At 45.3% G+C, this 262,500-nt stretch overlaps 15 protein-coding genes and 1 long non-coding RNA gene across 22 annotated transcripts in view; 7 read left to right on the top strand and 9 right to left on the bottom strand.

Annotated features, from left to right (window-relative positions):
- The first annotated feature begins 6,709 nt into the window (after nt 1-6,709).
- On the top strand, nt 6,710-33,492 carry nrip2 (nuclear receptor interacting protein 2). Its single transcript, XM_086201806.1, has 6 exons — nt 6,710-7,314; nt 22,361-22,675; nt 27,820-27,902; nt 28,491-28,597; nt 29,503-29,555; nt 30,751-33,492. Exons 1-6 carry the CDS (start codon nt 7,159-7,161, stop codon nt 30,865-30,867), a joined length of 831 nt encoding a protein of 276 aa, XP_086057932.1. The 5' UTR covers nt 6,710-7,158; the 3' UTR covers nt 30,868-33,492.
- Nucleotides 33,493-41,796: 8,304 nt separating this feature from the next.
- On the bottom strand, nt 41,797-51,686 carry itfg2 (integrin alpha FG-GAP repeat containing 2). 2 transcript variants are annotated; one of them, XM_086201803.1, is made up of 12 exons: nt 51,214-51,684; nt 50,578-50,673; nt 50,442-50,483; nt 49,621-49,798; nt 49,410-49,549; nt 49,156-49,304; nt 48,980-49,074; nt 48,818-48,871; nt 48,367-48,458; nt 47,717-47,834; nt 47,196-47,369; nt 41,797-43,708 (listed from the first exon to the last, which is right to left on the bottom strand). In XM_086201803.1, the coding sequence occupies exons 1-12, from the start codon at nt 51,307-51,309 to the stop codon at nt 43,626-43,628; spliced, it is 1,317 nt and encodes a 438-aa protein (XP_086057929.1). In that variant the 5' UTR covers nt 51,310-51,684; the 3' UTR covers nt 41,797-43,625. The 2 variants fall into 2 exon arrangements, with proteins under 2 accessions (XP_086057929.1, XP_086057930.1); XM_086201804.1 differs by lacking the exon at nt 41,797-43,708 and adding an exon at nt 43,736-44,628 and having other exon boundaries at nt 51,214-51,686.
- A 3,026-nt stretch (nt 51,687-54,712) lies between these two features.
- On the top strand, nt 54,713-56,559 carry ascl1a (achaete-scute family bHLH transcription factor 1a). Its single transcript, XM_086201805.1, has 2 exons — nt 54,713-55,484; nt 55,586-56,559. Exon 1 carries the CDS (start codon nt 54,836-54,838, stop codon nt 55,469-55,471), a length of 636 nt encoding a protein of 211 aa, XP_086057931.1. The 5' UTR covers nt 54,713-54,835; the 3' UTR covers nt 55,472-55,484; nt 55,586-56,559.
- A 1,560-nt stretch (nt 56,560-58,119) lies between these two features.
- On the bottom strand, nt 58,120-117,928 carry LOC147262690 (uncharacterized). The gene is made up of 16 exons (XM_086201802.1): nt 117,280-117,928; nt 117,051-117,165; nt 103,377-103,442; nt 97,422-97,608; nt 94,546-94,986; nt 93,662-94,102; nt 89,090-89,242; nt 86,192-86,374; nt 82,277-82,353; nt 80,659-80,749; nt 74,727-74,978; nt 64,452-64,522; nt 63,823-63,933; nt 63,627-63,724; nt 60,040-60,109; nt 58,120-59,184 (listed from the first exon to the last, which is right to left on the bottom strand). Exons 4-16 carry the CDS (start codon nt 97,552-97,554, stop codon nt 58,933-58,935), a joined length of 2,373 nt encoding a protein of 790 aa, XP_086057928.1. The 5' UTR covers nt 97,555-97,608; nt 103,377-103,442; nt 117,051-117,165; nt 117,280-117,928; the 3' UTR covers nt 58,120-58,932.
- Nucleotides 117,929-120,300: 2,372 nt separating this feature from the next.
- pah (phenylalanine hydroxylase) lies at nt 120,301-139,305 on the top strand. The gene is made up of 13 exons (XM_086201800.1): nt 120,301-120,456; nt 126,986-127,108; nt 130,724-130,907; nt 134,142-134,230; nt 134,801-134,868; nt 135,817-136,013; nt 136,565-136,700; nt 136,786-136,855; nt 136,979-137,035; nt 137,327-137,422; nt 137,872-138,005; nt 138,110-138,225; nt 138,828-139,305. Exons 1-13 carry the CDS (start codon nt 120,385-120,387, stop codon nt 138,869-138,871), a joined length of 1,386 nt encoding a protein of 461 aa, XP_086057926.1. The 5' UTR covers nt 120,301-120,384; the 3' UTR covers nt 138,872-139,305.
- Nucleotides 139,306-139,841: 536 nt separating this feature from the next.
- Nucleotides 139,842-146,698, top strand: th2 (tyrosine hydroxylase 2). Its single transcript, XM_086201799.1, has 12 exons — nt 139,842-140,141; nt 141,894-142,068; nt 142,165-142,253; nt 142,333-142,400; nt 142,474-142,524; nt 142,613-142,758; nt 143,549-143,684; nt 143,764-143,833; nt 144,134-144,190; nt 144,590-144,685; nt 144,771-144,904; nt 146,406-146,698. Exons 1-12 carry the CDS (start codon nt 139,908-139,910, stop codon nt 146,566-146,568), a joined length of 1,419 nt encoding a protein of 472 aa, XP_086057925.1. The 5' UTR covers nt 139,842-139,907; the 3' UTR covers nt 146,569-146,698.
- On the bottom strand, nt 142,000-150,191 carry LOC147262687 (uncharacterized). Of its 2 annotated transcripts, XR_015112460.1 has the most exons (4): nt 149,973-150,191; nt 146,460-146,588; nt 145,011-145,071; nt 142,000-142,093 (listed from the first exon to the last, which is right to left on the bottom strand). It is a non-coding gene; the product is annotated as an uncharacterized LOC147262687 (long non-coding RNA). The 2 variants fall into 2 exon arrangements; XR_015112459.1 differs by lacking the exon at nt 149,973-150,191 and having other exon boundaries at nt 146,460-146,672.
- A 1,706-nt stretch (nt 150,192-151,897) lies between these two features.
- Nucleotides 151,898-164,987, bottom strand: nup37 (nucleoporin 37). 2 transcript variants are annotated; one of them, XM_086201797.1, is made up of 11 exons: nt 164,973-164,987; nt 164,737-164,816; nt 163,866-164,038; nt 163,670-163,791; nt 160,667-160,739; nt 160,357-160,451; nt 155,423-155,513; nt 153,440-153,621; nt 153,299-153,349; nt 152,169-152,262; nt 151,898-152,082 (listed from the first exon to the last, which is right to left on the bottom strand). In XM_086201797.1, the coding sequence occupies exons 3-11, from the start codon at nt 164,019-164,021 to the stop codon at nt 151,969-151,971; spliced, it is 978 nt and encodes a 325-aa protein (XP_086057923.1). In that variant the 5' UTR covers nt 164,022-164,038; nt 164,737-164,816; nt 164,973-164,987; the 3' UTR covers nt 151,898-151,968. The 2 variants fall into 2 exon arrangements, with proteins under 2 accessions (XP_086057923.1, XP_086057924.1); XM_086201798.1 differs by lacking the exon at nt 164,973-164,987 and having other exon boundaries at nt 163,866-164,050; nt 164,737-164,808.
- A 56-nt stretch (nt 164,988-165,043) lies between these two features.
- Nucleotides 165,044-179,478, top strand: parpbp (PARP1 binding protein). Of its 2 annotated transcripts, none has more exons than XM_086201795.1 (11): nt 165,044-165,119; nt 165,488-165,642; nt 167,854-168,084; nt 168,203-168,307; nt 168,780-168,950; nt 169,060-169,214; nt 173,036-173,219; nt 173,857-174,038; nt 175,073-175,154; nt 177,266-177,440; nt 178,063-179,478. In XM_086201795.1, the coding sequence occupies exons 2-11, from the start codon at nt 165,493-165,495 to the stop codon at nt 178,380-178,382; spliced, it is 1,755 nt and encodes a 584-aa protein (XP_086057921.1). In that variant the 5' UTR covers nt 165,044-165,119; nt 165,488-165,492; the 3' UTR covers nt 178,383-179,478. The 2 variants fall into 2 exon arrangements, with proteins under 2 accessions (XP_086057921.1, XP_086057922.1); XM_086201796.1 differs by lacking the exon at nt 165,044-165,119 and adding an exon at nt 165,252-165,310.
- Nucleotides 179,479-179,552: 74 nt separating this feature from the next.
- Nucleotides 179,553-181,606, bottom strand: pmch (pro-melanin-concentrating hormone). The gene is made up of 3 exons (XM_086202424.1): nt 181,351-181,606; nt 179,760-179,901; nt 179,553-179,648 (listed from the first exon to the last, which is right to left on the bottom strand). The coding sequence occupies exons 1-3, from the start codon at nt 181,576-181,578 to the stop codon at nt 179,599-179,601; spliced, it is 420 nt and encodes a 139-aa protein (XP_086058550.1). The 5' UTR covers nt 181,579-181,606; the 3' UTR covers nt 179,553-179,598.
- An 11,488-nt stretch (nt 181,607-193,094) lies between these two features.
- On the bottom strand, nt 193,095-209,386 carry igf1 (insulin-like growth factor 1). Its single transcript, XM_086201794.1, has 5 exons — nt 209,092-209,386; nt 207,631-207,790; nt 197,200-197,453; nt 196,116-196,151; nt 193,095-194,784 (listed from the first exon to the last, which is right to left on the bottom strand). The coding sequence occupies exons 1-5, from the start codon at nt 209,137-209,139 to the stop codon at nt 194,725-194,727; spliced, it is 558 nt and encodes a 185-aa protein (XP_086057920.1). The 5' UTR covers nt 209,140-209,386; the 3' UTR covers nt 193,095-194,724.
- Nucleotides 209,387-217,879: 8,493 nt separating this feature from the next.
- LOC147262682 (uncharacterized) lies at nt 217,880-224,518 on the bottom strand. 2 transcript variants are annotated; one of them, XM_086201788.1, is made up of 7 exons: nt 224,004-224,518; nt 222,673-222,875; nt 222,308-222,409; nt 222,092-222,187; nt 221,793-221,903; nt 221,228-221,351; nt 217,880-220,696 (listed from the first exon to the last, which is right to left on the bottom strand). In XM_086201788.1, exons 1-7 carry the CDS (start codon nt 224,050-224,052, stop codon nt 218,076-218,078), a joined length of 3,306 nt encoding a protein of 1,101 aa, XP_086057914.1. In that variant the 5' UTR covers nt 224,053-224,518; the 3' UTR covers nt 217,880-218,075. The 2 variants fall into 2 exon arrangements, with proteins under 2 accessions (XP_086057914.1, XP_086057915.1); XM_086201789.1 differs by lacking the exon at nt 224,004-224,518 and adding an exon at nt 223,616-223,752.
- Nucleotides 223,621-228,959, top strand: LOC147262681 (tetraspanin-9). 2 transcript variants are annotated; one of them, XM_086201792.1, is made up of 10 exons: nt 223,621-223,750; nt 224,883-225,034; nt 225,856-225,900; nt 226,435-226,514; nt 226,660-226,851; nt 227,488-227,562; nt 227,639-227,740; nt 227,843-227,974; nt 228,395-228,478; nt 228,566-228,959. In XM_086201792.1, the coding sequence occupies exons 4-10, from the start codon at nt 226,452-226,454 to the stop codon at nt 228,635-228,637; spliced, it is 720 nt and encodes a 239-aa protein (XP_086057918.1). In that variant the 5' UTR covers nt 223,621-223,750; nt 224,883-225,034; nt 225,856-225,900; nt 226,435-226,451; the 3' UTR covers nt 228,638-228,959. The 2 variants fall into 2 exon arrangements, with proteins under 2 accessions (XP_086057918.1, XP_086057919.1); XM_086201793.1 differs by lacking the exon at nt 223,621-223,750 and adding an exon at nt 224,244-224,372.
- Nucleotides 228,960-229,717: 758 nt separating this feature from the next.
- amdhd1 (amidohydrolase domain containing 1) lies at nt 229,718-232,693 on the bottom strand. Its single transcript, XM_086201791.1, has 9 exons — nt 232,506-232,693; nt 232,099-232,205; nt 231,941-232,005; nt 231,592-231,869; nt 231,293-231,518; nt 230,720-230,844; nt 230,551-230,644; nt 230,321-230,481; nt 229,718-229,963 (listed from the first exon to the last, which is right to left on the bottom strand). The coding sequence occupies exons 1-9, from the start codon at nt 232,640-232,642 to the stop codon at nt 229,858-229,860; spliced, it is 1,299 nt and encodes a 432-aa protein (XP_086057917.1). The 5' UTR covers nt 232,643-232,693; the 3' UTR covers nt 229,718-229,857.
- A 638-nt stretch (nt 232,694-233,331) lies between these two features.
- snrpf (small nuclear ribonucleoprotein polypeptide F) lies at nt 233,332-235,690 on the bottom strand. Its single transcript, XM_086202423.1, has 4 exons — nt 235,538-235,690; nt 234,349-234,474; nt 234,175-234,239; nt 233,332-233,586 (listed from the first exon to the last, which is right to left on the bottom strand). The coding sequence occupies exons 1-4, from the start codon at nt 235,538-235,540 to the stop codon at nt 233,520-233,522; spliced, it is 261 nt and encodes an 86-aa protein (XP_086058549.1). The 5' UTR covers nt 235,541-235,690; the 3' UTR covers nt 233,332-233,519.
- A 5,446-nt stretch (nt 235,691-241,136) lies between these two features.
- ntn4 (netrin 4) overlaps nt 241,137-262,500 on the top strand; it is a 27,629-nt gene continuing 6,265 nt past the window's right edge. Inside the window, exons 1-5 of the mRNA XM_086201787.1 lie at nt 241,137-241,636; nt 243,697-244,250; nt 251,124-251,402; nt 257,474-257,600; nt 258,504-258,689. Of these exons, the coding sequence (XP_086057913.1) occupies nt 241,567-241,636; nt 243,697-244,250; nt 251,124-251,402; nt 257,474-257,600; nt 258,504-258,689 (1,216 nt within the window). The 5' untranslated portion in view covers nt 241,137-241,566. The remainder of the gene's footprint in view (nt 241,637-243,696; nt 244,251-251,123; nt 251,403-257,473; nt 257,601-258,503; nt 258,690-262,500) is intronic.

Here is a 262,500-nt window from a genome sequence, read left to right as displayed (position 1 = left end):
ATACATTTATAAATACACACATAAATAATACATATATGTGTATACATGTGTAATTATATACATATACAGGTACATACATATATATACCCATACCTATATACATAAAGTACATATATACATACATATATTTACATAAAGGCATATATACATGCATACATACAAAAATACATACATACATATACACTTCTTAATATATATACATATACACGTGTATATATACGCACATATGTACATACACACCTACATACATAAATAAGTACATACACATGCATAGATTCATACATGCATTCATGCATGATGAACACATACATGTATACATACATACACACATTTATAAATACATACATATATACACGCATATATTTGTATAAATGCATACATACATATATAAAGTAAATATATACATACATATATAATTATATAAACGCATACATACATATATACATGCATACATACATGTACATATATACATATAAATACAGTATACTTCTTTATATATACATATATACACATATTTATATATATACACATACAAACATTCAAAAACACATACACACAAGTCAAGTCAATTCAAGTCAATTTTATTTGTATAGTGCTAAATAAAAACAAAGATGATCTCATGATACTTTACAAATGGAGCAGGTTCAGCACTCCTAACACTCCTATAAATTTACACCCAACAATTCACCATGAGTGAGCACATCCTGCAACAGTGACAATTAATGTCTTCCTTTTCACAGGCAGGAACTTTGGCCAGAACCAGGCTCAAGGTGAAATGACATCTTCTTTGACATGTTGTCTGTGTAGGATAGAAATGATACATACACACTAATACATTAATAAAGATATATACACAAATAAACAAATACATGAATAGACACATACATATATATAAAAAATGAGTAATTACACACACATATATGTATATACATAAATACATACAAACAAATCTACACATATGCACATATACTTACATGCATACATACGAGAACCTACATACAAACAGTACACGCAAATATACATACATAAACATATTCATACACATACATATAGACACAAACATATATACACACATACATAGGTAAATACACATACATAGATTCATACATGCATTAATACAGGATTCATACATGCATTCATACAGGATGGAAAAAAACCATGTATACATACATTCATACATACACACATTTATAAATACACACAAATACATACATAAATACACACATACATATACATTTATATACTTACATAAATACATATATACCCATATATATGTACATAAATATATACATACAGATATATAAATGCATACATACATATATGCACATATATACATACATATATACATAATTATAATTAATACATACATAAATGTGTGTATATATACACATACAGACATATATACATTTATATACATTACATATATACATACATATATACACATTCATACATATATGTCTATGTATACATACTTCAATATATACATCAATACATACAAGCAAACCTACACATGCACATATCCATACATGCATACATATGAGAACCTATAAACATAGGTTCAGTACACACAAAGATACCAAAACACATGTACACACATATACACTCATACATACATGCATATACATACATACATATAAATGTATATGCACACATATATGATGGATAAACACATACATGTATACATACATACACACATAATTTTATAAATACACACAAATACATAAACACACATATATATACATGCATACATAACACATATAAAACATATATACATGTATACATACATAAATATGTATATATATAAATGATTCATACGTACGTACATGTATGTATGTATACATACAAATATTCATACGTATATACATACATATATTCATATATACACACATACTTACACGTACATAAATATATACATAAATATTAACATAAATTAATACACACATATCCAAATATATACGTCCATATATACATACATATACACGTATATGTGTGCATATGTCTTCATACATTTTTACATGCACACATTCATTTATACATAAATATACATACATATGTACATACATACTTACATATATATCCATATACATACATCCATGTATAAACATTCATACATACATGAATAAATACATTTATATGCACACATATAAACATGTTTACATAGATGAACATACATGCATACACACACACACACATATATATACATTTTGTACGTACATACATATATGTGTGTATATATACACAAAATACATATATGAATACATATAAATGAAAATATACATACATATATTTACATATATACATACATGCATACAGACACATATATTGACAAACAAAATACAAACAAAGACATACATTTATGTACATATATATGCATACATACATATGTGTATATATACACATACATACATATATACATATATATACATACATATATTTACATACATACACATAAATATGTAAATATATACATAAATACGTATATACATAATAAAAGTACATATATTTTCTATACATTCATACAAACATAAATACATATATGTACATGTGCATACATATACATACATATATACATGCATTTATATGCATATATTCATATACATGCCTACATACATATATACATACATAAATAGATATATAGACATTAATACATAATATCTAATGCATACATAGATGTACATATATACATGTATGAATGCATTTATATACATACATTCATATATAAATATAAACATACATATAGACATACATATATATTTATATACATACATATGTACATATATACATACATAGATATGCATACATACAAACACATATACATACATATATTTATATACATGCATACATTTACATATATACATACATATATACATACATATACTTATATACATAAAAATATATACACATGCATACATATATTAATATTCATACTTATATTTCAATATAGTGATATACACAAACATATGTATACATATATGTATATGTAAATATATAAACATACATACATATATACGTTTACATGCATATATGTACATATATACATGCATGCATTTACATACATATATATGCATACATTCATATAAACATATATATGTACATATGTAAACATACATATACATACATATATGGAAACATACACATACATAAAATACATATATACATTTGTACATAGATACATATATACTTGCATACATACATATATTTATGTACATACATAAACATACACACATTTATATATACTTACATTTATATGTAAAGATATACACAAACATACATATATACCGACATGTATTTATATGTAAATATATACACATACATATATTCATATACAGGCATGCATTTACATACATATTTAAATATACATACATATATTTATATACATATACATTTAAATACATGCATATACAAACATGCATTTATATGTAAATATTATGAGCATGCATACATATATACATACACATATGCATATATACATACATGTATTTATATACGTACATACATATATAAATGTATAATATATAAATATACATATAAACAGATATACACATACATATGCATACATATATAAGAACATACATACATACATACATGACACATTTATATACTCACACATATATACACACCTATCTATACATAGATACATTCATACATATATAAATGCAAACACTCATATATGCATTTATATTTATACACATACATACAGCATATACACATACATATAAATATACATACATGTATATACATATATACATACACATTCATATATACACATTTATGTGTCCATATACATACCTACACATACATATATAAATACATTTATCTACTTACATACATATATACATACATGCATCTATATATATATATTCATATTCATACATACATATAAGGATATATACATACATATGGAAATATACCTGTACATATGTACAGGTATATTTACATATGTATATATTAACATGTATATACATACATATAGACATATATATGTAAAAATACATATCAGCAAAAATATAGATATACATACATACACATATACATTGATATATAATTACATACATGTATATACAAATACATATATAAACATATAAATGAATATTTAAACACAAACTTACATCGATATATATACACATAGATATATACTTATATATACATATATGTACACATACATATATATTTATATACATGCATACATATATATTTATATACATGCATACATACCTATAAATATACATACAAATACATGTATATACATATACATGCATATATACATACGTATATATGTACACACATACAAACATACATAAATTTATTACACAAATAAATATAAATATATACACATATATACATACATACACACACAAAAATACACACATACATACGCAATATTGAGATACTCACATATATACACACAAATATATACACATAAAAACATACGTATATACACAAATATACTGTTTATTATAAATAAACATATATACATACACATATAAAAACACATACATACATACATGCAAACAAACATACACACATACAAATGTACATATGCATATACATACACATACAAACATACATACAGGCACACATACTTAGTGGATAAACATTTGCATTTTTGCATACATACACAAATACATGCGTCATTACACCATGCATATATTCATACATATATACTAAAAAACATAGACACAACAAACATTCATATATATATATATATATATATATATATATATATATATATATATATATATATATATATACACACATATATATATGTACATACATAAGTCCACTAATACATATGTCGCATACATACATATGTACATACATACACATAAAACATCCATAAATACATACTAACATTATATATACACATACATATATTTACAAATACACAGACACACATATATACAAAAATACACACATGCATTAATACATAAATATATGAACATATTTACACCTACAAACATACATAAGAACATATTCATACATATATACAAACACATACATATATGAATACTTACACACATGTACATACATCTATGTGTATGACTTACATTCATACTCTCATAAAACACATAAATACATACATACGAACAGACATAGGTACATACACAGATACAAACACACATACCTACATAAATATATACATACATACATACAAACACAAATAAATACACACATAAAAATATACATACATACAAACATAAAATAATACATACATACATACATAAATACATACAAACACATAAACACACATTACATATATACAAACACATACAAACACACATAAATTCGTACACACATACATTTATACGGACACATGTACATATGCATATATACATACATTCACACACAGTCAGGTCATATATGTACATATATGTATCCTGTTCAGGGGGGGGGGGTGGAGCCTATCCCAGCACCCTTCAGATGAGAGGCGGGGTTCACCCTGGATGGGTCACCAGTCCATGGCAGGGCCAACACATAGAGACAGACAACCATTGGCTCTCCCAGTCACGCCTACGGTCAATTTAGAGTCTGGATTAACCTGGTCCCCTTTTGATGTCTTTGGACTGTGGGAGGAAGCCGGAGTACCAGAGAGAACCCACACAGGAACAGGGAGAACATGCCACATACGGATCAATTATCTTTATTTAACAAAATGTATCTTTACATTAACAAATCGTTCATCTTGCACAAATACTTTTTTTTGACTAGTTGCCTCTATGTTGTCAAATTACAAGAAGCCACCTTTCTATTTTGTTTCCTGTAATTTCCTATTAATATTTGTTAACTTACAATTGTCAGCCTACTTTTTAAAGGGCAATAAATATTATGATAAAATATATAGTGTTAATATTTCATTCGATTTTGAGCCGCAGCAGAGATTCAACCCGCAGTCATGTAAAACAGTTTAAAAAAAAAAGTCACAAAGTTCTAGTATTTTTACTTGACAAATTATTTAAAAATTGCATGTACAATCACATGAACTGACTCTCCAGGAGAAATGAAGACCTGTAACCAGCAGGCGGCAGCACATACTTGGAATCAAACATCTCAGGAGGTGAATCCTCCACTTCACCTTCACAAGGACTAACATACATATTAAACACACATACAAAAACATCTTTATTCACTGCTGCATTTCCTGAACCATACAGTCCAGAAAGCCCTGTGAGAGTTCTCCCTGTGGTTCTTCCGTTCATGGGGGCAGAATCCTGGTTATAGAACTATCACCTAGAGGTCATTGTGCAGACACGTGCTTTTCTCATGTGGATGGAAGGTAGAATTGATGGCGGCTAACAAAGAGGAAATCAATGGTCGCCATCCAGCCAGATTGATCCCATGTGTGGGGTCACATCGTAGTGGTCCCCCTCCACCCCACCCACCCACAGAGGGGGGCCAACGAGGGCAACTCCGCCTGGGGGACTCATCCAGCACACACAATGACATCACAGCACAACCAGAGGAGAATCTGTCCGTCTTCCTCTGGAAAGATGAAACTATCAGACTGTGTCTACGTGTGTGTATCAATAGTAGAGGGTACAAATGAGCTTTGTCTTTGTGCTCGTAGAAAATGTGCTCTCATGTGAGGTGGGCATGTGCACGCATGTGTGTGTGTGTGAGACAGAGAGAGAAAGAGGAGGGCTCAGAGGGGTGTGAGAGAGAGAGAGAGAGAGAGAGAGAGAGAGAGAGAGAGAGAAAACACTCCTGAGAGCAGAGATGTGAGTGTAACAGAGAGAGAGCGACAGAGAGAGAGAGAGAGAGAGAGAACGAGAGCTCCAAGGACAGATGGCACTAAGGGGAGGGGAATAACACGCTCACGGTCGCACCTTCCCCATAGCCTCACTCGGCTTCAGACACAGCTCCTGAGGAAGATGCACGCCAGCCGAGCATCAGCATCCAGGGCAGGACAATAGCTCCAAAACCTGCCGAGACAAATACATGCCAAGAGGTGAGAAAGACTAAGAGAGAGAGAGAGAGAGAGAGAGAGAGAGAGAGAGAGAGAGAGAGAGAAGGCAAGCAGCAAACCAGGGAGGAGGAAGCAACATTTGCAGGTTGCCCACCTACAGCGGCGTGGTTGCCTTTTGGAGGTTTCTCCTCTCGTCTCCACTGGCAGCTCCTCCTCCTCAGGTTCGAGTCTTCTCTGCACATCGGCAGGACACCATGAGTGAGGCGAAGAAAGGTGAGCTAGCAATCCGGGATAAAGCCATCCTGCACCAGCAGAGGCGTCTGAAGCAGGCCACCCAGTTCACACACAAGGACTCGGCTGACCTCCTGCCCCTGGATGGGCTGAAGAGAATGGGCACCTCCAAAGACCTGGTGAGTAGACTCCTACCAGGAACTGAAGCGTTACGGTGAATTTGATCAGAGAGGCTGAGCTGGAGCTGATGAGTTGGAGTAGATCTGGTAGCACATCTGGCTGTACACCCATGATAAACTCCCCTTGTGAGAAGAACTCGTCCATATCGCGCCTCTGTAGCTAGACTGTACACCCGCTATTTGCCTGTTTACAGAAGACGAGCACTTCCATTTGTTTGTCCTTGTTCTTAGATTATGAATCCTGCAAGTATTGTTGGTTTATTGCACTTTTTTGATTGGTGAATCCAATTCTCATACCACTTCATTTTAGCCAGTTTGTACGTCTCTTTTGGATCAGTGGTTCATTTGCACGGTGGTCAAAGATTCTACGTATCTGCGCGCCGGCTGAAACTGCAGGTTAAAATGACATGGGTGCGAATGGGACGTGAGGAATGCCGGAAACGATTGTTGTTCTTTTTCTTTTTTTTTCTGGTGACTGATTGTTCAGGGATTCACTCAGCTATGCAGAGGAATGGCTGCATCTTCACTCGTGCTAAGTCTAACATCATGCATACAGAGCTCTTTGACTCTTACTACAAACCACTGCTTGCTGTGAGTGCTAATGCACCTCCCTACTGTAAGAAGGGGAATTCGTCATGGGAAGCATTCATGAATGATTCAGTGTCTTGCCTGGGAGTGAAGGTCTTGTTCTGGTACACTGAGTGGCAGTTCTCGTGTACAGGGTTACATCTGTGCCCTTTCAGGAACATGCAATCTCCAGTTGATTAACAGGATGAAAGACTGTGCTGCGTGTAAAGCTGGACAACCTCTTCACTTCCTCTTCCTCTGGAGGCCTCCTCAACTCAGGAGGGAAATCCCAGTAGTAATCAATGAAAATTTATCACCCCACCTCTCCTCTGACACACTTTCGCTTGGTTTGATGGCAGCTGCCCAGATTCTCCCCAGGCTCAGCAAGAACCTCTGCACTTACAGCTCCACAGTGGAGGGCAGCGCTCTGGGCATTTACAGAATGTCTGACAGTTCTTCGAGCAACATCATGACCTGTTCTTACCTCGGCCAGAGAGGTCACGTGGTTACCACCAGCATGTGTTTGTGTGTTTGTTAGGTCCGGTCCAGTCCAGTATGGGCCCCAAGTACGGAGAATTAAGCGCAATATTTGCTGTTGGGTTTGGCTAGACAGTGAACACTCCACTCGCTAAAACAAGCTATCTCTCCTAAGTGTTCCATGCAGGTATTCCACCCATGCAGGTGCTGAAAAATGGACAAAATTTGCCTTTCACCAAAAGTGAATCACCTTCCAGGGGCATAGTTAGTGTGCTGGTATGAAATCAGACATCATAAAAGCCTGTTAGCCTTTACATTTCCCTCCGGTTTAGAAGAGAACAGAATTGTGCTCCAGCATCCAGTACTGACCACCAGAGGCAGCACAGGTTGATGTTCAGGAAGCAAAAGTCACATTTCATCTGGAACATTTACTGCAGGAAAAACACTGTTCAAGGGATCTCATGATAGAAATGTTTCTGTCCTCGGCAAATCTACTTTCTGCGTTAAGAAATCGTATCAGGGCACTGTGTTAATTTGTCCACTATTTTGGGGATGTCTGGTTTATAAAGAGACTTTGTCGTAGTGTCCTTGAACAAGATACTGAACCTTCATAACTCCTGGTAGCTTCACCGTCACAGTGTGAACGTGTTAACAACTTGGCACCTTCCACAACACCCTCTGAAAACACATCTCGGTCGACGAGGCGAAGTGCTTATGCAGTGGATTTCCTTAGTTGCTGCTAATCAGCAAGTGCGACACCACGTGCTATCATGCCAAACTAAAATGGTTAAAAAAAGGCTAACATGAAACCCGTTAACCACGACAAATCCTCCAACCCACACAGCTGCATGAGTAATTTGTTTCGGGACATAACAGATTTTTAGCGAGGCCTGGCTAGGTTTACCAAAAGATCATTGTTTGGATTCAAACGAGCACCATCTACGACGGAATGGTTTCCAGATATCCTGTAGAAACAGCTGAGAAAAAGCAGTGAATTCCATCAGAAACAGCAAAACAAAAACAAAAAAACCCACAGTGAGGACAGTTCGTACGACCCCTACTGAGTAGCCTCACCAAGCTATCAATCCTTCCACTGCTCCCTCCACCTCCTTATACGGCCTCTTCTTGCCTTTAATGCCCACTATGTGACTCAAGTCTTCTGAGCGGTCTATTACTTTTGCTCACTAGATGGCATCATTATAGGTCATTTTCTCTACCTATTTACGACTTATCTGCTAATTCATCTGTGGAAAAATACATTTGAACATGCTAACAAGATCTCTGGAAGCGTTTTAATATGCTAACGTAGGCAAGAGGCAAGTCCAAAATTGTTAAACATACAAACACAATACGGATCGGAAAAATAATCCGGGTCAAGACCAGAGTCCTCAAAAGGATATCAGATTCCAGGAGCTTAATGCACGGCTCATCTATTGCCAGCCTGTGATTCACCATCTCCTGCAGGGCCTGAAACCATCTTTTCTTAATACCAATTATCCTCTCATGGAAGCTCATCCCACAAGTTATCAAAACTCGATCGGTGGTGCCGACGAGGCCGCAGGGAGCAATCTGCATTGAATCTGTAACAAGTGATTTTTGATGTCAGATTGTATTTGGGAGCCGGCGGGGGTGGTGGGAATTGCTGTCAGACGTCTGCAGTTATTCCTCTGCAGACAGTCGGCCATTTCACTTCGACCCTCAAGAAGCACGTGGATGCACTTAATGAAAAGAAAGTGACGCATTGCAAAGAGATTTCTCTGTCTCTCCCTCTTTTTTTAAAGAATTCACCGCTGGATGAAGATGATGTGCAAATACTTCAGAATAGCAAGTCGATCAGGTGAAACGTAGTCAGCTGAGCAAAAAGTCCCAAAACAATTCCTTTAAATATTCAAATTAATGATCTACTTCACATTTCCCCCTCATTTGCGCCATGGATTCGCGTGGGTTTAAGTGTGGTCTTGTCTCTCCACCCCTGATTTCTACCCACTGTCCTGTCTAGTGTGTAATTCAGCAGCCAGTTATGTAAGAGCGAATTTGTTTAGCTGCTCTTTAGCCCGAGGTCCTGAGCAGCATCAGCAGCAGTAGCAGCATCACCGCTCCAGCCATGTTGTGTTGCAGAGTGAGGCGAGCAGTGAGCATGAAAAGGGCAAAAATCCACTGCTCTAATGCAGGAAAAATGGAGGGGAGTGTAAGCTTGAGACAGGGTCAAGGAGGACGCACCCTTTACTCGGGCTGCTTTATATAACCCAGTGTACATGTACGCCGGGGGGGAAGAGTAAACAGAGCGAATGAGGAGGAGGATTCGTGTGCGTTTGTGTGGAATTGGTTGGGTGCATCTGAGCCTAGTGTGACATTAACACCTGAGCTCAGTCAGCACGGACCCAGTTATCGTGTAACTTCTCTTTCCTGCTCAACATTTTGTAAACAGAAATGGCCTGTAAGATGAACCAGCAACTACAGCTACCCTGGTTCAGTTCAGTCAGACGAGGCTAACAGTCGAAACCATCCAACATTTACAGCACCTACGCTGGCGCAGTTCTCTCCAGGCATTCACTGGCACAAGCCAGATACAGGAAGTGAACCAAAAAAAAGAAAGAAAAGTCAACATTTGTGTCACTGTCTCACACGTGCAGGTGACGAGACTGTTGGGACAAGTGTTATCACATGTGTTCATGGGTGACATGTTCTTTTAACCTCACACTTAAACCCCCATAAAACAAATGTGGGTAAATGCTATGCTAAACAGCTTCACATCACACGATTGTTAGTGTATCTCCATCTTGTCTGATCAGCATCCAAAACCTGTAGGTCCTCCTCTGCATATTCGGTTTAGATGGATCAAGTCCAGGATCTTGGGCATCACTGCAACTTTAGAAACGGAACTACTTTCTTGAGTGGGCGCAGTGATTTGCCCATTTAAACTCTGGCTAAGGACGACCAGGGGAGCGACTGCTGTCTCTATTCATGGTCGACTTTGAAAGAGAGGATGAGTAGGTTCACTCCTGGACGAGCCGAGATCCTGAAGCAGCTCGCAGAGAGGATGAGCAGCAGGTTTTGTGAGCTAAAGGGGCAAAATGGAGGTATGCTAATTTGCCTGTTCGCGATCAGTGATTTCGCTAAGCTAACTAGCAGCTTAGGGAGGGTCTCAGCTGCCTGATGGAAGGACGTCTGGCTCTGTGGAGGATAACGAAGCGTATTTCCCAGAAAGTTCCTTGACGAGGCTGTCGACAGAACGTAGTAGAGCACGTTGCTAAAGCTTAGAATGAGAACCAGCATTTGACAGAACAATCTCGGCTCAAGGTCTAATGTATGTTTTTACTTGCTGGGGGCCTTGAAACAAATCACATCATCAGCAGACTGAGTTTTCTCAGATTACAAACGTTTTATTGTCACACCTCTCAGCCACACTGATAGAAACAGCGAGCCAGACCTTGAAAACAGCAGTTGATGACACAACCCTCCTGTTATATTTGCACTTTCATTGTCTCTGCATTATCCAGTGACGACAGCAGCCGTGATTCTCAGAGGGCACATATTTAAAAACTGCTCGATGCTGCGGACCCTGCCAATGATGAAGTCTGAATAAATAAAACCCCCCACTCTCTTCAAACTACAGTAACGACTCCACTGAGAAAATGTGTTTACCAACTTTACAGGGTTTTCTATTCCTAAATCTACTCAACAGAGCCAGAATCCTATCATCTCCTTTTCCATTTTGATAAGGCAAACGATTCAAATTGTCTGTTTTAAAGCAGTAAAGGCCGATCTCATTGTGACGGCACACATCTCATTTCCTGCTGCACGGCCTCCCTCTTCGCTGTCTGTTTGCTCACGTCCTCCTCGTACAGATGAGCGAGGCTGAGACCAGAAAGTGTGTGTGCGAGTGCAGGCCCGCCAAACCGAGAGACTGGAGCACTCCGTCTACTTCTGAGGATGATCTAACGCTACAGAACTGGGCTTGGATGTAGCTCCGTGAAACCGAGTGAGTCAATAAGTGAGCAGTACCTTTGTTGTGGGAGTTATATTTGATGTAACCCCTAATTTACATCCTTATATCAAATGCTAGCTGGGAAAACTTCGTTGAAGATCATTGGTGAAAGTAGAAGGTCACCTGACTGCAGAGAGAGAGGGAACGATAGATAGAAGGAGAGGTTCAACCGTGATTTCCCAAATGGTGGAATAACAAAATGGTATTGTTTTTTTCAGCTCTCATGTCGATATGCGCTGTCGCATCTCGACTCAGTTACATTCCTCCACCAGGGACAATGCATCTGAAGTCCCTCAGACAGTAGTGCCCAACCGGCCGAGTCCTTGACAAGGCGACCCGTGAATCTGTCTGCTCCGAGGTCATCAGAATTCTTGTGATGGACGAAGCTGATGAAACGTTCAGCGGAACAGTAAAGCAGCAGGTCTATGAGCTATTTCAGATGATGCTCAGCGCCTCTTAAAGGCTGAGTTGATGGAGGCTGCAAGGATCTTCACTTGTGATCCAGTGAGGATCTTGAGGAAGGGAGAACTGATCTTTTTTAACTCCATGTTGATGTCAAAAAAGATACAAGGAAAATTAAGACTGTGTGACCTTTAAAAAAAACAGGCTGTAATTTTAGTGATCGTGAAAGGGAAAGTGGAATGGCTGGCAAAAGAGAGGCAGTTCACTATCTCTTCCCTCCATGCAGAAATGGATCAGAGGAAGAGACATTTGATCATGCAGGAATATTGTTCAGGATCCAGCAAAGTCCTTATGACAACCGATGTCCTGGCCAAAGGAATTGATATCCAGCAGGTGCCACTGGTCATAAATTATGATCTGCCCACCAACAAAGAGGGCTGCCTTCACAGCACAGGTGGTCGGGGTGGTTTTCAGGGCGAAAGAGAGCAGTCATCAACATGATGATGAAGGAGCACAAGAGGACCATCAAGGGGATGCCCATGGATTGCGCTGACCTCAGCAGTCAAACAGTTCGTAGTCAAACTGTGTTTAAATGACTGTCAATGTCCCTGAATAAACGAAAGAAACCATTTTCCTTTATCTCAACAAGGGAACACCATCAAACTACAGATCACCACAAGAATCACGCTCAAATTAAATGAAATAAATGCTGGATGGACCACATCAGGCAGCTGAGAGGGCTTAAAGACAAGACTGTCAAACGTGAGTTAGCGATAACGTTAGCGGACATGTTTAACGTTAGCTCAGCCGCATTAGCTAACAAGTAGAAGTGGCGTTAAAATTTTCTCTTGACAATAAATGAGTATGGCTCTGTGGGTGCTGCTATTTTTTTTTGTTTGAAAGTGTACTTTTTCCCAGTAAGAACTTGGAAAGGTTCCTCTTCCGAGTAGTGTAGAATGCAGTACATGTAGGAAAAGAATTGTGAGTATCTCTGGAAAGCAGCTACCCTTTGGTTCAAACATGTTGATCTCGTCTACTGCCCTTTCGTGCTAGTCAATTATTTGTACCAGCAGACGGAACATCTAATTCTGCAGTATACTTTCATATTCATAATTCATCTTTGTTCACCATTCTAACTGTTTTCCCTTCCAGGCAAAGTAGCACTTCCAAGTGACAAGCAAACACTGCCAGTCACACTCATCCTTGGGCTCATGGGGGTTTGTTACCAGCCCCTCTTCCCTCTCCAAAAAAAACAAAGGGGGAAACATGTTAAATCGGTTGAGATACAGGCTGTATTACGAGCTGCAGGACAATTAGGTGGGCTGGAGGGAGGTTTGTGTGTGAACCTGCCTCTCGCTGTGTCATCTGGAGCAGTGGAGGGGCGGTAACCCTCTCCCTCAGCTGCTCCCTCGGTGCTGTGTGGGAAGACAGGAGGCTAAAAATACCCGACAAAAACAAATACGACAAAACAACCCGAACAACAGAGGAGGGGAGAACGCAGAGAAGGAGAGCGAGGTCAGAGATGGCGAGACACTTGCTGCTTCAGCCTTCGTGGCTCCAGGTTAAATGGAATAATTGACATATTTTACTGAATTTCCCAACTGTAAAGCACTTCTGTTACATGAATGGCCATTAATATCAAAGGAACTGGTGTCCACATCCTCAAACCTTCATTAACTTGCTCTTTTCTACTACACACAGAGCCACCTCAGTGTAGCTGATCATCATTGCGACACCGCACCTGCCTTTAAGAGTGATCAATACCCTAAGAGATGATATATAAGCTTCAAATGGCACACTTCCTGTCTCCTAAAAGTTAATTATTCTTCAATTTCAAATTTTTAATTAAAGTTTTCACATATCATTCCCTTAAAATGTTTTGAGTATTGGTTGGAACGTGACATCTGCAGTGAACCCGGGCTAACGGTTTAGCATGAAGAGACAGGAGAAATGTGTCGGATCGTTGGTTGTCCGTATATTACGATACTGATGAGCGCTTCACACGGAGTTATTTAGATAAACTGGAGAGGCTCACATCATAGACTGAGTTCTTGAACAGCAGTTGTTTGTTTTTTCCTTTGGGGGGACGGGGAGCACCAGAACAGCTTTGCAAGTTTTCGTAAATGATCACGGTTTGAGTTTCGGAACAGAACTGCAAAGTCAGCATTCACCAGTTGTGATGTGAAACCAACAGCCTGATTCTGTTGCTGTCCTCTCACACAGCCACGTATCCATCATCGTATCCTGAACAAACCTGCCACAGTCACCTCTCTACCCATGCACATCTCTGGATAACCTCCGACTGACTACGTGTACATTTTTGATCTATATGATCTGGATCTATGTGCCTGTGGCTAATAAATATGGCTTCTTAGACGGCATCTGTTGCTTATACATGAACATAGTTCGTTCTAATTTGAATTTGGCTGCTTATTCTGGACACAACGCTATCCAAACTGGAAAAAAAAACAACAACATTTATCAAGACTGATTACAACACTGTGTAACGGAGGACATACGGTGCCTTCTAGTAAAACACCATGTTTTTAAGGAGTATATGGTTGCTTTTTGTTGACCAGCTCCACATAGCCTTATTCAACATTACCTTAACATCTGTAATCACACATATTCTTGCTTATTCCCTCATGGATCAATAAAAGATTTTGTCCTCTGGAAAATTCTGGATGAAACTGGTCGACTGTCTCAGTCAAATTGCCAAGACGGTACGTGGGCTGCTGCTGATTCTGCTTATGTGGATCCTGTGGCGACCCCTGAACACTAACCAGTCCAAACCGGTTTGCTGCCAGTGGGGTAGAAAGACGGTTAAAGTATGACTCCACATCCTCATCATCTCTATCTCTCTCACTCAGATTAGAGGCTAATTGCCATGTGGATTCATTATGTGACTGCAAACAGTCACGTGAGCGTTCTAATACCCTTCTTCTCATGCTGATGGATGTTCCCAGTGTCTGACTTCCTGATGCGCTGACCAGGAGACCGAGGCAACCGCCTTCCTGCCCCTCCTCTTCGTTCCTTTTCTCCTCCCCTTCACTTTCCTCATCATTAAATGATGGAACTGACAGGAAATCATTCGGCCAGTGTGACAAAAACCGCAGCTTTCCAGGTTAATTTATTTTTTTGCTGCGAAGCCACAATGATCAACTGCAATTTAACCGACAAAAATCTTTGTTTAATCAACTGATGAAATATAGCATTTTTAAATTATTACCGGGTTACATTAGCTGTGACAGTGAGATTATTATTGTTATTTTAGATCATTTACAGTTAACAACCAAGTGAGGTTTATTTGTTGTGACAGGGATGAATAATGAAAAGGCCAGTAGGTCAGTTTTCATAAATGAACACAGTGAAAATGTTATGAATTGGGAAAAAAAGACAATTTAACTAACGAGTTTATGCCCAAAACTCATGGCAAGAGGTGAAAGAACTTTGACCGTTTGATTCAATAACTAAAAAATTAAGCAAGAGCATTTGAATATCAGTTAAATTTTGAGCCCAGTGCTTGATTTGGTGCTGAATCTGGTTACGATCGGCAATCATACTCAATGTTTGACATTACGCACAGCCTCTGTGCAAAGTTTACTGTAATTTAATGTAATTCAGATGAGCAAAGATGTCAGCTTTGGAACTAATCACACACTGGACATGACTCATTGACCACTGATAATAACTTTAGGATGATTCTTGTGTTTGGGAAAAAAAAAAAAAAGTGCCAAGTATTCCCCTTATTAGCATATTAGCATGTACATCAACCAATATCAAGTTTTTGATTTTCTACAGTTGAGTAAAAATGAATACTGTAAATAAATGGCCGCTTTTGTTCACAAGATACATTTTTATCCTCAAAAGGACGACCGCATATATTATGCAACAATAATATATATATTATTGAATATATCTTCATTCTGGACTGTATGTATACTATTCATGTGTTATTGGTAGGGAGTGTTTTATGCTGCAGGACGCTGAACGTGAGATTCTCTTGGAACAGTGAGTGTTTAAACCAGTGCAACAGTGTGGTTGACTGATGTACTTGTACAAAGGAACAGATTTGAGTGTTTTAATAGGATTTATTCACCAAGGCTGTCAGCAGATTTGTCATTTAAGACCATTTCATAGGAAACCTACAGCCGAATGACTACTGCTGAGCTTCTGTGTCAAAAAAAAAGTACTGCAGAGTTTATCAGCGGGGAAAAGTTTGTTTGACGGCCTTAGTATTCATTTAATACCTTTATTTATCTGTAGAATGAATCAGAGCCAAAATTCACGATCTATGACACATCAAGCGGGAGCAGCAATGAGCGCGCTAAAAAACACCATCCGACACTGAAAAAATGAGCAAACAGATTAAAGCTCGGCGATGCCAGTTCCACCTCAGCTGCAACAACAATGACAAGCTATCACTTGCAAATGAAGCGGAACGCCAGGCTGCATCGTGTCTGTTGGATGAGCTGTTTATGGAGGCAGCCCCACGTAGAGTGGAAATCCACGAGGAGGTCACATGACTGACGCCATTTCACACACTCTCGGCATGTTGACGAGTTGTCAGCGGTGAAATCTGCCCCCCCCCAAAAAAAAGTGTCACTGAGGGGAAGACACGTCTGACGGGACGGGAGTGTTTGACAGTTGAGTCTGCAGGAAGTGTGCGCCGTGGCAGACGTGTGCGCCACGTAACGTGCCAGATTGGCAATCCACCCCTGCAGGACCACAATTGGGGCGCAATTAGCAACATCAAACCGTCTCTCTGCTGTTGACCTGACCCCAGAGCAGTCAGTGCTCAGCAGAAACAGACATCAACCATCAGAGAGGACGCAGCGACCATACAACAACAGGAAAGCACATAAATTGAATTGCGCTTATCAGATTTTGCTGCTTCCCTGCAGACTGACTAGAACGTGGATGAGGAAGACACTTTTGTCTGCAAAAATGCTGCCTTTTGACATTTAAACAACAAAAATAAACCCTCAGCGTGTGTTTGCGAGACTTTTAAGGTGCTGTTTTAAAGGATATTCGCAGCCTATGAATGTGATTTTGTGAGTGGGACGGATCACAATAGTTAATCAATCCAGGTTCAAACTGGGGCTCCTGATTGAAGCCGATTAACGTCGAGGAGCGCATGTTTCTGGAGAGCCGCTCCACAGAGGATTGGATTCGGGATGGATTATGTTAGTCGAGGTTTTGGTCGGTTTACGGAATGAATGTAATTAGTAGAAGGAAGATTTGCTGAATATGAGAAATGATGAGGGAGAGAAGGGAGAGACATTTTTCAAGAAAAGGGAGGAAAGTCTAAAGAGCCCCAAAACGAGGGAAATGTTAATATTTAATGGCCAAGTGATGTAATGCTTTGATGACTCTTTGGCCCCGTGATAAGAGACGCCACCAGGCTTTTCACTGGCTTTGAAGGAACTCGCTTTTTATCACTTTTCCATAATCAGAAACAACATTAGCATAAGCACGCAGCACTGGAGCTACCATTTATGAGCTTTCCTATTGAAAAGAACATGGTAAGGAAAACTCTACTTAGCCTTACACTTTACGATAAGGGTCCATTTAATGCTTAGTTACACTTAGGAATGCTGAGTAAGCATCACTTTAACATAACCAGCCGTTTATTAAAGCTCTTTATGACCCTTATTGTAAAGGCTAACTTGTAAATTTAGCATGAACGCTGTAAGTAAACTATTACTGGACGGAGTAAGTATAGTTTAACTAATGGTTGATTAAATATCAACTAACAGGGATTAATGTTAGCGTTCGATACGTCCTGGATTAACAACATAAATCAGAGTCTCCCACTCAGGCAACACGGAACAGGGCGACTTTTTCAATCGGACTTTGATGGAGGCTGAAAAGCAGGCAAGTAAGATCCAACGAAGCGCTCACTCCAACTAGGAACAAGAGACGGATGACTCCAGAGTTTAGGTGCTGGGCTTCTCTCACCGGCAGTCTTTTTTTCTACTGAAAGCCATTCTAGTTGTGGATGAGGATATTTAAAAAAAAAAAAAAAAAATCAAAAACGGTGCAGGTCTTTCAAATCTAAATGTATGGAACTGGAAGTGTGGGCAGCATGGAGGTGCAGTGGTTGGTCACTCACCCAGCCAGCACCAGCTGGGAGGAGCTCCAGGCCCCAGCAACCCTCAGTGTGATGAGTGCTGTAGACATCAGAAGAGGCAAATGAAAATGTGAGGAGGGAAAAGTAAAGGGAGGAGCGGAGAGTAAATGGAACAGAAAGGAAGGTAATGGGAGGTTAGAAACGAACCAACAGATTAACTCAAACTCAACGACACCGGTGGCGACTACTACTCTTTGTTCGCCAGATTTGCCGGGAAGCCTAAAGTGGATTGACCGAGAGCAGCTGGTCTTTTCACTCTCATCTAAATTCTCGTTGACCCGTCAGGCAGCCGAAGTGACTCCTTGACCGCCTGGGTTGCACCGAAAGCCCACAGATGGAAGTGTGACACAAAGTGCCACTGAAACATAATGACAGGGCAAGAACACGGACACTCAGACGCAGCCACGCATGAGATGTCATCATTACAGCCATGTTGAGGGTCCCTCTCTAGAGCTCTGATATCTTTTTTTCCTATTTATTTTGCTCCCACGTGTCGTCGTTTGGATTCAGCTCCCTTTAAAAGCAGATTTTAGCATTTCTGCATGCATGTTAATCAGACCAGAGCATCAAATAATTACCTGTAATTAGGAAGAAAGGAATTGTCACTGCCGGCCCATTTTGTGCGATTAAGCTGAGTCAGTGGCTTCCTATCGCCGGACGGCGTTCCCTCTTTGTTATCCACTTCTGACTTTGTTCAGTGCCATCACTCATCTCCTAATGACCCCCCCAGCCAAGATGTCTGCACATTACAAAAGTAATTGCAATGATCAAACCAATCTGTGTCATCAGAAGTGTTGTTCCTTAGAGAACAGTTTCATCAAGCTTGACTTTCTTTCCAAGAGGGATTTCATTTGATCAGTAATACAGACACTTTGGACCCCTAAATTATTTGCTACACTTGTAAGACCTGTCCGCAAGAAAAAAATGTGCCAAACAATTTTTTGTTGTTGTTGTCGCCGCAGAGTACTTATAGACTGTGTACACTCTGTTATTGAACATGAGCTAACAAGCTGCTAGTATTTGCTTTGAGTACATTAGGTAGATTAGATAGATAGATTTTGGATCGACCATAGACATGAGCTAGCTAAAACAAGCTAACAGGCTACAAGTGAGCTAAGTATTTGCCCTGAGTATGTTGGGGGGAAAAAAACACCTAATTTTTGCATTGGATTTCATAGAAACAGCAGAGAGTGTGCCAGCTAAAAAAAAAAGCTAACGGGCTACAAATGAGCTATGTGTTTGCCCTGTGTATGTTGGGGGAAAAAAAATCTCACGTTTGGAGTGGATTTCATATAAACAACGGACTGTAAGTGAGCTTTGCATTTTATATGTGTGAGGTAAATATTTGTCTTTTGCTGAATGCCATTTTTGTGACAAACCATCCTGGATAGACCACAGTAAACTTGATCAAACACCTGAGAAGTTAACGTTGAAGCGAGCAAACATGTTATAGCTATATCTATGCATACAGCTATACGTTAGCTTGCTGCTAGCTTCCTGGGATGTCATTATATTGGTATTTGCTGAGTATTTTTTTTAAGTGGAGCGATTTACAGTGCTGGCTTTGCAATTACAATAAATCTCTAACCTGCTGGGAAGAGATAATTGGCATCAATTTTGATCAATCTGGAGAACATCAATTTGACAAGATGGGGGGGGGGGGCGCTAAGGCTTGATTTGACTTGCAAGAAAAGCCTCAGGAGCTGCACAAAACTGAAGTGGTAAAGAAGATTTCATCCATGATTAAAAGCAGCTATGGTGCCATGTCAAGATGCCACGTGTGAAGTGAACCTGACCGAGTCTAAAAACCTCTCCCTGCACAGGGGACGCGACATCCTGTGCAGGAAAATAAACAGTTCTGGTGTTCAGAACTTTTAAAGGAAAGCAGAATCTTTGTGTTTAAGTGATGCAGTGGCCCGGCTGGTGTTGTTGGCTGTCCTGCTCTTTTTAAATCGTGCTCTCTGGAGGTCTACACACAGACTCTGTACTGATAGAACTGCAATGTGATTATGGAAGAACAGGCAGCTTATATATAATTACATTTCTATCCTGAAGGCACAGCCGGTCACCAGTCTCATGTTGTTTTGAAAATGTCCTCCAACCCTAACAACCCTTACCCTTTTATAAAACAGAACAGAAATACTTACGTGTGTATTTCCTAAATTGGCAAGTAGGGGAATTTCTCATAGAATAGCTCAAATTCTGTCTTATTCTCAGTAATCTATCTGTTGTATATCAGGGTCAGACTCTGTGCTGCTCATCTTCAAACCATCAAGGCCATCGTTCACGGAGAGCATCAGGGAGATGACATTTTGACAGACTTCAGCTAAGCTACTGGTGTAAGGACGCAGACGGAATGTGAGCAGATGCTTGTAGTCGTAGTCAGTTGAGTCATATCTATTAAAACAAACACAACTGCCTTTTGGGGAAATTCGCTCAATTTTGGCCCCTGTCAGAGGACAGATAGGAAGACCCATCTGTCCTCTGTTGCATCACTAGCACAGACTGCTAGTTAGCTTGACACTATGAATTATAGTAGATGACTAAGTGTTAAAATACTGCAGTCAAAAGGCAACAAATATACTTTCCTTCTCGCCTGCATGAATATAACTACGGTTGTACATCAGTTCATAGCTGACTTTGTAGGAAAAGATTAGAAAGATTATGAGTGGAAAAATGCAAATCGTTGTCGGTTTTACAACTACTGACACAGGTATGCTAACATGCCCACCCGCTACCACCAATTGTGCTAAGCTAACTAGCTAGTGTATCTGTGGCTCTCAGCTCCCTGTTGCAGTCGTAAGAGGAGTGCATCCATCTTCTTCTCTGAATCAAATAATTGTACTTCCCAAATTTGGTATGTTGCTTTAACACACATGCACTTTACAGTTTACTCTTAGGGACTGTGTTTCTGTAGTCATAAATAAGTCTACGTCAAGACAACATGTTTGATCACAAAATAGCAGCCTTCATTTGAGCATGAAGTCTAGCCGGTGGACGGTTGCCACCTGACCAAAGCTGATATCCTCCAGTGAACTGGCTTTCATGACACGATAACGAGCCCTTCATTTCAGCTATTTCTGTCAGTGAAACTAAATTAAGCCTTTTCAAACGGCGTGTGGGTTATTTTGTGTAGCCGGCAGGGGGAGGAAGGATGAGGGATGGATGCTTTGAAATGTCACAACCAACAGCTCAGCTTGTACCTTCAGTAAAAATGGCCTCAACTTGCCACATCTTGATGCCTTTCTGGCTGAAAACACGTTTCTTTTTGACTGACTGGAGAGATGAATATTGAGTTAGGAGGTACTCCCCGGTTAGAAAGATGCCTGCACAACAAACTCAAGCTGAGAGGTGTGTTTGAATGATCAATAGATGAATATGAAATCTTAATTTGTCATAATACTCAAAAAAATAATCACATCGCACAACATTTTGGGGAGATATTCATCTGTCTGATTTCGTATGTTCCCAACATCCAGCAACCTCACAGCATCGTCCAACGTCGCCTCCTGGAGGGTAACATTACACGGCTGCGAGGTGAGGCTCGAGACCCCAGCGCCAGGGTTCGCTCCCCACTGGCCGACACTAAGGAAGGACCGGCCGACACTGAAGAGAGGAGCGAGAGCACGGCCGACGACTCCACAGAGGAGAGAGAATCTCTGGAGGAAAGCGAGAGGAGCTTACGGTCGGACGAGGAGGACGACAGCAGTGAGGCCGGAGCCAGACAGACAGCTGAGAAGCCGGAGGGCACAGAGACCACGAGCCCCCTCACAGCTCTGGTTGTTCAGTGCAAGGTACAGTACACTGAGTGAACCCGACTCAGTGAGTTGGCACTTCATACTACTACATAAAAACAGAAAACAAGAGAGGCATTCTACTTCTATGACTCATCATCTAAAGCCTATTTATTGTACAAAAGCTTTTTGAGACCCAGTGGCTGATGGACTGGATCAGAAAAACTGACTCACGGTGACTAAAACCAGCTTGGTTCACACAACCCCAAACGCATCCTATGTTACAGGAGAAACGAATGCACATCAACTACAATTGGACCCGTTCATTGGCACCAAGAGGGTCTACATCTGGATTTTCTTATAATACCGAGAGTGCACCCCCCCGGTACACCCTAAACCCCCAGAATGTGACAGAAATGTCTGCTACTTAGCACCTGGTGAGGGTGTCGCTACAGACTTGGACAGCTACAGCCACAACTCCACAAGACCAAACCACATGAATTTATCACAACCTAAGAAGCAAAGAAACAAAAGCGCAGCATCTCTATGTACAAGGGAGATGATATAAATTTGAATAATCACAAAGCAAATGTATTTTTTCATTATTAAAACTTAAGATTAATTCCCCAGTTATTTGAGAGGTCTTATATTTGTTTCTTTGCAGTCAACAGATGTTGTGGTTGCCTATTGAACAGGTGGACAGGGGTACCAGCTGGTTGGGTAAAAGCTAAATAAGGCAAAATAAGAACATTATTTAGCCCAATTCACAGTTTATAACCAGCCGTTAGCTGATGCTAATGGTACACATTACTTTACGTGCAACTCTACCGTCATTTGCCAACATTCCTTATTTCAACCTTTAGTTTTACATTTACAACCAGCAAAAACAAGCAATGATGAGAAATTATGCTTAATAAAATGTTTGGGTTCTTCCAGGTCTACATTGAAAATCAAACCTGTGCTGGTAGCAACCTTGTAGCCGCTAACCAATGCTAACGGCTCAAGATTGTTTTGCCCCGTAATTCACTGTTTACATCTCGCTTTCAGCACTAGCTAGTGGTGAGCTGTTAGCCAACACAAAATATATGCAAACAATGAAAACTACTGGAGTTAGATTCTAGTAATTCAGTCTATTTATCACATAAAGTCCCTGTTGACAGAGGTTTGTCAGCGTGAATACATTCAGATATTAGAGAGCTGACAGAGAGAGGGATGGTGGTGCAGTCAATATCACAAGCTACTCCAAAGCCCCTGACATTATAGTCATAAAAGAGCAATAATTCTGATGCATATTACAATTGTGATATGAATATGACTACACATTTGACTGTTTTACGGTAATTTTGCTCAAGGCAGGCAAACAGAGAGTGTAATTCTCAGGCTGAGGCATCTCTTTATGACCGTGGCGTCATGTGAATGGCTCTTTCCCACAGCACAGGCTGAGGTGTTGCTAGGTGTAACGGTGCATCAGCAGGTGTGGACAGTGCAGCAGAGGTGAAGCTTGTTCAAGCACAGTGTTGGTATATAACAGGAATTTGACCTTTTTTTGTTGTATATCATTTTCTCAGCACGCTGGATTTTATACTGCACACACAGCCGCCTGCAGCTCTAATGATGTAAACTGGTCCGGCCATGCTAGGCTAAAAGCCACCCATCCAAAGCTAAACACAATGACAACGCTATGCTAATGGCTACACTTCAGGTGGTGTTTTTGATCTTTACATTATTGCAAGATAAGGCAGTATGAAAGTAAACATTAATTACAACCTTCTCGTTTTTCTTGAGAATAATTTTTCTGGCGTTAAGTCCTACCAAAGGCAAAAATAAATAAATAAATAAAAACTAGGACCTGAAGTTAAAAAAATAAAAAAATTACATTTTAGCTTTTAGAACGGAAATGCTGCCTTGAACAAGACTCAGGACAGTTGTTTGTCATTCCTTACGGGTAATCAATATTTTGATAAAAGAATTCCTATTCCTGTACTGGTTAAAGCTTCTTGTAAATCAAGGTTCTTTTTGTGTGTTTTTTTAAACAAGCACTCCATTTAACGCAAGCGTTGTCTACTAGATTCGGCTTTTCCCATATAAACGTTAGTACTTTGATTGGTTTTATCATCAAATTATTAAATGGAAAGTGTTGCATAGTTGCTATTTTTAAACTTCAGGCAGAGGGGGGGTGGTTCTGTCACTGTGAGGACTGACACAAAAGAGAAGGTTTGTGGTGCTGCTGATAAGCTGGTGAGCCTCTCAGGACAAAGGGGGCTCAGCTCAGCCTGCACAGAGTGTGAGGGATCAAAACAAGGCTCATGGAAACTCTGTGTGCCTTTATTACCGAGGGGGAAAATATCCTCGGGTGAGGAAGATAAGGGATTGATTTATGAAGTAGATACGAGGAAGGGAATGACATGCAGACATGTTTTCAGGAACAACGTTGAATACAGGACATTAAAACTAGCAGATGTGGGACTATATCTTAATACGAGGAAGCTGCTTCTGAAACGAGTTAAAACAACACAAAAGTGATACTCCCTGAAACGGTCGACCGTTAAGACGCAAACCCGTCTTAGTCAAGTAAAATTTTTGCAGCGGCCATCGCACTGCTAACCTATTAGAGTTGCAACTAACATTTGATGTCACCATCAGTTAATCTGCCCTGTCTTTTAATCGTTCAGTCTTTTTAAAAAAAAAAAGAAGAAGAAAAAAAAAATCCCAGAGCCAAAAGTGATGTTTGATTTTGCTTCTTTTGTCCATACAACAGTCCAAAACAAAACTCATGTCCTGTCATAAGTTACCAAAAAATAAAAACTTGCTTGGCATTTTTGCTTAGAAAAAGAACAAAATGACGAATTCACTCACAACATTACTGCCGACTGGTTTTGTCATTTGCGAATGACTAATCAGAAGAGCAGCAGCTTCTCGTACCATCTAGAATCATTGCAGTTTTAGCTTGAGTGTTTAGAACAATTGAATTTTAAAAATCAACTTAGACTGTAAGAGCTTGTTTAGACTGTAGGAACACACACAGGATATAACAAGTAAAAAAAAAAAGAAAATTCAGATTATAGAACATGAATTTTTCCTGAAAAAAAAATAAAATTTTTAAAAAGTGACCAATAATTAATATCTAAATGTATTTGACAGTATTAGCATATGTCATTTATGCATGGTTACATTGTTACACAGGTGACCGTGTGGGGGCTGTTGCATACTGCTCAGCTCTAGTGCATGCAGAGCCACCATATGTTCTGAAGACATTCCTCATGCCTCCATTGTTTCATTTAATTTCCACAATCAGATGTGGACCGTTAGCATGACATTAGGATGATGAATAGGCAAAAACAACATTACAGGAGGCTCCAGTCCAGAAATCTACAGCACGACTCTCTTTTACCTACTTCCGTCTGTGGTAGAAGAGCAACTGTGAGATGCAGAGGCAGACAAGCGTCAGTGGAAATGAAGACAGGCTGCATGTTGGTGTGGAAAATCTGTCCTCAACACAGGAAATAAAAAAGAGAGGCTTTTTTCTCATTCTTGTGAGTTGGATGAAGAGCCTGATTCGCTATTAATGCCAGGAGAACGCTAGCTTAGCTGTAGCATGCTGACAGACTCACCTGATTACCGGAACACACACGGGATCATCTGTCAGTATTACTTCTATGGAGTACACTATGTGTATCATTGGGTTGAGAATCATCAAGTCAAGTCATCAAATACACCTTGCATTTTTTAATATAAAATCTAAAAGTAGCATCCATGGTGCTTTTGTTTTGATGATGAGATGTTGCCCCCGAGTATCCAGTAACGGTGTTTAGCAGGCAGTGTGCAGTAGCCTACATAACGTGAGAGCGTGGTGGTACAAAAAATAGCAGCTAGACATTGCTACAGTGTCGATTCTTACACTTATATTAATGTACTTCTTTCCAGTACACTGTGTACTTAAACAGTACACCATGGCCATTGTGCAATTGCCTTAAATGACGATCACAACATGTAACAAAAGTTAGTGTTAAAAGTCCGTCATTTCTATTGAGTACGTAAGCATACATTTCATAAAGTGAATCACGTACCATTGCTGACATCACACATACCTCAGCGTGGAGGTGTTGAGATGACTAAAACGCGCACGTGTGACCGAGTCCAGTTAATATTTCATGCTCTAGTAAGGCCTCACTGAGTCAGAAAAATCAAAGTGCACTCAACAAACCCAAGAGTCAGCGCTCTGCAGAGAGACGCAGTCAGCAACATCAGCAAAAAAGTACAAAACCATAAATGAACCCAAGAGTCGTGATCAGTTTGCTATTACAGATAATGAGTTTTTGGTACATCTTTAACTTCATTCTTCGCTGCAGAACTACTGAACCAGTCACACAAAGTATTTTACCAAAGACACAAGGTTTTAACCCCGAGTCAGTACAGTTAAAATACACAAACAAACAAAAAAAGATATTGCTTAAAAAAAACAAAGGCTTAAAGATGTTTCAGTTGTCTTTATAAGCGCAAAGTTTTATTTAAAAAAGTTAAGAAAAGTTTGTTGTTTTAAGGGAAAAAAAATTAATGTTTTCACTTGTACTTGTCAGAAATATACTCACCAAAATTACACTTAAATATTGGCATACACCAAAAAAGTATTAAGAGTATATTTGGCTTTTAATTGTACTAAACATTTTAAATTGAGGTGTACGTTGGAAACTACAGTTAAAAAAAAAAAAAGTAAATATAGAAAGTAAGGCTTATATCTTACATGCATTTACTTTAAAGTGCTTTCAGTAACTTGAGAGTAAGAGAAGTACATAGTAAAGTAGCAGTGTACTTTAAGTTCAGTTGTCATTTACTTGTAGTAGAGATCCACAACTTACAAAGTGTATATTCGACATATTTTCATTGAGTTAAAGCCAATTATGTACCAAACCTGCATCAACTTTAATATTTTAAGGATACTTTCCAAAATATTCTTGAACTTTTATCAGACAAGGTGATCTAGAAGAGTATTTCATTTTGAAAGGGAAGTACATTAATATACACTTTTAATTTGTATCATCAGTTTCTGAGGCAGTTGAATAGATTTGTTCAAAAGTGATGAGTGGTTTCCAGAGTTGTGCGAACGCTGTGCTGTGACTGGTTGTTTCCTGGTGTGTGCCGTAGCCAGCCTGAGGCGGAAAAATCACACCGTGACACCAAAGTCCCCCCTTTTTTCTTCTCAACAGTGCTGTGAGACTGAAGTCAAAGCGTCTTTGAACACCAGTAGCCAGCATAACCACATCTCCACTTCCTGCTGCCAGAGGCTGGGGTAAGAAACACACAAGCGCAAATATAAAAACTCATATAATACGCGTATCATGTACATGTTAACAGCTTTGACAGTATGTCAACGAAAAGGCAAACAAGACTAATACTAAGTAGAAGTAAAAATCAAGATTTCAGCGAATGATCTCAGTTACGCTGTCTTGTTGTGTTGTCTGTCTTTTTTCGGGGGGGGGGGGCAAAAGGTGTGGAAACTCTAGGTCTAGACAGATGATAAGAGCCCAGAAATCTCCTTAAATGCCTCCGTCAAAAAAAAAAAAAACGCCTTAAGATCAGAGGCTGTGCTCTGACTTCTTATTAACTGCGGGAAAAGGATGTGACATTTTGCTCTCTTCTTAATTTCAAATCAGCTCTGAAGGTAAAACTGAAAGCTACTAAGTTTGCTCTCCAGTTTACCTTCATAATCCGAGATGATTTCATGGAAAGCGAAAGTTCTGATCAGCATAACTTTTGATGGAATAAAAATCTCCAGTAAATCTTTACTGAGTGCACTGTGATGGGGCGTTTTAAGGATACGGTGATTTTTTTCTTTGAACTAATGAAACTGTATGTGTTCTTTTGAGTGCGTTCACAGACTGGTGCCCAGTCAGGACAGCTCGCCGTGTGGCGTGGGCAGCTCGGTGACGGGTCTGCAGCTGCAGCTGGGCCCACAGACGGTCCAGTGTTCAGCTTTGGTCAAAGGTGGGAAAACTGCATCACACTTTAATGTGTTCTGTAGGGAAATTAAGTTAAACTAAATGGATTCAGATTTCCTCATTAGCGCGATGAACTATCTGGATCTGTGAGACTCTCCTGTGCTGGAAAGGATGTCTTGCCAATGTCTAGCAGGCACGTACGTCATTAGCGTTAATCATAAAACAAAGCCAAGGCTGATGTGAATGTCATTAGATTTGCAGGCCTTCAGAATCTGAATACAATTGTAACCTTTCAGCATTTAAGCATCAAATATGTTTCCAAGTATGTCAAAACCAAGCGAATTAACAGTTTTACGTAGTCACTTGTCATGGCATCTTAGGTTAGATTAGATATTCCTGTATTAGTCCCACGATGGGGAAATTCACAAGCTTATCCCCTTGACTCCCTTAAGTTAAGACAACAATGTTCAACACGCTCATGAAATTGTTTTCACTGTGTGTAATTGTTTAAACCACGGATAACAGCGTCGGGATTCCCAAGACTGAGTGGGCCACGTAGCATTAGCTCCAGTAGCTGTAACAGTAGTGGACTCATCCTGATGTTGGTGAAGGATGAATGGATCGCCAGACCTTTTCAAATTTTATCCTTCGGCGAACGTGTGTTGAATTTCACGGCAATCCTTGCAAATGTGTACCTCCTAGTGTCACTGGAAAGTCATGCTGTAAGTGCTGAGGCTTTTTACTGGATGATTCCACCTGCTTCTGATGCTGGAAGAAGCATCAAGGGATCACCAAAGTCACAAGGATTCATCAGTCATTAATTTCAGCAAGAAGTTGTGTTGACGATTTAACTTGGATTCAGACTAATACACTGAGTTGGAGGTGTTCATGAAAGGAATGCAGTACTTATATCCCCTTCCCCTTATCTGCCTTCGCTTTGCTCACTTTCAGAGGATGAAACTTTTGAGCTGTGCCTGGGTCTCCAGACTCTGTTGGAACTTCAAGTAAGGGCCTCATTTTCTTTGCTAAACATTCAATGTGCCTTATCATGTGTCTTTTGATGCGGGCTTCTCAAGGAACGAGACCTGGGGAGGAGGGTAAATCAACATTAATGGAAAACCTACACACAAAGGCTCAAATGCTAACTTACTTTTGGCAGCCAAACCCTCATCCTATTTCTCTTTCCGTCCATCAATCCATCCGTCCATCCGTCCATTTTCTACCAGTCTGGCATCAGAGGACATCTTAATCAAATGCCCGAACCACCTCAGTTTATCCCTCTCAATGTTAAGGGTATCCGTGATGTCTTCCTTCACCTCAACAGATCGGGCCAGTGCTTGCATTACTGCTGACTATGCAAAAAAATTCATTTGCCAAATTAAAACTTCATCTTACCCTCACTTGTGACTGCCCTGAGATACTCAAACTCTTCATATGGGGCAGCAACTCAGTCCCAACCTGGAGCAGTCCACCATTTTGTGGTAGAGAACCGTGCCCTCTGACTGCCTGACTGTTGTCCCGACTGCTTCACACTCAGCCAACAGCCCCAAACTCATTGGGCATCACAATGCGACGAGAGAGGAAATACTGAGGGTCCACGGGAATATCTACAAAGCTGTTACTGCACTTAGCTTGATGGCCTGTTCCAATGACCCTGATATGCTGTACGACCGCAGCATCCCACAGAGGACACCCAGATGTCACAGGCCCTCTGCAGGTCCACAACACAGATAGACTGGATGGGCGTATTCGCTTAACCCCTTTAGAGACCCTGCAAATGTCCGAATCGTTCCTCCTGAACCAGAGGTTTGAAAATTGAATGGATCTTTTCCATCAGTCTGGTACAAGTTTTCCTGGTAAGGCTGACAAATGCGATCTGCCCGTAACTGGAACACATATTCTTGTCCTAACTTTTGTCAAAGAAAAATGGGAACTACAACCCTGGTCCACCAGACCATTGGCACTGTCCCCATCAAATCAGACTTTTCCCAAACCCTGAGTGTTTTTGTGCTCAAGTCTTACCAGGGCTTGACCAAATCACTTTTGTTGACTTGTAAAGGGGGTGCATCGGGAATGTTCTTGTGGGTCGTACCAGACAAGTCATATAAAGATTAGAAAAGCCAAAAGATTCAGTCGTGTCTCATCCCATTCATCATCTCCTACCACCACTGACGTGTTTCACCTTCTTTCCCTGCTCAGTGCTGCTTGGATCTGAGCAGTCGGGTGCTAAAGTTGCAGGGTTGCGGTGGAGAACTACCCTTCCTGAACCCTTGGACTGAGAGCCAGTCCCAGCACGACACCAACGAGAACCTGTGAGATCACTTCGCCGAGAGCGGTTGCTTCCTCGCATCTCGAGCGATCGCAGCGGGGTGGTGCGATGCTGTTTGTGTCTGGACCTTCTGATCACAGTGTCTCATACTGCCAGAACACGGATGAGCAGTAGCCACCATTGTTCTTGAGTTTACATGATTGTGTTTGTAGGATTAATACATTGACCCCGATTATCTCCTATATGAAACTAGTCTAGTTTGCGGAGCAGGTGAAAGTCTGTCGTGACCCAGTTCGATCTCTGTGGATATGATCCCCCTTTTATTATTTTATTGTATATTCAGACAAATTTCTCAGTTGAGTTGATTGAGTGCACTGGTGCTTTTGAAAAAAGGGAGAAAAAAAATTCATAATCAGCTAAAGTGTACTTTGTGATTTGGTCGTGAAATATAAAATGGCACCAAAAGCAACACTTATGTTCAGATGTAGTTCCACATCTTGAGATCTACTTTTCCTCCTGACTAAACTTTGATTAAAATCAATACCAACTGCCAAGTGAACAACTGTCTGACGGTACAAGAAGGCTGTAGTTTGGCAAGAGTGACCATACAGTCACCGCCTGCGGAGTACCGCATGTTCATGCACGCAATTGGACATTTTCACCAGGATACACACTCAAATAAGGAGGTATGAGAGATGAAGAGTTCTGAATTTTTGAGTTGTACTTTTGAAGAATGTTCTGAAGGTAAATTTTTACCTCAAAAAGTCCAGTAGTGGTCGTGAAGAGGCCTGAAGTGCACATTTTCACTAGAAAATGGGGTACAAAGGGAGCTGAAGGGCACGCAGCTGTCTTTGAGGAGGCTACCCTCCCAGCGACAAGCATTTCTACCCTCTTACAGAAGGTACACCCTGGTACCTCCAGTTTGGAGTGTGCTTTTCATTTCAGTGCTTCACAAAACTGCCGAGAGTATTTTTTTGACACCGTGGATAGAATGAACTCAGCCTTTCAGGTGCTGGAAACGACTCTCTTCAGCACGACAGCTAACCCTTAGCATCAGGACAGATTCTGTTAGCGTCATAGGTGATGGCTGTGAATCGCGCGGTGGCAGGCAGCCAACAACATATTGATTGATTGATTGATTGACACACATTCTTTAAATGTTCAGATGTGTTCATTGGATCTGGCATTGGGTTTGGTCATGAGTGGGACAGACCCTGATAAATGTCAATGTAAACTGAACATAAGTGTAATAAGATTATGATTTTAATTGTGGTGAAAATTTGGTAGCGAGGTTGATTTTTTTTGTTTGTTTTTTTTGCCGTGACTCCAGACGAACTGAAACCGTGACAATCCTGGACAAACCAGGACAACCGTGGAGAACCGCGGCAGTTCAAGACAAACTGGGACGGACAAACCAGAGAGTCCTGTCAATCTTATCTACTCCAACATCTGAAGCTAACTATTAAGATGTTCTACCACTTTTCATTACTCTGTACAAAACACAAGTCTCACTGCCAGTTTAGTAATGATCATAAATCAGAAACCACATTTAACTAGTTCGAATAATTACCGCTCTGTGTGAGCATTAGATATATTTAGAACCTCTGGACGGGCCCCTCTCTGTCTTGTCCTCTCAGCTCCAGGCCATTGCCTTACATTTACCAGACAGCTAAATGTCAGGTGTGAGTCCGTCTGCTAACGAAACGACTGAAGCACATTTTGCAAAATGTTAAACTATTCCTTTCAGGATCATCACGACTCATCTTAACAATGCTGGTACTCAGGATCCCCTCACGAGCGCGCTCAAATGTCACTTTGAGCAGCCTTGAAATTTTTGAAAAGCTCCAGTTTTAAATTGTGAATCACTCTACCTCCCTCATGGACAAGGACAGATTCTCATCTAGAATTATATCTGAATAAAATACCCTCTCTCTTTTTTTTTTTTCTCCCTTCCGGACCCCTGATGCTTTTTTTCCTTTCCTCATCAAAAGACAGTTTGTAGGAGCGCACATCCAGCCTGTCGCCACGGCCTAGACTGAAGTTATTAAAATAGTCTGCAAGCCAGCCAAACGTATTTGAGTCAGAAATATCAAAACATTCCATCTGCATGACTTTGTGAAGCCTTTGTATAAATCTGCATGTTTGTGTACTGGTCTGACTGCGTCATGCTGAAAGCGTGCACCTCTGAAGGGGTTTTGCGTGTGCGAGTGTGAGCGTGCGTGTGTGTAATAGGTCCTATCTCCCACACCGGTCAGGACGAGCTGCCGAACCCCAGCTGCCTTCCCTCTCTGCCTCTTTCAGGAGATTGAAACAATCAGCTCATCCTGGTATATTCAAAGTGTTTGGTCTTCTTTGTGTATACCTGATGGTATTTACATGGACACCTCAACAAAACTGTACCCGCCCCGCGACAGAGTGGAGAACTGCCCTACGTGTGCTGTCCAAGGGGGCATCATGCTCTGCTTTCATAACACCTGAAGCACACCAGCTGTGCTCCAGTATCCATCTAACCTCCTCATCCACGCACACTTCAGCCATGTTCGTTTCTATTTGACGTAGTATTGCCCTCCATTCACCGCGTGAGAGGAATCGATGTATGACAGAAATTTATTTTTGGTGTTTCTCTCTTCTTCGGAACAGTATTTTCTCTGCCTAATAAAAAAAATATGTATTCTGTCTAGCTCCTGTTTATGTTGGTGATTACCCCCCCCCCCCCCCCCCCCCAAATCAGGGAAGTCAAGCGATGGCCCCGCGTGGAAAAGCAAGAACAACATCATGCTAAAGGGCAGCCGTTTATCTCAGTGTGTCTGTGTGAACCAGCAGACTGGTGTGGGAGGTCTCCGCCAGACTACAGCGAGAGCAGCCAGTTCCTGGTTTGATTGGTCTTCACACTGATTCCCATGGTCTGCACTCGCAAAAACACCCCTACGAACCCTTCGCTGGTACATCCTACTATATAAGGAAACATGCTAGGACAGAATAAGCAGAAGTTCTCAAGGGGGACTCTGAGAGTTGACCCCCCCCCCCCCCCCCCGGCCAGGTTCCCAACTGCCCCACGTTCAGAACACAAATATAGTACAGGAGGAAACTAAAGTCTCAATTCCTTAAGGGCAAAGCTAACTCTGCTCACAAGCACACATTAGGAAACTACAAGCAACATTTTCATGTCTTGCTGTACGTCATCCTTAGAGTCCACTTTGCCTTTCAAGCATTCGTACGTCTTGAGCCAGTTTTTTCGTCCTGCTGTACTTTTTGCCTGCAGAAGTCGGAGCAAAAAGACGGCGGAGTTTGTTTAGCTCGGTGCTAATGGAGACTGACAGCTAACGTCGGCTAAATTGTCCAAACACTTCCATTAACAAACCCTCAAGCGCGGCATTCAGCATAATCCACGTCTTCCTCATTCAGCCGTTTGCGCATTAATCCACAAACATGACGAGTGTGAGCGAGTTTGTTCAATTCAATTCAGCTAGCTTGTTCCTGTATGCTAGCACCGAACTGGAGGAAGAGTAATAGTCTGTTTTTAGCTCAAATCAACACGTTTGATTCCTGAGCACAAGCCTGGATAGAGAAGATTATAGAGAGTGATGAATTTGAGAGGTTGTAACCTGACTTTTTTTGGGATAGTTTTGTTCTTGTTAGCTGTCAAACTGTGTTTAGCTTTTAGCTGCATTTAGGTGTCTAGTTCTTTCTAACTGGATTCACAAAAAAAAACATAAGAAAAATGTCTTTGTGAGCTCAAAACACTTATTGTGAGTGCTTTAAAAGCAAAATACACATTGTGGGTGAAGTATTGCCTCTAAATTACAAGATTTAAGCAGTTTCTCGAGTTTCTGAGCAAGCTAGTAGCAAAATAGTCAAAGCTAGTGGCTATGCTTGTTGCCATTGTTCTAAGGGTTTAAAATATTAAAATAAATATTTGTGAGTACATTCTCTAGAACGTGTACATCCCGTATTAATTTGGCAACGTTAGCCGACTAAAGGTCTGAACATTTAGGTTCCCCAACTATTTTAGTCTAATTTTGAAAAAGGGCAGATTTTCTTGGTGGTGACCTGTTTTGTGTTTGCTGCAGTGTTTCTGGCGGCTGATTTTAAATGGGTTTTATTGTTTTGACTGAAATACAACCCATTAGTTTTAGTAATATTTCAGCCATTTGATTTCAGGATAGTTAAAGCAACATTTTTACTTCGGTTTTTAGCAACAAAACACAAGTAAATTTCCCACATTTAGTAGGAGAATTGCCCTCATTTCTAGCTCTTATTTGGCTCTGAATCACGTTACAACTTTATGATAGCTACTAAAAATGATAGTTAACCAAGTAACAGCTGTTGTATTACTCAGGTGACACATATTATGTGGGCGATAAACCCGGCGGTGCACGTGAGGAGATTTCTAATAGAGTGAGTCATAAAAACAAAGACGACTGTCACTGCTGTTCTTGTTCGGGCACATCTGCATCAGGATAGCGTTTTCACCTTTAAATAATGCTTTCATTTTGTCAGAGCTGTGAGGGAATTCTATTTTTTGGTTACTGTGTGACAGCCAGAGAAGATGGGACGACAGTATTACAGGAAGAAAAACATGATGATAAGAAACCTTGCAAGAGAAGATCCCCCTCAAACCGCCCCCTCCCTTGTTTTGAGTCACTGTGCGCACCACATCCTGTTAGCACTGTAGCAGGTATCACCTACGCAGGAAAGTAAAATTAGTCAGGTAATCTGTCCTGGAAGACAACGCAGGGCAGGATGCTTCGTCTCGTAACCGCAGGCAGATTAAACGAGACGGAAAAACCTTTTGACATTTCCGCTGCTCTTAAGGCCGCAGCCTCTCCTGGCTGTTCAGACGACATGTCGCATGAAGCAACAAATACATCAAGGGCAGAATTTTATCTTGACTAGAAAACAACTGGGGGTGCAGGCACTGACCTGCAGCGGAGAAAACTTGTATAAATCAGATGACCACAGCAGATACAGTAAGAGTCACATCGAGCAACCGGCCCTCCGAGATCAAATCTACCAGCACCTCAGACTCTGTTACCGCCTTGTCAGCTGCTCCTGTCATTGCATTTAGGGATAATTATTGAAAAGCAAGGCCCAACATGGAAGCAGATCACGGGAATGTTCTCGAAGGATCGCGGTGCATCGTGAAGATCAGTCAACGGCAGGTTCGACCGTGCACTTGTATCTTCTAATACTGAATAGATACTTCACTCAAAAAGTACCTTTTCAAGAATTCATAAGTAGGTGTCAGGAGCTTCCAGACATTTTCCTTCCTTCCTGCATCACTTCTTTACCACCTCAGCATGCAGAAGGAGTCAGCGAAGTAAATTTAGCTTGAAGCTAACGTGACTGAGAGCTAACGGCGGCGTCGGCTATCGTCTACAGGCGCTTTGACTTGAGCAAGAAGATAAGCTATATGTATAAACGATATGTTTTTAATGGTGCTTCTGTTGTGCTCCAAATCACGATCGTGACAAAAGGTTCCCTGCGTAGTTAATTTAGGTGATTAACGTGTTGGTACGAGCTTTTCATTCAAAGTTCAGAACCTCTGAGACGCTCGTGTGGCTTTACGGCCTTTAAATGTCTAAAGGTCAATGAAAGCATAAATTAAGGTAAGCTGAGGGCTCTCAGAGGTACAGAGCAGAACATGAGGTAGTAGGCTCCACGGCGAGAAATGACCTCCCCCCACTGTCGCTGTTTGATCCATGACGGCTGCAAAAGCATTTTGGAAAGCAGAGAGTTAAAGCCTGAAACACACTTGGGTGCAGGGAGAGAAGAGTGATGGCGATCAATAATAACTGTAATCAAATGGCGGCAATTGGACTACTGGCTGTGAATCAAATCACCCCGTGGGGACATTAAGGTTTTACCTCACCTTACAGTGACCACACATTTTCATATTTGCAGCAGTTGCCATGTTTGTTTGTCTGCGTGACGGACGTCCGACTCGATATAGAAACGGCTCCTTCTCATTAAGTTTAAAAACCCCGCTACACATCACGTGTGTTACGTGTTTCAGGTGTAATCCAGAAAGTGAAGCCGGCGCCGCCGTTGCTCTTTCTGCTTCAAAACGATTTATTTATTATTTATTTTTATTTATTTATTATTTATTTATTTATACATTCTTTTGAGTTCCATGCAACCGCAGCAAAATTTAGGTCTATAAAAGCTGCACGGTTAAATTGCTCACAAGCTAGCAGAGGCCTAACTAGCTTCGCCACATACATGAACACTGTAGTGTGAGATTTACGTGGCTGCAACGAGCTTAATGAGCAGCGTGTGAACTCGGTCGACGAGGATATCAACATCATAGATGCTCATTAACATGAAAATATGATGTCCGTTAGCTCTAACCGATGCTACGCGTGATTTCAGAGCTATTTCCTGCTTGCACATAAGGGGAAAACAATTGCACTGAACTCTACTGAGAGGATTAGCAGATGTGGAAGTGTAGGGGGGCTTCGACTGAGATCTAGGCAGAGCGGACCTGGTTGCTGCCGCTCACCCCTGCACCAGCAGCCTCGCAGCGAGTCAAGCGCTGAGAAAAATGATTGAAGCTACTTTGCCTGTCACAAGATAAAGCTTTCCATCTGTTTTTATCTCCATCAATAGCATCTCGTCCCTCCGTCTGGTGAAGGATCCACACACACACACACACACACACACACACACCATAGCGCTGCAGGTTCTCAGTGGGAATGACCCACAAGCCTTAACCCCAGCGAGCGAGGTAGGGATGCTGTGAGGGAAATATTGATCAGGCCTGGTCCTCCGTGGCGAGGCAGCCGTTATGTAACATGTAGCAGCAGCGAGTGGGAGACACTCCAGAGAGGGTTTACGGCCGTGAAAACATTTAAGATCCGGTCTCGAGGGAATCATATGGAAATCACCGTGCAAATACAAAAACACGTTAGTTAAGGAGCAGGGGCATAACGTGACTCACGCTGCCCTGGCGTTCTGCCATTACCACGTATTTCTTCCTGTAAATTTTTTCTCTAAATACGAGTTTGCGATATGATGCAGGAAAACCTTTGCAGCAGTTACATTTTGGTTGGAAATATATGTTAATTACATGGTTGTGTCGAATCTGACTCTTCAGCCTGAAAAAGCTATCGCGTTCCATTTCAACTTCATATGATTTAAGTTTTTATTTCAGTTCACAAGGCTCCACAAAGATGTTCTTTGACAGTGCTTTGTAGGACAAGAGTGGAGGGGAGCTAGCTGGAAGACAAGCTACACGACCAGCTAGACCACTTACAGAATCAACACAGCCAATCAAAGTACAATTACTGCGATTTTTGAGTCGCCATTTTGCAAGCGTTTTGACGGCATCTCACCTATTTGACCCTCACAGAGCACAGAGGCTCAATTATCGACTTGTGCTAGCATGCTAACATGTTACCAATTAGCAAGCAGTTAAAACCCGCTAATCACCAAAGGAATTTGAGTGAAGATGAGTTCAGTTTTGTTTTGTGGCCCTTAATCACAAGAAGAAAAAAAGTCCTCTCACGCTTTGACATTCCTCAGGTAAAATCTGCAGAAGATGCTACAGGGTTAGCTTGTTGGCTAATCCTCAAGACTGAAACACCTTCGCTTTCCTTGGTATGTAAAAATCCTTTGAAATGAGGGAGTACGTTCAAAACGCATCACAAATTTAAAAAAAAAAATCCCACTTGCAATAAAATAATTAAAAGACTTTCATTTTTAATTAGCCTAGCATGCTAATTAGTCCTTCGTGCTGAGAAACCAGTTTTTTTCAATCTGGATTCTTTTTGTGTGTGTGTGTGTGTGTGTGTGTGTTTTTTTTAGTCAAAGTTATTGATGGGAATAACCTTTTAAAGAAAGGTTTACAGTATGCAGCAAGAGCAGGACTGCCTGCAGCACCGGAACGCTCCCGTTTTATCAATGAGGCAACTGGTTCCTGTGAAATTGCACCTTCTAAAAGTGCAATTTTCACAATGACACAAATTGTTATCATAAATGTCTCAACAACTCCATGAAAAGAAGACAAATGTCCGCCAGTGTCTTCAGCTGGATCCTGCCACGTTTGTCATGGTCGGCGTCGACCTCTCACTCGGGGAGAATTCTCGCTCTGAAACCTCCACAGCGTTGAGTCGTGGCGAGTTATGAATCCTAATCCCCTTCTCCTGAAGCAAACTGCTGTTCCAAGAGGGGAGAGACCTGTTGCAGACTGTTGTTCTCCTTCCCATTATCTCGTCGAAAACTCATAAAAGCAGTGTGAGCGTGTCGGTGTGATGAAATTGCTCTTTTAGTGGGTGCCGTTTGATGGCAGCCAATTGCACAGCTCTGTCCTCGCTCCGTACGGCAGCGATTTCAAATGTGGTTACGTCCCTCCCTCACTCAAGCTGTAAAAGCTCAGAATGAAGGTTCCAGGTTGGAAACAAACAAATTAAAGTTTCCCTTCAAAGGCTCAAATAGCAGCGTACGCCAGTCACGTTTGAGTCACGCCGTTCCTGATCAAAACGACAGTGGGGCTTTGAACTGCATCCACAACAAATACTCCACTCACACAATGCAGATATGGAGAGCGTTGGTCTCTGGGCCCGCAGGTATGAAACCCTTCGCTATGAAAACGGCCCGTCAAGCTGTTGGCCCTGCAACCACGCAGCTCAGCGTGCATGAAAGGAGGATGAAATGCAGAGTTAAGCCCGATGGATTAATTCTGGTGCCATTAATCAACCGCGTCAGTCCCCTCAGCAGATCTGTTGAGGGAATGTGAACGAGCTCACGTCAAAGCTGGAAGATGGAACCCCAGAAGCTATGGGGGTCCGGCTGCCTGTCAGTCAGGATCACATCCGCAGTGCCACACCCACCGCCCCACTGAGCCGCCGGGCCCAGCCGGCAACAAGCAATTCCTCAGTGCTGTTTGGATGTGGTTTTAAAGATGTGTTACTCACTAACCACACCGTGCTAAAGAAACACGGTCTGATTAGCAGCCATATTGAACCCGACTGAAAACAAACTGAACGCAATCCTGAACAAGCACGGGATTTGTGGCAGCGCTGCTCTGGATTGTCAGGTGTTCTTGTTCCTCCCCCAAGTTCATACGAGGTCTGATGGGGAGTTGTAGCATGAACAGACCCTGACCCACGCTCGTAATTAGCCTCGTGTATTCAAGCACAGCATCGCCATCTGGGACTCATCAGGACTCAGTTCAAGGCGTACGACCAGTGTACAGGCGCATCAACACGGCGGTTGGTCAGCACGCCGTCTGATCAATGAGGCTCATGACAGTTATTATGCAAGTGGCGAGCAGGACAACAGCTGTTGTTGAAATGCTAACTAAGGGACATTCAGTGCTGACTGTACTCTCCGCTTCAGCGTACACACACGCACACACACACAAGGATCAGAAACACGGCTGTTGCTCTATTTCATGCGACGCAGAATTCCTTTTGTCCCTCGATGCTTCCGTCATGTGACTGCAAATAAGTATGACATCAGTACTGCATCGCAACAGTCGAACGCACCTCTTCAGATTGTAGTTTATTGACCACTCGCTTCTGTGTGAATATTTTAGCGCTAAGTCATTGTCCTGTGTCACGTGATCCAGTGACAAATCAGCGCTGACGGGGTGGACACGCCTCTTTTTCTGGCCTCCTATATTCTGAATGAATATTTTGATGCAAAGGTCACAGTTTCATCACAAACTGCAAAGTTACTGTCTTTTTATTTCAGAACAGCTTCAAGCCTCCGTGACTTAGGCTCTCCACCAGTACCAGATGTTCCCACCGGACCGCAACTACAGAACACAGCTGTTTTTAATTTGCTGTTTCCTCTAAACAGGCTGGTTTTTATTGATGTACCTTGACAGTTTCGACGCCATCTTCATCGGAAGAATCACCAGGTGTTGGCTGGGGACGTCATCTGTCAGGTGAATTGAGGGTGTCACCCCATAACTGGGACAAGTTCCCCTGTTGGTGGTCCGCCAGGTTGTGGGGGGGGGGGGGGGGGGGGGCTTTTGTAGGCCTGCATCCCAGGTGTGGGAGCGCTGGTATGCCCCTTCATCCCGGTTTACAGTCTTTGGGCCTTGATTCCGGATCTCTACGGCCTCCCTGATCCACCGATGGAATCTGTTGTCCTCTCTATGACCCTGGCCACGTCCCCGTCCATCAGGCGGTTCTCTCTCTTACAGTGGTCTGACATCGCCGATTTCAAATTTTCCTGTGTTGCCTTCTGTCTCAGTGCACGGGTGAGCATTCCAGATGATTCCTTCTCACATTCTTTTTGGAAGAAATAGTAAATTAATTATAAGTAGTGAGGCCAAATGAGCCTGCTCACGCTAAGGCTATTTTTGTTGCAGTCGTGTTGCTCCGCCCATTACAGAAACCTGCACAACACTGGATCGTAAATCGTCCTGTAACTCAAATGCAACAACGTAGGGAAGCACGAAGCAGATGCTGTTCTAGTAATGCAGGACCACTCAGGGGAGATCAGAGAGCGTGAAGCCGGGGGGGAGTGTGGTTGCTGCTGTCAGGTCCCACAGACGAGGTCCTCATGATGGGTTCATTACTCAGTTCCGTGGCCGCGGCAGCCATGATTTAAGCGACTCATCATTACGAGGACGGTAATTAAAGGAACACGCCAACTTTTGGGGGAAATTTTTGATTTGCTATCATCTGAAGGGCCACAAAGGAAGATTAGAGATCATTCTCCCCTCCCATCGCGAAGCTGAGACCCATGCTAGTTAGCTTAGCACAATGAATGGTATCAGATGGGAAGTATTAGCATACCTCTGCCATCAAAAACACTTTTCTCTAAAGGACAAAGCACTAAAAACAGAGATATTTTTGATGGAAATGGAACAGAATAAATCACGTAAACAATAACAACAAAAGCAACAACAGTCAATTCAAACTTTTAAAATAATAGTTTGCTGCACTTAAATATTCCACAATCAATCATCACGTATTCCACTTGCACGCTACAGAGGGTGAAACCTTCCGAAAAATGATCCAAGACGAAGACGCTGCATAAGATTTATTTCTTTACTGCTGGTGAATAGAAAGATCTGGAGGCGACGTCCCTCGTGGCTTCAACTTCCAGATGTCACAAAGGTCAGTTCATGGAGTCAAGAAAAGATATGATGTGACTAAAATAGTTACAGACAAACCACTTCCCACACACACACACACACACACACACAAGGTCACTGAGATCAGGACAGGACCATTACTCCTCTGTGGCCATGTCTCAAGGCTCAGAGACCTGTTTTACTTGCCAGTCTGCCAGTTTGGGGAAACTATTAGTCGGTCGCGCAGGATTTACGGCTGCGAACCTGCCAGGACCGTGCAAACTGAGGCGGTTGACTTTGGAGCCCAGAACGGAAAGAAGAGACATCTGGCAGGTTTACGCACTCGCTGGGTTCTCGTTTGCCTGTTTCAAGAAGCCGATAGGATCCAAAAGAACAACAAAACCACGTATCGGCCTGGTCCTGTTGACTATGAATGGTCATTAAACGAGAATAAATGTGAGCTGAGGGTCCAGGAATGTTCAGACTGAGCAGCGGTGTTACAAGAGAAAATGCTCCCCTGATTATATCAAGCACTGGCGTTAACTGTGCGCCTTCTACCGACCTACAGCATCAACCGTGTGGGCGCTCTGCACGCGGGTCAGGTGACTGAAGCTAGCTTAGCTTAGCTTAGCTTAGCTCAAGACAGGGAAGAGGGAACATAAAGAGTAAATGAAATATCCGGCTGTAACCGGAGATGAGAAGTACGAGTACTTGGTTACTGCGAATTTTTTTTCAAGCATCTGCACTTCACCTCACAATTTATTAAACTGAAAACATTTTTCTTCCTGCATTTGAACATCTCTTCTTTCTAATGCTTACATTTGAAAAACAGGGTTTTACTTGTTTACTTTAGTTTTGATGCACAAAAAAAAGACTTGTTCATTCCCCTACGTAGGTGGGGGCAGAATGCAGTAATGGGAGTGGCCTAAAGGACATTAAAAGCCTGTACTTCTATTTTCTTTTTTACTTGAGTGAACAGGGCTTTTGACTACGTCATTGACCTCAATGATCTTCACATCTCAGCAAGCATAAAATGAGCTTTTCCCACAACTGTAGGAGGAGAGCAGACAGAGGAGTAGCTGAACCCCCCCCCCCCCGCAGCTCCAAGGGGCAGCCACACAGGAGAGAAGAGAGGCAGTGGCCTACCAGGGCACCTGAGCTGGCGTTTGTTTACCCCTCAGTACGCCAACACCTTAATTTACACACACCTCATTTATACTGCATGAGAGGTGGCGAGGCAGACGACATAGGTGGTTATAGGATCCTCCCACTGGGAGCAGTAGGCGATTCCCTCAGTGCCTCCGATAGCCACGCCCTGCAGGCACCTCGCCACAGCTGACAAACAACGCCGGCAGCCACGCAAATCTCACAACACAACACGAAGGATGTGCGAGAACTTGAAGATGACGCAGAGGACGGGAGGATAGCGGAGAGACGGCGCGGGATGGAGGGCCACACCAGGTTGCTGTTGGACTCACGAGCTCTTTCACGTCAGCTTGTCAGCCTGGACTGACAGCGGCACAATACCTCTGCTGATCACTCACTCACTCGTGGCCGACAACAGCAGCTCCAGCAGTATCGCGTTTCTCCCCTGGATTGTGTCTCGTCCTTTCATCCCCTCACAGGGGTGTTAAGCTGAATATCAATGGCGGGGTGCGCGCCGGAGATTATGGCGAGCACATCCCCTACCTGACGCATCCGTCTTGAGGGAACACAAATAAAGAGACGGGCGGCACAGGGACCACAGTGGCCGTTTATTAACAGGTGGCAGCGTCAGTGTGTGGATGTGTGCGGCGGTGCGTCCTTGTAGAGCAGATCTGCCACCAGTGCCCTCACGGCTGCGGGGTCCTTGACATCTGTGTGTGGGGGGAGGGGGGGACACATGGGGGGACACGGGAATGACACGGGACATTCGGAGTGTGACAAAGTTAAACCTCATCAAAGCTTCCAAACATTTCAAACGGTGTCGGTGGGAAATAAAGTAGCGCTTGAATGAGGAAGATATCAGTAACTGAGCGTGAGTCTGAATTGTTAAACCTCATCTTGTTATCTGAAGTCTGTCAAACCTATAAGGTACAGACTACGCCCCCTTCTGGCTCATGCAGGGAAACGCACTTCATCTCAGATGCATGAAAATCCAGTCTGCTATCTAGCAGGCTAACGGTTACCAATCCAAAAAAGGCTCTTTTTTTTAAGCGTCTTTCACCTTCTGGTTGTCAAGAATCTGTGTCTGCTCTCATGTTAAAATCCGTCAGTGCCAGATTTCAGAGTCAGAGCAACGTGAGAGGACAGCAGACGCGAGGAGGAGAGACAGAGAGCGAGACCATGTGACATCACGAGTCAGTTGGAATCCCGTCAATAGCAGTGAAGGCAAAACACCTCTCAAGACATCTGAATCCTAAGGAGTTCATTGTCTTTTATTTGGAGCCTGATTTTGGAAAGTTGACACTTATTTTTTGCAGCTAAAATGAGAGTTTTGCTATTTCAGAGTAAGCTAAGTACCAAGGTGTGCGGCTCCAGGTGTGCGGCTCCAGGTCCGGAGTCACAGAATGAGGATCTCAATCGGCTTGTAGGAAAAAAAATGATTTATGCTTCAAACACGCGGGCAACCAGAGAGCAGAGCTTCTTTGAGAGATGCGCTTCTTCCAGCGGTTGAAAAGCTCCAACATGACTCGGAAAACTGTTGCAATACCGCATCATCATCACAAGACTCGTGGGGACTCGAGCGCGCAGCACCGGGACGTGGGTGACAGGAGGGATCCGCCAGTTTTAGCTCCTGGGGAACACACAAACACCGCTGATTGAGATCTACGGCTGCCGTTCTCCAGCCGGGAGACGCGTCACATCCTTTAATCGTTGAAGTTGCTGCGGCGGTTTCACGCTCACGCAGCTCCTCCTTCTTCTCGCGTGTAACAAGATTTAGCTAAATTCTTCTTTCGTTCGATACACTGAGACTGAATCCATACCAGCCTGGCAGGAATTGATTTGAGCCTCCTGTAGCACTGGAAGTGTCCACAGTCTAACAGCTCCAGATTAATTGAATTAGCGACCGTAATTAACTGCTGATAGAGGCTGCTGCGTGCTGGAGAGGAGCGCGCCTCTCACCTCTCCCCGTCCGTCGCTCGCCCCTCAACACTCAACCTGCTGTGATTTCATCCTGCAGCGCCGCCATGAATTCTGCTTTTATGAGGCTAATAACATTCCCTCCCCCGAGATAATAACTCCATTATATGTTTGCTGTGCAGCTGCTGGCAGGTGCTAGCAGGCGCTAGCGTCGGACTGAGCGCAGTCATTTCATATTTCTAATATTCTGCCAAAACAGTAAACATGTGGTCCAAATAGCGAAGTGCAAGAGTCAAGTGAAGCTGAAGATTTTTGATAAAACTGACAGCAGCAGAGTTAAATAATTAAATGCACAAATAAATGGAAATCAGGTTCCCTGATTTAGTCGTTCACTGACACCAAATCCGCGTCGCATCACTGCATCATAGCCAAGAGTCTCAAATCTGGAGATGATCGTGACTAAACTCATCGGTTTAGAAGCCGTCACATGACTCGGGATTCCCGCCTCATCAAAGGACGCGAATGAAGGTGAAGGAACAGCCGGGAACAGCTGCTGCTGACGTATGAATCATAAATATGTCATTTTTTGTACCTCAAATTACACATTTAGTCCAATCAATCTGGTGTTGTTGGTCTGGTTGGTGAAGTCACGTTGGTTCAGCTAAATCCTAGTCTGACACTTGACATGTGGGCAACCGTCCTCTTCCCCCTCACTAGTCGTTTGCTGTCCCCCCTCGCTCTCCTACATCAGACATTTTCCACGGCAGCTTGGATAACAAGCCTGAACTAAATCCCAGTCTAAAGAAACACAACAGGCCTGCAGGTTGACTTATTAACGCAGGCAGTGGGAAGCGGCGCCGACGCCTGCGCTGCGCTTCAAAAACACAACAACAACAAAAACCATATCAGCTGGAAACTGCATTATCGTCAGCGATCATAATGCTCCAGCAAGTCCGGCTAATGTGTTTGTGCCGTCGCTTTTCCTCTCGCTAAGAAGCTCTCCACTCCGCCGCTGGACGCGCGGCACTGGACTCGCTGGTCATCCGTGCAGACCAAAGAACACGAGCTAATCTGGGAGTTAATCAGCTCGATCCGCTCTTATTTTAGTACTGACTTGTTAAGACATGCATGAAAACTTCATTTGCGCAAGTCGAGAGACAAAATATTCAGGCATTAACACGGACAGCCGTATTCACGCTGGACCACACCGCTGAGGATGTCGGAGCAATTTTCCGCCGTTTCCTTCGGTGAGATTACTGATCAAACCTGTGAATCGATTTACATTCAATCTCAGGACAGAGAACACTGCATCAATTAATGTCCTCCGTGTGTGTGTGTGTGTGTGTGTGTGGGGGGGGTTAATCTATCAAGGGGAATAAACGTCCCAGCAAGCAGCGTCTTGTTAACAGACAAATCTGTCATGTGGGGATCGTTTTTCTCTTCCCTGCTCGTTAGCATTCAGGTCAGGCTGTGTGTTACAACTACAAACAGTCCCAGTTGCTCAGTCCGGTCCGGTCCAATTACAACAACCAAGAGGGGCAACGTCTGCTCTTGTGGAACACAGGACACTGGGAACCCAGCAGCCCCCTGGTGTAGTCCATCTGGTTTAGGCTCCAGTTTGGCGGCTGAACTGGACTTGCGTTCGATTGGATGCGCTCCATCTTGCAGCTGGACTGAGGCGGCGGCTCCAGATTAGAGCCAGTCTCAACTGGATTGGGATGGATTCTGCATTGACCTTTGACCATCATAATCCATCCTCGAGGACTTAGTGACAGAGACTTGGCCCCAAGATCTGTTTAGGTCATCACTATGTGGGTGGAGCTCATGTGATGTGACAACAACCTTCACCTTTGACCACCAGAATCCTCTCATTTCATCCTCAAATCCCGGTGGACTTTTGCGCTAAATCTGAAGAAATTCCCTCAGGAACAGACAGCAACTCGGCCCACGCCGTCACGACCTCGTCTCGTTTTATTTTGAAATACATTCCTTCGATTCATGTCTTATTTGTGTGTCAGGTTGGTGGAGTGATGCCGGCACCGTCTACAGAACCGTAACGGCGTGGAACAATTCAGATTTACAGGATCCTGGTACGAGAGCTGACAGGTTTGAGGTGACGACTGTTTCTGTGAACGGCGCAGTAACGACAGTAACGACAGTAACGACACGCCCACCTGCCTTCAACGACGCGCCCACCTGCCTTCACCAGGTTGTACTGAATCTGCTCGAGGCGTTGCAGTTGGTGTGTGCGTGCGCGCGTGTGTCTGGTGGTGAACTCACTGACTCCCAGCAGCCTCAGCTGGTCACTGAAGTGAGGTTTCTCGTCCAGGACTCGCAGCAGGTTGGTGGACTCCATGCGCTCCAGCTCCACCTTCCAGTAGATGTAGATCTTGTGGCTGAAGCTGACGTAGACCAGGCAGGGGCTGTTCCTCCCCTCCTTGCATGTGTACTGACCTGCAAGCACACAGCGAACACGGCTCAGCTGCATGTGTTTCACAGGACATACGAATGTGTCTGCGGTGATGATGGTACGTGTGTGTGTGTGTATGTGTGTGTGTGTGTAATTGTTCAACCTCCGTCTCTAATCCACTTACTACCGTACATGTCACACATCAGCTCGCTCACATCAACAGCAGCAGGTCCACTCACTGCAGAAGGAGCTGACTGAGAAGGCAGGAGGAAAGAATCCGCAGCTCAACGCTGCCCTCTGCTGGACCGGGAGGATGCGTGCACGTGTGGACATCGGGTGAGTAGAGCGGGCAGATCATCTGATAAAGAATGGCGAGTGCCAGTTCCCTCACCAGCGCAGAAGGCGTTGACATTCTCATCGAACTGGAAACGTACGACCGTCCGGTTGTGGTCAATGATGTAGGTCTGGCCATCCCAGGCACATGCCACCACCTCCTCTCTCCCGTCTCTCTGGAAACACACACACACACACACACACACACACACACACACACACGACAGAACAGGAGTCACTGGCAAAAACTGAATTCTAAATGAATTCACCTTCAGTTTTCTGGCGATGCCATAAAACCCATCTGGTTCATCTTGGCTGGTTTGTTGCTTCAATTTCAACTAAACACACGTTAACGATCCAAAGATGATTCAGAACGCTCCGCTGAGCTCCTGCTCAAAATGTTCCCATCAGGTTCCCTTTTGGAACTGTGTGCTCCCCGGACAGCACTGAGCAATTTTCTGATTAAGAAATCAATAAAGGAATAAAGAGGCAGGACACCGGTCCAGAGCGCCAGCGTCCGACGTCTCTGTCCAAGCCTGAACTGATAAACCACGTTCACTTACACGAGAAACAGAGAAGAACTACATGCTGTTTTTGAAGAGAGTCGATCACTGGTGCCTGAGTGCAACAACTGTCTTCAAGTAAGTAGCATCCCATTCTCTCCTCCTATAGAAACTCGGCGCCTTGATGAATACGAGAGAAACTCACGGTGACGTCGAGCTTCTGCAGGGCAAAGAGCTGATGATCCACCTGCACCGACCACAGCAGCTGCTCCGAGCTGTCCATCAGCTTCAGGGTTCCTGCGGCAGAGACAGGAGGACGCAGAGAAGCTGAGAGAGCCGTGGTTCCTGTCGCGGATCCTTTCGAGGTTCCAGATCCACGCCAGAGATTCAGATCCATGTGGTTCATTAAAAAAGTGCATAAAAGTGGGAAAGAAATCCAGTGCTGCTGACTGAAGGGTGCAGCAACATGCTGGCGAACTGAACCTCAGCGCTTCCAGGGTAGACATTTTTAGTTTAGTAAAGTCAAATATCAATGCTAATATAAACATAATGATTTCAAACGGGTCCCTTGGTGTCAGTTTAACAAAGGACTGTCCTTCTGTTGTCAACATGATGCTCCAGGGAAACACTTCAGGATCTTAGAAACGCTGACTCACCATCTAGAGTGCAGAGAGCAAACAGCCCACATCTGGACGACTCCTCTTTAGAGCCTGGAAGCAGAGATCAGCAGCTTCATTCACTCTTCTTGTAGCGCAGCTGATGCTCATCCTCAATAACGCCGACTCAGTCAATACCAGTCACGTGACACAGTTTCTGACCTTTGCTGATGCTGCCGATGAGGTGAGTCGAGACGTTCTTGTTGTGTATCCGCCCAGTGGTCAGATGGAGAACTACATCTCTGGAGGGTCCCTCACTGCCACATCAACACACGCACTTACTGTTATCACTGTATCGGCGCGGCTCGTGGAGAGCGTGTGCGTGGATGCTCGCGTACCTCCCAGGGGTGGCGGGGGCTTCGTCTCCAGAGCTGGTGGAGTCTTGTTGTGTCCAGGAACACAGAAGGATGGCGTAGCCGCAGCCAGGCTGGGACACCATCAGCTCCGGTAGTCCCTCAGGACCCGGGTTCACTGACAGACTGTCCACCTGCAGCAGGGAAAACACACCCTCACACCTGCGGTTTGTTCCCAGGCAACATGAATCCTGTCCCATTCCACTGATGCGAGCCATCAGAGCTGAGGTGAGCGGTACCTGTCCCTCCAGCAGCCATTTCTTCAGCAGAACCAGCTGCCCAGAACCCAGATCTGAACTATCAGAGGGTTCCTCCCAACGGAACGCTCGCACCACCCGGTCAGTGTAGCCCACCACCAGCTCGCAGCGGCCATCGCCATCTACGATGCACGCACACACTCATGAAAACATCAGTCCCGCTAGGGAACCAGCTCTCAGCAGTGGTACTTACCAATATCACTGATGAGAATGACTTTGGTGTTGGCCGGGATGTGCTGGGTGAACAGGGGTCTCTGGTCTTCAGAGGTCAAGGACTCATGCTGGCTTGAGGAATCGGCTTTACTCGTGTTGGCACCTGTCAGGTCAAAGAGGTGAAACCAGCCCTCGGCGCCCACAGCCACAACGAAGTTCTAACCAACAAGAGGAACCAATGACACACTTGATTACCCTCAAAAATACTCACAGCGGGTTCCTCCAGTCAAACCCAGCAAGATCAAAAATGTTAGACCTGCATTCTTCCCAATGGCCAGCAGAGGGCAACTCAAGTCCAAGAGATCTAATCCTGATCGTCTAGTCCTGATGATCTAAATCTCTAGTCTCAAGTCTCCTTCCACACGTCAGGATGTTCACGGGAACACACACAGAGGATCGGGGAGCTCACGCGGCAGGTTTTTAAGGTCTTGTTCAAAAAGAAAAAAACAGCTGTGACAATACGCCACAGACGTTTCAGATGAAGCTGAACTTTACTGTCTGGTGTGGAAGAATACAAGGAAATATTTACATTGTTGAGAGTTGTTGGGACAATAAAGATAAGAAATGAAAAACTTTAATATTTTGGTGTTTTTGTCTCAGGCCTGTTTTATTTTTAGCCCTAATTCGCATCTAAGATAATATAACAGATGCACCTGCCTGACCAAGCTCCGCCCTACCATCCAAATATGGTCACTTCCTTATTTACTCCACATTACACAGTAGTGGAATACTTTGCTTCATCTGTTCATTATTGATCTGACATGACAGCAGCAAGCAGTGACTCGGCTCTGCCATACGCACCTTCCCTTTGTTGCAGACGTCTCCAACCGCAACACACGTCAGCTGCAACACCAACACAAGATGGAGGAGAATTTTAGGAGAAACATTGCATCGGCTTGTCCAGGTTTCACCTCGGGTGGCCGGGTAGAGCACTGACCATGCCCACGCAGGTTCTGGTGATCCAGGGTTTGGGGTCATCGTTCTTGTACACATGAAGCTTTCCACCAGTGTCGCCCACAACCAGCTCATTCAACTGTAGTCGGCAGAGAAACAGAACATGAAGGGTTGTTATAAAAATTATAATTACCAATTATTTGACAAATCACTATAATTTCACTACTGAGTAAAATCAAACAAGGCTGAGAATTCACATTTCCTGAAATATGTTCATGACAGATTATGGACACATGAAGAAATGCGTGCAGAACCCAGACAGAACGTCTCTGCAGAATTACAAGGTTCCATGAGATGAGAACAAAATGCACAGGCAGCCAGTAGTACAGGCACTGAGAGTAACAACTGCATAATAAAGAACTACATTTATGTTTCAGTTATCCAGTCAAGATTCATTCGCACTCCAACCCATGCACTTCCATGACTTTTCATATCATTTGTGCAGCAAATTTCCATTTTATCATGAACAAAAACATCTCCAGGCCTGGTTGTCTGTATTCTCACGTCCCGGGACTTTTCCAAGTGTTTCACGACTGTACGAATCCTGTTGGGGAACTCGATGAAGGCAGGATTTCCAAGTGAGGTGTGCAGAGATCAGCAAGCTAGCGCAGGAACGCACCGTGTCGTTGTCGGCATCTCCCAGACAGATAGCGTGAGGGAACAGGGTCCCGGTAAAATCCAGGCTGACACGCTGGACGTAATTCAGGGACCTCATGGCCAGCTAAACATTAGGAAAACCGCTGTTTAAATTAGCCAGTACAGCTAAGCTAACCCCTTAGCATTAGCATGCGTGGCTAACCACAACAATAACAACAGGCTGAGAAGCTACAGTTAAGCTAACGTGTGTGTGTGTGTTCAGTCAATACAACATTCTTGTATTAACTACTTAGATAACTTGTTCATTAAATCCCTTTCAGTCCCAAACACGTATATTCTCTTAGCAGGTGCTCGCGCACGCTTCTCTCCTTGTAAACAATATCACATGACCTAAATGAGTACGGGAGCTCAAGACGGACAAACACAGTTTTCGCCAATTTCACAACCAACACCCGAGAAGAAATGAACGTATCCACCCGAAGACGTGGATGATAGACAGCTAAAACGATCGTAAAAGCGCCTTGGTGTCATTAATTACAGTTTAACTGGCACTTTGGTCTCCGTTTTCAGCGGAGGTGTTTCGCTGGAAGAGGCAGACGCATGTGTCCTAACGCGGGTGCCGCTGTTGGCCACCAGAGGGCGGTGTTCACCCACAACTTTCACATCAGAAAACAGCAAAGGAGGCGTTTACCCATCCATCACAGAAGAGCCTGCTGCTGAGTCGGTAGTTTTAAAAAGTTTAATACTGTTGGAGGATGTGTGATGTGACATACTAAAAGTGTTGTATCGTAATACATGCATTTGGCTCTTCATATTTTACCCTCATACTCCAGTAACCCACACAGACAATTAACATTTTTTAAACAATCACTTTGAAAAAAAAAACATATTCATGGCAATTTGCAGTGTTTCTATTTTTGCAAAAAACAAAAACTAATTCACCTTTAGCTTCATACTCTTGTTTTCTGTGTCAGAAATGAAGGGCTCTTCACTGCAACCGTGTAAAAGTAAACAAACCCCCTAAAAATGCTTTTAATAGCTAAGACTGAAGAATAATCCACTCAGAGATGATCACCCCACTTGGTTGTTTGCTTATCACTGGTACAGCAAACTCCATAAACAAAAGGGGGGTGGTTAAGAGAGAGAGAGAGAGAGACAGAGAGACAGAGAGAGAGAGAGAGCTGGGGCGCCCAGATGTCATATTAATTATTACACTCAGCTATGACTGGAAAACCCTCCAAAGTGAGCGCCCTCCCAGCCTCTGGACGGCCGCAGTGGAAGTCCTTTCACAGCGCTAATTGGACTCTGGAAGCGCACTAACAGGGCATGGATACGTTTCAGAAAAGGCCTGGCGATGGCGAAGGGGTGCAGGCGCAGGCTGAATAGAACCCACGCTCCTTTTTCTAAACTCTCTTGCTGGGCCAGAGAGAGAGAGAGGGAGAGAGAGAGAGGGAGAAGGGGGAGGTAGAGAAAGGAAAGTGTTGGTGGGGGCTGGGGTGGACCCTCAATACAAGCTTAATTTTAAACGCTACTGCCAGAAAATTGCAAAAAAAAACTTTTACAATCCCCTCTTGAAGGCACTGATAGTAAAGAAACAGAGCAGGAGGGAGGTTAGCAGGCACCCACCAGAGAGGGAGGGAGGAGGGAGAGGGAGGGAGGAGGGAGAGAGAGGGAGGGAGAGGGAGAGAGAGAGGGGGAGGGAGAGAGAGAGGGAGAGAGAGAGAGGGAGGGAAAGAGAGGGAGGGAGAGAGAGAGGAGTGAGAGGGAGGGAGAGAGAGAAGTGAGAGAGGGAGAGAGAGAGAGGGAGAGGGGGAGGGAGAGAGAGAAGTGAGAGAGGGAGAGAGAAAGGAGGGAGAGGGAGACAGGGGGAGAGAGTGAGGGAGCGAGAGGGAGAGAGACGAGGGAGAGAGAGAGGAGGGAGACAGCGGAGGGAGAGGGAGAGAGAGGGAGAGGGAGAGAGAGGAGGGAGACAGAGGGAGGAGGGAGACAGAGGGAGCGAGGAGGGAGAGAGAGGGAGGAGGGAGAGAGATAGAGGGAGGAGGGAGAGAGAGGGAGAGAGAGGATGGAGATAGAGGGAGGAGGGAGAGAAAGGGAGAGAGGGAGGGAGAGAGAGAGGGAGAGAGAGAGGGAGGAGGGAGAGAGACACAGATGAGGGCGAGACAGACAGACAGACAGACAGAGAGGGAGCTGCTCCAGCGGTTCTGTCCTGCTCTGGATGATGGAGGGGTCTTATTGTGCTCCTCTCCCCGAGCGTCAGTGGTCGTCAGCGCCGTCCCCGCTCCTGTAACCACATCTGCTGGATCGAATCAGAAACAAAGCCTCCTCCCTGCTCCTCCTGAGGCGCCTCCGCAGATCTGCGCCTCTCCGTTCCGCCTCCGCGAGGCCGATGATCTGCTCTAATCAAAGTGGAAAATTCGGCTCCTGGTGCACAATGGTTCCTTCCAGCGAGGCGCAGCCAGACGCGTCTGCGGCCTCAACAATAAAACCGCACTGAAACGCCGCGGAACAACTGATGACCACGCGGAGCTCAGAGACCCGCATCAGCCCGCATCAGCCCGCATCAGCCCGCATCAGCCCATCAGCATGCAGGCCGCGGCGGCTGCGCTCCTCTCTGACGAAGCGATGCTCTCCATCTCCCTCTCTTCCTGTCTCACTGTCTCGCTATCCCTGTCTCTCCCTCTGTCTCTCCTCATGTCTCACTCTCTCCCCTGTCTCTCCTCCTGTCTCACTCTCTCCTTGTCTGTCCTCATGTCTCACTCTCTCCCTGTCTCTCCTCATGTCTCACTCTCTCCCTCTGTCTCTCCTCCTGTCTCACTCTCTCCCTGTCTCTCCCCGTCTCACTCTCTCCCTGTCTCTCTCCTCCCCTCTTGTGTTGATTCTGTTGTCATGACTGGTTTTCCCCCCTCAGATAAACAAACACTTTACATAAATTATTAATGATGAAGATCTGATGCGGTGTTTGACGTGAGAGAGATGTTTTTTTTAAGTCCTAACACACACACACACACACACACACACACACACACACACACGCACGCACGCACGCACGCACGCACGCACGCACGCACACGCATCTATTTCATGGGGATTTTGTTCACGAGGGACGGACTCGTGTAAACAGCCTTGATCAAATGACGGCAAACTTCTGGATAAACTTGAGATTGTTTGTTAGTTTGTTGTCAGCACGCGCTCAAACCGTTGACATCTCGTCCTGCGCGAGGACTCAGTGGTGTTGAAACCTCCCTCCTCTCGGCTCCACGCCCCACTGACACCCGTGATGGAAGGAAGAAGAAGAAGAAAACACACACACACACACACACGCACACACACACAAACTCAACTGACTGTTTGTTTAGTGTTCCAAGTGGCACGCGTCCGGCGCGCGCAACGCACCGGCGCTGGCGCAGGAGCCCAAGGTGTATCCACGCGACCAAGGAGGGGGGGCGTGGCCACCCCCCCCCCCAGTCCAAATGTATTGAAAAGCGGAGGCATCTTTCCTCAAGGACCCAGTGCGGCTTCCAGGAGCGGCGAGGCAGCACCTCAGCGGACCGCCAAAGCGTGCGTCAAGAGGCAACACCACGTGAACGGCACGAGCGGGACGCACCGCCTCCAAACTCTGCCACTATTTATAAATCCGTGTGTGTATGTGTGTGTGTGTATGTGTGTGTGGTTTTTTTTTCGGGATGGACCTCACGGCCAAGATGGAGATTAACGTGAGCCAGCAGCAGCTGATGCCGCCCGCGTGTTTCTTCTCCGCCGCCGCGGCGCAGAGCGTCCAGCTGAGCCCGGGCGGCGGCGGCGGCGGCAGGTCGCTGTCCAAGCAGCCCAAGCGGCAGCGCTCCTCCTCGCCGGAGCTGCTGCGGTGCAAGCGGAGGCTGAACTTCGCGGGTTTCGGCTACACCCTGCCGCAGCAGCAGCCGCACGCGGTGGCCCGCAGGAACGAGAGGGAGCGCAACCGGGTGAAGCTGGTCAACAACGGCTTCGCCACCCTCCGGGAGCACGTGCCCAACGGCGCCGCCAACAAGAAGATGAGCAAAGTGGAGACGCTCCGCTCTGCGGTGGAGTACATCCGGGCACTGCAGCAGCTCCTGGACGAGCACGACGCGGTGAGCGCGGCGTTCCAGTCCGGCGTCCTGTCGCCCACCATGTCGCAGGGATACTCCGCTGACATGAACTCCATGGCGGGGTCGCCGGTGTCCTCCTACTCGTCAGACGAGGGCTCCTACGACCCCCTGAGTCCAGAAGAGCAGGAACTCCTGGACTTTACCAACTGGTTCTGAGCATCTGTGTCAGGTAAGAGAGGAAGCCTGGACCCTCAGGACCCGCACTCAACTTCAGGACCAGCGGCTTAACCCCCCACCCTTCTTCTTCTTCTTCTTCTTCTTCTTCCACAGGAATATGGATCCATTCAATAACTGTCGTCGCGCGCTTGGGATGGTCCCCCCGGGAGAGGAGGAGGAGGAGGAGGAGGGCCCGCCGGTGTCCCTCAAGAACAAGACGCGCTGCACACGCGTTTTGTTTTGTTTTGTTTTATTTTTATTTTTTTAAACCTTCCAGACAGACGCGACCTCAAACGTCCCTGTACTCTTCTGGGATGATCAGACCCGGGATCGGCGCCGAAAGGGATTTTTTTTTTTTTTTTTTTAAAGCGGGAGGACGAGTCAGCTGACAGCGTGGGAACCCGAGCTCCTCCGCATTCGCCCGTGAAAAAACAACAACAACAAAAAAAGAAACAAACCCAAAGTGAACTTTAGCTCCTCAGCAGCAGGTTGAACCGTTATTTAACACGTCGCTCTCGCACGAGGCTGAATCCAATCACTGTTGTTGTTGTTCTTTTTGTAAACTCACCATTTTTAATCCATAAAAATGCTTCCAAGTCGCGGATTTATTCTATAAAATTCTATATCGCTGTTTGTGGGCTGTGGGGGGAGGGAGGGGGGATATATTAAGATATTTTTGTATGTAAGAGATTTATAGAGGTTTTGTACACATCCTTTTGTATATATTTTGTCTATATATATTGCGAAGTTGCTTCTATACCTCCTGCCTACGTAGACGTGTCGTCTATCATTCTCCGGCTCTTCTGTTCACGAGGTTCCCTGGAGGTTTTTTTTTCTTTCTTTCTTTCTTTTTTTTTTAACTCTCTAGCACCGATGTGTCTTATTTAATAGCATGTTATTGCAATGATGTAATGAAGTTAATGATCAAAAGTTATGCAGCTATTGTCCAAACGGAGCTCCGACGTTGTTCTCTTTACACTGCCAGCTCTTTATCACGTGACCAGATGTTGGGAAAAACAAAACAAAACAAAAAAAAAAGTCTTATAACCATATTTTCTACTCTAGTCCAAGAATAAAAATGATTTGCTACTGAATTATTTCTCATGTATTATTAAAGGGGGGAGGGAGGTGAAAGGGGGGAGGGCTGAAGAGGTGAAGTCATAAGAAGCCAACTTTTACGCGCAATTACGCACGTTTTACCCAAGAGGTAATCCCCCCCCCCCCCCCCCCCCCAGCCTGGTGGACCTGCGCGGACATCAGCAGAAGCTGCCGGGCGCGTGTCTGGTGTAATGAGCGAGTGTGTGTGTGTGTGTGTGTGTGTGGTGGTCGAGTGGAGGCGTGTGGCTCTCACACCGGCCACCGCGCCCTTTCCCGTTTTGATCAAACTCACATGAAACGGCAGAATGGGAAGCGACATGACATGCCTGGTGAGTGTGTGTGTGTGTGTGTGTGTGTGTGTGTGTGTGTGTGTGTGCGCGCGTATTTTCAGGGTTCCTTGTCCAAGACATCAGTTGTTTCCAAACTAAGGTTCATGGACCACCACGGGTCTCAGAGCTCAGGGGTCAAGAGCAAGTGCACCACTTCTCAGTAGAAACAAGTACAACTCCTGTGCTACGTGTACAACTACACAGTCACAATCGTTTGCAGTGTTGGTCGCACTTTTGAGGAAGTTAATAAAATGTCTTCAAAGCTCCGATGACCAAATCCAGACAATTAAATTGTTTGGTTTCCTGCTGAAACTGAAGGACTGATTGCATCATGAGGAACTTTCAAGTCTATGGATCTTCAACCGTTGAGATTTGACCAAACACGCTGTTTTCAAAAGAATCACTTTTGCCGCTAACTGCATGTCCGTACGTGCTGAATAAGAGAGATAAGAGGAGTCGTCTGACAAAGTTTGTCAGTGTTAATCAAAATGAATGTAACTGATTCATTGTTGATCTAAAATTAAACCTCACTTAGCAGGAGGAGGGGGGGAAGAAAGGCAAAACGGGGATTTTCAACGTTAGCTAACAGTTGGCTAACAGTTAGCTAACAGTTAGCTTACGATCCATCTTAGGACCTTGATTTGAAGGTTGGAGAGAATTCTCAGCCGCTGAACTTTTAGGCTCCTGTTCTTTCCTCCTTTTCTTTTTTATTTCAAAGGTTTGAACTGAAACTGTTTGGGTTTTTTTTTCTCCAGTTGAGTTCCAGTCGTTTTAAAAGTCAGTTTACGGAAGTTTTTTTTTTTCTCCTTGTTTGGAGGCTCCGTGCGAGGACATACGCTGCCTACAGGACGTCCCTCATCCAACAGTCCCGGCTTGGTGCCTGTCAGACCCCATTATGTTGCCCAACCCCCCCCACCCCACCCCCCTCGATGGCGGTCTGCGAAGCGTACACAAACCGCAGGAGAGCACGACCATATCTAATTGACAAAGCTGAGGCGAAACAAAGGCTCAAACTCCATTAGTCGAACATCTTGTTGACCATCGTTGGTCGGTGTTGATCAGGCCGGACAGAGCAGCGCTCTGGACCGCAGCTCCGTGCCCAACTCCACCTGTAGCTTCTTTTTTTTTCAACCTCAGAACAATAAAAAGTTGTTGCATCATCACATTTACAAGCCCCCTCCTCCTCCTCCTCCTCCTCCTCCTCCTCGGCAGCGTGTCACATCAATTTCGTACAGAAGTTTGAGAATTTCTCCACAGAACACGACGGCCGCCTTCGCGACGTTGCTCAGTGAACAGTTGTTGCAGTCGGAATAAAAGGCAGCTGGCAGAGCCGGGAGTTTGTTTCAGGACCACAGACAGCACTTGACCACAAGCAGCAACCATAAATCCGGCGTCTGACGTCCTCTCCTTAAACGCGGGACGCCTCTGCTCTCTGTTCACATCCGTCAGCCCTGCACAGCGACGCAGCATCAGAGACAGGAAGTTATCCTCCATCAGCGGGTATTTAATTGGATAATGGGATGTTAATCATGGCCGGGGTACCATTTATACGCCGAGGGGAGACACAGAAGGAGACAAACACATCAGGTGTGATCGGCTGATCTGCAGTCAGGAAATAGTTTGTTTTAGTGAGAATTTCAAAATCACTTGTGGGTTTGACAGAAGGGAGCGTCATTAACACTTTGACGAGTCGTTTAGGACACATTTGGCTTCGTTTCATTTAAACTTTGACTTTTGCATTTGTAGTTACGCTGTTGGTTACACCCCCCCCCCTTCCTCCACGCTACAGTGACGGGTGGAGGTGCCCCACAGAGAGGCGGTCAGTTACACGCCGTAGCTCTGAGTTCTACCAGCGTGGAGCCGTAGCAACTCACCAGCCGAGGAGCTCTGGAGAGGAACCAGAGATGAGCTGTGACCCCTGTAGTAACTCACTGCTGCCCCTTGAGGAGCAACGTGGTACTGCCTCCTCAATCTCTTTTCCATACATATACTATATATATATAAAAACTGCTTGGATATCAGGCTGTTCTGAGGTCAGCGGTTGCCAGAGTCATCTAGGGGGTTGGAGATAACCGACTTGTGGATGAGCATGAAGAGGGGCAGGTAGGCCAGGAAGTCCAGCAGGTCCAAGGGCGGAATATTCTGGAGCTCCAGTTTGACAGCCGCCTCCTGGTCCAGGTGGATCCCCCCGGCCTTCAGCTCCAGCAGCAGCTGCTCAGCGCTGATGAAGCCCCGCTGAGCTCCCACGTCCCCTTGCTGCTCCTCCAGGAGGTGCAGGAACAGTTGCTGCAGGAGCATCATCACAATTAATGCACATCAGGATCGAGCAGGAAAACAGGCTGTGTGGGTTGTTACCTGTGTGTGTGTGTGTGTGTGTGTGTGTGTGTGTGTGTGTGCGCGCGCACTCCTCAGTCAGCGTCAGGTTACCTCAGCCTGTTTCAAGTCCTTTTTGAGTGCACCTGTTTGCACAGTTTATGCAGTCCAGATAATCATAATTGCTGGGGGGTGGGTTTGGGTAGGGTGGGGGGTTGGGGTGTGTGTGTGTGTGTTGGAGTGGGGGGAGGGGGGTAATCCTTTTGGCAATTAGCCAGTTTCTCCCTCCAACCTCTCCAGTTAACAACCCTATCCCTAACAGCTCTGTAATTACAAAGCCTCCCCTACCTGGCCGAGGGCTCCGTTTCCACACCCACGGCCACAAGCTTTCATGTCCCCTCTGCCTTTCACTCTCTCTGCTTCCTTGTGTGAATGAGAGCCGAGCCGGCCCGTGAGCGGCCAGCTGCTAGGCTAGTCCCGGTCCGTCTGAGATGAGCCGTGTGTCTCAGGCTGATTACAGGGCTGGGCGGAGGGGACGACATGTTCACTGCTGGGCACTTTAATGAGATTAGCGCTGTGCTAATCTATGAAAAGGGAAAAGCGCCCCTCTATTCCTCTCTGGCTTGATTCCCTCATTTCTATGCATGAGGGCTGAGTGGCTAAAAGAAGCTAGCTTGACAGGAACATGCTAATAATTGCTCTTTAAAGCGGTTTGCAGTGTTTATTTCATTATAATGATTCCTGTGGAGCCTGGAGAGGGTGACGGAGGTTTGTCCTGCCTGGAGTGAGGGTGCGGCGGCGCTGGCTAGCAACACTTGGCGTTTTTACCTTGGCTTTAAAGAGTCGCACTTCAAGAGAACGGAAATCCATGTTGTTGATGAGCGATCGCATGAAGTCGCTGGAAGAAAAGAAAACATGTTCAAACTCTTTTTTTTTCTTTTTTTTTTTTGCAAATTGAAAAAACAACAACCAAAACAAGAACATCCTGAAGGCACAGGTGACAGTCTTGGACAAAGTGTTGGCCATGGCGGGTGATTTTTGGCGGGTCCGTCCTGCGTGATGTTGTGTTTGCAGCGATGTGATGGTAAAGTGTTCTGAGCCCATTGTGGTTGCTCACAGTGGCCTGGCTACCAAACAATGCGTGGGCACATAGAGACATCCCGCCACACTAACGGCTCAAACTGCTGTGAGGGTTTTTTTTTTTTTCTGTTGTTTTTTTTTCTCCCTCTTGGATGGCGGCTGTGTGCGTGTGTGTTGGGGGGGGGGGGGCTGCTGGAGTGAGTGGGGTTCGTGAGGAGGTTTAGGGAGGGGACGGGGCGACCGGGGCACACTCTGGTGCCACTCGCAGCAACAAAATCTAGGTCCATTCGGATAATTAGAGGGAGACACAACCGATTGTGTTGGGACAGACCTCTCCTGTCCAGCGTGTGGCACAGCGACGGTCGTCCCCTCTCTAACGAGCGCCCGGTGTTAATGAGCCCCTCCTCACCGCACGCTCAATAGCCTGTTAGAGCGAAGAATGGCAGACCACTAGGCCATCGAGTGCAGAGCACGCCTGAGTGCTCCCTGCGCCGTGATTGGCTCTTGTCTGCCAACCACGGCGCAGGCAGAGGCTTGATGGGGATGAATCAAGACAGGGCAGCTAATGATCATTAATTGCACTTGGTTTGCAGTAAAAGAGCCCAAATGCTGGTGTGCTAAGGACACTGGCGTGATAATGGCTCGCGTAAACGAGGGGCGAGGGAACCGGTGATGGACTGCAGGGAGGATAATAGCAGCCTAACCCATTTTCTTTTGCCAGCCTTCCTCTGGCACCCCGCTGTGGCCAACACAGCAGACTTCTCGCTTACGTAATGCTAAACATTTTGGCGGTCTCCACTGGGGGGCCGGAGTACAGTGAGGCGGGGCTGCAGGGGTGGGGGGGGGGCAAATATATTCTGACCTAGTTTGATTTAGGATACATGTTTGCAGTGATTCTGCACTGAGTCAGTAGAGAGGGGATGAGGAGGAAGAGGAGGATGAGGAGGAAGAGAAAGAGGAGGAAGAAGAGGATGAGGAGGAAGAGAAGGGAGAGGAGGATGGAGACGGAGAGGAGGAAGAGGATGGATGGACCCTGATTGTTGGGCAGTGTGTGTGTGTGTGTGTGTGTGTGTGTGTGTGTGTGTGTGTGCTGAAAGTGACGCTGCTGTCTCATGTTTTCCCAAACACGCCATCCTTGCTGACTCATGAAGTCCAGGAACAAGGAGACTTACTGTCAGTGCACACATGCATGCTCAAGCACACACACACACACACACACACACACACACACACACACACACACGTTTTAACAAAGGTGATGCCACGGGGCAACGCCGCCAACGATGCAGTGCGGGAATCCTGTATGGTTATGTGCTTCTTGGTAGGTCATGTGACCCCCCCCCCCCCCCCCCCCAGGGAATGTGGCACCATGTGACTTGTTGGGGAGCGCAACGCTGCACACGGACAGATGGACTGAGTCAAGGGCCAAAACCTCACAGAGGGCCAGCAGAGAGAGAGATGAATAACGAGGGGAGTGTATTATGTGTGTGTGTGTGTGTGAGGGGCTCTGAAAGAGAATGAATGAGTGTGTGTGTGTGTGTGTGTGTGTACATAACTGAAGGTTCGTGAAGGGTAAGCAACAATTATCAATGTGCTGATGAACACGGGCCGATGTACTGTGATACACATCAAGAACTGGATCACGGGACGGTGTCCAGGGGTCCTTACTGTCACCTGATCACATGATCTACTCCGCACACCTCCACTGTGGCCTGGGCGTGTCACGCCGCCATTACACCGAGTGAACAGACGCTAGTTAGCACCACGGCGTCCACAACGTAATGTAACGTATTTTTGTTGCTTTTTTTAAAATCATTATTATTTAGGTGGCCAACACAAGTTGATACACAACTTTATATCATGTTTAAGGTTCTGAGGAGAAAAAAAACACCAATAATAATAATAATAATAATAATAAAGCACTGGTGCTTTTATTCTGAAGGCAAGATGACTTCAGTGGTTTTGCATGTAACTTATTACACTTGAGAAATAAAGTTAACGCTATCCGACTTCTACACGAGCGAGCGTCTCAGGAGTCGGTCGGTGTAACGCAGTTTTTGGGGGCCGGTTTGAGAACCGCTCCATGTCCCGAGGGAGATGTTCCTCCCCGGTGATTGCGTAACTACCTGTTGCTGCTGCTCCAGGATTAGAGGCAGCAGGATTAAGAGGAGCAGGTAAGAGGATCAATAGTTGGATGAGAAGACAGAGGGATGCGATTGTTTTCCTCCTCTTCAGGAGGCCATGTGATGAATGCTGATCTGTCCTCTTCTCCTTATTTAAATTTTGTGAAAGGAGCTTTAATATGGACATTCATTATCATTACTATAATTGCCTCTATAGAGAGCAGACACCCTGGTCGCTCCGCGCCTGTGAGCCAGCCAGCCAGCGTACAGGCCTCCTCTAATACACCACACAAAAGCCTGGCCGTAAATCAGAGGACCCGTGACCCTGGTCCTGTCCTCGCTGAGAGGGAGCTCTCACTCCGGGGTGAGGGGCTTTGGGAGCAGGCTTTGACCCGCGGGGACCTCCGGAGTAGGCTTGGCTCCACACGCTCCTGCTGAGGGAAGCTATAAAGCCCAGGGCAGCAGAAGGGGGGGGGGGGGGGAAATCACCGTGTGTGGGAATCTGCAGCATATGGGTTCATAATTTAGCAACACAATTGAGTTAGAGTGATGCATGCGTGTCAGCACCAGGCTCCACACGGTCCCTGGCTTTAGAACCTGCACCCGCGTTCTAACAGAAGCCGCCGTGTCCGAGCTGCAGCCTCCATCTCCTCGTGAACGAAAACTTTAGTCAAGAAAAATCAGTCTCAAAGGGAACATTTTCACTGCTGTTCTTTTATTAACCCCCCCTCAAAAAAGTGATACTTATTATTATTATTTGTGCTTTATTATTATTATTATCTTTAATTTGTAGTTTGAGAAGCACAGAATTGTCAGAATAAGGGAAGACAGTGTGACGTCAAGAGACACTGAGCTTCACGTCCACAAAGATAAACTGTTGATGATAAACGTTTACTTTGGATTTTTTAAGAAAGGCATGTTTTTTTTCATCTTTTTGGTTTCTTATGCGTGAAATGGCACAAAATCCCCTTTGATATTCGAGGTCGTAGAGCTCTGAAGTTCGTTAAGGAAAGTTTTTCTTTGGCAGAATGATTCTCTTTGTGTTCTAACTTTAGAAAGCAGTGCACGTGCGCGGGGAGACGATCAAAGGGAATCACACTCACACGCACACACACGCACGTGCGGCGATCGACTCGGAGGAACAAAGTTGTGTACACGCGCTTCTTCTTATTCATGGCGGGTCGGTGACGCCGGCGAGTGGTGCTCACTCACTCCATGGTGGCGACTTTCTGAGCCAGACTAGCGATCACGGCGAAGAGCCTCAGGTCCACCAGGCCATCCGTCACCCTGAAGTCCACCATCTCCAGGATCTGGAAGAGAGTCAGTGATCAGTCCTGATGATGTCAATGCAGAGTGGAGCACGTGTGTGTGTGTGTGTGTGAGTGTGTGTGTGTGTGTGTGTGTTGACCCTGTAGACGTAAATCTCCTCCTCCTCGGACAGCAGCTCTGTGGGGACGATGTTTTTAAGAGCAAGGAGAACTTGAAGGGAGGAGACGTAGCCGTCACCGTCGCTGTCCTCCTGCAGAGACACCAGCGTCACCATCTAGGCCCCAAACCATAGCTTGACTCTTCCACATGCAGTTCTCTCACAGCAAAGACCACTGCTCTCTGGTTTCTGCTAATGAACGACTTCTTCCTGCTCTTCTGCTCAGCCGCTTGTGGAAGAAAAAAAAATGTTGGATTTTTTTTTTTTCCCAAATCGGAATTCCACTCTTCCTTTTTTGAAACTAAACTGAAATAAATGTGGAAATCAGCCTGAGTTCTGAGAAACAGCAAAGCCCGCTGTAAAGCATTCCTGTATTTTTCTGTTGGCGTAACTGATCGATGACGAAACTCATCATCACTTATGTTTGTGTGTGACAAGAATTCAGATTTACGACGACGCACCCCTTTAAATGTGTGTTGAGGGTTACAAATCCTTGTCCGTGTAAAATCACTCCGATTCTGCTCACTCTCGCCGCGGAAAAATAAAACCCTGTTATTTTTTGATCGGGAGGGGAAATACAGTAGAAAGGCCTTAAACCTCTTTTCACTTACGGCCTCAAAAGCTCTTTTGTACTCGGCCAGCTTCTCCCGACTGAAGATGCAGTACTTTGCCAAGAAGTCGACTGCAAAGAGAAGAAGACAAACCTTCAGATCCTGCAGAAAAAACTACAGAAACTACAAGTGGTCGAGTGTTCCTTCAATGCCTGAATTGTTTTACTGTGAAAAACTGTGATTTCCAGTTTAAAAAACAGTCTTAGTTTTCCATATGTGTGTGCGCGTGCGTGTGTGTGCGCGCGCGTGTGTGTGTGTGTGTGCGCGTGTGTGCGCGTGCGTGTGTGTGTGTGTGTGTAGAGTGGATTAGAGCAATATTTCTCCCTTCTGCTTGCCCTGAGGTCAGACTGAGGGGACAATACGGGGCGAGCAGTTCACAGGGTCCAGTTCTCTACGATCGGGGGGGGGGGGCAAGAGTGGCACTCGGTTGCTTTTATTTTTTTTCAATAAAAACAGGAAGATTAATCGATGGCGGAGTCGAAGGAGCCAAGGTCTTCAACGTGAAATCCTCATCATGAAGCCCGCGTTTGGTCAAATTTGTAGAACACTCGTTAATTTCCACCTTTTCTCCGTCACGGTCCTGCTCACTGGGGCCTTCAACAAAGGCGTTAGAACGTCAACTCTTGAAGCAGAATGAGTCGGTTGGGATTTTCTTAAGTTTCCACATCAAAGGAACATGAAGACGGAACCTCAGCAACATTCCTGCAGCCATGCACTCGCACAGATTCCGTGTGAGAAATGAATGAATGAATACGTTTGTCACTGAATACATTTTGACATCTGGCTCTCAGAGCTGCACAAACTGTTTGCCTCGGTGCCTGCCCCGGCGTACGGTACCGGTTCCAGTTCTATAAGAGCCGACATTGCCGGTGGAACTGCTCCCCTGCTTTGTAGTCCAAAGTTATTCCGGTTTGAGGTCCGTATGAAGTCCTTTTGTGATGAACTCATGCATCTTTCTGTTCCGCGAAGATTAAAAAAGGAACGTTTGTGTGGAGGGAAACTTCACGCATTTATAACACGTTTTATTTTTTATCAATGTAAAAATCTACAAAAAAAAAAAAAAAAAAAACCCAGGATGATTAGAAGAGAGGCCCGAACCCCACCCATGAATATTTCAGCAGCTAAATTTGGGAGGGAGAGAGACCCGGGGAAAGAAAATGGGAGGCTGCTAAGCTGCTGCCACTTCAATTTAGGAGATGAGAATGAATCTACTGAATAATGGATCTATTCATGGGCTTGGAGAAGAAAGAGAAGCAACAGAGTTGATATCAGTCTGGATTTAAACCCCGGGACCTCTGGGGGTTCTCTGCAATGGCAGGGGGCTGTTTGAATCTGCCATTTATCAGCTTAGGCCTAATCAAAACCAGGCCTTCCGTGGCCTTCTGCTTTCACATGCAAAATTCTACATTCGCATCGAGTCAACTTGACTTGTTAAAGCTTGATTGATCAAGAAAAAAAAAACAAAAAACCTGTGCGCATCTGTTTGCAAATATCTGCGACGACGAGGCGGCTGTGGCGCCGGGATCTGTAAGGGCGCACACGCAGCCGCCGCTCGGAGATTTAAGTCGTGGCTCTTCAAAAGGCACATTCACGCGGTGGCCGCATCAGCGCACCGACGGCTGGGCTAAAGCGAAACGGCAGCTCCGCTCAATAGGCGCTCCCTCGCTCCTTTTTAGCTCGCCGGCCATCTGGACCAGCGGTTTGACCCGCAGAGTCCGACTGTCAGGTAGACCTGGTTCACGCTGATGCAGGAGGATACAAGAGCAAAATAGTAAAACTGACTCACACGTCGGGTATCAATCTGTCCAGAAGTGAGAAGCTCTCAAACGGGACACTTCCCGGCTGCTCTGAATGAACTAAAGTCATTTCTTTAAAGCCAAACTACACCCTAAAAGTTGTTGTTTTGGGTTTTTGTTTTTTTTAAGTTGCTAACAAGTGTCTTGATTTCACAAAGACATTTTATTTCCCTCCTTCATCTCTTCTTTGTGTCTCCAGAATGCAGAAGGAGCCACGTTAGCCTGAAGCTAACGGCCGCCGACAACCACACAACTGTTTACAAACTCTCGAGGTCGCGGTCTGGTATAATCCCAGTCTTAATCTATAGGTGATCAATAAAAGAAGCCTTCAGGCGCATGGGCAGCGAAACTCAAACTCGCCTGTCCGTCACTTCAGCGCCTCGCTGGCTCTCTGAACCTTTACGAGAACTTTACCTCCTAGCGAGTCTTCACTCATTTGTTCGCTTGCTTTTCGATCCTAAAAAGAAGGGGGAAAAAAGAGCTTCTTGATGTGACTGTGTAAACAATTTATAACCCCACACCAAGAGGACCCACCTGACACACACTCACTCTCACACTCACTCACACACACACACACACACACACACACACACGGTCAGCCTGCAGCATAAGTCTTCAGGAGGAGGTGGTGGAGGGGTGTCCCTGGGTGAGGGGAGCACTCCGTCAGGGAATCAGCTGCACAAAAGGTGCAGTGGAGTGAGAGATTGAGGGAGGAAGCGAGGGCGGGTGGGGAGTGGGACAAAGCCCAGGCAGTAAAACCTCCTGCCTGATAGCCTTATCTGATTCCACTCCAGCGCTTGATGGCTTTTTTTTTTTTTTTCACACTGCCTTTAAAGCGCACAGGTTGTGCCTTTGGTGTGAAGCCTAGCAGAAAATGTTAATCAAGAGAGGGACTGCGAGGAGAAAGGGGAGAGAAAGGGGAGAGTCACTCTGTTGAGGCTATAATCTGTAATGAGACCGAGGCGATTCAGTAGCAATTGAGAGAGGAAGAATGGGGCCATGATGATGATGAGCAGGGAGGTTCACTCTTTCACTGGCGTTTGTTTTTCTGCGTTGTTCCTTTTCTCTCGCGGAGTCACCGCTCGTGCGCTGGTCCGCGGGCTGCAAACAGCCCCCCGGGTCACAACTCATTTAACACACACTCGGACGTCATTTTCAGCGTCTGAGGCTGACAGATGAAAAACGCTGCTAACTGCTTCCCTGACAGCTACTGGTCCTCAGGATTTATACGTCCAACTGCGGCACGCGGGGACGGCTACCGTGGCTGCTGCTTGAAATGCTCGTCTTTTATGATCAGATAGTTAAAAATATCACACCATGTTTGACGATCCTGATGTAGAACACATTTGGGCCTGATCCGGGCCTCGTTTTACACTTCTGGTTTAGATTAAACCACATTTGGGCCTGATCCGGGCCTCGTTTAACACTTCTGGTTTAGATTTAAACCACATTTGGGCCTGATCCGGGCCTCGTTTGACACTTCTGGTTTAGATTTAAACCACATTTGGGCCTGATCCGGGCCTCGTTTGCCACTTCTGGTTTAGATTTAAACCACATTTGGGCCTGATCCGGGCCTCGTTTGACACTTCTGGTTTAGATTTAAACCACATTTGGGCCTGATCCGGGCCTCGTTTGACACTTCTGGTTTAGATTTAAACCACATTTGGGCCTGATCCGGGCCTCGTTTAACACTTCTGGTTTAGATTTAAACCACATTTGAGCCGATCCGGGCCTCGTTTGACACTTCTGGTTTAGATTAAACCACATTTGGGCCTGATCCGGGCCTCGTTTGACACTTCTGGTTTAGATTTAAACCACATTTGGGCCTGATCCGGGCCTCGTTTGACACTTCTGGTTTAGATTAAACCACATTTGGGCCTGATCCGGGCCTCGTTTGCCACTTGTGGATCTCATGTGGGCCACATGTGGACTTCATCTGGACTACATTTGACACCTCTCATCTATGCAACATTTGGGCTTGAAGTGGACCGTGTTTGGCACTAATGGTTCCAGTTCCTCAAGGCTGAGGACGGAGCCTCAATTTCACCAATGAACAATGAAGATACGGTCCACTGAAACCTTGGCTCGTTTTGTTTCAGGGACCAAATTAATCGCTGAAACTGAGGATTTGCCTCAGTTCAAGTCCATGAACGCCACCTAAAGATACCTGGGTGCGGTTTTCTCAAGTGTTCATTCTGTGACCCACAGAATGGGCGCATCCTTCTGGGAAGGCGCATCCAAATCCTCCACACATTTTCTTCCCACTCATCGGAAGCGTTTGATCCGTGTCTTTCCACGGAATTTTGTCGGAGGAAAAGAAAAAGTAAATAAAAAAAGGAAAGGTTTTCCTTGGTGGATGTGAGGAGTAGAGAATTTATAATGTCATACCAATTCTGAAGACCTCTCAAAAATGTGAATGCTAAAAACTGGAATTTTAAAAAGTTTTATGAAACGGGCTGAAAATGCTTTCGTGGCTGCTCGGCACCCTTCAGGAATCAGATGGAGAGGAACTGGAACAGTGCGGTACGGTGCACGTACGTGAACAGTCCCTCTTGCTTGTAAAACAATGTCACACACACACACTCACACACACACACATAGGCCTCTATTGTGTTTTAGCATTTTCACTTGTTTGTTGCGCTCTTTCCCGCTTAATCCCAGACTTTTGTTTCGGCTCATCATCAACTTCATGTATAAAGTGTCCCATAATTCCTTTAACAAAGGTCACATTCAGCAGTGGAGAGGAGGTGACCCCCTTTTATAATAGCAGGAGAACGTCAACATGCCCTACATTTACAGCGCAGACATACGTGATTAAGAGCGGGAATACGCAGCAAATAGCAACAGATAAACACGGTAATTCTGTGAGAAATGGGTTTGTAGGATGTTTTGGGCTTAAGTTCTTCCAACATGTGACGATCCTTCAAGTCTACCGCATCAACCCACGGAGATGAAGCCTCGACGTGCTGCGGGGTGAGGAGGGGAGAGGCTCCGAACCAGTAAACCAGGTGTAGCGTTTCACAACAGCACAGAATGAGGCTTTGATTGCAGTTTTGAACAAGCGCCGCGTCAGTGGCGGCGACTGAAATCTTATCTGATAAACCGGAAAGCAGCAGGCCGCTGCAGGGCCAGCAGGGGGCGCAGTAGAGAGGCTGTCAGATGACAAAGGCGCGCATTTACCTTGTTCGAGGACCAGGTAGAAGCCATTAAGTGAAACTGCGTAAAAGTACTTCCACAAGCCTGCCGCTGGATGAGGTTAAAGGTCAAAGGATCATGTAAATGCTGTCTCTTTAACAGCAAAACTGCATCTTAACCTCAGTAACTGGTGCGTGGCATGCAAAGAGCGCCTGTGTGTGTGTGCGTGCGCGTGTGTGTGTGTGTGTGCAGAAGACTTGCTATGTAACGCTTTGCAGTGCTGTTTTTCATAAAATATTGATCCAACTGTGTTTGTCTTTTTTTTGTTTTATGAGCAAATACAGCATGAAGGAGTCTGTCTTGAGGGACATAATTGATTTTTGGATAAACAAAACTTTATGACACTGTAAAGAATGGCAACGGACGCGCTAAAATAAAAGCATGTGGAACATAAAGTCGTTTGCAAGGTTCTCAGGGGATTACAGCTTTTCCCACGGGACTTTTGCCGCCATCTTGTGGCAGTGAGATCAACTGCCAAAAAACTGCCAACGCATCCTGACGTCATAGTTTTGACATCTCACAGCTGCCTCAAATGACACGTTTCACCATAAAAAATTCATCCCCCCCCCCCCGATTTGATGACAGTCTACTGCAAACTTAAATTTATTAATTAACGCCCGTTAGCAGAGCGCTAACCGAACGTCTCCGCCAACACACGTCGCCGAGCTTCGTGTCCTCCTGAGAGACTCAAATCCAGAGTGACACGCGGAGAGATTTACCGGGCAATGGCGAGCTTAGTGAACTTTGGCGAGGGCTTAAATGCGAGGAACCTTCGTCCAGTTACGGATGTATCACACTGCATCTTTAGGAGGGAGGAAATAATAACAGTGATTATTCTGACACTCTGGGGCCGTGCCGTGATGTCACAAACATCTTTTCAGAGCGCCAATTTGCCAGCATTTGTTTATTCCTCTTGAGTGGGTACTACAATGTAAAAGAGGGTGACAGTATTTGGCAGCGTTCTCCTGTTGTTACCCCATCAACACACAACTCCTCCCCCCTCACTTTCTCCAGAAAAGACTGAGAAGTGTGTGTGATGGAGAGGTGTGTGTGTCTGTGTGTTGGCGGGGGGGGAGGGGGGGTTAGGAAAACAAACAAAGACACACGTAGCAGCCACACTCCTGTATCTGGCTGCACGCCATGGGCCTCACCACAAACCACAACCTGCCGCACGCACGCACACACACACACACACACACACACACACACGAACCCTAACACAAACACAAACCTACGCCCAATCACTCCTGTTATGCCACAAGAGTCCAACTCATCTGTTGTATTGCAATAACAGATCTCCAGAGATAACCTCACAAAGCAAAATCATGGGCTATTATTGCCACGCCGCTCCTTGACTTTGAGCCATTAATAAGGCCATTGTGGAGGGCGCGCTCTCTATTTAGACACCGTATAATGGACTCTTTGACAGATTGACTTTGCTCTCTCTCTCTATCACCCTCTCGCTCTCTCTCTCCATCCAGCCTTTCCTTTCTCTGCCCCTTCAATGCAGCAGGCATATTCCACGCCGACGCTCATCCATAGAGACGTTTGCCCAGCCATCCTGGCCCGATGGTAAACACAGCAGAGAACAAAGGCTGAGCTAACAGGGGTTACATAAAGGCGCTGTACCTGAACACACACACACACACACACACACACACACACACACACACACACACACACACACACACACACACGTGTCTTTCTGCACCTCTCCTTTAAGCTTCTTGGTTGTAAGCCCTTTTTTTGACACAGTTAGATCTGACCTTGCCCTCAGGTACAAGACAGAGGTGTGGGCGGGGTCACAAAGACGCTGACCCCCCACCTGTAACCCCGCCCCCTGCCCCCCCACTGAGACCGCCAGGTGTTCCATATCAGTGTTAACATTAATCAGACACCCACAGGAGTCCCTCTGCGTACCGCAGCCTGTTGTTGTTTTTGAAGCTGCAGGGCCGCGACAACACAAAGGCGACCTGAGCGACCCGACAGCCGTGACACCGCACGCTCGTGACCTCACACTCTGTTCGCACACGGGCCGTTCGCCACTTTCAGAAAGGAATGAAACCACGAGGGGGAAAAAACAAGCCACGATACGGTCCGAGATACAGGTGGACATATTTGTAGTGATTGTAAGGGCAGGTTCAAGGGAAAGTGTGTGTCCTCTCTCTCTCGCTCTCTCTCTATCTGTGTGTGTGGGGGGGTGGGCGTGTCTGTGTGTGTTCCTTACACAATACAACGTCCCGTGAGATAGTATTTGACGTTTAAGGGCAGTAAATTACACGCCAGTCACGCCGTTATCTACCATTAATCGCCTCTTATTTCGAGTCCGTTCAATAACGCCAGGAAAAGGCCGTGTAAACATTGGTGACAAATTATCCCAAAATTGGCGTGAAGTTTTTAAAGAACAAAGTAAAAGGTCAGGGAATTAGAAAAACAACAACAACCGAGGCTTATGTTCTTTTTAAAAGATGACATGATGACCTCATGAATAATGATCAAAACTACTCTTCTTTTTGAATGTTTCAAGGTCAAATCAGAACGTTGCGATGCACTTGAAGACCCTGCAGGATTCTGCTGGGTCGTCAGAGTTGAACCAGAATGAGAGCACTGGTGCAGCGGTCAGCGGCCAGGAGGGTCAACCAGATGAATGGGTGGATGAGTGGTGGAGGACAGGATGTTACAGGCAGGTATGGCGGGGGGGGGGGGGGGGGGGTCTCTCTTTACAGAACAAATAGTCAGTGTTAGAAGAAAAGGGGATAATTATGAGCAGTTAGAGACTAATGAGGTGCCACAGTTACAAGTGTCTGGACGAGAGGTAGCAGCCACACACACACAAAATCAAACATGTGTGTATTTGTAAGGACACACACACACACACACACACACACACACACACACACACACACACACCAAAACAAAAGGACCCTGGCAAACGTTCAGCGGCAAAATATGACAGATTGGAGCAGAGAACCCTTTGTAAACACACCACACCCACCAACACGAGAACAGTGAGCAGAGGGAGGATCGTTGTCACAAAATCCCCTAACGCACGCACGCACGCACATTGTACTGATGTATTGATGATTAAAGCCAATCAGCGGGGAAAAAAAGCATGAATTTAACCACTTTATTCCCTTTACTGCTGAGCTTTTTTTATCAACCATCATCGCTATTTATGCTAATTTTATCCCTTTTCTGTTGCTGGAGTCACATGTCGGTGGTGCCGTGCAAACACGCCTGTTCAGTGATCGGCCGTTTGCATGTCACAAAATTTGCATATTTGTTGATGTGGTTTGTCTTTTATTCGGTGAAAATGGAACTAGAAGGATTTAACACATTTCTCGCTGGTCCTGATGAAGCGTCAGGAGGGGTCAGGCGCATCGGTGCGACGGCACTTTTGCCTTTTCCATCCGAAATCCAGCAAGTTTAAAAAGCAACCTTTGCTCCTTGCGCTGAGGAAAGTTGCGTGTCTGCGTGCTTTCAGATGCTAAACGGTCAACGCTTTTCCTCCACGCAGTTTTGTTGTTTTGCAGCTGAGGTGTCTCACAATATTTGCCGCAGACGCGTCGCTGCAAGCATGGAAGGGTAAAGCGTCAAAGGAGACAATAGAACGCAGACCTCCACGATGAGTGCCAGGCACCTTGACCCTTGACCTTCTACCACCGAAGAAATCTTTCCATTCACAGTCAATGTTTGTTTCAAATTTGAAGAAATCCTCCCAAGACGTTCCTGAGATACTGCATACATGTGAAGTGACAGCAACCTTCGGCATTTGAAAGTCAAACTCTTCATCCTCCAGTGGACGTTTGTGCCAAAGCTGAGGAACTCTCTCAAGGCATCTGTGAGATATCGCATTGAGATGAGGTCACGGTGAGCAACGTTATGAGCCACGCACCCACGGGTGCTCAGATGGGCGCGAGGATGTCTGCTGGACAACCAACTTGCTCACCGGGTGAGGAAACGAGACCTTCGTCAGCCGCTAGCGAGCAACGACACCTGCGCTCTGACCTCTAACTACAGGCATCAGGTAGATGCCAGTCATTAAAACCCCTCCCTCAGACAGAAGCCAGCGTTCTTCCTCAAGCCGTCTCAGTGCAATCTGTCTCCCCAGGATAAGCCTACGGACACACACTAACGCACACACCCACGGTCCATCCTCCTGTAAGACCACAAAAGCTTTTCCATCAGTAATGACCTTGCAGGAGAATAGTGAGGCCAGCTGCAGGGTTCTTCATCTTGCTTGATTACCGTCTGAACAAACCTGTCCAATCAGTCCCATTCAGGGCTGCCAGCACTCACAGGGGACCTGGCTGACCTCCGCGGAGTCCCGGCCCCTCAGCCTTGACCTTAGGTGTGGGTGCCCATTGTCGGACTCACGCTCTCACAGAAGCTTGGGTGCTAGAAATTAGGCACTTGAGGGAAACTGGAGAACTCCTGGCTAAACTCCTGTTTGCCAGAAAAGGCAATTCTAAAAATCAAGTGCTGTAATTGAGGGGGAATTTTTCGAGTTGAGAGGAGTGTCGGTAAATGCGTGGAGGTGTTTTTCCTGAATGGTCTGTTGTTGAATATAAAGAAGAGTGCTGGCAGGCGGAGACGATGTCTAAACACGGCTGAGTTAAAGCTGTGAGCCTCACACAAGGACGTTCATTATCCACCGCATCAAGTTATCATGATGATGTAACGCAGCAGATCGACCCGTCGACAGCCTCACGTTGCCTCTCTCCCGGTGACTGATCGATCGTTTGTTTCTCGAATCAAACCAGATCGGCGTATCCATGGTTTCTGAAGGCGATGCTGGTTCGTCGCAGCGCCAACATGCCGGTCCTGGTTTTAAAGAGTGACGCAATAAAAAAACGACAGCTTCAGGTGGTATTGAGAAGAGGAAACACAGCTGGGTGACGGCGTTTGTCCCCTGCTGCTGACTGCGTGATCCTTTTAGCGCCCCGGCAGGTTTTCAGGCGACTCCTCCATGCGGCCCATTTACACATCTACCTATGTCCAATTCTTGTTAAAGCCAAATCTCTGGAACGAGTGATTTTCCTGAAATTTGGCACAAACGTCCCCTGCAACCTTGGGTGGACGCAGGAGCTCAGGATCGCCTTGAGGGGCGCTCTTTAAATCTTGGCGCGAAAGACAACTGGGACCTGAGGAACGACTGAAAGTTTTTGCGAGGCGACAGGTCAAGGTCAGTGTGTGACTGTGGATGCATGTTACCTGAAAGCAGTACTTTCTTAATCCTGTGATTTTACCTTATAAGTTTAATGTGATGATGTGAAAGACTCACAGTCCTCGAAATTGGAGCAGCCTTTGTTGCTGCGGGGTTGATGAGGTGAGTCGTCCTGAAGTTTGGAAAGCATGTTCAGCACCTTTGTCCTCCTCTCCTCCATCCTTTTGTCCTTGTCTTCAGTCCTTTGTTCGGGACTCCCAATCCTCCACCCCCCAGTTAAGGACTCGACTTCCTTCCACACTTGATCATCTTGTTCCTCCTCCTCCTCCTCCTCCTCCTTTGCGGGGCCCCCATCGTCAGCGATGGAACCTGGAGCAGGAGAAAGCTACGTGAAATACGCATTAATCTACTCAGGGTTTCATTTATCGATCAACTTTCTCAATTTAAAACACATCTGCATCCACAGGTGGAGGAAGCCACTCGGTAAAAAGCGCCAAAAAAAACCAAAACCCCTTTCCTGTTCCCTTCATAAACCCTGATTGTCGTCATTGTCCTCTCGGATACCGCGCCACGTCTCCCTCTGGTCGCGGCTAAGAATGAAAGTGAAACAGCCATCCATTTTGTCACCAACCAGCCAATTAAGAGTCCCATGATCTTTGAATGCAAAGTGCACAGAATGAACTTCTTGGTGTAGCAGCACACAAAGAGCGCCATCAATGCAGTCTTAAGCTTAAAGAAAGCTCGGATTGTCTTTTGCATCCCTTCCCGTTAGAGCTTTGGGCTCTTTTCTTCACGCTACCTTTGCAAACACGAGTGTTACTTGTGTTAGCCCATGAGCGGTAATTAAAGTTTAGAGATGGCTCTATTCATTAAAAGGAGAGAGCTCCAGCAGTCGAGTAGCTGACAGGCAGCAGATTCATCAGGCTCTCCCAACATGGCGGCGAGTATTCATCCATCCCCTCAGCCAGCGCGCAGAGGTCAGCGGGCCAGATTGATGGAGCCATGTCTCATTTGACGGGCTGTCTTCCACCACGCTGCACACAATCACACGCCTCCATCAGCCGTCAAGTCCAGCTGAAGTCTCAATGTCACCAAAACGGACGACAGGATGACGAATTTATTCATCCTCAGAGCGAAGAATTCATCATTCCTCCTCCGTGTTTTTTCTGTATGCAACGAAAATGAAACGTCCGGCGTGCCCGCAGGGACGCGTGATGAATGTGATGACGACGGGCGAGTCAAAAACTTTCCTTCTTCATGCACCTCACATTGGGTTAAATTTCCACTGAAGGTTCCTGCGTCCTTGTGTTAATTGCTCATTCATCTCTCAATTAATGCCAAACATTTGATGTCAACAAAATCGCTAACAGGGTTTGTTTGTTTTTTATCAACCAAAATCCCTATTTTGTTCTCTCCTTGTAGAAATCTTAAAAGTTTGATGACTCGTCCGTTATTGTCCAATAAACACACTTTCAATGAGCCTCAACTTCCCTCCCTCTGTTTGGTTGATCGTCTTAACCGTCGCGTGACGCCGGTGAAGCGATTCGTCTGGCGACCATGATGTGACACATTCAGAAAAAGAAGAAACAGAAGCGTGACAAGAAGTGATTGTCACGCTGACAAGTTGTTTCATTTAAAAACAGAGACCGTAAACTGCAGTTTTACTTCTCTTGTGTGAGGTTAAAGTTCAAAAAATGAAGCAGAAACAACGGTATTTAAGCAGCACAGCGACCCGGCCCACCGGTTTTGTTGGTTTTTTTGCGTTACAGCCCACAAATGGAACGAGTTCGAGCTCAATACATTCAGATTGAGCAAAAGGATCTGTTTGACCACAGTCGTTCAATCTGCTTGATCCATGAGAGAGTCGGAGGGGGAACACGATGAAGTCATTTATCTACCTGCATTAGCGGAGCATCCACCAGTAGCAGTGGCTGATGTTAGCATCAGTCTTCATCAATGAGTTGATTCATTCAAAACAGAACCCACAGGAAACATCGCATCAGAAATAACAAAACAAAAATAATCAAGTGCTGCGTTTGCTGACTACCTGTTTTCTCAGCTATTGATTTTTGCACCTAGGAACATCTGTATTCCGCACTGTTTTCTGTGCGAGCTTTAAACCACCACTGAAATTATGCAGGATTTGGTTTCCTGCCTTTGAAACCCTGCTATCCTAACCTCCAACGCGGCCTAATCCATGAATGCACAGCGGTGATTACTGGTCAGTTCAAGCTGGAAACAAGAGCCCATCTAAAACACACAGAGCAGGTTACCATACCAACCGCAGCATCTGAACACAGCAGATAGCTGGATTTGGCTGCGAGCGGCCGAGTCAAATCCCCTCGTTGATCTCGAAAAAAAAAAAAAAAGCCCAGGCAAAGACAATAAACACCGCCCACCCTTCTTGGTCCCTGTGCCCACCCCTCGTCCCCACCCCACCTCCTGTATGGTGCAACACCCGGCGCACCAGGCAGAGGCAAGAAGGTTGGACTTGTATCTCTTTCTTTACATGTTTGAGAAAAGGATGAGCATCAGTGAGACAATCGGCGTGCTGAGGCCATTCACCGATGCCACCCAGAGCCTCCACTCCTCTTTCTCCGGAGAGAATAGAGTAGAAAGGAAAATCCTCGCCAAATTATTATTCATGGGGAGGGGGATTTTTCCTTTCAGCCCTCCTTTATCGAAGCCTTTCCCAACACGTCACCCTCTCTATCAGCCCTGACAAGTGCCAATCAAAGGGCTTGAGTCCAGGTTTTTTTATGGGGGGGGACTTGGAGGAGCACTGGAGGATTTCAGAGACAATAGCCAATGAGTCCACAGTGGCGGTGGCTTAGAGACAATAGTGACATGGCTACACTGTCAGTGTGTGGTCCTCTGGGGGCAAAACGATCCGTGCTTACACAACTAATCTCTGCTCGCACCATCTCTGCCTAATCTGTCCCACAGCTTCCTCAAACCGCCGGAACAATCCAGCGGGGTCAGTTCAGATTAATGCTCTTTGTGGCCCCGTGGATCGCGACATTCATCTGGACACTAACATCTTCAGTAACAGCTGAATGCTAAACACCGGGGTGAACGTGGAGCGGCCGGGGCAGCGGGGAAACAGCCAGGGGACAATTATCAGGAGGGGATTATTCTACCTATGAATTCCTGATGAGCAGGAATGGACAAAGGTGCGATCATGAGCCTCGCCGGGGAGCAGGAGCATCCTCTCACCGCTGATCTCGGGCTGCAGATTCACCCACTAGATTCAAACACCTCGTTTATGAGAAGAGGACAAAAACGACACCAGCGACTGAACGTGATAGGCTGTCACTGTGTCTATCCTGCTTTTAGCTCCGTTTTGGTCTCCACCAACTCCTGGAGGAACTACAGTATCTGTAAGTACAAGTATCTAATCTAATTAGCTGCTAATGCTACACTCCGCAGTTATTGGTGAATGTTTTGTTGTTGTTTTTTTGTTTTTTTCAATTTAACCAGGCTGTCCAGCTCTTTTAATCAATGGAAAACACAGAAAAGTCACAACCAAGTAAGTAACAGCACACAGTAGGTATGGCACTATAAAGCCGTATTTATAATTCCTTAATTAATCTGCAAAAACCAAAGCATAAAGTCTTTGGCTGGGATCATTAGAATACACCTATTCTTTGTTTGCCTGACCGTGAAAATGCCCTCAAACATGTAATAAATATCTTTTTTCGAACGGCAGACGCAGGAATTAAAGTCTGTGTGGCATCTTCAACATTCCGCAAAGCTGAAAGTTTCCTGCGCGCTTCAGTAGGAGCGAAACCATTTGATGTTTTGTTGAATATTAAAAAAATATATATATATATTCTTGAGAACTGCTCCACTAAAAAGGAAAAAAAAACAAGTGATCGCATTTCTGTCGTATCTTCAGCGAAATCTAAACTCAGGTTGCTCGGTGCGGCCAACGGTCGACTCTCCTGAATGCAAACGAAGCGGCGAGTCTTTCCCTCGCGTGCGTGAAGCCGTGATGGCGTCGCCCCCTCCATCACCGAGGAGCCCCACTGAAAAGCTGAACTTCTCTCACCTCCAGGGAAACCAAATCTCACCTATACAGACAAAGACATGCCACACACTGGGCATCTTATAGAGACCGTGTGACCTGCAGTCATGACCCCTCCACGCCCTGATGATGACCCCTCCCCCCCACCACCACCTCCGAGGGTGACCATGCCTTTGGCCTTTAAAAGGTCAAACACAAGTGACAAAATCCTCTGATGACATCTTCTCTTCTTGAGTCCCTTCACCTAATCTTTGACCGAGCAGTGAAACAGCGACCGGCTCGTTTTTAATGTTTGGAGGCTCAAAGAAAAAAAAAAAAAAAACCCTCCTCGAGCTGAAGGGACTCCACCCATTGTGCGCCGCCACAATGGATGTGAATTGAAGAACTTTAACAGGAGAACAAATTAGAGCTTTTTTTTCTCTCTACGAAACACCTGCAGCCGAAGAAGAGGAGGAACGGCTTCTTCTCCGGCTGCGTGGATCAAACGGGCGAAATCACGCCATTTCTGGTCGGGAAAGATCGGCGCCGGATGAGGTAACTGAGGTTTTATCTCCAAGAAAAGAGTCCAGCAATAATTTTCCATTAAGTTGCCGCCATGGCCAACCAGTCCTAAACTTGAACCATGTCTAAATTGTTGGTTCTGACCCTCTAATACCACGTTTAAGCACGTTTCCTGCAGTAAATGACCCGTAAGTCCGTTTTAAGTCTGGTTTGACTGTGGTGTTCGGGGGAGGTCGACCACGACCTCAGTGGTGGCACCACACCTGCCACACTCACCTGAGAAGGACTCGAACAGAAGTCTCTCACAGTGAAGTCCACTGTTTGTTGGTACAAACCTCAACCCCTGATACAACCATAACATCAGCACCTTCTCCTCCTCCTCCTCCTCCTCCTACTACTACTACTACCACTACTACTACTACTCCTACTACTACTACTACTACTACACCCACCGTTTGAAGTTTTTAAACCAGGGAAATTATGTGGCCATCACCAAAAAAAAAGGTCCTGATTGATTCCTATAGTTTTTCGCGACGCTGCAGAGTATTTTTACCGCCGTGCTGTCATTTTTGCAAGACCAACCTGAGACAGCCGGAGACTGAAAGTCTCCTGTTCCAACGTCGGTCAAAACAGAGCAAAACTCCAATCAGCTTCAATAATTGGATTTCCTGGGGGGGGGTGTTTTTTTTGGTGGTCATAATTGCTGCGGCCACAAGATGAGGCCTGTCATTTTCACCGCTCACACTGCGTTTTTCGGGTCATTTTCTCATGGAGACAATCGTTTCCATGAAGTTTGGCGACTTCAGAAAGGCGTTTATGTCTCCGGTGTGGGTCAAGCTCTCAACGGACACGTCCATCCAGGTCTGACATCAGGAGGAGCAGGAAACCTCGCCGCTGCCTTTGGCCTCAGACACATCAATCTCTGATATGATGGATGCATCCTGCGTCCCCTTGATGTTGACGGACCATTAACATCATAGCACAATGACTGATACCCAGCAGTCTGACAGACGCGGGCAAATGAAGGATGGCAGGAAACAGAGCGAGCCATTAGCTCAAGGGGGGCTCTTCAGTACTCCTGACCTTTTCCTTGTCTTATGCCAGCAGTTTTCCAGTGTGCGTGTGTGTGTGTGTGTGTGTGTGTGTGTGTGTGTGGTGTGTGTACTGTAAGCGCTGCTTCCGAACCATCACTCGTGAATGTACACAAGCCGGCCACACAGGTGAAGGTGATACTAGCAGCCAGCTGGCCCTCGCTAGGATTAGCTGGCTTAAGTGTACCGGAGGCGAGGGAACGCCAAACACAGCGCTGACACTGAGGAGACAATGGAGACTAATAAACGAGAGCTGACAGGGACTGAGTGGGCTTTTACCGGATCAGACGCTAATGGTAACCACCAGCTCTCCTACTGATGAAGTATTGTGAAGAGCACCTACAGAGAAGTGGTATGCCATTGCAACACACAGGGGGGAAAAAGTGACCCGAGATCATTTTCAGGGATACAGCAGGGCGGTCGGACTCACAGGGAGAAGGTGAGGCCCTGAACATGTTGTATGAGGGACTCGGGTCAACGATCCATGATGAAGGAGATCCAGAACCATCCTCAGACGGATCCTGCGGGGAAACAAAGGATCGAAAACTTAAATTGTAGGCGTGCAGGGATCTGGGACCTAAGAACAATGGACCTGGTGATCATAATTTCAATTTATGCAGGGATTGTAGGTCCCGAGGGACGGGGATGGGGACTATGGACTGACCAGTCACCGGCCGACCCTGAGCTACCTTTTTCAGGGTCTAAAAAGTCACAATTATACGATAAAATGCAAAATTTACACCCAAAAAAATTATATGAGATAAGCAAGTAAAAAAACAAACCCTGAAATGATGTGTTTTTGTCTCATGAATTTACCGTGGAATATTTTTACTACATATTTATAGTAATATATCTACATACTTTATCTTTTTGTTGTTGTTGTTGTTTTGTTTGTTTTTTCAAATGGACGTAAAGTAACGAAACCATACATTTTATTTCAATCCGCTTATCTCCAACAAGTAAGGAGGCTCTCGACCAGCATGCGCTGCGTCGTCAGTGCGCGACGTGCGTTTCTTGGGGTTTGTCTCCGCTTTGGTCGCCAGGTAACTTCATGGCGTTGAGAAGAATTAGATGAGACTCAAAAATGTCAAATCATTCCCTTTAAAGTCCGGAGAATTTTTTTTTAAACATTTCAAACCAGTTCTCTAAAAGAAAACTTTCAATTGAGGCTTACGGTGGTAAAAATACTTGTGAACCAGTAGCCCCCGCCCACCCACACACACACACACACACACACACACACACACACACACACACACACACACACACACACACACACAGAACTCCAACATGCCACTGCTTTATCAGCCTCTCTTCATTAGAAATAATCCAGTGCGTGGATACGTGCTGCGGCGAGGTGCATTATGCAAACGATTTTATGAATCCTGCTCTGAGCACTCCAGCCTGTCATTGTAGTCGGGCATAATTGTGGGGGGCTTATGAGGCTCATTCAAGCTTTTCAGGGGCTCTCTCTCATCCGTCATAAAGGGGAGATTAATCTTAGATCACGTGGAGCACCTGCGTCCATTCCACTGCAGCTCAGCATGCGCGAGCCCCGTTTTACCCCCCCTGACCCCTCGCCCTTCCAACCCTGTCTGATTCTAATGGAGGCGCATCCTCCAAAAGAATCCCACCACGTCGGGTGTTTAGCGGAGCGTGCCCCCCCGCGATAGAGCAATGAGCTGGTGTAAAAGCCTGCCCTGCTCCTGTACAGTCGCGCCCCCCACCCTCCTGCAGCCCGTGACTGATTAACCACACACCTGCTGCACGCCGCGTGCCCTCTGTTTTATTGTGTCTCAATTATCAACAACAATTTGGCTAGTCTTATTGGAATGACAGTTATAAATGCACGCCATTTCAAGTTTATAAATGGGGGTCTTTGTCCAGGAGGGGGACAATGTGTGCCAGGTTTTTGTCTCTGTGATTCTAGGAGGTCTGATGTTTGCTCAGGACAGGCGCAGCCATGCTTTTGGAAAAAAATCTGATAGATGAAGAGGGGAAGGGGGTACAAAGTGAAAAGTGATTTCACAAGAGGCAGCGGCACTCACCGATTTGTTTTCCTGGACTTCCCCTGCAGAGTCACACCTTTCAGAGACGCCGCCAGCTGTGAGGGGCCTCCGAGGACCTAACAAAACCACACAGGACACAACATCACGCTAAAAGCTGGGGAATTAATTGTGTTAGCAGTTGTGGTGTGTATGCGGGCAGGTGTGTGTGTCGGTGCACATGTGTACATAAGAGTTAGCCTCCGGCACACGCTTCCATGCACTGGCCTTTTGTGCTTGAGTGTGTGTGCACAGATATGAGTAACGCAGTGTATTAGGTCCAATTATGGCTCTTAATCTCTCAGCAAATAATAGCAGAAATGGAGCCAGAGAGGAGCACCTGTCCACAGAAGCGTGCCAGGTGCAAACATTGTTCTGGAGCCGCAGAAAGAGGAAAGACAAGCTTCCAGCAAACTCTGGAACTCTGGAGGAGATGAAGTGACAGAACAAAACCGATCTCCCCCCGGGGGCTCACCCAGTCGCCCTGATCAGAAAACAAGCACAGTGGCATTTAGGAGCCGCGTAGATTTGGTTCTATTTGTTCAGGCTTTCAGATTTGAGCCACTGGGATTCCTGCTGCTGTGTCAATATAACAGATGAATGGAATTTCATTGGCAGTGCCATGCGGTGCAGGTTCATGCGTCCCAGGGGTTTTTCCTCCGGAAGGTGGCTTCATCTCCCTTCGGGTGACACATGAATCTGTGAGGGAGTCGTTAGAGGGACGCTGCATGCAAAGGAGCCAGTTGAGGAGATTTGGGGTTATGAAGTTTGGACCACATCTGGGGGTCTCCACATCGGAGGCGGTTGCCTTTGAGCTGTTAGGAGGCCATGACAGACCCAGGATCAGGTGGAGGCATCATATTGCCGTTCCAGCCTGGGAACCCCTCGGGACCCCTCTGTCAGAGCTGGTCAATCCGGTCGGGCAAAGAGAAGTTTGGGGTTCCCTGCTGCTGTGCTGACCTCCGCGGTGAGCACGATAAGCGGTTGTTAGCGTTTGCAGCTACGGCGTTCATAGCGTCATGGAATTCGAAAAATAGCAGTTTTTGAAAACCAACTTGTTTTACAAATGCAAGCAGACCAACGACTGCTGTCCAGAACATTTTCATCAAAATTTAGGAAAATTCTTATTGGTCTAAATTTCTATCTCCTTATAATGTAGGTGCACAACCCTTTATTGCAGCTTTGGTGTTTATCTGTCTCGCCGCGTCATTATCAGCCGATAAACGGCCGGCGCGAGACTGACGGCCTTTCCCCCACACACTCTTATCCATTGTTATGCATGCAGGACTTGGCTGGAAGTGTCCCTGGCTATCTTCGGCGGACTTTCCCGGTTAATGATCCACTCTAGCTGTTTGATCTTTACCAATACAGCACATCCTGATATCCCTATAAACCTCCCCTCCCAGCCGACACACCTTCATGGAAAAGCAGTTAAGAGCCTGCAGCAGCATGTCGGGAGACAGAGAGGTGGTATCTCCCTTCGTTAAAAGAAAAAGCCGCTCTGCCCCATAAAGATATTGCTTACACTCAAGGACGGCCCACCCACACACACACACACACACACACACACACACACACACACACACCTTCTACAATGTCATATTTTTCCGTCTCCATCTGGTCATCTGTGTTTTCTGCACAAACACACACACACACACACATACACACACCTGCTCCCTGTTATTAAAGTAACGGTTTTTTGCTTATCAAACGATCTCGTTCAAACCGTCTGAAAGTTTTGTCAGAACAGGACATGAACCGAGATCGCCTGTCGGTCAGAAAAACATTGTGCTTTTATACACTGACGTTACAAATAAATGACATCATAACAACGTCACTGGGGGCTCATGAGTTCGTTCAACTGGACCACGGTTGTTGTTCCAGCACACAAGAACCAGGCGGAATCCATTTATTTGCACAAACATGCCTACTTCCGGAACAGCAGGTGGTGCTACGACCGCTTACAGCTGGCGGGAGCCGCACGTCCTTCCAGTTCGCCCTTTAGATCACATGATAAAATGAGTTAGCTGAGGTGAACGGCGTCCTCGAGAAGCTCGGGTCCTTGTCTGTCTATAAACGTGCAGATTCCATCCTAGTTTCTCTCGCCATGACCACGCCACCCTTGTCAGTTCGCTGTTCAACTTCTGGGTTAAATCCTTCAGCAGGAACTTGGATTGGGGCTGTGAAGTAAAACCTATCTGGAAACAAATTGTCGTATTTTTTCCGAGATGTAGTATTGATATTCCAGCGCCGAGTATTGACATCGTATCACGATAAAATCAAATTGGGACATGTGTCTTTATGACAGCTATTCAGATGATATCATTGACAGTTTCAGTAAATCATGTGACATGTATCCCATCACACTGTATCACAGTTGCGTTATGAAGCATGTATACTGATCGTATCGTTGCCTGACACTCAACACCACTCTGGTCACGTCCATGTTTGAAAAGTATGACTTCAGTCAGACGAACCAGTCCAATATCAGTCAGACGAACCAGTCCAACATCGGTCAGACGAACCAGTCCAACATCGGTCAGACGAACCAGTCCAACATCGGTCAGACGAACCAGTCCAACATCGGTCAGACGAACCAGTCCAACATCGGTCAGACGAACCAGTCCAATATCAGTCAGACGAACCAGTCCAACATCAGTCAGACGAAGCAGTCCAATATCAGTCAGACGAACCAGTCCAACATCAGTCAGACGAAGCAGTCCAATATCAGTCAGACGAACCAGTCCAGACGAACCAGTCCAACGTCAGTCAGACGAACCAGTCCAATATCAGTCAGACGAACCAGTCCAATATCAGTCAGACGAACCAGTCCAACATCAGTCAGACGAAGCAGTCCAACATCAGTCAGACGAACCAGTCCAGACGAACCAGTCCAATATCAGTCAGACGAGCCAGTCCAACATCAGTCAGACGAAGCAGTCCAATATCAGTCAGACGAACCAGTCCAGACGAACCAGTCCAACATCAGTCAGACGAACCAGTCCAATATCAGTCAGACGAACCAGTCCAATATCAGTCAGACGAACCAGTCCAATATCAGTCAGACGAACCAGTCCAACATCAGTCAGACGAAGCAGTCCAATATCAGTCAGACGAACCAGTCCAATATCAGTCAGACGAACCAGTCCAACATCAGTCAGACGAAGCAGTCCAATATCAGTCAGACGAACCAGTCCAACATCAGTCAGACGAAGCAGTCCAATATCAGTCAGACGAACCAGTCCAGACGAACCAGTCCAACGTCAGTCAGACGAACCAGTCCAATATCAGTCAGACGAACCAGTCCAATATCAGTCAGACGAACCAGTCCAACATCAGTCAGACGAAGCAGTCCAACATCAGTCAGACGAACCAGTCCAGACGAACCAGTCCAATATCAGTCAGACGAGCCAGTCCAACATCAGTCAGACGAAGCAGTCCAATATCAGTCAGACGAACCAGTCCAGACGAACCAGTCCAACATCAGTCAGACGAACCAGTCCAATATCAGTCAGACGAACCAGTCCAATATCAGTCAGACGAACCAGTCCAATATCAGTCAGACGAACCAGTCCAACATCAGTCAGACGAAGCAGTCCAATATCAGTCAGACGAACCAGTCCAATATCAGTCAGACGAACCAGTCCAACATCAGTCAGATGAACCAGTCCAACATCAGTCAGATGAACCAGTCCAACATCAGTCAGACGAACCAGTCCAATATCAGTCAGACGAACGCAATAATTGGACTTTTTCATTTTAGCGTCATGTAAACACACTTGCTGGGAGCACTGATGAGATTCGGTACGTGGGAAAGTTCCCCTCCATTTCAAGTCTCCTGGAGCACATCTAGAAGTGTCTGACAGCTTTATTACTCTTTGTAGCTTCTTTGGTTGGACCTTGTTTTGTGCGCTGTACCTGCGGGGTCATACTGCACGTCCAGCTCACACCAATCCTCCATCAAATCCCTGTCACTGCAGGATAGACTTTGCAGGGCGGTCGGCTCTGGTCGGTCCAGGAGCAGCAGCTGGACGCGGGACAGGGAGCCCAGATTCCCAGAGTCACAGCCCACTGTCAGCGCCGCCAGACCTGGAGTCAGAGCTGCACAAGAAACATTGTTGGAAATAAAAGCAAAAAACCCCGAAGGGACTGTAGTCACGAGTGATGACGCAGCTTCTGTCCAACGGGTTTGTTTTTGCATAAGTCCATAAAAAAACCCGTTGGGTACAGCAAGTCAACAAAAACAAGCACACAAGGTTTTATATGTGCGTGTGTGTGTTTGTGTATGTGAGGTGTGTGTGTGTGTGTGTGTGTGTGTGTGTGTGTGTGTGTGTGTGTGCTGCCTCCACTGTTATTATTATGCTGTGCAGATGCCAGTTAGCCTGCAGCTACGCTAATCCGGAGATCAAATGAATTCATTTAAACTGTACATTTCCCCTTTTAAAGGCGTGGATGATCTTTAATGCCACTGCAGTTCCACTGTGTTGTAGGTGGAATTGTTGAGACAACATAATTAGAGATGTAAACCAGTGGGATGACATCACATGTGGTTTGCGCATATTTTAAATAGGACAAAAAGAATCTTCTCGTAAAAGCTTGTTAAAAAACAAACTGGGACTCTCAGTCACTTTTTCACTGGTAAAAACAACAACGTGATCACACAGGGAACCGTATCAAACCCTCGGGAGCTCAGGCTCATATTTGAATGCTTTAAATCTTGTCTTCACATTCCAAAACAAAATCCAAATTTTGAAAAATGTTTTTTCCTTTTTCCAAATGGTCACAAGCGTCGTCCGTGCGTGAGGATGAACGCTCGTGTGATCGAATGACGGTGGTGTGATGCACTGTAACATGCACACGGTACAAGCTTCTATTGGATATTAAAGAAGGGCAGCTGACATCGTATCTACGAGCCCGGCTCCTTCTTTAGCCTGGCTTCTAGTCAAAATGTCAGCATGTTGTGACGTTTTGGGAGAAGAAGGTAGGCTGGAATTGTTTTTGACCTTTGAACACTCAAATCTGGTTTGAGTGACTTGTTGAGTTTGATCTTGAAATTACTGTAAATTACAAGTTACACTCCACACAAACACAACCCCTCCTTCTCTGTGACTCACTCCCACGGGCACTTCCACACACACACACACACACACACACACACACACACACACACACACACACACACTAAGACCCCCCCCCCTCCACCCCACCCCCTTCGGGCTTCTCATCGTCACACCCAATTAAAAGCGGATCAGTGACAGTGTGGCTTGGTGCCCATGCAAATCCACAGCCCACGCTGGCTGGGTGTGGAGCTGGAATTCCTATCACACACACCATGCTTCGCTGCAGGTACACTCCCCCAACACACACACACACACACACACACACACACACACACACACACACACACACACTCAGCATTAGCATCCAAGAAAAGGTGCAGAAAATCCTCCATATACCCATCTTAGTAAATCAGATTTCAGAGGCAGGAAGTTATCACTTTGAGAACGGAGTGTGTTATGCAATATAGCGCATGCACAACCACCCACACACACACACACACACACACACACCTTTTTCAGTTGAAATACAAACTCACGTGGGTGTTGCTGTTTTTTTTGTAAAGTGAGAAAAAAGGAACTGTTGGTAAATGAAGGAGTGGTTGGGAGGAAATCCCTGGGATAACTGCGGGTGTAGCATGACGTGGTGGGACACACTGTCAGTTAGCCGCTGGCTATTAATCCGTCGTTAGCCAAAAAAGTAGCCACCGAGACTTTGAGCAAACACAGTCGCAGATAACAAATGACTAATGTGATGATTAAGGTGTTGCACATGCGAGTTACCACCCACCGAGGGTCAGAAAGACAACAGAGGGTGGTCTCACTTCCCATTTTAAATTCCTTAAAAACAGAAAGTTAAACTAGCCTGCTGTTGCAAAGCTCTCTGTGTCTTTAAAGAAGCTTTTCAACTCCGGGTTTTGTAATTTTACGTATTTTACTCAACCTTTTTTTTTGGACATTTTTGCTTTGCAGAGGCTCGCCTTCATTCACAGATAAAAATCGGGCTGTGGCATTAACTCACAAAAGGAAAAGTGTTCAGGTTTAGCTCTGACTTGATTTTATCACGCTTTGGTTGCTACGGCAGCGGCCACCCTGATCCCTCCACTTCCTCAGGGCAGAGGTCGCCAGGGTCAGACAGAGGTTCAGGTCAAGCGAGCAGGTTAAACACCTTGTCAGGGATTATCAGGCATCGAGGGACGAGCAGGAGGTCTTCATCTGCTGGAGCATTTCCACTCGCTCGCCAACTCATCTGGCTCTACCTTTGTCTGCCAGGACAGACGTAAACAGAGACCTGACACTCTTTCCACAGACGCACGTCACAGAGGAAGGAAGGCGCGTCTAATGGAGTCATGAGTGACAACACGCAAACACGTGAAGTCGCCTGAACGTCCTCCCACTGGCACAGTGCAGTGAAAGAGCCGCTCACACCGATGATTCAAACCTTCATGTCACGAGGAGTGTGAGGTAGCCAATATCATACCGCAAATCATCTCTATCAACATCAACCAGCAGATATTTTGATGACAGAATCAAAATTAAAGATATTTTCTTGAGGGATAAATGCTCAAATGATCTGGTTTTTGTTCAAATTCTACACTTGCTGCCCTTTCCTCTTTTATTTGACTGTAAATTCAATATTTCTAGGTGTTAATTTCAGTACACTGCAAGGATACGAGGTTCTACGGTTTTCTTCTCCCGTAGAATAACAGCTAAACTAGCAGTGAATGTTTTCTACGTGGGTTTGTGAGTTTGTTTGTACCGTCGTGAGGCAAAGGGTGGCCTGATGAGTCGGACCCCCCGTCCAGAGAGGGACAGGAGTCTGATGGGGGGGCGATGGCCTCCAGCTCGTCATACACGTGAGACGGAGTGGAGCTGAGCTCAGAGGAGCGAGATGCTGCCGAGCCGCTGCGTCCTGAGGAGATGAAGACCAGCATCACCACCGTGACGGCGAGGAAGCAGCTTCAGTAATGCACACACATTTTGGCATTGTCACACGTCATTTTTTTTCCTCATTGAATTTTCTGTTCATCTCTAGTTTTGTTACCACGGTAACATAATAACAGAGGCGCCTTGTCCAGAACAAACTGAAGTTCTACCAAAAAAGACTCAACAGGCAATAAAAGATTGGCGGCTTTGCTCCTGATGAGCATCATCGGGATGTCAGACAGAAAGGAAATTAGCAGGTTTACTGTGTTTGATGCAGCAACGGATGCAGCTGAAGGGAGGAGGCGGGGCAGGGGGCGGGGCATTCAGCAGATGAAGGCAAGACCATTTTAGCTTTGAACAGTCTCCTGTTGGTTAGCATGAAGGCTACGGTGCTACTAGTGGTTGTTTCATCTCTGCTGTCAAATTTTGCCTTTTTTTGGAGGGAAGGGTTGTTTTTCTTCACTTTCACAGACACATACGTATCGTAGATTCATTTTCTGGCAATATACTGATTTGTTGCACAAGAATCGCTGTCCTATCTAATATCCTGGCAGGATTGCACCGTAACCCTAACATCCTATAATGTTATGGAGGAGTTTTTACTATTTTTCTCCCAGACAGGGAGTTTAAGGTGCTAACACCCAGATAAAATCACTTCTGGAGGTTAATTTCCAATTGCAGCCTTATCAGAATGTAAATCTTGACTCTTGTGTTTAGTGAAAGACTTCCAGGTTTTCTCCTCTGACAAGCAGAGCTCTCTCAACCCCACACCTCCACCAGAGGAGCCCCTCAGGTGAGGCAGCAGACCCTCACCCTTAAGCCCTCGTTACCAGAGCTCACTTGGAGGAATGCTGCAAACTGTCAGGCGAATCACTAATTACTTATCTCCTTTCAAACAACCAAAACAAAAACTGTTTTTCTCAGGCAGGTTGAAGAATCTGAAGCTTAGCGAGGGAAACAGTTCCCCTCACCGGGCCGGCGCTGTGTTCTGTTGTCCTGAAAGAAGCTTGTGGAGGCTTTTCTCACATTAGAAATGCAGAACAGCTTGGAGCGGACAAAAGGGTAATATATACGGAGGATTTAAAAGGAAAAGGCAAACTCAGCTCCTCAGTGTCTGCCCACACGGGCCGGCGTAAACGAACACATGCAGCCTCCCTCACAAAGTCAAGAACAACAGCGCACGCACACACGCACGCACGCACGCACGCACACACACACACACCGCCGTTCTATTGTGCACTTGAGCGGCTCTACTCAGAGAGACAATAGAAGGACTTGACTTGACACTTCAAAGCATCTTGCTGCTGTCAACTCAGCTGTCGTTCTACCAGTCGCCGGCGGCTGAGGCGGCCTTGCGGGGAGGTTAAAGGGTGGCAGCCAGGGGTTCGGTGGGTTTGTTACGTTCGACGTAGAGAAGGACCTCTCTGTGTGCCCGCGGCCCTCGTTTTCTGGTCTCTGTGCCAGACAGAAAGAGGGGGCCAGGATGGCGCCCCGCTCCATTGTCAAGGACAGTTACGCTCCACCAAAACAGGTCGGTGCGGGGTCAACCGCCGGGTTGTCTGGGATCTGAGAAAGCTGCAGAGGTCAGTAGAGGCTGGAACTCTCATCAATCAGCCTGAACTGCCACTACTGTAAATATTCAACACCGATATTAAAACTTTCTCGTGATTTGTTGCAATGAAGTAAGCAAAAAATCAATCTGATAGAACTAAATACAACATAAACCAGTGCTGCCCTCTCAATAAGCAGGGCCAGGGGTTCCCGAAGCGAAGGTCACATGACCCCGTGTAGGCGTTGGGAGCTGGTTTCTGGAAGTCAAATTCTATTTAGCCTAAATGGCCTATTTTAACCTTGGTTGTTATGTAAGATCGAATCGTTAATTACGTTGGATGTGTTCTGACAGGCCCATTAGCGCACAAGCAGACGACGTCTGTGTGGGGGTCAGCGCATCTCGGTTCTGGAGGTCGGCGGCTGACAAATTTGCAGGTGCAAGAAGAAGAAGAAACGGCCCTGACCGTGGAGGAAGTGGCGTGAGATTCAATGCCCCTTGTAGAAGAAGCTGTGGATTAAGTAAAGACCTTTGCACACCCAGAATGATTTTTGGGGAAAACTATGAACACAAAAATGTCTAACAGCAAGAATGAAATTCTGAAAATGAAAGACTTTGCCGTCAGATTTTGTGCATAAAAGTGAAGGTCTGAGTGATTTTCAGGGTCGGGCATCGCTCTGTGTCTGCTCATCAGCATCAGGACACACAACATCATCAAGCCTGATGTCACCGTAATGACACTCTCCCTCTTGTTTCCTCCGCGCTCATAAAACCAGCCTGAAAAACATGAAACATGAAAAACATGAATACTTCCATCTCTGCTCTTTCTGGTGTTCGTGCTCGAAAGGCAACGCTGGTTGTGCTCCCATGGAGGTGAACATGGAGGTTCCCTGGGTTTTTGAGGGGGAGACGGGTTCCTAACGCGCACAAAAAAATGTGTCTACCAACGCATAAATTCAACTCCAGGGTTGATAAATTCGCCGAGGTGAACGCCGTGTTAAACAGATCCACCCCACTTCCAGGTTTACCTCCAAATATCAGGGTTTAGGACAGTGATCCTGAATAGGCGGCCCCCAGGCCACTTCCGGCCCGCTGGTTGCCTATGAACGTCAAGGCAGGGTGGCCATAGGGAGGTTTGGGAGGTTTCCTGAATGGCCGGTCCGGCCAGAGCATTTTTTTTTCTGTAACCCCAAATGCTGGGTTTATATTCCATGCTGCCCGGGCGGCCGCAGCACATACAGACCCACCGCACCCACCGATAATCCACAAGCCACCGCACTTGCACTTCACTCCCACCCCCAGGATGCAAAAGGCTGGCCGGGACCCGTCTCCATGCCAAGGATACACAGACAGCCTGTTACCGGGTCACTCAGAGTTCACTGCTGCCCACGCCATTTTTTTTAAACTTTCACTTTATTTTTTGGAGCAGTTTTTCAAATTTTAACCAGTTTGCCGAACCGAAAGGGACATTTGGTTTGATTTTAGCCTCTACATTAGCGTGGAATTCCTGAGCGTTTTGATTCACCACAGGACAGAAACACATTTGTCCCTCTTCCTTGTGGTTCTTTGTGTTTATATCTAAACAGAAAAGTCTTCTTGGCCCTCCTGACGTCTGTGTTTTGGATTCTTGACAGGGGTCGTGTTGTGTTTTATTCAACTTTTTATTTTAATTTATGTCAAAATGGAAATTACATTTTATTTTAGTTGGTATTTTTGTTGTTGTTTTGAATGAAAGGGACATTTTGTTTTGAATATTACCGTCGTACTGCATGTGGCCTGCCGGACCTCAATAAATGGACCCTTGACTCACTGAAAAATTCTTTGCGACCCTTTAAGGTTTGTTTTTGAGCGCCCTGGTTTAGGAGAACCGGCTAAATAATTGTCTTCTTAATAATCTCTGATATCTGAATGCTGGTCGTCTTTCCTCTCCGGTTAGGAACAAAACTCAGATGTCCCCGAGAACAGTCCCGTCATAACCGATGCAAATGGCGACCGAAACTACAAAGACAAGCTCTGCGTCGTAATGAACCAGACTTATCCGTTAAGCTTTACACGCCGCCACATTGAGCTTGCATCGCTGGCATCTGCGGTGAAATAAATGAACTGGTGACACACGCTCTGTGTGTGTCGTGAAGAGAACAGCGTGCTACGATAGAACATGGGCCCCCCCGCCGCCTCACAGCGCCACACAGAGAACAGTAGATGTCTCTGACAGAAAGGAGAAAATCCCTGCACAATTTCTACATTGTTTGGTTTCTTTCATAAAGTTCCTGGAGAAGTCAGATGTCAGTGGCCCGGCTCTTTATCTCCATTCACAATGGTAAATTAGCGGCCGCAGGAAAGCTGCAGAGGTATTCTATTGTGGCGGCCGTTCCTTAGTGTCGGGCCGTCAAGCAAACGGTGGTCAGCGTGGATTTATGACCGTCGGCTACACGTCTCCCTCTCAGAGCCCAGAGAATGGCGAGAAGCGTGGGGGAGCTGAGGCTGAGAAGCACGGCACACGAGGTAGGGACCCTGGCTCCTATTGTTGGGGGCCTCATGCCTTTGAGCGGGGAATCAAACGGTACCAGCTTTTCTGGTTTCCATCGCTGATTTAGAGGAAAAAGAAAAGCTTTCTGTGTTATTTCTGATGGAGAAGGAGGAGGTGGGACAAACAGGCGTGTGTAGGTGGGGGCAGAAGCTGCATCGCTATGGCAGCAGGCTTTGGTTCTTCTCTGCCTGCAGGTCTTTGTTTGGGAGTGGATGTCCAGCCATGTTCAGGACAATCAGGCCTTAAGAATGTGAGCAGGAACATAGCGCCAGCCAGGGAGGAGGCTGTGAATGGTCCATATGTGGCCAACGGAGCTCATTTTTCACCTTTGACGGGGGAGATGGGAGGCAGGACAGGCCAGCGGTGAGACTCCAGCTGAGGAGGAGGAGGAGGAGGAGGAGAGGGGGTACACTTTGACCCTGAGCGGTAAGTAGTCCTTTGAGGACTGGGGCAGGAAGACCAGGTAGCAGAGGGAAAAGCCAGCGCAGCAAGGCCGTGGTCAGAGTCCAAGGCTGGGCTGGGACCAGGATTGATGGGTGCAAGGGTGTTTCCTGATGGTTTTGCAGGTTGAAAACCGTCGGCAGGTTCGTCAGGTGGAGGATGAAACCTTGAAGCCGACTGAGGTGAGAGAGGCTGGGTTTGGACCGAGAGCTGCTCATCGATTGGGGGTGTTGCTGTGGATGTGGACCGGTGAGGGTTGGGTCCTGCTGGAGGAGGCTGGCGCGGGGGGGAAGTAACTCTGCCCTCTGGGTCAGAATCCTGGATGTCTGCAGCAAAATACATAGGAAAATGAGAAGCTAGCTTTAGCTAACACACCACTGCTCCACAAGACTCATGAACTTCCTCAGTTTCTGCGGTTCACTTTACAGTTGGAGTACAAAAACAGTGACTTTAAGTAACTTTACCTCAGTTTGAGCAAATGAATTGTGCACTTCTCATCTCTCAGAAAAACTCCAAAACTTTTCATTTTAGAAGTACATATTTGTTTAAACAATTCGATAACCAGGCCGAGAAAACAAAAAAGGGCTCTGACTGAAATACTTCTTTGAAAATGCTGGCAAATATATTATATCCTGTAATGGCATACTTCTGCCGGTGGTGAATTTATAGTCTCAAAAATCAAGGATAAACTTTCCGTGGGTTAATTAATATTCAGAATTAGCGTCCCTGATGTCAACGTGAGGGAGGCTAATGCTAATGCTAGTTGTACCAGACAGGTCGCTGCTCCTGCCACTGGCCAGGTTGGTGCTCCGGCTGAACAGACTGGATGGGGGACGACTCAAGTCTGACAGAGACCCGTGTGAGGACGTGGGGGATGGTGAGTTTGAGCACTTGGACCCAGCAGGGCTGAGTGGTAGCGTCCAGTCTGGTTCTGTACGAGACACCAGCGAAGGTCGTGGCCCCTTGGCCCTCTGTTGAAATGTGTGTTTTCCTCCAGGAGACACACGAGGAGAGAGGAAGGGAGACACTCCCACAGAGTTTGGGACACTTTGCTGTCTTCTAGAATCGGACAGGACCGTAGAAGGTGGATTCACGGAGGATGATGGTGGAGAACCAGGAGGTGGGTGACAGGGAACGACAACAACAGGGCGCCTTCGTACCGTCCCATCCACATTCTGCTTTCTTCCTCTGTCAGTTGGATGAAAGTTTCCTTCAACAAAGACAGAACAAATCAAGATCTATTTAATTAAAATGGACTTTATTTTGAGATTTAAAGCACAATAGACCTGCTCCTGCTGAATGACCAACATGGTGGAGGTCATCTTTAAAGCTGCCAGAGTCTGCTTGTGACATTTTCATTCCCACTTCCCTCCTCAGCTCCACAGCAAACACTTGTTCCCCTGCTGGGTGGGTCGGCCCGCTAACAAAGGCTGCCAGAGATCGCCTGCTGGAGCAGCTGCCTGTTTCCCAACTCAATATCCTCCTCAGTAGAAACCAGACGGGAGGGCAGGGGAGCACCGATGCACACAGACACTCTCACAAGGTGGACACGGCCGACTCAGATCACTTACGCTCAGACTTGTTTAGCCAACAAGTGCCGTCCATGTTGGGGAAATTTGGGATAAACCTTTGGACCGTTTCCACCGACTGACCGACCTACTGCCACTGCCACTGCGGCTCAGGGAAGCAACTTTAGTACTGGTGCTTGGAATGCAGTACAAATAACCAAACACATAAAGTACTTTTTTGGTAATCCATAACCTGCAACAAGGAGTTCTGTCGTTTGTTGGTTAGCAGGATTGCTCAAAAAGTCTGGGGTGGATTTTCTTGAAATTTGGCGGAGGAAGTGATCTGGATCTGATGGAATCTGAACACCTCGGTGGAGGTATCGAGTCTCCAAGTGGCCTTTAATTTCCTCTTTAATACTAAAACCCTGCTATCAGTCAGGATGTGTAATATTGGATGTTTCGCCGCTATCCGATATTTGATTCGGCTAACAGCTAATATTTACCAACACTGAAATAATCCGTAGAACAACAAGGAAATGAGACATGCACTTTTCGTTCATACCGACAAAGACATGGACTTCATGCGAATTTGAAAAAGTAACCCAAAATGTTGTTGTTTGTTTGTTTGTTTGTTTTTTTAAAAAAAGCTCATTATTCATTTATTAACCGCAATTTTCCCCATCAACAGAAGAATTATGGCACATCCTCAGGTCTCTGTTTTCTAGGCGTGATGCTAATGTTAGCTGCAGCTAGCTCCCATGCTAACAAATACGGTTCAGTCTCCAGCTTCATGCTCTACATTGCGATTGACGAGCTGTTCGGGGTCAATTTGAAGCAACTGAAGCCAGGAGACACTTGTCAGACTTATTAGATCACAAAACATGCAGTTTAAAACTTGATTTTACATTTATAAAGAGCTGAAACCAATTACATTTTTCAGTGCTGGTAAATCCTGTTAACGTGTTCCGGCTAAGTGACTAATTATTAGGAGGAAAGCCGTTCTTATGTCCACTGAATTACTTAAAAAAACTACTTGATATCACTCATTTACACTCAAAGACGTGTGAAAACGCCCGTAGAGACTCCGTCTGTAAAGCACTCATGCTCCTGTTTAATCCCTCCTTCTCCCTTCCTGCCGAACTCATTATCTCCGCGGCTCAAACTCGGAACATTTCCTTTCATCCCACTAAGATTCTCATCCACAAACATCAACTCCATTCAGCTCCACCCATTTCCCTTTCGCCTCCTCTATTCTCTCCCTTCTTCTTTGCACACCCCTTCTTCTCTCCCTTCTCGTTTTTTTTTTTTTTTTTCTCGACCGCTGAGTGTGTGTGCATGGGTGTGTGATGAAGGCGGCGGTGGCAGTGGTGGTGGTGGTGGTGGTGGTGGGGCTGTCAGACAATCTGCTCTTGTTTCCTGGGGGTCTGCTGCTGCGAGGAGTCAGCACGGGGGGATAAAGAGAACTCATTGGAGGGCACATTTCTGCATTGCTCCTCTTACAATGCCCTGCCATTCCCATCTGTTACACACACACACACACACACACACGCATGCACATGCAACAGGTCAGTGAATGTGTGTGTGTGTGTGTGTGTGTGCATATAAATGACATGTGTCAGAGCGCATGGCGTTGGGCGCGGCACGTTTCTTCAGGGTTCAGGATGATTGTGAGGAGGGTGACCACCATATGGTGGAATAATTAGTATTAGACCCCAGAGCTGAGACCCGCCCCCTCCCCTGCTGCCTGCTGAATGCAGAGCCCTGCTGGGGAGCTGAGGTGAGTCCTGGGAAAAATGCCTTCACATCAGAAGACCAGGCTCTGAAAGGAGCTGCAGGTCCCCCGGGCCGGGCCTTTCAGTCGCAGCAGAGGACCACGATAGGACCGCCAGGAGGGCGGCGCTGTGGGCACTTCCTCACCAGAGAGGACGGGCGAGAGTTTCACTTAACCAAACACAACCACAGAGGGAGATTAAGAGCTAACAGCGAGCCTGGTGGCCTTTACCTCCACTGCTCCAGGAGGGGAAGACAAATTCTTAATGAGAAGATTAAAAGGCGTCACCGCCCCCAGACACAAACACACACCTCCTGATGTTTGGGAGGTTGTGAAAGCGCCAGGTGTTCAGTTGAGTAACCTCACCCTCCAGCGTTTGGGGTTTCAGGGCAGTGGAGGGCAGGAGAGGGTTGGGGGTCCTCTCCTGAGATGGAGGCTGGGGTCTGGACGTGGAGCTCAGGAAACATGGAGGTCTGAGGCCTCCAGGAACAGATTTCATGTGAGACAGGAAGCGTGGACACACTGAGGGATGGTGACTGGGACTGGAACGTGTCTGGGAAAGGAAAAAAACTTGCAATTAGATATATTTAAATAGAATTAAATTAGTCAGCCGAAATATTACTCAAAAAGATGAAAAATTTAAATGTTACATGTACTTACCTTTAAGATGGGAATAATTTTCAAAAATGAAGTGACATAACGTGCAAAATGCAGCTAGATCATATTTTCTACACGCCAATCCTCTGAGAATTAAACAGATTACATAGAACAAGTAAATACCAAATATTTTGAAAATATTACTCATATCTCTGTACTTATACTAATTACAATGCCAGCGATACTTTTTCTATTTTTTTGTTGTTGCATAGAATCAAAAATAAATAATTTTCAAATCGTAAAAGTTTATTCTACCTTCACTCAGCCAAGAAAAAAAAAAAAACAGGTCTAAATAATTTTCTCGGGAGCAAAAGCACAAAAAAAAAAAAAAACAAGAAGAATAAAATACAAAACCTAACTGTTTAATGAATAAAGAGATAAAAATATTGAGCCAATAAAAAAAGCCTTCAAAAAGAGTTTCAGCACCAGTTAGGAGGAAAAAAGGAGAAGATGAAATATCGGGAATAAAGTCGGAGTGAAGCAGGAGGAAGGGTTTTTTTCCATTGTTTTGCATTTTGAGAACAAAGTTGATATGGAAGCCTGACTGATATATTCTCAAGAGGGGGACTTTCATCTGGAAATGTCCATTTTAATTCTACAAATTCTGCCTGAATTCTCAAATTGCACAACTGAGACAAAGCGTCTCCCTCCTCTGAAGGAGTTTGACTTTATTCTTGACATTTTGACTTCTTTGTCAAACTGCAAAATTAAAAAAGAAAATCATCCAATTGTCTTTTCCCTCCTTGTCCCTGAACCCAGTACTCCATTTAAAATAAAATAAAATAAATCTGTATATAATCATATTGAAATAATATTATATATTGAGTTTTTGATGATTAAACAAAACAATAATTATTGCTGTTATGTATTTCGATCATTTTAGTTCGTAGTGAGCAACCAGTCCTTGTTCGATAAGTCATTCTGTTCAGAAATGAAAAGTCAGTGGCTCTCATCTGTGTTGCAGGCAGGCCCAGGAGGTGTCTCTACTGCCCCCTTGTGTCAACTAAACAGAACACAGACTTCATCCACAGCCTAAAAAAGGAAAAATTCAGCTTTCACCTTCACTTTGTTCTCCTCCTCTTCCACCTGCAAGTCACGAGGCTGAAAATGATCTCATAAAACTCCTCAGAGTACACTGACGGGACACGGGAGATTAAAGCCAGCGGGACAGTCAATAGTGAGAATGTGCATGGACGCCCGTCTGCAGCACGCCAGCCGGTGAAAACCAGCGGCCGAGGCGGTGACTCATTCAGTGTCTCTGTGGCCTTTCAAGAGCAAACAATAGTAATAAATGGCCTCGTGATCAACACACACAGACACTGTGCTTTTATTTGTCTTGGATTTAAACGCCATCGGAGACAAAGTTGAGCTCCTCACCCTTTTGACACACAATAAAAACAAACAGAAAACGCACGGATACACCATCTGTGTGTGAGTGCAACGATGAACCAGAAGACCCTTCAGACAGAAGGGAAAAAAAGAGGGGGAGAGAAAGGAGGAGGAAGGTGGGGTCACTGTCTGTGACTCACACAGGGAGGATCAGCTTTTAAATCCCTACACCATCTCCGCTGATTCCCTTCCCTCAGATGTTGAGGCTTTAAAGATTGGCATTCTTCTGATATAAAGAGAGAGAAGTGAGGTAGAAACAGTAGAACAAGAGCTTTCTCCTCCTCGCTCCTCGTCCTCCCCTACGGCCTCCTCATTACCCGTCACTCACAGCCGTCAAAAGGCTGAGGGGGGCTTTGTGAGGCCAGACTCGGCGAGTGCCATCAAACCTGTGACCTTCTCCGGAGCAGGCCTGGACACGCGCGTGAACATAGGTCGCTGCTATTACACCCAAAGCTCTTCTAATGCGTCCATACACGCAATAGGGGACGATGCTCTGAGTCCAAACACACACACAGGGCCACAACCGTCCATACGAGGAGCTGTTGACACTTTCCGTCGGCGGCAACAAACTCGTCACAGGTTTTTCCCGTTAAAATCCCTCCTCTGCTTCCCTCCTTTCTCACTCTGCCTGAGATTCTGAGAGCGTTGCTGCTCTCGGTGGATGATTCAGGCCCCCTTTTTTTTTTTTTTTTTTAAACGCTGATTCCAATCAGACTTCCTGTGCTGGAGTTTTCCCGCGCAACAAAGGAGTTTTTGTTGTGTGCACTTTCACTTTTTATGCCCAAATAAAGTTGCGTACTGTCTCTTGCTCCTGTTCCCTGCTTCAGGATGTTAGGAAAGTATTTTGGTGACTTGAGAGTTTCAGGAAGCGATAAAAAAAATCGGTCAAAACTGTTATGACAAACGACGCCGTGATCATTTTTGTTTCCTGTCTGACTGACGAGGAACGTTTTTTTCCTGCCAATGACTTTCACTTCAGCTGAGCAACTATATTGAAAATGAAGTTCGGGATAAGGTTGGTTATTATTCTTTAATAATTAACCTAATTTTCCCAGGGATGAATGACAAAGAGTTCTGTGCTACGCCACCGATTACGGAACAAAGAATTAACATTGCGGTAACACATCGGTGAGGAATAAATGTCCAGCTGTAGGTTATACTGTAGTTTCTGGAGACACTCAGAACACTTGTGTGGGCTCCCCCGGGCCCCTGCAGGCCCCCAGGAAACAGGCTGACCTCCTGGCGTCAGGCAACCCACACGCTGTCCTCACACAGCCAGAACTGGCTAATGTCATTATGGGCCTGTTTGTGGTCAACAGCTCCCTGATTGAGATGTGCAAGTAGTGCTGCTAGATGAATGTAGGAAGTCTATTAGTTAGTCCGAGTCCCAGATGGCCTGCAGAGGACAGACGTGCGTGTGCTCCTTCACCCCCCTCGCTGCTAAACACACTCTGATACACACAAACGCAAGCATACATAAGCTGTTACAGACACACTTAATTACACTGCCTCCGAGTGAACCCTCTGACAGGCGGACGACGTCCAGCAAAGACAGAAGTGTGTCTATGTCCCAGTGTCTGCAAGAACAGAGAATTCTTCACAAAGCTGATGCACAAGAAAGCCAGGCTTAGGCCCTAACAAGGTTAAACCCCTGAAAAAGAGTGACTTTTTAAATCATGGAGATTTGTGTTTCTGCGGGGTGTAATTAGCTTTGCTGCAGGGGGAGGAGGGAGGGTGGATGAAGGAGTTGGGATGCTGGTGAGGGGGCCGGCGAGAGGCGATGACAGTGGGGTGCATTGTGGAGTCCGGCGGATTCAGGGGAGTAAATCTGATTATCAGCTCGTGTCAGAAGCCAGGCTCAGATGCAGCTTAGTATTCACAGCAACTTTCTACTTTTGATGGTGAGACAATGACCCTGCTTTTCAGGCCCACGCAGCACCAGAGGGCCCGTCGACTCTTTCCCCTGAAGCCCACCGCATCCTGGAACAAGGCACCACAACACAGTGAAGGCCAGGATGACACCACTCCAATTTACAGGCGGCGGCGGAGGGAGGCACTCCAACCGTTTACTTCAAGGGAACAGTGCCACATTTGAGGTCAGGTACTGCGATCAGGCTGTTGATCCTGTTACCGTCACACCCACCTGATGCCCTCTAGTGGTCACAGTAATCACAGTGGAGGTCACAGTGGATGTTTGGGTCAACACAACAGCCGAATTCATAGCAGGAGATTGGTGTTAATTTCCAGTTTTCAAAAACAAAACCAACCCTTGATCTGCACCTGACCTCAACCACGTGGTACAAACACACAAACTCAAAGACAGAAGTACCTGCGTGTACCTGAAAGGGTACGAGTGCAGATAATTTTTTACTCTTGAGTTTATTTTGTACCCTTTTAACTGGCAAAAGAAGGTGTACTTCAGTATTTTCAAGTACTGTATTGTCGAGGCACCAAATGCACCTTTGAGGAAACATTCTTCAAAACTTTACCTGTAACTTCCTGTCAGTTCGACTCTCCACAACGTAGTTCTGACCAGTGGTTAGAACACAAACCTTTCCATAATTCCTACTTTTTGTACCTGAATCTCATCAGATCCGTATTGTTGGGCTCTCAACATCGTTATTTTCAGGGTGCAAATTGAAAAAAGTGTTGTGAGAGCAGCTTCCTGAACGTTAACAGCTAAACCCTAACACAGAGTTGGGGCAAATCCAGGGTTTGCGTTTTCATTTCGCCCGGTTACTCAGGGATTTTTAACACTTCAGATGCGTGGGAATTCCACACGGAGCTTCAGGGAGCTGTTCTTTCGCTCTGTCGTAGCCTGTTGAGATGGTTTCTGCTTGAGCGCGTTCCACACTCTCTCTGAAATTCCAAGAAGAAACTTCATGATCCTATTGACCTGTCCTCTCCAAAGAGGAGCGTCGGGCTGAAGCTGAGCTGCGCTCTGCAGACAGGATCCAGGACCTCCACGATGTGGACCGGCACTAGTTTGTTTGTTTGTTTGGACCGACTGTGACATGACGTAAACAAATCTGACATTAAATATCTACACTGTTGGGTTTAATGAACATGAGGTTTTAAATTCGGCGAGCGTGATGACGCCCTTGGCCTTTCACGGTCCTGCTTAAGTCAAAAGCCACGTGAGGCTGCTGCTGCAACCGTTAAACCTGGGTTGACCTTGTGCAGAATGTGTTAAGGTTGGGTCTGAAGGTCTGTCGCCTTGTTTGGGCACCTGTGCATTCTGACCTGGACCGTCCCATTGCAACTCGTGTCCCGGGTGACAGGACGGGAGCTTTGACGCCTATATAACGCAGGCCGACGGGTCAACAGCCTCTTGTGTGCTGTCTGTCTGTTTAGACAGGGACACCCTTGTTGTAAAAGATGTGTCACTGTATGAGCGAAGCAGATTTACCATCACAAAGGCCTCATGATTTATTAGATATTACCGTAGCGGAGGAGCGACGGAAAGAAAGCGAAGGCCGATGCCAGGCCCGATGGACCGGCTGAATGCAGAAGTGCTGAAGGCAGTTGAGGATGTAAATGAGGCTGTAAGGACCAGCCAGTGTCTTTGTCTGCTGACTTTACTTGTTTGTTTAACCAGAGGCCAAGACAGGAAGCCAGCCCACACAACTCTGCTGTCTCCATGGCAACCCCACTGTTAATTGTAGCACATCCACTCCCAGACTCTTTTGAGTAAAGGGGAGAGGTGGGGACTTGTGATTGTTGGAAGAGAGAAAAGGGGGAGTTTGTGTGTGTGTGTGTGTGTGTGTGTGTGTGTGTGTGTGTGTGTGTGTGTGTGTCTTTCTGTTTGTTTATTAGAGGAAAAAAAAATCATCTATACTGAGATTCATTTCAATTTCTCTGGAACTCCTCAAGGAAATGCAACTTAAAACTGTTCAATATCCCATCAATAACCATGCAGACAGTAAATTTTAAAGTAGAATCGTGTGGTTTTGCTGAGCAGCGGCGCCCTCTGCTGATGCACCAAGTGAAATACAGGATGCTGGTGCATTCAAATTTGCAGTGAGAATTTGAGAATTGCAGGGTACTGCACGATTGCGACATGATTTTAAGGGACTTTGACAAGACAGGGACAGAGCATTACTCTTTGGAAATGTTTCACAACTCCATCGACAAAATATTTTTTCCTTTTTTTTTTTTGTAAAAAAACAAAAATTGTGAATGACAGACAAGTCATGAATGGAAAGTAACACTGAGCCTCAGTGGCTCTCAAACACGAACCAAATTGCATGTTCCGCTCTGGCTTTTAGCACTCACAGTGGCGCGGCTGAGTCCCTTCTCCCACAAGACGGCCTTGCTGATAAATGACACATAAACGGGTCTCTGCAAGAAAAAAGAAAAAAGGCAGAATAAAATATTTAAAGGCAGCATTCACATTTTAAAAGACAGATCAATCAAAACACGGCAGAGATTTATCAGTAATGAACTGGTTCTAGTCACGCAAAGTGTAAACCCACGCAGCACGAGGGGCCGTCACCAGTTTGACCCCCACCAGCGCATTAACAACCCCTCTGTCTTGATTACTGAGCTGCTGTGAAACACTCCCAGAGGTTCCAGCTACCAGAGCAGAGGACTCAATGATAGACTCTGCTCTCCCACGCAGCCACTCTCCTCCATCTGCTCAGTTTACAAAACGTCTGTCTCTCTCTTTTTAACTCAAAGCTTCCTCTGGATTGTACTGGTGGTCTTACAGCCGGGGTGCATCAGTTTAAGGGAGGGGGGCACTGTGTTAACTCATCCATCACCGGAGACACATTATCAGCAGTCAGCACAGCAGCTCATCCATCTCTCTTTGCAACTCCTGGCAGCTCCAAGAAGCACCGAGTCCGCTCCAGAGTCGGTCCACTCCAGGGTGCAAGAGAGCAAATCCTCCCAGGAATCACCCTTCATTCATAGGCCGTAACCTCAGACCAGGGTGGGTGACAGGGGGCAAGGAGGACTCGCAGGGTGGGAGGACAATGCTGCTTGATGCGTGTTTCCTTTGGAGTGCGCTGGTGTGACGCTCTCTGCCAGCTTGTGCCAGACCATAAAACCCAGAGGCGAGAGGGCTGCATCAGGTCAGGCCATGTCCTTGCTTTTGTAGCCATTTTATTTCACAGAGCACATCACGTATGATTGGGCACATCACGCCAGCAATACCTCACAATTCTTAGTCCCTAATAGATGCCTTAATTGCAGATGAATAATGAACAGAGGGGAGCAACAACCAATTTCCCAGTGAATCATGGGTGCTCGTGGCCAAATGAACTCATTACTAATTACATGCTGAATGCAGAATCAAGTACATGTTCAGTCAGTAGAGGATGAAGTGGCTGGGGGCTGGGGAGGCCTCAGGGAGAAATTCAATCAAATAGATTGTTGGACATTAACAAAATTCAAACAAATGCTCGCTGTAGCCTTTAAAAACCCAAAGAAAATAAAGGAAATATAAAAGGATCTTTGTGCTCGTAGCTGTTTGAACCTTTTGAAACTGCTCATACGTCTCACAAGGAAAATATTCTTTATATTTTTGACAGTTCTTTGAGGGGTTTAGGCAGCGACACTCACAAAGAGCCAACACCGTCACTGAGGGCCAAAAGTGGACCACATTTACCCAACAACTTCGGCTTATGATGAAAGATAAACCCTAGATTGAACAAGACCTGGTCCCAACCTGAGTAGGACAAGTCTGGACCGCGTTGTTCAGCTCCGGAACATTTGGCCATTTTGACAAAGGGTGCCTATCATGTGAATCCCTGGATATTAAATGTTCCTCTGCATTTTTCTACCGTGGCCCTGGACACGATCTGTTCTTAAAATCACTGGAATCATAGCTGCAAACACATAACTCGTAGGCCTCATCTCCACACTGTCAGGCTTCGAGTTTGCAATTTTCATATAATACACAGAAATAATTGTACATAATTTGTGTTCAATGCCCGCCCAATGATGGTTCTTTTGGTTGGTTTTTTGTCACAGGGATTTGTAAGAGAGGCGGCACGGTGGTGCAGTGGTCAGCACTGTGGCCTCACAGCAAGAAGGTTCTGGGTTCGTGTCACGGCTGCAGCACGGGGTCTTTCTGGGTGAGTCTCCATGTTCTCCCTGTTCCTGTGTGGGTTCTCTCTGGTACTCCAGCTTCCTCCCACAGTCCAAAGACATCAAGAGGGGACCAGGTTAATCCAGACTCTAAATTGACCGGGAGAGCCAATGGTTGTCTCTATGTGTTGGCCCTGCCATGGACTGGCGACCTGTCCAGGGTGAACCCCACCCCTCGCCCGTAGCCGCTGGGATAGGCTCCACCCTCCCGCGACCCTTAACAGGAATAAGTGGAAGAAGATGGACGGATTTATTTGTAAGATATTTACATGGAACGTTCCAGAAGAAACTGCAGACGAGGTAATGGGTCTATGATTTAGCTCAGTTGAAACCTGTTGGCGGTACCTCAACGGTCAACGGTCTGAAATCTTTGGCAAACTTTCCAGGTTTTTTTTTTTTTTTTCACGCGATCGCCGCACAAATGGCGCACCTGGATCACTCCGGGACAAACCCGTTCCTTGTGTTTGGCCCATTGCTGGCCTGGCTGATAAAAAACAACCATGTTCCCTTGTAAAGCTGCTTGTTAGACAAGGTCTCGCCTCCATAACCCCACAGACAGTTGGTCCTAAGTGATTGCTGTTCCTCTTCTTGTTCAATTCAGATGATGAGATTAAGGAGATTCCTAGCAGATGGGATTTCCATGATGCATGCGTCGAAGGCATGAATACCCCGTTTTCCACGCAAACTCCTCCTCAAGGTGCTTCCTGTCAGAGTCATCGATTGCAGTGCTGAGTGGGCCGGCAGGAAGGGCTGTGCTGCCGGTGTGGGCCAGCAGGGGGAAATGCGGGTAAATATAGTCAGCTTTATCAATAATGAGTAGGTGGAAGAGGTCAGATCAAATTACCAATTTAGAGCTAATCACCAGAGTGGTGGCTGGTCTTTGCTTTATCCCCACTCTGCTTTTTCCTCTCTCTCATGATTCCAGCCGCCATCTGTTTGTCTTTCTCAGGGGAGCCTTTCCTTCTCTCCTGAGCGCTATAGTGGATGTTTTATTAATTCGGTTTCACCTGATTACACCCTGTCTGTGAGTCAGGGTACATTAATAGGCATTTAATCAACGTTTAATTATGAGAGCAGGCCCCAAACAGGGAGCCAGAGAGCAGAGCTCCATCCTGGGGAGGTCAGCACCAACACGCAGAATTAAAAACTGAAAAACTAGCACCGACAACTTTCACATGCACACTACTATTCCACTTTACAATGATCATGTAAAGAGCATATTCCAGTTGGGTTTTCCAAACTTTGTCTTTTCCCCAATTTAACATTTTCAAATTAAGTCATGGGATATCTTTGTAGACTGCTAACAAGTGAAAGAACTTTTTTCATTCACCTCTCAAAATGAGTCGTGTCCATGAATCTTGCGTCGTAACGAATGAAGGAAACAGTAGGATGAGAGGAATTAAAGAACAGGAATGGAAGTTAAGTAGTTTTTCGACTGTTTGCTTGTTTTGTGGTGACATTTTCAAGGATTAAGAAGACTTTGAATGTTTCTGGAGAAGCGCTCAGCAGGCTACATGCTAGCATTTAGCTAGCACAATTCCGCATACAGCCGTGAACAAGAATCCGTGTCACACGGCTGCAAACTGCTGGAGGGGACAAAAAAAAACAAATTTCTAAATCTGGAGAAATGACGAATTCCATCAAATGACCCTTTTAAAAGTCAGAATTTTTGTCATTTTAGGAATAATAGTAGAATATTATTGTGCATCTAAGAGTCTTGATTTTTGGAATGAGGGCAAAAAACAGAATTATAGCGGAATACTATGTAAATGGCCCCAGAAATGTAAATGTAAACATGGTCAATGAGACAAAAGAGCTACACACTTGCTAAAGCAAGACAAAACTTAAAAAGCACACCACAGGATCTCGACAATGCGGGGCAACACAGCAGATGCGCAGATCCAGTTCAGAAAACAATCACGCCATCGGCAGAGCTATCAATGGCCAACAAAAGGCCAGGGTGACCACCTCAGCATGGCTTTGGCCAGGTTAGCGCCACAGACAGAAGAAGGGAGCACCCAGATTGAGGGAGAGAAAGCCCGGGGTCAGCTATAATGAGCCATGAATGTGAGCATCCGACCAATCCTGTTTAATGGGGTTCGTCCCTGGAAAGGTTTCTGTCCTGCCTCGCGCCGGTGTTTGTGTGTGTTCACGTTGGGGTGCGGGTCAGGGGGCTGCAAGGACTCTGTGACCCTGAAATGAGCTCCGGGAGTCAGCAGGGACCCCTGCTGGTAAAACAGAGCTCCTTTTATGCTTTAATCTGCAAGCAAGCGGATCAATATGGCAACTATTGGCGCTGGGATTGTGCGCAGGAGTAAGCGGTCCAGCCATTTTAGATGTCTCAGAGGGGGTTGGCGCACTCTTGACAAAAGCACAGCCTCACTGCAACCACCAGCCACAATGACCTGTGGGACGGTGGCACACCAGCGGCTAACCTACTTAACATTCATTAGTGTCAGAGAGGTGGACAGATGCTCCGGCTCTTACGGATCTTCCCTCTCATGTTCTCTACATGGGGCTCATTCACCAACGTTTGACATGTCTTTCATTTGGGATATTGGAGTCGTGGGCAGTGGCGGCGGCAGGCCACTCAGCTGTGGATTTAAGAAGAGCTTGGGTGGGCATGGATGAACTCACCCTGTGCGCAGAGCAGGAGGCGTCAGGCGGCCAGGTGCTCGTGCTGACGGGATGTCTGGGCCGAGCCAGAAGCCTCCGAGGACGCTTGAAATCCTGGTTTCTGGACGGTCGGTCTGAAGCTGTTCTTGACATATCCAAGAAGCTTTTGTCTTTCAGTCAAAAGTTGAACCATTCCAACAAATAAAGGGTTCAACAAAGCACCTTACCGCTGAAGAACTGAGGCGGCTCTCTGAGGGAGGTGAAAATATGCGGTCTATTTAAGTAGCTTTTTGCTTGTTAATAATTACCATCTTACTGAGCTGGTGAGACACTCATGCAGGCTAGTTTACTGGCCACAAAAGTGCATCCCCTTCGACAATATCTCAGGCTACTAACGCACATCAGTGTTCCCTACACAAAAACAAGACCCACAATTAAGCAGCGACCAGCACTGTCGCCCCACACAGTGACAGAGGCCAGAGCACGACCAGCCAAACAGAGAGGGGGCTTTCAGGCGAACTCCAGACACAACATGGATCAGGTTCTGGGCTCTTCAACAGAAGCATAAATCTCCTGGTTATAATTACATTTCAGGTCATATAGTGGCGAGCTCTGTGGAAACAATGGGCCCAATCAATTCTGCAAATCAGAGCTCAGCAGTGTGTGTGTGTGTGTGTGTGTGTGTGTGTGTGTGTGTGTGTGTGTTGTGAACAGCCCTCTATCTGTATCTCCAAACAAAGCTTATTATCTAGAGTGAGTCCAGGGCTGGAGGCTCTTCGGCTTCAGATTTGTAAAGCAGGAAAATCCAAGTAAATCCTAGTATAATATTAACAAGAGCTGCGGACAAGTGAAGAGTAGATTTCCATGGCAACCAGGCCACAACACAAACAGCCGCATAACCCACACAGAAACGTGTTTGTCGTGCTGATAGTGAAAATAATTTCCCAGACTTTCACGAAAAGGAGAATGTGTGATTTGGCGGCACTGCTTGTGACGCGTACTTTCTGGGGCCATTTGAGATGAAGACCTCCGCTCTGTATCTCCGACGGTAAAGCTCCCTCCGCCCGAGCTCTCCCCCTGTTCAGCCCTTACAGGGGCACTCCGGTGCACTTTGGGTAATCCAGATGCTACAATACCAGTTGCTAAGACACTGCAAGAAAATGCAGTGGGTAGAGAAGAAGTATGGTTGGAAATCGTTGTATGTTGGTGGCACAAAAGGGAATTTTTTTTTTTTTTTTTTTTTGGATTCTGAATGTTGGAATAGTCAGAGCAAAGTCTGTAATTTTAGCTAATTGTCTTGTGTCGTATATGTAAACTTTAAGTGCTAATGTTAAAGGTTTTCATTCTACTTTTAAACCACAGTTGGCTTCTCCTGATTTAAAAGCAAAATTGTAACATTTGGCTGAAGACAGCAGCCCCGGACCGGCCATCAGGAGCACCAGTAGTTACCCTGGTAGTCTGGCCCGCTAAGTCCCTCACACTGCCAACAGAATCGAGGCAGCTCGACACAGAACGCCATAGTAATTATGTTACAAAGCAGATCCCAGATGTATGATAAAGAATAACCTGACAGAGCTTGAAGATGAATGATTGACAGGGATGGAGACAGGAGACGGACGTTGCTAAGGGAGACTCATGCAGGGAACAACTGCACAATTTACACATGCTAATGCACTGTAGATAACATTAGTCCCTAAAACATGGAGTTAATTTTCATTGTTGAATGTCCAGTTATTTTATTTCAAAATCAATGAATATGTATGATATGAGTTTCAGAGCCTTCATGTGACTTAAAATGGGTTAGGTAGTGACGTTAGCATAACGTTAGCTTTGTCCTTCCAGAATAATTTCAGCTTTTTGTTGTCAGTTATAGAACTGTGGTGAAGATTATCTTGCTAAACAAAATGTGCAAGTCTCATAAACTTTTGTTTTTCTGCCAAATAGATTATTTAGTTGGTTTTATTTCCAGTCTTTTTTGTGTTTTTGACAAAGAAAATCTAAAACACACAAATAAACACATACATCAACCAACAAAAGCTGACAAAGCCTCTCACAAACATATAAAAATACCATTACAAGGGCTTTCATGCTGGGTTAAGGAAGGCAGCCAAGCCCACTGTGTGCTGCCCTTTGTCGGCTTCGAGACCCAGAATCAAAGAGCGCTGACCTGTGTTGGCTCTACCCGGCAGGCCTGCGGGGAGTCCAAACCCTGGTTGCCATGCCATGCTGGGATCCCCCCAATCCACTGCTCCCTCCAGCCCTCACCCCCCCTCGGTTAGTTCAGTTATTTCCTCTCCTCATCAATCTGTCAGCTAAGCCCTTTGACGCGCAGCACAATATGGTCCCAGTATTTCTCACTTCATGCTCTCTCTTTCAATATGGTTGCAGCATTTTGAGATTAGTCTCCTCACCCCTGGTGCCTCAGGACCAACGGGGGAGTGGATGGCAAACATAGATGCTCCAAGCGGGTTTTTTGGACTTTATTTTTTTGCAAATTTCATGTTGTGACACTTTGGCAAACATGGACTAAATGTCCGTGAACACTGTTTGTTCAGACATGACAACCAGGTTTTATTTTAACAGATAAAATTCTGTTTGAGCTTAAAGATGCAGTACAAATCTTAAGTTGGCAACAGCCGAGTTGCTTTCGCAGTAACATGGACGTGCTGTTTTTAGGAACCCAGCAATTATTTTTTCAAAAGGCGGTAAAGTGACACTTAGTGCAGGACATGCATTATTTTTTTTTACTTTCCAATTTATTAGTACACAAAATAACGCATGATAGCAGCCACAATAAATCCTTCCTCTTTGACAGCTTCATTGTAAGGTTTTGTTGTCGTTTTACTTTTGTTTAAACCTGACATGTACTTCTATGTTAACGGGAACTTTAGAGGCTGTAATTTTTGGTCCAGTTGCTGACGAAAAGTTTCCACTGGCACTGAACATTTTAATATAATGTATAATTTCATACAAATTTGTTTGGTCTGTTATTCCAGTCCATCCCTTTTATTTCATGCACTGTCTCTTTAAGTTTTTAAACTTTTACCCCACTGCAGTTTTTTTGTGTGTGCAAACTTATGAACTGGGAGCTGCTTCGTCACCTTTCTGCAGTGATCAGAAATATGAACGATGAGCGTGAGCTGAGAAAAATCGAAGCCCCCAGTTATGCTCATGAATGAGATCAGATAAAACGGGAGTCGTGCCCGCTGACGATTTCTGTTGGTGGAGGTACAGATGAAAACGAGAGATAGAATCTTTTTTTTTTCTTTCTTTTTTTTTTCGGATCCCCGCCACTGGATTGGACTCACTTGAGGACAGACCATTCAATTTATTTTCAAGTAAGGATGAAAGGAAGACCTCAAACTATGCGTGTAGTCCATTCACTGGTGACGCTCTTTAAAGAAAGACAGCAGAAAGAGTTGGACAAGGGTGGAGGGGTGGAGTGCTGCATAAATTTTATATACACAAGGCAGCAGACAAAGTGATTGTTGCTTCCCCAAAACTTTTCTTCTCCTCCAGAAAACACTTTCCCTGTTGAATAGGCACCTATTAGTGACTCCATTATGGGCACAGGGCTCTTGAATGGCTCCTCACTGTGCGTCTTTATCATAGTCAGGCCACGAATACAGGCACCCCCCACCTCCTGCAGCCCAACCAAGCTCCTTACAGCCTGTTTTGATAGGTGCTGCTGATGATGGGTGAGGTGGCGGTCGGGTGGGGGGCTGCCACTCTCGCCCCCCGTTGTGTGTTCCAGGTGTGGTGGGTTAAGCGTAGCACTCTGGAGTCTCCATTGTGCTCCAATTTTTTTTCTTGCCACTTGTTACAATAAAAATTGGATGCAGTGTTTTACATGCATTAGCTGATCTCCATACCCCCCCCCCAACCTTCCCACCGCCCCTGCTGCACCCCGTAAAAACAAGTCAGGCCTCCAGCAAATCGCTGCACACCGCCTCCAAGCCCTGTATTGTTGCTGGATTATTCAGGAGTTAGCTGAAAGAAAGAGACAGGGAGAGTCTGCACTTTATCTCCAGGGGAGACAGGGGCTAAAGAAGGAGCTTCTTTAGAGGAGGAGTGAGTTACTGCAGCGAAAAAGCCCAAAACACCTGCAGAAGACAAGCACGAGGAGGCAAAAGACCCCTATTGTTTCTGTCCGCCATCGAGATGTGGATGTACAGTAGGTCGGCCGGCCTCCCTGAATGGAGGAGCTTCTGTTTATCACCAGCCTGTCAAGTAACCTGCCTGCTGTATTGACAGACCCGTCAGCAAATTCACAAAGTGAAAGCTCGATTGGAAACTTTGAAGTTATGTGTGTACGTGTAGTTGGGGGGGGGGGGGGGACTTTATGATGAATATGGAAGCATTGTTCAGCCATGCTTACCTCCACAGGGAACCATCTGCTCCCTGTCAATGCATCACCTGCTCGTCTGAGCCGTCTCCGGGGCAACAAGGGGTGGGGGGATTAGGAGAGGTTATGGCTTTGATGGGAGGGGCCGTCACTGGGGACAGAGCGGAGGTTTGCTATAGGAGGAGAAGGAGGATGGAGCAAGGGAGCTGACGGCTGAGATGTTGCCGCGTGAATGTCGCCCTCTGCTGGCCGACTTCTTTATGGCAGGAACCCAAAACTCACTTGTCATTTTTGGTGGTGATGGGAGAATTTAGTACAAAAGTCCCATAAACAAACAAACACTATCCTCTGATGCATGCAGCTAGGTCGGCAAAATATCAGGAACACCTAGAGAGGCCACCTGATCGCCAGGGGTTTACGGTGAAGATCCCCTGGCCCACCAGAGACGGTCAAAAAGTCCTGGAGGAAGACCACAAACCCCAATTTGCTCCTAATGAGCTGGATGGCACTTCATTGGCTCAAATATCATAACAAGAGGGAATCGATACCCTTTTTCTCCTCTGTGCTGCAGTAGGGAACTGAGACTCACGCCAGTTAGCTTAGCACCATGAATGGTAGTGGATGGGAACTGTTAGCGTACCTCCATAAAAAGTTTGGAAACTTTGTTTTCCCACAAGAAATAGTCCTCTTCCAAGAAAGGCGACAGGTGCTCCTCCTGTCGTCAACAAATGTTTGCTTTTGGGGTTTTTTTGTTGGCCCGATGTTATGAGGAGGCTTTTGGGGCATCAAATCACTACACCCTGTCAGGACAGTAGTTCAAGTTATGTATTTGATTTTAAAAATTAAAATGTCTCGTCATTTTAAACTAACTCATAAAGAAGTTTTCCCACAACCCTTGTGATATTAATGTAGGCAACGACTGGAGAAAAGGGTGTTTGATGACTTTGAAGGAGGTATGCTAACACTTTCCATCCACTACCATTCATTGAGCTAAGCTAACTGGCATGGGTCTTAAAGGTATCTTCTTGTTTGGCTCTGGGGAAGATAGTGAATAAGCATACCAACCCCCCCCCCCCCCCCCCCCCCCCCCCAGCAGACTCTGAACTATCACCTAATGGCTGGTGGAGTCAGATGATTGAGGGATATTTTAAATATAAAGCCTCTTTGCCTTGTTTACGATTTAATAAGTTCCAACTTTGTGAAAGTAATGAAATGAAAAACGGGTAAGGTGAGATGCGTCGCCCCTGAGGAAATTACTTGTCACATCTGAGCGTGATGAGGAGCTGAGGAGTGACGCCGAGTCTCTGTGTTTGGCGTCCTTGCGGTGGAGAAGCAGCAGTGAATGGCGGTCTGTCATAGGGTTGTCATTAGCTCTGTGTTCCTCCACCAACAGCACACGGAACGTTCCGCCTGTGAAAGCTGGATAAACACAGGCACGAGGGTACAAGGCAAACACGGAGGAGTTGAAATACGGCCGATGAACGTGACAGCCAACAGCGCCTCACTGTTGGCGGCGCTACAAGAACGACGCTGGCACAGTGGCTACGTTAATCATCTAAGACATGTTTGATCTAACTTCACATCGGTTTTCACGGTAACCTAATTTTTACTGACTCAAAAAAAAAACATGTTTGTTCGCAGTGGCACGGTGGAGCAGTGGTCAGCACTGTGGCCTCACAGCAAGAAGGTTGTGGGTGGAGCCTCGGCTCCATCACGGGATCTTTCTGTGTGAGTCTGCATGTTCTCCCTGTTCCTGCGTGGGTTCTCTCTGGTACTCCAGCTTCCTCCCACAGTCCAAAGACATCAAGAGGGGACCAGGTTAATCCAGACTCTAAATTGACTGTAGGTGTGACTGGGAGAGCCAATGGTTGTCTGTCTCTATGTGTTGGCCCTGGGATGGACTGGCGACCTGTCCAGGGTGAACCCGCCTCTCACCTGAAGGCTGCTGGGATCGGCTCCTCCCCCACCACCCTTAACAGGATAAGAGGGAGAAAATGGATGGATGGATGGATGTTTGTTCGCTGGAGGCCAACAGAAAAGTGCCAAACGTAGAAGCATAATAAGATTTGGCGTAAAGAAGGAGGCACTAATTTGCTTCCCTTCCGTTAAAAATCACCTTTTACATCGGAGGCGGCGTGAGGCCAGAGGAGCCTTGGGAGGTTGTGGGCTGGTTGTTTTGTTTTTTTTTGCACACTTGAACGATCACCTGGAGCGAAAGTCTGAGTGACGGGTGAAAGTGACCACGGCTGCAGGGAGGAAACACCTTTTATGTGAGTGCGGTGACCCAGCACCCCCCCCCCCCCGACAACAACGACATCATCGCTTGGGAGGAAAGAGGGAGCATTTGGATCACTCTCGCTTCACATCATCAATACACCCATCTCAACCACCCAACACCTCAGCTGGGACCTCCACCCCCCGTCACTCCTGAGGACACCACTCCCATCTTATCTCCATCTCCACCACATGTTGTTTAGGGAACTAACAAGATTACTCTCACAGCCGATAGAAAACACCGGCTCCACCTGCGACAGACACTTGGCCTCTTCCTGCAAAGCTCCTTATATCTAATCTGATCCATCGCAGGAACAACCGTAAAAGTTCAGACACACCATCTCCACGAGTTGTGAGATTTGTATCTCCACCAAAGACCTGAAGTACGGAGTCCTACAGTAGTACAGAGAGAAAAAATAAATGTCTTGTGGCCATGAAAGAAAATAATACATATATTTTTGGACCTCACTTCACGTTGGATATTTTGAGGCCACAAATAAAAACTTGCTCCCTAAATTGTGCGACTTTGAGGCAAGTAGATACATCTCTTAAATTAATTTGGGGGGAACAAGATATAGTTTATACCCTCGAAAGACTTACTCTTTTTAAGTCTTCAAGATAGAACTTACATGTCATGTCCAGGAGGTATAATATTTCCCTTCAATTTATTTGTTTTGAGTAAAAAATGCAAATTGTTTCCTACATCAAAATTAAATGAATCTGTGGCCACAGTATATATGTAAAAAAAACATCTTCCCTCCATGTGCTTGTTTAATTTGCGGCCATGAGATAAAAAGATGACTTGTTCCCACACTTTGGTTAAACTGTGGGAACAAGTTATATCTTGTGGCCTCAAAATAACTCACTAAAGTTAACACTAGTTTCCTCTTGTCACTACAAAATGATTAAATTGAGGAACCAAGTTATGTCTTGTGGACACAAATTTATTTAACTGTGTCATAAATACGGCCGCTCCGGGCCTCCGTACCATCACTGGTGTTGGTTTGGCTGTTGGTGAAATAACTCAAAAATGTGTGGATGGACTTCAGTGACATTTGGTACCGAGATTAACCGAGGTTGGGGAACCACTGACTACAATTTGGAAATGATCGGGAACTGGATCTGGATCTGATGATGTCATACCGCTGTGTAGCTTCTAGTTTCGTCGCTGGTAAGTATTGATTTCTCTTCTCAGCAGAAGACGTCAATAAGGATGCATCGAGACGTGTGAAACACGCTAAAGTAGCTCAGGAAGGGGTCCCTAAAAATAAGCATCTTCCTGGTACCGTGGCCCCGCTCATATTCTCAAGTCACTCGGTGACGCCGGGCCTGACCGTGAGCCTCCCTGGTTGAGATGTGGATCCTGGGAGAGTTCCTGTCAGGGCCACGTGTAGCGGGGATGTGGTCCAGGGACGGGGGTGACTTTCCTGGGTGTAAAATTCAATTATCCAAGGGGTGAGTGTGTTTGAGCGTGTCTGTTAAGAGCGGCAGGCGGACGGCTGCCCGTTCCCAGCGTGCAACAAGGGGGTTAAGAAGCACAGAAAAGCCTCCATTATGCCCAGTGAGAACGGCCCATGTGGCGGGCTGCACGGCCCCCGCTCTCATTCACTCCCCTTTACAGCAACCCCAAAGTTTCATTCTCTTTTCTCAGCTCCTTTTCTTCCTCCCCCCTCCTTCCTCCCTCAGAAAAGGGCCTCTACAATACTGCTGGAAGGCCGGAGCAGATTCTTCAGCACCCCTGCGGACAGCGAACATGTGGACAAGACTCACAGGACGTCTATCAACAAGTCCATTAATCAAGCACGTCTCATGAAAACACAATTAGGAAGCTCGCGACTCTACGACACATTCTCATCTCTAAGAACCCCCGCCACCCCCTCACAAGTCACCTTCTCAACAGCAGTTTTGCACTTTGTGCAAAGAACTTCTTGCATAATTGTGTCAAAACAAAAATAAAGTCTATTTTTTACAGTGAAGGCAGCTGCGACCTGTACAAAAAAAACAAAAACAAAAAGAATTCCTTGCAGCCTGAAGCCACGCTGGTCTTGCATCTGGCTCAACAGCAGAGTGAGCCGGAGCTCCAGCGTGTGAATGAGTCTGAGGCCCTACGGAGGCAGCCATTGTTGGCGCCCGCTGCACCACTTCTCCCGATAAATGAGCAGTAAATGACGCAGTAGGGAGCTCTCATCCCCCGAACAATACGAGGGAGCACCGAGGAAGGCCGGGAGCGTTTATCAGCCCATCATCAGAAACACGTCCCACACTGGCGCGTCGCACTGGAGACCAGCGCAGCTGTTCTCTTCATGAGCGCCGTGGCAGACAAGTTCTCAAATATCCAAGATTCCTGAATGCTTCTGCTGTTGAATATTTTAATTTAATTACGTTTGTCTTTCATAGCATCTTATCTGTGTGTGCGTGTCCCTAACATTTAGTGAAACAACACAGATTTTCATCAATCACACTTTTACCTACTTTTCATTCATATATTGTGCTGCCGTTGTGACCTTTTGAACTTTGGAAAACCAATTTCACAGTTCACCTGAGTACAGGTGGGTTTCCCCTGCAGACTTGGAGATTTTCAAAAATCGGAGTCCACTTTTTTCAGGTTTTAGCCACGTTACCTCACTGACAGATGGCCGTCATCGGTGCTCCGGCTCAGAGTCGTCGTGCTGTTTTGCCGCCGGCGTGCATTAAAGGCAGAAGTCAGTCAGGTGCTTTCAAAGCTTCTGCGGAAATCTTCAGAGGAAACAGAAAGTCAGAAAGTCAGACGCAGAGTATTGGAGGTACTGAAGTAAAAGACAACCACTCATACAGTTGGGGGCCCATTACAGTATCTGTGTGTGTACGCACCGTCACAGCTGCTGGGGTTTGATCATTTTGCAGTTCCCTGACATTGTTGTGCTTGAACAATCTGAGTTTTGTAGTAAAGTGTGTACTGGGGGATGATCATGAAGTTCTAATAGTCACCGCGTGGAGATGGACAGTTTCCTCTGGTGTCCTGTTGTCCTCCACTGGACGAACCCATCAGTTTATCCGCCTGTCACTTGTTTTCCTGACAGAGACATCAGCTCCCCTCAGCTGCTTCTTCATCATGTGCATCTGGGCGTTTACCAAGCCTACGCTGCCCCCGTGTGGCACCTGTTGCTCCCCTCAGCGTCAGGTTGGACAACGCTCAACCTCAATCTGAGCAAAAAAAATGACACTTGATGATGCTTTCTTTTAATTTCAAAGATTTCTGGAATTTCAAAATAAGATCCTCTCCTTGTCCAGTCTTCTCTGACCACTCCTCCTCTGGTCCTCATTGGTCAGAAATAGTTTAGGATCCAAGAGCAAATTGAGTTTACAATAAATGAGGCTGCGATAAGAACCCAAATTTCAGCAGGTTTCAGAATAAAGGAGATGCTTCATGTGGTGTTTTTGGTTTTTTTTTTTAACTTTGAATCTGGGGCTGCACGATGATGCAGTGGTCAGCACTGTCCCCTCACAACAAGAGGGTTGTGGGTGGAGCCCCGGCTGGAACACAGGGTCTCTCTGTGTGAGTCTGCATGTTCTCCCTGTTCCTGCTGGGTTCTCTCTGGTACTCCAGCTTCCTCCACAGTCCAAAGACATCAAGAGGGGACGAGGTTAATCCAGACTCTAAATTGACTGTAGGTGTGGCTGGGAGAGCCAATGGTTGTCTGTCTCTATGTGTTGGCCTGCCATGGACTGGTGACCCGTCCACGGTGAAGGCTGCTGTGATAGGCTCCACCCCACCCCCATCCCCCTGGTGACCCTTAACAGGATATCCAGTAGAAGATGGATGGATGGATGGATGGATGGATGGATGGATGGACTTTAAATCTGATTTTTTTTCCCCCTTGGAAGTCAAAAGTCTTGTTGGGCAGGAGGTCAGCTGCCAGTCAGTCGTGCAAACCTGCCTGCTGCCTACGGGGAACCAAACCTGAAGGGCAGAAAACAGGATCATTTTCCCAACACAGATTTAAAGGGAGGTGTAGTTCATTGAGGAGTGCTCTCATGCGTCCGGCTGAACCAAGAGAATGAGAGCAGTCAGCGCTGGCGTGAAGGAGCCTTTTATTCTTATGCACATGATGAGAACAGTTCGAACATCCCAGCGGCCATGTCGGCTTCCTCCTTGATAGTCATCCTGTTGTTTTTTGTTTTGTTTTTCTTTTAAAAGACAAAGAGAAATATATTTCTCTAAGAGGAATACAGAGAAATTTCCCTTTCATGCTCGTCCTGTAATGATCCTTGAGTGACCCAAGCGTCGTGCCAACAAAGGGACGTAAATCCTCGACAACTTTGACATTTTAACTTTAGATGGTTTTACAGTGTAAAAAAATACAAATCTGAAATGAAGAGTTTTTGTGTCCTCAGGTGAAAGGTGAACACTTTTATCACCGTGAGTTTTTTTCCATGCTGCAGGAAACGCTGCTGATCCTCAGTAATCAGAGCTAATTAACGCCATAAGAGATGAAAACATGATTCTGACCTTTTGGCTACACCTGCTGGCAGGAACTGGTATATTCCCAGTTTAGAGCGCCTCACATATCAAGATTACTGGTACATTTTTTCTGTTATGCACAAACGCAGTTGAATTTGTGAGAGAATGAGCAGAGTTATGTCCCGTGTTTGCCTACAAAGCTGTCGCTGGTGTGTGTGTGTGTGTGTGTGTGTGTGTGTGTGTGTGTGTGTGTGTGTGTATGAGCGAATGAGTTTTCGTCAAGCGTGTGTTTGTTGAATAAAAATAAGGCCGAAAACATGGACTTTGGTGGCTTTGGGGCTAAATCAGGCGTAGCATCAGTTGTTCCTCTCAATGTCATTGGTTGAGACTGTCACAAGGCAGAATAAGCATCCTTACTTACGGCAATTTATGTAGGATTTAAAAAATAAACGGTGGGAATATGTTGACAAAAATGTTTATTTTTAATGTGTTTATGTGATGCGGCAGCTAAATATAGAGTGACTCTCAATCGGGTAGTGAAGGGAGGTGACATATTTGTGGTTCTACCTGGAATAAAGAATCAGGAACTGAGGGACACGTGTCCCTTTGAAAGGACGTATCGACAACCAGCACCGCCGATCTCAAGGTTCTCAATCATTAACCGGGGGGGCACTCGAGCGCCCGTCACTGAGGGGCGGATCGGCCTCAGCGTGCCGTCCTCCTGGGCCCGTGCTTCACCCCTCCACCTTGTATCTGTTCCCACACAAACAAACAAATAAATAAACACAAGTTTAAACATGTAGAACCTCTGTGGAGGGAAAAGTAAAAAAAAAAAGGAGGCATTTTTCCTCCTTCATGTTATAAATGATTTGGCTGCAAATTATCCAAACATGAGGACATTTTGAGAGAAAATAAAAGGTTTGCATCTAAAAAAAAATGGTGCTTTTGTTCTTTGATTTCTATTTTAAGGAGGTTGTGATTTTATTGGAGTGTAGAAATGTGGGCCCGTGAGCGCTCCTGGATTCTTGGCTCCGGCCCTGCCCTTTGACACGGCAATAATCGGACCAACAGCACACTGAACATTCTGATTGGTTGTACAACATCACAGTAAAAAGTGGAACTAATTAGCTTGAAAATGCTGCCAAATTATCATTGTTTCCACGTTAGACCTGCGGGACCCCAAAAGACCCTCCAGCTGTGGTGCGGAACCCTTTTTTTCTCCCAAGCAGAGTTGGTTTCAGACGTTCAAGTTGAGAGTTGTGAACATGTTCATAATTAACATACGTGTCAATACCTCGTCTAACCTCAGACCAGCGGCGGACAACATGAACCACATGAGGAAAAATGTCTGTTTCACAACCGTCCCGTGACAGACCATGCTCAGGGTGGGGGCGGGGGGCGGGGGTGTGTGGTGTCACGTGACCCGGCTTTAAAAAAGAAGAGGCGCTCAGACAAACAGCACCAAAGCTCAACAGTTCAACATCAGCGCAGACCGTTCACCTGAAGGACAGAGGATGGACGCAGCTTACAAGAGGATCAACGGGACCCACAGCCCAGACGCAGGCACAGAAGAGCAAGGCACCGGGGTAAACCTCCACTTTATGAGCCTCAGAATGATGTTGCATGTGATTAGCACCACTTTATCCTCCAGGGCAAATTCTTCAAATGACTCTGCTTTTATCAAGATTGAAAGATATAAGAAAAAGAAGGAAAAGATGATGTGATGATTAAACCACTAATTCAACGTGTTTTCAAGGCAACATGAGTGAAAGAGATGTGATAACCAGAACATTCCAGGTACAATAGAAGCTGGCAGTGAATAGATGAGGGCAAACAGCTGACGTCACTCCAATGGGCAACAAAAAGCCTGCAAAATCTTCAAATATGTGTAAAATGTTAAAAACCAACAGCAGAATGGATGGAATTCGGGGGAGGGGGAAATATGAGGAGTCATGTGGTTGTAAAGATGGAAGACATTCCTTCACCTTTTTTATTCAGACAAGCACGAAGAAGAGACGCGAGTCTTCGTCTGTAAGATATTCGGCTCTTCTCCAGCGCACCTGCGTTTATCTGCTTCTCTTCCTCTGATTTGCCGCGAGCTTCAACAGAAGAATGCCTCCAGGCTTCCAGCTCTTAGAGGAGGCGTCACAGCTCTCAGCTACATTTCATGCCTTTTCTCCTCCATGTGGCTGTGATTTAGTGCAGACACAACACCGGATTGAAACCCAAACTGAACAACTGACACCAGGGACGGTCCTAATTCGGAATATGTGTGGTATAACCTCATACTTAATCATTAACAGTCATAAATCTGCATCAGCTGATGTTGACTGATGGAAGCTGTGTTTATGTGTAAGAAAGTTAAAGTTCCCCAGGAGTCATAACTCTGGCGTGTTCACGGTCCTGCAGCGAAGTGTTGATGGCTTTACTGGAAAGAATGAGAGGTGCAGCGTTGGACGAGAGGAGACCGTCAAGGGGCGGTCCTACAAGCAGGATTTGTGACATCACAAATGAAGTTCATGCATAATTTAGCAGCAAGCACGATGCCATGGTTTGACGCCTCCAGGGTCTTTCTCTGACTGTAGTGTAGTGGGGTTAGCGCGCAGCAGTTAGCTTGTCAAATTCATTTGCATATTCATTTTAATTTAAACTTTTTGAAGCAGCGAGAGGAACAGTCGTGTTTAGTTAGTCCTGAGCTTTCTGCAGTATATTTGTACGCCTGCAGATGAGAACCATCAGGTAATATGAGACTACACTCTCTGCCCCTTTGCTCTTCGACAGAGCTAGCGGGCTAGCAGCCGCCTACATGCTGGAAACGCAAAGATTAGGTACAGATTTTGATCGTAACCCAGGTCTGATTGGTTCTTTACGTGACTGCAGTTGTAAATACATGCAACAAACATAAATATATAACTAAGTTCCCCAAACAGAACATGGTTTCAAGGGTTATCATCACTGGAGCTGAGGTCAGCCCCGCCCACGATGATTGGGATTGGCTTACAGAGGCACGAACAGGTCATTTAGCAGAGAGAGGTTGTGTGGTTGAATTTGCATCCATTCAGCAACACTGCGAAGAAAGGATGAACAACTTTAAGAAGTAGTTTTGTTCTCATAGTTAGAGGGTGAAAACTTCATGTGTTGCACAAAAAAAGAGAATGAACAACATTCAAATATACAAAGTACACCAATCAGCATCAGCACAACAGCAGCACAACATCAGTACAACATCAGCACATCAGCACAACATCAGCACAACATCAGTACAACATCAGCACAACATCAGTACAACATCAGTACAACATCAGCACATCAGTACAACATCAGTACAACATCAGCACAACATCAGCACATCAGTACAACATCAGTACATCAGTACAACATCAGCACAACATCACTAAAACATCAGTACAACATCAGCACAACATCAGCACATCAGTACAACATCAGCACAACATCAGCTCACATCAGTACCACATCAGCACAACATCAGTACATCAGTACAACATCAGCACAACATCAGCACATCAGTACAACATCAGTACAACATCAGCACATCAGTACATCAGTACATCAGTACGACATCAGCACATCACTACAACCTCAGTACAACATCAGTACGACATCAGTACAACATCCGCACATCAGTACAACATCAGTACAACATCAGCACAACATCAGCTCACATCAGTACCACATCAGCACAACATCAGTACATCAGCACACATCAGCACAACATCAGCACACATCAGTACCACATCAGCACAACATCAGCACAACATCAGCACAACAGTACAACATCAGCACAACATCCGCACATCAGTACAACATCAGCACATCAGTACAACATCAGCACACATCAGCACACATCAGCACAACATCAGCACACATCAGTACCACATCAGCACAACATCAGCACATCAGTACAACATCAGCACATCAGTACAACATCAGCACAACATCAGCACACATCAGTACAACATCAGCACATCAGTCCAACATCAGCACATCAGTACAACATCAGCACATCAGTCCAACATCAGCACATCAGTACAACATCAGCACAACATCAGCACACATCAGTACAACATCAGCACATCAGTCCAACATCAGCACAACATCAGCACATCAGTCCAACATCAGCACATCAGTACAACATCAGCACATCAGTACAACATCAGCACAACATCAGCACACATCAGTACCACAGCACATCAGTACAACATCAGCACAACATCAGCACACATCAGTACCACATCAGCACATCAGTACAACATCAGCACAACATCAGCACACATCAGTACCACATCAGTACCACATCAGCACATCAGTACAACATCAGCACATCAGTACAACATCAGCACAACATCAGCACACATCAGTACCACATCAGCACAACATCAGCACATCAGTACAACATCAGCACAACATCAGCACACATCAGTACAGCATCACCACATCAGTACAACATCAGCACATCAGTACAACATCAGCACACATCAGTACCACATCAGCACAACATCAGTACACATCAGTACCACATCAGCACATCAGTACAACATCAGCACAACATCAGCACACATCAGTACAGCATCACCACATCAGTACAACATCAGCACATCAGTACAACATCAGCACATCAGTACAACATCAGCACACATCAGTACCACATCAGCACAACATCAGTACACATCAGTACAACATCAGCACAACATCAGCACACATCAGTACAGCATCACCACATCAGTACAACATCAGCACATCAGTACAACATCAGCACACATCAGTACCACATCAGCACACATCAGTACCACATCAGCACAACATCAGCACACATCAGCACAACATCAGCACATCAGTACAACATCAGCACAACATCAGCTCACATCAGTACCACATCAGCACAACATCAGTACATCAGTACAACATCAGCACAACATCAGCACATCAGTACAACATCAGTACAACATCAGCACATCAGTACATCAGTACATCAGTACGACATCAGCACATCACTACAACCTCAGTACAACATCAGTACGACATCAGTACAACATCCGCACATCAGTACAACATCAGCACAACATCAGCTCACATCAGTACCACATCAGCACAACATCAGTACATCAGCACACATCAGCACAACATCAGCACACATCAGTACCACATCAGCACAACATCAGCACAACATCAGCACAACAGTACAACATCAGCACAACATCCGCACATCAGTACAACATCAGCACATCAGTACAACATCAGCACACATCAGCACACATCAGCACAACATCAGCACACATCAGTACCACATCAGCACAACATCAGCACATCAGTACAACATCAGCACATCAGTACAACATCAGCACAACATCAGCACACATCAGTACAACATCAGCACATCAGTCCAACATCAGCACATCAGTACAACATCAGCACATCAGTCCAACATCAGCACATCAGTACAACATCAGCACAACATCAGCACACATCAGTACAACATCAGCACATCAGTCCAACATCAGCACAACATCAGCACATCAGTCCAACATCAGCACATCAGTACAACATCAGCACATCAGTACAACATCAGCACAACATCAGCACACATCAGTACCACAGCACATCAGTACAACATCAGCACAACATCAGCACACATCAGTACCACATCAGCACATCAGTACAACATCAGCACAACATCAGCACACATCAGTACCACATCAGTACCACATCAGCACATCAGTACAACATCAGCACATCAGTACAACATCAGCACAACATCAGCACACATCAGTACCACATCAGCACAACATCAGCACATCAGTACAACATCAGCACAACATCAGCACACATCAGTACAGCATCACCACATCAGTACAACATCAGCACATCAGTACAACATCAGCACACATCAGTACCACATCAGCACAACATCAGTACACATCAGTACCACATCAGCACATCAGTACAACATCAGCACAACATCAGCACACATCAGTACAGCATCACCACATCAGTACAACATCAGCACATCAGTACAACATCAGCACATCAGTACAACATCAGCACACATCAGTACCACATCAGCACAACATCAGTACACATCAGTACAACATCAGCACAACATCAGCACACATCAGTACAGCATCACCACATCAGTACAACATCAGCACATCAGTACAACATCAGCACACATCAGTACCACATCAGCACACATCAGTACCACATCAGCACAACATCAGCACACATCAGCACAACATCAGCACATCAGTACAACATCAGCACAACATCAGCTCACATCAGTACCACATCAGCACAACATCAGTACATCAGTACAACATCAGCACAACATCAGCACATCAGTACAACATCAGTACAACATCAGCACATCAGTACATCAGTACATCAGTACGACATCAGCACATCACTACAACCTCAGTACAACATCAGTACGACATCAGTACAACATCCGCACATCAGTACAACATCAGCACAACATCAGCTCACATCAGTACCACATCAGCACAACATCAGTACATCAGCACACATCAGCACAACATCAGCACACATCAGTACCACATCAGCACAACATCAGCACAACATCAGCACAACAGTACAACATCAGCACAACATCCGCACATCAGTACAACATCAGCACATCAGTACAACATCAGCACACATCAGCACACATCAGCACAACATCAGCACACATCAGTACCACATCAGCACAACATCAGCACATCAGTACAACATCAGCACATCAGTACAACATCAGCACAACATCAGCACACATCAGTACAACATCAGCACATCAGTCCAACATCAGCACATCAGTACAACATCAGCACATCAGTCCAACATCAGCACATCAGTACAACATCAGCACAACATCAGCACACATCAGTACAACATCAGCACATCAGTCCAACATCAGCACAACATCAGCACATCAGTCCAACATCAGCACATCAGTACAACATCAGCACATCAGTACAACATCAGCACAACATCAGCACACATCAGTACCACAGCACATCAGTACAACATCAGCACAACATCAGCACACATCAGTACCACATCAGCACATCAGTACAACATCAGCACAACATCAGCACACATCAGTACCACATCAGTACCACATCAGCACATCAGTACAACATCAGCACATCAGTACAACATCAGCACAACATCAGCACACATCAGTACCACATCAGCACAACATCAGCACATCAGTACAACATCAGCACAACATCAGCACACATCAGTACAGCATCACCACATCAGTACAACATCAGCACATCAGTACAACATCAGCACACATCAGTACCACATCAGCACAACATCAGTACACATCAGTACCACATCAGCACATCAGTACAACATCAGCACAACATCAGCACACATCAGTACAGCATCACCACATCAGTACAACATCAGCACATCAGTACAACATCAGCACATCAGTACAACATCAGCACACATCAGTACCACATCAGCACAACATCAGTACACATCAGTACAACATCAGCACAACATCAGCACACATCAGTACAGCATCACCACATCAGTACAACATCAGCACATCAGTACAACATCAGCACACATCAGTACCACATCAGCACACATCAGTACCACATCAGCACAACATCAGCACACATCAGTACCACATCAGCACAACATCAGCACATCAGTACAACATCAGCACAACATCAGCACACATCAGTACAGCATCACCACATCAGTACAACATCAGCACATCAGTACAACATCAGCACATCAGTACAACATCAGCACATCAGTACAACATCACCACATCAGTACAACATCAGCACATCAGTACAACATCAGCACAACATCAGTACAACATCAGCACATCAGTACAACATCAGTACAACATCAGCACAACATCAGTACAACATCAGCACATCAGTACAACATCAGTACCAGTGCAGTTTTTGCGCTGCACACAGAGGAGTTGGGTTTAAAATACTCGCTTTAGGAGCCAGAGGCAATAAAAGCATTTATTTCCTGCCTGAGCTGATATGCAAAACAAATCAAATTGGGAAGCTCCATTAACGTGTGCATGACTCAGCATTTATGTCCTGTCCTTTTTTTTTTCAGCGGAGGAGGCGCGGCTCCATGTACTTGGAGGAGGAGACCAGCAAGAAGTCGGAGGTGATCTCCTGCATCTTCTCCCTGAAGGAGGAGGTGGGGGCTCTCGCCAGGGCTCTGCGGCTCTTTGAGGTACATCGGTTTCAGCAGTTACAGCTCATTCAGGCAGAGTCCTGAATCTCTCGCGTTCTCACACAATTCTTAACATGTTTGGGATCCCTGGAGCACGTTAGAGGCCTCGCTCATCATCACACGTTTGGACCGAGAAACGTCTCACGAAAGAATCTGACGTGTGACCGAAGCCAAATGAAGTTCGGTGACTGCTGCCGTTAAAAGGTGGGCAGAGGCCGGAGGAATGTTAATTTACTGCCAGATGTTTTAGCTCAGTGAGGTGGTGCCTTTAAAAGATATTCAGTGTCAGTTTTCTTCAGTCGCTTTACAGAGTCATGAGTTTACATGAATGACCATGTTTGAGGACATTTGTTTACTAAAACAGATTTAAAACAATAATTTAAGAAATCCAACATCCTCGTATTCATGATGATTACATAATAGTGACTCAGCAAGCAGGGAGTGTTGCTGCAGCACTGGCTAACATTAGCCACAAGTTTGAAGAAGAGGGTTTAAATGTAATATCTAATGGATGTTTAATAATTACAAATAAAGTTCCAATAAAGTTAAAAGTTTACAGAGACACAAAGCTTTAACTGCAATATTTGGAGAATGTTTAGAGGATGTTGTTGAAAATTCTTATCTAAAATCTGCGCAACTCGACCGACATGTTTAGAATGTTTGATAAAACCTTACATTGAGGCTACATTAGCAAAGGTTAGTTAACTAACTGTTAACTAAGCATTACTCAAGCATAATTAAGCATTTATTACGACTCTTTGTGGCCCATAAGTCAGGAACATGTATACCTTAACTACACCGTCACCTAACCTCTAGCCATGAGTTAAGTAATGGTTAACTAAGCATTAACTCACCATTATTGACGTAACCTCATCATGAAGGATTACCATGGCATTAATTGTTTTTAAACACAAGGTTCCTCTTGGTTTAATTAAAAAAGTGTTTGCGCACAAGTTTCTGCATCATTTTTGTTTTTACTAAATTGCACGTTGGATACTGTTTCAATAATTGTTGCCTTTGATGTAAAAAAATGGCTAAATTGAGCTGCACAAGTGAGGGAGGAAGTCGTGAAAGTCATCTTGGTGTAAATATTGTGAGAGCGCAACATCCCGCGAGCAGGCGGACGAGGCGCTGCTTCAGGTCAGTCACGTCCCCGATGTTACTGATTAGCATTAAACAAATATGACCCACATGAGCTGCACATGAAGCTTCAGTTCTTGAGACGCTCAAATGTTGCAGCATTTGGATACAAAGTACAAAATCTGAAAGTGTTTACAACTTTGTAACAGCTTCTTTTTTCTTTTCTTTTTTTTTGTTCTCGGCCTTTCGTGGCCTTTAAGAGAAAGAAACCAAGTACACGGATCTTATCTCAGAGGTTCGTTAATCAGTGGCGCGCAAACAAGACCGGGGTTTCTTTGATCCACTGAGATCCACTGACCCACCTGCACGCTTCCAGCTTGACCTCTAGCCCCCCGCCCCAAAAAAGAGCAGCAGCTCACGGACGTGGATAGCAACCGAGTACGCAGTACTTTAGTCCAATGTTTGCTTCTTCATTTTCTCTCTTTCCCCTTCCCCTGCATTTCAAGTTGTTGTTAAAAGTCACTCTGGGTATTTGAAGTTTTGGTACAAACGTATGATCAGTTTATAAAGCACGGTTAGAGGACCTGCAACAATTGTCACTACCTGGAGACAATAAAGAGGTCAAATCCAGACTGCAAAGTCAAAGAAATGGAACAAAATTGCAGTGGTAAACGTCAACCAATGTCAGACTATCATGTAACAAAAGGTGCTTGGATTTCTAATTGATATACAGCTCATTTTTGGCATGCATTGCTTATTTTAGTAGTGGATGCCTTTTGTTGACTTCTCTGTCATCGATCGAACCTGCCTGTTTGTGCACGTACTGTGTGGTGAGGTAAACACTGATTGCTTCAACTTCAGACACATCAAGGTTGGAGTCTGCTCGTCGTTTTGCAGGTGAAACCCAAAGTAGGTCCCCCAAATATTTGGAGAGGAAAAAAGTCAAAAAATCAAGAAAAAAAAATCCCAAAATGCAAATTTAGGGGGGAAAAATATTAAGGGGAATTCTTCTCTTATTTTTGTATCATATGTTGGTAATCAATACTCATCATGGGCCAAATGTTGCTCTGCACACGCACCAGTAAACATCAGGATCCTCCATGAACCTATGAGCTCCGACTCTCCCGATCCTCCCCCTGCACCACCCCTCCTACTGCTCCTATCATCGCTCCTGCTTTGCTATAAAACGGGTCAAATGACCCCCCGACACCATCAACACGCCCCTCTTTCCCCGTCGGTTCCCCTCGGGGTACACTAAGGGTTTTAAAACACACCTTTGGAGACAATTCTGCACACATCTTCCCCGGTTTGTGACCAAACGCTGACGAGGCCTGGGGAGCCATGTGGTAATGTTTATGTGAGCAGCGTCTATCACGCGAACATCTAATCTTCATGTTTCATTCAGAAACACGGTTTAATCCTGGGGCTGCCGCGCATGTGACACGGCAGCGTGGTTTTCATGTGACGAGTCAGATCCACGGGGGCGACCTTGACCTCACACCTCAGCCGGAGCAGCTCCTGCTTTATGTCACCTGCTGTTCAACACGTAGGGAGAGCTCGGACGGGTACGGAAATCTGGCAAAATGACCCCCGAATTAGGATTTAGGGGTGTTATGTTAAGCTGGAGCCACCAATAACTAGGTCGGTTTACTGAACAGCATTATTCTTTGCAAAAAACTGCATAATTAAAACACAAATCCCTGTTTCTATGACTTCCTTGGCTTTATTTGATCTAAAATCAGCCAAGCACATGATTTATCTCCCGAAGTTTAAAATCTCTGACTCCATCTAGACTAGTTGTACTTTATGACGGATGTGGATTTAAAACCTGTCCCGTCTCTATTATAAACTTCATCAATGGATTTATCCGTCAGATTCCAGAACAGGTCTGGGACATTTTCCAGTGTAAACCATCGATAGTTTTTCTTCTTTGAAATGCACGCAAAGCCCCAGTAAATCTGCAGTGACAGCAGGGAATCTCTGGTTCTTTCAGCTGCTGGTTGTGAGGGATGCAGGACCACATGGCCTTTAAAACGCTGAGAGAAACACAATAGGATCCAGATGGGAGAGAATGTGGAGGCCCGCTGCTCACGCCCTCCTCTGGATTTGGCCTATAGTAACAGGAGAACAACATACTCCCTCTTCCTCCCCAAAAATTGTATGAAAATAAAAAAGAAAACAACAATACATTTTTGTTCGTAATTACCACTTAAGGCGCCATCCCCTAAAAGGCCTCCCAGCATTTTGGATATTTGAAAGAAGAAAAAAACATCCCGAGATTGTTTGTGTTCCAGAGAAATGCCATCGGGGTTTGATGATATTGCATTTCACATCCTGAATGCCCCAGAAGGTCATGGAAGTCACTGCTTTAATGACCACTTGATGCCCTCTAGTGGTCAAACAAAGGCCGTGCCATGGTTTTGTTATCTTATATGCATGATTTTGTGCCTCTCAAAGTTCTTCTTCAGATGAACAAGCAAAGATAATCTCACCGGTCTCGTTTTCTTCTTCTTCATTTCTTTCTTCGCTCTGCAGGAGAAGGGAATCAACCTGACCCACATCGAGTCTCGTCCATCTCGGAACAACAAAGACCAGTATGAGTTCTTCATCAACGTGGACTCCTCTTGCTCCCAGGCCTTGGATGAGGTCATTGACGGGCTGCGTACACAGATCAGCGGCCACGTGCATGAGCTGTCACGTAACAAACAGAAGGACACAGGTGAGGACAACTACAAAATCAGGAATCCTCCTCATGAGAACAATACACGCTTGTAATGCTGCCTGAACACAATATGAGACCGATATGAGGCTACTATGAGGCTAATATGATGCTAATATGAGGCCTCTATGAGGCTAATATGATGCTAATAGGAGGCTTCTATGAGGCTAAAATGATGCTAATAGGAGGCTAATATGAGGCTAATATGATGCTAATATGAGGCTACTATGAGGCTAATATGATGCTAATAGGAGGCTACTATGAGGCTAATATGAGGCCTCTATGAGGCTAATATGATGCTAATATGAGGCTAATATGAGGCTTCTATGAGGCTAATATGATGCTAATAGGCTTCTATGAGGCTAATATGATGCTAATATGAGGCTAATATGAGGCTACTATGAGGCTTCTATGAGGCTAATATGATGCTAATAGGAGGCTTCTATGAGGCTAATATGATGCTAATAGGAGGCTTCTATGAGGCTAAAATGATGCTAATAGGAGGCTAATATGAGGCTAATATGATGCTAATATGAGGCTACTATGAGGCTAATATGATGCTAATAGGAGGCTACTATGAGGCTAATATGAGGCTAATAGGAGGCTAACATGATGCTACTATGAGGTTAATATGAGGTTGAGTGTAAATAGATCCAAAATATGATCTTAATGAACAAATCTGGTCAGTGTTTTGTTATTAAATTCAGATACTAGATCCTTTAATTCCCCTAATTTTATTTATATGTTTGAAATCTTAATTTTGACATTAACTTGATTAAGAAAACATTCAAGCCTTTTACAAGTTTCATCAACTTAAAAACTTAACATATTGAAAATGGCAAAAATGAGGCGAAGAAAAACAGGTCCAACAAACATATTAGGGTACTTCAGGCCCTAATAATTGCTGAGCTCCCATGAAACTTCATCTCAGAAAGGTTTTTCTTTGTTTCTGTGGAGGATTTTTTTTTCCTCCCCTCATGTGCGTATTTTGGGACGTACGCACAATTGCTCATTGTCAAAACAAAAGATTTAAACTCCAAAAGACTTTGTTGACAAAAGTGAGAAGAAAATGAGAAACAAACTTAAATTTAAACTTACTCTTAACTTACACTGGACTTACTGTACCTAACTGTTGTCCTATGGATGAGAAGTGCATCACACAGTACAACTAAGTTCTAGGAATCCTCCCGACAACAAAAATAATTTCAAAAAATTATACATACCTGGAAATGCTGCATCATGGTTGTATGCATCAGTGGACCGTAACTTTCAGTGACCTTACATCCATCCATCCATCCATTTTCTACCTCTTACCCTGTTAAGGGTGGTGGGGGGGGAGCCTATCCCAGCAGCCTTCAGGTGACAGGCGGGGTTCACCCTGGACAGGTCACCAGTCCATGGCAGGGCCAACACATAGAGACAGACAACCATTGGCTCTCCCAGCCACGCCTACGGTCAATTTAGAGTCTGGATTAACCTGGTCCCCTCTTGATGTCTTTGGACTGTGGAGGAAGCTGGAGTACCAGAGAGAACCCAGCAGGAACAGGGAACTCGAACCCAGAACCTTCTTGCTGTGAGGGGACTGCTGACCACTGCACCTCTGTGCTGCCCTTTCAGTGACCTCTGACTGCTGAAAGAATTTTCACTTCATACTCGAGTCTAAGTGAACATTTGTGCCAAATCTGAAGAAATTCTTGGTGTTCCAGTGACATTGAAATGGACCGAAGGACAAAATGAAATAAAATAATGCCGCAGGTCTGGATAGGACGAAAACTGCATCACCATGAACTGCCTAACAACCCTGGAGAGTTACGTGAAGGCTCAGCACAAAGAAACCAAGATCAAGTTCCATCAACTGAGACTCGACCAACACGGTTTTCTTTGACTGAAATGACAAAATATGATGAGGCAGCACCAAGACTAAATGAATAAGTAGCTTCCAAAATTACTACTACAGAAGAATCAAATACACGCCACAGCTGAAACGGTGCATTCATCACGAGTGCGGGGTCTTTATGAGCCAGCGTCGCCGGGGAGACTCATGGCTCATGGCCCAAATCTCGACCCCTTTATTAGTTGTTTCCAGGATGACATTAGTTTAGCTACTGAGGACCAACAGGCCTCTCAGGAACAGAGGAGCTCTGTGTCCCTGTCCCAGACTAACACCTCCCAGCAGAGCAAGCCAAGGTCACAGCAGGCTGAGACAGACAGGGCCACCATGGCTCCTCCTTTGACCTCGGCAAAGACACTGTGGTCTAGTGGTCAGGGCCAAGTGGACCAGCGGATATTTACGTCCTGTTGTGGAGACAGCCTGTTTATAGAGGAGCCTGGCTGGGGTCCATTGTCTTCCTGGGGGCCTCGGGGTGGACCACACTGCACAAATGTAGATTAATGATCAGGCCTCGGTGTTTTTGAGCACCATAAATCCACATGAAGCAGCAGATGCCCTCGGTGCACTGTTCTGCTGAGCGTCAACATGCCACGGCGAGAAAATGTCATTGAGGCAAAACACCGTCTTCATCATCATCATCATCATCATCAATATTAATTTGTTCATTCGCACCAGTCAAGCATGACATGATATTGTGAGTACAACCAATGATTGTTCTCTTTCATGCTCCATCTGTTGGTTTATCTCCAAACCATGAAGGTAATTTTGGAACAAGTACTTAACTTTTTGTGATTCGGATCAAAGACCAAATTGTAGAAGCATTACATGAACATTTTTTAGAAGATAATTGTTTGGCTTTGCCATGACAACTAGAACTCATCCACGTTCCTCCTCCGGCTGGCGAACGTTAAACCGGGAGAGGGAAATCTTTGATGGAATTGGCGTAGCTTCTGAATTTAGACAAAAGCGAGGAAAAAAAGAGCGAGGTGCCGGAGATTTGACTTGAACTTCTGACCGAAGATTTGAGAACTGACTCGGACTTTCAAGAAGAGACGCGTCCCTCCCTGAGCCAAGCAGCCTCCTTGGTACGAGCTCTCCATTTCCCAGTTTTATCGCGTTTCGGTACCCAAAATTATGTCTTCAGACATTTTTCGTTTTTCAAACCAAAAGGTACAAATCACAAAATAAAAATAACAACTATACATTCTTGAAAAGTAGCAAATATTGGGACAAGGTCATTTTTCCATTTGTTCCCTGAAAACTGCGTAAAGATTGATGTCACTTTAAAAACCTGAATGCCATTGATTTAAAAAAAACAAAACAAAACTGTCATCACTCTCCAGTTCCATGGTTCCCCAATGACATCCAGGACCTGGACCGCTTTGCCAACCAGATCCTCAGCTATGGCTCCGAGCTGGATGCTGATCACCCGGTAAGGACTGACTCATCTGGCTCTGTCTTTTTTGCAACATCCTGCCCCTGCATGTGTGTGTGTGTGTGTGTGTGTGTGTGTGTGTGTGTGTGTGTTTGTGTTTGTGCGTGATTTTTTTATGAATGCGCGTCCGCTTACGCCCACGTGTCTTATGAAAGACGGACCTGCGGAGATGACAGGCCGCACTCAGCCGTCTATTCTAATGGAAACTATCTAGGCAACACAAATTGATGTCATTGCTTTAATTGAGCCCCTATAATTATAGATAATTGCTCCCTTTTGCCACCGCCATTAAAGCGAAATGTATTCATCATAAACTGCAAAAAACACTCTACAAAGGCTTCATTTGAATATGTATCTGCATGCTCTTATTAGAGACGGAGTGCATAATGCTGTCAAAGGCCACAGGGTTGAGCCTTAGCAGAGGATTTCCTCGCTTTGATTTAGCTGCAAGTGGCGATGAGATCTAACATGGTTTGCCTTTGTGTGTGTGTGTGTGTGTGTGTGTGTGTGTGTGTGTGTGTGTGTGTGTGTGTGTGTGTGTGTGTGTGTGTGTGTGTGTGTGTCCAGGGCTTCACAGATCCAGTCTACAGGGCCCGCAGGAAGGAGTTCGCTGACATCGCCTACAACTACAGACAGTAATGACTCCTCTACATGTTTATTTTTCAAACGCGAGGGGGCAAACACAACTCTGCTTGCGTGTTTATTCCAGCTAATTTATTTTCTTGCTTTGCCTTGAAAATTATCATAAACATATGAGGAGAAATTACAGGGAGCCAGTGGTGTATTTAAAGGAGCTTTGTGTGTATAATTGAGAAGTGTTATTCACAGACAAAGCTTGACAAAGAGCTCCAAACCCAGTCAAATACCCACTGAGGTTCCGTAAATTTACGTAACCATCCAGTACTGCGATGGTGGCAGAGGGAGAACTTTCGGTCTCCTGCCCAGATTTATTGTACAAAAACTAAAATAAGGCTTTGTTCAGACTGCAGGCAAATCCAACTGGTTACTAAAATCAGGATGATTTCTGTCCACACTGTTAGACATCGCTGATCTATCTACTTGACACAAACTTAAAGTGTCCGTTTCCATGGAGAAGCAGACGACAAGTAACGCAAAATCACTCTGAAGGAGCACTGCAGCACTCAGAGCATCCAGGCTGAGTTCAGGCCATGTTCAAACGGCCAGTCGAAACCAGATGTTTTGTACACCCTTGTTGGCAAAATGAACGGCCAAAAACCACATGAAAACTGTTTTTTGGGATCACGATCCAAACATTTAGAGGTGGTCTGGAATTGGATCCAGGTCAGATTAGTTGAGATGCATCTCAGTCTGAACGCTCAAGCAGGACTTAAAAGCATCTTTTGCATCCTTCCCAACCTGTCTCTCCACAGATAATGGCCGCCCTTCCTTTGTGTCCTATCACATCGAACAAAATGTTGAAGTATATTAAGCCACGGCGAACCAGTGACACCATTTCAGGCATCTAACTTAAATTCCACTGTCTGAGATATGAGAACCAAGAACAACAACATAGTAGATAGTAACAAGTTACCACTGCTAATGGAGTTGTGTGTTTGTGCCAGCGGCCAGACCATCCCCAGGGTGGAGTACACCGAGGAGGAAAAAGTGACATGGGGCACTGTGTTTAAGGAGCTGAAGACTCTGTATCCGACTCACGCCTGCCATGAGCACAACCGGGTTTTTCCCCTGCTGGAGAAATACTGTGGCTACAGGCAGGACAACATCCCACAACTGGAGGATGTCTCCCGCTTCCTGCAGTGTGAGTTCTAACCTGCCATCCTCATCTAGTTTTTAGAATCTCAAGAATATTATTACACAAGGGGAAATACACATACCCCCTTTCTTGGAAGGAATCAGCTGAGGAGCCTGATTCCAGTGGTGAAAACATAAGGTTTCAGCTGGTGGTTAGGTTAGCTTAGCTGAGCGTAAATCCCTAGGGAAGTTCAGAAACAGCTAGCCTGAAGCTCTGAATAGTCTTAGCTTAGCTTAGCGTAGCATAAAAGCCATGTGCAGGTTGAGAACAGTGAGCCTGAAGCTGCAGCTGATGGTTTGGTTAGCTTAGCATAGAATAAAGGCCAGGGTCAGTTGGGAACAGCTATCTTGGCCTGAACCTGTACATTTTCTTGATGTATTTTAACATCACAAATTCTGGAGAAGCTGCTGTAGTCATGTGTAAATGAGGCTACCTTTAAATGTGTAGTAGGGTGGAACGTTTAGCCTAGTTGTGTCACCCCCCTCCCCATCCCTGTAAGTGGTCTTATTCAACACAATCATGGACTCACCCTCCTCCCTCTCTGCCACCTGCTGCAGCGTGCACTGGCTTCCGGCTTCGGCCAGTGGCCGGCCTGCTCTCGTCCCGGGATTTCCTTGCTGGACTCGCCTTCCGTGTCTTCCATTCCACACAGTACATTCGCCACGGCTCCAAGCCCACCTACACACCTGAGCCGTGAGTGTTGAACATCTGAGCTCAGTCGATGGAAGACGGAGAAACGTATCAAGAGCAGAAGCTAAAGTTAGATTTTCTATTATAGGGACATCTGCCATGAGCTCCTGGGTCACGTTCCTCTGTTTGCTGACCATAGTTTTGCCCAGTTCTCACAGGTACCTATAATCTGCCAATAGAGATTAAATATAGCTGTATTTTATGGTGATATGGAGCATTTCTGTGCTTATGTAACTTATTTTGCTGTAAAAGCATCAGTAACATGATTCCACTCTGGTTAGGAAATTGGTCTGGCTTCCCTTGGTGCCCCTGACGAGTACATTGAGAAACTTGCTACTGTAAGTACAAGAGGACAATAATACTGGAAAAACTAATTAACACCGCACCCCTTCGAATCCTGGATGATTTCCTTCATCTGGGTTGTATGTATTCAGGATGATATCCTTTTATGATGGAACTTAACTAAACTGGAAGAGATGTGTGTAAATATTTTTTGTTCAGGACGACATGTTCAGGGGTTTTTGTAGTCTTGGCCAGGTTTCTCCGGATCCCCGGACCAAACAAACTTGTAGTTTTCTGTGTTTACTGGAGTCAGAATCGTAAATGTATGAACTTCTGTCTGTTCGCAGGTTTATTGGTTCACTGTGGAGTTTGGACTTTGTAAGCAGGGCTCTGAGATCAAAGCCTACGGAGCTGGCTTGCTTTCATCGTTCGGAGAGCTGAAGGTAAGCTGTGGGGTGTGGGGGGGCAGCACCTGGGTCATAGACGAACATCAGTCCTAGCAAACATGGACCCCTCCAGCCGTTAGCTTTGGCCTGCCTCCTGCTGCTGGTCTTATAACACACTGACCTTGTTGCAAAACCGCCGGCAGTGGGTCAGTGGTCCATTCAGAATCGGGTTTAATGTGTCACTGGGGGAGTCAGGCTGGCTCGCCGGCCCGGTGGGATGTGGGTAAAGTGGTTCACTGGGTGAGTGAGGGGCAGCGGGAGGATGGATGAGCAGCGGCAGGTCACTATCGATGTCGCAAGATACATCAGCAGAGGATGTGCGCTCGGCCGGGTCTAGCAGAGCCCTGAATACTACACTTCCTGTTTAGTGACAGGAATACTCATTGAGAAGCATATGTGGACAGAAAACAGAGTAAATACACAACATTTATACTGCTGTCTTCTAGTACTGCCTGACAGACAAACCTAAACTCCTGCCCTTCGACCCGGAGAAAACCAGCCTCCAGAAGTACCCGATCACAGAGTACCAGCCTGTTTACTTCATTGCTGAGAGCTTTGAGGATGCTAAAGAGAAAGTGAGGTATGAAACGGGATCTTTCTAACTCAAGAGTCTCATGAGTTCGCCAGTTTTTGGGGGTTTTTTGGTCACAAACTTGTTGAGCGTCAGTGTCTCTCCGTCTGCAGGAAATTTGCTGGAACAATCCCCCGGCCCTTCACCGTGCGCTACAACGCTTACACCCAGAGCATCGAGGTGCTGGATAACACCCAGCAGCTCAGCAACCTGGCGGACAGCATCAACAGTACGTTCCGCTATCACGCCGGCGTCTGGCTTTGAGTTTGCGTGCGGAACCTAGGTTTCGCGGTGATACATATTTGCGCGTCATCTGCATACACGTCAAATGAAACCATCAAATTTGGGTTAAATTCACTCACCAGGTAAAGATGAAAGTAAATGCTGGTTAGTTTTCTCGCCATTAAATACCTGAATATGAAATTGTATTTGACAAAAGTCTAAATCTTGCCTCTCATGTATGCAGGCAGCGACTGGTAACACACTGATACGCTCTTAAACGCCACAATGAGGTTAAATCTATCAGTTATTAACAGGAAAAGCACAAACATTCTGGAATGCACCATTGGTTTGGAGGCACAAACCTTTAGTGTTCTATTCATTTTTATTATTTTTGATTTTACCGTCACTTTATCACAGTACTTCCATATCCAGTATCTGGTGGAAGGACTGCTGCAATGAAAAGACGCAGTGCCGTAAGCTGACCTTCAAGGCTTCAGCAGCCAGGAATCGAACTGACTTGTTCCGTCCTGTGAATTTTATGATTATCTGAATTCGCTGTTTTTTGTTGTTGTTTTTTTTTAAACGTTTTCTTTAATCCTCCTCTTCCAGGTGAACTGGGGAAATTGTGCGAAGCCCTGCGGAGGCTGGAGTGACGCCGCTACTGAGCGGGAGCTTCACTCGTGGACCGAGGACATGTTTTATACGCTTGCAAAAGTGCTCCCTTTGTATGAACACAACCATGCAAGTCAAATAGACATTGATGTTATGAGTAGATTCCAATGAGTAGCAAACAATTTATGTGTATTTCTAGTCAAGTGAATAAAAGTGTAGCCTGTTACTAGCTGATGATGGGAAGAATGTTGACACCCAAAACTGTTCCTGCCAATATCATAGCACTATACATGTCCTTGGCATGTTTTCATTTCTCCAGATTTTCAGATGAATTTGTCAATCAAAATCCCCTCACTTTTGCTGCCAGTGTCATGAAAAACAAGTGCATTCTTCTTTCTTTTCTCTTTTTTTTTAGCTCCTTGTGTATGCATGAGATGTTTGAACAAATGAGACAAATAAAACAGACGATACGTGACATTTCTGTTCTTTTCTTCTCATTTTCTGCTGAACTCACACGTTATGATGACACAAAATGAACTCTGAACATTTTTTTTAATCATAGTTGTGGAATATGTTCCAGTTTATTTGTTTTAATTACATTTTTTACATTTTTTTAACATGTCAAAATGTAAGATTAAGGTTAAAGTACTGTTGAAGTCTGATTATTCAATATTACATCTTCAAGCAGGCTCAGTTTGTATACCTATTATTGTAATGATGCATTTATTCTCACTATATAGCACCAGGCGTGTTTCACTGTCACGGTTTCTTCTGTAACGTGTTTTTTGTTGTGTGTGTGTGTGAGTGTGAGTGTGTGTAATTCTGTTAAAATGAGCAATTTTCCTCCTAGAGGCATCGAGCTTATTTTTGTCCCATCAAGAGATCGCAGCTTCATGACGCAAAACAGGCCGAAAAAACCCACACACGCACTGTGCTTGCGCAACTCATCTCCATAAATCCCTCAGATGAAAAAGGTATTTAAACCTGTCCGCGACCCCCAGTATGGCACACACACACACTCACACACACACTCTCGGCCCTGGTGAGTGAAGCATCACCAGTCCAGCAGACACACCGATGAAGACGGACAGCGCGGTGGTGCAGGGCGCGCCGTTCGGCGGGAGGAAGCAGAGCCTGATCGAGGACGCCCGGCGGGAGCGCAGCAGCGGCGCCGCGGGCTCCCCGGGGCCCTCCAGGCACGGAGACGGCTTGGTGTTCGAGGAGAAGGACGGCAGAGTGACCCTGAACGTGCTGTTCGCCCTCAGCAACGAGAAGAACGCGGGATTCTTTAAAACGGGGAAAATATTTGAGGTAAAAGCCAGTTGTTCTGGAGCAACTCGAGTTTATAAATTCCTAAAATTGTAGAAGAAATGTGGAAAAAAGGATATTTAAAATAAAATGAGGATTTATATTATCGGAACACAGATCATTTCCTGTTGCTGAGGGCTTTTTGCTACTTAGTTAATAACGGAGAACATTTTGAGGTGAACATTTTATCAGATCACGCAGGTTTGACGGTGTTTTATTTTCCTTCGGGGAGTTTATCGTCATGCCTCATATTTTATAATGAGATCCTGCATATTCATGTGTCTTTTTATTGTTTTAGTGGAGCACCAAAAGTAAGACAAATCAACAGCGGTCATTTTGAGCAGTTAAATGTAGCTGATACATGCAAATATAAAAAGACTGGAACGCGGTTTTAAGCAGGTGTAGATTTTATTGTGGTCGCTCTCGGGAAGTTGACACCTTCTTTGTAAACAGTTTTTACATGACTTGAACGAGGCTTTGCCAACATCTTTTATCGTGGCTTTTCTTCAGCGTGTAGTTATGGACGCTCTCATAGGTGGATTCAAGATCGTTGTCAAATACAGGAAGTGACGCTTCAAAATGTCCTCAGCGTACAACTGCATCACGACCAGGGTTATAAACTCGTACATCCTGCTCAACAGTGTTGCAGGAAATACTGCGAAATACTACAACACAGCCGAATACACGATATGATCCATCAAGTAAGAAGTTGTTTGGAAAAGGTTAGACGACATCTTGCTGAATGAAAAAACTTGAGATTGTACGGAAGATGAGAGCTGCTATATTTGCATTTTTTTTTAAATGCCACGATCACATGATCACCCCCCCCCCCCCCAAGATTTGCAGTCACATACACAATCATTAAACCTCCGTCAAGAGAAACAACTTCTTTTTTTTTTAACCTCTCGTTATTTTCGATTTTGGGAAAGATGAGGAGCACCACGACAGGAAATCGGTCAAAAGCAGCCCAATGCCGACAGGTGTCGTCGGGCAAAAGATGTCCTTACGTCTCCAGTTTCAACACGTCCCGTTGGACAGAAACACCACTGTCGATGTTTGCGTTTGTCTGGCTGGCATGAGACATTTTAGCTGTGAGGGGAAACAGGATAAACCTGGAGTCCTCGTGGCCTCATCAACCAGGAGCTCTTGGACCCGTTGATGCTTTTCATGCTCCTGCTGTCTCATCATCGTCCTTCACTGTTGACCGAGCAGTGACGTCTCCGTTATTGACACGAGTAGGAGGGCGAGCGTCCTCGGTGCAGAATCATGTCAAATAAATAGTAAATGACCCAATAGGTCACGCATTTAAGAAGCAGAAGTTAAGACAATGTGGATAATTTTGATTTTATAGAAGCGAGCGCTGAGAAGTTGATGGACTCTTGTCTTTCTGCTTCAGCTGGAGGAGGTGTGTCCAAGCAGGACACATCGTTTCTGAGTCCTATGCTATGACCTATGACCTGGTGAAACCGGCTTCTTGTTTTCTCAAGATAACCAATTAGCAGGAGACAGTGCGCTCTGTTATTTCTGAAGTGTCGAGCTGTTTAAATATTAAAAATGACTGCGCTTTGGTTCCGTATTCATCTGGTTTTAGAGACAAACAAACCTCTTCAGCGTCAAAGCAAAAGAAACAGCGCAAGATCATTTTAAGCATGAAAAAACTTGGACCAAAGCGTCGCTCAAGGTGAAAGAACAAGTGTTTTTAGTCTGCCTGCCTGTTTGTGACCCCTGTTCGTATTTTTTGACCCCTGCCTGCAGACGTTTGAAGCTAAACTCCTTCACATCGAAAGCCGACCGGGGAGGAAGTCAAAGAACAGCACGACCGACCTGGAGTTCTTCATGAAGTGTGAAGTTCACAGCTCTGACCTGGACGTCTTCATCAACTCGCTGAAGAGGGTGGTGGATGACGTTCGCTCCATCCCGGAGGAGAAAGGTTCCGTCCGGCTTCGTCTACGAACCTGCAACCAGACCCGCGACAAAAGATCTAATTATTTCTTTCTTTTCTTTTTTCCTCCCCTCAACATCGCAGTTCCCTGGTTTCCCCGACAGATAAAAGACCTCGACAGATGCAACCTGTTGATAACCAAATTTGATCCGGACATGGACAAGGACCATCCGGTGAGTGTCCCCCGACTCTGCTGTCCCACTTCTGCTGCGTTTGTAAATCATATTCATCAGCAACCTGTTTCTCCTGCAGGGCTACAGTGATCCGGAATACCGAAAAAGACGTGCCTTCATTTCTGAGCTGGCCTTCAGATACAAACAGTGAGTCCAGTCCGGCTGTCTTCTTCTTAAACAGGCGGCTCGCTCTGTGACTCATTCATACTATGTGTTGCAGAGGCAACCCGCTGCCCACCGTGGAGTACACGGCAGAGGAAACATCCACATGGTGAGCGCCGACCGAGCCCTGAAGATGCAGAAGCGTGTGGCGGCGGATGATTGATGTGCAATGACGTGTTGATGTGGTGTGTTCAAAGGAGGGAGGTTTACCGGAGGCTGCGCGGTATTTACCCCAGTCTGGCCTGTCGGCAGTTCCTGGACGGCCTGCAGCAGCTGGAGAGGGAGTGCGGCTACGGCGAGGACCGCATCCCTCAGCTCAAAGACATCTCGGCCTTCCTCAAAGGTGATTCACCCTTTTTTCTTGCTTTTGGCAACACAACACCTGGAGCTCATCAACAATACTGAAGGGACCGATGCTACAAATGCTGGGAAACCATCACATAAACTCTCAAAGGTTTAAGTGTGGTGATAATTTATCTGCGGCTCCATCGTCTGTAAATACATCGCCTATCATCGAGTCGGATACTGAAGCAGGTCCAGCGTTATCAAGCCGGAAGGTGTGACCAGCTAGTAAGACATGTTAAACAGACGAGAAATTCCCCTCAAGGCATTTCTGAGACATTGCATTTATGGTAAGCGACAGTGACCTGTGACCACCAAAATGCTCTCGGGCCACCCTGAAGCCCCGTGGACATTTGTGGTGAATTTGGAGAAATTCCATAAAGGTGTTCCAAGAGAAATCGCACGAATGGGAATGGGACAGGTGTTGCGCGTGTTTGAGTTGACAGTGGCCTTGATGTTTGACCTTTGTGTGGCAAAATCGATCAGTTCATCCCTGAGTCCATGGACATTTGAGCCGAATGCGAAGACATTCACTCCAGGCCTTTCGGCAACATCGCGCTGACGAGGCTGGGACGTAGGGCAGCCTGAAAACACAATGCCTCTGGCCAAGAGCTGGCACGAGGCCTCAAAACGGTCTCACATTCTAGCTTTCAGTTATGAGTTTTTAAAAGTAAAAGTTCAACAGGGATTTTTATGCAACAGAAAAGCAAAGTGATTTCTGCTCAAGTACCTGCTTGCCCCATCCATCCGTCCTCATCCTAGATCTTTGCTCTCCTCTCTGCTTATCTCAGAGAAAACCGGCTTCCAACTCCGTCCTGTCGCCGGCCTGCTGTCGGCCAGAGACTTCCTCGCCAGTTTGGCCTTCAGGGTGTTTCAGTGCACGCAGTACATCCGTCACCCCTCGGCACCCATGCACTCCCCCGAGCCGTGAGTCGTCCTTTAGCCAGCAGCTAACGCTTCATCATGTTTTGTTTTTATTTCGCTGACTTTCACCCTCCGCCAACAGAGACTGCTGCCATGAACTACTGGGCCATATCCCCATGTTGGCAGATAGAGAATTCGCTCAGTTTTCACAGGTAACTTGGTTCTGGATTCAATTCATTTTGAGGGTACAGCAGTTCAGCAGGTCCACTTGGTTTGGTCTGTTGTGCAGTTTTTGGTTCAGTTCATTGTCATTTGCGCATTGTGGAGAGGAAAAAACCTCCAATTATGACTTTCAATGAATAAAACAAATTCCACTATTCTGTGCTGTGTGTGTGTGTGTGTGCGTGCGTGCGCGCGCGTGCGTGCGTGTGCATGCATACATGCTGCACACATGAACGCTGGGTTGTGTATTATTGAGACACATACTAATTAAGCCATTTCAACACTTGCAGGAGATCGGACTTGCCTCGCTCGGAGCGTCACAAGAAGACATCGAGAAGTTGTCAACGGTGGGTTTCATTTCAATGTTGGTGTTTAAAGAAATATTTCACCCAAAAACGTGCCACTGATTTCCAAGGACATCCTGTTAGGTGTCCTGAACTTAGCGTGTTTTACCCCGGCGTGACTTCCTTGTGAGAGGAAAGTTGGTCACAACCAGTCAGGTCGAGTCAGAATGGGTTTTTTAAACCGATAAATGGCACTTTTAGGGTGAAGTATCTCTTCAGTTTACTAATAAAGACAGCTGAAGACGGTTTTTGACCTGTTCGGACCTGCATGCATGTGATGTAGCGGGTCTCGAGGTCAAACACCTCAGTTCATATGAGGGCCTTCAGTGCCATCTAGTGACTAAAGCCAGGAACTTCACCCTGCAGTCAACCGCACGCCTTCCTCTCTTCTCTCCTTCATAGTTGTACTGGTTTACTGTAGAGTTTGGCCTCTGCAAGCAGAACGGAACCGTGAAAGCGTACGGCGCCGGACTCCTCTCGTCCTATGGCGAGCTCGTTGTGAGTGTTTTCTCCACGTTCACACGCATAATTTGCCAGGTGTTGTTTTCTGCTTGGTACATTTGAACCCTAACCTGTCTTCCAGTACGCTCTGTCTAACGAGCCAGAATACAAGGCCTTCATCCCAGAGGAGACAGCAGTCCAGCCCTACCAGGACCAAACCTACCAGCCCGTTTACTTTGTGTCCGAAAGCTTTGAGGATGCAAAGATTAAACTGAGGTACATTGATTTGACTAACTGATAATGTTTTTGATCTATCAGTTGAGAAATCTACAACTGTTGGCCCTTGTAGTGGTATGAGGTCGTTCCCATCGGTTCGTCCTACCTTCAGTGGAGGTGGGTAGCAGGAGCCCCGATGCTCAGACCTGTGTTTCTGTGGATTGGGTCTGCACAAAAAGACACGTATTGAGTACGTCAAGTGAACACGACCTCAGACAAAATCTACATCAGTTCTTGACTTCTGCCATCAGACGACATTTTTCTGTTGGATCCACAGTTGTCAACCACAGAACTTCCTTTGTTTTCCTACGCATCCCACGCACCATTTTACCCCCCTCCCACACGCGATTTTACCCCCCTCCCACACACGATTTTACCCCCTTTCCACACACGATTTTACCCCCCTTCCCACACGATTTAACCCCCCTCCCACAAAAGATTTGACCCCCTTCCCACACACGATTTTACCCCCCTCCCGCAGACGATTTTACCCCCCTCCCACACATGATTTTACCCCCCTCCCACACACAATTTGACCCCCCTCCCACACACGATTTGACCCCCCTCCCACACACGATTTTACCCCCCTCCCACACACGATTTGACCCCCCTCCCACACACGATTTGACCCCCCCCCCATGCAAGTGCTGTCTGCAGCACGATGCTTCGAATACAAAGGAAACTGTTGGGTTGAATAAGTGACAAATGTGAAAACGATGGCTGCAGTCTCTCTAGGGTCTGTGGAGTTAATCAGAGACAATACTTATCAAAAGATGTCTTATTGCAAATTAAAAAACAACATAAATTGGTGTTTAGAAATGCATCAATAGGAAATTTTCCCTGTCCCTCTTTTGCTGCTCGGCACGTCAAGCAAAGTTCACGTGATGGGATTTTTTTTTCAGTGTCGTCTGATCACAAACACTTCTCAGCTTGTTGCCGTAGGAGGAGTCCCTTGCAAGTCTTTTGGATCACTAAACGCTTTATGTCAAGAAAAGACACGATACCACGTTCAGGGCAGGACCTCTAGTTTCTACAGTGCCACAGGTGTAACATATTTTTCCGGGCTAACCCAGGAGTTAGGATTGCGATGGGTTCCCTCGAGCAAAAGCCAGTTGTCTACCGCTGACAATAAGCTCTGGTGCAAGCAAAGTTTCGGGACTTTCTTGTTGTGGGTGAACATAAAGCTAAAGCTGACTCTGACCCTGGCTACTTTTGTGCAAATGCCACCTTTGCTGACGACCGCAGTTCGTAAGATACATAAAAGCTTTGAAAGTCCTGGGTGTGGTTTTCACTGATGCATTTCAAGCCGTAAGACAAAGCCCATTCAGTACCCAACCGACTCCAAAATGAGGGAAGCGGACGATCAAAAACTAGAGGTTCAGTTCTTCTTTGGGCATATGACCACTGCCCAAGAGGCCCAGTCAGAAACACAGGAACACAAATTAAGACTGTATCCAGAGACTGCTAAAATCTTACAGCTCCACCTGCGTCATACCCACAGGAGATACTCCTCAACCATCAAGCGTCCCTTCGCGGTGCGATACAACCCCTTTACCTGCAGCATTGATGTTCTGGATCAGCCCAGCAAGATCCAAAATGCTCTGAGCCAGACGAGAGAGGACCTAAAGACCCTGCACAGTGCCTTGGAGAAGCTCTGCTTGTAAGGACCTGGCATGAAGACATCCTGCAAAGATTCAACAAAAAAGAAAGAAAAAGAGTCCGTGCACATGAGAAGCACTCTTAATTAAAACGATGTAGATAGGTTTGTGAGGTGCCATGGAGCCATTTGTTTGTGTGTACAATGTATTGTGAAGAAGATGTAAAAAGCAATAAACATTTATTTTCATGAATATACTTCTTCAAAATGTCAGCGTTTTGCTTCCCAGAGAGACAGAAAAGATGCTGAGGAGAAAGAGATACACTACAACCACCACCACCACGACAATGTGGGGCTTCTAGGATTTAATTCCAAACCAACTATTTCCAGTTAGAAGATTCTTGGAACCCATTTATCTTCATGTGTTATTAAGCAAGGGGAATGAACTAATTATGAATGATTTCGGTATCACATTCCCTCCGCTGGTCAAGGCCAGAACCAGCAATGAGGCCCATCACAAAGGGCCAGGTCACCGGGACCTCACAGTCAACCACAGCACGGTCCGCATGGCTGCAAAGCTGACAGATGCTCTTCTCTCTTTATTTCTTTTTCTCTGTGCGACTGGAGAATTTGGCCCTGGAGGTTTTGACAGACGTCCAACGTTTTGATCTCCAGACAGGCGACAATGCATATCAAAGCCACGCACGGTATAGCTTTGCCTTGACAAGTCAACTCATCCCCAACTGCAGGACTCATAAAACATCACCACCATGAACACGGTGGCTGGCAAACCCTACGATCGGCCACCTTGTGTTGGGAAGCTTTCCCCTCCCATAATTCCACTGTACAGTAAATCAAGGCCCGCTGCAGCTTTACTGGGAAACCCTGTGTTTGCAGGATAGAAAAAAAAAATGTGGGTGAAGAGAGAGAGGAAGGGATGAGGCAAGTGAGGGAAAGAGTGATCTACCGCTCGACAAGTTCGCAGGGACACACACACTCCAACCAAAAGTCAAACACATTATAATTTCTTGTATCTCCTCCTGCCTCCAGCGCTCTCAAATCCACAAATACCCATGAAACCACTGCCAGGATCCGGATCTGCTGAGCGCTAAACAAAAGCAGGTTGCCGCAGCAACAAGGCGGCCATTAAGGGATTCAGCTAGATTCTTGCGCCTCGCGTACTCGCCACAAATCCCAAACGATGTATCATCCAACCATAAGTGTTTCCTTTATTGATGTCATGGCCATCCCATCCCTCCATTGGCTTGGATGCCTCCTCTGGGCTGGAAACAGGGTCAGGAGGTTCATTTTGTCCTCAGGCCTGAGACGATATTGATATATCGGGCAAAATTCTTGTGATTTGTAGCACTTCAAGGCCTGAACAGTAGACGCTGTAAATATTTAACAAGTCAGTTATTCCGGGGCAAAGCTATTCATTTGTATTCATTTTTATTTTATAATTCAATGGAATTTCATTTCATAATTTTCCTGGCTGAGGTGGATAGCTTGTTTGTCTTGCTGGCCAATAGAAAACAAAAATAAAACTAATTTTTCCCCCCACAAAACCCGGCTTCCTCCCTTGGGGTCTGGACCCTGTTCAGGGTGGGTGACGGCCAGCTTCCTCCCCAGAGATTAGGGGTGGCTAAGACGGGGGAAACCTCACCTAACCAAACATAAATAAAAAGCTAACAAACTCTGTCAGAAGAGAAAAATTCTTCAGAAAAAAAAAAAAAAGAAGAATTACATTACACATTCAACCTTTCAAATCTGGACCAAGGAGAGATTTAGGCACCTCTGCAAAGAACCAGAGAAATTTCAAAACCCTGAACTTTTCCATTTTTCTCTTCTGAGATGCATTTATCTTCCACGCTCAGTTCGTCTGTAGAGCTCGTCAGTGTCAGCAGGCAAAGGCAGGAGCTGAAAAAGCTGATTCAGGCATCGTGCATCTTCTATTTTCACTTCAAATGGAGCGAAATAAATTTGAAAAATACAAATTTTGCAAGTTTCGGTTGAGTTGAGTTTTGGTTAGAGTTTTTTTTTTTTTTTTTTTTTTTTTTTTCCTCCCCCCAGAAAAAACATTCTTGACAAACAACAGCGTGGCACAAAAAGATTGCACAAAGCGCCTCTTGGTCTTGCTGTCACAGTGCGGTTGTAATTTTGGCATCATTGCGCCTGAACAGAAACCAAAACCACAATTTGTTTTCACCAAATCTGGCAAATCATGCTGTGTAGAGGCTGCACAGAAGGAGGCCTATTCTCACAAGTAACCCCTTAAAATGATATCTTAACCCCTATACATCTAATATATTCTATTTCACTAGAAATTTAACTTCAAGTAAGCGTGCAAGTTGTGCATCTTTCCCTGTGTATGAAAAGTTAGCATGTTACCTAGCTAGCATTAAACAAACACAGTTATTGAGTTGTGTCTCGATCACTTTTGCCAGGCAGGCAGTTCCCACCCAATTATATGCTAAGCTAGCATACCAACACCTGGCATCAAGAAATATTTTGTATTTTAAGTTGAGTTTTTGGCCAGTTTGAACAGGCTAGCGCTAATCTTTTTTATGCTAAGCTAGCTAGCATATAGAAAGCTTTTAAATTGGGTTTGTTTCACTCTATCTGGGCAAGCAGTTTCCCCCAATTTTTAATTATATTTTTTTTAAGCGTTGCTAAGCTAGCGAACCCGTAAATCAAGCTTTTGAGTTGGAGTTGTAACGAACTCAGGAACGAGCTCATTTTTGTGCACTCCATTTAAAATCAACAACAACAAAAAAAACAACAACAGTACGTTACTTGTGTTAAGCTAGGCTAACCACATCTCAATATAGTTAACTTGTAATGGTTAAATCTTCCCATAGGCCGTAAAAAAATATTGTAAAAATAATGCTGTTTTTTTTCACCATTGCTAAACGGATGTGCCCCGTAATTTGCTGGGTTCTTCCTGTCCTTATGCAGTAACTCTCCGCCATGTTGGATGGACAAATGCAGGGTAAAAGCATTTACCTCCTTGACGGGGGCAATGAGAGCACTTCCCAAAGTGTTGAACGAAACAGAGAAACACTACGGTTGCGAGGTTGACTGCTTTGCTGTCTTCCAGCCTCACTGTGGTTATCAGGAAAACTTCTCCAACAGGCTTAATGAGTTGTTGGCGTTTCTAACATTCTACTCAACCATTGTAACAATCTGAAACCAAAAATGTGAATAAAGGATTCTTTAATGCTCAGCTAGGTACATACTACACAAGTTTTAGTCGGGATAGCAAGAGGTCAGAGGGTTCATCGGAAGGGGCAGCCTCAGTGGAGGGAGGACATAAACCAGAGAAGCCAAAAGTCGTTTATTAATGAGTTGTAAACTCCAATCAAAAGAAGCGACGCAGCCCATTTCTGCTTTCTCGCTTTCACAAGATCAACAGCTTCACTCTGGGAAAGAATCACACAACAAACCAGCCGTGAGATTAAATCAAACACCAACCTCAAAGAGCTCTAATCTCTCCCTTTGTTTCCCCTCATATCATGCTCCTCGTTATCTTTATCTGCCGAGCCTGGGCTTAAAGTTGGCAGGAGCGCAGAAGAATTATCTGAGGAGGAGATTAGGAAGAACTTGGTAAGGATTTTAAGACAGTCTGATCTTTCTTACATCCATTTCACAGGTTATTAGTCGGCACACCATCACAGGAGATTAAGGTTTGTGAGACGCAATGGTTCAATTCAGGCTGCATCAAAGACAAGGCCTGTGACACAAGGAGAATTTATAGGCTCTCCCGCAAATCTTGATGTTGTTCCACTCATTGACCATCAGATGGTGTCCTTGAGTCACTGAAATTTTTGAAGCCGCTGAGACTCATGACTCATATTTCAGAGGAAAGTGTCTCAGTGTGCGGTTCCAGCACCCTCTGAGGGAGGCTTTATACTCTTTGGAAAACATTCAGAGTGTGCACAGATGAAAATGGCAGCTTCTCGCATCTGACATTGACATGACCGCGCTGAATGCAGCTGCTCCAGCACCACTTGCCCCAAAAGCACAGCAAACATAGAGTGGAGACCACATTGGACTTGTTCAAACAAAAGAGTGAACAAGGAGAGCAGTAGCATGTTATGCTTTGTGGATGGCGGTTAGCATGTCCCGTCCAAGAAATATACGAGGTTGACGAACTGGTTTGAAAGAGTGAAGGTCTTTAAGGCCTATGTTCAGTGCGTTCTGTTGTGTGCTGTACAATACAACCTTGAATTTCACCTGAAACACTGGTGAATTAAATTGTATAAACAGCTCTGTAATGGTACGAATGCGCATTTCTCCCGTGCTGCACTCTTGAAGACGAGGCACGTCTGCAGAGACAAGCCATCGGCCGTCACCAACAAAGATCACGGTGATTAAATGAGGGCCCTCTGCAGCTTCGAGGTGAGGAGCAGACTGGCTGAAAATGGCTGGTGGTGTCTGACACCTGGTGCTCCAGTGACAGTACAATGAGGTCTTGTTTCGATGAACGTTTCTGCCACATGATCTCCTCCCTTCCATGTTTGGTCCGTAGACCATTCATAATTATCCAGGGTTCCTCTTTCAGCCTCCTCACAAACTTCTAATTCTGCACGCCATGGATTTAGAGATGACCTAAAATGGCCCCAGATTTCTTTGCTTCCCTAAAGCTATTCCTATGATTACATTTCTTATAACACCCCCCCCCCCCCCAACAGACAGACACACACACACACTTGCAGGGCTTGTCCAACAGCTGGAGGATGACCAGATGTAGTTTTTTCCCCTCATCCCACCTCCCCGTGGATTTGCTGAGCGCCACAGCAGGTGGAACAGACTTATAGAAATATCGTCTCGATATGATTCAGTATCTGCTGTGGATAGTGAGAAAACTGGAAAACACAGAGACGGAACACCTGTAGTACAAAAGTTATATTGACTCGTGGAAAGTTGGCACCGATGCCTTCCTTTGAGCTACAGTTCTCTTGGCAGGACATAACAAGACAACCGAGGAGGATGAGTTATGTCTGAGGACCCAGATAAACAGACAAGGACATCTACACAGGATGATATCAAGAGAAAAACTCCCAAATTCTCTGCCAGGCACCTGGCCGTCTGAGTATTAACCGTATATTCTGATGAATTACAATGTGTAACGTGAAATGGAAAAGTGCACACGAACTCATAAGCACTCAAGAGAGGAAATGACTGTAATTGTGCCTTATTCAAGTTATAAAAACACCCGATGCTGCGAAGATAGTGTTGTGGCAAAGAAGTTGCTACTACGGGGGAACTTGCTCTTCGCAGAAAAGAAAAACGAGCTGTATCTGACCTGAGGGGATAATCAGAAATACAAAAGAACAAAGCTACAGCGGGATGCCAATTTCCATCAATAAAAACACAAACGCAGACATATACTCAGAAAAATATTTTATTGAAACATTTACAAGAACAGCAACCTAGTTATCCTCCGTGGAAAGTGCTGTGCAGGTGGCTACATTTCAGTCATCCAGAAGCAGAGTTTTCTATCACCGCCGATCACACAGAGTGGGAGTGTCCGATGCCAGCTGAGACCTGACCCCACTGTGGCCGATCCGATCGTCACTGGCTGTAATGACATCAGGATGTGAAATCAATCCTGAGCTGCAGAGAACATTAAAAACACTAAAGCCTGTTAACAGCCCTCTTACTGACCTGTGGGTGGCCGAGATGATGGATGAGTAATTGACTACTGATCTTTCCTGGACATCCGGTGGTGGCGAAGAGGTTTTCATTGGCTCGAGACCACCTGAGGTGAGGAACAACATCCCCTTTTTGAACGTCATCATACAATTATACTCATTTTGTTTTAATAACGGCAATGAAACAGAATATCAAATGCTAAGGCTCAAAAATAATATGAATTCTAAAAATTCATGGGATTATTTTAAATCTGAAGTCGAGGGGTACTCAGAGAGCGCAGACCTCTGCCAAGGCCAATAGCCCACTCCTCTATTATATGCAAATCTACGACTGAGGCCGTCATATACGTCTGGGTATAGTTACAAAACTAGCAGAAATACGTAATTGGCGGCAGTTGTCGGTTTCTAATCCTATTTGAACAGCGACTGAACAAAGATCACTCCCTCTATGAAAATGGATTTTGTTCCGCTGAATCTGAACGTCTATCAGGATCCTAACAAATCCTACTCGTTAATATGGACCGATCAGCCAAAACATCAAAACCACCCGCCCAGTATCGCGTAGGATCCCCTCGTCTCGCTGAAACAGCCGGCGTGGGCGCTACCAGCCCTGTGAGGGTCTCCTGTGTTACCTGGAACCCAGACAGTCGCAGCAGGTCCATTTCTGCCCCAGTCATTTATGAGACGGGAGCTCTTCTGTAGGATCAGACCAGGCCAACTATCCTTCGCTCCCACTCGTGCATCCATGTGCCTGGGGTGCCGTGACCCAGTTCACCAGCTGTCCTTCTCTGGACCATGTTTGGTAGCTTCTAACCGCAGCACACCAGGTTTCAGTTTCCAACTGGGTCATCAAGCCACTGAATTTTAAAAGAGGCTCAGATCTTTACATTTTCCCATTTTTACCCCCCCCAAAAAAACAAAACAAAAACAACCACGATGACTTCAAGAACTGCCTCTTCACTCAGCACCTCCTCCACTTGACGGGTGCTATTAAATTAAATGAAAAGCAATTTACTTCCTTTTCCAGGGATTTTAACCTTTTGGTTGATCGGTCACTGTTTATTTATGTAAATTCATATTATGTTTACATATATTTTACCACACTTGTAGGAGTAAAAAAATAAAAGAAAATCAAATTCTTACTTGAATAACCATGCTTTATCTATGTGGGCTGGCCTTTTTTCTTGCGGGTAACTGTGATGAAGGAGAGATAGTTTAGATACATCTTGTCCTTTGGCGTGCCATCACTCCAGTTCAGCCTGTGCAGCAGTTTCCCAAAGTCACCTGGAGCGAGTTATGTCCCAGATAAGCCAGTTGTTGCCCGCCACAGCGCCGACTTTGATGGTGTTGCTGAGGCACCAGTCGGCTGACATGAGAGGCGACTGGCCGCAGTCCAGGGACAGAATGGCTTGCTGAGTCACCAGGTCATAGAAGCGAATCGTGCCCTTCTTCTCTGCTACCATTAACTGAAGAGGACAGACAGGTGAGCTGAGGTGTTCATTTCCTGGTACACTACTGTTCAAACCTTCATTTCTAACAGCAGCTCACAGCCAGTCAGGTAGGAACTGGACCTGGACCTGGTCTCGGCATGTAACAGAACTGGTTACCATCCTGGACAGGTTGCACCCTATTACACAGGGTAAGCACTTGTGCTACATGCGCTGTTATCTGGACTCTCTTAGATGAGAAAAACCCTTAAAGACCTTTGGTTTGCAAGACCAGAACAGAACTTCCAAACAACATGGAAGAAGTTCTTGTCTGTCATTAGGTGAGGTGTCCAAGACCCATAAAGGTTCTCATCCCAAGAGGCTCATTTGAGAATACTAAATCACCAACAGGATTCATGCCTGGGTTTAAGCTGCTCATAAATCGGCATTGTAAATCCAACTCAACAGTCATGCCGGTTGCACACTCAAGGCTTAAGGCTTCTCCTCGCCAAGACCGGGCATAGTTCTTGTACCTTATCAGGACCAGCATGAAGTCTGGCACTGCGGGTCTCATCATCGTAAATGTGAATAACACCACATGTGGAGGTGTGGAGAGAGTTCAATCTTCTTGGCAGTTGGTAGATATAAATGCATTCCACACGGACCGATCAACTAAAGGCGGAGGAATCCCCTCCAAAGGCATCAACAATGATGGCACTGTATACTGACATCTTTGGAGGGTCAACCCTGAGTGGGAATGACTCCTTGCTCCTTGCCGTTGTCGCTTGGGCATAGGGACTAAAAGTAGTCCAGCTGAGGCACAAGTTCGGCTGGTGCGATCCCCATCAATTCCATGCCAAGACTGAGACCGATGGTGGTTTGGAGCGGGCGAAACGACGACCTGTTGATGCAACCAGTCCCTGCTATGTCATCAAATGGTCCTTTCACCTCCCCAGAACTCGTGCAGGCACCTATGTTGCTTCCCGCTGACACTTTTTGACACCTCATTTTTCCAGTTACAGGTTTTTTTTCGAGGGGCTTTAGGTGGCCGGGGAAGGCCCTTCATTCTAAATCTGTAATGTGAGCAGCAACTTCCCTGCTGCCACCTGACCCTTCAAACCCTCAGCTCAGAGTCTTCCCAGTCAAAACTCATTCTTGCTGACTTCAGCTGCTTGATGCCGCTGTCCTACAAGCTGCCTGTCAGCTGTTGACTCTCAGAAACTCATCTTGTGATTTGTGTTCTGGCTTTGTGTCTGCCAGACCGCTTCCTGTCGGAGTTCCTCTGGTTTCAAACGGGAAACCGTCCTGACTGACACCTTGGCTTTCATTTCACTTTCTCTAAACGGGAGAGCAAAAATTTCATCGGTCTTTCTTGCTTAATTGCATTGTCTTGCCGTTATGATGCGATATATGACTTCCTTCTGTGAATTTATGCTTGTGAGGGTGCAGTAACACTGTTCCAGCTGTGTTCCAGCACTGCTTTAACAGAGACAGACAGCTTGTAAGACATCGCTGAGACACCTGTATCAAATTTCAAGGCCTCATTTATTTCAGTTGATGCAGAAAAGCTCTAAACCTTCTTGATCCATGAAAGAGACCTTTTATATTAACATTATTCATCAGTTGTTGGTGATGTCAAAATTTCCACCTTGAAGTGCTTGATTTTCAGAGAGACACAGAGAAAATAGTTTATTCTAAAGCCCTTTGACCACGAGTATCGTCTTCAAAGTTCACCTCACCTCATGTCTCTCAGTTTAATTGGATCAGCAAGTTGCACATAAAAACTATCCGACTTCAGGGCTCAGGATGCACACGTTTGTCTGGAACCAAGCCCTCCTACCTTTAAGACTTCCTCTGGATGCCAGCACACACTGATGCCAGGAGAGCGAAGCCTCAGAGTGGTATTTTCATTTCCATCCAAGTCCCACACCCTGAAGACACAAATAAAAATGACGGATGACTAACTAGAGATGAACCAGTACAACAGCATCAAATGAGAACAAAAATCAAAATGAATAATGAATCAAATATTCACAACATGAAAAAAAGGGATTTTTGTATTTTTGACCTTTGTGCCAAATTTGCAGAAACATACTGAAGAACACCGGAAAACATAATGCCTGACTGCCGCTGTCGTGGAGGAGAAAAACAACGATGGGGTTGTGCAGTCCAGCTCTAAATGGTAAATACCGTTATAAAGCATCTGGAACAACTAGCATCTTGTTCCAGGGACACTTTAACACGGGAGAAGCCGAGGGTTGAAACACGAACCCTCCTATGGATAGCCACGCGAGGCGCGCTGCTTTCCGAAAGGCATCAGGATTTCAACCATCTTTGCCTTTTGCTTCCTTCATCGGTGGTTCGCAATAAAAATACAATGATGTTGGAAGCCAAACTGCAGCAAACGCAAGCTGAAACTCTATTTCAAATGTGGCCTTTCTACTAGCGCTCCAAATGCTTCACAACGGTGCCTCATTCACCCACGCACAGTGAAGGCTGCCTTGCAAGGTGCCAACCTCACCATCAGGGGCAATTTGGGGTTGAGCGTCTCGCTTCTCCCTTCAATGTGTACACGGCCGGTCTACGCCAACACCAATTACAAAGCTTGTGATAAAATTCCTACAGTATTCACCGTTTCTCTGAAATTGTGGCTCATCCCAAGATTAACAGGGTCTATGGCACACGATGACGGCATAAAATGTCCATAAAATGTACAGGGTCTTCATGCTCCTCCAGGGGTTCTTTTTCTCAGATCTCAGCCCTGTGCTGCAAAGACAGAAGTTTGGCTGTGAGGCTGGCGCTTCCCCTGGAAGAGGAAAACGCCAGCCTCACATTACGTTGAACTATGATAGCAGGGGCAGAGAGGGAAATATCACCCTCGCCTGAGTTGGCGTTACGCTTCACTCACATTGCAGCAAATGTTTCGCTGTGGGCGGCCCGCTGCCATTCATTTTCTGTGGAGTACAAAGTTAGCTAGTTGAAGGGGCGCAGTAAAGAGAATGGCATCCTACTTAATGAAAAGGAAAGGTTTCGTAACTAAGCACCAACCTACAATCAAAACTCATTTGCGGACTAAAGCCAATCCAACGTATTTGAATCTATAACTCAGTAAGACCTATGATAGCAAAAGCAGCTGAGAAACACCATGCAAACATGCACACGGATGTAATGAATCACTTGGACGGAGAGCGCTGTGGTTCTTGAGACCTGGATCTATGGTTAACCACATCTGAATGATCCCTGAACTAGAAGAAAAGGTGGAGAGTAGGGCATGGGGGTGGTGGGCTGCAAGTGTTTCTGGAAATATAAAACAAATGCTTGTGAAGCAAAGAAAGGTGCTGACTGATGAGGTCATGCAGAAGACATCTAATAAAGCCCAACAAAGTACCTCCAAAGACCATCTAAATGTGAGACTGATGTCCTCGGTGGTGTGGTGTAGGGAAGGATATGCCCCATCTCAGATAAAGACCTCAGTAAACACTCAGCTTTTTCTGCCTCGTCTCCCGTGTAGCGGGATAGGGCCCTGTTGAAACTCTGGGCATCTTTCCTTTGCCCATGAACAGACTCAGCCAGAGCCTCCATTGTGGAACATGAGTGAGGCTATGAAGAACAAAAAAAATAAGAACCCCCCCCAGACCACACCAGCAAAACAATGACTAAACCATATTTTTTCAGACTGCTAGCCAAGCAGAGCTCAATTGCACGCTACACAACCAACGGCCAAACTGTGGTGAACCGCTCTACCCTACAAACAGAGAGCACCGGCTCCCCAAAAAAACATAACCTTTACCGAACAAGGTGAAAGACACAAAAACACTGCCTCTGATAAAACACTGTAACTGCGTAATACTACATCGAGCAATTCCACTGGGCTTCCAGAGTTTAAAAGGACATCTTTGTTGTGTTATCAATGTGAGAAAACAGTGGCGCCAGAGCGTTGCGGTTTGCCAGCATTTACCAAAAGCGAAGGAAGTGCCGTGAGCACTGTGTGATCCGATTTATTGTAGAGAGCAGAGAAAATAACTGAGGGTGATTCTGAATGGAGAGAAGTGAAGTCTGACAATATAATCCCACCTGTGTGCCAAGAGTGCCCTGTCGAAAGGCCAAATGCGACAAAACATAGTATAAAAGCATTGGCTGAACGGTTCAAATGGATGGCTCAAGGTAATGGATAACGGGCTGAAATAAATAGCTTAAGGTCACTGCTTTACGGTTTAAATAGAAAGCTTAAAGGAATGGATAAATGGTTGAAATAGATATCTAAATGTAAGATATTAAATATTATATAAGCATAAAATGGCTGCCAAAATTCTAGTGTGTTGTTTTTTTTGTCTGTTAAGAGCAAAGGGAGCCAGAAGATTGGTTCAAAACATAGTTGAGGCTTTCCCTTACACAACATATGGGCTGGAGGGACAAAGGGATTAGTGCTGAGAACAGGACAAAATGTTTTAAATCATATACATAATGCAGCGGTGGCGGCGGTGGCGGCGGTGGCGGCGGCGGCGGCGGCAGCAGCAGGTGTGCGTTGTCCTGAGCTCATCTGAGAACTCAGTCGACCCTGCATCCCCTTGGGAGTCTGCAGTTTGTCCTTATGATCTGTAGGCTGCACATTCTGCCACGGCCTCCCTCCACCTAAACTGATACCACCACCAACTGTTTGGACGACACGAACCGAATGTAAAACTGCCCCGAGGAAGTAAGAGTCTGCTTCCCCACCTAGATGCAGCGGCATCAGGTTGCATGTTGGCAACAGCAAAGTTCCCACAACTGCAGGGGACAGTGATGACAAAGCTAAGCAAACTTATAGTAGAGGTGCTGCTGCCAAACGTAACAGAGTGATGGAGAGGTCATGAGCCTTTACATGCAAGTTTACACTTCCCTCCCTCCCTTTTCGCAAGAGCAGTTTCCTCCCCTCATATCGAGGCTCAGTTTGTGTGGGCTGACTGGAAGGTGCTCTCCTGTTAACTTGATCTATCCTTTGTTCCGCCTCAGTCTTCCTCCTGCGTTCCGTATTTTCTCAACATGACGGAGTTTAAATCTTTCAGCAGATGGAGCGCACTCCTATTTTCTCTGGCCGGTCAGAAGAGGGCGGGGACGAGGAGATCGTTCTGCTTTCTGTGCACTTTCAGATGGCCAAATGCGGCAGGACGGGGCACGGAGCAAGCTGGGACGATCACAACGCCAGAGATGATCAAAAATGTTATTGAACAGTGAGAAATAGAGCAGCTGTTGAGTTTAAAACCAACACTGATGCCAGGCAGCTTTGAGGCTCCTCTTTTAGAATAACAATAAGCTAGTTAGCTAGCTAGTGGATAATAAAAGAACTTCATCAACGTCCAACAAATGTCTTCCCCGTCCAAGTTTTCTCTCATCACAGCTAAAGAAAAGCTCCCAACAAACCAACATTGGAACTAAGACCGCTGAAGCCGCTCTGAGTGACAAAACACTGATTTATCAGAGTGGTGATGAGTCAAAAAAAGTGCCTTTCTCAAGACGTGCAAGGACCCTGGTGGCAGGTCTGCATGTCTCCACGCTCCTGAGAGGGACACCTGGCTATTCAGCGATTCAGTTCTTCACGGTGTTCACCTGTGACTCACTTTGTCTGCTGCTGAAAACAAGATAATGAGAGCAGTGCCCTACATACTGCTATTACATACATGACATGTACCATGAGAGGGGCCCCTCTCATGCTGCGTGGAGTCTACTGTTGTAAGGGTGGGACAAAATAGCAATACAGCCATATATTGTTTCATAGATATTGTATATGTATTCATATACTGTACATATTTTATATATATTCCTGCTTTTCGAACGTTTCTCCCTTCGGTTACACTGATATCATGTTGTATCACAGTAGAAATGTCTTGCTATATATCGATTATCGCAGGAACTGATACAATCGTCATTGTGAGAAATGTAGGGTGCGCTCACGAGGGGCCCCCTGCCTGTTGCATGGAGTCACGTGACTGTGATTTATTAGTGGGGGGACAAAACATCGATGCTGCAATACATCATTAATGAACTGGCACAAAAATATTGATAAATGTGGAAAAACAACTCCATTCCCCAATCGGGTTGAGGAGTCCTTTATGTTTATGCGTGTTTAAATGTTTGAAACTGGCATCACTACATTTCATAAATATGTAACCCCTACTTTTGAGGGGTGCTGTTCCTGCTACGGTCAGTTCTCCCCGATCTGCTGTATGGTGACGCCATCGTTCTGAGAGGAAAGTATTGTGATAGTATTGTATTGTGAGAAACTGTGATTCCCACCCATATTGTTCTTAGAAAAATATTATTTAGTGCAGCTTGGAGGAGTGTTTATCCTTACTGTACATGAATAAAAGAACCAGGGAGGGTAATGTAACCTTAGCATGTAGCAGGAGCGCCAGCCGCCAGAGGGGGTGTCCCAGACTCCGGGTGACCTTCACCACTGACACACTTATTCCATCCTAAACCATTAATTCAAAAGGAAAATTTGGGGACCGTGTTAAAGGTCCCCCTCAGAGGAAAATCTTTCTCCAGCTAATTGGATTTCCATATTTAACCAATTAGCTAGAAAAGCTACAAAGCAGCTCTGTGCTTACGCACAGTCACACCGGAGCATGTTGTGCTTAGCATCATGTTTCACTGTGGAAACACAGTCGGGACTTTCTGCACCATTAACAGAGAACAGAGCTCAAAACCAGAAGCTGGGAACACACACACGCACATATACACACACACACACACACACACACACACACACATACATGGAAATAAAATGGTTTGGACCTGCAAGTGTGGTCATCACTGACGGAAGCAATTTGTTTCCCTTCTGTGGGTTCGAACACCAAATGGTTAATGTAGCTGGTGTGGCCCTCCATCACCTAGGCAACAGGGTGGAAACAAATTCATATAAGTCAACAGAACAGCAACTCAAGATCAATAATCTGTTAAAAGAAGATTTCATAGTGAACGAGGACTGCTTGCAGCCTGTGCAGGCTAAATCTCCTGTATCCCTGAATGTAAGAGCGAAGCAGGGTGAGCTTGATGCCAACTGACAAGCACAATTCTGGCCAATGTGCTCCAGATGTTGCTCTACCTTGACTTCATGTCTATCCTGAAGATCAGAAGTCAACAGACGTAGCTTTTTATCAGCTGCAGCGGTGCAAAATCTGCGGAGAGAGAAGGAGAAGAAAAGCAACATTAAAAAAAAAAAAGGAAAAAAAGAAGAAGAAAAAAGTGAGGCATAACTTCAAAAAGGACAGACTGTATAGCCCTGAAGACAGATGGCATCCACATACAAGCCTGCAACCGCCTGGACTGACACCTCTGGATGAGAGTGTCAGTGTGTGTGGTAGAAACTTGGAGAGTGATCAATAGAACGCCGCCAGGGAGATTCTAATTGCAAGCTAAGATAAACACGGAGAAAAACAAGATTCCTCACGCCATTTACGCATGTCTTCGCTCAAAACCTGTGCAGAGCCATGCAGAGGACTTTCCCTCTAATCAGTCCTAGTGTATAGCAGAGCCTGCAATTATTCACACAATTACACTAACTCACTTATGACAAGAAAAACACACACACATCACCAGAATAAACACACAGCGGTTCACACGTTTTCAGACACAAGAACAGATGGATTTGGCAAGATGTCACAACAAACACCCTTAACGTGCTTCGGTGTATTACTGCTACAGTAGATTAAGTAGAGTACAGTAGATTAAACACCACTAAACTGCAACACCACTGAATTTAAGCTCTGTAACTTGAAAGCATAAGGCAGACTGAAGGGGAATGGGGCAGGGCGATATGTCAACGTATATCCATCGGTAACGATTTGGAAACGCCGGCTCAACCGCGGAGCAATGTTCTGGGCAGGATATGTAGCAGATCAGGCCCAGAATCTGGACTTATGTTGCAAATCCTGCTGCCTCACAAGGTAACATAATTTGGGTGGACGTGGAGGAGGAGGGTGAAATAGTAAATAAAAGAGCAGGAGGAGGATCCCCGACCAACCCCAGATGAAGGGTAAAACGGGTTTCTCGGCTGTTCTTCTTTTTGTAGACGTGCCAGAGAAAAGAAGCACATCATAGGTGTGTAGTATTTCATATTTACAGAACGAACGCCGTAGCATTCAACACAGCATACGCTATCACATCAGGATACCAAAAATATACCACGACAGAGGACCTGGGCTACATCTCCCGTCTTTAGAGGGGTAGGGGTCTGTCCGTGTGCTGTGCTGTTCAATCCATATGATATATTACTTCTGTCCCTCCACCTTCCAGCCTATGGGATCAGTATCATATCTCAGTACATGGTGATGATCGATATCATGGCAGGTGTAGTTCAGCGTGTCACTCCTCAGTGATACGGGAACTTTTCTCTGCGTTAGTGGCTGTCAAAGAGGATAAAGTTCAGAGCCTTCTGACATCACAAACCGCCCGGGGTCACTGGCGTACGCAGTTGCTTCTCAAATAATACACATTTTGGTTTTAGCGCTCTGATATTTGATCATTTCCCATATTGGCTGATACACAAGTTCAAGTTCAAATTCAGAGAGGGGAAAAGAAAACAGTCTGGGAACGTCTCTATTATCCACAGAAAACAACAAAAACAAATAACAGGGTCGACATGCACTTCTATCAAGGCCGCGTTTCCAACAATATTAGGAATATGCCTGATTTGTTTCATAAAAGGTCCGTGGAATGTTTGCTGGGAAATGAATGAAAATACCAGGAAAACGTTTCCTCGATGTGCCGCGACACCACTGTTGACGGGGAGAACTGTGTGTATTTTGCGGGCACCATTTGTTACGTGACTGGTCACCTCTATGTTTGAGTAACCCTCAGGTATGTTTCCCTCACAAGCTGCAGCGGTGGGCGGTGGACGGCGGCAGCGCTGCAGCTCGACCCCCTCTCTCATTTCCCTCATTTCTCACACTCTCTGGGCCCCTGCCTGAGGAAAGTTAGTGAGAACGTTGTACTTTTCCTGGAAGGCACAGCTACGTGCAGACCAAAAAGAGGGATGGAACCTGAGTGGATACTCATCAGTGCAATAACATGTGCGCACGTCACAGAGCTGGCTGGAAAGCCCTGAACCACAGAAGGCTAGGAATTATTGCTGCCTTTCTCTTTCAATTACAGAAAGCCTAAACACCTCCGGAGGGACCGCAGAACCTTCCCATCCACCTCAACAATTAGAGGGAAACTCTTGCTTTCTAACAATCGTGTTAGGCTACTTCCCTCTTGTCCAAGGCCACCTGAAATAACTTGGCTTACATCCCGACAGCTGCAGTGTGACAGCGAGAGGCAGCGACGACTACTTTCACACAGCGAGGAGCTGCTGTGATTTCTCTACAGGCTGTATTCACAAGACCAACATTAATATTTTCTTCTTGTGCTAAAAAACATCATGCAATGACCTCTTCTATAACAAGGAGCACAGGTCAGATCATCATAAAATCTATTATTATTATCTATTATTTTAAGCTCATTAATTAAAAGGTCAACTGCAAAATCTAGTGGCATCTAGTGGTTATGTTGGATACTGCAGCCCCTCGCCTCACCCCTCCCTTAGGGAAAGGCTACAGGTGCTGGTGAGGGCTATCAGGTGAGAGACCGAATGTAGGCTCTCGCTTTGTGTTAGCCAGCACCAGCAACACACTTATTCAGAGGTAGGAGAACGTCACTGATCCTGGCATGGAAATGACTTTGCTTGACTGTCAGAATAAGACAGTAACTGTTCAGGTTAAACTGATGGTTTTCTGAATGGGGTTCGGTTCAGGTTCCCCTCCTTTATAAGATCAAGTATTATGTCCAATTACAGTTTCAAGTGAAACAGACCAGGCACAGTTCACTTCTAAACCACCTTTTCAGAAGGACCCAGGCTGGACTGGCAGTCTGACAATGATCCAAACTGTGACCAGTAGAGGATGTGGTTTTTGTATATGTGATAACGGCACCATCCTGATTTTCTACCATCAATGCTAGAAGAGCGACTAAACATGTTCACAAGAATGTGTAAGAGAGAAACAACATTTCAGTTTGGTTGCGTGTAAAATGCAACCCGGTGGGACAAAAACCAAAGGGTTCATGGTACCTGACAGTCGGTATCCTGTCCAGCCGGGACTCTGGGCTCCAGGCAAGAGCATCAACTCGTAGTTCGTGATGGAAAGCACGCAGAACAGAGAATTCAACTCCCTCGATATCCATGTCTTCCTCCTGGGGGGACACAGAAGTTCAGGATTTCAATTTGGGATCGTGTAAACCAGGTTGTGTTGAGGAGCATCTCTAACCTGGAAGAGACAGGTGCCCACTACCAAATACTGGTTTCCACCGTAGGCCAAGAGAGACGCAGAAGTACCGGAGCTGAAAGGACTGAACTCCACCACATGGACGTAGTCCTCACAGGCCACCGTATAGCTGGGACTGCGGCTGGAGTCCTCCTGCATGATGTGTCCAAGTGTGACTGGTTTCACACCAGGAACGGGACAAAACCAGGAACAAAGAGGAAACAGAAGTCACTCTCATGATCTGTATTTAGAATATCTCCTTCATTTGCTTTCATCTTTATGAAAAGATATTATGAGTCACTGTGGGCAATATTGGCGTTTAGGAACAAACGGCTATTGCAGGGTGAAAATGCTTTTTGTCCAAGTACCACATCAACATACAGCCACAACAGGGTTTTTTCTTAATAATTTATTATTTTTAATATGTTGTTATCAGGACTGTTGTTTATTAACATATTTAATGGATTTTTTAAAAAAAATTTTTACATCTGTTGGGCCAAATTTGATCCGCGAGTCCTTCATTGGCCAAAACTTTGCTAGTATATAAAATACTTTAGCCGAAGATTTCCGACACCCCCAGTCATGTAAATATAATTTAAGATATACGCCTCTTTTTCTGGAGTTGAACCACTGTTAGGAATCACACATGGACACTTGAATGGTTCGAATCCTGGTTCTGCCACCCGGCAAAGGCATTGCTGTGACCGTGCAGCTAACGTCAGCTAGCACTTAGCCAGGCAGAAGCTTAGCTCGCTCTCTCGTTCAGCCCGTGCAACCCTCCGTTAGCGCGGGACAATCACATTTTACCCAAAGCAGTTTCGCTCAAAATAAGATTTACAACACGACAGAGTCTGATATTCCGATACCAGCTTACTTTCAACAATCCCGTTAAATCAAATGGTCCGCTCGCAGGATGTTTTCCACCTTCTTCCGCATACGACACAGAACGAACCACTATGTTCGGTATCAAGGGGGGGGATTTATGGAAACATAACGAATACAACAAAATGGTTCACAGTCACGTATAATTGAGGAAAGTAATGAATACAATTGATGATAATTTTGATAAGAAAGTACTAGAATTTTGACAAAAAATACAAAAAACTTTACTTGAGAGAAGAGTGAAAATGTCAATGGACTACTCCTTCGGTCCATTACAGGCTGATTGGTCCGCATGCAGATACGTCACCGGCAATTTAAAAATTCAAAACCTCTCCCCTTTGTCGTGTGTAGTTGGAGTCATCTACAAAACTACAGGTTAGTAACATTTAATCAGAATGATTTCATTGTATTGTTATTAATTCTTGTCAAACTGTTAGATACATTTATTCAATTTCTTCACAGATGACAAAAGGCACAATGATACAACTTTCCACGAGAATAAATGAACTTGTGACGTGTCAAAGAAGCCTGAGAGGCTGTAACATGTCCTATATTTCTATAAAAAAGTATCCATCCACTCAAGTAGATGCCGCTTTATTCACAGCTTCATTTTAATCCCCATGTTGTTGCTGTTTAAATTTTTTTTTTTTTTTTTTGCAGTTTCTGGTGACTTCACATGTCCATGTTTGAATTCCAGCAGGACGATGTCTTGTTATGGGTTTTACGCTTTGTGCTTGTTTCAGGTACAATGGCGCATTTAGGAGAAGGGTTAAAGCAGATGGTGAAAACCTTCAGAAGAGAGTGTCACCGGGTCGTACAGTCTGAGAGGACCACTGTTCACGGAGCTGATGGCATGCTGATGGTGCTCCAGCTGGCCATGGCAGAAGTCAATAAACAGGTAACAATTCATTCAGTTTATTCAGAAAGTTTAAAAGTACGATCCACTTCTTTTTGTTTTTGTTTTGAAGGTCAGGTGAAGTTAATTTTATTTGTATGGCACCAAATCCCAACAGAAGTTCCCTCACGACACTTTCCAAGTAGAGCGGGTCCAGTACCTCACTCCTTCAATGTGGACCTCCTCCCAACAATTCTCCATCAGCAAGCACATCCTGCAACAGCGGCGACCAAAACCTCCCTTTTACCAGGCAGGAACATCGAGCAGATCCAGGATCAGTGGGGATCAGCCTTGAGGGGAAAGAGAGCAGGAGAGCAGGACAGAGACAAAGACAGATAATGGAGAAAGACAGATATGCAGAAGGAAAGAGAGGGACAGAGATTAAGAGAGAGAGAAAGGGAAGAGACTGATGGTCAGATGGGGACGTGAGCAGGTGGAGCTACGGGTGGCAGCTGGAGCCTCCTCAGGTCTGTAGCCTCCTCCAGCAGCACCGGGATCTGGGATGAGGGGAGCACATATGAGTATGATTTATATATATGACACATACAGGAGGACAGAGAGGAAAGAGAGGGGTTATCATTCGTCAGTACAAACTGAGATCCACCCAGTAAATATGACCTGAACCCGTTTAGAGCAGTTCCTTTAATGCCAATGACAGGTTCCAGTCTCTGTAGAAGGATATGGTGGTCAATGGTATCAAAGCTGCACTGAGATCTAGTAAGACCAGCACAGAGACCAGTCCCTCATCTGATGCTGGTAGGAGGTCACTGGTAACTTTGACTAGTTCTGTTTCTGTGCTATGATGAACCTGGAACCTGACTGGAAATCCTCCAATAAGCTGCTGCTGTGGAGAAGTCACAGGGCTGTTTAGCAGCTGCTTTCTCCAGAGCCTGGGAGAGAAAAGCAAGGTTTGACATTGGTCTGTAGGTCAGATCCAGATCCATCAATGCTGCTTCCAGCAAAGCTCTTTTGTCTTGAACACCATCATCATGATTGTTCCTGCTGGCATTTATGTGGGAGGTTACATCACGAGGCTGGAGTCAACCACGCAGCAATAAACAGCACCAAGATGGATTAAATTTATTCATCGCCTTGAGTTATGCATACGGAGCAGATGCAAGTTCCATCCATCCATTTTCTCCCTCTTATCCTATTAAGGGTGGGGGGTGGAGCCTATCCCAGGAGCCTTCAGGTGAGGGGCGGGGTTCACCCTGGACAGGTCACCAGTCCAGTCAAGCCTACAATCAATTTAGAGTCTGGATTAACCTGGTCCCCTCTTGATGTCTTTGGACTGTGGAGGAAGCTGGAGTACCAGAGAGAACCCAGCAGGAACAGGGAGAACATGCAGACTTCACCCAGAGAGACCCTGTGATGGAGCCAGGGCTCCACCCTCAACCTTCTCGCTGTGAGGCGACAGTGGTGACCACTGCACCACCGTGCCGCCCCAGTCTAAGTTATGGAATGGAATAATCAGGCGTACCTGGATTGACATGCAAATCTGATCTTCCTGACCCGATATTCAAACTATCAAGAAACACAAGAAAATATTCCTTGAGGGACAGTTTTCAAGTTTTAATACACAACTGATCCTCACACACAACATCTGAAACTACAGTTTTTCAGAACACAAGGAAAGTAACTTGTATACACAAGAGTTAGTGGTGATAGCAACAGATACGCCACATGATGGATGGACGTTTTAAAAGTGCAAATTTGATTTTCCATCTCATGGACTGTTTACGCCACAAGTCCAATGTCTTCTGGAGAAACAAAGCTTCTTGTTGTACTTTCTCGAAATCCAAAACTGCTAAAATACGCACGGGCTGGTTTATAATTCTATCAGCTTTGTGTTTTGCTAATTATCAACATGTGGCAATCAGTTTCTTTTCATTAAAGAAAAGAAAATAAATAACTTTCATAAAAGGATTGAAACACGGCCTCCGTTCTCTTGTTTTCTTGTTTATCTGACCTCCCAAATCTGAGGCCGTATGAGGCCAGTCGGCGTCATCCTCATCATGACATAGTTGAATTGAACCATCAGGCTGACTGTCATCACATCTACTACTGATGACATTACCGCAGATTTCCGGCTGAGACCGCTCATGGCCCATTTTTGGGTTGCAGGAAAGGTCTCTCTTCTTTTGGAACTGATTGGTTCCAGGCCGTCTGTAATTATGGCTGCTGCTTTCACTGTTTTCTCTCCTCCTGTGACAGCAAAGCGGAGAGTTCAAAGTGGCTCTGAGTGATGTCCTGATGGCCTGGAAACACTTACTGTTAGACAAACTTCACCTGCAACCCCCCAACTCTGCACGCTTGGAGAACTATGATCTCATCCTGGGAGCGTACGAGTCCTTCCTGAAGCGCACCAACACGGTGGATCTGGTCGATATCCTCTCCATGTGTAAACAGCTGAGAGTGGACTCGATCTGTGTGCCTGTGAGCCCGGTGAGTAGGAGCGGGTTGAAATCAGACTGATGTTGATTGTTGTGGATCAGTTTGGCTGCTGAGTTGGAGATAAGGCCAGTTAATTTATCGCTCTAATTGTTTTTATTCTGTTGCCAAGATCCAGCTGTTTGAATTCCTATCAGGCAACATGGAGGACTTGGAAAGCCCAGAATCCTCGGTCCCGTCAACACCGTCTAGCAAAAGCCGGCTCTGCAGCTCACAGGTTTTGCTTTCATGCAATAAAAAAGTTTGACATAGTTCATTAATGACCGTAATAAATCCCCTCTATCTAAAGTTTTTATGGTAATATAAAATGCATTTTTTCCCAGTTACCTTTTCAGTCTTCAACATAATTATTTCTTGTCTAGAATCAGTCCGTTCTGACAGGAACTCCAGATCATATCACTGAGATTAAAGAGAGCAATGTGAATCCAATTACCACGCAGATGTTTCAGACTCAGCACACTGTGGGGCTGGAGTTTTAGTGGAGGCTTGCCGCTGCACCACCAGCTCGAGGTGATGTCATTTCCGGAGTTTAATGGGAACTGTCAGCTGCTGTTTTTAGTAGCCAGGCAATAAAGCTACTGTCCCTTTTTAGTAGTTGATATACACCACCGAGCTGGGCAGCAGGCCAAAAGTGATTTTAAGGTGATTTATACCCCTAAATGGTGTTGGCGTCTGGGTTTTATCAATAGGTGAAAATGGCAGTGAGAAGGGTTTTCTGCTCCTATTTGAGTTTGCTGGTGAACTCCAAGAGCGACATGGCCCTGGCGCTGACCCTCGACGTCCCCAGCCGCGCGCTTGGACGACAGACATTTACCGACATAAAACATGCGGCACAAACCAGCAACACGTCCCTCTTCTTGGTAAGAAGCACACAACATGTGCTGAGACTTAAGTGATGATGTGTTCACACTTTAAAAATCCAGAAGGTTCAAAAAAATCCAATTTTTTTTTTCTTTCTCGCGATTGCAGGCTGTGACATCTTTTGTCAGGGCCATCCAGCTCGGAGGGAAGGGCTACGCACCAGCTCCCTCCGACCCGCTGAGGAAACATGTCAAAGGCCTGTCTAACTTTATCCAGTTCCTAGACAACCTGGAGGAAATACTGGGGGAGACTCCTGACCCAAGGTACACAGCACAGCTTCAGCCAGGCTTTCTGTTGCTTTTGAGGTAATGCCTATGTTCGACAGAATCCCAAACGGTTGCACTCTGAATGTCCACATTCCCGATGGTTTTCAGTTTAAATCGAAATTTGAGCCAAAAGTCAGACAGTTGCAATTCAAACTTTGTCCAAATGGAGAAGACCTGTATGATTCAGAACTCCAAAATCCAAGTCACTCCCCTTTTACTTCACATATCCATGACTCATCAGCACATATGAAAACCTATAGAGTGGGAATGTTTAGAAGTCAACTGCAGCAGATTTGCTTGTGTCTGCGTGGACGGTGCACAAGGAGCCAGCTGGCGAAACGAACAGCTTCCAGATCGCTACTGAAGGTTGAATGGCTTGTGATGAGCAGGATCCTGCCACTGTTTTTCCTCCTCCAAGCTAAATTGAGCTGACCAGACTCGAAACCCCCTGCAGCTCGCCGTGCTGCCAGAAGCTAGCGCAGAATTGTCGTGTCAGACAGTCATAGCGCTGGAAGTTCTCGCCGACATCTTGTACTTGCCGCAGAGTTCCAGTCACTGGGGAGGAGCGTCCAGATTCTGTCAATCACCAAGCACTCTGCAATTTTAAAGACACTTTTACCAACCCGATCGAATAAAATAGCATAACGTTATGCTACTGTAGCTACGTGCTACACTTACTGGGGGCAGGTGGCTTAGCGTAGCTCGGCTAACCAGCTACTCACGGGGTTGCTGGAGTGTTCGCTTTTTCTTATCCTTCTGTTCTCTCTGCGTTGATTTTAACATCCGTGCACCAGAGACGCTCTCCTATTGGTCAGCAACAATGGCGACGGCAGCTTTCTGTTGCAAGCTGTCTCAGATGATGTCACATGACATGGGATAAAGATGCCCATTTATGGGTCCCGCTGTTCACGACTGGGCTCAGTGGTGGAAATTTGTGGGCCACAACAAAACCGGGTCTGGATTCTTGTAGTCTGGTCCTGGCTTGAGGAGACAGGAAGTTACTCGCGCTTGAAATTATTGACACAGCTTGCAGTGCATCACACATATTTGATATAGAGCATCTTTCTTGTATCCCAAAGAACCGACTGATGAGGCCTTTTTAAAAACACCGATTCTGAATGAAATTATTGCTTTTGGAGTCACAGCAGTAGTGGTTGTTTTTTCTCCATGACTTGGACATTTTCTGTTGATGGCCCCGGTCCTAATCTAATATAGCATCCGAACTCCAGACCAAGTTGGACAGTTTGGATCGCCAAAGGGCACAGCAATTTCTAGGAACTCATCAGGAGTGGTTTCGCTCTGGTGAAGTGCTACCTCATACTAAGCAGGAGACCATCAAGCCACTTAGACTTGTTGCAATCTTCCTGTCTGTGGTCCAGTCAGATCAGAATTTCACTAGGCAGGCATCTGAGAGTAACCAAACTCTGAGTTACATTGTTGAGGTTTTTAATGGTCATCAGCGGTTTTGTTTTTGTGTTTTTACTCTGCCATTATGTGATCAAGTGTATACATCGGAGTTGTTTTTTATCAGAACTTGACAAACTGTGTTAGACACAGACACCGCAGGTTTTCTCCGTTAAGATTCAAGAATTTGGAAAAAAAAAACCAAAAAACAAAAACTCATCTCAGTGTCTGGTTGACTGAAGACAAATACAAATAAACTAGTGAGTTATTACCCAGAGGAATTTCCTTTAATTGCCTCGGCCTACTTCTTGCAATTCAGTCGGGCCGAAATCTGCTCCCTCTCCACTGTGGCCAATTCAGAGCTCACGGAATCAGCTGAGTTGAGACCTGAAGCCTGCTACTGACAGGCGTGTTTACAGACCTGGACGTTGTAGGAAAAAACACCACCATGCTGAAAGTAGTTGGTGTTCTTCATTTGACGTTTAACTGAAATATGTTCCCCGTGTCACGTCTATAAATGGCGAGGCCAAAGTTTAATGAAAGGTTTCTGAAAGCTCAGTCACATGTTGGGATATTTCATTTTGGATGTAAGTTATTAATACGTTTTTAGTTGTATGGAGTTGTTATTCCACAATGGCTGACGGCAGTTAGTCGGAGCCACTACTGATGGGTACGTAGAATAAACCGACCCAAACCACCGATGCGACTGAGAGAAGAGGGCGACAAGGTGGGCTGAGGACGGCCAACAGGTTCAGCTCTTGAACCGTTTTTAGCGTGATTCGCACTACACATGGGGAGCGAGTGACTTCGAAAGAAGAATGATTTTCAGGGAGGGTTCTCCGCCCTGCCACCAGGAGATGTTCTGGGATTGGGAACCGTGGATGCGAAACATCTACGAGCGGCGTCCCCCAGCAGATGACCCCGCGGGGTCACGGCGGGTCTCGCTCCTCCCGGGGAGAACAACAACCTAAACGGATCAAAGGCATAAATCCGATCTTCATAACATCTAAAGAGCATCAATAACATTGTCCAGGCCATTTCGGAATGTCTTTGTAGCAAACGCAAGAATTCAGTACTTTTGATCGATGTTTTTGTTTTGTTCCACTGCGAACCACAGGCAAGCAGGTATGCAAGACAAATGAGTCTTTAAGTTCAATATTTCTCATGACAAATGGTGCATGATTTGAGATGTGGAAGGGTACGGGGCCACGTCTGTCCAGACACCTGCGCGCAGACGGCGCACCTGTGATCAGGAAATCCACCTGTCCCACTTCAGCTTATTATTCCTTTTAAACCCCTCTAATGACTTCCATCTTAACTTTAACATGATAACATTTAGATTGCTAAAACATGTTGGCCTTCGCGACATCAAAGCTTGTCTTGGTGAAATAACGTGCTCCCTGCTTGGTGCTTACTTTGATGAATTATCATCAAATCTCGAGCCGCACAGATAATTTTCCATACCATTACAGATCACTTTGGACGTGGAAGCCTTTGGCACCACAACAGAAGTGGTTATCAGAAATGATTTAGCCACTGAATCATGTAAGGGCAGAGCTTGTGAGGCTCGACTACGGCTTCACTCACTCGAGCCATAACAACACATTGTGATGTTTGTGTAGTAGTGGATTGGATTCTGCTCTTCTGAGGGTTCTCGGTTCACGCAGGCTGATGAGACACCGATGCACTCGGCCAACATGTGTCTTTCAACAGTCTGTGCATTTACGCTCTCAGCGGAGTACTGTATTTCCTCATACAAACACCTTCTACGGAGAGTTCAGGGCCCCTTGTTCAGTGAACATCTGTTTTCCCAAATGATTCTGTTACTGAGCTCCGCTCGCTCACATCGGAGCTGCGTCGGGGTTGGACCGCCACCTCTTCCACCTTGCTGCAGTCTCTCCTGACACGCTTTGGAGCTGTCGCCTGGCTGAAATGTACAGAAGTGATACATTATGGTGTGAACATGCCGAAAAATCCCCCAAATCTATAAAGGGAAGAATCCGCAGACTCCTTTTAGTGACGTGACCAGGGTGACGGGGAGTTGGACCGTATTTTCTGCTTCCTAATTGTTGGCGAAAGTGTAGCAGGGAAATAAAGCTGAACTGGATGTTAAAATCAGAAAAGTTACTCTAAGCCTTTTAAATCAGTGTCCAATTACTGAAAGTGACGGTGCAGTACATCTTCTGAAGACCTTCACACTAAGGCCCTGGCTTTTCTGGGTTTGTGAGAGTTGTTCATGTTGCAAATTTTGGCTGAACTCTTGAAAACTATTAATTCTGTCCAGATGAAAACGTGTGTGTGTGTGTGTGTGTGTGTGTTCTGCAAGAGAGGGAGTCGAATCCTCTCTGAAACAAAAGCACAACTCCACTCTCCAAACAGATGCTACAGTTGATTGTCACCATCTTAAATTTCAGCGTATGCGGAGCGAAGCTGGTGCACGCCATCCGGACGGCGCTGGTGAAGGGATGCAACAGCGGAGATGCGGTGGCTGCTGCAGCTGAAGAGACGGCAAAGGAGCTGAAGGAGAGGATCTGCCAACTCCACCAAATCCAGAAACAAACCACAAAGGAAGGTGGAATGGGGATAAGCCCTGCCAGGGTAAGGCACAACCTCCTCACCCCAGCCGTCAGCTCCAGCTCTGGCTTTTGCTTCTGTTCTAACGAGCATACCTGAATGCAGGGGATGCTTCCCTTACACACAGCTATAAATACTGCTGTTATATTGGTGTCTGTTGAGATCCTGATTATTCAACTCATTTACTCGCTGATGTCGGAAACATCGTGCTTGTCGGACCACCGTGAAACCAAAGTCTGTCCAGCACAAAGGGATTTGCTCTTCAGCCTAGGGAATCAGCATGGACCACACAACCGATCAATGAATCCGATCAGTCGATAATGAAAACTAGACCAACATGAGGGGAGTGCATTTCCTATTGCCAACAGTTGCTGCTATGAAAGGTCTGCCCCAAAATGTAACAGGTTCTTCCTCAGCCCCTGCCACACCCCTCCACCAAGCCTGGTGAACATCAGCCTCATACTTTTTGGTGTAATCTGTCTGACAGTCTGGCAAACACCAAAAACACATGACCTCCTTGGCAGAAGTAATAGTCATGTGTTGCAACCTAATTAGAAACTTGCCAAAATTGCAATTGGAGGATAAATTGGATTAATCCCCCAGCGCTATCTATGTGAGCAGACCGTGTACTAACCCAAGCTCTTGTGTTGTCCTTCTCTAGCCAAAGGCTTACGCTGTGAATCACGCCACCGCGTACGGAGGTCGGGACACTGTCAAGGTTCTGATGGCGCTGCTGGATGAAGAAGCCTTGACCCCTCCGTGTCGGAACAAGGCCGAGCTGCTGTCCGAGGACCAGCCTGTCCTCAGCGGACCTGAGGCGACGTGTGTCCTCACGTTGTTCAGGTTAGCAAATCTGGTCACAAACAGGGGATTAACTTCCAATAATCCATATGATTTGGAAGTACATGTTTAAAGGCCGTCCAGATAATTGATGTTACACAGCTCAGCCACGGTCCGATCGCCTCTGGTGCTTCTGTAACGTTTCCCGTGCCAAAAGCAGGTCAGATATTTCAATATCAAGGAGAAGGAATGGTTATTTTCGATGCATCGTTGAATATGAGCGCACTCGTGTGGTTTCTCTGTAATTAATAGCCTTTCTGCAGTGACTCACCCGCCGTCCTGCAGCCCCGCACTGGGGCGAATGTTTTGCCCCCGGGTAGTTCTGTGACGTTACAAAAACTCTCTTCACAAAACAATTTCTGTATTTGCATCATTCAAACATTTCTGCTATTTGAAATGTTTGTATTTGTTTATTTCTGACGTAGAATCGTGAATGATCCATTGGAGTTTGTGTTTTCACTGGAATTTTAGATTTGGGAATCGAAGTCTTATCACGCATCCAACAAAACGAACCAAGGTGGCAGAAAATTCAGAATGATGAGCAGGACTTTGTTTCATTCTCTACTGTGCTACTCTCACATATATTTTAGTCCTAAAAACCATGAAATATTGTGAAGTATCCATGTTCCCCTTCGAGTTGGAACTGTCATCAGTTGCAGTGGTGAAGTGTTCATGTTTCACGTTGAGAGAAACCAGTTTATGAGTCAGAAAGAGGCAATGAGACCAACTTGAGATACGACGGCTCTCCTCTGAACCTTAGAGAGCAAAGTCCTCCCACGCCAAACTGAAATAATCATTTCTGGCCAAACGTCTGAAATAAAAAAATAAAATAACGTAATAAAAGATAGTCAGCGGCGAATCTCCATTACTGGTGGAAGGCTCCGCCGTGTGACGCCGGCGGTGATAAGATCTGTTGACAGTGCGGATGTTTGAGGAATGGCGGGCAGAATTCACGTATAGTGTGACCATGTAAACTTCTCCCTCTTTACAATAAATAAACCTCTTGTCTTTGCCTCTCGTGGCGGTTCGCTCCTCAGATCCCCCGAAGCGTCGACTGGATGTTCTCCAGAACCCTTAAAGAACCGAGTCCAGAGTCGGCTAGATCTTCTCAAACCCAAGGTAACGTGGGCCTCCTTCGTCCAAGAGACCCGAATCCGAACCATGAGTTACATCAAATTGAATCAGATGAACAAACATTGAAAATAATGTCTTTACATCCTGTAATTTCTCCCTGGTATTATGTTATTTATTTGCTTGGCTGAAGCCTCCATCTTAGCTGACCGTTTGCTCAGCTGTGCTTTGGCTCTTAGGGCTGGTGCCGCTCGAATCCACGGCATAAAAACGTCGCCATCGTGGGGGGGTTCAAACCACGACCCCGAGTCCCCCTGTCGTCAGGGCCGGGGTCCATTTGCTCACCGCGCTCCATCTGACACGCTGTAAACCTGACATCAGTGCTTCCTCTCTTTCTGCGTTATTGTTTGTGTGTCTCTCTATGGACGACACACACTAAACAAATGCTGAGTCACCCCCGAAAACACTGACCAGAGCGCCTTTACATTTTCAAGCTGGATCTCCCAACATGAAGTAGCTGGGCTGTGTGAACTTCAAGTGAACATGTATGCTAAACACATTTTGTGAAATGGTTCCTTTATGTGATTGTGCTAGCAGATGTCATTTCAGCTCCCCACACTCTGGCTGCCTTCCTGTTTGAGTGTGCTGTAATGGTCCCTGGGCAGCTCACCGCTTCCTGAACTCTGCGAGCGGAAGCTTTCTGCATCAATTTCACTTTGAGGGTGCCATATCAGTCGCGTAACTCGAATAGCAAGGGAAACTTGAAAGGTTATTGTTTCCTGTTGTCTGCTGAATGACTTTATCCCAGACTTCTCCAGGCGGTTTCATCATGCGCTGACGTCAACTGGCACACACAGAGATGGACAGATATAGTTTCTGCTCTTTTGGGCCGCCTCCAAATCTTTTCCTCAGTGCCACAGATGAGACGAGCGCCGTAGAAAAACGAGCCAAATTCAGCGCTGCTGCTCCTCGATCACGTCATTAATGGCGTGTCAGTGATTCTGTCGTTCTCCAGTAGCGGCGCACCTGTTCTTCTTGCACCTGCACTTGGACGTACGATCAGGATTGTCGGTAAGGGGTCTCCAGCATGGGGTCAGGCGGTGTGCAGGGTTTATTTCAGGGCACCGCTCTGAGGAGCGGGGGCCGTCTGACCCCATGGTGCCACGTCAGGCTCCCACCTGTTGTAATTGGATTAGACGTTCTCCGTCAGTCGTAGTTTGGCCGTGTTCACTCTTCCATCCCCTCCCATTGTTTCTAGGGTGTTTCAGATATGTTTCACTGGCATGCAACTGGGGCAGCGCACGTTTGTAGCTCCATCGCTGAAGTGGGCCTCGGTCTGAGGTTTACTGTTGCTTTAGGTGCTCTTTTAAGAAGTTCTTTTGAAAGGCTTTGATCCCTTTTGTGCTTTACGGACCCACCCAGCTTTGCTTGCAGAATTTTTTTTTTTGGGTTGTTTTTGTTTTTTCCCCTCCTTTTTTCCCCCTCCCTACTATGGCCCACTGGCCTGACTGGTAAAATCCTTGGCTTGTGATAATCCCAGGCAGACACAGATCAAAGCTGCGGATCTGTGTGCCCCAGGGTCAGGATTGAATTCTTCAATATCATCCACTTTGTTAGGGCTAATTTGTCTGCCCGACACAGCTGTTTAATGAGCTGCTGCTCCTGTTTCAGAAGAGACTGAAGACTGTTCCTCCACGCAGGGATATGTGTCTCCCTTTATAAGTGGCCACAGCAATCAACGGGTGAGCAGTAATTGGCATTAATGGTGGAATTCTCACCATTAAGAGTCCAGGTTGGCTTGTCTCTCAGAGGACATCCCACGAGTGAAACTTCTCTTCGCGGATATTTCCAGAAACGTATGAACTGCCAGCCAATATTGGCGCGCTCACATGCTAAACTGCAGGGGTGACCGTGTGCTAGCCAGCCGCACGTTAGCATTGTCACTGTGAGCAAGAGTAGTTCAAAGCACCACGGTTCCATGTTCAAGTATTTTTGTGCTTGTTAAAGGTTGATTTTGAAGAGCCAACTCTGAATATTGGCATGGGGCATAAATTGCTGTTTTCCTTTAATTCATCTATTTTATTCAGTTGGAAGTTGCACTAAATTTGGATGGAAACCTGACTGGTACTCAACAACAACAACACCTTTTTTTTTTGTAGTCCTGTTTTCAGGCCAGAGACCAAATCATCCGGTCCCAGTTTGCCTGCACATACAAGGATGAGGAGCTTCCACTGAACCGTGTCCTGGAGTTCCCCAGCTCGAGCCAGGTCCCTACCTGTATACACCCAGCACCCAAACCCCGCAACCCCCCAGGTGCTGACGAAGAGGACACAGGTAGAGACTAAGTTTCAACACGTATATATTATGAAGGCTTAGTGTGTGTGTGTGTGTGTGTGTGTGTGTGTGTGTGTGTGTGCGCGCGCGTGCGTGCGTGTGTGCGCGCACACGCTCGCCGAAAAACACTCAAAATGTCATCACAAGTCATGCAGTGTTTTCTCTCCACTGGGATAGACTCCTGTTTCCTCCACGCAGCTCACAAAGCTGATCATCAGATCACCTGGGCCTCCATCCAGCCACGCAGCTGGAGTGAGGCCCAGGCACACCTTCTCAGCTTCAGCCTTGAACCCTTCCCAGTCCCTGCTCTGGGACTGGTACTTACCATCAGCCATTAAATGAATCGCCATTCTATAAAACCTGCTCACCCCCACATCTGTAGTAAAATCCAAAAAGCACATGCTCTCACAGACTTTTTGCCCATTTTCCCTTCTGTCTTTTGTTCTGTGGGAATTTAGGCTCTGCTCCATCAGGTTACAAGACAAATGTTAAATTTCAGCTTCATAGAGTAAACACACAGTCTGCTCAAACGAGGAACTAACGTCAGCAATTTCGTCACAGCTTTTTTCCCTTTTTTTGCCAGGTTGTCACACTTGCTTTTGCTTTGCTCCAATTGTTTCAGCCAATCCGTCCTCCCAATGTCCAAAAAATGAAGGAAACGGCGCACAGCAAGGGGCTGCTCTGGGGGCAAGAAGTGGAAATGCCCAGGACAGAGGTGCAGGCTCGGGCAACCAAAAGAACCCCGGCCTTCAGGTGCAGAGCAAGGGCAACAAGAGGAAGCAGGTGGATTCGGATCAACATGGCAGATCAGAAAATGAGCCTCCAGAGAAGAAACAGCCCACCGCTGTTCCAAATAAAATGCCTGCAAAGAGAGTCAGCAAGGCCTCAAGTAAGAGGCTCATAGCTGGACAGGGGAAGCTAACCAGCTTTTTCCGAGTCTGATTATTCAGGCTTGCTGGAGCAATAAGTACTGTTGTTTTTAACTAGAGTTTTGTTTTCAGTTCCATTCATTTTAGTGCTCAGTGACGGCTTCAGAAGACGATGGACGCCATCTCACGTGTGTGCCGATTTCATGTAAAGCTGCAACCACGGGGGGAAGGGCTAGCATAGCACCGATGACAGATGTGCGCTAATCAGTCTTGAAGCGTCTGTAGGCGGCAGTCAGGGTCGCGTTAGCCTTCCTCCTTACTTCAAAAACACAGTGGTGTCAATCTTCTAATATAAATCTTGGCAAGATTTCGCCCAGAATTTTGGATTTGGTCTTCAGTATCTCAGACGATTGCAAACGATGTCCATCGCAAATTCCCAAACTCTCAAAGTAATAATGAAGGGTTTTACTGCCCAAAAAGTGTAATTTGCCTCTGTTTTGAACACGCAAAGACATTTTTCCTCTGGCACTGCTTCTTCATGGCTCCAGAAGTCTGAAAATGCCAGCCTCATATTTTTAGCTTGAAGCTAATTGAGACTGACTATTGAGTACAAAAGTGCCCAAAATGTCAGTTTAAGAACTTGAAAACACATAATTCAGTATGATCCACGTCGTCTTTATCTAGCCGTATGCTCAATAACCCACAAACTCTCTTGTTTGGAGCTAAAAAAAAAAAACAAAAACTTGTGCACTGCTGGGAAGGAGCTAAAGTTGCGTAGCTAGCATTTTCTGAATTCTGGAGTCACCAAGAAGTCATGCAAGAGGGACATCCATGTGGGCGAGTGACTGAAGGGCCAATGACACTGCTTGGCTGTCTTACTTTAATGTGATGTTGGCAAGTGTCCACATCATCAGATATTCAAAAACTACACACACGTACAAAAAAAAAGGGTCCTTCTTCGTTGGCAGAGAGGAACTAGGGAATGTGTATTTTTGCTTGAAGAGGTGAATTTAAATCTTGATCCATTTACGAAGGGATTAATAATCTCTGGAGATGTTCGAATGGCAGTTCCACACAAGTAGCAACCTTTGCACATGGAAATAATTTAATCTCTTGTTAAACTTGTGAATATCCTCAAATCAACTCTGTGTGACACAGAATTCATTTTAAATAAACTTTTATTTTGTTTTTATTCACTGGCATGCTCTTATTTTGTAAATGCATTTCAGAGTTACACATCAGGAAGAAATTTTGAGTTTTTGGACGAGGGCAGTGGCGCTGGGCAGTGTTTATGCCTCCCAGCAGGGCCGGTAAACTCTTCCTATCATGCACCGCATGACTATAAGGAGAGAGAAAGCACACATTATGTGTCATAAACTCAAAATTGGAACCTTTTTATTAGACATTATCTTGACATTTCATAGAGAAAAACAGGTTCACAAATACTCACTGTCAAGGTCAGTGTCTCTGCGGTCTACTTTCAAACTGTACTCGGCAGGAGTGTGGCTGGAGGTTCGGTCTGCGATCAGAGGAAGGCCCCGGGTAAAGGCTGGGTTCAGCCCACGAACACTGTGTCCTTTCAGCCTCATGTCCTGAAACACAGTATTGATCAGTGATTACATGTGACGCAATGAAACCACCTAAAATTATATAGTAGGGGATCTGAACTGGATTATCAAGTTTCAGCAGATTTCAGAGATAATCTTTTCCCTCGCAGCACAGCTGTTGGATCTCCATATTTAACAGCTCATCCAAACCACAGGAACCCCAAATGGAAGGACTGTTTCCCCACTTTTACTATATCACAGTGGCCCGTTTGCATCCAGATCCCGGGTTCACCCAGATGGCTTTGTTCTCTCCACCATGGCTGCCTGTTCCCCATTACCGCAGAGATAACCACCATGTTCATGACACACCAGAGACGCAGCTGCCAGATAAACTCTTTACACATTTCAGCCAAATATTTGAGGGGAACTCAGATATATCATCATTCTTCCCACTGTTTTCAATAAAACTTCATAGGCTTGTGATCATTTGACCTTTTCAGCTAATAGTATTTCCCGGTTTTCCAATGCTGTTGTAAAATATTTTCATGGATGTGTATGAAATATTGACACAGACAGTGGCCAACTTAAAGGGTCATGTGTTCAAACACAGGATGGAGGGAGCATGCTCCTTGTTTTGAACTATGCTAAGCTGAGGTTGTTTATAGAGAGAAATCTCATACAACGAATAGTTATGTTGCATGACTCTTTGGCAGAAAGGTACAAGCTGAACGATCGCTACAGGAGAACAGCAAGACAGTTTATTTGGGTTAAATAAATAGAAAATAGTTGGTGAACCTGAGCTGGATCCATTGGTTCAGATGGTGAAGATCAACTCACTCCTTTTTAAGTGGGAAGCTCATCAGCTAAGATTTTTATAAATACTGGACACCGGGGGAGAGTGTTTCTGCTGAGAAAAGGCCGGGAATCAGAGAAGTCATAATGGAGGCATGAAGACCAAAAAAAAAAAAGCTGAAAATTATGAAACAAAGAATTATGAGACAAAAAATATCAAATTATGACCTAAAAGGTGGTGAGATGACATGTTCACATTGTTGTACATAAATTGCTCGCGACATAAATCAATACCGCATGAAGAAATCTATTTATTACACAAAATTACGAGGTAAAGGAGTCATAATTAAGTTATGAGACCACAGGTTGTTCAAAGTCAGAGTTGTTATGACATCATTATGAGGTCATGGCATCAACTGTGAGATTAAACAGTTGAAATTATGAGATTTAAAAAAAAAACACACAATGGCCTACAAGAGAGAAAATTGAAGGATGACATAAAAAAGCCACAATTTTTACGTAAAAAGTTTAAATAATGAGATAAAGAGTCAAAAATATGAGTAAAAGAAGAAAAGGACTTTTAAATAGTTTTTTTTTTTTAAATCTTTCTAACGTTCCACTAGAACACCCAAAATATCTTTGCCCCCCCCAAATGACAGTATATTTTTTGTTATTCAACCTTAAAACAACCTGAATACTCACAGAGACGACGATGATTTTGGGGACTCCATCTTCATCCCTGACATTGTCCAACACCAGGCTTCGTCTGGCGCGCTCGGTCATGGGCTCGTCACCTTGCATCGACGTTTGGTCCTCTTGTTCCAAAATGTCGTCTTCCAACTTGTTGGCAGGCACGGCCACGGGGACAACATGGTCGCTCATCTCGGAGAACACCACCAGAGTGAAGAGGACGGAGTAGATGGAGAACATGGCGTCAGTCGCTCTACGGACTCAGAGGTGGGCGATGCCTGGTGTTTCCTGTCCTAGCTGACCGACTCCCCGGCCGTCTTATATAGTCGGGGGAAGAACGCTTCTCTCTCGGCTTCATTCTGCTTCTTGTAAAATCACCATCTTGTCCCCTGCAGGGTTTCATCTACCTTTAAGGATTAAGGGTCAGAGGGCAACTTGATTCCGTTATTTAAAGTTGTCTTTAACAGACGAGGCTGAATGGCTCCTTTTTAGTCTGTTTAGGGATGTGATGAATTCAAATGGAACAAGAGGGGAAACGAGGTGGGCCGTTAATTCCCTCCAGTGGGGCCAGAGGCTCGGAATGAATTCTCTCTGTCTTTCTCCAGTGTGATCATGCTGAACTGAACCCAGCAGGTGAAAGGAAATAAAAGGGCTGCTTTGAATGAACGATGCCCACGAGGGTCGTCTCCTCTCTCCTCACAGGTCCTGTAATTAAACCTAAGGTGATCCGACTGACGACACACTTGACATTTTAAGAAATCGACAGGTAACTAAAGGAAACATGAATGTCGGATTAAGGCCAATGCAAGTTAGGTTGTAAACATTTGATCTGGTTATTTTTGGTTGCACATTGAATAAAAAGAGCATTACATGACACGTTCACGTCCTGTCACCGTTTCCTGTGGATGCATTGACTGGTTTGTGGACAGGTTTGTGGACGGGTTTGCGGCTGATAAGTCTTTGTTGCCAACTCAGCAGGTAACGAGCAGGTAGCGGTGAGGAAAAACGAATGCACAGATTCATGTTGTTCCCGCCATCATAACGCACTTGTTATGGCGTTACAGCTACCGGCGTCAGCTTCTTGAAATACTTGAGGCTGGTTCCAGTTTGCCAAATGGATGCTTTGATTGTGTGCAGAAGAGGAGAAGAAGAAGAAGGGTAGAAGAATACCGCTAGCATAACTGTGTTCCCTTCTTCTGTCGGTTGGTTCCCTCTGTAAATAGAACAAAATCTAGACCAAACCTGAAAATGTTGTCACACGAGGAGTGAACCAGACATTGGTTCAGTTTTGGTTCCTATGTCATGGTCTGGATGAGGTTTCGCAGCTGGCTCAGATCAAACTCGCGTGGCCAAACCAAGTCTTGTCTGGGCCATACTGTGGTCTCGGCATGGTTCTGTACCTGTAAAGTTGGTGCGGATTAAACGATGAAGTCCAGACCAAAGAAGGTAAGTGCGAAAGGCCCCTAAGATATAATGCCAGAGGGGAAATTTGACAATCGGACAAATGCCACATTCAGCTGAACTCAGCATGATGATGCAAAGTTAACAAGTACATTGGAAAATTGCAGTGCCCCCTGGTGTCTGCTGAGAAAAAAACATCCATCCTTTCAGCTAAATTCTGATTTATTTGGCGGATGCTGTCCTCATCCCAAGAAAGGAAAAGTGGCACTCTTATGCAAACATTTACAAAAAAATAAATGATTACATTTAAAACCATAACTTGAATCCAGAGTGGGGCGGCACGGTGGTGCAGTGGTCAGCACCGTCGCCTCACAGCAAGGAGGTCCCGGGGTGGAGCCCGAGCAGGAGCACGTGGTCTTCCAATGTGGAGTCTGCATGTTCTCCCTGTTCCTGCGTGGGTTCTCTCTGGTACTCCAGCTTCCTCCCACAGTCCAAAGACATCAAGAGGGGACCAGGTTAATCCAGACTCTAAATTGACCGTAGGCGTGGCTGGGAGAGCCAATGGTTGTCTGTTAGGGATGTGGAGATTAATCGATATGGATCGTGGTCGCGACACAAACGTGTGCGATGCGAGTGCATTGATTCATTCAGTGTGTATCGGTACAATGACGGCTGAAATTCGCGATGCTTTGTTCGCTGCATGTCTGTATCGGTAATCTTCACAGTTGCATCTGTTTTTCCATGTTGTACTGCATTCTATCCTGTTTCCATCACCATTTCGCGATTTGTTTTGAAGACGGACGGAAGCCATGCGCACGCACGAGTTACAACAACAGTAATCATGGCAGCATCGCAGCAACGCTGAGTTGGGAGAGATTTACGCACCACAAAAGTTCAAATCAAACTTTTGGAAGTACTTTGGATTTTACAAGAGAGATGGTAAACTTGACAAGACGCACATTATTTGTAAAGAATGCCGTGCTTCTAAACCTCACAATGGCCACTCACTTGAAAAAACATTGTATGGATGTCACGAAAATCGCGGCTGGCGTAGTGCAGGAGGCGAACAGCAATACCGGTGAGAACGAGAAAATCACAAGTTATTATGGCAAAAACAGCAAAACTATGTTGGCAGCAAGCTCTACCCGCGCTAAGATAAATACAAGAAGATAAATATAAGAAGTAAAAGGGATAGTACAAAAATAATTGTGCAATGTATACAAAATAAGTAATATATACAAGTAATGGACAAAGTAAAAGAGGAAGAAGTATGTACAGCAGTGGAGTATGTATATATCTTATATCTATATTTTTTTGCTTCAAGTTGAATCGCATTGGATAGAACTAAATCTTTATTAAATCGCATCGTGAACAGGGGTGTACCGCATCGTATCGGGAACAGGGTGAATAATACATCGTATTAGGATGAGGGGTGAATCGTATCGTATCGTATCGATAACGGGTGAATCGTAGAGTATCGTATCGATAATGGGTGAATCGTAGAGTATCGTATCGATAACAGGGGTGAATCGTAGAGTATCGTATCGACAACAGGGGTGAATCGTAGAGTATCGTATCGATAACGGGTGAATCGTAGAGTATCGTATCGATAACAGGGGTGAATCGTAGAGTATCGTATCGATAACGGGTGAATCGTAGAGTATCGTATCGATAACGGGTGAATCGTAGAGTATTGTATCGGCAGGGATTTAATGAATCGCAAATTATATCGTATCGTTGGCAGTGTATCGAGATGCGTATCTTATCGCCACAGTAATGGAGATGCACATCCCTATTGTCTGTCTGTATGTGTTGGCCCTGCCATGGACTGGTGACCCGTCCAGGGTGAACCCCGCCTCTCACCTGAAGGCTGCTGGGATAGGCTCCACCCCCCGCCACCCTTGACAGGATAAGCAGTAGAAAATGGATGGATGGATGGAATCCAAGGCCAAACTCAGGACAAAGTCTAAGATGAAAAATAGTAGTAATACCACAAAAAATGAGGAACGCAGTTTTAAAACCCATAAAAGAGCAAAAATCTAAATGCAGGCACCTCGTAGTAATAATTGACGTGGTTGTTTTTGGACAAAAGTTTGGGGAAATTAGATCAAAATGGCTGACACATCTTGTCATTTTGGGATTTTAAGGGTGGCATGATGCCATACCGTTGGTGATGACGGTTTCCAGCACTGCGTGTTACATGATATCGGTTCTCAAACCAAACAGAGTGAGAAAGTGAAACCTCTCCGGCTTTCAGTGCTGACGCTCAAGTTCAATTTATTGTCCATTTTCTTACCCAAAGCAAACCTGCTGAGTTTCACCGTCACTAACGAGCGCAGGTTCAGTGAGCCCCCCCGGGGTCAAATATCATTTATTTCATTTGATCAGCATCATGAGGAGGGAGGTTGTGGTTGTCACACCAGACCTTAAAGGCAGCAATTTCCTCCTGGTACGCTAAGGGGCAGTCGTCATCGCACAGCAGGCTTAGTATAATTGTATCATCTGAGAATTTGATGATGTAATTATTTGGCCATCTGCTTCTGCATTCATTCAAATACAGTGTGAAGAGCATGGGTGAGCTCACACGGCCTTTTTGGAACCTTGTACAAGTGTGTTTGACCTTATTTGCTCTCCAGCCTATGATTGAGATGAGATGAGTGTATATTCAATGTGAGGATTCGGCCAGAAACCAGTTAGCTTAGCATAAGCACTGGGATTGTGGAAACTGCTGGTCTGACTCTGTCCAAAGGTAACAAAATAAAGCCATCAGAGCATCTAAAACTCACACATTAACACATTATATCTTGTTTGTTCATAACTTCCTGCACTCTTGCCATCGCTTTGCGATTGCCAGGCAGCATGTAACTCCCATAAAGCCATCATATGTACACTTTTGAGTTGGCTTAAACAAATAACTGTGTTAATTAAAATTTAGAGGTGCAAGCCAGGTAGGCTGCTTTTGAATTTCATGCTATGCTAAGTTAAGCACCAGCTGTAGCTTCATATTTAGTTTGCATTGGGGTGCAATCAATTGTCTCATCCTCTTGCCAAGAAAGAGAGTATTTCCCAAAAAGTCAAAATACTTTTTTTAGTCCATAAAATGTCAGAGGGTGGTTGTCTAGGAAATTAAAAACGAGAGCATGCAGCTGCTAGGACTTTTGAGCTGATTATGTTGCTGTGTTGATTTAATACCGATGACTCCATGCAAAACCCTGTTTTCGGGTCTCTTACCCTGTGAAATCTGACAAAACTGAAATTTTGCTATTAACAGAAGTTCAGCTGTTATTTGTAGCCTTACATGAGACGTAATGTACTGGTACTAAAAAAGATTTACTGTCTGTTATATAGCGCAAGCTTCTGTTATTTACTTATGATGTACTGTCACAAAAACAGATATATTCCCTTGTCACCCTGCATGCTACAAACTCCATCCCTCCGTCCCTCCATCCCTCTTCCACTCACTCCCAGAACAAACGCATACGGTCTGTGCTCCAGCCAGAGAGGTCACGATCTGTAAAACATGAAGCAGTACTCATGAGAAGTCTTCCTTCTAGTAGCAGTGATGATTTCTGGCCAGAGGGGGTGCCAAAGCCAACAAAAATCGAAAATTCTTTTTAGTTAATTTATATACTGGTAGTGAGTTTTATGGACAATTCATAATGCCTTGCGCAGTCATGCACGCTGGTCCCTTAATGGCATCTTGAATCCAGAATGTCATTTTTTATGACCACATAACTAAGTTACAGTCCCATTATGGTCATCTTGTATAACAGTGTGTTGCGTTTGGAACTGTTAATTAGCCTCATAAGGTTGAGTAGTTTGGATTTAGCAAATGCTAACCACTGCAATTTGGAGGTACCATTAAGAGCCAACATTATGCGCAGCAAGTCTACCACCATGTGCTGCAACTTTATGTGTCGTTTCATATTCCTCTTGTATAACATTACTAATGAGCCTTGGGATTATTTAATCCCATTGCAACAATTTTGCAGATGATTACAACTTAAATTAACCTCCTCACCAAAACAGCTAACTTAACATTCAGCCAGGATGGTTCCATTGTGCTATGGGCAAGAAAAATGCTGTCACGGTTACAAAATGATTTACGAAATTGCTTTTGGATTTATTTTGGAACGCATGAATTCATGAGACAATTTGTGGACATTTAGCTAAAACTGACCGACACTGCTGAAAGACTGCACTTGTTAGGGCGAACAGATCTTTCCTCCAGTTGCACCGGTGGTCAAATCAATCCATACAATTCATTCCTAAAACCCGTCTTTTGCAATGAACAAAAAAGCAAAATAATGCAGGGTAAAAACAATTGTTTTTAATCATTTTTAATGTGTAGTCGATGCAATGCATACAAATTGGACCTGGCTTTGCTCTGAGTTTGCATGCTTGCTAGCAGAGGACCTGCTGGCACAGGTTCCCTACTTACCTGATAGCAAGCGGCCTCTGGCGTAGGCTGAACAAGCAGCTAATAGACTGCATGGCTGTCATGCATTTTGCTTTAACATGAAAATGTACCTGACCAGTCATTCTCTATGTGTACGTGGAAGAGAAAAATCTCTGCCAGGGGACGCTTGCTGTCATGTGTAGCAGGTACAGTAAAACTATGAGCACATGAAGCAGAGAAGCACATTCTGCAAAATGTTGAATCCCCGTTTCAAAGAATAACATGATATGCCACAGCTTTGTGATCAGGCCTTCAGCGTTTGATTGACAAGCACTCACACCAAGATGGCAATCATCATCTGATGATTAAAGGCAAACAGAACCAAACTCTTCCATATTGACTTAGCTCCTCATAGGCGTCTTCTCAACTGCAAAGACGTACCTTATTAACATCACAGGAGCCGTAGGGCAGGGGATGGAGAAACAGGACATGAATAATAACTGTTGAACCCAGCTGAAGTGATTTTACTTGGAGCGGTCAGCCTTTATTTTGTAAGTATTATTGTTGGAGGGTGAAGACTTCTACTGAAGGACTGAACTTGTCCACCGGGGCACGGCTGTTCCAGCAGAAGCACAACTGAACTTGTGAGCTTCTTGCTCTGTTGTTGTAACCTTTCCTGCTCTTACTGATAGTCTCTCCCTCCCTCTTTCCCAAACTTCTCCTTTATCACTGCAGTAGTCAGCATCTATAGAAGTGAATCTGCGAGCTTATTTTTCACTTAACACGCTAATGTGGACTGTCTCTGCTCTGCAAATATGCGACTCGGCCTCACCCAAGGCTTCTGGGCTCAATCAGCTTCTTTGGCACTTACCAAGAGCAACCAACGAACTCTGAGCTGTGGTGAAGGTCTCGATCTGGTAATTCCGATTTTTCCCTGGTTTGAAATTCTAAGAATTATACCACTCTCTAAGAAAGAGAATTAGCAAAAAAGCCAAGTTGAATAATCTTATGAAGACCAGATGCAATTTGGTGGGTACGCGCGAAAATTATTTCCTGAAGAGTTCGGGTCAGATGGTTCCTTGACTGAAGAACTGACGGAGCTGTCGCTGATTTACTGTTCTTTGTAAGCAGTTGTTTTTGTGTATGCTTTTGATTTCAGGGAAGCTGCAGAATTATTTCTTCATCAACCCCGCGTGCTTCTTGCATCACCTGTCAGCTGCTGGTGCTGTATTTCAAAGGCAGGGCCTTTCAGCGTAAAGAGATCTCAGAAGTCAGTGCCCTATGACATCAGTAGCAGCATTGTTTTATAACCCTCCAAGGGCCAACACATTATTTCCTCGTCCTGTATTTACTCGCTGCCTTTCATCACCGACACTCTTCTTCTAATAAAACATAAAAAGGCAGGAAAGTAGACTGTGCTGTAACAGGGGGGACGCTCTAGTTCCAGGGAAATGTAATGCAGCGATGCTCCGTGCGTGCGCATTTCGGTATGTTGTCGCCGGGACCTCAGTGGTGCCAGGGGCCGGCGTGCTGCTTTCAGCAGAGATGCGGGTGCAAAAGGGGGACCGCAGGATTTTTTTGGTTGCCCAGAGAACAGACCATGGTTTCCTGGAACAATGCAGCTGATGAGAGTCTCTCCAAGGAAAATAAGGCTCTGACATCATGGGTTCTTAAAGCACACAGCTGAGCCAACACTCTCTCCTACTATAATCAAGCCTCAGTGAATTTCCACTGTCGACTGAAACTGAGAAAGCGGGAGAATCTCCTCCGGTGGTTTTTTTTTTTTTTTTTTCACATGCTTTAATCTGACTGCTAATATTCAAATTGTAGTATGAGGCTCAGTGCACTTGCTGGACTCTTGTGTCTCTATTTCCTCTTCCACCTGGCCGTGGCTCACAAGAAAATGTGACACCAGGCTACTTGTACATTTGTCAAGTTCCACTAGTCACTGGGCAAGATGGGGTCTTGGACTCGTCATATGAAAATGTTCAGAATTAGAGACCTAAAAAGGACTTTACAACCTTCTCCCTCTCTCTCTCTCTCTCTCTCTCTCTCTCTCTCTCTCTCTCTCTCTCCTGTAAAGCAACCGGTAGAATAAGAAGTAAAATTGGTGAGAGTAATAAAACAGACCACAAGGTCATTCAAAAGACAATTGTGTGCTTAGGATGAAGAGTGGAGAAGTGTGGAGAGATTGGATTTCAGGGCTTTGTCCAGGATGTGTGTCCTTAGCTGCACTGAATCATGAGAGCACAGAGATCAATGGGAGCAGATTGAATTCTACCCAGAACCATCCTGGTTCTTGAGGTTATTCAAACATCTTCCATTCTCTTAGTTGCCATGTAATCCAAAATTAGTGCAGATTAGAGCATTACGGGGCATTTTGATGAGCTTTGTATTTTTTTTTTTATAATTACAACTGGATGATACTGTATATGATAATTGGCTCACTTGTTATGGCTTGGCCAGTGCTGGACACAATCTCCCTGATTTATTTGAACTCTGAAACTTGCAAGTTTGCAGACTGCAATTGGACCATTAGAGTGAGATAATTGATTCTGTATTAGTCATCAGGAGGGATGAAATAACATCCAGGGCCGCCCGGACCTCGCCAACCTTCCCCGCTGCTTCGCATTTTGATCTTGGCCGTCTGCTGAGTGCCACCCAATTCAAAAAGGGTTTTGATTGTTGTCTTATATAGATCTGTTTAAAAAAAAAAAAAAAAAAGTGCTGACAACGAGCGAGCGAGAGGCTCTGCCCTGTCACTGCGAGCATCCTCCAAAGAGCTGAACATGCAGCTCTGGCCTCGGGGAGCACCACGCCCCGCTCTGTTTGCTTTGGCAGAACCTGGCACCTCCAGGGAAGTATCACTCTGTCATTCACCACACAGCCCTCTCAGTTTCATCCTGCATGGTGCACAAAGCCTCAGCTTGAGTTACAGCCTTGTCTATTGCCTTAAAAGATTTGCACATGCTTAAGAAAGGGACAGACCTCTGCTTTGTAATTGTCGGCTGTGTACGCGTCTGAATCCCTCGCACGGAGTTTACTAATGTGATCTTGCGTAATAGTGAGAGAAATGTCTTTACAAGATGATGTTTCTCCGGAGGATTTATGTGCATGAAAGAAATCTCCAGCCAGTTCTCTGATGTTGACAAGTGGTTTATTCAGCAGGAATGGTGAACAATTTGTCAGTATTTATTTTCTACAGAATGCAATCGAGCACCATGAATAACAGCGCCGGAATCAAACAGTTTATTGGGCGGCGAGCTCGCGCAAATTACATTTTCCTATTTAAAAACCTCACAGAGTCATGAATGTCCCCCTCTGTATTTGTTTTTTAAGGTTTTATTTCACACAAGTGACAATGTTTGAATGATTCATGGTCACGTGATCCAAGGACGGTTGTAGCTTTCATCATCGCTGCTCCAAATATGTCAGATTCTCTAAAGGGGGCTTCTTTTTTTCTGGCTCATCCATGACACAAGCTGTATTTCAGGTACTAGACAGTGTGAAGGGTTGCAAAGCAGTTCAGACAGGGATGGCATGAGTTGCTAATAAATGATCTGGTCATGGGTTTAGTAGACAGCTTTAGTACATAACAGTAATGCTGAGTGAGGCTTTGTTCTCATCAAAAATTCTTTGGCTTGTACCGTGTATCTGGAGAACGTTTCCAACTGGCTTCATGTTCGCTTCAGTCGCCAGGTCGACTGATATAGATTTCTTTTTTTTCTTCTTAAAGGAATCAAACCACAAATTCCCATTTGGAAAAAATTGATCATTCAAGATTTAAAAAAAAGAAAAAGAAAAAAAAAGACACTTTTAAATTACTCTCTGAAAACATTCAAGAGACAAATATTTGGGATGAAATCAATCCGAGCATATACTTAAAGTGAACCTGCGTAACCTCTGAAAGAAGACATGATATATACAATCTGTCTGTAGCACTCACTGGTTTACAGTTATTCCATCACAAACATATTTTATTCTCTCTTGTGGAGAATGAGATGAGTTCATCCATACCACTTGCACCTGTTCTGTTGGTTAGCTTAGCCTGCTCTATAGCGCTGATGTCATGGTTCCACATCTGTGGCCTGCAAAACACACCGCAAGTCCAAATAGTTCCTGTTTTCCCGCCATTCGTGAATGAGAAGCTTTACTTTTGGTACGGCCTTTGCCTGGAATGTGTGGTGGTGAATTTAACTTTTGCCACAGACTTCGAGGAGACTGTGGACTGCGTGCTAGCAACAACAAGCTAGCACACTAGGAGTTCGCGAACAGGCAAGTGTTCCCATGCAGATATTCCACTTGTCTAGCTGTCAAAAAACAAACAGACTCTGCTAATCAGCAGGAGTTTGCCTAGCGATGGAGGGACAGCACTCCGTGTAGTACAGGATGTAAGTAGGAATTACCATTGTAACCGAAGATGCGCGTCCATGCGCCAGAGATGAGACTCAGCGCTGCTCCTAACAATTCAGTCACACATTTACTTTGTAGATTTGACATTTGAACAATCAATTCTCAGTGAATTTAACAAAAAAGATAATATTCTACATGCAGTTTTTGGTTACAACCAGCAGGGGGTTAAGGTGCCTCTAAGAACCAAGGTACGCTTGAGCGAAACCAGTCTGGTACCATCCATCCTTGGCACCTGGTGTGTCACCATGCCAACATACTGGTTTTGCTGGGGGAGAGCGAGGTAAAAGGTCAAATCAGTGTCGTATGAAATGAGGAAGGTACGCGGTACACAAGAGCGCTCGCCCTCCGACGAAAAACAAGTTACAATAAGCACCACCACAACTTCTACTACTTGAGAAAGTCTTGCTTTGATATGAATCGATGAGCATTAACAGAATCTAATCTTACGAAGGTTGGGAGGCTATCAAAGGTTACGATCTGTGCCTTTGCCCGTTCATTTTTCTGATATTACTTGGGTTCCATTTTCATTCGAGGACTTTGGCCAAGTGCTTTTACAGTGTTGCATAATAATTCCTCTACCGCAGCTACAGATTCATAGTCAAAAGGCAGGTGTAAGCAACTGACTCGGCACTCATCGGCGTGCCGCGATTGTCCTGCAGTTCCCTCCTGTAGCCTCAGCGGCCGGTGTTCAGCAAAGGTTACACAGTCTCACTTTAAGTGTTTTTTTTGTTGTTGTTGTTGTTTGTTTTTTTTTTAAAGTCAATATCTTGGCTTCCAAAGAAGTGTGCACACACATCTCAGAACAGACAAAAGCACACCGTGACTTCCAACAATCCCTCGTACAATTGGATGAATCACAGTTCACAGTACCTTTGTCAAGTTATTTGGCATAAGGGATCTATATTGAGAAAATAATTTAAAAACAGTAGAAAAAATAGCATTTTGCCTTCTTGGGACCACATCCTGGTATTTTCTTTTTCTTTTTTTATTATTTTCTTCTTTTTTTATTTTCTCCATGCATTCACAGATTTCACACAGATACATTTACTCGCTTACACTACTACCTTATTGAGACAGCTTACAAATAAAAACACTATTAAAATGGTGGCCACAAGGCTGTGCAAAAGGGAAGACCTCCGATGTAAGCCATGCCATCTGTCTGTCTTAGCCATCTCTTGCAAGTAAACTACAAAATAGCACCATTATACAGTGGATAGGATTCTTAATACAGTTTTGTTATATGAAACCATCATGTACATTGAATGATAGTAATGCATAGATTAACATAAATGGGAATATTGTTTGATTATACACAGGCAGTGGAGGCAGAGCCACAGATGAGATGGTTGGGTTTTTTTTGTGTTTTTTTTGTGTTTTTTTTTTTGTTTTTTGTTTTTTGTTGGTGCGATAAAATGACAGTAAATCCGCACAGAGGCTTGAATTAACAGTCCATCCTCATGTTTCTGAGGACTGGCTTTTCATGGAGCTTGTATGTGTGTGTGTGTTTGACCCTTGCTCAGTTACACAACTCTCATTTATACTGTGGGTGCTTTGTGTGTGTGTGTGTGTGTGTGTGTGTGTGTGTGTGTGTGTGTGTGTGTGTGTGTGTGTGTGTTTGTGGTACTGCTGAAATGTGTGCCTAACTCACATCAGTTCTTGTAATTTTGGTCAGCGATGTTTACCAAATCGTTTAATCTACGTATCTCTCCGGTGGACTTTACCACTTGCGCCATGATGGCAGTCCTAAGCGACAATTTAATTGGCAAAATCCTGGCCAACGCACTACCTTAAAAAAAAAAAAATTTTAAAAATCACAAGCCAAAATAAATCAGTCAGAAAATTTCCCCATCTATTTTTAGAGTCCTTCTGTCTTTTGTCTTGACAAAATGTAACCGTATTTAAAATAACAACCGCTAGCTCTGCAAGGGGACGACGCAAACGAAAGCACTCACTGACTCGACTCTCGACTAGACTTTCATGACTTGCACTTAACCTTGAACGCATGCCACCTTTCAGACTCAAGGGTTGATCACTGGTGACTGGATTGTTGACAAAAATCAAATTTGGCCAAGGCGGTGACATGTGACACGGATGTAGAAAACAAACCTTTTGCCTGATTGTTCCTATTTGCCTTATTCCACTGACTCATGCCAAATGCACTTTGAATCCACAAGTGACCCATTTCTGACAGCCAGACAAGCACCACGAACTGGAAAAAATCGTTAATTCAGTTTGGCTTCTGTTTAATATATTCTTCTATTTTTGAAAACAGGCAAAAAAGCCCACTCTTACTTCTGCAGAACTTTATGTCCCCCTCCTGTAAATCTCTGCTTGATCTGTTGTTATAGATGTGTTTGGATTGCAGGCTGGGCCTCAGGTTCTCAATACTTCCTGAGTCTTAGGAGGGATTTAGACAAACCCTCTATGGACTCCAATTAGACATAAGAGCTCTGACTTGGTTTGAAATACTAAGATGGAGGATTTGACTTGGTCTCAAGGTAAAATAACCACGATGTCTGTGTTTAATGTCTGATTACGAAGCACCTGGTCTTATCTTTAAAGCAAACCTTGTTTTAACAAATATCCCAAGTAATACATGGTGCAAAAAAAACCAAACAAAGAACAGCTGTTACTTTTGTTTCAGTTGGGATTGTAACTGTTATATGTGAGCGGTGACAAAGTGTCTTGCCATACCAAAGGAGTAAATGAATCCACTCTCTCAGAGTAAAAGGATTTACCTCCGTAGAGTTCGGGGGACAGGATGGACCACCGATTCTCATACGCTAGCCTGCTGCTCTCAGTGTGGCTGAGGCCCAGATCCGTTCAAGGAGCCACCTTCCCCGGAGCCAAGGGAGGCTGCAGCTCACACATGGAGGTATAATAAGCTCTTGATCGTGTCTCAGCAGCTAAACTAGTCTGTTACAATGCATTAACAAAGAATCCCCCCCCCCCCGATATAGAATGGTGGAGTGTATAAAATAACCACAAGATCCCTCATCAAACCCTTAAACACCACTTAGCTCCCAGGTTTCAATTATTTTAAAGAGCATTTCAGACCATTGTTAGCATCCTCTTTGTTTTGTTTTACAGTGAACCGTTCCACAGGGGTACCAGGTAAGGCCACGCCCTTCTCTCCTCCCATGTCGGTGGGCATTTGTCCATTCGCTCCTTGCCTACATTCTGTAATTTCTCCCCCCCGCGTTGCCTCGACTTGAGTTTTTTTGATGCACTTCCTGCAATAAAAGAGAAACATTTAGAGGCTCTGAAGAACAGGTTTGGTATGGATTTACCGTTTATGCTCCTGGTGCTGAGATGGCGCCATTTTTTTTATTTTTTTTTTAACTTGTGTGCCACCAGTAATGCAGTGATCAGAGGTTTGATTAAAGGTTTCTTCTGCAAGATCTGCAACCAGAAATGAAGTTCTGTGGTTGTGGAGTTGTAAAAGAAACATAAAAGACACTTTTTTTTCCAGGAAAAACTGTAAATTGGCCACAATATCCAAATGTGTCGCACAGGTACAGAGCCAGTTTATGATCAAGTGCTCACGTATGAATAAGGATGGGTCACAGCAGGATGGGTGTTGTGATGGTTGCTGCAAATTTAGCTTCATTGGTGTATTTATACAACCACGTGAGCACAACTTGCTAACAATCAACGGCTAACGAACAATTAATTAACTAGCTTACAGCACAAGCAGAGCTCCAGCACATAAAAAGGCATCAATCATGGATTCTCTCATCAATTTGAATGAAGAGATCCATTTTTAGGTGTCCATACCACCACCTTGTGGATTTGGGGGCCCGGGATGAATTCTGGAGGAGGCGGGCCATTAAATTAGCAAAAGAAAATGACAAAGGTTGCCTCAAAAATATCCCCTCAAAATGTCCATCTTCGATATTTTTTCTTCACCAGCCTAGTGATGTAATCCAGCAACGCTGGGTTGAATTTTTGTGTTGTACAAAGTTGCCCCGCCTCCCTTTTACATAATTATTTCACAATGACATGACATGAACCCAGTAGGGGATCAACTGAAGATGTGCTGCCCCCTTGTGTTTGGCGTATGAATGGATGAGACATTTTGGGCCAATTCTCCCGATTCAAGAGGTTTGACACTGGAATGCCAGCACACACAGACATCCACCGCCCACAACACTGTAGCACAGGCGGTTGATGTGGCAGCCACAAACACACGACCAGAGATACATTAAACGTGATATTTGTGCGTCCTATCAGGACCTTGCATGCGACACTCCAGAATTTCAGCACATAATGTACAGTAGCAGAGTGGAGACTCTGCCTGGGGAGTGGGAGTGCCAGTGGGTCTACCACAAAAACCACTTAGTTCCTTCTCTTGCTAATGGTTTCTTTTTTGAGAGAAGGATGAAAAGCACATGGTTGAATCTTAAAAGGTTCACACTCGGTTCTACATTTAGACCTCACGCTTCCCTTCTTTGGCTAAGAGATGAAGATTACAGAACTGACGACTGGATTGTCTCATTTAAGTTTCTAACCCTAACCCTAAGGTCAGAACATACATTAGAAGAAGAAGAAGACGTGAGCATACCTTGAGGGCTGAATGACTATGTCCAGGTAAAGGTCTCTGTGGAAGAAAAACAAAGCCATTTAAATTGGATTGATGAATTAATTCCTCTGGTTGTACAATCAACTACCGGCCACTGAACCTACTGACCCTTCACTCGAAGAAACAAGTCTACATTTCGGTTCTACACTTCCTTGCTTTCTTACTAAGAGTTACTGAGGAGATCAATACCACTTTCAAGCCTGGATACTGCAAATGAAGCAATTGGAAGTACTCTGTTTTAATACGCTAGCCCCACGCTAGGAGGGAATCGGGATGATTTTGGGGCCAATCTGACCCCTCTGACGAGGGACAGGGATTCACAGTTGGAGACAAACCAGAACCAGCGATCATATAAGTGGTCTTAAAGTGGCATCATCTTAAAATTCTCCCAAAAGTCAAATCACGACATAAGAGTGACATTTACAAATTAAATCCTGTAGCGTGAAAGGAAAAATGATGGAATATTGTGCAGGAGTAGTCAATGAGAGGGAGCCTCACAGACAGCCTCACCTCGCGGATGTTGCGTTAGCATACCCTGCATTTTGGATGACCACAGGTATGGGAGGGAGGCTTGCAAGCAATCAGCTCAAACTCATGGGCGCTAGCGTTTTTTTTTTTTTTTTTTTTTTCTTCTTTTCACCAGCCTGTCTCATAAGGAGTCAGAGAATGAGGTTTACTCAGTGCAAAGCAACGTTGGGGGAAAAAAAATTTTCCTCAAAGACTCTCTACCAGAGAGTGTCTTTCTGCCAGACAAGCCAAGGTCAGGTAACTAAATATAAATATGCACAAATCCACTGGTAGGAAAGCGACTCGGTGAAGTCGGTGGTGAAGGAAACATACAAACAAAAGGAAAAGTTTTCATCGGGGGCTTTCTGCCAGAAAGGCTCTTCTTCTTGGCAAGAAAAATGTGTACTTAACAAAATGTGGAACTATTTCATTAACATTCTCAAGTTATGACTTTCTGTACATGGACAAGTTTGGATGTTTACTACCAAAACATGAGTAACGCCAGTAATGAGTAAGCCATTTTATGTTTCAGAGTGTGGCTGTTTGGTGCGGTGCTCACCTTCTTGTTTTTTGTCTTGTCTGGCTGCTGTGCTGTCCTACGCTCTGTGCCCTTGTCCACTTTGTGTCCTGCAGTACTAACCTTGGGTGCTCTCGGCATGTCTGTATGCCGCTGTGCGCGCACAGAGCGAACCGCCTTGCTAGGCTTGGCAGGCGCACAGTACATCTCCAGGCGCCGAAGCTCACAGCTTTGGAAGCAGCACTCGTTGACAATGCCATGTGACCTCCGTGTGTTTAAGCCATAGCCTGGTTTACCTGTTTGAGGAGAACATCGGAGAAGACATGTTGACTGGCTGTCAACTCCACAGGCGGCAGTTGTAGCACTCCTTTCATCAATGCTACCAAGTTGCTAATTTCAGCTGAATCTCAGATTTGGAACAAACTTAAGACAAAGCAAAATGTCAAACTTTGGATGTCTGTTGATTTGGAATGCATGAGGGCGTCCTAACGCAGGAGATTCGTCTGCAAATGTTGGCGTGTTTGGATTCGGGGAGGTCCTACAGCCGTCACTCTTAAAAACCAAGGGGCACTTCATTCGAGTTCCATTTGCGGGCTTCTAGATCACGTGACAAAATGTCTCATACAACTGGCACAATCACGGTGGTGTTTGTCCACCGAATTACCATCAAGGCTAACATCAAGTTGACGCTCTGGCAGGATTAGCCAACATGGATGTAGACAGCTTTTTTTTTTTTTTTAATCTTTCCTTTTTGTTAAAGTCATTATAACAACTAATTTTTGACTCACAACCTATTTTCTGCAATGATCCAAAATTCAAAGTAAAAATCCTATGGGCTTTTGGTTGAGGGAACCCTTAGCAATGCTAACGTTGGGGTTTGCCCTCTATTCGAATTTGTCATCATTAACATGTAGAAAACTGGTTTGTCAGGCAACTGTAGCTAATTTCGAAGATGTTGAACCTTCTGTGATTGCTATGACGTTTGCTAGTGCTTGCAGCTCCGATGCTGGAAATAATGCAGTGATAATGGCCAGATAATGGGTCTGATACGAACTGCCTTAATTTCCTCCATTTAAAATTTACAGTGTATCACATTGCACACTGTGGACCTTTTATGGCAGCTGTTTCCCCATAAAAGGGGTTGCAGTCACCTGAATGTTGAGAAAATCCCACTCAGCCATTTTGGCCCAGGTATCTTTTACACAGAGGCCCTTCCAGCGAGGCCAAACCACAAGCCCTCTGGGTCTGATCAACCTGCCGAAAAAGCCAGGGAGGCTTTGAGGCTGCACCCCAGTTGGCTGTGCCCCGCTGTTCATTCACATTTTCATTTGGCAGAAGCCTGAGCTCTTGAGAGGCTCATTATGAGAACATGGATGCTGAAGACCTGCACCTGCACCCTCCATGACTAAAAGAGGGGAAGTAAAGGAGGTTTGGCTCGGTTAGTTGTCAAGGTGCGACAGTTTTGTGACTTGCTGACCACATCGAGGTACCATGACATCAGTACCAACTTCCTTTTTCAAGTCCCATCCATCCATTTTCTATCCCGCTTATCAGTTAAGGGATGGGGGGAGCCTATCCCAGCTGACATTGGATGAAAGGCAGGGTTCACCCTGGACGGGTCACCAGTCTGTTGCTGGGCCATCAGGAGCAATTAGGGGTTCAGTATCTTGCTCAAGGATACTTGGACATGGGGAAGTGGGGATCGAACCAGCGACCCTTCAGTTGCTAGATGGCCACGCTACCCCTGAGCCATGCTGCCCCCTTTTTCAAGTCCCTTACCCTCCAAATCCCAACCTCGTTTGGTGGCCTTTAGAAAAACTCTGACTCCCCATTTACAATTCCCTGCTCACCTTGAGTAATATAGCCCTGATGGGCTTTTCCCTGTTACCAAATGAAATAATAATAATTTAATATGGCATTTACAAGGAGGAAATGCCTTTCCCTCTCAGAGTTAATAGCTCTTGGCCCAGAAGCCTGCCAGTGCTGACAAAGTACATTAACTTCTGCTCTCTGTCTGCCTTGTCCTGACAATGTTGTTTTGGACAGAGAGCAGCTTTCATTCAGAAACAGAAGCATCTTTCTCCTCGGACACCCAGACACAGTGCAGGGTGTAAGCGAATGGAGGTGTGAATGAGTGGGATGGGCGGGGGGGGGGGGGGGGATAGGGAGGCTTTCATGTCACACATCAGGTAGAAAGATGCTAAAAATATGCTCATGCACCTGCATTATTTAGGGAACAGAGGAAGCGGATTCACCCAGATCTCAGACTTCCAAACTGGAGGAAATTCATAGACAATCTCAGAGAATGAGAGCTTCAGCTTCCGTAGCCAGGTATTCCTCTGTGTTTCGCTTAATTCTCAGTCCTGAAAAAAGGAAATCTACAAATTCTCCCCTGCGGCGTGTAGCAAGGGGCAAACTTGGCTGCTATTAACACCTGATGTCATAAAATGTGACATTCAGCCCTGGCTTGCGATTATATAATGACTACCGAAAGCCAAATCAGGGGCCATGCTATGCCTGTTTTCCAGCCCCCCCCCCCCCCCCCCCCCCAATAAAGCCTTACAAATTAACATCCGCTATTATTCTGAAAATAGCTTGCAACCCTGCTGCACAAACAGCTGGAAGGGAGAAAAAAAAATCAGCTGGCATCGCTTGTAACATGTAGGATAATCAGCTCGGGCAGGTTGGGGAAAAACACGCATATAATAATCAGGTCTAAAAGCTTTGGAAGGTTTTAAATGCTTCAGTTCCATGGATAACTGCTGTAATCCCTCATAAACAACGAGTTTTTGCTCAGTTGTTAAACAAATAAGGGTAAACAATGTTTCCCTGCCAGTGTTTCCCACCTCACACTACCTGCTGTTTGAATGAACCCTTGGAGGAGGACGCAGGACGTTAAAACATCTGCAGAAACTTCTCAAAGCTCTCCTCTTGCTTTGTTCCAAACGCTCTCCGCAACACGGTTAAATACATTTTTAGTGAGATACAGGACATGCAGATGAAAGTCAGTTGCAGCCCCATCATCCAAGAGCAGCCTTTAAAAATTTCGCAGCCATTTTTTAAGACTGTTTGATACTAAAAATAATGTTTTTTTTCCCCCCTCTTTTAAATGATTTACTTTAGACGTCAATCTGTCAGCATTCCTCCCAAACAAACAATACAGTAGCACCAACTGTCTTCAACTTGTCAGATTTAAGATTTTACTCAGCGTTTCATCTGATGCCACCGCGCCGCTCCATCTAACATCTTTGGTTTGGTCTTTGACCAGTGTTGCTCACATAGTGTTCATTCCTCTAAGGAGCAGCTCTGGAGAGAGATGGCTGGATTCCCCCATTCCAGAGTGGTACAGCAAGTATCTGAGTTTTACAGCCTAGTCATGGTCATTAAAAACCAGTGGATTATTGGAGCCAGTGCACTGCTCTTCCTGCAAAGTGTCAGGCAGTTTACAGCTGGGCAGGGACTATAAGAGCAGCTAAAGTACTGGAAACTAGCTCTTTATCACTGGTTCCACTAAGAGTTCATGGCATGACTGACGTGTGTGCCGTGACACTGGAAGTCTTATCTAAATGCCTTTTTTTTTTTTTTTTTGGCGATGAGACAAGTATTATATAACATTAAAAGATCCCTGCCCGGTTTTGAACAGCAAATGTAGATAATGACATCCCATTAAAGATCCGGTGTGTAGAATTTGGGATGAATCATTCACAGAAATTGAACGCAATGTTCATGTTGGTTTAATTTAACTGTCGCGTTTTCCGTTCAGTCCCTCTTTCGTGAAGCCGACCATTAAACCCCAACGGATGAAATGAAGCCTTTCACATTTTTGGCTCATCCTCTTCTTTTGCAGTAACTTATTTACTGCCCACCCACCCTCACTTACCAAGCAAAGACACCTATTTGCTGCAGGGGTAATCAGCAAGATGGTCCCAGAGGGGTTAAACCCGTGTCAGCTTTTCATACCCCGGCAAGAAGCACTTTGATGGGGTTTACCATGTAGAATGCAGCATTTTCTGTTCATGCGCGAGCGGCAGGAGACGTGGTGGAGAGACACATCACCGTTGCCTGGCGTACAGTCTATACAGCAAAAGTCTGAAGTCCATACTCACTTTTTTTCGGTTTTCCGTTTGTTTGGAGTTCAAGGACAGTAAACGGAGGACAGTGTCCGTGTCAGGGGTTGGGACCGGTCTCGTTTGTTGATTAATGGTGGTTGGCAAACTGCTTTTACGCCCGTTTTACCGCCATCTACGGGATGGATGGGGTTACGGTTCACACTAGTAGGTTCAAAAAAGGGGTGCAACGACCGCAGGGCCTTACACGATGACATCCATTCCCTCATCATCAAATTTCAACTGACAATGCACTACATTTTAGCTCGCCCCCTAAATTAGGTCTAATTAAAAGTCGGACTACATTCTCACCTGTAGCAAAGTCATTTGGAAAAGGGCAGAGTTCTGACTAAGGGTTCGGCGCACGGTCCGAGGGAAAGTGTCACAACTTTCATTTAGAAAGTCCAGACCAATGCAGGAGCGAGGAGGTGGGATTTTGTCAAGGCACCGTAGCACTTGGGACCTCCACTGTTGTACTCATATCGAAGTGTTTCACATAATACGTGAATTAGATATCATATTGAATATACGGCTGAACACACACGATTTGGAGCGCTGGATTATGTATTAGACTGTCTTATCTTAGGTCCAGTAGCTTCCAGCAGCAAGCATGAGGCTTGTGTTTCACGAAGTCAGCCCTTCTTCAAGAAATGGAAAACAAATCACTCTTTTAGGGAGAAATATCACTTTAAGGTAAAGAAGAAAGGATGCTCCATACAGCTAATCTCAGCACCGATGCAACCAGATATAGCCTCGTTTTTCCTCTATAGAGGTCCGACATTGTGTGATGGGATTAAACCGATGAGGAGTTTCAAAGGTAAAGCAGTGTTTCACAGCGCCCTCAAATCCCTCGCCTTCACCTAATGTTCAGATCTAAATCTGGAGGACTCCCACTTGTCTTTTCCATGAGACGCCTCTTTGTTCCGCTGAGCCGTGATTCTCAAAGAGGTCAGAGATTTTTTAGTTAAGGTCTTACTCGGGAAAACGACACCTTTTCAGAGTGACGGCGAGGACACAGGAGGTCTTTCTTCAGATCTCAGTGCCTTTCGCTGTGTGTTCAGGTCCACTGTTAAACTAGGGAGGGAGGGGGGGGGGGTGTCCTGATCATCCTGTAATCCCCATAATCCCCTGCTGCTGAGGGCCAAGGCCTTGCTATGCGTGCATGTGTGCGTGCATGCATGTGACGTGCTGTTTACACATTCTCCCTCTCTCTACAGCTCCAATAGCTTTGAATAAAACTGACAGGGACAAACACTGAAGAAGAAGTCTCATCAATGGCTGCTAAAAACAATTTCCTCCCCTCTCCTTTCCACCTCCCTCAATCACATGCCATTAGTACAAGCCAAAACAACACCGAAAAAAAAAAAATCCCACATTTCACATTTGGCTGCTCTGTTTTTATTAGAACTTCATGTACCAACAATTAGCTCTTGGCCGAGAATGATGGATTGTTCCATCTGGTCGTAATTCTTCAGAGGATCATTCATTAGGCATAAATCAAACACAAGATGAAAGATCTCACACTCACTCTAAAACAAATGTGAACATTTCAGTGTGAACTAAAAGTGACTTAGGGCAGGGAGCTACTTAGCGCTAACACTTTCGCCAGAAAAACTCCCATAACAGATCTGATTCAGGGAATGATCATCCCAGTCAAATCACCCCATGGTCCAGCCTGTTAAAGTGCTGCAAAGACAACTGAGGATTTCTAGGTCAGGGTAATACTTGGAAAAACTGACTACAGTTGTGGATTTTTTTTCTTCTTCTGTGTCTTAGACCACAGAAGAAAAAAAAACAAAAAAAAAAAGAATTTCCACCAACTAGTATTTCTGTCAGGGTAGGAAATCTGTAGTCTTGAAATGTAAGTGACATGCGTAAGGTGGATTGGCAAAAAGCGCTCGCACCATACAAAGCACTCTGTCATTGCAACACTGTCTCGGAACACATTATCAATCAGGGGGTTGCCAAGTTCAACACGACCTGCCTGGATGGGAAAAGTTCAGGGAAGGGAGCATGTCTCCTTTGGCTAAAGTGTGCTGTTGGTGTCCTGTTGATGACAGAACCCGAATGGATTCTCCAGATATTTTAAACAGCTACTGGTGCATGTGACGCCTGAACGTGAGGAGACGGAAAAGAAATGACAGCAAGAATATGAGCACGAGAGAAACCGAGGACGACAAGGAGAGGCATATTTTCCAAGGCACAGCACCCTGCTGCTCAAACCTCATCGTCCTTTTAGAAAAAAGGATGGAGCGTTCGTGAAATACACCTATTTTTCAACACAGGAAAATGTGGCAGTGATAGATGGACAATGTGCAGTGCAGTGACTGCTCAGTGTAAGGTAACGCAGGAAAGACAAATACATTTCCCATACCACAAAAAGGTCTGTTCCTGTTTAAGAAGTGTATCCTGCATGATGATTCATGAGTTGCATTGGCCTCCATTCAAGCCTTTCAGATGAATATGGACAGTTGGGCTACGGCCTGTGAGAAACATTTACGAAACTGTAGTAAAACTCTGCAATCAGTAGCCAATATTTCATCACATTCTCACATCATCCAATCTCTGGACGCCCTCATAGCTTGTCAAAATCTTTAACATTTCATCAACTTTAAGCTACATCTGCAGCCACTTCTTGAGACCATTTTACAAACCGTCAAGCTGACACATGAATCATTACAAGGGGATCTAGCAGTGAGTTTGATTTTTGAAGGAAACCAGAATTTCACTGCTATCACCATCTATAAAGATGATGCCAAAGTCTAGCTGTTGTTAAAGATTTGATCCTAACAGTTAACAAGAGAAAATGAAAGCCTGCATTTACTAAAATGTCAGCTTTGATCACGTCGGCCATAATCTTCCACTGTCTCCGAGACTGAATGAAGAGAAAATAGTCATTTATACAAGAGAAGTGCTGCAGCTGAAGGAATCCAAAGAACAAAAAGTCTAACTGGCAGAAAACTGGCACTGTCACGACCACTTCACAGCATGCGGGTGTTGCCAGCAGCATCTGGCCGAACAAGACTCGCTGCTTTGCAGCAGCTTGGTGGTTCTCCAACAACTTTCTGGCAAACGCGATGCAAAGTGACTGGTCTTGGAAGAGGTACATGCAGAGGTGGAGGAATGAGGCAGTGGGATGGTGGGGAGCTGTAGCAAGGTGCATGGTGACCTTGCTGCCAGACAGAGCAATGGTAATAGATGATTCTGCAGAAAACCCGATGGTATTCAACGGCAGTGTTTTGGTTGCTCAATACCAATTTCTACCATGTCCATAATTGCAACACGAGGTTGTGATATCGAGCAAAGACGATCTGCTTCAGGACGATCCAGCAAGACCGTAATCATGAAGCAAACAGGCTGTCGTGAGAGCATGCGGTCACTGGAGCCCAGACAGAGGCAAAGTAGCGCTATCGTCATAAGTCATGTGTCCTGTGCACCGGAGACTCAAACATGAAGGTGCAAGACGAGAACAGTTCAGTGACGACAGGAAAATTGAATTTGTTACCTAAAAACCACAATATTGGTCCTCCATGAGAACAGAGGTACAACTTCTGACGAACCGGAGAGGCACTCAGTGAGCTGAAAGGTACACAATAGGGTGTCAAGCATTTGTACCCTTGTGAGGTACACACTGGTACCTCTATTCTTAATGTGCAGGACATGTTTTTAACCAGGAATCCAACAAGTACATACGGTCCCCCATCTTCAACCAGCGGCCACAGTGTCTTGGTCCCAAATAAGTGGTAGCAAATGGATGTATCCCCTGGTCTTGTGCAAAATAATACCGTCGCTCGTACAGTTATGGGTGTCAAAGGCTGTAGCAGGCATGTAGACTTACTGAGGTGAACGTACTCAAACAGAGATACCTGGGGACAAATGCTTGTTGCCGGGAGGGTAGGCTTTTGACAGACATTTGTGCGCCCCTCGGTTACCCTTTCTGTCAAAAGGTCTGTCTATGGCTTCTTGAAGACCAACATTGGACTTCTGAGGTAACAAATGTGGGGACAATCTTTAAAAGTGCACCGTGAAATACAGAGTTGTTTTTGTCCCGTACCTCCATTTTTGACTGTGCAGGCACTACGCAAACGGATTGTACAGACAAGTCAATCAACTGAAGACAGCCAAGATTCAAGAGAACCATATGCAGACAAGTGCAGTTTCCATGAAAACAGAGCGCTGGGCCAAACCCCCACAGAAATTGCAGACTGGGTTTTAAAATGGCAATTGATCTAGAAGATTACAACTGCATGTCAAGCAGATACTGATCAATCCTGACTGGGTCACTGGGGCAAGAATGTCTGAAACAATAATGATACGAATCAGCGGGTGAAAGTTACGCTCTAACAAGTTTGTAGTTCAAAGGGACATTTGTCACTGATTGCATGATTTTCCGCCTTGTTCATACCACATTATACAATTTGTACCACAAAAATTTCCATGTGAATGCAGTTTTTTTAGTCCTTCACAGGCAGGTAATCGACTCCTCCCCCAAAAACATTGCAAATGTCCCTGAGTTGTTGGGCTGACTGCTAATGACCATTCAGGCTGGTAAAGTTGATCCATCGCCCCCTGTTGGAGTCAAAACTTGCACCCCGAACGCACATGAAATACATGAAATGACCATGACCTCTTGTCACCCCATGTTTAGTAGCATGACATCTGTTTAAATGACGCGTGAACACCAGCGGAGCAATGCTCCTTGGGAGTCAGTAAGGATCCTTTTGTGGTGAACACATGAAATCTGTGGTTCAACATCGTAGTTTCTGGGCGGCAGTTCATGTTGCTTTGTGGTCATTTGCGGTTACAGGCACAAAAAACTCTTGGTTGAGGTTAGTCAAACATTGTCAGTTAGGGTACTGCTGTGTAAATTGACTTGAACACTTGCTGCAAAGTTCAGTTTGTGCTGATGCCGACCATCAGCCCACACCTGCCTCCCGACTTTTTCTCGTGTTTTAACAACAGAATCTGCCGTGCTTCACCTGAGGTCAGTGAACCGCGCAAGCCGTATACCCATCACAAAACAGGCAAACATCCAAACTGACTGGGTGCTAAGAGGTTGTGGTCATTTCATGTATTTTCCCTGAGTGGGTGTGTTACCGGGGCTGCACACAGCAGCTAGCTGCAAGTTAACGTGTATTTGTACAAAATTTCTCAAGCTTCGCGAGGGTCGAGAAGCCACGACGAAGTCTGAAAACAGGCAGCGATGACAGGTTTAAGCAACAGTGGCATCAACAAATAACGATAAGAGAATGTTTTATGGTCCCGTTTAACACGTTTTACGTTGCAAAGAAAACCGACTAATCTAACTTAGTGTTTTTTAATGGTTTTGTATTTGTATACACTGGCCACTAGACTGCTCCTGCTGTGCCGAGACAGGCCCCCTCCTGGCCCCCCTCATCTTCCATCCGTCACCAATTGCTCGAGGTGTATTTACAAACCATTCCAGGTTCAGTTTTAGGCGAAATCAATCAATTACTGGAAAAGAGTACAACTGCAAATGCATTAAAGATGCTGCTGATTTCCCGCAGAAATCTTATAACTTGTTCTTTTCTTTTTTGAAATTGGCAGCTGACAACGCCTGCCACATGTGGAAAATCTTTCATAACTTTGGTACTGGACCAAACCATTAATAATGGATTGTGATGTCAAAACTGCACAGGAATCAGAGGCACGGTCGATTATTGTAAGAATTCTAAAATCTGGGAGAGATACTGTTCTCCTCCATGACATTTCGTACACAGATGCTTAATTGAGGGATGTGAGAAGGAAATGTGAATAACGAGGTTCTAAACTTCTGGAGAGTTTCCTCTGTAGCTGCACAGTCACTCTGCTGGTCTCAGGATACATGTCCTGCTGGTGGAACATTGCACCTAACCTCAGGAGCTCCATATACTGTATTCTGGGCTGTTCTGGGCTGGGTTGTACCCTTAATGGAAAAACGGAGATTTAAATCCTGGATCTTGGTGGAGGGTTTTCTTTGGGTAGCTTTCCCTTCTCTGGTGGAAAAAAGTAAAAAACTTCACTGCAACATTTAGTTTCGACCTCTCCTCTTTCGTTGAGATATGTCAGCCAAATTCCACTTAAAAGTCTTTCCCCTGAAACTGTGACACAAACGATGTATAGCTGCCTACTATGATTCTATATTTCATATATGTTACTGAGCTTTAGTCCATCAATGAGCTTTAAAATACATGGGAGCTTCCTCTTGAGAACATGAATGAATGAGGGAAGAAAGAGGACATTAATGCAGGGAAAGTCAAGACAAGATGTCAAACCGGCTGCTTTTTTATTTATGAGCCTGCTGGAGGTGGAGAGTTCTGGGACAGATACAGCCAACCTTTATGAATAAATAAAAAGGTGCACTTACTGAAATAAAAGCCTCTCTCTCCACACACAAACTGCAGCGTGTCGACCAGCTCCGCCCCGCAAAGGGTCTCTGGCCCCGCCCCTGTTGCCGTCGGAGTCAGGGTGAGGACGCACAGCAGTAGTGAGAGGGTGTGGCTACAGGAGATACAGCACATCGCACTCTGCGCACAAGGAGAGAGGCAGGCAGAGCATCAGCAGACAAGTTTCACTAAAGTCACACGTAAAGTGATCGCTCTTTTGCTTTATTATTTTATTTTTTTTACATCATCTAGCGCAGGTGGAAGCGTAATGCCTTGCTCAAGGGCGCATCGAGGGTGGCAAAAAATGAATATTCTCCCAGATAGGAGTGAAACCAGCGAGCCCGTTTGTCCAACTGTCAAACTCCCATGGTTTTTCCCCTCTGCTAAAAAAAGAAATAAAAGTGCCTGTGGCCACAGATGGTTAATTTACAGGGCTTTGGAGATGTGGAGGAAAATGTATTAAATCCAAACTTCCACTCGGTGCCAGAGTCAAACAGGAGGCGGACGAGCTCGGATGCTTTGGAGCGCCTGTGCGCAACAGAGCGCATCCGAACACGTTTCTCCTGAACATCTCGACCCTCCGCGCGTCCTGATAACTCAACAATACCTTCAAACATGCACTTAGAAGAAAAAACAAACAAACAAAACAAACAACCGTCACTTGGTAGTAAAGAACCGCCGTGCCCCTGTGCCAAAACAAAAACAAAAAAACCCAGCTGTCATTGCGTTATTGCGCACAGAAAATCAAAAGTGCTCCAGAGCTGAAAAGAACAGAATAAACGATGCACGCACAGAAAAAAGCACCGGGGGGATCTTTCCGATCCAGAATGTGACATGGAAAACGGTTCTCCCGCCAAACCCGGCGGAGGAAGCTGAGTGGGCCAAATGTACATGATAAAGAGAATAAACGCGGGGGCATTAACGATCTACCTCACCAACCCCGACAACGCGAAACGCTTCATGTTAAGATCCCGAGCTCTTAAAACCCGCAGCCCTCCGGTGACACATTTAGAAACTGATAAAGCAGACTCAGCAGGAATTACTGTGAAAGTTGCAGAGCAGCGTTTAGAGCTTTCTGGTGAAAAAAAAAGAGCGCAGGGGCGCACAAGAGGATGAAAAGCCATTCATCCGAGCAGAGAAACGCGTGCACGATCCATGTCCCTCTCAAAAAAAAAAGAGGAAAAAAAGAAAATTAAAGGCAATCTCTTCACGTAAACCCCCAAAATAAAAAAAAATCACCAAGTCATGCAAGAGAATGGCGTACAAGTGAAAGAAGAAATTATATAAATTCACACGAAACATGCATTTAAACGTCTCCAAAACATAAAATAAACGACGCGTAATCCTCTTTATTGTGTTAAGATAAGGATGCTCTGCAGGCGAGAGCAAGTGAAGAACAAGGTGATAATCTCAGAAGTGTCAAATCAAATCAGGTAAGTTACCTTGAAGACATCACATAAATGCCACTGAAGGGAAAGAGCGCTAGACATCCCCACGGGTCTCCGCGAGACAAAACCCGGCGAAAATGAACTTGTTTGAAGTCATTAAAAAACAGGGGAGAAAGCGGATGAGATGCAGGCAATGTCACATCTCAATATTCCCACTTTGTTCCATTGCGCAGGCTCGTTTTGGAGAAGTGAGATTTAGCGAACAGGAGACGGATTTAGAGAGAAAATCCCTCACATTTATCTACATTACACAGACATTTTCAACAGGAAACAGCTGGGGCAGCATTTGCCTCCTACTCGTCCTAAGTTATTCATTAAGGATTTTGGGCACATATTCAAATAACGTCATTTCTTTTTTAGGGGGGGGGGTGGTTTTTTTTTTCTCAGAACGGGATTGAATTTTGATCTGACTTGGTTAGTAGTTCAGATCAAGGTAGAAAAAAAGAGAAAGTGGTGCAGCAGCAGCAGCAGCAGCTCCAGCAGCAGCAGCAGCAGCAGCTCACGCTCTGTTTTATGCCCTGAAATCTCATAAAGACATAAAGACAAAGCGGGAGGTAACGACACCGCGGCTGCTTGTCGTGCGTAATTTGGCACCTCGTTACTCCACAGCCCATTTATCAAAGTCTGATCTGATTACTGGCAGAAATAAATAATTAAAACACCCTTCCACTGCAGTAACTAATAAAAAAAGCTGAAGGTTGAATATGTGAGCCGGAGTGGATATGGAAAAATGTGGCACTGTTATTGTAAAGAGGGTTGGTTTTTGTTTGTTTTTTGGTTTGTTTTATTTTTAAAAAGCTCACTAAACTTGAATGTTTGTCTGCAAATGATATTTCCTTTCACGAAATGAGTGACAAACCTAAAAAATTGCGAGGGGAAAATCAGAATTATTTAATAAAAACAATTACTTCATGTTTTTTCCTATTTGAGCCACCTTGGGTTTAACTGCTGAACTGCTCTGGTAGCCTGACAAACACTTGATGGCACTCATATGGTGCAACGCCACCCACAATTATCATGTTAGGGCGCCAGTGTTCCCGCTGGAGGAAAACAGCAATGACAGACCACAGCTTCACTCAAGGCGAGGGGCTTAGACGGGGTTGTTTTCAGCGGATGATCCAATCACTAAACATTAGATCAGTGCTGCGACCCAATCATAAAACAGGACAGCAGCATGTATCCCAGCATGCTCGGCCCAGAGCGTGTAAAGTGCATCACAAGCAAGGTTGGATCCAAAGGGAACCAAGGCTGGAGACACGCAACAGTTAGGGTTGCCGCGGTAAAGTGGGTCAAAAAAGCAGGCACGATCAAATGTCCCCGCGTGACACGGGTGGCTGGAGGCTCCGCGGGCTCGCGTCAGAACTTAAGCAGAGGTTGAGAGCAGAACCCAAACTGCTGATGAGAAGAAGAGCAGCACCTCAGTAGAACCCACGCCACTGCTCACGCCTTCACCTGTACGACCCGGTGCCGTGTCCATGTCACCTCAGCTGCTGATGTCAGTGCGTTTTGTTTTTTTAACACGCAGAAGGCGAGTTGTGTTTTCGTCGAAGGTCAAAGCTCTTTGTTCTGGTTTCTGTCTTTTGCAGACGGAAAGAAATAGCGATGTCGGTGGACGTTGACCGGCCCGGCCCTTCCAGCTCCCGGTCGATCCGTACCTTCCTGCCCCCAGCCAACAACCACGTTTTTTTTGGATATTCAAAGTTAGAAGTGCAAAAGTGAGTTAGCTTGTCGAAGCCCAAAGATCTCCCCTTTTTTAGTTGTCCGTCTTCTGGCCGGCGCAGGTGCCGGTTTCCCAGGGTTACGTCTTCCCACATTTTGGGGTTTATCTTACGATCCAGGATCTGTAAGCCAGCCTGATGCAACAGGGATGGGCTCTACCTTTAAGACCCCATGGGGCAAAACCTCAGGTGTCGTTTACTGATTTGAAACCCATACATTGAAAAAATGTGTGTGCATCATATATGAGAGACAGAGCTTGAGGCTTCTCTCGTGTCTCTTATTCCTTGTTTTTATCTGCTGCAGAGACGGTGAAATTAAAGCTTTGGTGGACGGCTCCCTTGAGTTTTTCCTGCTTTCTCAACGCCTCTTCTTCTTTCTTTTTTTCCCCCTAAGCCGTATTTTGGATTGAGCTAAATAGCAAATCCTTACCACATTTTCAGTTTGATCAAGGCTCTTTTATCATACAAGTTTAACAGATCCATGACCTCAATCTGTGACCTGACTTATCATCCCATCAGGACGGCTGCTCAGGGGGCGAGACGTCGACCGGCGGCATCCCTGCTCGCCCGGCCGGCTGAATTGCGTCAGGAGCTGCTGATACAACGTTGAATATGATGATGATGCTCCTCTGATTGGAGGCACAAAGCTGCTTTCAGGCCCCAGCATGACCTTGTTAGCATCAGATCAGGGCTTGTCACTGATGCCCAGATGTGAATTTTTCTCATCTTGACATTGAGGAGGGAAAAAAAAGAGAAAAAAACACGCTTCACAATCTAGCGTGTAAATGCTTCATCACAGACTTTCCTGTTATCACTGTAGCTGTGGTCTGGCAGCACTGATGATGGGCTTGTGCAGTACATCTGCTGATGCAGTAGTAGGAAGAAGACAAGGAGGGAGGGAGGGAGGGAGGGAGGGAGGAGGGGGCTGACCTTCCCTTGTTCGCCGTCTCTAATGCCCAGTGCTCTAAACTGTCTCGGTGCCAGGTTTCTCTCTCTCTCTCCCTCGCTTCGACTTCTTTTCACTTCAGTTGCGAGACCCCCACCAAACCCCCCGCAGTCTTGTCTAAGGAGAGGTCCGCCCGAGTGAACTCATTGACCAGGGAAAGGCTTGTTTTCGCTCCCTTCTGCTGTGGGAAGGAGTGTGCTCACTGCAAAAAGTGTCTGTCTCTGCATCACGGCTCAAAAATCACCTTTCTCTTTTGAATAAAAATGTGCCATGGAGGCACTTTCGCTTATTTACAACACATTTCCTCTTTTTTTTTCCTCCTTAAAATAGTTCCCTGCTGTATTCTGCCTTGTTTAAAACGAGTCAAGCTTATAAAAGTCGCGCCAAATTGGCAACAAGCAGAGTTGTATCACCCCAAGTTGAGGATTTGTTTATATGACAACCGAGAGAGAGAGAGAGAGAGAGAGAGAGAGAGAGAGAGAGAGAGAGAGAGAGAGAGAAAAAAATCAGGATCAGGAAATTGAAAGCAAGACAAAAAACGTGCACAGATGAACATTCTTTTCAGTGTGAACAGCATCCTGTCTGGTGTCTGCTGCCAAGCGAATGTTAAAGTGACACACAGATACAGGCGCTGGCGCAGAATGCAAATGAATGGATGAAAGTGGGAGGACAACGAGATAAAGGCTGCAGACCTGCGCGAACGCCACGGATGGAGGGCCACACAGGGGGTTCAAGGCTGGTACCCAAGTCAGGAGGAGATGTAGGAGCCTGGGGATACGTCCCGGCATGCACGCCGGTTCAACCGAGGACACGCACTTAATTAGCGGTGCAATCCTCCTCAACTCTCTAGATTAGTTGAGGGGTTTTCCAGCTCAGAATGTGTCTGTGTTATATTTCCTCCGTTATGCACCAAATAAAACAAAAAACAAAAAAAAAATGAATAAATCTTTGGAAAAACAATAAAGGAAGGGTATCTATTGCAAGTGATTGTAGGGGTAATTTGTGATTTTTGTGTGTAACCACGATGGGCGGTTCAGCAGGGTGTGTGTGCGTTCGTTTGTGTGTGGCGGATATTGTTATCAAAGCCTTCCACTGCGCCATACGCTGTTCATATGGAAGAAATAAAGGTGCGTCATGGAGCGAAAGCAAGAAATGGGGCGCTTGTGTTAATACGCTATGTTTCCGTAGTAACACGCAGGGGTCACAGAAGTTTGGCTAAAAAAAAAAAAAAAAAAGGCCAGGAAATTCTGTGGTGCCTGCTGACGATCAAAAGCTACTTTTTCAAACATATCCGCACGGCTGTTTAACTGTTTGTGATTGCTGAACCTGCAGGAGTTTGTGGGAGTGTTGCATCAGTTTGTCAGGAAACTAAACCTCCAGGCTCCACTTATCTTAAAATAGTCCCAAATTCTCAGTGTTTCACATGGTTGTTATTTAAAGGTCAAAGCACAAAGTGTGAGTGAGGAACCGGCTCACATTTGTCCTCTCCTCGAAGAAGCATCAAGAGGCCGCGAAAGCAACAGCACTTAGCAGCTGCGACCGACGTGCTAGAATCAACCTGAAGGTGGCGCTCTTGATTCGATGAATTTGTGGCCACGAGATACGACACGTCCCCAGAAATTCATCAAAGGGTGGGAATAAGTTATCTTGTGGCCAGGGATTCATTCGATTTTGGGAACACATCATAACTCGTAGCAGCGAGCTGATTCACTTCTGGGGTGAAGTCTACTTTGGGGCCAAAGATGAATCAAAAATTGGGAACGAGACGCGTCTTTTGATTGCCATTAAGTCATAAAACTCTTTGTTCCCGATTCTGTTGTGTTTTGATCTGAGTGGAAAAACATGCGTGAGAGACGCTCCACCGCATTTGGACGGCTACTTCCATTTTTAACATGGTGTCAAAATAAAATCATATTGCAGATTATAAATAAAAGTATAGTTTCATGAGTAAGCAGGTTTGCTGCATATCTTACTGGAGGAACACTGTGTTTTAGTGATTTATGGGAATCCTGTGTAGACACAGAGCAATGTGTCCTTCACAAACTTCTCCTCCGACAAAAACTCATATCTGTCTCCCAGCTGATGACAGCCGCCTTCATTATATTATGCAAACAAAGACGGAGGTTGTTATTTTTGGTTGTTCCCTCCGTTTCTTCAGTGCTGAGATGAGCAGGCCGCTTGGCTCGCGCGTGTCCCCTGACATCTGCTTGTTCACATGGAACTAACCCGATATATTTCACTCCCACTAATCGACAATGCGCAACAAGTTCACCTACGTTTAAGACCCTGAATCAATGCCTAACATGTTTGACACTATTTGGACGCACGAGCCGTCCATCTAAGATGGTGGACGTTCCCTTGCGAGACTCAGGGTTCATAGTGGAATGACAGACGGGTCTTACTTACATCCAAAAACATTTTAGCCATTTAGAATTTTGTGTTAAATCCCCGCCCCTCCCCCCCAACACACACACACACCCACACACACCCCCCCCCCCCCCCACACACACACACACACACACAATTTGGCACATGGAATATTTCAGTAAAGGAAAAGGGACTAAGGTTATGCTACTGACTGTCATGATATCTTACACCATTAAAATAAGTCATTTGACACGATGGGGGCGTCATACTCGCCGCAGACAAATTTCATCCAAAAAAATTAATTACATAAAATGCTGACTCGTACATCGTAGACTCAGTACAGCAACAACGGTTGGGAAAAGCCAGTTAGCAGTTTTACTTGACTAGCTAACATTCTGAATTCTATCGGCGCTAACTTTCTGGCACAAATACAATTGAGTGAAACTGTGCGTCCGATTAGCATCCCTGCCTGGGTCCATGCTAAGGAAGAAAGTTATGCTAACGGCTAGAATTAAAACGGCACAGTTCAAGGGGACATTCACAGTGAGATAGCGGTTAAAAGTTAGCGTTGGCCGCTGGTTTGACGCAATAAAATCCTCCAAGTGTTTTGACTGAAAAAACAGAATTCTTAGCCTTTTGCTAGACTATGGCTGATGTCTATGGATGTGCACAGCTGAACATGGTGGTGGAGCCATTGGCAGACTCGAAACATGTTAGCTTTTCAGGCATTCTTGTATCGTTCAATACTTCAGAGTGATGCACGTCTTTGTTCGGAAGCTGGAAACGCTTCAGCAGTCCTGCTTACAGGCAGCTGTCACATACACCAAAAATCCAGTGACAACCCAGAACATAATTTGCTGGTGTTTTTCTAACCACTTTGCTACAACCGCTGACTAATTTGTGTGGTATTGTCACCAACTCTGGCAAATATTTGTACACTAATTATGCAAAGATGAATCACCTATGAGCTCATGACAGCGTCTTAACTCCTGCAGGGAAACAATAAACTCCAAACCAAATATGACATTTAAATGCATAACTGCAAATCTGGGCGCTGCCAATCTGTGACCTTTTTTTAAACTGTATATTTCTGTTACTAATCAGTTCAGTAAATGCAACTGTTGTGTGTTACTGCACATACAGCAGAGGGGGGAAAGGAAAATGACATTTTTAGTAATTTCACAACTAAAAACTTGTCCAGCTTCAGCTGAATATTTGTATACCAACAACGGATCCAAAGACGAAGATGATCCTCATCCAACGGGCGGCTGTTTTCTGTCAGTCGGTCATTGGGTGCGGGGCAGGTAGCACGCAATTTTCCGCCTGCTGCCAGCTGGAAACCAACGTAGAGAGAGAGAGAGAGAGGGGGAGAGAGGGAGAATAGATTGAGCCTCAAATTAAATGCAGCGACAAAAACAAAACAATGACGCTAAAAAGAAACGCCTTGTAGAGCTGCAGAATGTGTGTGCACATCACCAGTGACCCCTCTGACATTCATACGGCCACTGCCTTCATTTATATAAAAATATGGAGGCTGTAAACCACACTGTTCCTGACCACTTCAAACATGTCAGTGATGCATGCAACCCCTCATTACAAGGTTATTATTATTTGCCGCATCTTTAGGTGTTAAAGTACAAAAAATACATGCAAAGACCATCCAAATATAACAGATGTGTATCGATTTTTTTCTGCTTCAAATGATCTACATGGGACCTGCTGGTGCTGCAGGTGCACTCGTCATGCAAATTACACATAAAATCACGGCACCGTATACCACAACAATACAACGGTTAGTGGGAGCGTTTGCATCCAAATCCAGAACTTTATATTTGTGACACCGTGGTAATCTCAGGACCTGTTAGAGCGTGCAAGCATTCCTTCTATTACAAAATCCTGGAATGTTCCACTTAGTCAGGAACAAAAACACAAAACAAATACTTGAACTATAGCATGTACAGTAATTACAGCCTTAATATCTGGTTTCAGTAAACACAACTAATCCCGGAAAGAGAAACCAGAGCCAAAAGTCCAGAAATGCAGATTCAGGACTTTTCAGTGACAGTGATATTGCCATCCAGCTTGAATCATTCCGTGGTGCCTCGCAGTGCACTCAGAGTCGCACAAGAACCTGTGCGAGACGCCTGAAAACATGAAGGCACGGGGGATTGTTTGTGTTGTTTACTTAAGCAGCAATGAAGAGTGGTTTTGGGGGGTAAGGGCCATGTTCCCGGTCTCTCTCCGGCTGGGTGTTTGGCTGCTCGGTGTGGCTGGGGAGTGGGTGCGGTGCTCCATTCTGCCCACCACCTGGCACCAGGGAGACTATGTCTAGGAAAGAGACCTCTGCCAGGCCTCAATTACGGGGAGGAATAATCCAGGACACACTGAAGCAATTACAGTCTCATATAAATCAATATGCTTCGGGTTAAAAAGTGATCTGCTCCCAACACTCTGGAGAGGCTCTGACTCAGTCCGCCTTTGATTCCTGGGAGATGGGAGCAGTTTCCCTGAAATTGGACAGTGATGCTACCGCGATTTTAACTGTCACTCAGGCGAACTAGAAAGTCAGGTGACACCGACTGTGACTTCTGTTCCAGACCAAAGAGAATAAATATTTATTTGCGGTCAGTGAACCTGCATAAAACAAATGCTGTCGGGAGGGAGTGCATCGGGGAAAAACACGCTTCCCGTTGACATTTGTTTCTTAACTAATTTCATTCATCTCATTGAGAGCTAATGAAGGATAAACAGGATTATTTATCTATCAGGAAGCGTGTAGTCAAAAGCCTCCAGCACAAGTTGTGGCAGCAGGGGGCAACACTGACAGCTCTCCCTCCCTGAGGAACAGCTGCTCAGCCTCCATCATTATTACCACTGCTATACTGCCATCTTGTGGTCACACAGGACCACACTTCTGGACTCTGGTTCAGGCGGCACGTGAAGATTTCGCTTTCGTAAATGACAGAACATTAAATTAAAAAAAGTTTCTGCTTGAAAATTACCTGTTTTACAAAATTACCTCATTAATACTAGGACCTGCCAAAAATAAAAAAGTACTTTTCAGGGTACCAATCACAGTACACTGCGACAACAAAGTACCGATTTGCGATACACGCGTGCCAACTTTATGTAACTGAGGGCACAACTGAGTAATCGGACTTCAGGAAAACCAGACTTCTTTTTCAAATGAGACCTTTTTTCTGTCTACGCTGTTATTTCCAGGTACTGCTGTTAGATTTTGTTGTGTGCAGACATCATCCACCTGCCTGCAGGACACAAACAAGTGGAGGTTTATTTCTTAGAAGCAGGTTGTGACACAAAAGACACTTTCAAATCCTGTTAAGAGCTTAGAGCTTTGGCTTCCACGTAAAATGACTCACTTTTGCCCTGCCATTTATCAAACATTAAGTGAAAAAAAAAACAAAAAAACACCAAAAGGGCTTGGTTGTCACATCAGATCTTAAAAGGAGACCAATGTGTACAAGTAAAACCTGCCTTAATATTAATCCTCACACTAGTTTTCTATAATTTGAAATAAATTTGTTAAAAAATGAGCATAGAATGTTTAGAATTTTGAATTTTAACCGAGTGCTGCAGGACAAACTGAACCAAGATGTCAACTTGTCCAGTTACATTTCAAAATGATCAATTATTTACACGCATCCTTCTCTAGGTAACCACTCAAGTCAACCGATAACTTTTTTTATTATTATTTTTTTAAATGTCTCGAAATTCAACACAATAATCACAACAAAGAAATATATTAAAAGGCAGATTTATTTTTCGTATATTTCCCAACATGTACACACGCCCCCGGAGTTCATCGATGCACCTTATAGAAGGTGTCTCTTGCACACTAAAGCAACAAGCATTTACAATTCGGTCAAATGTTCTTGGTGACCATGCTGGAAGTCTGGAGGAGAAAAACAAATTCCATGAGGTGATTTCTACTGAAACTCTATTCTCACTTCACTGGGGAACGACTGCTCGACTTTCACCTCGTGACTGATCGAGTGCTCCCAGAGGGATTTTTTATGGAGGAAGGATAACCCGCACTCCTCGCACGTGTAGCTCTTTGGTTTTCCAGTGTGCGTCCGCCTGTGTTTCTTCATGTGATACGATAACCTGAAGCCTTTGTCGCAGATGTCACATTTAAATGGCTTCTCTCCCGTGTGGATGCGCATGTGAGATTTCAAATATCCCGACTGGATGAAGGCTTTGCCGCACACCTCACACTTGTAAGGGCGCTCGCCGGTGTGGTAGCGGTTGTGGAGCCTTAGCTCGTTGGCGGTCAGGAAGGTTTTACCACACACGGTGCACTGGTGAGGCCTCTCGCCGGTGTGGATGAGCTCGTGCCTTTTTAGCGAGGTTTCCTTCATGAACTGCTTCCCGCAGCTGTTGCAGGGGTAGCGGACGCCGATGTGGACTTGCTCTACGTGGTTGGTGAGCTGCAGCTTGGTGCGGTAAGCCATGTCGCACCGTGTGCAGGCCCAGGGCCTTTCCTCTGAGTGGGTTCCCATGTGCACCGTTAGCTCGGAGGCAGAGCGGTAGCACTTTCCACACTGCCAGCAGAGGAAGGGCTTCTCCCCGGTGTGTTTCCGCTGATGCACCGTCAGACAGTTGGAGGACCTGAACTTCTCTGGACAGATATCACACATGTAGGGGAACTCTCCCTTGTGGATTCTCTGGTGGATGGCGAGGTAGGACAGCTGGATAAAGGTTTTGTCACACTGAGAGCAAGGATACGGTCCAGTGAAGTTGTGCTGCTTCTCGTAGTGTTCCCTCAAGCGTCTCAGTAAAGTGAAAGTCTTTTCGCACATGGTGCAAGCCATTGGCCTGTGCATTAGCTTGTGCCTCTCAAAGGCAGCATCGTTGGCGAGTATCTTCCCACACTCTTTGCAGTAAAGAGGGTCGTGAATCCTCTGATGCACCTTCAGCATCGTCATGCTTTTGAATTCTTTCCCACAGTCGTCACATTTCATGATGTCCCTCATTTCCACTTTGCAAACATTTTCCTGGTGCTCCTTCAAAGCAGAGAGGTATTCAAAGTGCTTGCCGCAATTTGAACACCACACAGGGATCTGAAGAGGTGGTCCATACTGGGCGTCCGCGTTGGTCCACTCGCTGTGGCTTGGCCCCGCTCTTGGCTCTTTTTTCCACGTGAAGCGGCCAATTTTCTTGTGACAAATGGCATAAATCTGGTGTCTCTTCAGCCCATGCATATGCTTAAAACGCTTCTTGCAGTGAACGCAGTGGTACGGCCGATCATCTGTGTGACACTGAATGTGTCTGTTCAGGGTTTTGACGCTGTCGAACACCCTCGAACATACAGGACACACTTTAAGACCTTTTTTGCTAGCTTGCTGCAGAGGGACTGACGGCGTCTCTTCAGACGTTTCAGCAGGTACTTCAGGATCTTTTTTATCAAGGACATCAGTGTCGCCACAGTTTTGAGTGTCAGCTTCAGCCAAAATCTGTTCCACCGTCTTGCTCTCTTCCTCACGTATACCTTCATGCCCATGAATAATCTGGTGCTTTTTCAACGTGTCCCTGTACTTGAAGCCCTTCTCGCAAGTGACACAAATGAAGGGACGCTGTTCTGTGTGAGATCGCAGATGCTTTGCGATGTCAGCGGTGCACGGTAAGATCCTGCTGCATATTGGACAAATTTTGCCCTCCGTCAACCCCTCTAGGGGTGGCTGGGGATTTGGCCGCTGTGCGTCTTTCCTCTTTGCCACCATAGTGGACTTCTTCAGTTCTCTGCTCTTACAGATTTCCTTCTGATGTCTCTTTAAAACATAGGGATTCTTAAATTTCTTCTCGCAGAATGAGCATTTATACGGACGGTCCTCCGAGTGAGACTTCATGTGGCGCTCCATGTCAACCTGGCGAGCAAAGTACTTCCCACACAAAATGCAGTTTTTGTGCTCCAATATATCCGAAGTACCCGGGTCCGCCTCCTCTTCAATCATGTTGTTGCCGATCTCCTCTTTTTCATGAACTCGCATATTGTGGCGATTCATGTCATAGTGGTCCCTGAATCGTTTGTCACAGTTGGCGCATTTATACCTGAGATCACGATTTGCAGAATGAATTTCCTGGTGTCGTCTCATGGCTGCAGCCCGCAGGAAAGTCTTATTGCACACTGGACAAGTCTTGTTGTTTGGGTATTTTTTTCGTTGCCTCTTAGCTGTCGACGGGTCATTTTTTTCTTTTAAAGCTTTTCTCTTTAACTGCAGCCTTTTGCTTTGCTTAAGAGGTTGAAAAGACGCTGGCTTCAGATTGTCATCGACTTCCTCGTTTGTCACGTCAGTAGCAGCTTCCTCCTCGTGTACGGACTCTTCTGGATCACCAGGCTCCATCAAACTTGGTGGTTGTTCAATCTGTATGTAGTCCAGTAGTGTGACAGTTTCACCCTCCACCTGGACCGTCATACATTCTGGCATCTGCTCTGGCGGGGGCTCTAACTGTATTTGGTCCGTGTCGATTACAACCTTCTCCAGCTGAGGGAGGGACAGCGAGGAGAGGATGCAGTTCCCAAAGGAGGATGGAATGGACTGAGATTCATCTGTGGGCCGAAGGAGAACCACGTTAGCTTCATGGCCAGCAGATGAAGATGCCTGCATTAACATTGGAGTTTAAATGAAGCGACCCAAGGAGGTACGCATTCAATTTCTGTTAAAATGTAGATAAAAGTACAGGTCCAGGAGTAATTTTTTTCGTTATAAATTTACTGAGAAGATTTTCTGCAAACCTTTTCGTAATTCTCTTCAGTAAGTAGTATTGGACCATTATGAAGAAAAGGTTATTTTCCAGCATTGAATTCTATCAATATGTAACACACCACACAGCATTTTTGACTTTTAAGTATGTCCCAAAAACTGATTGGCTAGCACCATCTAGTGGATGGGGGAAGCAACTGCCCCCCCCCAACTAATACCATTTTTCCCCAAAATGTTCACATAAAAGAATACCACTGACGTCCAGGTGCCAATACAAAATTGACAAAATACTGCAATACTATCCTTTATTCACCCACAATCAAAAACCCTGAACCTGTAAATGCTCTTAAGATACCAGCAACCCAGAGGAGACTCACCAGATAAATCAAAATGTCCGAGTGTTGTGTTGTGCTGGAGCACAGTTTTCAAGTGACGCAGGTCAGGAACAGAGTGCACACACTCCTCCAGGGCGGACGGCACAGCGCTGAGCATGGATGCAGTCTGGAACACGGGGGAAAAGATTTTTAGCAACATATAGCATTTAGAGGTGCTCTGCCTGTGCTAAATTAAAACAGAACCACTGTATTATTTACTAAATAAACTGCTGGTTCTTGTTATTTACAGATTTGAGTGATGTTCAATTCAGCAACCCACTGGGCTGTTCCCACCAGACAGCTTTCCCTTTACATCTATAATCATTTGCCTGCTACATGACAAAAGCCCCTCTTAAGTTTGTCCAAATCAACACTTTCTTATTGATCTGCGATCAACTTGAGAGAATAAGAATTACTGTGGGCTCACAGCATAGGAATACAGTGCAGCAGCTTATTTTACAATCTTAGGACAAACGTGGACATCTTCAAGTTCAATTTTGGTCTGTCACCAAGTTTGTACAGTGCTCTTGATAATCAGCATCAGGGCAAAGCCAATCCATGAATGTACCTGCTGAATGTCCGGTACAGGAAGAAGCTTTTCCAGTCTGGACAGGAAATCCAGCATAAGAACCTGAAGAGCGCCATCATAGTCTGGCCCAAAATCCACAGGGAAAATATCCTGGAACAAATGATACACCCTGGTATTTTAACATTTGACAGAAAACTGTACATTCTCTACAGCTGCCAAGGCTGCATCAATAAAGAGCAAAGATGTCACCCAACAACAAATGTTATCATGACACTGTTTTAAGGCCAAGAACGCAACTCTACAGAGTTTAACAAAACACTAAGACACAATCCGCCAACCTGGAAAAACTTCTCCTTCTCTTCAGTGTCTTTCAACAGCAGTTCAACTTGATCCACAAAGTTGGACTCTGGAAACTCGACTTCCGCAAAACATGGCTACAATAACAACAACAAAAAAAACAGAGAGTTGTGGTTGAGTCAGAAATAACAAGAAGTAGTTTGACGGAAGAAATGACTGCAGCGATGAGCTGCACAACGTCATTTAAAGAAGTTAACCTGTGCTGCCCAATTAGATACGAGGTCCTTGATCCGCTTCAGGTGCATCTCAATGGCGTCTCTCTCCGGCAGCCGCTCGGCCCGACACAATTCCAGAACCACCTGCAACAAATAACTTCAGCTCAACTGACGGTGCAACAACTGGAGAGATTGCTTACCAGTACAATGCTCTCAAGAAGGGCCCGCCCAATAAGTTGGCCTGTCTCGGACATGTCAGTATCGCAAGAGCAGATCAACTGGCCGACTGATGTAAGCCTGTACTATAGATCTACTTTTGCTACAACAACAAACAAAAATTGCACAAAAGTAATCAATCTTAAGCTGCGAATATGATGTCGGACTGGGCCAGGGCTGCCGCGTCTCACCCGAGCTCTGAGACCCAGCAGGAGTTGAGCTTTTTGATCTGCATTCAAAAGTTCCGGCACAATATCTGTAACTGTGCTGATGAACTCCTCCACCGTCCCATAGTCCTGCACGTCTCCCCTCTGGACCACCTGCCACATGGCTGCAGACACCAGGCGCAGCGGTGGTATGAAGAGCCGAAGAGAGGCCAGGAGGAGGGGGGAATCTGGAACACGAGTAGAAATTTCAGTCTCGTAAGAAAACAAATTACTAGATCATGATTGATGGCCAAGATTATGGTATGCAAGTAAATTAATATTTGTGTCAGATAACCTGATTTATACAGATAATATTAGTAAACATCATTAAAAATAACAATACAAATATCATGATGCATACTTTCATCTTGATGGACAACCGGCAGATGGAACAATTCAATGTGTTCTGTAATTCCTGTCAAATCTATTTGTCCTTCGTTGTAATGACATGCTGTTTGCGTTTAGCATCATTGTTGTCATATCAGCACGTTAGTTGATTGTGATATTTCCTTTTAAAGCGATACAAAAAGACCTTTAAGATTGTTGTGCATGGCTAAACCAGATTTTATGACAGCAGCCACACATCTACTAAATATACGCAAAAGTTATCTATTAATTCAAGTGTCAGCTGTTACAAATATGAACAGTTATTTTCTATATCATATTTATCAGTCAATATTATGGAGGGACGTCTATCTATGCCAGTAGCACCAACTTGACCCTGGATGCCTTCATGGACCATCTACTGTGTCGTAATATTGAAGCCCCGCACATGAGCAACCCAACAAACATGGCTGCGGTAGTCGTGACATTCTCTTCTACGCGAGTTGTGTGAAAAGTTAGTGGTCGTGGACTAACTCGAGTGATATTACTACCTTTTTTGATATCTTATTTAGAATATTATCTTGCTGAAGTCCTCTAGTTTTACCTTGAGGCGTTAACGTGTGCTGTGCTAGCGTTTCTAGATGCATCTGTGCCGACTTGGAGCCCACGAATGCACCACCTGACAGTTGTTTTAGCACTCATTTCCAGTTGCTAGCTAACGTTAACGCTGAACTGGAAGGTCAGTTAACTGCCGCTAGCTTACCAGTTACGAGTTAATGTCGTTGTTAACTGCCCACGCTAACTAGCTTAGTCAACATCTAGCTACTTCTAGTAACTACCGTACACATCCGCTTGCTTGCGCCGCTATGCTGCACAAAGCCACCGCCATCTCAGAGCGGGGTACGCCATGTTCAAAATCGGGCGCACACAATCCAAAACAAAACGCCACAACACGTTGGGAGTCGTGTGTTTTGGGTTCATTTTTAACTTACCGGCTTCTGTGCAGTGTATTTCATCCATTTTGTCTTGTGGAATATTCATTTAACAGGGAAAATTATCTCAGGGTTGTTGTGAGTCGATGTCCGCCCGACCCTACGGTGCGAGTTGGCGGGGAAGAAGGGCGGCTCGTTATGTTGTACAGAGTGCGCAGGCGCGGTTGGAACTCAACCGCTTACAACTATAATCGTATTTTTTTTTTACTTTCCTCTCCTCATATGGCCTTACTGTAAAGCATTAGTCAACTTTGGAATCCCCTGTGCAGGAATATTATTACTATATATGTTATTGGGGACGGCGTGGTCCGGAGGTTGCGTGGCCTTCTAACAACCGATGGGTCGCTGGTTCGATACCCACTTCCTCCGGTGAGCAAGACACTGAGCACCTAACTGCTCCTGATGGCCCTTGCGACGGACTGGTGACCCGTCCAGGGTGAACACCACCTCTCTCCCAATGACAGCTGGGATAGGCTCCAGCACCCCCGCGACGGGGGGGTGTTAAGCGGTATAGAAAATGGATGGGTGGGTGGGTGAAGGTTCTTCTTCCCATTTGAAATATGTGGTCAACACGAAGTTAGTTTGGCATTCACTGCCCCCTGGAGGCCATGCGGAGGCTGGGGGGTTTGCCAAGTAGCCAAATTTATCAGTTCCACGTTTGGCCTGGTCCTGAAACCGGCAGCAATTTACCAGGAGAATTAACGAACGTAGACTGAAGGGCCAAACGTGAGACCTGCCTTAATCACTATGGTATTTACACAACCAGGGTCATTACCCAGCTGGTCCCGCTCCTCACGCCGACAGTCACGCCTCCTCCGCGGCTTCGTCCTCCGTCCGCCCACCCCGCTTGAAACATCCTCCTCTTCTTCTGTGTTCCAGCCACCGGACGAAAACTTCAGCCCCCCTCCGAACACGACCCAACGACCGCTGGATTACATTTAGTAGTTAGAGGGAAAGCAGCGGAAGAATGTGAAACAGACCCGGAAACTTGAGACATTTGCGGAATGATGAGCACCAGTTCTTAGCGCACGGTAAGAAACTATCCCCCCCCCCCCCCACTTCTTCCACGGTAAAAGTCACGGCCCGAGCCGCGAGGAAGTGGTTTAGCAGTCCGCAGAGCAGCCTCCTTGCATTTTATTGTCTCCATACCCCCAAAAAATAGCGGGTTTATGTCGTCTGCAAAAACTTGTATAAGCAGTTTTTTTTTAAAGCGCAAACATGAAAAAAACGCAGCCTGGAGTTCAGCCCGGTGACGTCAGCGGGGAGTGTTTTTAGCTGAGGATGCTCGAATAACACTAAGATTTTAGATTAGTTGATTAGTTTATTATGCAAATTTAACACTGATTTATTCAAAACACGCAGAAATGTTAAAAGTGTTTGAGTTTATTGGCATGACGTAGATGTTACCGAACAGAACACACCAGAAACACCTCAATGACTGAACTGCGATTGAAGTCATATCTGTTGTAATATCTATAATTTTTTGGAATGTTGTCCATTATTCAAATCTATAATCTTGCGTTATTTCATTTGAACTTAGTAGCTCCTCAACTCTGTTCTTCCCCTGTGTGAGCGGTCAGCTGGGCGCCTGTCCTGGAAACCAGCCGATGTTTTTTTTTTCCTTACTGCAGTTTTATTTCTATTTGTGAAATTAAAGCTATCGAGAGTAAATAAGGTTCATGGTTTGTTTTTTTTAAATCATTGTTTCGTAGAGATACACTCAAATATACAAACCTGTTAACAGCCTCAAATCTCTTCTGTTCAATAATGGAATAAGAAATGGAATCATTGGCACCGCAGCCCTCACATGCAGTGCAGGATTGTGTTAATGTCTGCTCCCTCGCTGCCGCAGGTCGTCTACTCAAGCGTCCCGGTTCCTCCTCGTGTTGTTGAAGCGGTAAGTCCATCACCTCCCTGGTGAGATGGGAGTTAAAGAGCGGCACGTAAGAGGCCCCCCAAAAAAACAAAAAAACAACAACAAACAAACCTGCAAATCCACAATCAAGTCAGTATCAGTAGTAGAAATGTGCTGGTTAATTTGTCACAGATGTCCAGAGAATTTAATAAATAAGAATCTGTGTCTATTTGGTCCTGAGGGGTTGGACCAAGTACCAGTACTGTAGTGTATCACAGTTCTCCTGTTTGTCAAGAGGTATTAATATGTTGGCAGCAAATATCCCCCGTAGCCATCGATTCACCACCTTTACAAGTTTTCAGTCGCACACGTGTGTAAGTGGTCGCACAGAAAAATAATAGTACACTAAATAAATTGTATTACACAGAAGATTGTCCACTTTGTCATGTCATGATGCCGTCTTGATAGTATCAGGTGACGAGCTGCTCTTGGAGAGTGATGAATACTTCAAAAATGTACTCACTTAAACTTGGGGGGGGGCGTTGTTTTTTCCCCTCCCCACATCATTTGTTGCAGTGCTCGTCAGTTGAGTCATGGCTCGCGGCTGCATCTGCTGCGTTAAATACATGCTCTTCCTCTTCAACCTGCTCTTTTGGGTAATTACACACACACACACATACACACACACACACACTGTCAGGAAATGTCTGGGTGTTACGTTTAATGAGGAGAGCAATCAGTACACACACGAAAGTTATCCTGAAATCAGCAGGAAGTTTGTGTATTTCCGCTGTGTTTCAGCTGGGTGGGTGTGGCTTGTTGGGCGTGGGCGTGTGGCTGTCGGTGTCTCAGGGCAGCTTCGCCACACTGTCGCCCTCCTTCCCCTCGCTCTCCGCTGCCAACCTCATCATCACCCTCGGCACGGTCGTCATGGTGACGGGCTTCCTGGGCTGCCTCGGCGCTATCAAGGAAAACAAGTGCCTTCTGCTGAGCGTGAGTATACTACAATACCCATCATGCACTACTAGCGAGTTGTTGAAAGTAAATAAATTAAGTAAGTAAATTCGGTTGTAGGAAATCACCATTGTCCCATGTCATGTCTCTGCAATTCCTTGGAGACGCTTCAAATGTGACGCAGACGTTCACTGGGACCGAAGGATAAAATGGGTCAAAGGTCACGACACCTCAACCCCCCCCCCCCAAAAAAAAAAATTAGCATCAATGTCCACTGGGACTCGAAGATGAACTGCAAAGATTTTTGGTCGCAGGTGAAGTTTGCCGTCACCTCCATTTGAAAGCAACGTGTCAGGAATGTCGGGAAGAAATTCCTTTACATTTGGCACAAATGTCCACCGGGATGCTAGGATGAACCTAAAAAAAAAAAGGACATTAGTGGTCAAAGGTCATGGTGGCAGTGGCAGGCACACATGGCGGTGTCGTACCACTGCTGCGCAGCAGCTTGATCGGCTCATCTCTCTGAATGTGCCTTCACTGTCTTTCAACAAAGGCAGAACCTCAAAGAAATGCGAACGTTCCCGGTGATCACTTCTCATGTGAGACTTCCAACCCTGGCGGTTGGAACACGGCCGGCAAATCTTGGTTATTCTCCCGCTTTCTTTTCCCTTGCAGTTTTTCATTGTTCTGTTGATCATCCTCCTGGCTGAACTCATCCTCCTCATCCTGTTCTTCGTCTACACTGACAAGGTAGGACTCTTTGAGGGTTTGTTCATCCTTACCATCCGTGTGTGCCTACATATCCCATAATCCACCTCCACCTCAGGTGAGTGAAAATGCCAGACGGGATCTGAAAGACGGGCTGGTTCTGTACAACACGGACAACAACGCCGGCCTGAGGGACGCCTGGAACACCATTCAGGGAGAGGTGTGTTTAACCCAACAGGGGAAAACTTTGGCTTCTCTGGTGGATTAACCTGACTTAGTTAATTAAGTTCATTAATGTCTGATGGTGTGTCTGCTGGCCCAGTGGCGGTGCTGCGGCGTGATGAGCTACAACGACTGGTACACTGCCCTCCAGGTCAACGTGGTTCCAGACCGCTGCTGCCAGCAGGTTCACCCGGGCTGTGGACACAACGCCTCAAACGTCTTCTGGACACGGGTCTGTGTGTGTGTGTGTGTGTGTGTGTGTGTGTGTGTGTGTGTGTGTGTGTGTGTGTGTGTGTGTGTGTGTGTGAGAGAGAGAGAATGACTTCTAAGATACCTTCAAAGGGAAGTTGGAGGGTTCAGGTTAAATTTGGGATTAGATGAAATCCCGGGTAGGAGTCGGGATTAAAGGGAAATTGCGGCAATTCCAACCTGGGCTGTATTTTTCTTCGTGTTCGGGTCAAAACTACATTTTGACGACATTTACATGGACTCAGCATTTCACAGTTGCTCTTTACATGGCCAAGGATCATGAATATTCCACGGATAATCCCTATATCCAACGTCTTGGTCACAAAATGCTGAATTGAGAATATGCTGTTTTTACCCGGAATCTAACCGGATCACACTGGATATTTTCCCCGTGTGTTTTCAGGGCTGCTATGAGAAAGTAGAAGAGTGGCTGGACGACAACAAACACCTTCTAGGAACCATCGCCATGTGCGTGTTGGTCATACAGGTAAGCGGGTCGTTTCACCGCCATTACTGTTAAACAGCTCTAGATGACGATATCCTCTTACACAGTGTGCGTATGTGTGTTTTCCAGCTCCTCGGCATGGCCTTCTCCATGACGCTCTACCAGCAGATCCACCGAGCGGGGAAGAAATACGAAGCCTGACGAGATTCATGTGGTTGTTTTATTATGTGGTACTTCGGATGTATCAGTCCTTCCTCTCTGTTACCCTCATGGCCTGCTGATGGTAGAAACAACGCCGTGCTCACGTGCGCCACTAGAGCCTCTTTGCTCCTCAACTATGCACCCTTTTATTGTTGTGAATAGCTATTAGAAGAAGTTTTACTCCACTTTTTATAATCACACTTGCACGTTTTATATAAAATACCTGTGCTGAGGACCTGAACATGGGACTGGAAGGGGTTGTTAAGCTACGCGTGTTAATCGTGTTCTAACCTGATCAATAAAAGCAGAGCTCTCAACACAAGCCGGAGTGATTTGTTTCTGGGTTTCATCTCTTCACCGACTGTTCTGTAGTATCTGTGTTTGTGCTCTCAGTGACTCAGATAACAGATGTCGAGACTCTTTAATCAGTCAGACGCCACAAACATGTCACCTGTTTCTGAGGCGATCATGGAAATCACACACACTCATCAGATAAACGCCATCAGGGACAGTTGATCTGAACCCCTCGGGTCCTGAAGCGTTTATTAACACTGTGAAGATACCAGCGTTGATTCATAGGCCCAGCACATTCTGACAGGGGGAGAACCTTCTTTGAGTATGAACCTTCTCTAAGTAGGAACCTTCTCAGAGTAGGAACCTTCTCTAAGCAGGAACCTTCTCAGAGTAGGAACCTTCTCTAAGCAGGAACCTTCTCAGAGTAGGAACCTTCTCAGAGGAGAAACCTTCTCAGAGTAGGAACCTACTATGAGCAGGAACCTTCTCAGAGTAGGAACCTTCTCTAAGCAGGAACCTTCTCAAAGCAGGAACCTTCTCAGAGTAGGAACCTTCTATGAGCAGGAACCCTCTCGAAGTAGGAACCTTCTCAAAGCAGGAACCTTCTCAAGTAGGAACCTTCTCTGAGCAGGAACCTTCTCTGAGCAGGAACCTTCTCTGAGCAGGAACCTTCTCTGAGCAGGAACCTTCTCTGAGCAGGAACCTTCTCTAAGCAGGAACCTTCTCGAAGTAGGAACCTTCTCTGAGCAGGAACCTTCTCTGAGCAGGAACCTTCTCTGAGCAGGAACCTTCTCTGAGCAGGAACCTTCTCGAAGTAGGAACCTTCTCTGAGCAGGAACCTTCTCTGAGCAGGAACCTTCTCTAAGCAGGAACCTTCTCTAAGCAGGAACCTTCTCAAGTAGGAACCTTCTCTGAGCAGGAACCTTCTATAAATCCACAGTGTTGTCGTTGTCGTGGACGATGTTTCCCCCGATGACCACATATCGGATGAGCTCCTGATGTCCCCCCAGCTGGTAGATCACATGTTCCCACCTGTAGCCAAGACAACACAAAATTAAGGGAATTGTGTGTTTTTGTTTTGTTTTTTAATTTTATGTGAATGATTCCAAAGTTCATTAACCAATTTTGCTTGGCGCGCTAGCAGGTTATTTTACACAAAAAGGATTTGATGATGTCATGAGAATCTCTGTCTCCAGCACTGGAGCAGGCGTTCAGTGTTTCCACCGCGTGAGCCTGAGGCCCTTATCTGAGTTTTGTTTTGTGTTGCATTCTAATGTACGTTTTCATAAATCTCAACTCACTGTTCCTGAGTAAGATTTGGAAAATGTAGCCAAAACCTGCGCTAAAACGAGCCACGCTATCTCTGGACTTGTGGGAGGGTTGAAGTACCGCGTGGCCTTGAGCACCAGCAGGTCTCCATGTTTGTTGACCTCCAGGGAGCCGTGTGTGTGGGACCGTCCCAGGGCGTAGGCAGCATTGATGGTGGCCGCGGCCAAGGCCTCAGGCATGGACATCCTCATGTTGACGCAGGCCAGGTGCATGACGATGGGCTGAGGGAAGACAGGGGGTTGGTCTGGGATGATGATGATGATTCAGGACCTTTGGGATCCTGGACTCACCATGGAGCAACAGTAGGCGTTTGGGTTGAAGTCGCTGCCAAGGGCCACGATGACTCCTGCCTCCAACATGTCTCTGGCTCGGGGCTGAGGCAGACTGGACACACACACGATTACCACATAGTGAAGGGTGCGTGTGTGTGTGTGTGTGTGTGTGTGTGTGTGCGCATACCGTAGAATGTAAGCTGTGGTCGGAAGAAGGACTGCAGCAGTTTTAGCTCTGGCCATGGCAGCAATCCCCTCATCCGTCACCTCCTCCAAGTGACTGATGGCCAACGCTCCAAGCTCCGCCCCCAACTGCCACATCGAAACCAGCCATCTCAAAGTGTTCCAATAACTTGCACATTAAAACAGTAATACTTTTAAAAGACTTTAACACCCAAATCAAAAAAAATTGTTTGAGTTCGAACTGCTTGCGTACGACAACGTCAGGAATTCTCGGTTTCAAATATTTCACGTTTCATTGCCATTTAGAAGCATCACGAAGAGACTTTTTATTCCTCCACGCCAGCAATCAACATCCATCAGTCCAGCCATCCTGAGCTGAGCAGATTCAGTCATCAAAGGTACTGGTGGTCAAAGGTCACTGGGACCATCACATGTCATGATGCAGCATTTCTACTTGGAATGTTTTATTCAAATGTGTGCATTACAGATGTCTTTACTGCCCCTGTCAGTGTAATGGGGGGGGGGGGGCAGCAGAGAACTGTCTGAAATATGTTGTCTGCCTCTAAGTGGACTCTACCTGAGCAGAGTTCATAGGATGGAGCTCATCTCCATGGAAGTTGATATTGAGGCCCATGCATTTGCCCGCCTGCAGGATGGAGCGGGTGGAGCTGAGGTCAAACACTCCCTGTTCACAGAAAACATCGATATTGTCGACTCTGAGCGTCCCAGCAGACATCCGCTCTTTCAGCTGAGGCAGCTGAACCTGCAGAATGTCATCTGTGGCTTCCTCAACCGTCTTCCCTCTAAATAAGAGAGAGAGAGAAGCATATTTCATGTCAACATTCGGGAGCTGGTGGATCATCTTTGAGGACATACTTGGGGACAGCGTGGGCTCCACAGTAGGTTGAGGAGATATTGATGGGTAAGGTACGCCGGGCCTCCTCGATCACCTCCAACATCTTCAGCTCGGCCTGCACCTCCAGGCCGTAGCCGCTCTTACATTCCACCAGGGTGGTACCGGCCCGCTGCATCCGGGTCAGCCTGCTGCTCAGGGAGGCCAGCAGCTGCGAGGCCTCAGCGGCTTGCGTGTGTTCCACCGTGAAGTGAATCCCTCCACCGGCCCGGTGCACGTCCATGTAGGTGGCACCTGCCAGCTGGACAAGTCACAGAATTCATCAGATATTCTAGACGTAACTACTGATGACATATTAGTATGCAACCTTACCTTCATTGCAAATTCATGCACCCTGTCACCAGCCCAAACCGGATGTGTGTGGGCGTCAACCAGCCCTGAAACGAGGTACAAGTCACTGATTTGACACTGATCTCTCCCTATGGAGCAAAATCAAGCTGAAATCCATGAAAATTGAGGCTGATGCTCACCAGGCAGGACACACATCCCCGAGGCATCTATGACCTGTTCAAAAGATGCCTCTGAATACAGAGACCTGATGGTGTCTGCAGGTCCCACGGCTTTGATCAGCCCATCACTGCACGCAGAAATGTAATTATCTAATTAAACAAGACACTTTTGGACGTATCAGAAGTCTCCCTCCATTGACAGTTTGGTAATGGTAGCTGAAGAGTGTGATAATAGAAATGATGTTGTCTCTTCTGCAGTAATGAGCAATTACAGCCACTGGGGGTCGCCTATTCCACATGATCTTCATATTATAAGGACATAAAAGCTGCACAACCGGCCAGATAACAACTGTCATTCAAACCAAAGAAGCCAAAATTCCACCAACAGCAGACAGAACATCGTAGTGTATTTTCCGGAGGTACTTTACCTTCCGATCACAATACTCCCATCTTCAATCACACAGAGATTTTGCATCCTGCTCCTCGTCAGGTATTTCTCTCCATTGTTGCAGATAAGTACCACCTGCTTGGCATTTTTCACCAGTAGTTTGTAGTTTCTGGACATTCTCCTGCACTCATCAAGTCGTGAGTAGAGAGCAGAGCGGAGAGCAGAGTGAGTGGCCTTAAGCCACAGGTTCAGGTAAATATTTGTACTGGGGAGCAGAGTTTGAAGTGCAGGAGGGTGGGGCCTCTGTCACAGGGACCAGAGAACAAGATTTAAAGGGAACAAGGACCATAGAAACAGCTGCTGATGATGGAAAAGTACCGTCAGAATTGAACCCAGACAATGGCAGTGATTCCCTGGGTGGCACGAGCCTCAGTGGCATATAGTGGCAACACAGTGGCATCTAACTGGCAGGTACTGACTCCTCAGTGGCAGAGGTGGCACCACTGTGGCAGGTTGATGTATTCGAAACAGATAGTGGCACTGCAGTGGAAAGTACTGGCACTCCTGGCAATGCAGTGGAAGGTACTGGCACTGCAGTGGAAGGTACAGGCACTCCTGGCAATGCAGTGGAAGGTACTGGCACTCCTGGCACTAGTTCATTTTGTGTTGCCATTACAGTATCAATGAATTATGGCATGGCAGTAAATGCACTGAAGAGAACATTTTAGAGTTTTCAAGTTTGTCACGAAGAAGAGTCAGTGAGTCAAACCCTCAGAGTCCAAGTCTGTGGTTCCACTGTTAACAAGTCAAATTAACAGTTGTTGCTGTCAGACGGCACTTAGAAAAATACATCAAACCAGTTTAAGAAGGAGTACAATTATCACTTTATTGTCTGTATTACAATGGCGGAACACAAAATTGGTCACAGTAAAAAAAAAAACAAAAAAAAAACCTTACAGCTGGAAAATCTCTCAAACTCTCATTGTTTCACACACACACAAAAAACACACCAACTCAACGACACAGACATGACAACGTGTCCTCTTCAACTTATTCACTCTCTCATTTCTCCGTCCTCCTCTTCTTCTTCTACACCTCTGATGTACAAAACATTATTGCATCTGCAGAGAGAATTTAAAATAAAACTTCACATAAAACTTAGCCTTAAGTAGCAGCAGTGAAATGAGGCAGAAGCAAACTGTTAATGAGGAGGTGCTCATTTGTTTCTTCCACTGGATTCTTCCAAACAAATAAGATGTTAATTATTACCACAGGTGAGTTAAAGCAGTTCGGAATCTGTCACTGAATAATTCAGACAAAAACGGATGGAATCCAGACTTCCGCTACACCCCCCCCCCCCCCCCCCCGCTCACTCAGCTTATAAAGAACAAGAAAATATCAGAATTGTAATGACGACATATCGAACTACACCTAATTTTTGGTTCATACAAAAAAAATAAAAATAACTGGATTAATTAAAACTCTAGTGTTTTTTGACAATTGTATTTGGTTTCTTTAGCTTTAAATCAGTTTAAACTTGAGTGTTTACACGATGCATAAAGCACTTTGTTGTTCAACGTCGCTTCACTATGAGTCTGTGTATCCTGCCGCTCACCAAGCCTCGAAGCAAGCTAGATAATCTCGCTAAGTACTGATCCAATGTGGGACTGAAGACCAGTAGATGGGTAGGTCTGGTTTGTTCAACATACCTGATAAGGACTTCACCAAGATGGCCGGCCAAGGCCCCGTCCACATACTCTTCTGTGTTCGCCAGCTGTCGGGAAATTAAAAAAAAATAATAAATAAAAATACTAATAATAATTTAGAAAAAAACAAAACAAAAAAACTGATAAGTTTCAGACATGTACATTAATTTCTCTCACCTGCATGTTCATGTAGCCGTCCACAGACACCAGGTAGCCCTTGTACTCCATCCCCCACTTCAGCTTCACCATCACTGGCTTGCCCGTCAGGCCGTTCAGGAATGGCTTTGGGTTCAGCGGTAAACTCTACAGGCGAGCCAGCGGTTGAAACAGGATAAATAGGTATGGACTTGTAGGGCTTCTTACTTTCATCGTCGATGAAAGTAACAATTACTTTTTATGTTTAAATCAAAGTTTAACTCAGTCTGTGTGTCACTAAATTTTGATAAATATTCCTGACAATCTCTAAAGTGACCTGTTCAAGTTGCTTCTATAATTAAATCCAATTACGCAGAGCCCAAAGACTCTATTTTTAGACATTAAACTCCATACTTCTCATTGATCTCACGATTTAAGCACCTGAAAACAATTTTGTATGAAGAAAAAAAAAACAAAACAAAAAAACAGACAACGAGCAAACACAGTCGGGTCTTCGCCCCGGAGTACCTCCAGGCTCAGGCCCTAAAAACACTTAAAATGAAGTCCCAATTATAAAAACAGGTGAAAATGAATTCCTCCCACCAACACCTTAATTCGCTCCATTGTGCATTTCAGTGTATGTGTATTGTAACAATTCAAAGAACTCGGATACTTGTGGGCAACTTTACAATGCGACAAGAACAAAACATGCATACTTGATGTTTAATTCCATCAATATCGTTTATATTTTTGACATTATACTCTGCGTTCATTGCTCACATGGCTACTCCTGTTAGCGGGTTCTGATACAATTTACTCAGGAGGATTTCTAGCTTCTCAAAAAACAGGTAAATGCCTACAGACCGAGTAACGTTCGTAATTATTATGCATTTTAACATGTTCGTATTTCTGTGCAGAGGTGAAAAGTGTGTTTCGAGATAAGCACGCTAGCTTAACCTAACGATTCTACAGAGAAATTTGCTCTTCACATTAATTCCACGAAAGTCGGCATATTTACCTGAAAAATTATGATTTACTTGAATAGTTTAAGTGTGTGTAACACTCTGTGTGTGAACGAGTGTGTGGTATTAGTTCTTTCAAAGTTATGAATGAGAAGCTAAACCTAGCCGCTGCTAACTAGCTACCAGGCTTCACGAATTGCGCTGTGATAACTATTTCCACTAAATATGTAATGAATTACAGAAAGTAAACATAAGCAAATAAAACTTACCATATTTCCTTAATATAATGGTGTTTGTAAAGTTATTGAGTTGATGTTTGATATCGTCACAATAGCGTTGACGGGCAAACACGCTTTACCGCCCAACCGGAAGTAAAAAATATTGACCCTAGGAGAGTCGCCATGTTTTACACACTGCCACCATGTGGCCGGAGTTTTGTGCTGCCGCATCAAATCGAGTCTAGGCTCCATCGGTAAAATGAATCGACAGCTCTGTCTATTCAAAGTTTCATAACATGTCAATTACCATAATAGATTCTTAGGTTATATGTTTCATATTATCAGTTAAATAGTATACTTCAAATTAATATTATATACATTTATAAACACTTTCACAACAATAACATCTAAACAGGCTACAGTTTTTGAGCAAGTTTGGTCCCTTGGGGTTCAAGATTAAACTTTAAACAGTAACTACATTGTAGTTTAACTAAATACTGTTGTTGACTATAAAAATAAGGTTTACTTTCTTCTTTACTATCGCTCCTTAGGAGGTCATATTTCCTGGGATATTTGTTCGTTTGCCTATTCACCTCCCCTATAGAATATTTCACTTCATCATGAACTTGACAAAGCTTTGTTGACCTATTTTGGGTGCAAAAAGTGAAATGATTGTCATATCTGGGTCGTGCTTGCTCCCTGTCTGGACAGCTCTTTCTCTCCAGGCACAAGCGGCATGAAGATTTCCCTCATTTCTATGTGCCGAAGCACCCAAGTGTTAATAAAGCATCTGACAAGCTTCAACTTGATATTTTGATTCTGTCAGTAAATTCCTCAGAAATTGCACCAGAGTTTCTCCGTGCGTGTTTGAAATTCTCTCGTTCTTACATCACTTAGCCTATTTTTTTTCCTTCCCAGTTGTTACCGTTAGTGTAATCAGCAAGTCTGTCAGTCAGTGACGGTGTCAGTAATGACATGATGATGACATGTGTGTGTGTGTTTGTGTGTGTGTTGAGAGGAGGAATTGCATCGTAGCTCTAACTTTCTGCTGCGGCCGTTTTCATGTTCGTACCATCATCATTTAGAGAGTTCTGTAGAGGACGCCGATCATTCCACTCTGATGCCAAAAAGCCTCTTTGATGTCTGCAAAGACCAGCCGAGACGAGCTGCCCGGTGGAGCTGCCGGAGAAAAGCTAACACCGGGCCTGTGGAGAGGCAGAAGGTCTGAAGCAATCCTCAAAAGACTCCAATACAAGGAGGACAGGTTTCCAGTCGTGCTAGACGCAGAGCTCCACGTCTGTTTCTTCACGAAATCCAACCCTCCGATGAACGAATCCAGCTGGCTTTGATGTCTTACTTTTCTTGTAGCAACATGACGTTTTGTCTTGTTTTGTTTTGTTTTGTTTTGTTTTGTTTTTTTCCAGAGGATGAAACTTTACACTTTGGTGGTCCCTTGACGTGGCGCCAGCAGGTCAAAGTTTATCCATATCCTGTGAACCACAAGTCCTCCAGCCCAAAGAAGCAGATAAGTAGTTTGTTTCGACCCTGTGATATGACACGTTTGTTAGCCTGAGCGAATTGAAGCTCCTCCAGAGAATACAAAATAGCTGTATACTGTTTTGCCGGATATCATGTAACAATGAGGCAGCACGGTGGTGCAGTGGTCAGCACTGTCCCCTCACAGCAAGAAGGTTCCGGGTTCCAGCCCCGGCTGGATCACGGGTTCTTTCTGGGTGAGTCTCCATGTTCTCCCTGTTCCTGTTTGGGTTCTCTCTGGTACTCCAGCTTCCTCCCACAGTCCAAAGACATCAAGAGGGGACCAGGTTAATCCAGACTCTAAATTGACCGTAGGCGTGGCTGGGAGAGCCAATGGTTGTCTGTCTCTATGTGTTGGCCCTGCCATGGACTGGTGACCTGTCCAGGGTGACCTGTCCAGGGTGAACCTCGCCTCTCACCTGAAGGCAGCTGGGATAGGCTCCACCCCCACCACCCTTAACAGGATAAGCAGTAGAAAATGGATCCTACCAGGGGAGTACCACAAAAAGTGAGGAAATCATGTAATTTCCTGTTACCGCCATGTGGTACTGTGACTAATTCGCCCCAAAATGTGATGAGGTGTTCCTTGATCCATACCAAACCCCTCCACTACGTCTGATGACATTTGGCCTCGTTATGTTTGAGCAATCTTCCTGAAGACTCCTTTTGGGAGGCAACAACAGGACACCAGCTCCACCAAGGCATGTCAACTTCTCTCCTTTCTGACAAAAAAACCCCCCAGATCTGACGATGTCATATCCAGATCTGGATCAATTCCAATATCTATTCAATAGTTCCTTCACCTTAGCTCTGCATTTCTTCTTAAGCAATTCACAATTTTTTGACTTATTATGAACAAACAAACCAACGCAGGCATCACATGACCTCCTTGGCTGAGATAATAATTTACGACATCAATGTTATGATTAAAGTCTCGTTAAGTTTATGCTCAAAAGGACATCAAACGCTTAATTTTGTCTTTATTATGATTCCAGAGGGCAATCAATCCTCAGGCCAAGAGCAACAAAGGCAGCACAAAGAGCAATACAGAGAAAGAAAGACATGATTAAAGACTATAGAGTCTTTCTATTGAACAAATTAATAACTGTTGGGACAAAAGAGTGTTTTTGTCTATTCGTTTTAATTCTCAGTTGAATCCATCACCTCAGGGAACAATCTGGAACCTTTCAATGCACAAGGGAGACATTTGCCAAAGATTTTCAAGACCCCCTAAACAAAAAAAAAACATCAATTGATTTTAAAGTAATAACTATGACACATTAATCAATAATGCTTTCTGCCTTTCTGTTTGAAAATTTCCTGGCAGAAATACGGTGAACTCCCACCAACATTAACGTGGGCGACTTCACTTGACAACCTTCTACAAACTGGTTTACTTTCCACAGAATGACACAGGGACAGCGCGCTTTTGGAGGTCAGCCGGCAAGTTAGCATCGGCTAGCGTTACACACAAAGCTAACGTCACGCTAACGTTGCACTATGGATGTGTGACTAAGCATCACCACCGCAAGCTTTGCCCTTCTTCTTTTTTCAGTCTTCCCCTTTAGCCACCTGTTAGCAACCCCTGTTTTTTGAGGACACGTTTAACATTGGAAATTCACAATTGTGATATTCACTGAGATTCATTAAATCAAATTTACAAATACCTCAAGTTCATGTGCATTTCACTTAAAAAAAACAAAAGAAAAACACTGACTTTGAGACAAAGGAACCTGACATTCAACACTGCTGATTTATTCCAGGTTTTACGACTCATTCCGGCTCCACTTTGTTGGATAGAGACGCCATCCTTACCATTATTACATCACCGTATTGGCGAGAGTAAGTCTTCTCTTTCCCAGCAACGCTACCACCCACTACAACAAAGCTGCACTACATCATCCGTTTTCAAAAGTTGCTCCTGGCTTTGCAAGCCCACACTGGCTTCAAAAAGAGAGTGATTCATTGTATGCTGCTCATCCTGAATGCTCTGTTTTTCTTCCCCTTGTTTGATTAGTCAGACTGCACCAGCTCTGTTTTCTCAAGGTTTTTTGTTGTTGGTACTGATGAGTGGTTAGTGGCTCCAGACCAGCGTTGATGCCGCTCTGAAGCAACTTTTTCGTGGCCAAGATGACACAGTTCTTTGGCTGTTGAAATGCGAAGGACCAGTTTGAGATTCAGCTCCGAACCGGTCCTCGTTGGAAAGGATCAAACTCAAGAAGGGTGGTGGGGGCTTTCTGTGGGACTCATCCATCAGCAGAGGGAATAACAGTGCCAACTCGATGTCTGTGTAAATCTGACACCCTTAATCTGGTTTGAGGCACAGTGGCTGTATCTGGCAAAGACATAACTAGCCAAAACTCAACTGAAACCAGCTGGTCATGTTTGGCCTTTATGGGTGCCAGAACCAAGCCATATGTGCCATCGTTGGGCCAGATGAGGCCCGGATCTGAATTCTATGAGGCAGAAATACAGTGGCCTTGTTTCTCGGAGTAAACAAAAGAAACACCGAAACACTGGAGTCATTTTTGTGGGAAGATTTTGGCTATGCATGAATTACCTCAAGAACTGTTCAGGGCTGGCATAGAACCTGGCGCAAATGCTACTCTGTCCCTCAGTATGACTTGGAAAACAACAATTTGTTTATCATGCCTATTGACTTTGGCTTTGTGTTTAGAGCTAACGCTCGCTAAAGTCACGTTAGCCTCAAGCTTAAAAACTCCGGCCTTTCACCTTGGAACTGTAAAGCCAGTGATACTGAGGTGAAGACCAGGAGGAATCACTAAAACTACCCCCCCAAAAAAGTAGTTCAAAAGGATTTAAATCTCTTGAGAGAGACAATAGAACCATGAATGATCAGTCAGGAACAGGTGAGATAGTTTCATTTGGCTCAGTGCTTATTGCACACGGGTCAGAAGCCCAGAAAACAGGTCATGGTCCGATTACACCGCAGACAGAGAAGCCAAAGCCATGCTGTGTTCACTGGAGCTTGACCCAAATGGGCAAGAGCGCTGGGCCGGGGTGGAAAGAACAGTTCTTCAACACCAGGTCTGGTGGGTTTTTTTTTTTTTTGGTACCATTGCTAAGCACAGGGGGGCACACTGTCGCCTCATATCATTCAAGACAAGCCGGACAGAAGAGTATCGCCTCTGTGCTCTCAGTTATGGCAGTTTGCTGTGTAGTAAAGCAGAAGAGTTTCCCCTTCTTCCTCTCTCCTCTTTATGGGCTGTTGGGCGGCCATTGTTGGGCTCATGAGGAAAGCAGAACCGGAATGAAAAAGCTCGTCGTTTACCGGCCCGCATATTACATTGTATGACCCGACAATGATGTCAGCCGGATTCAATCGAGCAACAAAGTGCGTCAGCAGCTCAAACAGCATCACATCACGTTAGCAACTGAGCAGAAATGAAGGTGCTTTCATCAGCTTGTCATCACACTTTTGTGTCGCACTCCCCGGTGCTGATATGCTGGAAATCTACTGTATACATAACTTTATTGTTCATCACACTGTGGCAAAATCATCTTAGGTGACACCCATGAAAAGACATTAAATACAAACAGCTCCAGGTGACTTTTAGTTCCTAAGTTTTGGGCCCAATTGAAAGACTTAAAGCCTCTTACTCTTCCACCCTCCTGGATCTTAAAGGGAAGCTCAGCTACAATTTCTTTGGTACCATGAACAAAAACACCAAAAAGTTAATGGTCCTAAATAAAACCACAACTTTGGAACTGTAAATTACAGCTGCTGACATTCCTGTAATGGACAGTTTATATACTGTGCTTTGATTTAGATTCCCTTCAGTTTTTGAATAAACCTTTTGAAATCTGACCATAAATAATTATATCAATGATTAGGAACAGAAGTTTCTTGAATACTTTATTTAAAAAAAAAAGGAATAATCATTTCTTTTTTTCCTGGTTACTCTCTTATAACTCTCCACCAGTCTTCTGCAAATGTTCAGGTAATTTATTTATGTTTTTTGTTGCAATTTTGCAACTCATTTCTTGTGTCTGAATGATGCCCACCCCCAGGGAGAGTCCCTCCTGGGCCCTCGAGGTAGGCCATTTATTGAGGGTCAAGTCGGGGGTCCAGAGCACGAACCAGCCGGGGGACCTGCGCCGCAGAGGTGGAGGAGACTCCTGTGAGCCGGCGGCTCCGTTGACACCACAAACTGGAAATGTTCCTTTAAGTGCGGCGAGAAGCGTTGCGGACGGAGGCGGAGCCGCCGCCGCTCGCCGCTGTCACACAATCCGGGCTCCTTAGAAATAGATGTGCTGGGGCCGAGCAGGCAGCAGGAGCTCACTGGTTAGAGGGGGAGACCAAAAACACGCTGCGGGTCCCGGAGCAGACGTTCACTCCACCTCACAGTCTCTGCGGGATCTCACGCACCGTGCGGGAATCATGTTTTCCTCTCAGACAGAGTTACTGCTGCTGAGCGAAAGACAAAGTCCACACCAGCTCTGAAGCTGCGCACTTGTCTTTCTTCACCACTGTGGATGAGAGCTGATGTCTGAGTAGCAGCAGCGGACGAAGACTTCTTCTCATGTGGATTATCGCTGGAGCAAACATGTTGACCGTGCTGCTGACCAGTCTGACCGTGTTGTCATGCTCAGGTTGGTGCGTCCGTCTCCACTGCTCGTTAACATCCCCTTGTTCTCACTCTCACAATGCGCCGGGGACCAGTGCAGCCGTGCAGAACTCGCCTGAATTATTCAGCAATTTAATGTATCTGACCGGAGGAGTTGCTGCAGCACATTTCTGACTCTTGAAGCTGCTCCTGTCTGCAACTTCGAGTAAATCCTGCAACGAAGCACGGCATTGTTAAATTCACGTGTCCTCGTTCATCTCTTGGATAAACACAGCGAAGTGCAACAAATCTGAGTTTCATTGTTGTAAAATACCACGTATTTTGAATGAAGTTTGGTATGAAGATGTCTCCAAATTAGACACTGCAAAATGAAATGTACTGTAACCCCCTTTAACTCTACCGACTGCTTGTTTGCTTTCTAGCAATGTGAATATAAATGATTGTTCAGCTAAAACATTCCTCCTGTGACCTCCCCACCTACAGACAGTTATGTAATTCATCAGGACCTCACTGTTTAACAATAAACATTCCTCCAGGGGAAAAAAAATCTCAGTGCAAAAGTTCAATAATCCAGGCTTTACTTTTTTTAATATGAGTCAATCTGTCACTGGAGGAGGAAAAACGGCTCCAGGTTTAAGATAATAAATCCACACTGGAAGATGACACTGTGGCCCCGAGGGGGGTGTGAAGCGTCTGGAAGGCGTCTGAATGCTGCTCATCCTCGCCGAGCTGCCAAACTTTATCTGTGTCAGAGTCCACGCCGGCTGCAGCCGGTGGTAGGCAGGTGCACAATGGCTCCATTATCCTTCTGCATAACATTTCCGATCGAGGTAAATCACTTGACTCGTGTACGCTCATTGAGTCACTCTCACTCGGGCTTGCCTACATGCTGTCCAGGCCTACTTTACTAAGTATTTGTTGCCTATCTGACACCATAATTAGGTTGTAAAAGTATCTGCTGCTCTGTTTTTGTCCAGATTTTCTGACATTCATTTAAAGGTGTAGGCCAAAAGGAAAGCGTGAGATAAGAGGATTAATCCCGAGAGGCGAGTGATTTGGGTCAACTGATCCTTTAAACTGAGGGATCACACCTCGCCACACCCACGCTTTTCCTCTAGGAAATCATCTAAATTTACCAAAGTTCATGAGTGACATTCTTGTCGGGGATGGGAAGTAACAATTACTGTATTTTACTCGACCATTTAGTCCTCCGACAACTTTTTACTCCCACACGTCTGTACTTTCCTCTCCTTACATTTCAAAAACAGCATTGCTGTTTCGGTTTGGATGCACGACAAACGAGACGCAGACAAGAGTTTTATTTAAAGGGTCAGTCCACCCAAAAATGAGGTTTCAGCCGTGATCTTGAAAGGTCGGCTGAGGTTTTTGAATCCACAAAACACTCCTGGGGTTTGACGGGGAAAGTCGACGCGCTAATCTCCCAAACAGCCAAGCCAAACACCAAAAATCCCCCAGAAAGCATCATTAAAACATAAAATACCTCAATACTGCTCATTTGAAGTAATCCCGACAGCCTTGACATGCCAAGTTGTTTTGAAAAACCGACGCCGTGTTTTTAGCCTCACTAAAAACATCATGACCTGGAGCTACAGGCTATGGGGAAGCTAAAAACATGGCGTCTGTGACTTTTTTTTGGGGGGGGGGGGGGGGGCGATTACTGCGATTACTCTGATTACTTCTCCTGAGAAACTCCAGCAGTGCTTTGTGTTGTTAGAACCTTCAGCCAACACTGAAACGGGGAGATTACCTGTTCACGCTCCAACACCAGTGGCGGCGATGCACGTGAACGTTGGTCGCTAAGTGACAAACGAATGTGACGCTGGTGTCACGTCCGGGTTGGAGTCATAGCGTCGAAGCAGCAAATACTGCAGTTAGAGCAGGAACAAGACTCTGTGCTGTTGAGTACATTTAAGAGCATGTACTTCTTTACCCTACTGGAGTAAATGGCTTGAATCAGTACTTCTACTTCTGGAGTGTTTCTTTTCCATCTGTGCCTCCTCTTGAGTGTAAACATGTGTATTTTTGCCTCCCCTGCTTCTTTTCTCTCTGCCTTCATTCACTCAGGCCAGTCGTTGGAGGCATTCCGTGCAGGCGTGGCCCCTCGCTGCGAGAGCCGTGCCTGCAACCCTCGCATGGGCAACTTGGCTCTGGGCCGCCGGGTCCTCACCCAAACTGTCTGCGGCAACAATGGCACCGAGCTCTACTGCTCCTACGCTGACCCGAACGTCAACCTGGCATGCAGCACCGCCAAGTGTGCCAAGTGTAACGCTGGGCTTCCCCTCTTGTCCCACCTGGCCAGCGCCATGTCCGACTCCTCCTTCCGACACCCCAACACCTGGTGGCAGTCCGCGGAGGGTGTAGAGTCTGAGACGGTGCAGCTGGACCTGGAGGCAGAGTTCTACTTCACCCATCTCATTGTAGTGTTTCACTCGCCACGACCTGCCGCCATGACCCTGGAGCGCTCGCAGGACTTTGGGCGAACATGGAGGATGCTGCAGTACTACGCCACTAACTGCAGCGCCGCCTTCGGGCTGGCGGAGGGGAAGGCAGGCGTGGGACGGGACGGAGCCACTTGTACCTCCAAATACTCTGGAGCTTATCCCTGCAATCGAGGAGAGGTGAGATGAAGCTGCCGTCCAGATCGTGTGATGTGGTATGAAGTTTCTCAAAGTCAAGTTTAGCTACGTGGTGCAAAATCTCTAAATTTATGTCGGAAGACTAAACCATCCGCCCACCTGATGCTACATTCTGTCGAATATCAAGAAAGTGGTCAAGTTGAGGTGAAAAATGTCTTTCAAATGCCCAAAAAATTACAAAAACAGATGTATTTCGGTGTTTTTTCACATAAAAACTCAATTTCTGATACAACGCTTCCTTTCATACCCATCAGTGTGTCCCGTCGGTGCCTCACCTAGCATCACACCCCCTGGATACACCCAGTTACCCATGAAATTTCTCCCGCTGTTGTTTCCCAGAATTCTACCCCGTCTTACTTGGAAATACGTCACAATGCAGCAGTTAGACTCTCAAAATGCTGCTCAGGTTTCTGCACAATGAGATTCTTATTTGGTAAATTCCTCTCAAGGGGTAGAGGGGCATTTAAACGAGAACAATGTCAACTAGAACCATGCGCCGTGAAGACAATGCTCTAAAAACAATGGAAAAATAGGATGGAACAGGTCACATGTAATGCAGTTTAAAAAAAAAAAAGTAAGAGTTCAAGTACTTTTGTGTGTGTGTGTATGTGTGTGTGTGTGTGTGTGTGTGTGTGTGTGTGCTAGAGCAACCAGTCATTAGCAGTTTAGCAGGGTTCCTCCAGCCCTGACGGTTGAAGTGGTAGTAGGTGACGCTTATTAATTAGTCTGATGGCGGGGGATGGGACGGGAACAGGGACCAGCTTCGGGTCTGGATGCTCTGGCAGCAACACTCCAGTTCTGCTTGCCAGACTCCATGAGGACCAAGAATGTGGGTGGGTTGGGTGCGGTCACTAACGGTGTCATTGCCCCGTTTGTAGATTCTTACCTCATAGAAATTTAGTCCTTAGGAGTAAAAATGAATGATTGGAAGATGCTTTAACACCAGGAAGGTCATGTGGGTTGTTTGTCAGCAGGATATCTCAAATCCTAATGGATGGATTTTGATTACATTTACTGGGAAGGTGGGAAATATTCCAAGGTGCAACATTTGGGGGCGATCTGGGTCAAATAATAGATCCTGGATCCTGAAGGTTGTTCTTGGCCATTGGCCAGATGTGCTGGATCTTTTGGTGATGTCAGACATGAAATTTTGTTGTTCCATGCAATCCAGAAGTGCTATTTGTGAGACTAGATGGCACTCTTAGGGGGTCCAGGTCGTCCCGCACCTGTTCTGACTCAATTGGATGTGTGCCTTGGGGGGGGCGGGATTCTGTATCCACCCACACGCTCTCTGATTGGTTCATTTCATCTTTGACCTCTTCTTCATCCAAACTGATGATCGCAGCCTTGTGTGCTCAACTTCAACTGTGAAATTAAAACAAAAAAGTCTACATTAAATATCACCTAAACCTAAATATAATTAATTCTGTTTCAGTTTTAAGAGTTGAAAGAAGTCGTCATCTTTTTTTTTTCCTCCTGAGTAATCTCAAGGTGGTTTACTTGCCAAGAGATCTGTGCCAACTTTTATTCCACCTGGATTTTACACATTTTTGACCTGAACTCAGTCAGACGCCCCAGAGAGCAGGTTGATGCAGGTGGGAAGGAGGGCGGGTACAGTAGTGAAACGCTGGAGGGGGCAACCAGAGGAGTTTCCTGCTCTTCTTCCATAAAGTTTTCATGATGTCATCGCCAGCATGCACAATGTGGCCACCGGCCGGCCGGATGCCGGTCAGAACAGATGATCTTCCCTCTCTATCGTCGCCCGTCCTGCTGGAACAAATCGTCTTCTTTCTGCACTAAGTCACGCAACATGCGAGAGTCATACGACACACTGAGCGGAGTGAAGCCAGCCAGGTGGGGGTAGCGCTGCGAGTGCGTGTGTACGTGCATGAGTGAGTGTTTAATGGGCGTGCTTTGACTGGAGCACGAGAGGGCTTCCTGAAGCCCACTGATGTTTAATGAAAGCGCCGTGTGTCAGGAGCTGCCGTGCAGATGTGCGAGGAGGCGCATGCCAAGCGTGGTGTTGCTCTGAGCTCCCTGGAGTGCTCGCATGTGTAATGTGTGTGTACGCCCTCTTTGATGGGTTCTCCCTGCTATCACGCCTTCCAAGCGTTCCTCCCCAGACAGCTGGGATGTTCTTCTTCTGTTGCCCTTTCATAAATCTTGCTTTATGTCTTCTGGCTCTGTTTCTACGTGCGTATGGGTAAGATGTGAGCGGCGTGGATTTCATCGCCATATTCTGTCTGTATATAAACTTGCAACACAATCAGACGTTGTTGGTCCTGGCAGCATCGGTGAGTGGTTTTGAGAGTCGACAAAGCAACAAAAGCGAATAAATGGTGCGCAGTCCCTCTGGTGTCAGCTGAGAAGAATGAGAGAAATGTTGGTTCCAGCCCAGTTTGGCTCAAGTTTCTTCTTGACTCAACTGACGATGAGGAAGCCATGTGACAAATTTATGGGCTTTCCCAATGATTTGAAGTTGCTTTTTCAAGTTTTACTGGATGTATAAAATGGATGTAATCTTGCTTTTACACCGATAATGTTGGTGAACATCAGCATGTTCGATATCTGCAAAAATCAAATGTTGTACTTCGGCTAAGGTGCTTCTGACTATCATCCTTTTCTGTTTTTCAGTATCCTCGCCCGTGCTAGTAAGCGCTTCACACAGACGACTCTGCTCTCACAGGTTGTTTACCACCTTACGCACTGGGAGTTGTAAACTAAAATGAACCTCTTGAAGTTCCCCAGCTGACAGTTTGGGAAGAGAAGAATTACTGCGTTCTTGCGATTATCGTGTCATTTCTTCTGCATATTTATCGCACAGACTCCCAGCTCCTTGTTTACCTTTTCTCACGACCGTGTGAGTTGGTGTCTGCGTGACTCGGCCACCTGCAGGGAGCACGACCTTTGTCCTCAACCTCTCCGCCGACGACCCAGAAGTCAGAGCAGGTCAAGTAGAGGTCTGACAGACCCGCGACAGCTGTTGCCCCTCAGCTCAGCCCCTCACACACTTTCCCTGCTTGTGTGTGTGTTGCACTCATGATTGGCTATGAGCCGTAATGCCGACAGTTAAACTGTCTCCGGCCTTCACGAGGTGAAGACGGCAAATTATGGTTTATATTCAACACGGCGCTTGCCTGTTGTAGGGCTGCGGTGACTCACTTCCTCCTCAATTCACACAGAAATGTGTCAGACACCGGGAGCGAGGAGGCTCACCAGTTTCACGATTCGCTGCTGATTTGACAAAAAAGTGAAGAAATGCACTTGTGGAGCTGTCAGCCGCATCATGTGTTTGTTTGTTTAAACCAGCGGAGTCACGGAGAATGGGAAGGATTTAAACAAACAGATGCAGCAGTGAGCTCTTCTTGACTGCTCCGCTGCGTGTGTAGGTGTTATCTCACTGCTCATCGTGAAACATTTCAGGAAAAAAAACCACCCTCATCCCATATCGACGGTAAATACAGTGAACACCCATATCAACGACATACAAACTACAACTCTTCAAACGTCAACGTGTGCTTGAAAGGCCAGGAAAGAGCAGCGCTGCTGTGCGTTCCGCGCCGCTGTCGGCTTACGAATGGGTTTCACGTGCATTTTTGTGTATCAAGGCGCGTTGGGCTGCATGTGAGCATTGTGTGATCAGATAAGTGGGAACTATGATGGATGGCAGCGAAGGTTCGGAGGAAGGGGCTGCGAGTCGCTGGGAGCCATTACAGGGGGGGAGCAGGTATTCTCAACTTTCTCTCTCTCTCTCCTCTCCTCTTCCCTCTCTCGTTTCTCCAGCGAACATAAAAGCATGTCATCTCTTGCGTCGCTGAAAGGTTTTCATGTTCACCTGTAATGCGGGGAGAAGGTAGCGAGAGACTGCTTGTCTTATTTATGAGGTCAGCTGGGCTGGAAGAATGCGAGTGTTTGTTGTAGAGACTGACCTCCTTAGGGAGGAGGCAGGCACACACTCTTCAACACACACGCACACACACATGAACACACACTCAGAAGTCCGGGGCCTTTCAGATAAACACATACAGTCGGCACTCCGTCTGTCTGCGGGGAAGGAAGTGCCGTTGCTCTGATGGATGTTGGTACTGTTGGCTAGACACCCCCCCCCACCACCACCCTCTCTCTCCCCATCTTTCTCCTCCTATCAATGCCCATTGTGCCTGTTTACCAGATTACAGTCCGCAGTGCTTTGATGGAATTAGCGCTCTTAAACCAGGGCTTACTTTATTTTTCAGCCTGAAACAGGAAGAAAGATTATGAGTGGACACACGGCCCCCAGTGAACCCGCCGCCTCAGGCCTCCGTCACACAGCTTTGAAATATGGCTCATTTAGGTCGAAACTTGCTACATATCTCTGAACTTTTTCACCTACGCGCTTTCAACTCTCCATTTCATCTTTTTGATGTTTCAAACCTCCATAACCATACTCCATGATTAATGGCCTCAGCAGAGCAGCAGGTTTTTTTTAAGGCTCCCACACGGCGGTGGAAGTGATGAAAGATGGGCGAGGGCCGCCGATGCTGTGCATTCTTCACATGTAACGTTACAGTGAGTCGATCACCGTGTGCACGATCCAACAACCTAATGAGAACATTTCCTTCTTAATTAAACATGCGTTGTGATTATTTGACATTCCACCCTGTTATATCCTACCGTCTACTGACTTTTGTTGGCACATGTCAGTGTTTCTGCCAACTGCTGCTTGATTGAATAGCAATAAATTACCTGGAAGGTGTATTGTGTAATCTGTGTGTGAACATGTGCGTGCTAGTGGAGCATGAGATACAAACCAAACACAGGGTGACTCAAAAGAACATTGACCCTACAAACCTCCGATGTGTGTATGCATGTATAATATACTGTATGCGGAGGGTTTATTGCTTTGTCTGCTCACGTGCAAGTTTATTTAAGTAGCAGATGGATTCAAACTGACTTCAAGATATTCAGTTTTCTGCTTGGGGAGTGCACGTGTAGATTCTGGAAAATTAACTTCTCTTGTGACAACCACACCGACGGTTGGGCACTCCTCCCATCTGAACCCGTGTCGGTCACGGTTTACCAACAGGATCCTTTTGGGGAGACAAGGGGCGCGGTTCAGGTTTGATGGCAATGGCGGCTCTGTCAGAACTGGAGTGTTTGTGTCTTCTTGAAGAATAGCAAAGGACAAATTTGGCAATTTCCAAATATGCTGCTGTTATAATTATGTTGACAAGTTTGCAGGGGTTTCATGATATACAAAGATGATGTCATCTTAACATATACTTTACTCTCTGACAGCTTTGCGCTCAGGTACTGAAATTTGGCCCCAACTGATTTACCCTGAACCCTGTTGTACTCATTTGGTCTGCATCCTTTTCAGGTATCGTTTAAGGAGTCCCGAACCTTAAACACAGATCCTCATCTAATAAAAGAAGGGGAAGGCAACAGAAATAAGCAGAATGTTTGCCAAATAAACGGTAAAACTGTCCACTTTTTGGAAGTGATTGACAGTTGCTCAAGTTGCTTCTTACTGAATAATGAAAACGGCAATATTCATTTTAGGTTGTTGTTGTTGTTTTTGAACCTGCTATTGACATAATCCAGATTACACACTTATTTTTGGTCTTCCTGTTTTCTGGATTAACTTCATTAGTAAAAACCTTTCTTCGTTTCAATTTTTGCTCACGGATATAAATGTGGGTGTCATCTGCATATTTGCAAACCTTAATAACTCGTCTCCACGTTCACAGGAAAACTCTTAAGGGTAGTAAAGGCATGAAGAAGGCCTCTTGTGGAATTTTGGTGGTGTGAAGGAATCTGCCACACTGGGGTGTTTTTGTGTGCATGCCAGTGTTGTTGCGTGTGTGTGCTGGTGTTGCTGTGGTGTCGCCATGCTGTCGCAGGCCTTTTGTACGGCGCTGAGTTATGTGAATCTGCATCTCTGTCCCCGTCTTTGTCTGGCCCTGCTCTCTGTGCTCTCCCGTGGACCGGCGCCCCTCGTCCTATTTGTCGTGTTCTCTTAATTGCAGACCACAATGCCATGACCTCGTGACCTTTTGCAACAACAAGGAAATTAATAGTGCCCCTCCCATCACACTCTCGGCCAGTCATCTAGCCAATGAGGGAGCAGCATGGGGCTTTGCTTGCGTGTCCCTTCACCAAAAACACACATGCACATACACAAACACACACAACATTTGCCAGTAATATCAATGACGGCAACAGTTGCGGAAAGACACACTGCAAATACACACACTTTTGTTTCGCAGCAAGAGTTGGGGCAGACACCAACTTTTTTCACCCCAACAACAGCAGCGGTGTTGGTTGCCAGTGGCAGTGGTTGCCATGGCGATGGCAAGCTATAAAAGGTTCTTCGATTTGAAGGATATTCAGGGACCAGACAGGGGAGAGAGAGGGAGAGAGAGATAGAGGGAGAGATTTGGTGCATTAATTCAAGGACCTCCTGTGCCCTCATGGTCACATGAGGATGTTGTCAATGGCGACGGGGTGTGAGGTCATAGTTTAGAGCACACATGGCACTAAAACAAACCCCATTACCATGACAGATACGGTAACTTAAGCAGCACAAATGAAATGGATTGGGCACCAGTGAACTTCACCTTTAATTTTTTTCTGCATGAAATTCAAAGCAAAGATGTCTCATAATCTAAATCTGGTTTTGATTGAATTTATTTGTGATGTGACTTGTTTTTTTTAGTTTGTGCGCTGATTTCTCTTTTTAGGGCCTGAGCCTGAAGGTACTTCATTTTTGGTTTTTGGTTTTTTGTGTGGCTTGTAAATGTTTGTACCTGCCGTGGAACCTCTAAGAACCTGTCTCAGGATGTAGTGACAGAGCTCTGGTCCTCTGACTCACAGGTGATCTACCGCACCCTCCCAAAGTGGGAGTCCCTGGATCCCTTCGGAGCGGAAGGCCAGCAGCAGCTCAGGGTGACCAACATCCGAATCCGGTTGCTGAAACCTCAGCCGTGCCCCTGCCAGGCTAAAGACCCCGCCTCTGCATCTGAAGCTCTTCCCACTCGACACTTTGCCATCTACGACCTGATAGTGAAAGGAAGCTGCTTTTGCAATGGACACGCCGAGCAGTGTGTTCCTGCACCAGGATACCAGCCCATTAGAGACCGGACCAACCACGTGGTAAGAGAAGTCACGTCACTCTCTCTGCGGCTGAGCTCTTGACGCTGACTTTGACCTCCTTTTGGGTTTTGAATCGACAAACGTGATATTGTGGGACTCCAATCATGCAGACGGGAACATGCAGTTGACATAAAAGGGGGAGAATCAGTGGAGCAGCCAAAATCAGTTTATGTTCCAGGCTGTGAACATGTTTATTTCTGTAAAGTTTGGCTGTCTGGGGCTTCATGAGGACTGACTCAATTTATAAGCCAGCCTCTAGTGGCCATTTGAGGGATTGCAGTTTGCTGAACATGGCCTCTTATTACAGGCACAACCCTCAAATTTAATTAGACATCATTTACTCTCTGTCATAGCTCAACAGCGCCTCTAGTGGTAAAACTATATGCATATATGTTTTTTACCTCCAGCAAAGGAGTAATGTGATCACCTGTGTTTGTTTGTCTTTTAGCAGGATAACTCAAAGTTGTGGGTGGACCTTATTGACATTAGGTAAGATTATAGGTTGAGGAGCAATCAATTCAAGTACTGGAATTGATGCAATACTGGATATAAATCTGATGACATCATTCGTATCCCTGCGACGGGAGGTATGCGCTCAGCGAGTATCGTCTAGTTGAATATTTAGGCAGGTTTTAAAGAAAAACAATGAAGATAATTGAAGTATGACCATAATTCCTCAACTTAAGCTCCTCCTGGATTTAGTGCCCGACTTTTAGTAGTAAATCAGTAGTTCGACCCAAAAATGTCCTCGGCAGTGGATCAACATCCTAATTAGCTCATCATTCTTCCTTCAAGCTGCCGTGCTTTGACTTTTCATTCTTCAAATTTCACTTGTTTAGATAATTATCACGAAGTCTCCGCACGCCACGGGCTGGGATTCTTTTTCTTTTTCTTCTTTAGGGAAGTCAAGATGATAAGGCGTGATAGGAGAGTAAAGGGCTTGTCCTGCCACTCAGTGCTCTTAATAACGGTGAAGGAGGAGGGTGGAGGGGTGGAGGGTGGAGGGATCACCTTTCTCCTGCTTCCTCTGTTCCTCTGGCTCCGGTTTGTCAGATCAACATCTGCCTTTCCTGATAGGAACAAACCCAAAAGATGTAAATATTGATTCATCTGATGTCTAATGACAGTGTTGACGTGTGTGTGTGTGTGTGGGGGGGGGGGGGTAAAGGTGTGAAAAGACAGTGTTTTATGCTGGAGCTCAACCATAAGTGTTTCCTGTCACAGCCATCAGACATCTTTGAAGTCAAGAGCCTGTTCTGCTGTAATCAGTGAAGCTCGACGGGGAAAGTGAGGGTCAACAAACAGTTTCCTTTGCAGCGTCTAAACAGAGACATGAGAAACACTGGTGCTGCACCAGTCAAGACTCGGGCCTTTCCTGAGTCGCTCCAGTATCGCAGCCGTGATGCAGGTGCTTTTGTCTCCATACTTGTTTATTTTGGAAACGGATTCTGGATTCCACTTTACTGCACCTAAATAGACTTTTATTTCACTTTTATTGGTAGTTCTGCTTCACCTCTTCACAGTAACTGTGGTAGTAAGCCTTTCCTTATTATTATGGCCCAAATAATGGCAAATGGAGAAACACCATGCTAGCTGTGAATTGGCGTTGTAAAGCTGCCAAGAGTTCTGATGGCAGCGTTGTAAACACCTGCGGCTGTGCTGTAATCACAGCTGTTGATGGCAGTACATTTATTATGGTTTGTGAATAAGATCATGTAAGACGGGGCTGGTCTGGGTAGACGTTTGTGTTCAAAAAGCTGCTAGGTGGCAGTTTTGCAACAGTTCTTGACGCTGCGCAGCAGTTTGATATGAGACGCGCGCGCTTGAGAAAGTGCGCAGTAACCTGCAACTGTGAGGAAGACGCCTGCTGGAAGATGGCTTGGATGGAAAGCAGAGTTTGAGCTTGTATTAAGCAGCTGGACATCCAGCCAGTCATGGACCAGGCTTGGATTTATGCGGAGGAGCGGTCAAACTAGCCCGATAAAATAAAGCCGTCTTCAGCTCATCTGTGCTGTACACTGGAGTCACAATACACAGCCACAAAAATGGATAAATACACAGGATTGGTCCTGGCGACATCATTGATTAACGCTGAAACGGAATCCTACTACTTCCTAGTTGGTATGTCCCATTAGTATTACATAAACAGTTCTTCTTCGCTGCTCTGAAATAGTGTAACGTAAGTCTACACAGGAAGTTGTGTCGTGACTCCACTGGCGACTTCTGCTATAAAGCAGCAAAGAAGCACTGATTCATACGTGGCCTGAGCCGGACAGAGCAAAACCCAGGAAACTGCCAGTATTTTACAGTTAAGATCCCTCAATAAAGTGTCCAGTATCAAAGTGGAGGACAATGGTTGAAGTGGATGATGACCAGAAGTCAGGCGAGCTCACACAACCATGCAGGGTTAAGAGTAAATACACCTCCGCTCTCACATTGCCTGAAAGAATAAAGTCTCATTTCAAACTAGAAACCGGACAAACACACGTGGTGAGTGTCGTGTCGCGCTGTCGTGCTCGCCACCTCTGTTCCTGCGCATGTTTTCGTGGTTCCAACTACAGAGAGACTCCCGCTCCCCCAGTGGAACTCGCGTTCATCAACAATTAAGGAGGATGAACGTACCGGTTCTGACCCGGGACCTCCAGGAGTTGGACAAAAACAAGGTGGGCCAAATATTTGAAATCGCCGTCACGTAGTTCTTCTCTGATGTACAATAACATCTTAAGCGGAAAACTTTCTCTCGGGTTGAATTACGTTCTATCTTATCTTCGAAGATTCTCAGTCATCCAAGTCGTGTCTCTTATCTCATTTTCAGGTCGTAGCTTGAGTGTGCTCACTGAGGCGTGGATGGGATCCGACTATTTACTGGCATATAAACAAAGGACTTAGAGTTGGAGTTAACAACTTAACGGGAGCCGTTGAACAGAAGTTAGACCCAGAATGTGGAGGAAAATGCAATCAAAGCTCTTTTTTTAATGATAATTTTCAAATTTGTTGTCATTTTTGCACGTTAATGTTTCCTCTCAATCAAGGAATCATTAATTTATTGTCTGTAAAACATTAAAAATCCACCTGTTTAAAGCTTTTCTGACTAGCAGCTGCTTATATTTCACCCCAACATGAAACAGAACAGATATTGAACGTGACAAATGAACAAGGTGCTTTTCCCTGGAGCTGATTTATTAAACGCAGATCTTTTTAAGTCTTTTTGGTGCCAAGAAATTCCAAGTCGCTCTACGGAGTGTTTTCATCAGGATTTCCTTCTTATGAGGGTAGAAAATCCTCTGAAACTGTGTTTAGATCACGGGATTGAGGAGCGTTCCTCAGCACGCCATGATGATCATAATGAAAATACGACTAAATGTGTGAAATGAAACCGAGCGGCTGTTCTTCATTTCGGGCCGATATCAACTACAAATATTAGTCTAACTGCGCCCAGGTCTGAAGGTTTGAACAGCAAATCCCTCTCCACTGTCCCATCAACATCACCTGAGGTCATCGCAGAGTTCGGTAAACATACGGGGGTTATATAAGTGCCTTTTCTCGCCTATCAGCCCTTTGCTTTGTGTCTCCGCTTCGACCCAGAGCTGCCGTTTCTGGTAAAACCCAAACAAGCAGAGCAGCGCAAGACAGCAGATGAGGGCAGAGATAAGCCCAGGAAGGGAGGGGCCTGCGGGTATTTATGTAGCAGCTTTTCATAAATGTAGGTGTGACTTCTTTTTCTATACGTTAAACATTTCTATTATGCTCTTTTCTATCGCGACGTGCTCTCAATGTCTTGTTTGTTTGGACGGCTGAATTGGTGAGGTGTGCGTGCTTAAGCATGCAATGTTTTGTCTGCTCTGTGTGTGTGTGAGAGTGTGTGTGTGAGTGTGCGCGCGAGTGTGTGTGTGTTAGTGTGAAAGTGGCCTTGAAATGTCGAGTCATTACACTCCAGACAAGATGAAGAGACCTGTTTGTTTGTGGTTGTGGAGGTTTTTGGGGTTTTTTTTGCTCATGCCCCACCCCCCAATCCTCACATGGGGTTTTGTGGTCCTGGGTGATTACACTGTCTGTTAGTTAGCCACAAAGCCAACACACACACACACACACACACACACACACACTAATGTCCAGGGATAACTTCTGCAGCAGCAATTAGTCTGGCCAGCGTGTGTTTCTGCTTTCTCCCCGTTTTACAATGTGCCCCCCCTTTTTTTTTCCATCAGTTTGTGAGTTTCCTTCCTCCAACTTTCACTGGGTGAAAACGTTGAGTGTGACATCTGAGCTAAAAAAACCAAAACAAAAACAAAGAACTGTGCTCAATTTAAAAAAAGAAAAGAAAAAGTTGCAAAAGGGATTGAGGTGGCTTTTTCCGTTTTTCAGAAAAGAGCAAAAAGGTTGATGAAGTTGGCTTCATTTCTGATGTCAGGACTGTTTATCGGTCACCAGCTTTAGCCTCTCATTTGCAGGAGCAGTTTAACGAAAGTAAAGTCACAGGACGTTTCTATCAGCAGCTTCCAGTAATATTCTACATCTATCAGTGCAGCCTGCTTGTGTGTGCGTGTGTTAATTGTCCTGCATCACGGTATGGTAAACATGTGAAATGGGTTGAAATACCAGCTGCCTGGAGCAGAGCCAACCCCGCCTGGCCTTTTCCCCTTATTTTCCTTCCTCCTCACCCTTTTCTCTCTTTCCTGTGCCCCTCCTTCCTCTCCACGTTACCTCTCGTCCTTCGTCTTGTGAGCTCTCCCGCCTCTTAATGAGCCTCCTTGGTATACGATCCTTGATGTTCTAATATTTTCCCATCCAGTTTACATGAATTAGGGTTGACAAGATATTCGGAGCCCATCTAGGTGTTACCAGTTTTTTGCAAACAGACCCAACTCTGGTTCACTGATCCGTGCCCGGGTCCCGCACCCTCTTCTCATCTTTCAGTTTTCCTTGACTGCCAGATACTCAGTTAGCATGGCGAGTTAGCATGGCTGTCAGCATGCTAACATGTACAGTGTCCCAGTTTGAATCGTTACCAAATGGTTGAAACAAAAAGCCTCTGCGAGAACTTTATTAAACGCATGAGCTTGAGCTTGTTCAGGTGAAGGTCATCAGAATATGCTGTCTTATTCTGAAAACTGGGGTTTATCGCTGCTCAATGACACAGAAAGTCACACCTTCAAAATAAAAGAAGAAACAACGTAGGGTCAAAAACGAAGAGCTCAAAAGTCCAAGCGGGGATCAGGACAGGAGCAGAAGTGGCTTGGATAAGAATACTAGTTCCTGTGTGTATGTGCATGTCACTTGTGTGTGTTCTCAGTGCTGGACTGATCTGGGGTCAGTTCAGGCAGAGGTCACGCTGCCCCAATCCAAGACAGTGACACATCAACCAGCGTGGGAAACAAATTTGGCAAAATTAGTTAGCATTTTTTTGCACTTGTCGTCTTTGTGTGTTTTTTGTTGATCGTGTGTGTGTGTGTCTACCTCTGCTACTGTTGTGTAACCGTGTGTCCCACATTACAGTTGCACGCTGTAACGCAAACAAATAAAGAGCTTCCTCAGATGCCTTGCACCCCCCCTCCCCACTTCAATCATTATCCAGCATACATGGCATTCCAGCTCACAGGAATGACAAGGAGATTGTTATTGTGCTCTCAGTGCTGCATACTTCTCACACACACACACACACACACACACACACACACACACACACACACACACACACACACACACACACAGGCCTTTCAGACCAGAGCCCCGTTATTGTTTCCAGTGATGAAGCCAAACAATCAATCTCCATTCAGTAATTCCAGTCGCTGGAGTATGAAACTGAAAGAGACGGAGTGAGAGCACGTAAGAACACCAGCGGAAGTCAAAAAGAAAAGAGAGGAGAAAGAAGAAATGTGGCGAGTGTGTGTTAAATCAAGAGGAAGATGGGAGTCCTCAGCCGTTACAGTTCTCTCATGTGGGAAACGTTCCTCTCCATCACACTGACCTCTTTGTTCCCTCCATCCTTCCATCTCTACCTCCATCTATCATTTGGCTAATGAACTGTCTCTCTCTCTCTCTCTCTCTCCCTCTGTCTCCTCTGCTCTCAGGTCCATGGGAAGTGTGTGTGCAGACACAACACCGCAGGTGATCACTGCGAGCGCTGCACTCCTCTCTACAACGACCGACCCTGGCAGCCCGCGGACGGACTGACTGGAGCTCCGCACGAGTGCAGGAGTGAGTGGAACCCACATTCACACCTCCTTCAAACTGGGAATTTATCAAAAAGGTTACGTAGTGAGAGGTCGGAGTCACTGCTCCCGCCTGTACTTCCCTTTTCCCCTGGACACCACACTCAAGTTGATACATAAAACCCCGACCACAGACGATATCAAAGCTCTACTAAGTATTTGAGGAAGGTGTAAAAAAAAGAGAGGGGAGGAAAAAAAGAAATAAATCCCAGAGGATATTGCAGCGTGCAAGAGAATTGGCATGCAGCGCATGAGGAAACAAGTGCAGAAGAGTAGAAACACGGCATCGCCTACCACATTTACAACCAAAGTCTTCTCAGTTCATCCACAAGTCCCAGTGGACGTTTGCACCGTATTAGGAGGATTCCTTCTGGCTGCTCCTGAGTTGTCAGGTTCACGTGAGGTGACTGTGACCTCTGACTACCAAAGTCTTAGTAGGACGTTTGTGCCGAATTTGAAAGGATTTCCTGAGATGGTGCGTGTATGTGAGGTGCCGGGGACATTGACCTTTGACCACCAAAATCTTTTCACTTCATCCACGAGCCCCAGTGGAGGTTTGGGGCAAATTTGAAGTTCTTTGTAGGCATTTCTGGGGTATTGTGTACATGTGAGATGCCAGTGACCCTGACCTCCGACCACGAAACCTTTCAAGTGCATCCTCGAGTCCCAGGGGATGTTTGTGTCAGATTTGAAGAGGTTCTTTCAAGGCAACCCTGAAAAGTTGTTAGCAAGAAAGGGACAAGCAATCGGAAAACATAACTCCTACAAATCATCAACTGGATTATTGGAATTAGGCTCTTATGGAATCCCAGAGAATCAGGGATGAGTGTGATTTCTTGTGTCCTCCCTGCGACTCCTGATGTGTTCATGCCTTCCGTCTCCCCCTCAGAGTGTAAGTGTAACGGGCACGCTCAGAGCTGCCGTTTTGATTGGTCGGCGTGGCGTGAATCTGGCCAGCGAAGCGGAGGCGTGTGTGACTGTCTGCACAACACCGAAGGACGCCAGTGTCAGAGCTGCAAAGCCGGCTTCTACAGAGACCCTCAGCGACCGCACACCGCCCCCGACTCCTGCAAATGTAAGATGGCAAAACACACATCGTTTACGTCTCACTGACCACGAACGATCAATAGACAAACATCATCACCGGCTAGTAGTGATGACAAATGTGGAGACGTGTTTCTTGTAAGGAGCAGATATTCTCTCAGACGAGTCTCGCTTACAGATTTTTGCTTGTTGACATTTTGGATGCAGATGTAAACAACTATCACTCTATTATAATCACATGTATTAGTTCATATTTGGCTGCTGCTGTTCTGGGGTCAGCAGGTCAGATATTTCATATCACAGGTCTTAACCCTGGATTCCCTTCCTGACACAACCCTCCGTATTTATCCACTGCACTAAGGCTGAGGGGAGGAAGGAATTAGGAGTTTGGGGTTTTGCTCAAGGGCACTTCGGCACGGTGGCCACAGGAAATGAAGGTTGAACCAGCAACCTCTCAGTCACTCGACAGCCCCCTCCGAGCCATGCCACTCCCAAAAATTGTTCAATTAATCAAAAGCAAAAAAAATAAGATGGTCTGAACTTAAAGATCCTGTTAGCTTAAGTGGATAATGTAGCAGCAAGTTAGCAAAAGCATGAAAAGTGAGGACTGAGACCTGCGTATTCCACGTACTAGTGTGTGTGTGTGTGTGTGTGGGGGGGGGGGGGGTCATGCAACCTGTGCAGTGTATAGAAAAGAACCATCTCAGATTGGACTCAAACCCTACACTGCGGCATGGGAAGTGTGTGCGTTAGCTAGATGGCTAAAGCCCATGAGCACTAGCATCAGTTGCCATCACATTTCTTGATCAAGGTGTCGCAGGAGTGAGGTTTACTCACTGTAGAGCACAGAGTACAAATGAGTGATGGAGTGGTGTTAGCTTAGCTGCTATAACAGCAAGCGAGCAACACAAGTGCTTCACTTTCTGTAGGAACTTTTGAGGCTGCTTCAAGAACAGAACCAAAACACTAATCACGTCTGGCTGTGTTTATTTTGAAGGGAAGTTCTGGAGAAGGGATTTTTTTTTCAAGGTTACTGGATCAAGATCATGCAAAAAGGTCTCGTGATTGAGTTTCCTCGAAACTGCTAGCAATCAGAGATTCAAATACTGCCTGACTCCTACCACGCAGCTGCTGCACTAATATTTAACATTTCCTGCATCTGGAAGCACATGCAGGGACTGAACTTGTGTGTGTGTGTGTGTGTGTGTGTGTGTGTGTGTGTGTGTGTGTGTGTGTGTGTGTGTGTGGTGGGGGTTAGGGGGGTCAGGCCTTATCTATTCTATTGTCAAGCGACCAGCCTCCATATGTTAATAATCAACCCAGATTACAGCACCAGTCCAGTTCCATGTGATGTGTTCAGTAGGTGTGTGTTTACATGTGTCTGACCTGAAGGGATCAAAAACACTCCCATATGTAAATATCTGTGTGTGTGTGTGTGTGTGTGCACGTGCTTGTGTGTGTGTGCGTGTGTGTGTGTGTGCACGTGCTTGTGTGTTCACAATGTCCGACAGTGAAACCTTTATGAGCTGAGACATGACAGGACACCTGCCTGAACAACCACAAAAAAGTACCTAGTTTTGTCAACAAACACACACACACACACACACACACACACACACACACACACACACACACACACACACATATACTGTAACTTTCCCCAGCTTAAGTGTTTTGCTGTGTACGAGCATGCAAGTGTTTTCTTTCCCGGGCCCCTCGGAGCCTGGTATGAAAAAAATGTTCCTCACGACGGAGGGAAATTCCTTCATTGTCAGCGAGAAGGATTTCACAACCTTTTCCTTCATCTCGGTGTGTGTGTGTGTGTGTGTGTGTGTGTGTGTGTGTGTGTGTGTGTGTGTGTATGGGGGGGTGTTTGAGCACACTGTTGCGTCTTCTTTCTGTCAGTCAGTCGTCATGCAGGATCATTAGCCCTCTGGTTGTCATGGTTACCTCACAGGCTGCAAAAGCCAACTCTGGAAGATAAATTTTGGATTTATGGCAGACATACGAGTTGTCCTGGCTGTTTTTGGATGGTCTGGTGCATTTATGACAGTTGTTTTGGATTCAAGGAGACACTAACACACAAACACATACACACACACACGCAGGCGCGCGCGCACGCCAAGTCCAGCAGCATACCTGCTAACAGGATCCCATCTGACAGATAATCAGAGGGAGAATGTTGCCACCGCTCTGTGTTTTCAGATCTCTATCTCGTGTTTACTTAGGACACATCTCATCACCGGAGGGCAGCATGCCGTTCAAACCCACCCAAACACACACGCACACACACACACGCACGCACGCAAAAGACCCTCACACACTTACTATCAATGATTACCCTGCAGCTACTCAAGTTCTAAGTCGCTCACAGAAAAATGGCAAAACAAACCAGGATGGACAAGCGTGCTTGTGAGTTGAGACGAAGGTATGCCGCCATCTGATGATTAACTACGGTGTAAACCTTGGACGCAGCGTGGGCCGTCTGCTGTCTCTCTCTCTCTCACACACACACAAACACACACACACACACACACACAAAGAGCCAGGTGCCCATCAGGAATCGGCGTTATCCAGCACGTCCCGGCTTGCGATCTCAGCATTCCTTGCAAGAATGAGAGCGCCGTGCCAGTGTGGCGTGTATGAGGTTGATAATTGTGATTCACACCAGCAACATTTTGTCAACATGACTATGATGAATTATGACATTTGACAGCGTGTTCTACACGTCGCGGTTGTGGCGTGTTCAAGGTGTCAGTTTCATCCCCCATGAACTTCCCAAATCCCTCTCGTAGCTGATATTTTATACGCTGCGTTCCACTTGTGGTGGTTGTGATGAGTTCAGGATAGGTGGCTGATCCGGTTCAGGGAGCAGGGGTGATGAGCTTGTTCTCAGGCTGATCCCACTCCCTCCACGCGTGCCACCCGCCGCCGCTGCTTTGCTTCCCATTCTTCACCTCCAGCTTGACTCTAGGAAGGAAACGACGATGAACGTTCAGAGCCGCCCCTCAAAATATCAATTAATAATCATTTATATCATTTTGTTGTTCAAGTTGTAAGCGTTAGATTTTATTTATTTTTGTTGCTTTTTTTGTTGATTTTCAACTCTTTTTTTTTTTCTTCTCATGTATCTTTTGCTCATTGTCTGGTGTGACATTTTTTGTTGTCGTCAATCCCAAATCTTTAGTAATTTTATCACTTTTTTCAAATTTGTTAATCCCTCTTACCCCCCCCCATTGAATTTCCTTTTGTCAAATTCATTCTTTAAAAAAAAAAAAGGAAACTTGAAAAAAAAATCAAAAATACGTGTGAGAAAAAACTTCAACTTAAGTGAGACATTGGTCGAAAAAGTTATGAGGACATGACGAGGAGTTCAGCGAAGGATGATCAGATATTTGCGTTAAAATATTTCTTTGAAAATTGTGAGATTTCTAATCATGAAGTTCTTTATTTAAAGGTCAGATTTCACGTGTTAAAGTGCTTATGGAAGCTTTTGAACGCCGTTTTCACAAACATTTCATAAATCCTGAAAGGGGGAAATCAAAGTTCTCTGTGACCTCTGGGGGTCCCCGGGCCCCCCCTTTGACAACCATTTGTCAAGATTATTCAGTTTCCTTTGATGTGATGTGACTTGCAGACTTTTTATATTTGATACATGAAACCAGAACTACCGTTCTGTGGTTGTTTTCCTCCAGTGTCAGTTTACGTCTCCAGACTCATAAAGCTGTACGTTGCACAGACTTCAGGAATTTAATTAAAGGTTTTGAATTTCTTTGATTTTTTTTTTTCTTTTTTGGCAAAAAAGAACTCATCGTGCCCTCAAGGTGTTGCTGGGAAGACAC

This window comes from Aulostomus chinensis, chromosome 4, assembly GCF_037954235.1.
Source record: "Aulostomus chinensis isolate RoL2024-O1b breed Wild chromosome 4, RoL_Achi_v1.0, whole genome shotgun sequence".
Lineage (NCBI taxonomy): Eukaryota > Metazoa > Chordata > Actinopteri > Syngnathiformes > Aulostomidae > Aulostomus > Aulostomus chinensis.
Note: the sequence above shows the minus strand (reverse complement) of the source record. Positions and strands in the feature narration are given on the sequence as shown.

Excerpts from the sequence above, each read along its gene's own strand:
- nrip2 (XM_086201806.1), top strand. The coding sequence starts at position 7,159 with ATGAGTGAGGCGAAGAAAGGTGAGCTAGCAATCCGGGATAAAGCCATC. Across the intron at positions 7,315-22,360 it reads TGGGCACCTCCAAAGACCTG|CAACCTCACAGCATCGTCCA; the intron begins GTGAGTAGACTC and ends CCCAACATCCAG. Across the intron at positions 28,598-29,502 it reads GTGTTCAGCTTTGGTCAAAG|AGGATGAAACTTTTGAGCTG; the intron begins GTGGGAAAACTG and ends GCTCACTTTCAG.
- itfg2 (XM_086201803.1), bottom strand. The coding sequence starts at position 51,309 with ATGAGGTCCCTGAATTACGTCCAGCGTGTCAGCCTGGATTTTACCGGG. Across the intron at positions 48,872-48,979 it reads CATCGGCAGCATCAGCAAAG|GCTCTAAAGAGGAGTCGTCC; the intron begins GTCAGAAACTGT and ends CTCTGCTTCCAG. Across the intron at positions 47,370-47,716 it reads TGTCAACGCCTTCTGCGCTG|GTCAGTACACATGCAAGGAG; the intron begins GTGAGGGAACTG and ends GTGTGCTTGCAG.
- ascl1a (XM_086201805.1), top strand. The coding sequence starts at position 54,836 with ATGTGTGTGTGTGTATGTGTGTGTGGTTTTTTTTTCGGGATGGACCTC.
- LOC147262690 (XM_086201802.1), bottom strand. The coding sequence starts at position 97,554 with ATGAAATCTGTTCCTGGAGGCCTCAGACCTCCATGTTTCCTGAGCTCC. Across the intron at positions 94,987-97,421 it reads GAAACCCCAAACGCTGGAGG|GAAACTTTCATCCAACTGAC; the intron begins GTGAGGTTACTC and ends TCTTTGTTGAAG. Across the intron at positions 63,725-63,822 it reads AGGAGATTTACGTCTACAGG|ATCCTGGAGATGGTGGACTT; the intron begins GTCAACACACAC and ends ACTCTCTTCCAG.
- pah (XM_086201800.1), top strand. The coding sequence starts at position 120,385 with ATGGACGCAGCTTACAAGAGGATCAACGGGACCCACAGCCCAGACGCA. Across the intron at positions 136,701-136,785 it reads CCCACCTACACACCTGAGCC|GGACATCTGCCATGAGCTCC; the intron begins GTGAGTGTTGAA and ends TTTCTATTATAG. Across the intron at positions 137,423-137,871 it reads CATCGTTCGGAGAGCTGAAG|TACTGCCTGACAGACAAACC; the intron begins GTAAGCTGTGGG and ends GCTGTCTTCTAG.
- th2 (XM_086201799.1), top strand. The coding sequence starts at position 139,908 with ATGAAGACGGACAGCGCGGTGGTGCAGGGCGCGCCGTTCGGCGGGAGG. Across the intron at positions 142,254-142,332 it reads ACATGGACAAGGACCATCCG|GGCTACAGTGATCCGGAATA; the intron begins GTGAGTGTCCCC and ends TTTCTCCTGCAG. Across the intron at positions 144,191-144,589 it reads ACATCGAGAAGTTGTCAACG|TTGTACTGGTTTACTGTAGA; the intron begins GTGGGTTTCATT and ends TCTCCTTCATAG.
- nup37 (XM_086201797.1), bottom strand. The coding sequence starts at position 164,021 with ATGCAGGAGGACTCCAGCCGCAGTCCCAGCTATACGGTGGCCTGTGAG. Across the intron at positions 155,514-160,356 it reads AGTGATGACCACACTTGCAG|GGTGTGGGACTTGGATGGAA; the intron begins GTCCAAACCATT and ends TTGTGTCTTCAG. Across the intron at positions 152,263-153,298 it reads GATAAAGCATGGTTATTCAA|GTGGTCTCGAGCCAATGAAA; the intron begins GTAAGAATTTGA and ends TCCTCACCTCAG.
- parpbp (XM_086201795.1), top strand. The coding sequence starts at position 165,493 with ATGGCGCATTTAGGAGAAGGGTTAAAGCAGATGGTGAAAACCTTCAGA. Across the intron at positions 168,951-169,059 it reads GCAACACGTCCCTCTTCTTG|GCTGTGACATCTTTTGTCAG; the intron begins GTAAGAAGCACA and ends TCGCGATTGCAG. Across the intron at positions 175,155-177,265 it reads TAGATCTTCTCAAACCCAAG|TCCTGTTTTCAGGCCAGAGA; the intron begins GTAACGTGGGCC and ends TTTTTTTTGTAG.
- pmch (XM_086202424.1), bottom strand. The coding sequence starts at position 181,578 with ATGTTCTCCATCTACTCCGTCCTCTTCACTCTGGTGGTGTTCTCCGAG. Across the intron at positions 179,902-181,350 it reads CCAAAATCATCGTCGTCTCT|GACATGAGGCTGAAAGGACA; the intron begins GTGAGTATTCAG and ends ACTGTGTTTCAG. Across the intron at positions 179,649-179,759 it reads CAGAGACACTGACCTTGACA|TCATGCGGTGCATGATAGGA; the intron begins GTGAGTATTTGT and ends CTCTCCTTATAG.
- igf1 (XM_086201794.1), bottom strand. The coding sequence starts at position 209,139 with ATGTCTAGCGCTCTTTCCCTTCAGTGGCATTTATGTGATGTCTTCAAG. Across the intron at positions 197,454-207,630 it reads AGAGAGAGGCTTTTATTTCA|GTAAACCAGGCTATGGCTTA; the intron begins GTAAGTGCACCT and ends CTCCTCAAACAG. Across the intron at positions 196,152-197,199 it reads ACAAGACAAAAAACAAGAAG|AGACCTTTACCTGGACATAG; the intron begins GTGAGCACCGCA and ends TTTCTTCCACAG.
- LOC147262682 (XM_086201788.1), bottom strand. The coding sequence starts at position 224,052 with ATGAATATTCCACAAGACAAAATGGATGAAATACACTGCACAGAAGCC. Across the intron at positions 222,876-224,003 it reads AATACACTGCACAGAAGCCG|ATTCCCCCCTCCTCCTGGCC; the intron begins GTAAGTTAAAAA and ends CTCGTGTTCCAG. Across the intron at positions 220,697-221,227 it reads CGGACATTTTGATTTATCTG|ATGAATCTCAGTCCATTCCA; the intron begins GTGAGTCTCCTC and ends TTCGGCCCACAG.
- LOC147262681 (XM_086201792.1), top strand. The coding sequence starts at position 226,452 with ATGGCTCGCGGCTGCATCTGCTGCGTTAAATACATGCTCTTCCTCTTC. Across the intron at positions 226,852-227,487 it reads ACAAGTGCCTTCTGCTGAGC|TTTTTCATTGTTCTGTTGAT; the intron begins GTGAGTATACTA and ends TTTCCCTTGCAG. Across the intron at positions 227,741-227,842 it reads GGAACACCATTCAGGGAGAG|TGGCGGTGCTGCGGCGTGAT; the intron begins GTGTGTTTAACC and ends CTGCTGGCCCAG.
- amdhd1 (XM_086201791.1), bottom strand. The coding sequence starts at position 232,642 with ATGTCCAGAAACTACAAACTACTGGTGAAAAATGCCAAGCAGGTGGTA. Across the intron at positions 230,845-231,292 it reads ATCCTATGAACTCTGCTCAG|TTGGGGGCGGAGCTTGGAGC; the intron begins GTAGAGTCCACT and ends TCGATGTGGCAG. Across the intron at positions 230,645-230,719 it reads ACCACAGCTTACATTCTACG|TCTGCCTCAGCCCCGAGCCA; the intron begins GTATGCGCACAC and ends GTGTGTGTCCAG.
- snrpf (XM_086202423.1), bottom strand. Across the intron at positions 234,240-234,348 it reads ACGGCTACATGAACATGCAG|CTGGCGAACACAGAAGAGTA; the intron begins GTGAGAGAAATT and ends ATTTCCCGACAG. Across the intron at positions 233,587-234,174 it reads CTTGGTGAAGTCCTTATCAG|ATGCAATAATGTTTTGTACA; the intron begins GTATGTTGAACA and ends TTCTCTCTGCAG.